This window comes from Mercenaria mercenaria, chromosome 6, assembly GCF_021730395.1.
Source record: "Mercenaria mercenaria strain notata chromosome 6, MADL_Memer_1, whole genome shotgun sequence".
Taxonomy (NCBI): domain Eukaryota; kingdom Metazoa; phylum Mollusca; class Bivalvia; order Venerida; family Veneridae; genus Mercenaria; species Mercenaria mercenaria.
The window spans coordinates 28,981,698-29,253,504 of NC_069366.1; the positions used below are offsets into that span (position 1 = coordinate 28,981,698).

General features: G+C 35.0%; 7 protein-coding genes and 1 long non-coding RNA gene across 11 annotated transcripts in view; 6 read left to right on the forward strand and 2 right to left on the reverse strand.

The window, feature by feature from the left end:
* LOC123549314 (transcription termination factor 3, mitochondrial-like) overlaps window positions 1–9,104 on the reverse strand; it is a 9,666-nt gene extending 562 nt beyond the window's left edge. Inside the window, exons 1-6 of the mRNA XM_053545493.1 lie at window positions 9,023–9,104; window positions 6,820–7,978; window positions 4,537–4,681; window positions 2,639–2,706; window positions 1,905–1,995; window positions 1–253 (exon numbers count right to left, since the gene is read on the reverse strand). The exon at window positions 1–253 is cut by the window's left edge and continues 562 nt beyond it. Coding sequence (XP_053401468.1) covers window positions 1–253; window positions 1,905–1,995; window positions 2,639–2,706; window positions 4,537–4,681; window positions 6,820–7,926 — 1,664 coding nt within the window. The 5' untranslated portion in view covers window positions 7,927–7,978; window positions 9,023–9,104. The remainder of the gene's footprint in view (window positions 254–1,904; window positions 1,996–2,638; window positions 2,707–4,536; window positions 4,682–6,819; window positions 7,979–9,022) is intronic.
* A 10,200-nt stretch (window positions 9,105–19,304) lies between these two features.
* On the forward strand, window positions 19,305–155,202 carry LOC123550592 (uncharacterized). 4 transcript variants are annotated; one of them, XM_053545495.1, is made up of 24 exons: window positions 19,305–19,476; window positions 25,140–25,336; window positions 28,035–28,214; window positions 80,153–81,221; window positions 95,041–95,202; window positions 100,694–100,817; window positions 101,826–101,925; window positions 105,442–105,459; window positions 114,910–115,014; window positions 118,903–119,019; window positions 122,238–122,488; window positions 123,763–123,901; window positions 129,010–129,132; window positions 139,107–139,301; window positions 141,608–142,653; window positions 143,431–143,604; window positions 144,589–144,838; window positions 145,815–145,904; window positions 146,412–146,633; window positions 146,976–147,149; window positions 147,571–147,748; window positions 148,442–148,561; window positions 150,995–151,186; window positions 152,243–155,202. In XM_053545495.1, exons 2-24 carry the CDS (start codon window positions 25,235–25,237, stop codon window positions 152,449–152,451), a joined length of 5,340 nt encoding a protein of 1,779 aa, XP_053401470.1. In that variant the 5' UTR covers window positions 19,305–19,476; window positions 25,140–25,234; the 3' UTR covers window positions 152,452–155,202. The 4 variants fall into 4 exon arrangements, with proteins under 4 accessions (XP_053401470.1, XP_053401469.1, XP_053401471.1 ...); XM_053545494.1 differs by lacking the exon at window positions 19,305–19,476 and adding an exon at window positions 21,626–21,793; XM_053545496.1 differs by lacking the exons at window positions 19,305–19,476; window positions 105,442–105,459 and adding an exon at window positions 21,626–21,793.
* A 50,469-nt stretch (window positions 155,203–205,671) lies between these two features.
* Window positions 205,672–215,431, forward strand: LOC123550236 (extracellular matrix organizing protein FRAS1-like). Its single transcript, XM_053546961.1, has 8 exons — window positions 205,672–205,780; window positions 206,690–206,731; window positions 208,332–208,446; window positions 209,420–209,508; window positions 209,827–209,944; window positions 213,194–213,306; window positions 214,645–214,768; window positions 214,986–215,431. Exons 1-8 carry the CDS (start codon window positions 205,693–205,695, stop codon window positions 215,119–215,121), a joined length of 825 nt encoding a protein of 274 aa, XP_053402936.1. The 5' UTR covers window positions 205,672–205,692; the 3' UTR covers window positions 215,122–215,431.
* A 2,187-nt stretch (window positions 215,432–217,618) lies between these two features.
* LOC123549310 (procathepsin L-like) lies at window positions 217,619–229,402 on the forward strand. Its single transcript, XM_045337286.2, has 9 exons — window positions 217,619–217,939; window positions 218,353–218,490; window positions 220,041–220,146; window positions 222,620–222,787; window positions 223,484–223,613; window positions 223,843–223,940; window positions 224,283–224,375; window positions 225,215–225,417; window positions 225,659–229,402. Exons 1-9 carry the CDS (start codon window positions 217,932–217,934, stop codon window positions 225,771–225,773), a joined length of 1,059 nt encoding a protein of 352 aa, XP_045193221.2. The 5' UTR covers window positions 217,619–217,931; the 3' UTR covers window positions 225,774–229,402.
* A 4,438-nt stretch (window positions 229,403–233,840) lies between these two features.
* LOC123549311 (cathepsin 8-like) lies at window positions 233,841–238,202 on the forward strand. Its single transcript, XM_045337287.2, has 4 exons — window positions 233,841–233,972; window positions 235,510–235,615; window positions 236,836–237,003; window positions 238,020–238,202. Exons 1-4 carry the CDS (start codon window positions 233,878–233,880, stop codon window positions 238,185–238,187), a joined length of 537 nt encoding a protein of 178 aa, XP_045193222.2. The 5' UTR covers window positions 233,841–233,877; the 3' UTR covers window positions 238,188–238,202.
* A 1,375-nt stretch (window positions 238,203–239,577) lies between these two features.
* Window positions 239,578–242,099, forward strand: LOC128557655 (uncharacterized). The gene is made up of 3 exons (XR_008371298.1): window positions 239,578–239,671; window positions 241,141–241,332; window positions 241,636–242,099. It is a non-coding gene; the product is annotated as an uncharacterized LOC128557655 (long non-coding RNA).
* Window positions 242,100–244,829: 2,730 nt separating this feature from the next.
* On the forward strand, window positions 244,830–265,775 carry LOC123549308 (zinc finger Y-chromosomal protein 1-like). Its single transcript, XM_045337284.2, has 2 exons — window positions 244,830–245,815; window positions 263,515–265,775. Exon 2 carries the CDS (start codon window positions 263,563–263,565, stop codon window positions 265,051–265,053), a length of 1,491 nt encoding a protein of 496 aa, XP_045193219.2. The 5' UTR covers window positions 244,830–245,815; window positions 263,515–263,562; the 3' UTR covers window positions 265,054–265,775.
* Window positions 256,729–261,630, reverse strand: LOC128557656 (myb-like protein X). Its single transcript, XM_053545499.1, has 2 exons — window positions 261,396–261,630; window positions 256,729–261,160 (listed from the first exon to the last, which is right to left on the reverse strand). The coding sequence occupies exon 2, from the start codon at window positions 259,342–259,344 to the stop codon at window positions 256,729–256,731; it is 2,616 nt and encodes an 871-aa protein (XP_053401474.1). The 5' UTR covers window positions 259,345–261,160; window positions 261,396–261,630.
* Window positions 265,776–271,807: the final 6,032 nt, after the last annotated feature.

The window sequence follows — 271,807 nt, forward strand, 5'->3', positions numbered from 1 at the left end:
TATTCTGCAACAGATGCCTTGGCGATTTCCACACACCAAATATCCTCTTTCGCTGTAAGTAAAGCATGTAACGACACGTAATTTGGCTTTGTTGGATCATACTGGGCTCGTCCACATTTCACAAGGAATCGGTGCCTATTCTCCAGAAAGTAGCGTGTAGTGTCCATTGCTATTGGAGTCTTGGCAATTAATTCATGCGGTAACTCCATAACATTATGAAGATAGTTGAAGGCGTTGGAAGTATGATCCACATCTGTAAGTTATTGTCAATATTTTTATGTTTTGTGGAAAATCTATTGATGTGAAAAAAACATACTTCATGTTTCTCAATTTTTTCAGCAGATGTTTTTGTATCAAATATTTCATATCAGGTATGTGTCATAGACAATTCTTACTAAGTTCCGCAGAAAAAGCTTTGTTAAAGACTGGTCTGAAGGAGAAATAACTCCCAGCAGAGAGAAAAATGTTTTAATAAATAACCTCAAAAGCACCAACTTTGTATGGCAATAAAATCTCATTCTGGGCAGTGTTGCAGAGGTTTCAATATAATGTTAAAAAAAATAACTCTTTCCTATAATGTTCAACTCAAAACCAATTACCAAGTTTTGGCAGATATACATTGTACATTCAATAGTACTGCTGAGCTAGTAAGACTCATAATGACTTTTTGTTTATAATGTGGCTGCCATGTTTTTGCTATGAATATAAAATATGTCTATTTCTTGCTATATCCTATTTTCAATAATTGTTTTTTCCTATATTTGCCAAAGGTTTAGATATTGATTAACATAATAGAAAATATTATCAAGCCCACTGTTTATGATTACCTCCCTTTACTGCTCAACTATATAATCCTTTCATGTGTAATATTGAAAGTAGTGGTTTTCTAACCAAATAATGATGATTAATATTAAACATCTAAATAGACAGCTATTTTATCCCTTTTAAAAACCATATGGAGCTTTAAATGTAATTCAGCTCATCCACTGCTTGCAATTTTAATTATGCTTGCAAATTAAAAAAGATTGCCAAAATTGGTTGTTTTGTAATCAAATTTCCCATCTTGTTAAATCTTTTACTCATGCATATAAAACAGCTTGAAAGCCAAGTGCCATATTAACTCATATTCATTTCAAGGTCACACTTCATGATGAATATGGCTTCACAATGAAAGAATACAATAAAATAAAAGCAACCAAATTACTTTATAGTCCTAAGGAAACAACCTATTTCATTTTAATTTTGATGCTACTCAACCTTTTCTCATCTCTTTTCTACTGTTTCTTCTCAAACTTTTGTCAAGAAATAGTCTTTACATCATCAACATGCATAGCAGGAGGCATTACTTCTCTTCTAACAAAGTATACAAAACTAGTTTCAGTACAGTTGTCTCCCTTTTGGATAAAAATGTAAAATTACTTTCTGAAGTTCTAATGTTTCTATTTTTTCAATGAAATAGCTATTTTTTCTACAGTTTTCCTTTTTGAAATTCTTTTGTACATTTTTCTGATATTTTGCTAATTTGTAGTCTTCAAACAATAAATCAAATTATTTATATTGAAATTATCCTCAATGTAAACAAAAATATCCTTGAACTATGCCAAAATACTCTTACAATATGGAAAAATATGCAATAAAGTCATTAAAATGTGTAAATATGTTCTGAAAACATGCAACAATGCCCATGCAAACAAGAATTTACACGGACTCACAGACAGTACGATTTTAATAAGCTCATCTTCTGTGACATAAAAACATCCTTATAATATGCAAAACTATAATTTTAAAGTCGACATTCAAGCTTTGTTGGTGGAGGAATACCCAAGGCTAATTCTTAAGAACAAAACTTGAAGAAAATCATAACAAGAAAAAGTTATTACATTTTGTGCATATGCAGTACTTACTTTTGAGAAAGATTTTAGGATATGCAAGGAATATGGTCTTCAGCTCCCTGTCTGTAAAACCAAGAAACTTCTTCATGTAAAACTTGCTCTCCTGTAAATCATTTGAAAATATATAGGAAAATTATGTCCACATGAAGTTTCATTAAAATACTTTTCAAGTTACTGCATACTCCAGATTTTCAGATGGATATCAAGCGACAATCAGGCAAACCTCTAATTTCACCCCCCCCCCTCTCCACCCGTTTTCAACTGGTATGGAAATGATAATGCATATAAACATTTAAATAAAAGCAGTGACCTCTCTGAGCATAAAAACCGTATTTTTCAGCCACAGATAGTATAGACTAAATGAACACACAAGGCCTGTTTTGTTTTAATAGGTCTAAAAGTCCCATTGAAAGCTATGGTCAAATGGCAACTTGTCCCAATTCAGTGGTGTAACAAAGACCCTAAGCACTAATGTGGACAATATTTCCTGGATTGAATCACTGAGTTGCAAGCTAGCTGTATTATTATAGGATAATATGATTGTGCTGGATGACGCCTGTTGAATTGGTTAACTATGAATTCCTAAAAGTATGGGTTTCTTCTTTTTGAAAATAAACATTGCATCTCCCTAAACTATCTGTTTCCAGGCAGACTATTCTCTATGTTCATCATAGCTAAAAACTACTTTTAATTGCATATAGATAGATGAAAAGATTAAAAAACCTTCAATCTCCAATGTATTTTACCTTGATTACTGCTGGTTTGGCTATAATCAGCTTCGACAGTCCACTCACTTTCTCCCTCACTTGTTTTCCTGGAATGATGTTGAAAAGATATTACCTTCACAGTTCTTTCATCACTTTAAACATCAAGAACCACAGCTAATGTTCAATCTATTATATATCTTTAAATGTCTGTTAACTTTATTATGGTCTTTTTAAAGTTCACTTCATCCTATAAAGGACATACATGTTAAAATTTCCTGTTTATTTCACACTTTTAAATATTCACTTTATTAAGTTGAAGTTCTTTTCTATTTTTAAATCTGGCGTCCCCTAAAGGAGTCAAGCGGAACGATTTAAACAAATCTGAGGGAGGACCTTACAAAGATACTACAAACCAAATTTGGTGAAGATCTATAATGGTTCATCAGAAGATGATGTTTATAATGTTTTTTCTTCTATTTTTCAGCTCTGGCAATCCTAAACAGGGGCAAAGCAAAATTATTGGAATACAACTGTCAGAGGACCTTACAGGAATGCTACAGACCAAGTTTGGTGAAGTGGTTCATCAGATGATGTTGTTTATTGGTTTTTCTATTTTTAGATCTATCAGCCCCTAAAAGTGGCCAAGCAGAACCATATGAACAATGTTTCAGCAAGGACCTTAATACAAGGACGCTACAAACAACTTCTGTTGAGGACTCATGAGATATTGTTTAACATTTTTTACTTTTAGTTCTGGCAGCCCCTGAAGAGGCCAAGCCAAATTCTTACAAGGATGCTACTGACAAAGTTTAGTGATGACCCATTTAGTGGTTCATCAGAAACAAAAGCTGTCACTAATGGTGACAAATGCCCCCGCAGCACCTTGACCTTTGACCTGGTGACCCCAAAGTCAGTAGGGGTGGTGTACTCAGTATGTACTATCAGCATGTGAAGTTTGAAGGTCCTGGGTGAAGTGGTCCGCGAGTAAAGTGCCTTCATGCAAGAAGTTAACGTTGGCCCCTGTGACCTTGACTTTTGACCTGGTGACCCCAAAGTCAGTAGGGGTGGTGTATTCAGTAAGTACTATCAGCATGTGAAGTTTGAAGGTTCTGGGTGCAGTGGTTTGCGAGTAAAGTGCCTTCATGCAAAAAGTTAACGTCGGCCCCTGTGACCTTGACCTTTGACCTGGTGACCCCAAAGTCAGTAGGGGTGGTGTACTCAATAAGTACTATCAGCATGTGAAGTGTGAAGGTCCTGGGTGCAGTGGTTCGTGAGTAAAGTGCCTTCATGCAAAATGTCAACGTTGTGACAAACGAACGAACTAACAAACAAACGGACGGACAGTTGAAAACTAATATGCCTCCCTAAGGGGGCATAAAAACTGTTAATAGGATTTTCTCTTTTAAGTTATGGTGGTCAACCCCTGAAATTGGTCAATCAGAGCCATTTGAACAAAGATTGAGGTCCATGCAGGAATGCTATCGACAAAAATTGGTGAAGATCCATCAACCACTGATCATCATGAAAATAAGTCATCTTGAGTAAAAAGCTAACTTAGGACCATTCACGACAGATGACGGATACAGCGCCATCTAAACAGCTCATCCTGCACCCGAGGTACAGATGAGCTTTAACCCTTACCATGCTAAATTTCTATAATGAACTTGTCCATCTTTAAATTTGGGCAGTACCATTAACTGTTAAAAGTAGTGCTTAGCAAAAAGATACTGACTGAATGGCGAACAGTGTAGATCATGATCAGAATGCATAGATGTGCAGGTTGATCATGATCTACACTGGTCGCAAAGGCAGACTCATTCGTGTCCAGCATAAGGGTATTATAAAGGACTATTACTATTTTTTCATCTCAAAAGCAAACATCATCTATATATCTTTTTTTATTTCAATGAAGTACTTCAGAAGCCTATCAAACAAACCTGTCAGTCTGAACTCCTGTTGTAGAAATCCTAGTTTAGCATCAACCTTTTCCACAGGTATTAACAAGAACTTTGGATCTTTGTCAATCATGTTTTCTATATCAGATTTCGTAAACTTCTTTGACCGGAGGTAATCAATACGCACCTGTATCATCAAAGAATAACATACAAGAGTAACCAATATAAAATTTACTATAACTGTATTTTGAATTCCATGCAGCTACAACAAGACACGATATACTGTAACCAAGTGGTTTAGACACCAGGAGAGAGGTTGAAGGTTCGACCCACAGTAGGAGCTGTACAGAGCTAGTACCAGCTAGTTAATGAAAGGTAATCAGTTGCCTTCCTACCTGGTGCCTGACATAATTTGGTGTACAAGGCAAAGGTGCCATCAAGTCAAAATTGCTGCCCTTTTGAAAGGAATGACACTATAATTATACACACTGTTTTTCAATATTTACGAACTAAAATGAACAGAACTGCTCAAAAACCCTATTTTGTTGTCTGTATTAATACCATGTACATGTATGTATTATATATAGCAGAGAATTGGTTTTCCGGAGTTATCCCTATTGACTTAATAGTGTTATTTCTAGAGCTCAAAAATGGCAGGGTGCTGTCTAAAAGGGGCAGGGTGCTGCCAAAAAGGGGCCATTTTAAACTAGAAAGTTACTGCAGCAGTAGTTCATTTCTAGATGTTTATAGTTATGTATTTATTACACTTATGATTTTTGTGCACATACTTTTAAATCACAGAATAAAGTGGTAAAAGATATGTTCCCAAAACCAGTAACAGAGTTTACAAAAGGTTTAACATTACTTTATATTTTTTGTCAAACCATTCATTGAAGCTTTTTTCTCAAAAAATGTTACCAAGGATGTCAACTTATTCATATGGATAATTATGATATATAGTGGAGGATTTTTATATGTTATGTGTGTCTAATAAGCTTGAAGCCAAGATCATGTTACAACATAATAAAAAAGTCAGTTTCAGGTCCCACTGTAAACTAATATGTATCAAAATTTATGTCATATTAATTCGGTCTTTCATCAATATTTCATCAACAGAAAAGTGCTATAAAAGTTTGTAAAAAATGTATCCAAAATGTACTATCCGGATACTGGTACACTTTTGGAATGACTTGTGAAAGTGGTTTTTGTTCAGTTTACTTGACTCACTAAGGTAAACCAGAGATAATTCCTCAAATTATGATGATACTTATCATAAAAAATAACAGTGATATTTAGCTTTTTTGAAGGAATAATTGAAAATTTGTTGTTGTTGTTGTTGATCTGTTTTTGACCGGAAGGTCATGGCGATGACTGACGCCAATGAACACATGTGCTGTTGTCGTCTTCTCGGTACTGTATTCTCCTGGTACTTTTACTCATGTTACTTAATTTACACCGACTCTACACAAAGCCAACACATTAGGACAAAACGAACAAACAAAGGAACACAGTGGGGCACCGCCTTGGAACGGTCAGTGGCAAAAACACCACAAGACTGACTTCACCAAAGCTAAAAAAGATATTGGGGACAACTGAACTCAAGAAAAAATACTTGAACTGTCATTGTCTCATCCATGCCTGAGCCCTCGCATAGGAAAAGGGAACATTGCTTATCAAGATACTGCATGAAATAAATTCATTCAATCATCTACTCTACCACCAAACACAGAATACAAACAAATAAAAAGAAAAACGTATTTTTGCATGTTGTTGTTGTTGTTTGCATACGACATCGAGTGTAATTAGAATCGTGAACGGATATCTTTAACTTATTTTTGCTTTTGAAATTCATTAAAATTTGTGGATTTTCTAGTAAAAATGAAGGTAGGATTAGACTGCAAAGATATATTCTTATTATACTTAACAATGGTTTAATTTACAGCTTGCATGAAGAAATTTTACAGGGCGCTTTTCACGTGCTCGGTAATCTGCTGGCCGCTTACGGATAATTTATTAATTGGCGCTTTTTTCACAGTACACATAATCAATACTTTATCAATTACTCATAACACCTCATTGATTCTCGTTACCTGTGTGCACTCGCCGTGACGTAATTTACTGATCAAAAAATCAGCGAGACATGTCTACAGGATAAAGGGCGGGATTTAGCAGAAGATCAAAGGCAGGAGGGAACATTACAAGGGCAGCGTGGGGGCAATTAAAAAGGGCAGGGCGGGGCGCTCCGCTGCGTCGCTCTAGAAATAACACTACTTAACTTGGAAGGTTGTTATCTAATTTCTGCACTCAAATTTGGAACATACTTACCCTCAATTTGTTTACATCTTGCTGGAAAATCCAGGGACATCTTGTGAACACCTCACCAAGTTTATCTGCTGGCACACCAATGTCTTTCAAAGTCCAGATATAGGGCCCTACATCCTTCTTAAAATTCATCTTCAAAACATCTTCAATCATTCCTTTCTTCTGAACAACTGAAAGATCTACTCCTAATTGTACTAGCTTCTGGAGAACTTCTGAATCGTTTACAATAGGTCCTACATCTGTAAGGGCTGGTATCTCAACTTTTTTCACTCCTGGAACCTTTAGCTGTCCTTTTTCTGCTAGATCGAGATTATATTCCTCTTCAAGTCTTGCCAGTTCAGAATTTGTTTCAGAAGTAACAATATCTGCTGCTTCTTCCTCTTCCTCCAACAAAGACTGTGTGATTGACTTTGGTTTATAATACATATTTGTCGTAACCAATGATTTTCCATGATTCTTTCTTACAGTTTCAAGTTCCTGCCCTTTTAATGGTACTAACTCTCTTCCTACTGTTTCATCATCATCAAAAAAGTCATCATGATTATCATTACTGGCATCACTGTCAAGTTTATCTATCAAGTTACTCAAATCTAATGATTTCCTGCGATTCTTTTTTACAGTTACAAGTTCCTGCCCTTTTAAAGGTACTAACTCTCTTCCTATTGCTTCATCATCATTATTAAAAGAATCATCATGATTATCATTACTGGCATCACTGTCAAGTTCATCTATAAAGTTACTCAAATCTAATTCATTTTTATGAACAGATATTTCACTTTTATCTTTGTAGTTTACTATTTTACCATAAAGTGCTACATCATCATTATGTTTATCTGTAATAATATCACCTGATTGATCACCATCTTGAGTCTTTTCCCCAACATTTCCACTCCTTTCATATTTCAAATTGTTTTTGTCATTGCAATAAACAGCTGTTGAATGGACATACCTTAAACAGACATTGTGACTGTACTTTCTTACCACATTTCCATTTCTTATTTGTGCCTCACTGATATTTAACATGTGTATTCTTCTTATAATTCCTTGTAAACAACTGTAAGTCAATCTGTTATGTTGCTCCAAGAATAATCTTACTGCCTGTCGTAACATACTTGTATCTTCCTGCTGCAATGCCTATGCAGTTATTTCATGTCATCTGTATCTGAAAAAACAGGACTGTCAGTGATATCAATGTATAAAATGACAATATGAGCCACGCCATGAGAAAACCAAAATAGCGGCTTTGCGACCAGCATAGATCCTGACCAGACTGCGCGGATGCTGTTCGCTTTCAAAGCCTATTGCAATTAGAGAAACTGTTAGCGAACAGCATGGATTCTTACCAGACTGCACAAATGCTGTTCGCTTTCAAAGCCTATTGCAATTAGAGAAACTGTTAGCAACCAGCGTGGATCCTGACCAGACTGCGCGGATGCCTCTGACCGCCATTACATGAAGACGATTGAAACGTTAGAGGTTTAAATTTTTTACAACAGAAATTCTTGATAAATATGTCCTGTTCTTATGTTTTTTATTTACTATTTATGATTTAAAACAACGAGTAAACAGTTAGGACTAAAGAAAAATCGTGACTACTGATAAATCGTAATTTCAATCGACCACAGTTTCCACCACAGTTTTGATTGTTTCTGGTTGAAACCTCTAGGTACACAACGTAAAATATCAAAATGTAAAATCGGTCTACCCGAGGTCTCATTATTTAGACTAAATTCCTGGTTAGGTTTCAGTATGGGATTCGTTTCAGCTCAGAGATCCATAACAGCATATAATCATCTCTGAGCTGAAAATTTTTAGCTATGTAGAACAAACTGCTAACTACTGCGCCACTGACTCCCTGTATAAATGGGGGGGGGGGGGGTCGGAATCTACATAATACTTCCAACAATCATTAACGATTATGACTGGAATGACAATAATGTAAGGCGGTCTTATTTAAAACAGACATTGCAACCAAACTTTTACAAGATGATCAGTATATATTTATACAGATGTGTCCTAGAAGGAACTTCTGCTATGCTTTAACTTGTAAATGACGAATTATTTAGCTGTCCGAATACTAGTCTACTATTTCTTTTGTGAAGGAATATTTGATGACTGTACTGAAAATTATTCCGACATGTAGTTATTTCAGTTTTAAAGACTACATTTTAGTGAAATATTAGACCTAATCACAGATTATACTTACTATCGAATAAATACAGACAAAACCGTGTTTTCCTCAGTCAGTGTGGAGGTTATGTCCACTCCGCCGACCACTTCTGAACTAAATCGCTGTCATCTCTAGTTGTTAAAAAAAAAAAAATTAAGTGATTCATTAATTTTATTTTTTGGTTTTAACGTCGCACCGACACACTTATAGGCCTAATATATGAATCATTAGTTGTAAGGGACTGTCTGACCTGTAATTTGAATGCATCAAACGAAAAATGCAGATCTTTCCATGTGGGTGATGGTTTTTTTTATCTACGAGGTCTTGCTGGAATTATTTTTACGACAAATGAAACGAGAACTTGCCTAAACTTAAATATTCACAGAAATGGAAATGAAAAACAAAACTGAAATCCGTATCCGAAATATTGTAAGTTTTGACTTTGTTCAGAAGTTAGTCTTACAGTTACGTAGAGAATGCCAAAAAAGTAAATCTATCCATCGTCATTATTATTATTATTATCATCATACCACATTCACAAAGCACTCTTTCCATGCACATGTGCACGGCTCAAAAATGCTTTACAGAGTGTACATTCCAAAAACGCAAACAATCCAAATCATTTAACAAGAGGACCAAGATGGCCCTAATTTAAGTCGCTCACCAGTGTAACACACCATGCATAACAGTGTAAACATGTATTACCTAGTGATTTCATAGAGACAAAATATTCTGACAAATTTTCATTAAGACTGGACCAAAAAACATTGCCTCTTGAGTGTAAACAAGCATTTTCTTTGATTTGACATAGTTACGTTAGTTTTTTTTTACCCCACATGACCCAGATTCGAACTTGTCCAAAACTTCATGAAAACAAACATTCTGACAAAGTTTCGGGAAGACTGGACCAAAAAAGTGACCTCTGCTAGAGTGTATACAAGCTTTATGATTTGACCTAGTGACCTAGTTTTTGACCCCACGTGACCCAGATTTGAAAGCATCCAAGACTTCATGATAACAAACATTATGACCAAATTTTACGAAGATAGAATAAAAAATGTGCCCCTAGGGTGTAAACAAGCTTATTCTTTGATTTGACCTGGTGACCTAGTGTTTTACTCCACATGACCCAGATAAAACCAGTTTCACGCACATCAAATGAACAAGTGTTAACAAGCTTTTCCTTTGATTTGACTGGATCACCTAATTTTTGACCCCATATGACCAAGTTTCAAACTTGGCCTAGGAATCATCAAGATAAACATTCTGACCAAGTTTCATGAAGATAGGATCATAAATGTGGCCTGAAGAATGTTAACAAGCTTTTCCTTTGATTTGATCTTATGACCGAGTGTCTGACCCCATCTGACCCAGTTTCAAACTTGGCTTAGATATCATCAAGATAAACATTCTGACCAAGTTTCATGAAGATAGGGTCATAAATGTGGCCTCTGGGTTGTTAACAAGATTTTCTTTTGATTTGACCTGATGACCTAGTTTTTGACCCGACATGACCCAGTTTCGATCCAGGCCTAGAGATCTTCATGATAATTATTCTGTACAAGTTTGTATCAGCTCAAAGCATAAATAAAACCTCTATATATGGCAGAAAGGACCAAAATAGAAAATTTTGCAGCTTTCAGGGGCAGTAACTCTAGAACCTATGACGGAATCTAACCAGTTTTTGAAAGGAATTGAGATCTTATTGTGACTTAAGTTGTGTGTGAGTCTGGTTAAAATTAAATATAAAATGTCACTTCTACCGCTATCATGTTCACAAGATAAAAATTACCAAATTTTGGCTTTTTCAAGGGTCAATAAGGGGCCGTAACTCCAGAACCTATGATTGGATCTGACAGATTCGTCATGGAATCCAAGATTTATTGTTGTTGAAGATATTTTGCAAATTTGTATCAAATCAAACCATAAATGAAGTCTCTATATGGCTGCAAAAGCCAAAATAGCACATTTCGGCCCTTTAAAGGGCCATAACTCTGGAACCCATGATGAGATCTGGCAAATTTTCGAAAGGAACCGAGATATTGTGCCAATACAAGTTGTATGCAACTTTTATTAAAGTTGATTGCAAATTGTGGTCTCTATCGTGTTCACAAGCCAAAAATAGCAAATTATGGTCATTTAAGGGGCCATAACTCTGGAAACCATGACGGGAGCTAGCCAGTTTTCAGAAGAAACCGAGATATTATGCCAATACAAATTGTGTGCAAGTTTTGTTAAAGATGATTGCGAAATGTGGTCTCTATCATGTTCACAAGCCAAACATGGCAAATTTTGACCATTTAAAGGGCCATAACTCTAGAACCCATGATAGGATTTGGCCAGTTTTCGAAAGTAACCGAGATATTAAGCTCGTACAAGTTTTGTGCAAGTTTGATAAAAATCAAATACAAAATGTGGTCTCTATCATGTTCACAAGGAAATTGTGGACGGGTGGACGACGGACAAAGGGTGGTCATAAAAGCTCACCCTGTCACTATGTGACAGGAGAGCTAAAAAAGAAAGAGAAACAAAACATGAATATAAAAATATAGATGCAACCAAAAGAAGAACACCATATGCACATATTGCCGGAAATATGATAAGTGACTTTAAATTTGAGATACTGTTCTACGCTTTAACATAACAACAAAAATGTATGACAGTCTGCAAAATGTTTACAAAGAAGTTGATTCTTAGCAGGTTGATCTTGCCGGGAAAGGAGTTCCAAATCTCGGGAGTTAGTTGACGTAAAGATTCGATGATCATACATCACAGTTTAAGTCTTTGGCACAACCAATCACAGCGTATCATTGAGATATTAGGGTTCTATATAATTTTCTATCAGATCCCTTATATAATCAGGGGACTACCGTGTAGAGCCTTAAAATAGTGTTGGGCATCACTTAAGATTTCCACAATGAAAATATGTACAAAGATATGCATTAATTGACAAAAATGCGATTAATTATTTGTGCCAAAAATAAATAAAAAGCTGACCTTTTGATTTTACACAATAGGGAAGTATTTTAAATAAGCACTACTACCAGCATTTTGACTATCAATATTAATAGAATAATGAAATTTTATGATTAATTTCTTTAATTATGATCTTGAATGAAAAACAATAGTAAATGTCCCAAAATCGCAGGCTTCCCAAACGTTAACGCAGCACACAAAAACTGGTGGCATCAAAAGTGGAAGGGTGTGGGTCCAAAGCACTCTTCCATATGCGTGTCTCAGTATGTATGCTCCTTTGACATTCTCATAGAAAGAGTCTGATGTAGGTGAGAATAATTGTAGTCTGCGCATCTTATGAACGGTTTTCTTTCCCATATTTGATGCACAAACGTCAAATCTGATATACTAAGCTCCTTTCTTATCCTAACAGGCTGCAATGAAACAGCTTCTTCAAAAACCTTGTTCATATCTGCATCGACATATTCACTTTTGCCCAGATTGAACTTTATTGACAGCTGCTTGGCAACGGCTGTCTTTCCAGTGCCACTTAGCTGGGTGACATTATCCCATCCAGAGAGACAGGGCATGAGCAGGTGATAACTAGGACATAATAGCTTAATGTTTTGTGAACCTTACATCCACTTTCGTCCACTGAGCACCAGTTCCTTTCATTAGTATATCCTGCTCCGTGCAGCCTGTGTGTGTCAGGACCATATGTTATGCCTGTGTTTGTGTCAGGGTATTCAGTTTATGATTAATAAGGTTCAACTGATAGATAAGGCCATGAGGCTACCTGTTATCTTCAGTCACAAGTTAACAAACACAGGCTCCTTAAAGATATAAATGAGAGTTGTCATTGATAGAGTAGATTTAAAGATTAGCCAGGAGGAGGCTGATGTCATAATTCCACAGCAGTTTGTGTGTGAGCAGAATTTGCGACAGCGACATGTGATGACAGGGTTTCCCAAACCCGAGCGGCAGCATGAATGGAAATTCGTATTAAGGCAGTTTTACGGTATCAAAAAGCAACGTTGGTTGGCCATCTTGATGGTACTTTCTGCCCTTTCCTAAAATTTAGTTCTTATTATACATTCCCTGTTAAGTTTGCATGAAGCGCAACAATAAAACGTACGGTCTTTGATTATATAAACCCAAACAATTTTAATGCGAAACATTAATGAGACCTGCAAACACAATGGTCCAGTTGGAGCGTTCCCAAAACGCACGCCACATTGATGTATGTATGCATGCATGTATGGATGGATGGATGTGTAAACGATAGACATATTACACATGAAAAACTATACAAAGTTAAGTAAATATACGAAACAAAACACATTAAGGATTACGCGTAGTGCTGCACTGTCTTAGATCGGAGGGTGGTAAAAATACTGGGGAGATTAACCTTTAGCCTGCTGGCGGCATGTGATTTTGGCAGGCCAAGCTGATCATGGTCTGCACTGTTTACTATTCAGTCAGTAAATTTTCAGCGAACATCCCTTTAGATAAAACGTTGTATTGCCCAAAATGAGTGGACCAGTCCATTTTGGAAATTTAGCAGGCTGAAGAAGATAACTGCGTGCAAAGCCACACTCTTTATCCATACCATTTTCCAAAGTAAGCTAGAGGACAGTGTAAAACGTTATCTCGACAAGGTGAATCCCTGAAATACGTACTGATAACTAGCGGCACAATATGTAAAACTGTAAAATATATTCAAAAAAGTTACAGAAAGCAGAGCTACAAGATTGACTGAATGAAGGACCCAACCAAACAGCTGTAAATGACATGATAAAAAATGAGGTGTGTCTCAAAATAGATGAAGTAGCAAAAATGATAGCTCCAAAAGTCGCCAAACACGACAAAAAACAATGAAAATTCTGCAGTAATAAAAACTGTTCACTATATATTAACTAACTTTCTAAATATAACTTTCAATCAGGTAATCCGGCAGTTTTGCTATTTTCCTGTTTAGACAATACTCACAGTGAGGACACTAGTCAGTGAGCAGTACTCACAGTACCATGCATACTACTCACGGTAATGTGAACACTACTCAGTGAGTAATACTCACAGTGCTGTGAACACTACTCAGTGAGCAGTACTTACAGTTCCGTGAATACTACTTAGTGAGCAGTACTCATGGTGCCATGAACACTACTCAGTGAGCAGTTTTCATGGTGCCATGAACAATACTCAGTGAGTAGTACTCAAGGTAATGTGAACACTACTCAGTGAGCAGTACTCATGGTACCGTTAACACTACTCAGTGAACAGTACTCACGGTACCGTGAACACTAGCAGTGAAAAGTACCCACGGTACCGTGAACACTACTCAGGGAATAGTACTCACGGGACCGAGAACACTACTCTGTAAGCAGTACTCACCGTACCGCACCGTACTCAGTGAGTAGTACTCACGGTAATGTGAACACTACTCAATGAGCAGTACTCATGGTACCGTGAACACTACTCAGTGTGCAGTACTCACGGTACCGTGCACACTACTCAGTGAGAAGTACTCATTGGGCCGTGCACACTTCTCAGCGAGTAATACTCACAGTGCCGTGAACACTATTCAGTGAGCAGTACTCACCATACCGTGAATACTACTCAGGGAGCAGTACTCACGGGGCCGTGAACACTTCTCAGCGAGTAATACTCACAGTGCCGTGAACACTACTCAGTGAGCAGTTCTCACTGCGCCGTGAACACTACTCAGTGAGCATTACTCACATACCGTGAATACTACTCAAGGTAATGTGAACACTACTCAGTGAGCAGTACTCATGGTACCGTGAACACTACTCAGTGTGCAGTACACACGGTACCGTGCACACTACTCAGTGAGCAGTACTCACTGGGCCGTGAACACTTTTCAGCGAGTAATACTCACAGTGCCGTGAACACTATTCAGTGAGAAGTACTCACCATACCGTGAATACTACTCAGGGAGCAGTACTCACGGGGCCGTGCACACTTCTCAGCGAGTAATACTCACAGTACCGTGAACACTACTCAGTGAGCAGTTCTCACTGCGCCGCTCACTGCACAGTGAACACTAGTCAGTGAGCAGTACTCACAGTACCGTGAATACTACTCAGTGAACAAAACTACAGTACAGTGAACACTACCTAGTAAGTAGTACTCACAGTGCCGTGAACATTACTAGATGATCAATGTTCTGTGAAAAGTACTCAGAGCTGTGATCACTAAACATTGATCATTAGCAATGATCACTGAGAAATTGTAACCCCAGCACACTTAGAGTCTTTCTCACTGAACATTTCTCGCCACACCAAAAAGGGACATCGTTGTTAAAAAAAAAAAACATGTGACCGTGCGACCACATACACGCATCACAGGATCGATGCCCCTTTCTCTAACGAAAAAGGGGCGACATTTTTGTCAACTTACCATATCCCCCTTTGGGTCAGGTTATCAGTCAACTGTTAAACAAAGGGTTTGAAGAAATAGTTTATATATGGCATCTTTTATACTATTAAGCAGGGTAATAGTGTCAATTTGTTTTCAGTTTTGACGTTTAAGACCGAATATGATTATATATTTTTTGGGGGAAATTATGACGATGTTTATTTTTTCAGCTCCTGTAAAACTGATTTATCAGACTTTTAATTATTTCAGTAACATCGTCGAAACGTTTTTAAAACGTTTTATAATTTTCTATCAAGGTGCATATATTTCAAGTTATGCAAAAATATCATCTATTTTTGTATGCAAATCTTTGCTTGAGGCAATATGCGCTCAATAACTGAATAGCATTGAAAACCTGTCTATGGATAATACGACATTATTCCTGTCCATGATGACAAATATAAATAAATGTACTAATATACAGAGTTTAGAACAATTACCGTAAATGAACCAAATAAGTAGCTATCCAGATGTTCTAACTTTATAATGGATTAAAAAAAACCTATCCTTGGGGGCGGGGAATACAAAACATAAAACAGAAGTAGAAACTAACCACAATATTTGTTTTTCATACCTGATAACTTCAGGAAGAAAATTAGACACATGTATCAGTATGTATCAACTTCCTCAAGTACTTTTCTGTTTACCTGCTTGTAATGCGCGTACAAAGTCACATTAGTATATGAGTACCTTTCACAAAAGTTTTACTGTAAAAGATCAATCATTGTCATTCTTTGTATCAGATAATCCTTTTGTGCCATTCTTTGAATTCTTTCAAAAGGATTTATAAGTTCTAATTTTCAAACTACAAATTACTGATAATGAATGGATAAAATTTGTATTTTAACAGGAATTTGATCTTTTGACATATTTTTTTACCTTTGAATGTAACAATTTAAATGTTTTACAATTAACGAAAGGTGTGTTGCAATAATTCTACAAAACAATGCATCCAGCAATTTATTTCATCAAACGTGAATGAAGAAAACATTATTTTTTTTTTACAAAAAGCACCGTTTTCATTTCATGGCGGCCATCTTGGATGCCAACTTGGATATCTCAACTCGCCACCATTTATGCAGTTTATGCCGGCACTTTCAGAATCTTCAAACTTTTACGAACATTTCGGTATATAACATGCCTTGTTAAAAATTGGGTTTGGGTTACCCCTAGAAATAGTGGACATTTTTGGCCAAAGTCACCTTACCATTATTAAAAAAGAAACACAATGCAATGGCAACTCTCGTCAAAGCCACCTTTTGCGAATGCTCCTTTATTGGAAGGTATTCTTAACCTGACCCTCATCTAAGAGTCATTACCGTAAATGGGCGTTACCGCTCGGACAGGGTGATTGATATTATGCGCCATTCTAAAGAACTCAGAGGATGCTACTTTTTATTTTTCAAGATAAGTTGGGCCATGCCAAACTGACCTCATTGAAAATTTCATCTTCAAGTAAAACGTTATTCGCCCGCTCGCATTTGTAGTAATTGTGCCACTGAATAGGAATTGCGAAATGATCCGTAAAAGGATTTTAAAACACTATTTTAACATAACATGGTTCGACATGTTAAAACTATGGTTCCCTATACTGTAACAAGATCAGAATCTGAAGCAATTCACTAACACTTCAAAAATCAGGATATTAGGATTTACATTCACTTAGCATTCTTTCAGAGCAACCAGTAGATATATGTTATTGTAATATTGTCGCCTAAGAAGTATAAAATGCATAGAGTCTGGAAAAATGACTACACTATTGCATGTCAAGGGTTTTTGTCTATGGCTAAGTGGTTTGAGTAATTGCCATTGAGTCACTTGCCCTACACTCGTTAGATCTCGTCAGTCTACCGATGTCACTGGAACTCTGTTTAGACGTTTCTTGACAAATTTATTCTAAAGTAACGAAACTAAAACTTAATGAAAATATTTGTGAAGAAAGAAAAAGTGCACCTGATTATTCACCCAAAGATCTCATCAGTAACAGCAAAGTTATAGGCATTGACTTTGATGAAATGGACTGTTGGAACTATGTTTTATACATCAGTGACTTGAAGATTGTCTAGATTAAAGTTGTTCACCTGTAGATTTAACATTGGATTCAATCAGTAAGCAGTATCTCTGCTCTTGTTTTTGACAAAATGGCATCTTTGGGAACAAAAAATTTTTGTAATAGATTAGTCTATATATTTTAACAATAAGAAGATTATACCCCATGGAATCTGTGAGTTTCAGTCATTTCTATTGAGTTTTATTTACCTGTAAATGTAAAAAGTCAACAAAAAAGCTAAAACTCACAAATGGCCTTAATTTAAGGAAAAGATTCATTCGCAAAATCAATACGCTGGAAAAAGTTGTAACTTTATTGATTTTTACAGACTATCTGTAAATATTTAAATTTCTTAGACATTTGTACGCTATACAGTGGTATTATTTATCAACGTGTTAATTTGAATAATTTTTAAAAAGTATAAAAACGAGGGAAATACCTCGATCGATTCATGAAAAAAGTACTGTAAACCTAGAAATGTTTTCGCGCTTTTTAAATTAGCGACTTTCGCGGGCAGTATATTTCCGTTAATTAGCCGCGAAAACTCTGATCTAAGAAAAACGCGAAAGATTCTAGCTTCCGCTTAAATAGATCGCTATAAAATGATCTGTACTTACACATACCTGGATATTAATATCTCAAATTCTAGTAGCGTCCGCTTCGAGTGCGGGAGGTCGTGGGTTCGATCCCCGGCCGCGTCATACCAAAGACGTAAAAAATGGTACTAGTTGCTTCCTCGCTTGGCGCTCAGCATTAAGAGGATAGTGCTAGGACTTGTCAGCCCGGTGTCAGTATAATTTGACTGGGTGGGGTATCATGCCACGTGTCTGCGGCATGATATTCCAGTGAGGCAGCACTGTAAAGTTGGGCATTGTGCTCACTACTTCAAGTAGACACCGTCGTTTATATAACTGAAAAATTGTTGAAAAAAGACGTTAAACCCGAACACACACACACACACACACACACACACAAATTCTAGTACCACAATTGTATAAAATGAGTGTACAAATCCACATTTAACTCAATTGATTGACAAGTTATTTCTGTATGATGTAACAGCCTTTTCAATGTCGATCCGTCAGGCAAACAGGGGATAAAAACAGAAACAATATGCATCTATCGAACGACATATACATGTAATTCGTAGTCGGCAGCCAATGCAATATATTATTTGTAAGTAAAATATTGTGTCTATTTCTGCTAAGTGTGGTTTAATCGCCTAACAAAAGATCGCCCCCAAATCGTTTAGTAAAAATTTTACTAAGGGCTATCAATCTTTTTGAATTGGCCTTGTTAAGTACAGTTAAGTACAAAATTTATTGTCAATTTGTGATACTTTTCGGATATCTTAGTTTTCATAAAAGCAGCACATCCACAATTCCACTATGATATAAAATTTCAACATAAAGAATAAATCATTATTATGTCCGTTTTATTTCATTTTATTTATTTATTTATTTTTTTATTTTTTTTTGCATTAAAAGATATATCATGATACATTAAAAATTCAAAACGATCCTACTACCTAAAAATGATGTAAAATTTATGTTTTGATCTTGCAAAGTAAAACTGCGGCACACGAAAAACCCAGTTTCAAACAGTAGCTCTTGAATGGCTTCGCGGAAGTTACGCTATTCTTGGATAAAGTGTTGGCGTTTTTAACCAGACTGACAACTATCTAAGTTTTTCTTTCTTGAAAACACAACACTTGCCATGTGTCTTTCTTCGCAATGAATGTAATGGTCCGTCAAAATTTAAATTACATGTTGAACAATTTAATAGATTGCGCTCAGCAACCATGAAATATTGCACAATCAGTCGCTGGATCTATGAAATTTAAGTCTACCATTTCTATCATACACATACATATTTTAAACGAAATTGGATATATTTTTTCTTCATAAAATTGGGTCAAAAGTAAACTAGTAAACTCGATACATAGATATAATTATAGTTTGTGTATACAACGCACATAACTTCATATAATTTGTGGATTGTTTTGTTGCTTAGAGGATTATTATTACATCGAAAACGAAACTTTCTGGTAAGAAAATGTAGAAGCTATTTTAAGATATGAATTGTAAAGTTGTTTTTATCATTTTTGCATCAGCAATCTGCAGCTATTCGTCTGGTATAGTCCTTTCGTTTCTTATCTTAGTTCGTACAAGCACTCGGAATCAAGTTCAAAACCCCGGCTTCTGATACAGTTGTTTCTTAGCACAGTTAGAAATTGACCAATAATAGCGTTGCATTCTGGACTGGTGTTGGCTTCGTTAGGTTGACGATGTCATGTACGACCCATTACTACCTCTGCATTGAGAGACCGATGCCTTTCGCCCACCTGTTGAAAAGAAGAAAAAAAACACTTCTGATTGTTTAGTCAGTGTACAGTCAACGCTGTAGATAAAGCCCACGCCTGGAACACTTAAAATGTGCGAAAGCCATGGCTCGTTAAGGCTCCGCGACCAGCAAGGGTCTAGATCTGTGCAAATCCAATGACCCATATTGTTCTTTAATTCCTGCTTCTATGTTCGTTATTTCAGTACTTGTTTGCAACTGATAAGCGGACAGTTTGGGCTCAGATCAGACTGCACGGACACAAGGACACTACAAATAAAACAGGAATTGAAATTAGGGTTCTTTATGTGTGTAGGTAGTCTGTACATAGGCGGTTGTCTTTAGTCTTTGAATAACAATATGTCGATACTAAGTTAAATAAACATTTAATGTACTTCGCTTACAGCGAATTCCAAAGTTTCATTTCGCACTACTGCGAGAAGCTGCTCAAAGTTATATTTGAATTATCGTTACCTTGGCACTTATTGCACCTCTTATTATTATAGTTTATCAACAGATGGGATATGAATGAGACCTCGTTTACATGAAGCATATTCAATGCAATACTTTGTATATCAGTTATGATAAATTTATCCATCACACTATTTTGAAATGCTTGATGGTGAAAACAATAATCATCTGGGTATCGGTCGTATTTTCTTCGGCAGCGGAAGATCGATCCATATCTGATTGTTAATTATTTGTTTGATGTAAACGGGGTTGTTTTTGACGTAGATATGAGTTACATGGCCTATCTGACACAAGTTATTTGTCATAACACTGTTTCCGACGTAGGTAATGATATACCTGGATGAATCACACGGCTGAGCATCCCTTATCGTTTAATAATTGAATCAAATAATTCTCATATTTCCTATATCCCCATTGTATAAACAATTTGTGGACAATAACAAGGTGGACCTTTGTTGAAAACTAAGGACAAAAAAAAAAAACGAACCAAGCAATCATGCAATTTTACTACGTTCGCGTGAAGACATGTTTGGAAAATATTAAGTTAATACGATTTTGTTGAATAAAGACACATTGCTATTACCGAAAAAACAATCTTCAGTGTGGGAATTTAAACATTTTAAGTTTAAAGTTTCTTGAAATTTGAACAAATGTTTAACTGCACCTAAACTATCATTTATACCTCATAATATGTATACGGATTTTGTGGGTTTGTGATTTATTTGCGATAAGTGAAGGTTCAATCATACATTTTAAAGGTAGTGTTTTATTTAGCATGTAATAAAAGGTAAGTAAATCTAAGTTAAATGCTATAAACTCGTTTAATTAATGGTATAGAGTATTCACTATAAAATGATTGCAAAAAAGCAAGCTATTCTGGCTTTTTACAAGACAATCTGTCCAGTTTTATTTCTATTCAACGGCTTTTACAATCTAAGCATGTAAAATTCGTTCAGAAAAGGGACATAATCACATTAAAATAGCTCCAGCAAAACATTGGGTGTATATCAAGGTCTGAATACAGACAACCAATACCTTTTCATCAAATATATAAACCCCTATATACAAACGTTATTCATTTTCCTTGCAACAATGACTTCTTTTTCTGTCATACATAATTATTTCGACATTTCAGATTTTTTTGTATTACTGTACTATTTACATGCAAAACAACGTCAGCATTTGGGGACATTTTACATTTACATGAATGTCGATGCATTAATTAGATATTGCTTTGTTTTTTGATATTGCACGAGATTGTACGTTCTAGATTACAATCCAAGCAAATGTACACCGCCTTTTGCTGTGTTACAACATTTGAAATATAGATAAATATCGGTTGTATTGCTTTAAGCTATTGCGCGTATTCATGATATTGTGCATTTTTCAATGAAATCTGCACATCATCTCACATCAGGGTGTAGATCTAATCTTTAACATACGTACAAGCTAATTAAGTGAATGTCAGTTTAGAAATTGCTGCATTGTTTGTTTTTGTTATGGATTTTATACTCACTGATTTCGATGTGGGATATACATGTATGTTATTCAAGGTAAAACTTTAAACTATTACTCAGCGTTATCAAACATATTAATAGTACATTTTAGAGGTGTGCAATGATCATGAACCGTTTGTCCGCTCATCCGGATACCGTATGTTCGAATACTGGAGTGGGAACTGTGGTCGTAATCTACAATGCCACGGATGTTGTAGGACATTTCTATTCAATTTAATTAAATCGAAAAGAATTCAGGAAACATTTCTGGCATTTTTTGAACCAACAATCATTTAATATAATTATGAAATTCAGATTGTATATGAAATATCTAGGTTATCTCTGATTATGTAATACTATGTTATTGAACTGCCTGAAATCCTGGTACTGACTTGTATTTAGGTTAGATTGTAATAGCTTAACAGAAGGAACTTGTGTATAGAGATAAGATGGAGCTGATAAGTAAAGTGCTTCCTCTTCAACCTTACAACCTTATCTTGTCTTTCTAAATTCAGACTGTGTGTTTGTTTTTAATGACAAGTGTTATACTAAAAACACACACACACACACACACGGTTAAATATATGTTACGTCAGCTGCTAATTAGAAATATCATTCTGGTTAAGTAGAGAGACACGAGAATGAAACATTATACATTAATTAATCAAAACTAAGATGCAAACGAAAAAACTATATTACTGGAGTAATAAAAGGTTGGTGGTATCTGACATGTGGGAGCGGTTGTGTTGGATTTTAAAACTTTTGGTATGTACTGGGTAATGGCTGGCTGGTATATGGATTTCAATAAATATTCGTATGAAATATAGCTATAAATGAAATCGTTTGTATTGATTTCCTACGTTGATTATTCTATATACGAGACGCGCCATGAGAAAACCAACATAGTGGCTTTGCGACCAGCATGGATCCAGACCAGCCTGCGCATCCGCGCAGTCTGGTCAGGATCCATGCTGTTCGCTAACAGTTTCTCCAATTCCAATAGGCTTTAAAAGCGAACAGCATGGAGCCTGACCAGACTGCGCGGATGCGCAGACTGGTCTGGATCCATGCTGGTCGCACACCCACTATGTTGGTTTTCCCATGGCATGGCTCATACATTGTTTGTCATACAAGTAAAGTTTGGTTGGATTAACTATGGATATCGTACAAGGATATCGTTTCTCTTAATTATCTATAAATGCCATACAATTGTACAGCTTGTTTTGATTCTGAGCGATACCGTTTCTCTTAATTTAATAGATGGCAAACAAGTGTACAGATATCGTTTGTTATACTATCTATAGATGCCATACAAGTACACAGATTTTTCCGATGCTGAAAGATATCGTTTGTCTTAGTTCTCTATAGATGCCATACAAGTACACAGATTGTTCCGATGCTGAAGGATATCGTTTGTCTTAACTATCTATAGATGCCATACAAGTACACAGATCGTTGCGATTACGAAGGATATCGTTTGTCTTAATTCTCTATAGATGCCATACAAGTATACAGATTGTTCTGATTCTCAAGGTTATTGCATGCTTTTGTCTTAATTATCTATAGAACTTACTAGAAACGGACTTCATACAAGTATAAAGTAAATGGCATGTAGATTGCTATATGGTTTCTCTTGACTCTTTATGTACACGAACTTGTAGCATCGTAGTTCGCAAACAATCTGTAAATGGATTGAATCACTAGGCGGTCCCGACTTATCATACATGCTTTATTTGAAATGCACTTTTTCACTGTGAAGTGAAATGATAAATTTACGATAGGCCTATATCTGAACAGGAACTTAAACCATCTTTTTTTTTTCAAAAGACATATACAAAAGATTACTTTTTCTTGGCTGTGGTAAATAACACATGCAATTTTATTATTTAAACAATACATGTAATTATGTTTCCGTTAAAGAATGTGTTATATAGTGGCTGATTTCTGCCATTTAGATATGGCAATTTAGTGCGTTTTAATTAAGAGCTCAAACACGCCAACATGCCAAAAAGGTTGTCGTATCAGTGCGCTAATGTGTCGTGCTGGCCTGATGGAGCCCATCTAACGCGCCAGAGCGAAATGGCAGAAGTCAGCCACCATAGTGTTATCGGTTGGTACACTTGTAATGCAGACACATACGGGAGATAAAAATTAAGTCTAGAATTAAACTGACTGCATCATGATGAAATGATGATTTTTTTTTATTATTAGAAGAGGTTCGTAGCCCTCTTACAACTTCATTGATAATGTTCCATAAGAGAACATTATTATATCTTTATATCGATAGGGAAATATATTTATAGGTATTGTAATCATAGTAAGTGACAGATTATTATGAATTACGACAAAACCTGTCAATTCCACGACCTTATAATCAGCATGGCTGATGGAGCTTCCTGGCAACATATACCACTGCAGCGATAATTTCATACCAGGAAATTATTTTATTAGTTATGAGATATTTGTTTCAGCGTAAAATCGAAATATCTTTTACTGAATAAACAACAGATGCAATATCTTAAATGTAAGACGCGGTGTTCACGTGCAGAAAACATTTCAATCATGCATGTGAAACACGCATTTAATTATAATAGTATGCAATAAAAATGATTATGAAGTTTTAGAAAAAAAATGCATGCTGCGGTTTTCTTTTCAGTCTGAAGGAAAGAATGACCATTTACTTATACCCATGCCAATAGGCAACTTACTAGACTGGCATCAGTCGTTATAAATATTTCTGCCACAAAATCCACTTTATATCACTGTCTGATAGTAATATTATAATATCTCTGTTGTGATAAGCCTAGAGTGAATAAAGGGGTTCAGTGTCAGAATGAATAATTAAATAAATACTAATACAGATTACTTGATCTCAACAGACTTTGCAAGTCTAGCAACTCATTTGCAAGGTGTTTAACGAAAAATTATTTTAGCTGTTTGGCTATTTCTAGAACTTCTCAGCAGAAAAAATATATGATAGAAATGTGATAGTCATGTGATAACATCGAAAAAAAGACACCTTTCTAAAGTTAGTAATATTAATTTTGGTGAAGTGTATTTTAAAAGTTCATACATAGGAGAGAACATAGACTAAAAAACGTATGAACTTTCGTGAATAATGCCCCAGTATATGATCAGTTTTACCTGCAGCGTGTATTCTTGGTCAAAAACCTTATATGCAAATCGTTGTCATGAATACATTGAACCTGTCAATAATAATCACTGGACATCTTATCATGTTACTAATAACGAACCATCTTTCAAAGCAGTGACACTTTGTGAACAAAAGAACCGTGCGATCCGTAGCCAATGCAGGAATTATGGCATTTTCAAATATCTTGTGTATGGAATGGATGAAAATTATCGAACTCGTATTGAATGCAGAAAAAAATATTTTCTTCAGGGAATGCTAAACACAGTTTCACGATGAAGGCAACAATAAATGCCGTGTCTGCTTCCGAAGCTGTTTGGAACGAGGGACTTTGATTCAGTGTCAAAATGTCGGGTCCCGGACTGTTCGGCTTGGCTGGTGTGCTGCGAAATTTGTCGTCAAGTGTCACAGATAAGTTATGGAGTTACTTGACATGGCAGACCGAAGAGGTAAAACTTTCTTTTTCTTTATTTCAGCTTTTTAGATTGTAATGATAATGCCACATGTCTTTTGCAAATACTTCAATGTTCAGTATAAAAATGAGCTAGACTCAGGATGGGGCATGTTGTCGATTTGTCACTTAGGCTGCTGCACGACTGGCTCGGGTTCAGTCTTTCCAAACATGTTTTTCTTTTCTTAACGTAAAAATAAAATAAGCCTTGAGAATTTGCAAATTACGGATATCCTTTTTAACTTACAAATAATCTTGACACCCGAAAAATGAGGATATTAATCTTTATGAATTTCAAAGTAAATCCGGAGGCTTCAACTTCTTTCTAAATCTCTTTATGTCGAGCTCATCTATTATTCAAAACCCTATCATATAAGTCACCACATACCAGATTATTTTTGTGTATGATATTAAAAATCGTCTGTACCATCAGTTAAAGGTACATTGAATTTCAGGATGGGGTTGGCAATAGGTCAAAACGGACGCGAGCATATGCTTTAGGTCCTATAGATTCGTTTAACTGACTTACTATGAATATTTTCGACACGTCCTGTAAAAATAACAGAAAACTGAAAATCATCAGTCAGCCGATATGTAACGGTACGGTCGTTCCGGTATAAAACGGAAAACCGGAATTTAGTGCACCTGAAGCTATTGCACGAGCTTCTTAATTTCCTAATGTCGACCCATTGAAGATAAAATCATGGCCTTTCTGTTGAAAAAGTTGTCAAAAGTTAGAAAACACCAAAGAAGTAACGTATGTACCACTATAATGATGCGTTTTTACCCTTTTATAAACACAACATTTGGTAGGGTTTTGCTTTGGAGAAGGATCGATAGTTCGAGTGGGGTGGGGTTACACAGAACATTTAGTTTCTGGCCACGAAATGGGCTTTTGTGACAACTTATTGAATATTGACTCCCGAGCAGATAATCAGGTGTGACACACACACGCAGGGTCTGACCCTTCTTAAAGGGACTAACCACACCATTTCTCTCAAAAAATCAAAGAGCTATAAAAATAAATAGATTGGCAACTTGAAAGGCATATAGACAGGTCTAGGAAAGTGGTATATTTACAGATTATCTGTAAATTAATAATCTATAAATTTACAGATTTTTCGATATATAAATATATATATATAAGACATCACCTGACCTCAGTTTGACCTTGACCTCGTTTAGGACTAAGGTTGCTTTGTATCGACAAGGATGCCACCGCGGGGCATCAAGCGTTTATTGAACGCAGCTCCTTGTTATTTTTGTGAACCACCGACTTAGACGTAAGACAAATTGCCGATGGCTGGGTTTTGCCAGGCTAAGTATTTTTGAAACTGCATACAACAGTGACTGATCTGTTAAAGTGAGTATATCGTACCTGTATGACGAAAATACGAGACATTTTAACACTAATTTATCCATTTACAGCGAGAAAATAAAGGGGTGGTAAGCTAATACATTTTTATTAGTGAATATTTCCTGGATGCTAGAAAAAAATACAAATGATAAGAAAATTTCGATACATCCCCATAAAAGTGTGTTCATTGTAGGTCATCCTCGGCCTATTCCCAATAACAAAGCTTTAATAATGAACAAACTGCGAAGGAAAACATTGCCTTGACTGGTGAAAACTACTGCAAAAAGCGCCCTGCTCGCACGTTTATGCCACCAGTCAACGCTTACGTTGAGACTCGTTGTTTGTAGCTAGAGCCTTGATATTTGGCATGTGATATCGGCGTTGGACTGTCTACCATAATTGCTCCTAGTTTTTACCCAAAGTTCAAAAATGTTGCATTTTAAGAATGGTCAGATGGCGTAAGCTTGCAAGGTTCTGGTCAAAACTGAATCGATCGATATTGGCACTGTAAGACTTGTGAAGTTATTTGTTAATCATACGAAGACAGAAGGTTGATAATATGCACATGTACGTGTGACAAAGCTGGTGTGCATCTGTGTTACTGTTTAAATTACAATTCTTTGATATACATATCTACCAAGTTTTCAGAGTTTTCAGATTGTGTATCCTCGAGCAATTGAGCAATCATAATGTATGCACAAAATGCAGCACATGCAGTGTTTTATGCACTTCGGAAGAATTTGTTTGCATCAATCTGACTAAAGTACTTGATCTTCTAAACGAAGATCTGAGAACGACCCATTCACATTCGTCTTCTGTATATTTTGGATTTCCAGTATTGCTATTTTTATTTTATCCAATCAGACGACTTGTTCAAATGTCAAAGAGTAAGAAAATGTGCAGTCATTCCAGGCTCGAACCCGGGACCCTCGCTTACAAAGCAAGTGGCCTACCGACTGAGCTAACGGCTATCTGATACATATGACATAAGAATTATAAATATCAAAAGTCAAGGCTACAGGTAGATTGCAAGATGTTGTAAGTTAGGCTCTGATTGGCTAGTGAAAGGGTCGTCAGAACGAGGCAATGAATAGGTCGTTCTCAGATCCTATGCGTAGCGTAATAGGATATGTACTTTAGTCAGATTGTGTTTGCATAGAATGCCTTAACAAGATCAGGGTTAACTCCTTGTCTATCAGTGGCAGGGGACTTAACCCATGCATTATGCCATACTTTCTAAATTGCTTCCTTACAGGAATAAGGTAAACCAATACAGCCTGATTAAACAGTTTATGATATATACTGAAGCTACTTTGAAATACATATCATACAATTTTAGGATAAAGAAAAAGATTTAGAGACACTACAGCAATACCTGAGGGAACTTTATGGTGATCTCTCAAGTATAGTAACACAACAGGCTGTGTGTATATTGCGTGATCAGTATAATGGAAACATGGACAAGTTCAAGACAGAATTCTTCCATCCAGCCATCGATTTGCTGACAAAATTGAAAAAGGTAAGGATGGTAACCAGTTTTAATTTTCAATATAATGTCTCCCTAAATATTCTAGGAAGAAGCCATCCATACAAATATCTATGTTTCCCCTTCCACAACCCAAGATGAAATTGCTTTAATTTTTGTGAAGGGACAATTTTTATGGGTAGATAGCAAGATGGGAAACTAATTATATTTTATTAGGCTGTTTGGTCTGGTCATCCAACTGTCTGTCTGCACAAGATTGTATATCATTATCTCACCTGAGCCTAAGGCTCATGTTGAGCTTTTGTGACCGCTCAATGTCCGGCGTGCGTTGTCAGTGGTCCGTCCGTCAACATTTTCTAAAAAAATCTTCTTCATGAAAACCACTGGGCAGAACTACACCAAACTTCACAGGAATGATCCTTGGGTGGTCCTCTTTCAAAATTGTTCGAAGAACTGAATTCCTTGCAGAACTCTGGTTGCCATGGCAACCGAAAGAAAAAACTTAAAAAATCTTCTTGCTCAAAACAGCAAGGCGTAGAGCCTTGATATTTGGCTTGTGACATTATCTAATGGTCCTCTGTGAATGTTGTTCAAAATGTGCCCCTGGGGTGAAAAGAGGCCCCGCCATGGGGGTCACAAGTTTTACATAGACTTATATAGGAAAAAACTTTAGAAATCTTCTCGTCTCAAACCACAAGACCTAGACCTTTGATATTTGGTATGTAGCATTGCCTTTTGGTCCTCTACCAAAATTGTTCAAATTATAACCCTGGGGTGAAAGAGGCCCTGACCCGGGGCTCTCAAGTTTTACATAGACTTATATAGGAAAAAACTTTAAAAATCTTCTTGTCTGAAACTGCAAGGCCTAGGCTTTTGATATTTGGTATGTTGCATTGCCTTGTGGTCCTCTACCAGAATTGTTCAAATTATGCCCCTGGGGTGAAGAGAGGCCCAGCCCTATTATATGAGTTATATAGGAAAAAATACTTAAAAAATTATCGGATCATATTTCATAGACTGTTTAATTATAATTACCTGATAACCCCAAGTGATTAGGGGTCACTTGACTACGACCTTTACCTACTGACCTACTTTCTTGTTTTTTAAGTTACAGCCTTGAAATTTGGATGACATGTACAGTTTTGCACACCCGATCTTAAAACTGACTTTCAGTGACCATGAATATGATCTACTGACCTGCTTTCTAATATTTTAGCATCAGTTTGCCATTTGAAACATGTGGCTCATATTACTCAGGTGAGCGATTCAGGGTCATCATGACCCTCTTGTTTTATGCTCTGTTTCGTTTTTTTAAATCCTTGAAGGATTTTCAAATAACTTGCTAGTAATAAATGCCGTAATGTGGAGATGCACATTTACTGCAGGATCAAAAAAGAGGCCTGTAACATTTTACCATGTAATCAATTTTCAAATATTTTTCATAAAATGAGAGAAGAATAGAAATTTGTCCCCATTCCTAATAGCAAATAGTATGACTTTTTCTCAGTTCAAAGCTAAAATTCCCAAAGTTGTAAAAAAATGTTGATTTTTTACTTTCAAAAATTCAGACAAGAATGTACCTAAGAAACCTTTAAAAACATTTGAAACACAAAAATGCTAATTAAAATACATTAATGACCATTTCTTTCTTTTAATAAAATCTTTTTTAAAAATTTTTTTATCCCCTTTCATTCCCTTTTTGGCACATATTGTGAGGCAAAGAGTACAATGCAACTTTCAGTTTTGTCAGTTTAAAGTCAAGATCATACAGAGATTAGATAGTGAAAATTCCTGGTTTTCTGTATTTGTAACCCCTTGAAGGATTTTCAAATTTTGTCATGGCAGTTTTTTCCCCAATAATTTGAAAACATGCAGAACATAGCCTTCAGCCATGTTCAATGATGTTGGTTCAAAATGGAGAACAACTTTTAGTTTCTTTTAGGTTAGTTGTTAGGAAAGCTTGGACTTTGTTACTCTGACTTTCATTGAAGGGAAAAAAAACAAATGATGAAACTAAGGCTCAGGCATGCCATTCTTCTTTCCATACTGTACGTTCCAAGATGACATATTCCATGCTCTAGAGTTCATGTGCCTTCTGAATGTAGACACATTTTCTGGACTTTAATTAAGACTGTGTTGTACTCTGTTCACACTTTAATATGGGTGTAAATTAATAAATAAATGAAAAGATGACCACTTAATCAGGTAATATGTGACAGATACTGTCCTTTCGGAATTACAGAATTTTATGAGAAGCTATTCATTATTAATGTTTTCATGTTTCATGTCTGTTATATCCTCCATGAAGAAGAATATCCTGCTCAGCGTTTGTTCCTGGGTGTTGCTGGATCAGTTAGTAGGTAGACATTTGGTTTTTAATGAATAAATAGAAAACTCTTTCGTCTGCAGAGTTAAAGTTAATAAGGATTGCCTCTGGTCGGTAGTAGACCCCCATAGTTTTTGGAGTCAGGAGGTAAAAGTTCGAGGTTACAGGGAAAAGTGTTCCCTTTCAACAAATAAAGAACTTATGGTCCTGTGGCTGCCAAAATTTCAAGTGAATATTGTCTGTGGTAAGTAGATACTTGATTGAACATTTAGCTTGCTGGAGGCAAGTGATTCTGCCTTTGCGACCAGTGCTGACCAAAATCAGCATGCACATCCATGCAGGCTGATCATGGTCTGCACTGGTTGCTGTTCAGTCAGTAAATTTTCAGTGAACTCCCCTTTGAATAAAAAAAAAAGGTATTGCCCAAACTGAATGATGGACTCGGTGTTCTTGACACAGAAAACTGTTTCTGAACAATATCTGTAGCACAACAGAGTCTTTAGCTGCCAAACATCATGTGATGGTCAGTAGATTTTTAGGGTGTATGTGTCAAGGTCACATATATTTTCACTTAAACTTTACAGCCAGTATCTGAATCCTACAACCATCGAACTCCCAAGTGATATTGCCTTCAGTCATTCTATGACCCACCCCTATTGCCAGAAGGGTCTTTAGGTTGAAGGTTAATGTCATATCAAGATTAAAATTCATTACCCAGGTATCTCTAAAATGCCATCTTGTGTGGCTTATATATACTGTAAACCTAGAACTGTTCGCAGATACTATATTTCACGTTTTTCAAAACGTGGACATTTTCGCGGATACAAATATTCGCAGAATTATATCCATCGCGAATCGCGCGAAAATTAAATCGCAAGTGAACATATTAGTATATTAAGGTAAGTATCACTGCATAGCTGCATTTATAGTATTCTCGAAAACGTTCAGTTTTATTGTAGCCTTCAATTAATATTACAAATAATATATCGTACTGGCTGCCGACTGAAAATTGCATGTGATGTCGTTCAATAGATGCATATTGTATTTGTTTTTATCCGCTGGTTGCCTGATGGATCGATATTGAACAGGCTGTTGCTTCATACCTAAGTAACTTGTCAATCAATCGAAATACTGTGGAATTGCATGTAATGTCGTTCGATAGATGCATATTGTATTTGTTTTTATCTGCTGGTTACCTGATGGATCGATATTGAACAGGCTGTTGCTTCATACCTAAGTAACTTGTCAATCAATTGAAATAATGTGGATTTGTGCACTCATGTTATACAATTATGGTACTATAATACGAGTTATTAATATCCAGGTATGTGTAAACACAGAACCATTTTATAGCGATCAATTTAAGCTGAAGCTAGAATCTTTCGGGTTTTTGTTAGATCTGAGTTTTTCGCGGCTATTTAATTTCAAGGAAATATACTACCCGCGAAAGGTGCTAATTTAAAAAGCGCGAAAACAATTCTAGGTTTACAGTATTCTGTAAAGAGGCCAGGTTTTTTGCTGATTCTTTTATTCAGTATTGCACTATGCTCCCAAAGGAAGAACAGTTGGTGTTGAAAATTCTCTATACAGACTCGTGAAAATAAGTGAAATAAGAACAGACTCATAAAAAACTGAAATGAGTTTTTTTCTAGCACCATATGTAGAGATAATTTCTTTTTATAGTACATTTTATAGACATTTCGCTGGTTACTAACGCCCTTGCTATTGACAAAACTACAATATTTTTAGCTCATCTGATTTTTTGAAAAAAAATGATGAGTTATTGTCATCACTTGAGCGGTTGTCGGCGTCGGCGTCGGCGTTGCCTGGTTAAGTTTTATGTTTAGGTCAACTTTTCTCCTAAACTATCAAAGCTATTGCTTTGAAACTTGGAATACTTGTTCACCATCATAAGCTGACCCTGTATAGCAAGAAACATAACTCCATCTTGCTTTTTGCAAGATTTATGGCCCCTTTTGTACTTAGAAAATATCAGATTTCTTGGTTAAGTTTTATGTTTAGGTCAACTTTTCTCCCAAACTGTCAAAGCTATTGCTTTGAAACTTGGAATACTTGTTCACCATCATAAGCTGACCCTGTACAGCAAGAAACATAACTCCATCTTGCTTTTTGCAAGATTTATTGCCCCTTTTGGACTTAGAAAATCAGTTTTCTTGGTTAAGTTTTATGTTTAGGTCAGCTTTTATCCTAAACTATCAAAGCTATTGCTTTAAAACTTGCAACACTTGTTCACCATCATAAGTTGACCCTGTACAGCAAGAAACATAACTCCATCCTGCTTTTTGCAAGGTTTATGGCCCCTTTTGGACTTAGAAAATATCAGATATTTTGGTTAAGTTTTATGTTTAGGTCAACCTTTTCTCTTAAACTATCAAAGCTATTGCTTTGAAACTTGCAACACTTGTTCACCATCATAAGCTGACCCTGTACAGCAAGCAGCGTAACTCCATCCTGATTTTTGCAATAATTATTGCCCCTTTTGGACTTAGAAAATCATTTTCTTGGTTGAGTATTATGTTTAAGTCAACTTTTCTCATAAACTATCAAAGCTATTGCTTTAAAACTTGCAACAGTTTTTCACCATCATAAGTGGACACTGTACGTCAAGAAACATAACTCTATCCTGCTTTTTGCAAGAATGATGGCCCTTTTTAGACTTAGAAAATCATGGGTAGGACAATATTTCTATTACACAAAAAAAATCAGATGAGCGTCAGCACCCGCAAGGCGGTGCTCTTGTTATAGTTGGCCATCACAAGAGCATGGAAAGTAATTTATCTGATGACCAGGGTTATTGTGTTGAGGTTAAGAAAACACATAATGATCACTTTGATAAAGTATGGTCATTATTTATACACCAATTATTACCTTATACAAGCCTAATAAAACACCTGGGACAGATTTAATAAGCTGCCTCTGTATGAAATTGATATTCCCATTTTTTTCAGCTCAGTGGAGCACAAAGTGCTTGGGGATGAGCTGTGCAGATCACTCACTTTCCATCTGTTCATCTGTCTGTCCACACTTTTCTTCAAATGACACCACCTCTGAAAGCATTTGGTAGATGTTGATGAAAGTTTGCCAGGACCGTCTTCTACCATAGTTATTCAAGGAATTCTATTCCATGCAGAATGCTGATGCCCATGACAACCAAAGGAAAAAATCTCCAAAAATTACAAGGCCAAGATCTTAGATTTGTTCAAATTAGTCCCCAGGGGTCAAAATTGGCCACATCCCAGAGTTTACATGTTGCACATTGACTTAAGTAGGAAAAACTTTTAAAAAAACCATCTTGTCTATATTTGACATGTAGTATTGTGATGTGATCATCTAACAAGTTGTTCAAAGCATGCCCCTTGGGTCAAAAACTGCCCTGGAATTCTTTTGTTTCACATAGACTTAAGTTGGAAAAACTTTAAAACTCTTCTTGTCTAAAACTGTAATACCCTGGGCTTAGATATTTTGCCTGTAGCATTGTGCACTTTTCTGCTACCAAGTCTGTTTAAATCATGCACGTGGGGTCAAAATTGACCAAGGCAATTGGGATCACATTGTATTTAAACAATAGTTACATAAACTTAATTAAGAAAAATTTCAATGCCTTCTTGTAAAATCTTCAGGACAAGAGCTTAGATATTTGGCATATAGCATTGTGTACAGGTCCTCTATTTGTGTATGTGGAGATACAAAAGACCACATGACCCTGACTTGTTTTTGAGGATGTGTGCTTTTGACCTTATTTTTCTCTATGTCATTATTTATTAAGATTGTTGTTCATAAACATAAAGAAAATGCTAATGGTAAAGATTTCCATTTAATAAACTTTCAAGTTGAAAATTTGTGGTGAGAAGTCTTACGTTTGGAGGCCTATCTGTTGATTTGATGCTCTATATGTATTTCTGTATTCTCACTGCATTATGCTGTTCACTAAATTGGCTACAAAACATATGTTTCTTTATATTTGCATGCATATATGATTGTCATTATTGCAAAGTTGAAAAGTAAATTTTGCAGAGAAATGTTATAATTAAAACAACTAAATATATTGGAAGTCTGCATACAGCTGTCTTCTACATACCAAACTCTATTTTTCCTGTTGTTTGTGCTTGTTTAGAATGAAGTTTTTCATTATACCCCCACCAAACATGTTTGAGGGGGGTATACAGGAGTCAGTTTTGTCGCATCCCGTCGCGTCGCGTCCCGTCCCATCGCGTCCCGAAATCTATTATCTCAGTTATTACCAAATGGATTTGATTCAAACTTAAAATACATGTTCCACCTTATCACCCACATCATGTGACACAAGGTGCATAACTCTTGACACAAAGTTTTCATGAATTATGTCCCCTTTTACTTAGAATTTAAGGTTAATTTTGTTGTATTTTCACTATATCTCAGTTATTACTAAATGAATTTGATTCAAACTTAAAATAGATGTTCCCCCTCATCACCCACATCATGTGACACAAGGTGCATAACTCTGACACCATTTCTTTTATGAATTATGCCCCTTTTTACTTAGAATTTAAGGTTGATTTTGATGTATTTTCACTATATCTCAGTTACTACTGAATGGATTTGATTCAAACTTAAAATAGATGTTCCACCTTATCACCCACATCATGTGCCCACATCATGTGACACAAGGTGCATAACTCTGACATAAATTTTTTATGAATTATGTCCCCTTTTACTTCAAATTTAAGGTTGATTTTGATGTATTTTCACTATATCTCAATTATTACAAAATGGATTTGATTCAAACTTAAAATGGATGTTCCACCTCATCACCCACATCATGTGACACAAGGTGCATAACTCTGACACCAATTTTTCATGAATTATGCCCCTTTTTACTTAGAATTTAAGGTTAATTTCGACGTATTTTCACTATATCTCAGTTACTACTGAATGGATTTGATTCAGACTTAAAATAGATGTTCCACCTCATCACCCACATCATGTGACACAAGGTGCATAACTCTGACACTAATTTTTCTTGAATTGTGTCCCCTTTTACCTAGAATTTAAGGTTGATTTTGATGTATTTTCACTATATCTCATTCTGATTGGCTTAGAGCCAAAGGGAAGTAACCTTTTTTTAACTTTTGTACTGAGTTTCTTCCCCTTAAATTCCAGGAATTAGTCTATTTTAAGAAATCCTATTTTTAGATTTTCAATATTTTAGGTATTTTTCTAACTTTTTTATTATAAGTCCTATGAAAAAAGTAAAAACATTTTTCTGTGGTAACATGGGCCGGTAAGACACTTTTTTGTATTCACTTTTAGTGTATCTCTTATATTAGAGATTTAATATATTTACTAGTATTACTATACTAGTATTATACTAGTATTACTTATATGTGGAAGCCCAGGATGAAGTACTCCAAAGTATTTTTAAGATTTCTTATGGTTGCCATTCTTCTGTGACAAGACCGTATGGTGGGGGTATGAGTCACTCCTGTGACAGTTCTAGTTATATGATGCAAATGAAGTCTGGGAAGACTCACTGATGGCAAAGTTTTGTTCCATCCTGGTAGTGCATTGAGTGTTGTTTGTGTTAGTACATTGAATAGCCTTCCTTTTGTCAGTTTTATAACTTTAAGCTCACTTTACTACAAAGTGTCCATCTTTTGTTGCTTTACTGAACAGCCTTCTTTTATCTCTTTGCTGAACAGCCTTGTTTTGTTTCTTTGCTGAACAGCCTTGTTTTGTTTCTTTGCTGAACAGCCTTGTTTCTTTGCTGCACAGCCATGTTTTGTTTCTTTGCTGAACAACCTTGTTTCTTTGCTGAACAGCCTTGTTTTGTTTCTTTGCTGTACAGCCTCATTTTGTCTCTTTGCTGAACAGCCTGGTTTTGTTTCTTTGCTGAACAGCCTCATTTTGTCTCTTTGCTGAACAGCCTCTTTTTGTTTCTTTGCTGAACAGTCTTCTTTCATCTCTTTGCTGAACAGCCTTGTTTTGTTTCTTTGCTGAACAGCCTCGTTTTGTTTCTTTGCTGAACAGCCTTGTTTTGTCTCTTTGCTGAACAGCCTCGTTTTGTTTCTTTGCTGAACAGCCTTCTTTCATCGCTTTGCTGAACAGCCTTGTTTTGTTTCTTTGCTGAACAGCCTCATTTTGTTTCTTTGCTGAACAGCCTCGTTTTGTTTCTTTGCTGAACAGCCTCATTTTGTCTCTTTGCTGAACAGCCTCATTTTGTCTCTTTGCTGAACAGCCTCGTTTTGTTTCTTTGCTGAACAGCCTTGTTTTTTTTCTTTGCTGAACAGCCTTCTTTCATCTCTTTGCTGAACAGCCTTGTTTTGTTTCCTTGCTGAACAGCCTCATTTTGTTTCTTTGCTGAACAGCCTGGTTTTGTTTCTTTGCTGAACAGCCTCATTTTGTCTCTTTGCTGAACAGCCTCATTTTGTCTCTTTGCTGAACAGCCTCATTTTGTTTCTTTGCTGAACAGCCTTGTTTTGTTTCTTTGCTGAACAGCCTTGTTTCTTTGCTGAACAGCCTTGTTTTGTTTCTTTGCTGAACAGCCTCATTTTGTCTCTTTGCTGAACAGCCTGGTTTTGTTTCTTTGCTGAACAGCCTCATTTTGTCTCTTTGCTGAACAGCCTCGTTTTGTTTCTTTGCTGAACAGCCTTCTTTCATCTCTTTGCTGAACAGCCTTGTTTTGTTTCTTTGCTGAACAGCCTGGTTTTGTTTGTTTGCTGAACAGCCTCATTTTGTCTCTTTGCTGAACAGCCTCGTTTTGTTTCTTTGCTGAACAGCCTTCTTTCATCTCTTTGCTGAACAGCCTTGTTTTGTTTCTTTGCTGAACAGCCTCATTTTGTTTCTTTGCTGAACAGCCTCGTTTTGTTTCTTTGCTGAACAGCCTCATTTTGTCTCTTTGCTGAACAGCCTCACTTTGTCTCTTTGCTGAACAGCCTTGTTTTGTTTCTTTGCTGAACAGTCTCGTTTTGTTTCTTTGATGAACAGGCTCGTTTAGTTTCCTTGCTAACAGCCTCATTTTGTCTCTTTGCTGAACAGCCTCGTTTTGTTTCTTTGCTGGACAGCCTGGTTTTGTTTCTTTCCAAAACTGCTTTGTCTTATTATGAAAGAGCCTTGTCCTTGTATTGAACAGTGTTTTTTGTGAACTGAAGATTTATTTTTTGTCATTGTGCTGAACAGTGTTTATAGTCTAATTTTGTGTAGTCTTATTTTCTCTGAACAGTCTTGATAGTGAGAAGTCTTATTTTACAGGAACAGCCTTGTTTTAACATTGTGCAGTCTTATTTTCCCTGAATGGTTTTGTTTTGACAGCAGTATTATTTTCCCTGAATGGTATGTTTGTTTTGACAGTGAATAATTTTATTTTCCCTGAACAGTCTTCATTTTGATTGTAGGCAGTCTTACTTGCCCTGAAAAGTCATGTTTTGAGGGTGAGGAGACTAATTTTCCTTGAACAGCCTTGTTTGTTTTGACAATGAGCAGTCATACTTCCCCTGACAAGTCATGTCTTGAGGGTGAGGAGACTAATTTTTCTTGAACAGCCTTGTTTGTTTTGACAATGAGCAGTCATACTTTCCCTGACAAGTCATGTTTTGAGGGTGAGGAGACTAATTTTCCTTGAACAGCCTTGTTTGTTTTGACAATGAGCAGTCATATTTTCCCTGACAAGCCATGTTTTGAGGGTGAGGAGACTAATTTTCCTTGAACAGCCTTGTTTGTTTTGACAATGAGCAGTCATTTTTTCCCTGACAAGCCATGTTTTGACAATCCTTTTTTTATGACAGTGAGTAGTCTTATTTTCCCTGAACAGTCTTGTTCAGAAAATGATTTTTTTTTTTTTGCTTGATTATACAGAGCAGATGGAAAGCTGTCTTACTTGGCCTGGCATTAGCTGCGACTGTATCCACACCTTGGTTAAAGTTTTGATGCACTTTCACTTTATTTCTCTTATTTCTTGATGAATTTGATTTAAACTTAAACTAGATATTCCACATCATTACTCACATCATATGGCAGAAGGGCCATAACTTTCACAAAAGTATTTCATGAATTATTCCCCCTTTTTACTTAGAATTTCAGGTTAAAGTTTTTGTGAACTGAGTTTGTCCCCATTGTTACAAAATGAATTTGATTCAGCCATAAAACAGTTGCTCCACATCATAACCAACATTGTATGACACAAGGTCCATAACTGTGGCACCAATTTAATATTTTTTCATGAATTATGCCCCCTTTTTACTGAGAATTTTATATCAATTTTGATGCATGTTATTACAGAAAAGATTTCATTCAAACGTAAAAGAGTAACTGTTGTTCTACGTCATTGTTCTTATCATATTGCATCCTCACACACCAGTATTTTATGAATTATACTCCCTTTTTACTAAAAATTCCAGGTTAATTTTGATTTACTTTCACTATATTTTATTTATTACTAAATTGATTTGATTCAAACCTAAAATAGTTCTTCTACGTCAACATCCTCATCATACGACACAAGGTTTTTTAACTCTGACACAAACATTTCATGAAATGTGCCCCCTTTTCCCTTAGAATTTCAGTTTAATTTTGATACTTTTTTTACCATATCTCTGTTGCTACTGAATGAAGTTGATTCAAACTTACAATGGTTGTTCCACATCCTCACCCACATTATATGATACAAGATCCATAACTCTGGCATCAATATTTATGAATTATGATCCCATTTTAATTAGAATTTGAGGTTAAATTTGTGATGCACTTTTGTTCTATCTCAATTGATACCAAATGGATTTGATTGACACTGGAAGCAGTTCCACATTATTGAGTCGGCTAAAGGCTGAAAGCCTTTTGACGAGTCCTTGCTATCCAACGATTCTCTAAATGGACCGAATAACATGTGAAGGGATGTAGTTCCATTAGATTTCTCAAATTTCAAACAGTTCACTGCATGAATGAAGTTAAGTTGTGTCAATTCCCTTTGCTATGACCAATATACGATGTAATCTGTCATATTTATGACTTGTAATTGTGCAGTTCTCGAATGTAACTCATTAAGCATAAATGTGCATTTTAAGAATTGCGCAGGCTTACAAAGCTTGGGTAACATCCAGCGAAAGACAAAAAATAGTTCCAGCAGGGCTCCAGATAAGATGCGTATTAGCGTAAATTACGTATAGAAATAATGCAAATACGCATGTCTAATAATTTCTAAGCGTATAAAAACGTATATAAAATTACAGAAACGCACACAATGCTTTTTTTAAAAACAAAATCTGAATCGTCTGGATGCGTTAGGTAACATAGCCTATCAGCCTTAATTCCCCACATTGAACGTAAACACGCATCGTATGATTTCTATAAACTTTGCGTGGGTTGAATTTTGCAGTCAGTAAACGGATAAATTATCGGAAGAGGAAGCTCTTACTGGTTTGTTTAGTTACTATTGATATTAAAAACGATTTTAATTCTTATTTTTCGAGAAATAAACAAATCGGCGAAACATTAAATTGTATTTTCTTGTAGTTTTTGAAATCGAAAGTAGATCGTCTATGTTTGGCGAAACGAAACAACTTTTTTATGAAAAGATTTAAATAAGAGGTAATTTAGCCGTAAACTTCAATGTCAGATACTGCCAATTGCTGCTAAATGTCTTCGTATCATCACAATTTGTAAAATATATTGTTCAAACTGGAGAAAAGTGTAATCGTATCCGGATATAATATTTTGGGTAAATATCGAGCTGTGTTATGAAATTTTAAGAAAAAAACTAAAAACAAACTGAAACTGGTAGACTATACTGTCAGTACATCAATCATTAGCCGACTCAGGCCATTCAGGCCTTTGATTAGCTTCATCATATCACAGATGGTGCATTACTCTTGCAGAAATATTCCATGAATTATGTCCCATTTCTTCTTAGTTTATGTTTTGATTCACTTACACTCTGTCTCTGTTATAACTAAATTTATTTGACTAAGACTCAAACTGTTGTCCAGTCATAGCTCAGATGTGCACTATTTCACTATCCAGCACCAATATGGTCAAGCACACGGTCTCCTATGACAGCTCTTATTATTTTCCCCTGAACATCCTTGTTACACTGTGAGCAGTCTTATTGTTCCATGAACAACCTTGTTTAGACTATGAGTAAGTTTATTTTTCCTATAACAGCCTTATTTTGACTGTGAGCAGCCTTATTGTTTCATGAACAGCCTTGTTTTGACTGTGAGTAAGTTTATTTTTCACAGAACAGCCTTGTTTTGACTGAGTGCACTCTTTCCTCCTAGAAAGTTTTGTTTTCTTTGCGACTCTGAACAGTTGTTTTGTCTGTGTTCAAATCAAATACTAGTTTTATCCTTGTATAACCTTGTTTCTTTTATGAGAAAATAACTTTGTATTTTTTCAGGTACAGTGATGTTTTGTCTTTGTTCATTTTGTCTATATCCTACATGAACCTACTTGAAAACATTCATGAATCTAGTTGTAAACTGTAAATGGTTAAGGAAAGAGTTGAAAAACTGCTTAACTATTGAATAAACTTTATACAGATAATCTCCCTTCTTTTGCGGGTAATTTAGTAACAATAAGTTAAATAAGCATGTTTTTAGTATTAGGATCTTGATTCAGACATGATCTGAAAAAGGAAAAACAACTATGTCAATTAAAGATGATGTATCTGTCAATCAGAACTGGGTTGTTGTTGTTTTTTGTTTGATGTGTTTTCCCAAAATAAGTGTGAGGTTGCTTAACGTGTGACAGACGCACTTGCCAAAATAGCCACTTTGTTTACATTTAATATGTAAATGCATGGTAGTCATTACACTTGTCCGTTGATGGTGACTTTTTTAATTTACGATATAGTTCAGCAGAAAGAACAGTTTCATTAGTGATAGTGGTGTCCATTAATATATGTTCACTATTATAAACGAGGAAAATATTTCAATGCTTAATATTGGATATGAGTATTTTCGTGTGGTCTATCATTTCTCTGCGATTTATTTGTTTTAAAGAAGTATATGTTTATTGGTGAGTAAATGTTTGTTTTGAGAAATAGTTTTGTTACTTGCAAAAAAATGTAGAAAAGTAACCCAAAGGGGAAGATATTTGTCATTGATTCTGAGTTTTTTCCCTTGCCACAAAATATTCTATAATAGTATAAATAGTTCAATATCGTATCAAATAAAAGAATGTGTCAATCTTTTCCTCTGTAATGTTTGTAAAGTAGATAAATCTGTAACATAAAAATAGCTCCATATCTAGGGAACGGATAGGCGTTACGCGATATACAGTCGTAATCAGGACAAACTTAGCGGGAAGTTTGTATGTAACAACCAATGAAGTTGTCCTGTTATAAATTACTCATGGCTTTTAAATTGAAATAAAATGTGACCGAATTCTTCTGTACTTAAATGTGTGTACATAAATTACAGAGATGTATTAATTTTAATTACTTAAGTTCTTTGAGAAAGATATTGAAGCGGTTGCCCGATTTTGACCACTCCTGGCACCAGTGCACAGCTGACTAAGAAAAAAGAGAATTAAAAATAATGATCTTATTGTCAGGGAGAATTTTATCCACTTGTTTCATCACAGATTAGCTTTATTAATATTTCATGTTGTGTTACTAATTGGCTGACATTGTTACCAATTGGTTGACATAGCTAGCAATCAGTTGACATTGTTACCAATTGGTTGACATAGCTATCAATCAGTTGACATTGTTACCAATTGGTTGACATAGCTATCGGTCAGTTGAAATTGTTACCAATTGGTTGACATAGCTATCAGTCAGTTGACATTGTTGCTAATTGGTTGACATTGCATTATGAATAACTGGAGATATATGTTGTAAAAATTTAGCAGAGGTATTAAAATCACCAGTGTGTTCGTGTCTGTTGTCTGCACTGGCCCCAAGTCTGTCCCAGTTTGGTTAAGTTTTTGTATGTAAGCTGGTATCTCAGTAACCTCTGGTGGGAATGGTTTGAAAATGCATACACTTTTTCTTTGTGATAAGCTTACTTGCATTGCACAGGGTCCATAACTCTGTTTTGCTTTTTGCAAAATTATGCCCCCTTTTTTCAACTTCTTTCAATTTTTGGTTAAGTTTGTTTGTAATATAAGCTGGTATCGCAGTACCTACAAATGGAAATGGATTGTCCACTATGATATTTGCTGACAAGCATTGTACAGGTTCCATAACTTTGTTTTGCATTTTTACAAAATTGTGCCCCTTTTTCGACTTCTATATTCATTCAGTTGACGAGGTTGTTGAATGTCCTCCGACAGCTTTTGTTATATATATATATATATAGGCAGTAGTTACTGTTTTGTGTCATTATAAACCAAAATGTTTGTGGGGAAGTTATGTGTTTTTCTGTGTAAAAACAACTGCAATTTAGATGCAGTTGATTCTTCAGTTTTACTCCAATTTAAAAGACTACTTGTTTAGTAATATACTACCTCCTCAAAAGAAATTTTTAAGCCATAATGGTCTCATTGCCAGAGATTAGTGCACGATCAGTTGTGCATTTCTATTGTTTAAGATTTCATAATGTTTTTATTTATTTATTTATTTTCTTTTTTGGCAGAGAATCCTTTGGTGAACAAAGTATTATTACAATGTTTGTATAGCGAGTCAAAATTATAAAGGACAGAGATAGGGCTTTATTTATCTACCTGTCACCAACTTGTAAATAGGCGTAATAAAGACATATCATGAAAATCTTTACTTGATATAATTCTACCTTGCCATTTAAAGTGGTTACATTTTGTTCGTCAATATCAGTTTAATATACAGTGGATTATAGCATTTTTAGCGGTCAGTAAAAAAAAAAGATTTATTGTGGATGCTTTTGGTCTGCTAAGAAAAATATTTAGTGTTTGGTAAGTCTAAATGAATTTGTGCATTTCGAAATATGATAATCGAATAATACTTAGTCAATAGAAAAAAAGATAAAATGTAAGAAATATTGGAAGATTTTTTATTATTATTTTTTTCATATATCTGGTATAAAGAAAGCCTATGTACTTTTAATATTAATTTTAAGGATGTATTTTATGCTTATATTGAACATGTGTAACAGTTAAATAAAATATAATTGTATCAAATATATGAGCTGCACCATGAGAAAACCAACATAGTGTGTTTTTGACAAGCATGGATCCAGACCAGCATGCACATCCGCACAGTCTGGTCAGGATCCATGCTCTTCGCTAACAGTTTCTCTAATTGCAAAAGGCTTTGACCAGCATGGATCCTGAGCAGACTAGGAGGATGGGCAGGCTGGTCTGGATCCATGCAAGTCGCAAACACAGTATGTTGGTTTTCTCATGGCGCAGCTCATATATTTGATAAGAAGAGAAAGGTAATTTTCATCCTAGACTAACATTGCACAGTCTGTCTGGTGTAGTGACACTTATAGGGTTTTCTTTATTTATGAAAGACTGAAATGACAACTTTGTTTGCTGAGAAAATTACAGGTTTTCGTTATATATTGTAAGAATATATATGTGCCGTGCCATGGGAAAACCAACATAGTGGGTTTGCGACCAGCATGGATCCAGACCAGCCTGCGCATCCGCGCAGTCTGGCCAGGATCCATGCTGTTCACTAACAGTTTATCCAATTCCAATAGGCTTTAAAAGCGAACAGCATGGATCCTGACCAGACTGCGCAGATGCGCAGGCTGGTCTGGATCCATGCTGGTCGCAAACCCACTATGTTGGTTTTCTCATGGCACGGCTCATATAGTAATTGGAAGGCTAGAATGGTAATTCCCACACATTGTACAGTTTTTAGCTTTTCTTCTGAAGAAGGTGCTGTTTAAAGTAGTTATAAGATTTGAAGGGCAGATAATTGGACAGTGTTGCAGGAGGTTGAGGTAGGGGTCCAGTGCCTAGGTTTTTTGTCATTTTGATTAAATAGAGTCATCAATTTAAAAAGCATGAGGTGCACAACTTTCTTCACTGGATATGAGTGTTGGAGAACAAGCTATTTGTAATGGGTGGTGATATTTCATGTAAAACTGAAGTAGCAGGTCATGTAAAAGTTTGAGAAACCACAGTTGGTAATTCATGGTTTACCATGATAGTTAATGGTCAACGAACAGCACCACAGTCATAAAACAAGGTATCAGACCGTGGTCAAAAACCAAGGTCGACCATAGTCAACTGTGGTGATTATTGACAATAAAAAAACTGTATAAATATGAATTTGAAAGGATCGTGAAAATACATAACAATATTTTTGCAAGCCAGTCATTTATTTGTCATAAAATCGCTAAGATGACAACAGATTATAGTCAGACTATGAAGTTAACCTTTGAATCTGTCTGTAAATGCAGGAAAACTGTTCTATAACTAGGAAAACATTTGGAGCCACAATGCAGTCAGGCGTCTTTGGTGCATTGTAAAACTTGATACTGGGTAAGTGAGAAAATTACTAACATGACCATGGTAGTCCATGGTCAACCATGGTTGACTGTTGATCATCTTTTTTCTGACCATGGTTGACCATGGCCAGTCTTATCTCACCATGGTTGACCTTGCTCCTGACCATGTTTTCACAATGGTATTTGATGGTTGAAACATGGTCAACCATCAAAAACCATGGTGACCATGGTCAACCATAGTAATCATTTTGCCTTAGTCTGGTCATAAGAAAACTGGAGTAGCTGGTCATGTAAAAGCTGAAGAAGCTGATCATGTAAAAGCTGAAGAAGCTGGTCATGTGAAACTTGAGTAGCAGCTCATGTTAGCCGGTGATGTAAAAATTGAAGTAGCTGGTCATGTAAAACCGGAGTAGCTGGTCATGTAACAACTGAAGTAGCTGGTAATGTAACAACTGGTGAAGCTGGTCATGTAACAACTGGAGAAGCTGATAATGTAACAACTGAAGAAGCTGGTCATGTAACAACTGGAGAAGCTGATAATGTAACAACTGAAGAAGCTGGTCATGTAACAACTGGAGAAGCTGGTAATGTAACAACTGAAGAAGCTGGTCATGTAACAGCTGGAGAAGCTGGACATGTAACAACTGGAGAAGCTGGTCATGTAACAGCTGGAGAAGCTGATAATGTTACAACTGAAGAAGCTGGTCATGTAACAACTGGAGAAGCTGGTCATGTAACAACTGGAGAAGCTGGTCATGTAACAACTGAAGAAGCTGGTCATGTAACAACTGGAGAAGCAAGTCATGTAAAACCGGAGTAGCTGGTCATGTAACAGCTGGAGAATCTATTCATGTTACAACTGAAGAAGCTGGTCATGTAACAACTGAAGAAGCTGGTCATGTAAAGCCGGAGTAGCTGGTCGTGTAACAACTGGAGAAGCTATTCATGTAACAACTGAAGAAGCTGGTCATGTAACAACTGGAGAAGCTGGTCATGTAAAACCGGAGTAGCTGGTCATGTAACAACTGGAGAAGCTGGTCATGTAACAGCTGGAGAAGCTCATAATGTAACAACTGAAGAAGCTGGTCATGTAACAACTGGAGAAGCTGGTAATGTAATAACTGGAGAAGTTGGTCATGTAACAACTGAAGAAGCTGGTCATGTAACAACTGGAGAAGCTGGTCATGTAAAACCGGAGTAGCTGGTCATGTAAAACCGGAGTAGCTGGTCATGTAACAACTGGAGAAGCTGGTCATGTAACAGCTGGAGAAGCTGATCATGTAACAACTGAAGAAGCTGGTCATGTAACAACTGGGGAAGCTTGTAATGTAACAACTGGAGAAGCTGGTCATGTAACAACTGGAGAAGCTGGTCATGTAACAACTGGAGAAGCTATTCATGTAACAACTGGAGAAGCTGGTCATGTAACAACTGGAGAAGCTGGTAATGTAACAACTGAAGAAGCTGGTCATGTAACAACTGGAGAAGCTGGTCATGTAACAACTGGAAAAGCTATTCATGTAACAACTGGAGAAGCTGGTCATGTAACAGCTGATGAAGCTGGTCATGTAACAACTGATGAAACTGGTCATGTAACAACTGATGAAGCTGGTCATGTAACAACTGGAGAAACTGGTCATGTAACAACTGGAGAAGCTGGTCATGTAACAACTGGAGAAGCTGGTCATGTAACAACTGGAGAAGCTGGTCATGTAACAACTGGAGAAGCTGGTAATGTAACAACTGGAGAAGCTGGTCATGTAAAACTGGAGTAGCTGGTCATGTAACAACTGAAGTAACTGGTCATGTGAAAGCTGCAGTAACTGGTCATGTAAAACTGAAGTAGCTGGTCATGTAAAACCGGAGTAACTGGTCATGTAACAACTGGAGTAGCTGGTCATATAACAACTGGAGTGGCTGGTCATGTAAAAGCTGATATAGCTGGTCATGTAAAACTTAAGTAGCAGGTCATAAACAGCTGGAATAGCTGGTCATGTAAAACTGGAGTAGAAGGTCATGTAAAAGCTGGAATAGTTGATCACGTAAAACTGGAGAAGCATTTAATTAATGTAAAAGCTGGAATAGTTTGTCATGTAAAACTGGAGAAGCATTTAATTAATGTAAAAGCTGGAATAGTTTGTCATGTAAAACTGGAGTAGCAGTTAATGTAAAAGCTGGAATAGTTTGTCATGTAAAACTGGAGAAGCATTTAATGTAAAAGCTGGAATAGTTTGTCATGTAAAACTGGAGTAGCAGTTAATGTAAAAGCTGGAATAGTTTGTCATGTAAAACTGGAGAAGCATTTAATGTAAAAGCTGGAATAGTTTGTCATGTAAAACTGGAGTAGCGTTAATGTAAAAGCTGCAATAGCTTTGTCATGTAAAACTGGAGAATGCATTTAATAATAAAAGCTGGAATAGTTTGTCATGTAAACTGGGTGATAGCATTAATGTCAAAACTGGAATACTGTTGTCATGTAAAACTGGAGAAGCATTGATGTATAAGCTGGAATAGTTTGTCATGTAAAACTGGAGTAGCAGTTAATGTAAAAAGCATGTAAAACTGGAGGAGCTGAAATAACTGTTCATGTAAGCCTTGAATAGCTGGCCATGAATAGCTGGTCATGTAAAACTGGAGTAGCTGAATTAGCTGTTCATTTAAAAACTGGATTTAATAGCTGGTCATCAAGATGAAATAAGCAGAAGTAAGCAGTTTTTGTCATAGATTTATAACACAAGCATCACTTGTCCTGACCTTTTCACTGACTGCTTAAACTGTTAAAACAATACACTTCATGTTTTGTCATTGAAAACAAACAAGATATTTTATTGTGTTGGAGAGGAAACAGCTTGTTATGAATGACTTTTTGTCTGTCTTCTTCAGTTTGGCAGGTATACATCTTGTAAATACATTCTTAGTACATTGTAAGAAATATTTTTAGTACTTCAGCCAAAAAAAGGAAAACACACAAGTCCACATATATAAGTATATAATAATGATTCTGGCTTTATAAATTTTAACAATTTTCACATGGATGCTGTTACTGCTTTTCTTCAATACAGGAAACATTTTTCTGTCTTGCTGGTTTAATTTGCTAAAGAAACATTATAATTTGCAGACCTTGATTTGTCTGTTTTATTTTCACTGGAAGTTCATTTTACAAGTTAGCCATATACAGCTATTTTTATATCATCTCTGGATACACTTGCCAACCTTGCTGTTGCAAAAAAACGGAAGTTTGTAGTTGCAGTAACAGTTTCTTTTTGTATTGCTTCTAGAATTGTGTGTCTTGCTGTTTCTCTTCTGTTAACATTTGTGAGCCTTGCTGTTTCTACTTTATATTTAAGAAATGATTTATAGCAAAAGAGTGTTTTTACACTATGCATGATGGGCAGTTATACGTCGGGCGTAATAATTTTACGGGGGTGCAGCCCGAGTGAAATTATTTGTAAGACGTTATTACCACCTGAGTGTTAAAACACGATTTTGCTTTAAATTATTTCAATTCTAATATGCCCTCAATCTAAAACAGTAGATGAAATATAGTAGAGCTCTTTCGTGGTCGCAACAAAAACACGACATCAGCGTTCCTTAATGTGACGTCATTCTAGCGTAAGTGTGTTTTAACAGAGACAAGAATATTAGAATTCATCTTACTTGTATCATTTGGCAGCCGCATACTCTTTCTGTTTTGTTTCTGAAAACATTTGAAAACTCTATTGTTTCTTTTATGTGTCTGAAAACATTTGACAGCCATACTGTTTTTATTATACGCCCGTTTGAAAAACGGGACCTATTATGGGAACGCCCCTGGCGGGCGGGCGGGCGGCATCCACAGACCTTGTCCGGAGCATATCTTCTACATGCATGGAGGGATTTTGATGAAACTTGGCACAGTTGTTCACCATCATGAGACGGAGTGTCGTGCGCAAGAACCAGGTCCCTAGGTCTAAAGTCAAGGTCACACTTAGAGGTTAAAGGTCAAATTCAAGAATGACTTTGTCCGGAGCATATCTTCTTCATGCATGGAGGGATTTTGATGAAAGTTGACACAATTGTTCATCATCATGAGATGGAGTGTCATGCGCAAAAACCATGTCCCTAGGTCTAAGGTCAAGGTCACTCTTAGAGGTCAAAGGATACAAGAATGAAAAATTCAAGAATGACTTTGTCCGGAGCATATCGTCTTCATGCATGGAAGGATTTTGATGTAGCTTGGCACAGTTGTTCACCATAATGAGAGGGAGTGTCATGCCCAAGAACCAGTCCCTAGGTCTAAGGTCAAGGTCACACTTAGAGGTCAAAGGTTACAAGAATGAAAACTTTGTCCGGAGCATAATTATCTTCTTCATGCATAAAAGGACTTTGATGTAGCTTGGCACAATTGTTCACCATCATGAGACGGAGTGTTGTGCGCAAAAACCAGGTCCCTAGGGGTTAGGTCAAGGTCACACTTAGAGGTCAAGGATATAAGAATGAAAACTTTGTCCGGAGCATTTCTTCTTCATGCATTGAGGGATTTTGATACAACTTGGCACAAATGTTCACAAGCACGAGACGGAGTGTCATGCGCAAGAACCAGGTCCCCAGGTCTAAGGTCAAGGTCACACTTAGAGGCCAAAGGTCAGATACAAGAATGACATTGTCCGGAGCATTTCTTCTTCATGCATGGAGGGATTTTGATTTAACTTGGCACAATTGTACACCATCATAAGACGGAGTGTCATGCACTGGTCCCTTTTTTTGAATTACTTCCCTTTGCTGTTACTATAAATAGCTTATATTGTAACTTTTTCATTACTAGTCGTAGGGAAAAATCGAGACCACTTTTCTGTAGTACAACATGCATGTTACATCCAGTTCTGAGGTGTATTTTGAGCTATCTCTACCTGGTAAGGATTTTTATATGGACTTGTAATTTTTTTTTTTTTTAATTTTTTTTTTTTTTTTTTTTTTTCTCTCTCTTTAAAGATTAACTTCCCTTAGTTGTTACTATAAATAACTTACATTGTAACTTTTTTATAATTGACTGTAGGGAAAAACCAAGACCACTTTTCTGTGGTACAACATTGATGTTACTTTCAAATTTTGGGTGTATTTTAAGGTATCTCTACCTGGTAAGGATTTTTTCTTTTGGACTTAGAAAAATAAAAGAATTACAATAATTTCTAAAAAAAAACATTGTAAACAACTAGAAAATTAAAATTCCATTTGCAAATACAGGTGCTAGTGTAAAGAAATTTGCTGTGATGGGCGTATATTGTGACATTTTGGCACTCTTGTTTGGTTATGAAAACATTTGACAGATTTGATACACTATAGCAAATCCATAATTCATTTGAGAGCCAGATCTGTTTATTAAGTGTGAAAGAATTAATTGTTTAAGGCTGGAAAAGTCTGCTGGTGAGTTTTTACAGTGAGTCTTGTTCTTTTAAATTAATGGTGTCGGAGTTTGTGCCTTGGTCAGGTCTGGCAATCATTTTAGATGTTCTTTAGGTCAGTTCAGATTCTTGCAACATTATTTACAACTTTATAGATCACAATGTAAGAGATTTGCCAAGTATTAGTTAGAAAATAAATGTTTCATTTTGAACATGTTTCTATTTATGCAATAATATTTGTATAGTTCCTATTCTGTACTATTCTGGCCCACTTTCTTAGATACTTGATATAATTCATGAAGTCTTAAATCAAAGATTAATCTAAAACGAGCCCCACTTTATGTAATTGTAAAACCTGACTAAAGTATATAATGTATAGGAACAGTAAGATTACTACGTAATGGAAAAGAAACTTTAGATTTTTATCTTCTAATGACGACTTAGGTTTGTTTGACCACTGTCCGAGGATTAGTCATTTGTCGGCTTCCCAGGGTATAACAAGGTTATTAATTGACCACACACTTTATGGTCAAATGCGGACACAAACAGGTGATTTCATTTAGTTAGTAGACGTCATTGTATTAATTGGTATATAAATGATTTACGTGTTTGGTGACAAAGTGACCTTTAGTTTAACGAGGAAAAAATACTGAAAGTAGAGAAATTGAGAGATTATTTGTTTTGCATTTTTTCTGTTTTTATCAAATGTTTTAATAGTATTTTATTTTTAATCAAATCTGCCTGCTTGAATTTTAACTTAAGGATAACATGGTGTAATAGGCCTCAATTTCACCAAAAGCGTACACACAACTTGATAATGTAACCTTTAAGAATGTCAAACAATAGAAATAAGGTGCATATTGACAAGTTATATCGTGCGAAAGTTCTCAAAAATTTCCTTTAGATTACCTTCCCTGATAATTTTAGTTTTTCATGAGTTATCTCCCCTGAAAACTAGAGAGAAATGATTTTCTCCTTTTCGCTATGGGGAAATTTAGATTTCTTTTTGATGTTTGTATCAGAATCATATAATGCAGCTTTCTACCGCAAAATTTTCTCAAAACTCGAGTTCAGATTCTCATAACCAAAGAAATTATATATTTCATATAAGCATCAATGTTAACTTCGATACCAATTATCTCCCCAAAAAATGATAAAATTTGAAAAATCTCTCAGTGAAAAGTTTTTAATTTTGAATGTCTTTAAAGTGACCAGCTTTCATTTAAATATTACCATCCAGTTACAAGATATGAAATATGGCTATTACACCATGTTATCCTTAAGGTTATGTTTTAACTTCTTTCAACTTGTTATTTGATGTTTAGTACAGGGGTCCTCATAATTATGGTCTGAAGCTGGGTAGTTTTTTTTTTTTTTAAAACACAACAGCACTGACACCACCATACTTTTTCATGTGGGGAAGTTGTCCTTGATACAAGGAGAGCTTATCTTCTATTTGTTTACTGAAAAACACCAATGAAACCCAAGAAAAAGAAACAAGTTTGAAAGTCTTTTGAAATTTGAAATGTAAAAATTCATTCATCATTTGTACCATTGTTAAAAAAAATGAGGTTACTTTATAGGTCTTAAAACCTCAGCCATGACTGATTGATTTAATGGACTATTTTTTATGGTCAAATAAAATTGATAATGCTTGATAGAAGTTGATGAGTCATACACATGGTACATCATGGACATAGATTTTCAGTAATAATTTATAGACTATCTTGTTTTCATTTACGTTTGATGATCAACCTGGTTGTCGGCTTTATCCCAGTGTCCTATGAAGTTTGTTTTTAAAAAATGCAATGTCACGGATTCAGCATAATGTATAAGTAAAAATACCTGCCCTTACTTGTGGGGTCATATTTTCCATAATTGGTCATATGTTACAAGATTTTATATCATGACTTTGTAATAATGAGGCAGGTGTTTGTCAGTGTATGGTATATCAAACAACTGTGAAATGTTAATGAAAGGTTGGAATATAAGCATAAAAGGGTTGCTGATGTTGTACTTTAAAAAAGAATTTGAGTGCTAATTTTCTATGTCTATTATGCATATCTGAGTCTTTTTTTAAGAAGAAAAAAGGCACAGAAGAAAATTTTTTGAATTTCTGACTCAAACTTGCCTTTTCAACAAAAGTGTATAATACATATTGACATTGATATTGAAAGAGGACCAAATTTTTTTGGTCCTGTTTTGTTGCCAAGATTAACCTAAATTTAGAAAAAGAAAAGTTCAAAAGCATGATTTTTTGGTCAAACAGTGGCTTTTCTATTGACCACATGTTGAGGGCAGATTAAAGATATTGTACTTCAGTTAATCTCCATGTTGATTTTCGTAAAAATGTCAAACAAAATAGCAAAATCTTTCACAGAGCAAAACTGCAGAATCGTTCACACAGGTTTAAGGTTGGATTGCATACCAGATTTTTTTTCATACCAGCTTTCCTTGCATACCAGATTTCCTTTATGAAGTAGGCATTTTCATTTTGGTCTTAAGTCGGAATGACATGTTAATTCCTGTGTATAAGGGATAGGATGTAAACAAATTAATTTCCGTGTAGCTGGGAAGTATTGTCTAACAGTGGCAATGGAGAAAATGTTTCCTTCTCAACATCAAAAGTAGATAAAACAATACATCATATAGAAGATGGCCTATTTATTTGTACACTGTATTTTGAAATGTTGATTTTATTAATTTATTGTCCATTGGAAGGGTTAACTTCTAACTTTACTTATAGAAACAGGAAATTAATTTTATAGATAGGCAGAGGTGTCAATGTCAGTGGCAGTACTGAGGCAGAGGTGTCAATATCAGTGGCAGTACTGCAAGAAATGGCAAAGTAACCCACTGTGACAATCAGCGTCCCAGACTGCATTTGAAAGGACAGTATTTCAGAGAACAAAATGGTACATGTAGTATTGTTTTTCAGCTGTACAGACACATTATAGTATCTTAATAAAGCAGTTGGGGCAGCATAAAACATAAATATTGCAAACTTTTTTGACAGAAATATTCCATTGTGTGACAGCATTGACAAAGCAAGTACCTCACAACATCTCCTGACAGGGTTGACATCCGGAGAAACATCTAGAAATAATCTTAATGTCAGTGAGCATTGACAACAGGAAAACTACCAAGACTTTTGTGACATGTAGTATGTGCAGTTGAAGTGCGATCAAGAATTGCCTGACAGCATATTGGTAGTGTATTAAGTGCCATCAAGAATTGCTTGACAACATTGACTATTGGAGTACCATTAAGAATTGCCTGACAGCATTGACTGTTTGAGCACCATTAAGAATTGCCTGACAGCCTTCACTGTCAGAGCACCATCAAGAATTGCCTGAAATCAGCATTGACTATTGGAGCACCATAAAGAACTACCTGACAGCATTAACTGTCAGAGAACCATCAAGAATTGCTTTACAGCATTGATTATTGAAGCACCATAAAGAATTTCCTGACAGAAATGACTATTGGTGTATCATCAAGAATGGCCTGACAGCATTGACCATTGGAGTACCATCAAGAATTGCCTGACAGCATTGACCATTGGAGTACCATCAAGAATTGCCTGACAGCATTGACTATTGAAGCACCATTGAGAAGTTCCTGACAGCATTGACCATTGGAGTACCATCAAGAATTGCCTGACAGCATTGACCATTGGAGTACCATCAAGAATTGCCTGACAGCATTGACTATTGAAGCACCATTGAGAAGTCCACGTTACCATGGTACATAGATTCTGAAGCATTACTTGGAGTACCATCAAGAATTGCCTGACAGCATTGACTATTGAAGCACCATTGAGAAGTTCCTGACAGCATTGACCATTGGAGTACCATCAAATGCTACGCATGACTGAAGACATTGAGAAGCCTGACAGCATTGACCATTGGAGTACCATCAAGAATTGCCTGACAGCATGACCATTGAGTACCTAATTGCTGACAGCATGACTATTGAGCACCATTGAGAAGTTCCTGACAGCATTGACCATTGGAGTACCATCAAGAATTGCCTGACAGCATTGACCATTGGAGTACCATCAAGAATTGCCTGACAGCATTGACTATTGAAGCACCATTGAGAAGTTCCTGACAGCATTGACCATTGGAGTACCATCAAGAATTGCCTGACAGCATTGACTATTGAAGCACCATTGAGAAGTTCCTGACAGCATTGACCATTGGAGTACCATCAAGAATTGCCTGACAGCATTGACTATTGAAGCACCATTGAGAAGTTCCTGACAGCATTGACTATTGAAGCACCATTGAGAAGTTCCTGACAGCATTGACCATTGGAGTACCATCAAGAATTGCCTGACAGCATTGACTATTGAAGCACCATTGAGAAGTTCCTGACAGCATTGACCATTGGAGTACCATCAAGAATTGCCTGACAGCATTGACTATTGAAGCACCATTGAGAAGTTCCTGACAGCATTGACCATTGGAGTACCATCAAGAATTGCCTGACAGCATTGACCATTGGAGTACCATCAAGAATTTCCTGACAGCATGACTATTGAAGCACCATTGAGACGTTCTGACGCATTGACATTGAGTACCATCAAGAATTGCCTGACAGCATTGACCATTGGAGTACCATCAAGAATTGCCTGACAGCATTGACCATTGGAGTACCATCAAGAATTGCCTGACAGCATTGACTATTGAAGCACCATTGAGAAGTTCCTGACAGCATTGACCATTGGAGTACCATCAAGAATTGCCTGACAGCATTGACTATTGAAAGACCATTGAGAAGTTCCTGACAGCATTGACCATTGGAGTACCATCAAGAATTGCCTGACAGCATTGACTATTGAAGCACCATTGAGAAGTTCCTGACAGCATTGACGATTGGAGTACCATCAAGAATTGCCTGACAGCATTGACCATTGGAGTACCATCAAGAATTGCCTGACAGCATTGACTATTGAAACACCATTGAGAAGTTCCTGACAGCATTAACCATAGGAGTACCATCAAGAATTGCCTGACAGCATTGACCATTGGAGTACCATCAAGAATTGCCTGACAGCATTGACTATTGAAGCACCATTGAGAAGTTCCTGACAGCATTGACCATTGGAGTACCATCAAGAATTGCCTGACAGCATTGACTATTGAAAGACCATTGAGAAGTTCCTGACAGTATTGACCATTGGAGTACCATCAAGAATTGCCTGACAGCATTGACTATTGAAGCACCATTGAGAAGTTCCTGACAGCATTGACGATTGGAGTACCATCAAGAATTGCCTGACAGCATTGACCATTGGAGTACCATCAAGAATTGCCTGACAGCATTGACTATTGAAGCACCATTGAGAAGTTCCTGACAGCATTGACCATTGGAGTACCATCAAGAATTGCCTGACAGCATTGACTATTGAAGCACCATTGAGAAGTTCCTGACAGCATTGACCATTGGAGTACCATCAAGAATTGCCTGACAGCCTTGACCATTGGAGTACCATCAAGAATTGCCTGACAGCATTGATCATTGGAGTACCATCAAGAATTGCCTGACAGCATTGACTATTGAAGCACCATTGAGAAGTTCCTGACAGCATTGACCATTGGAGTACCGTCAAGAATTGCCTGACAGCATTGATCATTGGAGTACCATCAAGAATTGCCTGACAGCATTGATCATTGGAGTACCATCAAGAATTGCCTGACAGCATTTATCATTGGAGTACCATCAAGAATTGCCTGACAGCATTGATCATTGGAGTACCATCAAGAATTGCCTGACAGCATTTACCATTGGAGTACCATCAAGAATTGCCTGACAGCATTGACCATTGGAGTACCATCAAGAATTGCCTGACAGCATTGACTATTGAAGCACCATTGAGAAGTTCCTGACAGAAATGACTATTGGTGTACCACAAAATTTTGCCTGACAGCATTGACTATTGGAGCACCATCAAACATTTTACTAGATATTTGTCATGTAGCAATATAGAGAGAGCGTGTATCAGAAGAGATCGTCCAAAATGAAAAAATTTCAGTCACAGTAATTTAGCGAAATTTAAGTAATTCTTTTATGTGTAAATAACATAAATTATCCTTAAACTAATACTGATGTACCCTGTCACTTAACACTTTGTGAAATTTGACAAAGAGTATTTCGTAAGAAACTTCAATGGTGTAATTTCAAGTGGGGGACAATTTGACATCATTTTCTTATAATTTGTGTAAGTAAACTGTAATTGATACTGTGTACAATGTTTCTCAGTCTGGGGTTTATTTTTTTGAAGGCAACAAATTTTGACACTTTTGGCTTATAAGTTTAAATACAAAAGAAATGTTAAAGAAATAAAAAGTAGTAAATAGGTTTTTTTTTAGGTCGAAGATGTTTTCAACATGTAGGTCTGGTTTACAGAAAAATAAGACATACATTTTATGTAATCTTTGATTTTCAAAGGTAGCTTTATATGGGACAGTTGAATGGCAGAGACGCCACAACAAAAGATTATACAGAAAAATCTCATATCCTGTGAAAATATTCACTTTTACTGTTTGTTTTCAAGATTATAGCACATTTTAACAGATTCACAAACATTTCCATTTGTGTACTTTACAAACGAATTAACAAGTTTTTCATAAAATATTTTCATAAAATATTTGGAGAGTTATTAAAATGATTTTTATTGTATGTAATGGTGTGGGAATTGCGAATGTTATTTCAGACCTATTAACCCTTACCCTGCTAAATTTCTAAAATGGACTGGTCCATCATTCAATCTGGGCAATACCATTTATTATTCGAAGGGGAGTTTACTGAAAATTTACTGACTGAATAGCGAACAGTGCAGACCATGATCAGACTGCATGGATGTGCAGGCTGATCTTGGTCTGCACTGGTCGCAAAGGCAGAATCACTTGCCGCCAGCAGGCTAAGGGTTAATTTTGTATTCTTGATATATATGTGAATGAAATCCATTTTTTTAAATCTTTTTGTGAAAGTACTTTTGATGCATGCTAGGCAGACAGAATTTAAAAATGTACTTTATTATTTCAAGTCTGTCAGAATAGTATGCAAGATGTAGAAAATTTTAAGTTAATGTATCAGTTTGTTCATTTATTTATTCCCAGATAAGCAGATTCATTAATTGTTCATAGTAATGTCTATGATTACATTAATTGGTGCTTGTATATTGACACTAATTTGATATCTTTTAAAATTGTTTCCAATGTTAGTTATGAATCAAATGTTACTTTCAAATAAGTTCTTGTCATAAATGCACTGCTGAAAACCAGCTCAAGTTTTGTAAAAATATTTCATGAAATTAAAGTCCAGTTGTCAAAATGAAAATGTTGTGCCATATTTCATTGTGTCAGCAGTGACCAGTTTTGCTGCGGGGCGGAGGCAGATGATAATAATCACCATTTTGTTAGAAACATGACAGCTGTCAACATGGTCAGTCATGGTGGTCGCAGCTTGCTGTCGATGGTATCATAACCTAGAAAAACTGAAGAGATGGTGCTGTAAGTATAGAAAGTTGCCCCAGAACAGTTGCCAGAAAGTTTTCTAATTCTTCATGCAAAACCCTTGCTGGATAAATTCTGACTTTCCAAGCAAAGGTTGTAAATGAAATCCTTGGAAAAGTCCATTTTCTTGGTGAAAATTTTACCAAAAACATTTATGTGCAGAGTAAGTAAGAGTAAAATTCCTCAAATCACGTCAGAATACACAGAAGTCAACTAGCTGTCATGCATCAAAAATAGACCTGCCACAAATAGACACTGTTAGTACTGGTAAACTGTAGCAGGTCTGCCACAAATAGGCACTGTAGTGGAAAGTAGGCATGCCACAAGTATAAACTGTAGTGGGTCTGCTATAAATAGACACAGTAGCTGGTCTGCTACAAATAGACACTGTAGCTGGTCTGCTAAAAATAGACACTGTAACTGGCCTGCTACGAATAGACACTGTAGCTGGCCTGCTACAAATAGACACTGCAGCAGAGAGTTAAAGCAGCCAGAATAATACAGCTGTTAGCCATTAATTCATCCACCAACACACCACATGTAGACTTGGAAAAGGACTGCCAGTCTGTTTCATGGGGAGAATAAGTAGGTAACAGTAGGTAGTCCCGGTGTATGGATATGTTACGTTGTCACCATCATTTTACCGAAAATCTTTTTGAAAACTGGCATTCATCTAAAGAAGAAAAAAATAGCTGTACTTGATTATGTACATATCTTATGCCAGCTATTCACCTTTAGTTGACACAGTCTGCATTATCATCCTATCCAAATGGATATTACCCCACCTTATTTTGACAGAACATATTGTTTAGCAAGTATAAACACCCCACCCACTGATGTAGTACTAGATGCAGGGGTATCTGGCCGTCTAACCACCAATTAATGACATTTCACCTTAAACTTAGGTGGCAATTATCGAAGGGTCATTCTCCATCCATTGTTGCAGTTGACAGGTAGGGTTACCTGGGGTGTAAAATTGGACAATATTTTTGTGACTTGAATTAAACGGGATATTGGGTTTGGGATATTGGGTTAAGCATATCGGGTAGAAAATAGAAATGTGACCATAGATGAGATATTACGCATAGGTGTAAATAGAGTATATTACATGCTTTTTAACTGAAAAATTTAGTGAATTTGTAAGAAATTTAGTTTTAATATTCTGTTAACAGGATATACTTTATGTGGGGTATGTTTTGTTGTGTATTGTGAAATATTTCTATTTTGGATACAATAAGATGTGTGCTAGATGTTAGAAAATCATTGAAGTAGTACAAACTTTAAGAAATATCAGAAAAATATTTAATGTTAGGTTGCTGTTAAGTTTTCAACATCATTGTCATAAGCTATTTCAAATTAAATAGAAATCACAAACAGTCAAAAATGGTCTTTGTAACATAATTTTGACTCGATCAGAACAGTTTTCGTCCTATGTAAACATGACGGTTACAATATACTGTTACTTCACATGGTACTGGTAGAACATCATATAAACATTTATCGTTACCCTGGTGTATAGCATTTGGTGTTTAACTTTTAGCATTTAGCATTAACTATTTTGCATTTGACAGCTATCATGGTACTCTGGCCTGTATGTAAGGCTGGTGCATCATGCTAATTGCCAATTGCAAAATGACAAATATTTAATGCTAAATGCCAATTATCTAATGTTAAATGCCAATTACTTAATGCTACACACCAAATATTTCATGCTAAATGCCAAATGCTAAATATCAAATAGCTAATCATCAGCTTCTTTAAATTTTTTTATAAGCACTTAGCAATAAGCATTTGGTATTTTTTGTTTTGCATAAATTTTCTCAATTAACAATTAGCATTTATCGTTTGACAGTCGGCATTTGGCAAATGGCATTTTGCATTATCTGTTTGTCATTTAGCATTTGGCAAGTAGCATGGGCCTGTTTTATAGATTGCGTATTTTCTTCTTCTGAAAAATAGTTACCTGAAAGACAAAATTACAAATTTAAGAATACATGTACATGTTTATGGTGCTGCTTAACCCTTAGCCTGCTAAATTTCTAAAATGGACTGGTCCATCATTCAATTTGGGCAATACCATTTATTATTCAAAGGGGTGTTTACTGAAAATTTACTGACAGAATAGCGAACAGTGTAGACCATGATCAGACTGCACGGATGTGCAGGCTGATCTTGGTCTGCACTGGTCGCAAAGGCAGAATCACTTGCCTCCAGCAGGCTAAAGGTTAAGGACATTGCAAGGGCTCAACGAGATCTCTTTTAAACCCATGGTAGTCAAGAAGAAAAGAAACGCTCTTTGTTTTCTTTTGTTTGCTCAAATCTGCTGTTTAAAACAGATTCTTTAATCAGATTTCTTTACAGTTTGAAAAATCCACATTTTCATGTAATTAAGAAAACTGAATGAGTCTAAATGAATGCTGGTTACATTTGGCCTCAGATGGGGGTGTATTAGAACTTGGAAGATTAGAAATTAATCCCCAACAAGTCTTAAGGATTGACTTCAATGCAATTTGTGTTTGAAGTTCAACGAATTGAAAATGTCAGGTTAAAAAGTCACTATTTTAGGGCAGTTTCATTGATGGTAGAGATATCAACTTCCTCCCTTGAAAACTTATTTTTTGCTAAATATTGTAAAGATTTGTTGTTAATGTTTTTAAGCATGACATTTGAAAGGGAAAATGTGGATTGAATAATTGAAAATACTGAACATAGAAAGAATCAAATTAACTGAAAGTACAGGTATGTGGTTGATTTCCTTCATCTACTAATCCCCAATGATAACGTGATTCCCGCCGAAACGCGAGGACGAGTCTAATTCATGATAACTGATGAAATAGCAATTCATAATGCTTGCAAATTACTTGACAAGCAAATATTAGTATTTCTTCCATTTTAAATATCCACTACGTATGTGGCAACATAGCCCAGTTGGGTAAAATGCAGACAAGAATTGGATATAAGCGAATCGTTGTGTGGGTTCGAATCCTCAAAGGTTTTTTTTTCAGATGTTTTTGTTTGTTTTTCCTATTAGTTTTCATTTTTGCTTTTTCCTATTCGTTTTCATTTTTGCTTACGTATTTTTGTTTCTTTCTTTGTATATATAACTTTATATAACACATTTAGTATCTTCAGAGTTTGCATGGCTAAAGTACATGCATTTAATCAACATCATATTTTATATATACTAAACTTTTCTGATCTGCAATGTCGCCTTTAGATACCTCTCTGTCGTGTTGTCACAGAGCTCATGAAGGAATTAAATAAAAATTGACTGTCGATGTTGAGTTTCGAACCCACACGGCAAAAGATCTGTTGAACATGGACAGTATGCTTTACCCCTGAGCTAATTTGTCATTGGTACAAAATATAGAAATATTTAGATTGTAACATGTTAGAAAAATGTTGAATTCCCTATGTTCCATTTTAATTTATTTATAGTCATGTTTGTAAATATCAAGTTATCGTTGGGGCATAGTATTTGTTTTTCAGTGTGTTTAAAAATCGTGCATCGTGTTGATAGTGGAGATTAATCAGATTTTTGTCAAGTAATGAATTTGTTCAAAACATTAAAATCCCCGATTTTTTGTCACTGAGTGCTTAATTCATGTTAGATTTTCACTGGAGGTATTTTTAGTTAAACAGTTTGAAGAATAAAGTAGAGTTATTGGACTCTTATGTACGTAGGTGTCTGTGTCGATCTTCATCTGCGTGTGAGTCCCGATTTGGTTAAGTTTTTGTATGTAAGCTTGTATCCCAGTAACAAGTTGTGGGAAATGAATGTAACTTCACACACTTATTCACTGTGATCAACTTACTTACACTGCACAGGTTCCATAACTCTATTTTGCTTTTCTACAAAATTATGTCCCTTTTTCGACTTAGCAATTTTTGGTTAAATTTTTGTACTGCAATACCCACTTAAAAGAGTGAATTGAAACTTCACATACTTGTTCACTGTGGTGATCTGATATGCAATGCATAGGTTCCATAACTCGCCTTTGCATTTTTAGCTCACCTGTCACAAAGTGACAAGGTGAGCTTTTGTGATCGCGCAGTGTCCGTCGTCCGTCGTCCGTCCGTGCGTCCGTGCGTCCGTAAACTTTTTGCTTGTGACCACTCTAGAGGTCACATTTTTCATGGGATCTTTATGAAAATTGGTCAGAATGTTCATCTTGATGATATCTAGGTCAAGTTCGAAACTGGGTCACGTGCGGTCAAAAACTAGGTCAGTAGGTCTAAAAATAGAAAAACCTTGTGACCACTCTAGAGGTCACATTTTTCATGTGATCTTCATGAAAATTGGTCAGAATGTTCATCTTGATGATATCTAGGTCAAGTTTGAAACTGGGTCACGTGAAGTCAAAAACTAGGTCAGTAGGTCTAAAAATAGAAAAACCTTGTGACCACTCTAGAGGTCACATTTTTCATGGGATCTTCATGAAAGTTGGTCAGAATGTTCATCTTGATGATATCTAGGTCAAGTTCGAAACTGGGTCACGTGCAGTCAAAAACTAGGTCAGTAGGTCTAAAAATAGAAAAACCTTGTGACCACTCTAGAGGTCACATTTTTCATGGGATCTTCATGAAAGTTGGTCAGAATGTTCATCTTGATGATATCTAGCTCAAGTTCGAAACTGGGTCACGTGCGTTCAAAAACTAGGTCAGTAGGTCTAAAAATAGAAAAACCTTGTGACCACTCTATATTCACATTTTTCATGGGATCTTCATGAAAGTTGGTCAGATTGTTCATCTTGATGATATCTAGGTCAGGTTCGAAACTGGGTCACGTGTGGTCAAAAACTAGGTCAGTAGGTCTAAAAATAGAAAAACCTTGTGACCACTCTAGAGGTCACATTTTTCATGGGATCTTCATGAAAGTTGGTCAGAATGTTCATCTTGATGATATCTAGGTCAAGTTCGAAACTGGGTCACGTGGAGTCAAAAACTAGGTCAGTAGGTCTAAAAATAGAAAAACCTTGTGACCACTCTAGAGGTCACATTTTTCATGGGATCTTTATGAAAGTTGGTCAGAATGTTCATCTTGATGATATCTAGGTCAAATTCGAAACTGGGTCACGTGCCTTCAGAAACTAGGTCAGTAGGTCTAAAAATACAAAAACCTTGTGACCACTCTAGAGGTCACATTTTTCATGGGATCTTCATGAAAGTTGGTCAGAATGTTCATCTTGATGATATCTAGGTCAAGTTCGAAACTGGGTCACGTGCGGTCAAAAACTAGGTCAGTAGGTCTAAAAATAGAAAAACCTTGTGACCACTCTAGAGGTCACATTTTTCATGGGATCTTCATGAAAAATGGTCAGAATGTTCATCTTGATGATATCTAGGTCAAGTTCGAAACTGGGTGACGTGCAGTCAAAAACTAGGTCAGTAGGTCTAAAAATAGAAAAACCTTGTGACCACTCTAGAGGTCACATTTTTCATGGGATCTTCATGAAAAATGGTCAGAATGTTCATCTTGAATATATCTAGGTCAAGTGCGAAACTGGGTTACGTGCCTTCAAAAACTAGGTCAGTAGGTCTAAAAATAGAAAAACCTTGTGACCACTCTAGAGGTCACATTTTTCTTGGGATCTTCATGAAAGTTGGTCAGAATGTTCATCTTGATGATTTCTAGGTCAAGTTCGAAACTGGGTCACGTGCGGTCAAAAACTAGGTCAGTAGGTCTAAAAATAGAAAAACCTTGTGACCACTCTAGAGGTCACATTTTTCATGGGATCTTCATGAAAGTTGGTCAAAAACGATGTCATACTCAAAACTGGGTCATGTGGGAAGAGGTGAGCGATTCAGGACCATCATGGTCCTCTTGTTACAAAATTATGCCCCTTTTTCGACTTCACAATTTTTACTGCAGTTCAATTGTTGACAAGACACATTATTACCTTGTACCTGCATACTGCAGTTTACTTGTTGATGGGTGATATTATTACCTTCTTACCTGCATACTGCAGTTCACTTGTTGACAGGTTATATTATTACCTTCTTACCTGCATGCTGCAGTTCACTTGTTGACGGGTTAATTATTATTACCTTCTTACCTGCATACTGCAGTTCACTTGTTGACAGGTTATATTATTACCTTCTTACCTGCATGCTGCAGTTCACTTGTTGACGGGTTAATTATTATTACCTTCTTACCTGCATACTGCAGTTCACTTGTTGACAGATTATGTTATTACCTTCTTACCTGCATACTGCAGTTCTCTTGTTGATGGGGTATGTTATTACCTTCTTACCTGCATACTGCAGTTCACTTGTTGACAGATTATGTTATTACCTTCTTACCTGCATACTGCAGTTCTCTTGTTGATGGGGTATGTTATTACCTTCTTACCTGCATACTGCAGTTCACTTGTTGATGGGTTATATTATTACCTTCTTACCTGCATATTGCAGTTCAGTTGTTGATGGGGTGTGTAATTACTTTCTTACCTGCATACTGCAGTTCACTTGTTGATGGGTTATATTATTACCTTCTTACCTGCATATTGAAGTTCACTTGTTGATGGGTTATATTATTACCTTTTTACCTGCATATTGAAGTTCACTTGTTGATGGGGTATGTAATGACCTTTTTACCTGCATATTGAAGTTCACTTGTTGATGGGGTATGTAATGACCTTCTTACCTGCATACTGCAGTTCATTTGTTGATGGGTTATATTTTTAAATTCTTACCTGCATACTGCAGTTCATTTGTTGATGGGTTATATTATTACCTTCTTACCTACATATTGAAGTTCACGTGTTGATGGGGTATGTAATGACCTTACCTGCATACTGCAGTAAAGTTGTTGATGGGTTATATTTTTACCTCCTTACCTGCATACTGCAGTTCACTTGTTGATGGGTTATATTATTACCTTCTTACCTGCATATTGAAGTTCACTTGTTGATGGGTTATATTATTACCTTCCTACCTGCATATTGCAGTTCACTTGTTGATGGGGTATGTAATGACCTTCTTACCTGCATACTGCAGTTCACTTGTTGATGGGTTATATTATTACCTTCTTACCTGCATATTGAAGTTCATTGTTGATGGGGTATGTAATGACCTTCTTACCTGCATACTGCAGTTTACTTGTTGATGGGTTATATTATTACCTTCTTACCTGCATATTGCAGTTCACTTGTTGATGGGTTACATTACCTTCATACCTGCATATTGCAGTTCACTTGTTGATGGGTTATATTATTACCTTCTTACCTGCATATTGAAGTTCATTTGTTGATGGGGTATGTAATGACCTTCTTACCTGCATACTGCATTTCACTTGTTGATGGGTTATATTACCTTCTTACCGACATATTGCAGTTCACTTGTTGATTGGTTATATTATTACCTTCTTACCTGCATATTGCAGTTCACTTGTTGATGGGGTATGTAATTACCTGCATACTGCAGTTCACTTGTTGATGGGTTATATTATTACCTTCTTACCTGCATATTGAAGTTCACTTGCTGATGGGTTATATTATTACCTTCTTACCTGCATATTGCAGTTCACTTGTTGATGGGGTATGTAATGACCTTCTTACCTGCATACTGCAGTTCACTTGTTGATGGGTTATATTATTACCTTCTTACCTGCATATTGAAGTTCATTTGTTGATGGGGTATGTAATGACCTTCTTACCTGCATACTGCAGTTCACTTGTTGATGGGTTATATTATTACCTTCTTACCTGCATATTGCAGTTCACTTGTTGACGGGTTACATTACCTTCATACCTACATATTGAAGTTCACTTGTTGACGGGTTATATTATTACCTTCTTACCTGCATATTGAAGTTCATTTGTTTTCAGGTTACATTTGTATTGTCTTTTGAGGAATTTTGGAGAGATTGATAAAAATTATTTTACAAATTTTCTAGAGTTATCAGTTGTTGAAGACACTTGTCTTAACACTAGTGATTGGAAATATTTGAAATTTTTCTCTTTATCTTACAGATTTAAATATAGAAAGGTTTAATATTCAACTTTTCCTTCAGTGTTTTGCATAACATCCTTTTGACTATATAAAATCTTTGTTTACAGTGAAAATCTTGGATAGACAGGACAATATTTTTGGATAGCTATTTTAGAAAACTCCAGTATATAGGACTATTTATTTAACCTTTAGTTTTAAAAGAAAGTGTGGTAATTGTGTATGCCAGTATAAGCAGGCTTTTTGTTTACTTAGTAAGAAAAACTTGTCTTTGAAGTGAAAGATAAACAAATCAAAAAAAACTGATGGTATACTTAATACAGATTTAAATGTTAGTGGTGTGACAGTTTCTTCATTAATCAGTGGAAAATATTTCTTTGGAAAGCAACATCATGGAGTGAAATGAACAATTTGGGACTATCAGACAGAAATTACAAAGTTGCAAATACTTGACTGACATTTAACTTAAATTTGACTAACTAAAAGTATTTGGATAACCTTTCAAAACCAAACATTTTGGTAAAGCTTTGCATTTCAAGGAGTGAAATTTAAGAAGTCTGTTTCTTGAACTTGACTACAAGAGACTCCTTCAGGTAGTTGGGTGAGACAGTTGTTCATATTTTCTAAAAACATGTGTAAGACAGGAAGAAAAAGTATAAATATTTGAAACTTTTGACAGGTAAAATATGAAAGGATATGACAGTAAATCAGCTTTATCTTTCATCAGCTGTCAGAATAATGTGTTTAATTTCACAAATCTTTCAGAAAGTATCTTATTAGGGTCATGAAAGATCACAGTTTAAAAATTCATAATATGAGCCGCGCCATGTGAAAACTAACATAGTGGCTTTGCGACTAGCATGGATCCAGACCAGCCAGCGCATCCGCGCAGTCTGGTCAGGATCCATGCTGTTCGCTTTTAAAGCCTACTGCAATTAGAGAAACAGATAGCGAACAGCATGGATCTTGACCAGACTGCGCAGATCCATGCTGGTCGCAAAGCCACTATGTTGGTTTTTCTCATGGCGCGGCTCAATTATAACATTTTTTGAATAATTTTAATGAAATTTTTGATATCCTTGGATTATAGTGGGTGCTTATATATAATTAAGTTATATTTCAGTCGAGTTTCACCAAATTGTATCAGTTTTAAACAATTTATGATCTTCCTCTCAAGATTGTTGTGCAGAGATAAGGACCTTTTCATATCTGAACAGCTAATTGACATATAATGTGACCTGCCTGAGAATTATTTTAAAAAACAGTGTCATGAAAACTTGCAAAGTTTTTCTTAACAAACTAATAAGTGTGGCAAAAAATTAGAATTTAGCTCAAACTCAAAACGAGTGGTCAGTTTAAGACAATGAGTAAAATACCCACTCCTTAATGGACGCTTATTAAGGTGTTATCAGTGGTAGCTCATGTATTTACAATTCCTTCTTTTGAGTCAAAGTAGTGGTTTTCTTTAATCTTTACTACAAACCTTAAGATCGGGTCACTAGTTCCTTATGTGTTGTGACCACAACATATTGGTCATAAAGTCAACTTATTACTCATTTCTTTGCAAACATGTTATTTTCTGTATGGTATATGTAAAATTTACAAACAAACATTGACACAATAAAATCTCTTGTTACACTGATTAGATTTAGAAAAGGAAAATTTGACTCAATATTTTGATATTTGAGCTAAACCAGAGGAGGTCAATATTGCAATAAAAGTTGAGATGAAAAGAGGGTTGAATGACACTGAATCATAAGGCAACATTAAACATCAAGGATTGGTGTTAACTTTGCAGGATCCTGTGTAATGGTAAAATTATGGGTCTAAAAGTGGCTCATTTTTAGCTCTTTTCAAAAATAACATCTTCTGCTGTCACCCTTTGGTTATCTGCTGCGAGTTGCATTCCTAAATTTTTGCTTGTCATCATGTTTCTCAAAATGCTTTCAAATTCCAAACATGCCTTTGTTGTCATGAGATGACATCACAGGACAAGTAGCATAACTCTTCCATACATTTTGTCAAAATTATGCCACTTTTTTACTAGATTTGTGTTAGCAGGTTTCTCAGATACTTAACTTGACTAAATGCTTTTAAACTTCCAACATTATTAAGATGACATTACAGGAAAAGCAACATAATGCTAGCTGTCTTTTTTCTCAAAATTATGCCCCTTTTAAACTTAGAAATTTGGCTTAAATTTGCAAATAAGCAGGTTTTACCAAAACTGCTAGTCTAAGTGCTTTATCGACAATTCATGCCATCAAAGAGCATGTTACATAACTAGCTTTTATTTTGTCGAAATTTTGCCCTTTTTAACACAGAAATTTTTATTAAAGTTTTGCATGAAAGCAGGTTTCTCACAGGAGCTTTAGGAACTAATTTTTTCGAACACTTCATAAGTCTTATGCAACATGAAATGACTGCCCTGAGTCAGGTTCCGTAACTCCAGTTTGCAGATAACAAGAGTAAGGCCCCTTTTTTCAACTGGTTAAGCTTTTTTATGAAAGCTGATGTTATGAGAGGCAAGTGCTATGTCAGCAGACATTGAGATTTTGTATTATGAAATGGCCAGTTTTATATAAAAAAAACATCTTCAGCAGTTAAATGGTCTGCTTTAACTAAAATGCCATTTTATTTTTAGAACAAAATGTATGCATATGTTGAAAATGTCAAATAATAAATATTTGTAAACATGAGAGGAAATATCGTGCAACATTATAGTTACTTCAAGTGTGGGAAAATGATGACCTAAATTTAGCTTATTTCTTTTTTATGTTTTATGATTTCAATGTGTTACATGTTAGAAGACAGTCATTGACTTGTGATTTATGTGTGGAAGTTGTTAGTTGAGATTTCACACAACTGACATGATGACTGCTGTAACATAGTTTTGAAGAAAGAAATAGAGTGTATGGTTGAAGTTGAATAATGTGTACTTTTTAACATTTTAAGTTTTTCTTTTTAACAACCTTGCTAAAAAAAAGAACATATCAAGTACATCTTGGGTAAGGAAGTCAGAACCTTTGCCCTCACAGCTATTGTCATTGACAAAAAGCTTATTTTGTGGGTGGTCTATTTGATTGCAATAAGCAGTTAACCAGAATATTGTTCTGAACATAAACAATCAGTCACAGCCGATAATGATCACCATAAATCACTTAACATCAGAAAAAAATTAAAATCTTGAAAATCAGACCCCCTGATCAAACAATAATATGGCCTGATAATCATCAGGCAATTCTTAAACATTGTCAGTAGTTGATCATGATTGGATGATGATAATGATGATAAGGTGATGCTATGGTGATGATACATAGATTTTGGGAATGGTAATAGGTCTTGTGAAGAAAAATGAATACAGTTTACTCAGAAATTTGTGCATGTTATTATTTCTTCTTAAAATTGACAAGAGTTATTGCCCTTGTTACATTAAAAATATGAGGATAAAAAGAAGTTAAGTTTGAGTAAAAAATTAAAGGTACTAGTTGACTTGTTGTCTTTGCACATATGAATTTTATGTATTTCTTTGTCCATTTTCAAGGTAAAATATATGTTGTTGGGCCTATAAAATTGTGCTTACCTTCTTCATTTGCAGTTTTGTGTGACTTGGGTGGTGCCTGCTGTACAATTATTTATATTTCTGTCATTTCATTTATAGAATAAAATTTAATATAAATTTGACAATTAAAATACCATCTGTGATTTACTAGTTCTTGCTGAATGAAAAATATGAATGAATAAATAGCTTTAATGGTTGAACTTTGGGTCAAACATAGGTATAATAGTGTAATTTCAATATAAAGTAACCACATTTGAGCTGCGCCATGTGAAAACCAACATAGTGGCTTTGCGACCAGCATGGATCCAGACCAGCCTGCGCATCCGCGCAGTCTGGTCAGGCTCCATGCTGTTCGCTTTTAAAGCCTATTGGAATTGGAGAAACTGTTAGCGAACAGCATGGATCCTGACCAGACTGCGTGGATGCACAGGCTGGTATGGATCCATGCTGGTCGCATACCCACTATGTTGGTTTTCCCATGGCACGGCTCATTTAATGATTCCCAAGGGTTCAAGTTACATGAAAGATCTGGGTTTGGTCTACACTTGGTCATGCAAAACCACTTATTAAGTATTGTTGACTGTAATGTTTTAAACAAGTATAAACTGTTTCTCGCCAGGTCAGTTTTTCATGACCTGTATTGAAATGCATGAAAACATTTTTGAAGAGAAAGTATATGTATAATTGTTAAAGTTTTAAGCAGCCATCCACTGTAGGGGGTGAGTTTTAAAGTGGCTAATCTTCAAGAAGTAAGTTGAAAGACTGCTGAAACTTCAGGCAAGTGACTTCTAATAAAATGTGCTGCTAAGGCAGGTTTAATTGTGTTTCCTTTGCAATTATGTGAGGGAAAATGGGGGCTCTTAGAGTTGCCCTTGTCCATCCTTCTGACAGTCCGTCTGAATTTGTGTAGAGTCATCAAACTTAACAGGATTGTTATTCAGCATGTGAAGTTGTGCGTCTGTGTTTTAACTGGAATTTCAACTGGAATTTCACATAGACCAAAGTTGTGGCCCTTGACTTAGTTGAAAATATGCATACAGTGACAGGTATTGGGGGAACTAAGGTGTCCTATAGACACACATATAGTTTCTACGTATCTTACCAAAACTAAATGAACACTCTTAATTTCTTGGACAAGTTTACTGAAATTTGGTGGGAGGTTTGGTAAGTCAGATATTATAAGTGAATGAAGATGAGACTAAAGTCTATTAGTATGTATGTGAGCTTATTTGTATCTAAGTTTCTTAAATCTGAAAAGAATTTTTAGTTTTCTTTATCAAAATGTGATTATAACATTCCAATACAAACTTATAGCTGAAGGGTTTGAAATAATCCTGAAAATTGCCCAGCTATGGTGATATTAGTAAACACATGCCTTTGACTAGGGTTGAATTCCCAGCTTCTTAAAATGTAGCTTTGCAAATACAGTGAACTTATTGGGTCAACAAAAGTTTGAAAGTCACAGAAGTTTGTTGGTTTGTTTACTAAAATTGGCCATATTTGCATCTCCTAGGTGATTTTTATATTCCACAAATGGAATTTATTCTAACATCAAAGGTATTTGTAGATTTGTGTGGATTTGGATTGTTGGAATAACTGTTCCAGGGCGCATTTTGTGGCTTTGACTTTATGTAGGGATTATGGTCATAAAGTAACAAAAGCCTTGTACAGAGTTTGGACAATGCAGTTCATGTGTAGCAGATATGTTAACCAGTCTGTTTGCTGTGGGTTGAATTTTCACTTTTGACAATTCATACTGGAGATAGCCCTTCTCTGATACATCACTGTAAGAAAACACCTGGATTTTGGACAAAGGTAAATTACAAGTTTGTTCATGTAATTAAGATGCAGTCAGCCTTAGGCAAAAATCCTAGTCTTGATTCATTTTGTGCAACCTTGCAACTGCTTTATCTGTATGTTAACAGACAGACCAGAAAATTTCAAACTGAAACCTCAAAAGGAACATCCTCAGACAGACAAAAAAAAAATTAACCTAGAGACCTAAAGAGAAGCCAAGTCTTGTTTATTGGGGTTATTGCCTTGAGTAGGTATCTATACCAGTAATGACATGCTAAATTTGCTTCACTGGTCAATCTTTAATGGTTGCATGTTTTTTTTTTCCAAAATACTAAAAGCATGCAAAACAGCTCACGTTTCACCAAGTTATGTCCCTGCATGTTAGACAGAGGAGATAGTGCAAATAACCACAGTAGAAAGGCTTTTGTCAGACAGTGCCAACTAAATTAACAGTGATTTAAGTGGGTATCTGAAGTATTGTCAACTGAAGTAGCCGTGAGGGCATGCAGTCAACAAGTTGAATCCCTATGAAACATGTTAGGACAGTAGTGAGCATGAAAATTTATTCAGTAGTCAAAGAAGTTAATTTGTGAAGGATTTGGGGTGTAGGATTGATGTCTGCAGCTGTTGGTTTTGTTAATTGTTCACATGAAATGATGTATGAACATGCAACATGCATCCAATTAGCTTGTGCACTCGGCTGATTGACCGGCTTGGGTTACTGCCCAGACGGAAATTTTGAAAGGTGACTCGGTTTTCAAACGTTGTTAGACCCCATGCAGACAGGTAGATTACAAATTTACATGTTTTTTTTTCTTCAATGGAGAAACAAAGAAATGTGTTGTGGACATGAATGATTTGATCATGACTTTAATTCTAAATATAGCAGCAAAAGTCATGAGACTTTGATGGAGTGAGATGAATTTCCAGTTAATCAGTTTGTGTTATTTTCCTGAAGTAAACATTAAGTTGTAATTAATTACCCAAAACAAACTGAAAGTCAAAAGAAAGGAAATTTTAAGCATATTGGTAAATGTTTTATACAGAGCAACTTTAACTCTGTAGAGACAATAGCATTTTATGTCCATTGGGATAAATATTTGTCTTTACCTTTTTTATACACCCGTCTCTGAAACAGCGGGCCATATTATGTGAACACCCATGGCGGGGTCGGCGGTCGGCTTCCAAAAGCATGTCTGCTCTCTAAAGTCGAACAGTTTTCATCCGATCTTCACCAAACTTGCTGACAATGTTTGCGGGCATAATATCTTGGCCAAGTTCAATAACCACCCAAATCGCCCCAAGCACTCTTGATTATGGCCCTTGAATTACTCGAAAAACTGGGAATTTAGCCTTGTTCGCTCCCTAAGTCGAACAGTTTTTATCCGATCTTCACCAGACTTGCTTACAATGTTTGTGGGCATAATATCTTAGCCAGGTTTGATAACCAGCCAAATCGCCGCAGGCACTCTTGGAGTTTGGCCCTTGAATTACTCAAAATCTGTGAAATTAGCCTTGTCCATTCAAACAGTTTTGATCTGATTGTCAATTTCATCCCACATGGAACCTCACAAATAACTTGATTCTTTCTTACTCTTTTTCTTTATGTTAACAAGGCATACAACATCAACATTATTACCTTAATGATATGTAACTGAATATTTAGAAGGCATATTTTGGGACAGTCAGGCACTCTTGTTTTAATTTGTTGTTATTATAAATAACTTACATTGTAACTTTTTTATAATTGACCATAGGGAAAAATCAAGACCACTTTTCTGTGGTACAACATAAATATTACTTCCAAATTTTAGGTGTATTTTAAGGTATCTCTACCTGGTAAGGAGTTTTTTTTGTGGACTTAGAAAAACAAAACTTACTTCCCTTTGTTGCTACTATAAATAACTTATTCTTGAAACTTTTTAACCTGGTTGTTAGAATTGGATACATCATTGTTTTGGCTTACTGTCTACCAAACTTATACAGAATATGTTTTACCAGTCCCGTTTTAGAAACTTAGCAGGGTAAAGGTTAATAGTATATTCTCAGAGAATGTTTAAGTTGACATAGACCTTTGCATTATTTATTGGTCTGTATGAAAGATTTGCAAATATAATACTTACAGATTATATCAGAAGTCATCTTAACATTTGTTGGGTTCATATGGCAACTTTTTCCAGCTTTTGATGGTGGAGGAAGACTGTAGGTGCCCCTCCATGCATTATTTCATCATAGGTGAGCATCTGGGTAGAACCAGCGACTTTCTGTACTCTGCCAGCTGGATGGCTTCCTCACATGAAGAATTCAATGTCCTTTAAGCGAGGCTCGAATCCACGGCAGTGAGGGGCATGTGATTCAAAGTCGGCAATCTTAACTACTCAGCCATGGAGGCCCCTCTTAACATTGGTTGGACCCATCTCAGAAATTTGATTCATCAGAGCTTTCTTTGGCGTTAGAACTGTTGAGAAAAAAACTGAAGTTATAAGGAACTACTGTACATGTAATTTGCTTTACATGAAATGTTCACATAATTATGGCCTGTTTGCTTTCAGAAAACCAGATGAGCTGCGCCATGAGAAAACCAACATAGTGGGTTTGCGACCAGCATGGATCCAGACCAGCCTGCGCATCTGCGCAGTCTGGTCAGGATCCATGCTGTTCGCTAACGGTTTGCTTAATTATGAAAGGCTTTGAAAGCGAACAGCATGGATCCTGACCAGACTGCGCGGATGCGCAGGCTGGTCTGGATCCATGCTGGTCGCAAACCCACTATGTTGGTTTTCTCATGGCGCGGCTCAAATGATAAACCCTGCCATAAATGCACTTATCCCATTTCTCTAATCACCTTCTTCATTTATATCAAAAGAAATTGTCAGGTAAAAGTGTGTAAATTCTGATAGATTGTTGTAGAAAGTAAACACCAATATTTGTCCAGTGAATTGGTCAAGCTGTCCTTGTATTTACCTGCACCCAGGTAAACTAATTAAATTTCCGCTGACCATTGGATTTGAGTCACACTGTTTGTCAAACAGTCTGTCAAATAGAGGGATATGAGTCAATATTATGATCCTCTGTGATTCCATTGGTTACGTTTTTAACTGGGATATAAATGAAATCTTTGGCTGTTATAAAGTTTACAGATTTCTGTAGCAGTAAGTTAATTAAATTTTTTTAAAGTTATATCTTGAATTTCCATTGTTGAATCATTTGTTGTAATCATATCTTGAATTTCCGTTGTTGAATCATTTGTTGTAATCATATCTTGAATTCCATTGTTGAATTCCATTGTTGAAATCACCCATGTATAATATGTATATGGATTATACAGGGGATTTTCCTAAAATGGGTACTGGGTTTTGACCGAGTTACAGCCCTTTGTAAATTGTAAATCTTTTTCCGAGTTTTAGTTGTTCAAAATATTCAAGTTTGATAAATCTGTTTGAATGCTTCATTGAATTAGAAATAATATCAATGGTTATAATTATATGGTAGAGATCTATAAATTAAAATTTCTTTGAATGGTTAAAATTTGATATGATATATTAGTTTATTTCCACTGAATAGTTATAAAAATTAATTTCACACTTATTATATGTAATTGAGTTTATATTTCTTCAGTTAATTTCAAAATATGAACATAAAATTGATTATCCCCTAGATTATCAAAGTATGTAAGTTACCAAGCATGGAATATTAGCAATATAATTAAACATTTGAGCGGTTTGAAAAAAAATCAAAATTTAAAGCTTTTTGATGAAAAAATTTGGAAAATGTTATATTGAGCTAAGTTTTGTTGACAAAAAATTTTCCTGTTTAATAGTTTGGCAATTGTGTGTATTATACTGAAAAGAAATTAAAGTTAAAAGTCAATAATTATTTCTTTGAAAATAAGGAATGCTTTCAGACAGTAAGAATTAAACTTTAATTGTTATAGATTTGTGTAACACCATTACTCAGTAACTATAAAGCATTGAAAATTCAAAAAATCTTTCCTGAGCCATCTAACCAACAAGTATGATAACTCTTGGTTTGCTAATGTAAATAATAGTCTTCTTTTGATATAGAAAATTTTGATAAAATTTTGCCTGTAACTGTCCAGCTGTATTTAACAGGAACAAATACATAATATTGGATTAAAACTTTACACATAGCATTGTACTCATCATGTTACTCCCAAAATTATTAAATCAAGTTAGATATTCTCTTGGTTAAAATAAATGTTAATTCAAATAATAATTGTGGTCCTTTTTCGATGTATAAAATTTTATTTAAACTTTTGTGTCCACTTTGTTTGCATTGCCACTTACAATCATTTAGCTACATTACACTGACTTTAGTGAAAGTTATGGCCCTTGTTCTTTTTGTTGAATACCAGTAGTTGAGTTCATACGGACAGCTCTTGTTCAACTATCTTAACACAATGATGGTTTTGTATCGTTTACAACTTGTCCGCAGCCTATCCATGGTCTGCAAAGGTGTTTGGTTCAATAGTATAATTTGCTGAATGTAAAACTCATCTGTCAAACATTTTGGACGACATTTTGATCTTTTGTCAACATGCTATGCTCATAAAAAGTTTTGATAGGATTCAGTATGTGTCACCAATTTCTGCCTCGGTTTTATGTTGTATTTAGGATATTTTACGACTAAACAAAAATTTGCATACTCTAACACGTTATTCTCATTAGCATATGGGTGTTTAGACGTATTTAGAAACTTTTTATGATTATATTTTACGCGAAGAAAAGAACATGGATAAGAAGGAGTTTAAATGGGAATTAATGAAAAGAAATTGATGGGAAATTGAATAGTTAATCTGTTGCTTAAGATAAGATTTATGAATTTTTGATATAAAATCGGCAGATTTAAAAATGGAGTTTTTGTTTGAGTATGCTAGATCGAATATCAGAATACTTATAGTGTTGAATGGTACATGTTCTTATTGAAAATTATTAATGTGATATCTTACAGGTTTTAAGATGTAAGTAAGTATGTATTTCAATATTTATGCATTCTCTGGGGGAAAAATGGATGGAGCCCTTCTATATAGACTTTTTTTACTGAACACAAGAAAGCCTGTTGTAAATTTTGTCAACTTATTACTCTTGTTTTTTAAAGTAACAAAATATATCTTTTTTCTCTCAAATTAATGAAAGAGTTAGCTTCAGTGTTTGAAAAATTTAGATAATTTAAATTATTTTTTAATTGTTGGAGGAAGTTTTTTTTAAAGTAGGCCTTTTTAAAAAATCTTTCCGAACCTGACATGTTTATATTGAAATGTAAATATTTTGCAATGATTTTTATCAGAGATTCTTGTTTTCAAACAAAATGAGCCGTATAGTGGCTCTTTTCCAGAGGTGGTCTTTTAACACAGTTTTGACTGTGTACAATAATATATATATATGTTATAGATTGAAAATGTTCATATAGGTTTTATTTTTCACTATTTACTAAAAGTTAGAGCGACTTATGAATGAATATTCTACAGAGATATCTCCAGATGTGAAGCAAAAGCGAATAACAGTGATGTGAAAATATCTCTCTGCTTCAGTTGTATCACATGATATGAATTTTAATTTTTTTGTGAATGCATTTAATGGTTTAAAAATATGAAGTGAGTCAAGTTTTGATACTAAACTTGCTAGATTATATCAAGACTTGCCAAGGTAAGATTGTTCTGTGTCTGTACTAGTAGAGGATGAATTTCGCGTCCTGTGTGGCTGCATTTGCTATATGTAAAGTGTCTTTGAACGTGTTTATCATGAAAAGGGCGCTATATAAATCTCAGCTGGTATAATAATAATAACAATAATTTTTTATGTTAAAAAAAAGATGAAACAGATATCCAAATAGATGTTAGGCATAATTATATGGTTTGAAATTAGCACTACTTAATTACTATACACAAACTATTAAATACAGATAGTCATAAAGGGAGGTTATTAAAAACATTTTGATTCAATAAAAACCTTTTAATGTGTTGATAGAATGTCCAAACATTGGACAATAAGTAGAAAAAACAATTATCGAAATTAGGATTTGAGAAAGAAATTAATATATTTTTTGCTCCAAACAAAAAAAATGTGGCAGCCACATAATAAACAATTAAGGCATTTATAATGAGCCTTTAAAGGTTCATTTTGAAAAATAGGGGTCATTTGGGAGAAGACTTTATTTGATATACCAAAATTATAATATTATAAGATGTTATCATAAGGTTGTATTGTAAGTTTTGAAGATGACACCATTTTGATGGATACAGTAATGACATAGCAGATACATTGTCTGTCACGTCAGGTGAGAAAAAAACTCCTCCAGGCATGTCCATGTTATACAAAATATGTTACATGATAACAGCCTTGATTTTGACAAAACAATTGAATTGTCATAATGATCATTTTACTTATCAAACTGTTCGAAATCACATACCTGTCAAAATTGTGAATTGTGTAAATAAAACATTTTTGTCATTAATGTGGTAGGCCTTGAACTGAATGAAATGGATTTTGATCTTTTTCAACTGTGCTAGCTGTGAGTAATAATCATATGTATACAGTGTTTTCAGGATACAGTACTAGGAATTCTAAGATCGTAGTGTAAGCGAAATTCAATTTCTGTTATCGAAGCTTAATTCAGTTGATGTTTAGTTTTAGGCTTTCAAGCTGAATGTTTGTACCCTTGTTTGGCAAGAAGTAGGGGGCCAATTGTTTTCAGATTCCTCCCCAAGGGAGAAAAAATGTTTTCAAGTGCTGTTTAGGACTACGTTTCTAAATTTAGGAAGTTTTTGGATCTGACAAATACTGATTTTTGTGCAATGTTTGTGGTGTAAATGACTTGTACCTACAATTTATCTTTGTGCTGTTCAAAGGATGATTGGTACCTTTTGTGTTGACATGCAGTGATCTTTGTGCTTCACAAAGGATGATTGGTACATACTATTACTCTGGTCACTGAGTTGTCATCATTAAGTCTGACTGTCCTCTTGTTCGGGCCTGGCTTTTAACCTTTACCATGCTAGTTAAATTGTCGTCTGCTGGAAATGTCGTCTGCTAAAATTGTAAAGTTCATTCAATTTGCTCCAAAATTGGAAGAAATATTGTCAGAGTAGCAAATAGCTTGGAACCTGATCAGACGTCGATTTAATCAGCGTCTGATCTGGTTCCAAGCTGTTTGCAAAGGCTGTTAAATTCGCCTGCAGCAGGCTAAGGGTTAAAGCCCGGAAACTCACTCCATAGCTTAGAAGAAGAGTTAATGATCCGGATATTCTGGAATATTTCAGAAAGGTGGGGAGTCAATACAGAAAGCCCATCAGTTAAAACTTGCTTTAGCCATCTACCTAAAATATTATTGACCTGATTCTTGTAAATTATTCATATAATTTTGGATTTATGAACCAATTTGCTCTTATGTTGAATTGTAGGATCATGGAACTGTCAGTAACCATGCAACAAGAGAAATAACTACTTCAGGTTATTTTTTTTTTTAAGTTTTTATATTCTGTGAAATGAGTGACCCTGATCTATTGGATGGATGAGTCCAATTCTGAATGGCAGTGGTTAGATTTTCTTTGCACCAAATAACAGCAAAAATTACATTGGGAGTTGAATATAGTTAATGTTAATTAATGGCAGTTAAATAAAACACAGTAAAAAAAATCTTTGTATGATAAATGGCATTTAGACTGTTAATTTGTTGGTGTTTTGTAAAGTTTTTAGTCCTTTCCATTCAAGTCATCTTGGCTAGTGCCTGAAGTCATAAAATGTCTCATGCATTATAATTTTCTGAAATATATGGTAAATGTTGACTTTAAAGAGCTCTTTTATTGCAATATATTTGTGTTAAATTGTTGATTTTGTAAAAAGATACAGGAAAAAGGTATTGTCTAAATGAGTCTCAAGTTTAAGTAAAGATTTACTTATTTTATCTACATTGGTCATGTACAATATCTGTATTGGTGGACGTGTATATAATCTGCACTCGTTTAGCATATTTGTGGTGGATTCGATTTAAACAAGGTAAATTAATGTGCAGAAAGTAAACTTTAAAAGACTTTGTTTGAAATTTACAGATTTTGTGATGTGGAGAAATTTAAACCAATACTTACATTATTTTTATGAGTTTATTAGTTTTCATTTCTCCCTTGGTGACAATGTGTTTTTTTTTCCATTTCTGAAAATAGGAGATTGTTTATATTTTCTTATTGTTTATACTTTTGTCTAGACCATTATAAAGTTCAGTAGTTTGTGTTATTGAAAAAAAATGAAAATAGGATTTGAGTGAAAGTTTTCTACACTGGGTGAATTACTGGTATTTTTTTTTAAAATGTGCGTTTTAAGATTTATTTTGTCATACAGGGAACAAATAGTGTTAGATTTAATTCTATATTTGATCTTTTGAGGTCATTAGAGATTGGTATTGCTGGCATTTTTAATTCCTTTTGATGGGATTTCTTCTAAGATCAATCCTTAAAAATTCATTATTTGATAATAAAATCCAAAAATTTCATTAACTGATCATCAAATCCTTAAAAATTCAATCTGGAATCAATTTATAATGTGATAAGGCTAAATATAGCTCATGTAGAATAATCCAGATTGATTTAATATGAAGATAGTAATAGCAATAAAACTTTATAAAGATTGAAATTTTGAGAGCTTGCATAGTGTTTATGAGATAAAACCACTAGTTCGTAAAATCTGTAGATATCTAAGTATATCATGGAAAAAAAGTTGTTTTTAAAAGATTTCAGTATACGCAGATTTATATTCCTGTAAGATGACCTTATTTGCATACCAGAAGACTCACAAAAACAGTGCAAAAATATAGGTGATAAAAGTGCAAATTTTTAAGATGTTGGATAACAAAAATTGTGGCTATATAGATGTCTCAGGAGAGAGTTTTATTGTCTACTTGTAACATTCTGTTCAATATAAGGTGCTATTTCAGGCGTTCCAGACAGATATTGATGTCTGTTCTCTCATATTATAAATGGCTACTTTTTGGGCATTGTTTCAACTATTGTGACTTCAGCACAATAATTCTTTTATATTTTTCTTTCAGGCTGAACAAAATCATCTTCAGGAATTGAGAGAAAACTACTTATCTGCTGCTGCTGATGCTGATGATGATGATGATGATAATGTTGAAGCAGCAGAAGACAGTAGTGATGATCTTGACCTCGATCTTTTAGACAACAGCCAATCAGCTGGAGGCATCGAACAAAGCAGCCAGTCAAGTTGCAGCTTATGCAAAAAGGATCAAACTGAACCTGAAGCCAAAGAAAACAGAACTGACCAAGACAAGACAGCAGATAAAGGTACAAGTGAAAAGAGTGACCTGCAGGAAAACGAACCAAGTTCTGACAACATAACTGAAATACCGAGGCCTGTAGAGAGTGCAGAAAGAGAAGAAGCATCTTGTACATGTAGAACTCATCAAAGTGAAAGAAGTGATCATAAGTTAAAGAAATCTTGTAAATGTAATATAGCAAATTGTGATAATTGTGACAGTGAAAAGTGTGATTTCAGGAAATTATGTGATACTACCATAGTTGTTGATAATTATAGGGAGAAGTTGTTTAGTTTTTGTGCCCATTGGCCATTAATTTGTCATTCTCATGTGATAGTAAATCTAAGTGATATATCTTGGGATAAATTCAGGAGCGGAGATTTCTACTTTCTTGTTAAGCAGAAGGGTGCTAATACAGTAGGATTATGGATAAAATTCTGTATCGGAAGTGTCTGTCGTGAAATTCAAGTACCAGAATCTAAATTTGGTAAAATATTCACAATGGAATGGAAGGAAGAAATTTTATCCGATTCAACTGAAGTGTTAGGTGAAGCATTGAGAAATTGTCTTGCTCTCCTAGAAGAAAGTACAGAAAAGTTAAGATGGGAAGATGTTGTCCCCAACACTGGTCAGTTTAACCATCGACAGAATCAAGTTAACAATGTTCAGAATGCAGGATTAAATGGTTCATTGCCAGAAAACATGAAAGGTGGGAAAAATGGTCAGATCAGTTGTTTGAAATGTGACAAGTTATCTGAACAAGGGAACAATGTATGTGGGGGTCATGGCAATGGATACAGCCATAGCATTGGATATAACAGAAGCAATCCAAATAGTCCTGGTAGGTATTTTATGGTGAATTAATAAATGGCAGAGTATTTTATATTTTTCTGTATTTCCTCTGCAGTTACTTTTGTATTTAGTATTTATTCCCCTGGTACTTGTAATATTTTCACACAAATGCCTGAAGTCAATTTTTCGTTTGACTTCCGCAAAATTAACTTGTTTTAAAAAAGGTAAGATAATACATAGGTCATGTTTACATTTTTAATGCTTAGTTGTATTGTTAAATAAATACTTATAATTTTGTATCTTTATATCAATATGATCATAAGATAGAAGATGTTGATTGTGAAAGTATTTTTTAAAATTGTTTTTCCACAACATAAAATAAGGTATCAGTTATGTGAAAAATGCATAAAACACCTAAAACACCACGTCATATATCTGTCAGAAGTATAAAGTGTAAAGAGAAGATAAATATGAGCCGCACCACGAGAAAACCAACATAGGGCATTTGCGACCAGCATGGATCCAGACCAGCCTGCACATCCGCGCAGTCTAGTCAGGATCCATGCTGTTCGCTTTCAAAGCCTATTGCAATTAGATAAACCGTTAGTGAACAGCATGGATCCTGACCAGCCTGTGCGAATGCTGATCGCAAATGCACTATGTTGGTTTTCTCATGGCGCGGCTCATATTTGGTTTGAAAAAAAGAGTAAATGACACACAGAAAACTGTCTACATGAAATTGTTACATTTAATAATTTTGTTGATGTGGACCAAACATTGCCATTTTATATACATAGTTGTTTTTATCCCTTACTTTTAATGTTCATTTTTCACCTTGCCAGGTAGCAGATTGCTAATGATAACCAAGATTTTTTTTCACCCGCATAATAAATTATAGGAAGCGAAAAAAGTTTGTGGACAGTAGGTGACATGTAGATTTGTCAGGGATGATGTTAACATAATGACTTCTCCAACAAACTGACATTCTCATTTATCTTCATTTTAAGTTTTTTCTCCCCCTTTCAAGATTGACTCTACCAATAGTAACTCACAGAAACTGGTGAGGAATCTTTGTAAGCAAGAGCAAATAATAATCAGTAGAAACTGTAAGAGTATTATAGTTGTCTCCCTTGGACAGTTTTTTTTTTTTTCATACAATGTATGATACATAGTCTACTAAAGGGTATGCATTGTAGAACCACAAGGACTGCAGAAGTATGCTAATAAGATCTCAACTTTCTATTCTTCACTTTCCGTAATTGCAATTCACTTTTCTTTAGAGTCAATTTCACACGAAATGTGTTTAATTGTTGTCCGGCATGAGAAATTTGCAGCGGAATTCGACAGCTGTATAATTACCAGATTTATGCACGGACATTTTTGCTCATATTCGTGCCTACTGGATAAAATGGATAGTCATTATTTTTGCAATTATTTGCGTATTAGTGTAATTAGCGTAGAAAATTGATTCCAACTTTAGAATGGATTCCAATTATTATATTTGGCCTCCGGATGCAGAGTCAATTGATATATTTCTGAACTGACTGTTCCTTGCTGCCAATTGTTTTATGGCTTATTCTGTACATTCTAAATTAATAACATGGACAAACTTGTCGTTTCTGGAGAAACAAAGAGCCTCTGGCTCCCTCTGTCAATTTCATTTAGTCATTTCAGTTACTTGGGTTCATGGGTTGCATGTTGAATGCTGTGCAATTTTGCTTATAATGGATTTTTGCCAACATCATTATTTTCACCATTATCATCATCATAGTTACTGCATGTTTATCCTTAGTAGTATGTTGTATGATTTTACTGTCCATGTCACTGGCATCTTGGTCATATCATTACCAATATCATTGTCTGTATTGCCACAAATTCATCATCATCATCATCATCATCATCATCATCATCGTCGTCTTTTTGTCATCATCATTCTCATTATCAGTGTTATCACAATAGTTTTATGACAAATTAATCATCATCATTGTCACAAGTGTCATAATCAGTGTGATTACAAATTACACATTGTCGCCATCGTCATCATCATCAGCAGCAGAAGCAGAATTAATTTGAACATCATCGTCATCATTATGGTTTATCAGCTTTTTCATCAACAATCTTAAATAGCGACAGCAATATTAAAGATTATTGTAATTGTTATATTTTTTTGTAATTCGAATACATTGTAAATCAAGTTCAACAGATGATAATGACCTAATGTATTTTAATGGATGGCATTTAAAGCAATTGACACAATATTTTCGATCTTTAAGGTCAAGTTTTTAAAAGCCCAGATCGCATGTTACGACTCCATTTACTGATATTCTGAATGGAAAACATTTATTGTTCAGTGTCATAAAATAAATTGATGAGGTCTGAAAGTGAAATCGCAAATAATAGAAATATTTCTAGCATAAAATTCGAGCCATGACCTTTGAAGCTCCCGTATATCAAATCAAAGAATTAACAGCCGTATATCTTTAGTGTTTGCTAAGGTGTTAGAAACAATATATTGTATTTTTTGAACTTCATTAAGTATTAATTAACACAGTGAAATATTAATTACGATAGTTCATTTGATTGACATGTTATTGTTTTTGATACTTGTCCGTGTGGTATTAAATGTTAGTTTCTTTTAACTGTTATGGTTAGAAATACAAAGGCGTACACTTTATCCTTTCATTTTGTGTGTTTTACTTCTGGACTGGTATTTAAGCCCACTTTTTTTGTTACTTGAAAGCTTGTTTACATTAAAATTCTGTATAAATGTTTAATCAGCATGAGTTTTTGTAAGTGAGAAGTAAATATTAAGTCTGATTAAAGTTTTCATGATATACGGACATACTTTATGTAACTGGTAAGTCTTTTGCAAAATGCATTTTTTTTTGTATAATCGAAAGATAATATTCTTTTAAAAAATTTGCCGCTAATATTATTACAAGCAAGTGAGGATCCAGACGCTTTCATCAATCATCATCTACAAGAATGCAGTGAAATGAGAGTTAAAGTAATAACATGATCTTCCAGGCATTAAAGGGATTCTATAATGTTTGTCATACTTTTTGTTCTGTTACGTATTTTGATTGAAATTTTTTAAGGTTAAATTGTTTTTTTAGACTGAAAATGTAATAGAAGTTTCCAATTCAGGCAACCTTGTATATTGTTAAATTCAACCTTCATATCTGTTACCAAGGTGACAGCTTTGTAACAAAAGGAAAATTTATTTGTCTAACCTTTTTGATGCCCAAATTAGATTTTAATTGTTATTTTTGATCTTTTTATCTTACTTTGACCAGTTTGTGGTGACTTTTGATCAAACGATAAAAGTTCTGTTATTTAAAATGTTCAGTGTAGAAATGATTGCTTTATACCGTGTTCACACTAGCAGAACGGTTTTATTTTTATTAGGCACTAATTGGCTATAATTGGTATTTGACATTCAAAACCCATCAAAATATAATCTAGTTTGCGTCCACACTAGGCAAAGAAATGTGGTTTAAATATATACATGCAATGTTGGAAGTTAACAAATATCTTGCGATAAGCAAAAAAGGTTACAAAGAATTGAAGCTAACAGAAACAAGAAGGGGTCATCAATATTTAAACTTCTGTGTTCATCTCAGAATTTCTGTTCATTTCATCTATTGTCCATTTTGAGCGTCAGCATGACTCCATATCGCAATTTAATGTTTTTGTTTCAACAACAGTCCAATTACTTTTGCCAGCCACAGCATCAATTGTTTGATATAAAAGAGAAACTTATGGTATTCTTCCTCCAAAAGGTAAGACCTGTGGATTTGGGATTGTAAAACCAGTTATAACCCACATTTGCGTTCACATTTGTAAAATAATGTAGCATTACTTTTTAATGTAGTATTAAAACCACCTCCCGAGGTAGTTTTAATGCTACATTACAGAAACCACTTGACCTTTACAAAATTCACGTTTTACACCACATATAGTGTGGACGCAAACGAGTTTAAAAAATAAACCCAAGTTAATGTAGGATTAAAAACGTAGTCTGAACACGGTATTATAAGTTACATTTTAATCGCTTTTCAATTGCTTTTTTTTGGTTGAGTTTTTAATGACTCATCAAGTCCTTTTTTTCGCCAATTCGCTGGATGGTTTGCTTTTTACTTTCAAGTTTTTGTAAAATGTATACTCATTTGAGCACTTTAATGATATTTTGGCTGATTCCTTGGCTTAGCCCAGTTCGGAGGATCACACTGGGTCATCAGTACGATCCGCGGACGAGGCATATAATGTTCTCTGTGACGATTTGATATAAGACATGATGTCATTCGTCCTCCACCTCTGATTCATGTGGGTAAGTTGACAGTTACTTGGGGGGAACAAATGTACTGGTGCAGAATCCAGGAACACTGTTTAGGTTTACCAGTTTCATATTAAACTGAAATATTTTTGAAAAACAGCATTAAGCACAAAACAAAACAAACAAAAAATCCTTTAATGATAAACAAATCAGAACAAACACAAGCCCATAAAACGTTTTATGCTTGAAGGGGAATACAGAACAGTCCATCATTTTGGCTTTAATTCCACACTAAGACAGCAAAATGTACAAAAGATATTTGATTCTGTACCAGTATCCCAAAGGAGAAATGACATGCGTATAATGTCTTTTATGTGATACTCAAAAGTATTGTTTTAGAACATGAAATTCTGGGAAGAGTCTTTATTATAGAATAACTTAATGGTATTTTGTCAAAGTAGCAGTTTATGGGATGACCATTTGTGTTAAGGGGACTATTTATTGGATCATTTGCTTTTGATGTCATTTAATTTCTTAACAATTTATGGAAAATATTCACAGGGGAAACACTGTTCTTTTCTAAGATTATTTGCCGTAACTCCCTTGTTAGAGCACTAGGGAGGAAAGGGCCTAAAAAAATCAATGCAGGAGGTGTGAGTTGATCCTGAGCAAATCATATTAGTCTAGTGCAAAAAGTTCAAGTTGTCAAGATTTCGAGAAATCCGAGCATTTGAATCTTTAAATGCATCCGAAACAGAGGCAGTAAGAAACAGACAGTAGATTGAAAAAGTTGAGGGACCACAGCCCTGAATTGTACAAGTGAGCACGGGTGCTTGAGTGAGGGCTGTTTCAATCACTGTACATCTTAAAACAAGGGAAATTCATCCTTGATCATGTTGTCTGCAGTTTGAGAAACAATCTAGAACACTGGTGGATTCAATGACAGCATGTTTTTGGAACATGCACAAAAAATCACTATAATTATTATATTGATCTGATGGAAATGTGTGAATTTCGCATGAAACCAGGGAAGCAAAGCAAGAAAGGCAAGAAAGATTATTTCTCATGAAAGAAAATTATATATACTGCAGTTTATTAGTTTGAAATACTTATCATATGCTGTTGAGTAGTTGTAACAGATGCAGTTACCTGCAATTTGCAAGGTTTTATTATCTTCGGTAATAACAAGCTTCATTTGTGCCGGGATATAGCTACCTGGGTAAAATAGTTACACTGTTTAAGTTATATATATAGAATTAAAGTTACACATTGATAGGGGATTACCTGGAGGTTACCAGTTTTAAGATTTTAGGACACAGAACATTGTATTTTAATACATTATTGTTAATAAATAACTCAGAATTGTTATACTTACCTTTTAGAAAAAATAAACCTTCTGCACTAACATTAAGATCCCTTTCCAAGGGTTTCATTAAGGGCCAGGACCTGCTGTAGTGGTCTGAAGCCTTGGCTACTTTTCCTGTTCCAAATGAGCTTTTAAATAGAGGGACTGCCATCTGCTTCCAATTTCCGCCTTTTACTACAATGATTCATGAAATCACTGCTTTTCTTCTTTTTATCCATACATTGTTTGTATTATATATTTTTCTCTTTGAATATGGATTAGACCTTGAACAGTTGCCACCTACTCAGCTTACTGCTGTAACAGATTGTTGAGAGTATAGCACTATGTAACATGAAATGACAGCTAGAGTTATTGTTCTTTGGTATGAGCGGGAAGAATATTGACATTTTCTTGTTGCATAATGACACTGATAGTTCTTGGAATATAGATGCCTATCATTGATATATATCAGCCATCTTTTCTACTGTGATTGTGTTGTGTGTGTGTGTCAAAAATATGGAATTCATTTTGAAGTGTGTTTTTTGACATTCCTTTGGTTAAAATGGGATATATTGCTGTATATTGGATGTGTGTTTAAGTATAATATTCATGGATTTTGCCATTAAGCCATATAGTTGGTGGCTTTTAAGTGCTCATAGACTATAACATATCATGGTAGTAAAAGTCTTTTCATCATCAGAACGTGAAAAATCATATTGTCATTATCATCATCATCATTGTTGTTGTTGTTGTTAATGTGATTATGAGATTATGTAATCAGTATCATCTAGTTAAGTTTTCTTCACCATCATCACTATCATCTTCTTCATCATTGTAATCATTACTACAATCATCACCCTCATCACCATCATCATCGTGAACACCACAGCCATCATCATCATCACCATGATCACAATCATACCTTCTATAATCATTATCATCATTATCATCAGCACCAACAACAACAACAACTATATCATCATCATTACCACCATCATCATCATTCCTATAATATTTTGTAAATTCATTTGATTTAAGTCTAAGGTAGCACTCATTTATCCAGCAGAAGTGTTCAACAATTGCTAGAAAGATTTATTTCAAAATGTTGAAACAGTCTTATGTTGATTCAGAAAACACCATTTTCTGTTTTTGTTGTAGCTTTATTTCTATTTTCTCTTGTTATTGTCTCAATTTTGATGGTTAATCGAGCAGAATGCCTTCAATATATTCCGAAGTATTTCCGGTTAGTGGCCAGAGGAAATGTTCCCGGTTGTTAAGGAAATAATCAGGTTGTTATCATGGCTCAGTATTCAGGGTGATTTCGGAAATTGACCATAAAAAAGCCTGTTGGTTGCCTAGAGATACAAATGTGGATGCTGACACCCATATTCGATATTGCATTGTCATTTTATAAATCAGGGCAGTCAGGCAAAAATTATACTGCCACTTTTATATCTCATAACTTTAATACTAAGGCAACTAGAATTATCACTATGAATTCATTGAAACAAACAGAAAATCATTGTAATGTCAAACTTTTTCTTTGTGTTTTTATTTTCATCGCTTGTTCTTCGTTCAGTTTAACTAAATTAACAAAGTAAATATAAAAATATTTTGTCATATAGAAATCTTTTGTTGGCATAAATGTTTACCATAATGAGACAATATGTCTTGCATAAAAGACCCAGACCCCTAGCTCTAAAGTCAAGGTCACACTTAGAGGTTAAAGGTTAACATGGTCTGTTTCTTGTTCGGTCCATAACTCTGCCATTCATCAAGGGATTTTGAAATAACCTGGCATAAATGTTCCCCATAATGAGACGATGTGTCATGCCCAGGACCCAGATCCCTAGCTCCAAGGTCAAGGTCACACTTAGAAGTCAAAAGTTAACATAGTCTGTTTCTTTTCTGGTCCATAACTCTGCCATTTATCAAGGGATTTGAAAATAATTTGACACAAATGTTAACCATATTGAGAAGATGTGTCGCACTTACGACCTGGATCTCTCAGGTAAAGGTCAAGGTCACAAAATGATTCATACCTAAACTATTCTGGTATATTTTGCGCAGACAACTGTAGCATTCTTGGGCATGCTTTGGGAGCATTTGCCACCAATAGTGACAGCTCTTGTTTCAAAATAAGATTCCTTCTGTTTAAAAACTTGCATATAAACAAACTTTGTGGAAATAATGTGATACTGTAAAATCATTTATTTTCTTGAGTTTAAAATTTTTTTGGCCAAAAACAGTTGTTGCATAGGGATATTTACTTGTGGATTTCAACTGCAGGGCTTGGAAAATCCTCTAAAAGCAACACGTCCTGCAGGACGAGCGGCCTAGAATTTTCACTTGTCCCGCTTCAATTTGTACTAAGAGAGTGATATTTTTACAGACAGCGTCTATTTTAAAGTCCATTAAAATCGGTATATATCAGAATCTTGTTATTGAGCTATTGAGTGTCTAGCTAATGCAGTAATAATGCAGAACCGTAACAGAGTTGGGCCGATTGTACAGTTGCAAACAACAAATTACTTTTTAGCTGTCTGGTTTTTTCACGGCTCCATTTCAGTTAGATTTATTGTATTTGTGGTCAAAAATCGCACTCATCCTACAGGACAAGTACTAAAACATTGGTTCCACTCACTCGAGGACATAGTCATATTTTTGAGGGAACAAGTGGATTTGTCGAGCCCTGAATTATAAAAGATAAGATGAATTGGAAATTTTATATGTTTGTTGGCAGTAAATTTAGTGTATTGATGCAGTCAATAAAATCCACGAAAATTAGTCCCACGCAAAGAGTAATGATTTCGCTGCATAAGCAGTCCAATTTTGTAGAATTAGCACAACCCAGTTTCTCAGGTTATATTAATCCTTTCCTACAGGAATTCTAGATGGAAAATTGAATTATTATTGTATGTTTTATTCAGTTACTAATCAATTTTGTTGTTTGGTTCATTCCCATTGTAAATAATGGCTTTGTAGGAAAAAGGTCTCTGACCTGACTTGTTGACAATCTGCAATTTATTAATCTCTTCTTCCTACTTGAATGTCTGCAACATAGTTTGTCAGAAATTACCTTATTACAAGTTTAGACACACCCTTTGTTCTTCAGAATTGTATTCAAAGATGAAATAAAAAAAACAGATTAGGTGTAAATAGGGTCTTTTAATACCATAAAATTTTCTAAATGGATTAAGTTGTGTTTAATGACAAGGAATTCTTGGAACAATCTTTTTATATTGATAAGATGGGTTATTGATTAATGTTTTGTTAAATCCCCCATTTTCCATTTTGGCACTAAAAAAGAGACAATCATCTATCAGATACTGAGCATTTGATGGGCTTACAATCAAGTTTTCATTGTTGTAAATGATGTTTTTATGAGACCCTGTTCTTCATTCCATGACCAAATAATGATAATTACATTAACAAGGTCCTGGAAAATTAAGAACAAAAGACTGTTATCTAATTTTCTTGTGACACCAAACACTCTTTGTTGATTGGTTTGGATCAGCTCTTCTCACATGAGGTTAGAGGTCATTAATATGCCATCTGTTCCTGTATTTTGTTGGATGTTTGAGCACGGCCCTTTAAGTTCATGGTATGGTAGGCTGAGTACTTTGATAAAATTAACTGATTACTGTCATTCATTTTGTTCTTCAAGTAAGTAATTTGTCAAAATGCAAGAGTAATTAAAATTACTGTATGTTAAGTTGATGTTGTCTGTCTAACTAAATGTAAAATATATGAGCCGTGCCATGAGAAAACCAACATAGTGGGTGTGCGACCAGCATGGATCCAGACCAGCCTGCGCATCCACGCAGTCTGGTCAGGCTCCATGCTGTTCGCTTTTAAAGCCTATTGGAATTGGAGAAACTGTTAGCGAACAGCATGGATCCTGACCAGACTGCGCGGATGCGCAGGCTGGTCTGGATCCATGCTGGTCGCAAAACCACTATGTTGGTTTTCTCATTGCACGGCTCTTATAGACTACAGTGTCAGCACTAAAGGGCCCACCTAGATAACCAAGCAAAAGAAATAGCTAGGTCTGGGCACCGAAAGGCTCTTTTGTGTCTTCATAACAACTGAGGGGCCAGTACTCGGGTTTTTCTTGGAACTGCGGTATCACACCCACATCATGTTAAACTTTCTCCAGTCAGATAGTGTGCTAGTAATACCTGAAAGGGGAAATAGACTTACCAATTTAGGGCTGTGGTTTTCAATACCAGGCAGGTGGATGGTGGTGATGAAGTCTTCCATCTACAAATAATTGTGAGGAAGTTGTCAGTTACTTGCAGAGAAATAATTTAGCATTAAAGAACTGATGGTACAAATCTGAAATATTACAAAAACATATATATATTGTACAAATAAAAAGACAACAACAACAACAACATTGGTTCTTCATAGAAGAACTGCTCAATTTTCTTCAAATTTTTTTTTAACTTGAAAGCATGTACAAACAAAATATTTTATGCACTTTCTGACCTTGAATATTGCAACTTCTATATACAAAAAAATCTGGATTAAGCTTATCTCAGACTGTTTATATTATTTATTTTTAGATCTTGATCACAAATATAGAATTTGATACCAAGTGAGTGGACTTGCACTAATTCACCAAACTGATAACTTATCACCCAAGTCTGGTGTATACAGACATGTTTAGCACTGTATAGACAAATCACTGCTGTTTATATGATCAATATCTCTCTGATCTGAATTCCAAATGGAATAAAGATTTGTGTGCACTTCATTTTGTCTGATACTCTGTGAGTAGAAATTGTCACACAGGCCTGTCAGGTAATCAATAGTACTCTTGAATAAAGTGCCATGTAAGTGTTCAATTGCCTTAGAATATTTTGGAAAATCTTCTACTTACAATATTTGAGCCGCGCCATGAGAAAACTAACATAGTGTGTTTGGGACCAGCATGGATCCAGACCAGCCTGCGCTGTTTGCTAACGGTCTCTCTTATTGCAGTAGGCTTTGAAAGCGAACATCATGGATCCTGACCAGCCTGCGTGGTCTAGATCCATGCTGGTCGCAAACGCACTATGTTGGTTTTCTCATGGCACGGCTCATTTGTTTCAGTTACTATGATATTCAAAGAAACTGTAAAAGTTTTAGTATTTGCAACTGTGCCAAAATGTTTCAGTAAATAGCATGTAGGCTGAGGAATTTCTTACTGCTATACTCAATAATATAATGCAAATTGAATATTTAACAGTCTGAGTGCCTCGTCTTTGAATAACATTTGCATTATAGGTACACCTAGTGGATGGGGGAGCTCAAACAAGTGACCCCTGTGCCAAATGCTATACCATCAAAGTTTATCAGCTTAGTGGTGTATAAAAACTTGTATTATGAATGCAAGTGATTTGATTAATCAGTGAAAATCCTTGCATGGACTACTGTTGATAGAGTCCAAAATACCATTTATGACCTTTAAAACACACGTGACCATTAACTTTTAACATTAACAATTTAGTGACCAGATGTGAAGAATGTAAAGATTGTATCTGTTTAAATATTTCAATTACTAAATAAAAGTCTGCATTTAATATGTTATTAAAGAGGTCAGTTTTACAAGTTTAAGAGGTCAGGTCTACATTGTGTAAAGGTCACTTCAACAAACATTTTAAATATGATGATATTAGAAAGTCAAAGAAATTATCAGGTTATCTGTTGCAAACACCTGTAAGTTTACTGGGTCAAAAGTTGCAGTTAATCAAATCTCTAGTGTTTGTATTTATTAAGGGAGGTAATAGATAAAATAAAAGAAGATAATATAGATTGATAGATAATTGTGTTGACATTTATTGAGCTGATTAACAGCTGTTTAGTTGACAAGAAAATAAGCTGACTATATACATGTATTGATGATTTATTTCCCATGTATAATGGAAGCTTTTTGATGATATGGATATAGTTGCCAGTATATGTCTGGATCTTTAATATAAAAAAAAAGTACTGAAAAACATCCATCAGAAGTGTTTTTGTTAAAAAATAATTAAAAATTCTCATTTCTCTGATTTGTTTCCCATGGAGAGACGTTTTTGTTTTGTAGTGTGATTTTATTTGGTTCTGTATTTGGAATACTTCTGGGATTACCACAGAAAGACAACACTCTTTAGTTAGATTTTTGAGTATTTTGACCTAGCTGTCAGTGTGGAATTGTGAGATTTTGTGTGGGAACTTTATGACAATAGAACATAATGCAAAAAAACAAAAAACAAAAAAAACTCAGTTTTACATTAAAGTTTTATTCAACAGTCGGCTGAAAAGGGAAGTTCTATAGAATTTGAATCCTGATTGATATGGTGAAAAAGTGAGACTTTTTTGAAGGTGCTTCAAGATAAGAATAAAGTAATTAGGCATCTTACTAAAGTTTATTAGAGACATATATATCAAATTCAAGCCTAGAGTCTTTGCTTCAAGGTAACAAGCTAATTAGTTGGATTTTTTTCTGGACATATGTCCGTCTGGTCAGTTGTCATTGGTCAATTTCAAAATTTGTGCCCAGAAACAGCCAATCAGATGCTGCAGTTTTGAGTATTGGAATGACATAGTTTGGATTGCTGTTGTGTCACACTTCCAGCTGTTGTAAAATAGTAGCATTCTTTTGGCAACATGTGTGTTCCTAGCGTGGAATTGTTTCTTTTGAAACCTTCCGATTTTATTTTCATTTTATGGTATATGCTTAACAGCTTGCCCTTGATATATTTTTACATCTGAACTCTCCTAAGTTAATGTCTGATGAATATTTATGATTCATTTCTTGAGCTGAATGAAAAATATTTTAGTATGAGAAAGCTGGGATCTTGATTGTTATGCAGATTTTGATGGAACTTTTACGAGTACTTTACTTTTTACAGTGAACTGTATATACTCTATTATAGCAAATAGTAAATAACTGAAAAGAATGCTGTGCAGAGTAATTAAAATTTCGGTTAATAATGCATTTCTAGGCCTATTAATATTGCAAGTTTACAGTGTGGTGAATTTATTTCTTACATTGGATGCTTCACTGGCTGGTTTTGCATCTAAGATCAATTCTTATTAACAACTTGTCTCACTTGATAGAAATCAATAGCTTTAATATGGTTTTATAAGAAACATGTAATCTTTCAGTAAAAGGAGCAAACTAGTGCAAGGTTTTACTTTAGTACACCAAGTTGCCATTATCGGCTTCTGTAGAATTAAGTACATACTTAGGGGTTGTTGAAAGGTTTCTTTACACTCTGAGCTACATTTTTTCCTTAAATTCTTTGAAGAGTAAATTAAAAATCCTTTGAACTTCTATGTAATCTTCATTGTTAAATTACACAAATTTATTGCAGAAATGTTTCTGTAATGCAGTTGTTCTAAGCCATATTAAATTTTGTTTTTGCTTGAAAGACCTGCTACATGTTTCACATTGTCCTGAGCGCTTAATCAGATGTCAGAAAATATCATATGGAATCCTTGATTTCTTTGTAGAACTTCTGTGAAAACTCAATCAATCTTAATCATATTTGATCTGGACAAAGAGCAGCAGTAGACTGTGGTGTCCATTAGTTCATTATCATTGTTCTTTGTCCAGGAACTAGTGTTGTTAACAGTAATGGTCATACTTGGAATCATGTGCTGAAAGAAGTACTTTTGGTAATGTTCATATTCAGAAAAATGTATTGAACTATTCAGAAGTATATGCTGAAATATTCAGAAATATGTACTGAAATATTCAGAAACATGTACTGGAAGGAGTACTTTTAGTTACACTGGATTATGAGATATTATAAATTGGATAAGTAATAAAAGACGTATGAGAACTGCCGTTAGGTGTTATAAACTTATGAGCCGATCAATTTGTTGAAAAGGATTATTGGATTATTAATGAATGAAAATTTATACTGCAGAGTATGCGTTTCATTTTAAGTTAAACTTTAGTACATCCTCCGACTTTTGAATTTAAATAAGAAGTCTTGAAAGGCGAGGCTTGCGTTATATCGTATTGGAATGAATCAAATGAAGTTGTTATAAACACAAATTTACGATACAATATTGTCTAACATTCTTTTTGCTCAAGTATGGTTGTTATGAGAAGTCATTCAGACAGTTTTCTGTGTGTTCATAATGGTGCGCGAAATAGTCGAAGACGGAAAATTATATCTCGGATTATATCAATACTGCATTTGGATAGGTGTGTGAATTATCACCACTCTGATTCCCTGTTGACATGTACTCGTTGTATTTCACCAGACTTACGTGCAAGGACTATGGATAGTACAGACGGACGAGAGATAGACAAACCTCGAAGTCCGAGAAGTGCGGGATTACATCAGCATCGGCACCTGGAGCCACCGAAAACAATCCTCGATGTGGATTATAAGCTTCTGCAGTCAGGGGTGGCAATTCTTCCAGGTATGTTTAATATTTCAAGTGTGTGCATCATGAATAATTTTTGCCGTTTCTTTCAGGGAACCAAATTAGGCTGCAGAGAGATCATATTACACTGATTATAATGGTTATTTTTTGTGACCAAAATAATGTGGCTGAAATCATATACAGTTGCCAGTTTTAGTCAACTGTCTGGTATGGTATGTGTTTTTGACAGTTTTAAATGTAACATGCAATATGTTACAATAAAATGAGTTCATGCAAAGGTCAAGGTATGATTACCACTGATACAGCTCATAATCTGACAATGTAAGATAAAATCAATTGTTAATTATGTCAAGGGTTGTTAGTTAATGAGATGGTTATCAATTAGGAAATATTTATAAGCTGATTTATTAATGGTGGATAAAACAATAACATGGAGTTTAATTGTTTGAAATATTGCATTCATTTTTAAGTATGAGTCCTGAGGTTAAACCTGAGAACATCATCCAGTAATTAAAGAGAGAATTTGCTGGTTCCCCGCACACATTGCATGAAGGCTAGGTTGGTCCCATAGATGTCACAAGAGTGTCTTCTGTAGTAATTTTCCCCTGGAAATCCTCAACTAATTTCAAGTTTTTGATAGCTAATTGATCAATATAATCATATAGTCTAGACTAGAAAATCCATTTTTCACTTTTTAGCTCACCTGAGCGAAATGTTCTCCAAGTGAGATATTCTGACCACTCTTGTGTACCTCATCGCAGGTGGTGTGTCCTTAAATAACTTTTTAGCTTTCAATGCACCACAGGTCATTATTTTGACCCAGTCTCAATGTAACAGAATAAACCTCAGATGAGGTTGAAACTTGGTCATCCTGGGTAAAAAACTAAGTCATTAGGTCAAGTCATAGAAAACCATGTTTACATTCTAGAGGCCAGTTTATATGTTGTACTAAATCAGTATTAAACCTGGTCAGTATGTTTGTCTTTATCAAATCTAGACCAGTGTCGAAACTGGTTCTGTAGGAACAAAAAGTAGGTCACTAGGTCAGATTAGAGGAAAATCTTGCTAAACTTCTGAGGCTTAGATTTTCCTCTTAGTCTGTGTAAGGCATGGTCAAGTTTGAAAGTGGGTTTAATGAGGTCAGTAACTATGTCAGTATGGCAGATCAGGAGAAAAAAAACAAAGAACTGTTTAACTGAAAATTAGATCAAATTTGAAACAGGTTCATGTTGTGGTATTCTGTTTGTGTAGTTCTATACCTACAATAGCTAGTAACACTCCAAGATACAGTTTGTCATGACATAATATTATATTAAAGGTATGTCAATATTAGGTGAGTGACTCAAGCCATCATTGCCCTTTTGTTGCTGTGTTTTTAGCTCACCTGAACAATGCTCAGGTGAGTTTTTGTGATCGCTCGATGTCGGGCGTCTGTCTGTCTGTCGTCTGTCAACATTTAGCTTGTGTATGCGATAGAGGCTGTATTTTTCAACTGATCTTCATGAACTTTGGTCAGACTGATTACCTTGATGAAGTCTAGACCAAGTTCGAAAATGGGTCATCTGGGATCAAAAACTATGTCACTAGGTCAAATCAAAGAAAAACCTTGTGTATGCGATAGAGGCTGTTTTTTTTGCAACTGATCTTCATGAAATTTTGTCAGAATGATTACTGAGATGAAATCTAGGCCAAGTTCGAAATTGGGTCATCTGGGGTTAAAAATTCGAAATTGGGTCATCTGGGGTCAAAAACTAGGTCGCTAGGACAAATCAAAGAAAAATGTTTTGTATGTGATAGAGGCTGTATTTTTCAATTGAGGTTCATGAAATTTGGTCAGAACGATTGCCTTGATCAAATCTAGGTCAAGTTCGAATGTAGGTCATCTTGGCTCAAGAACTAGGTCACTAGGTCAAATGGAAGAAAATACTTGTTTACACTTAAGAGACCACATTTTTGGTCCAGTCTTAATGAAAATTGGTCAGAATATTTGTTTCTATGAAATCACTAGGTTAAATATGTTTACACTGTTATGGTATGTTTCTCAGGTGAGCGACCTAAGGGCCATCTTGGCCCTCTTGTTTTCTGCCCTAGCCACTAAAAAAAAGAGACATAATTTAAAGATAATTAAGAGCTCATGGTGTAGTCTCTTACGATAGTGCGATAGTGCGTTATAAGGCTTGCAGAATGATGTAGTTATTACTTTGTGTTGGAACTACTTATTTTTTCATCACTTGATGAACTAATCAACTCTGAAATGATTGACTATCTTTTTATCTGTATATTTAGGCTAGTACTAATTGGCTATGTTACTTTCTGATTAAGGTTCTCGAATGCATAAAGTTGTTTAAACTTACTGGAGGAATTCCTTAATTAAATGAAAATAAACAAATTAATTGTTACATTTAACTCAGTCGTTTCTATAATTATCCCAGTCTAGATATTTAGTAAGAATTCCAAAACCTTCTCTACATATACTCTAGAAAGTTGGGTAAGAAAGCGCATAGTTTTGCTCATGTCCGTTTGTTGGTACCTCTTTTCAGGGTGCTAACCCTCGGGTTCCATAGTGCAATAGATACTGTAAATTATATATTAATTTGCTTTGTAAGTGGGGAAGGGTCCTACAAACATCTCTTGTTCCTTCAAGATCTTGGAGTCACTAGGGTCAGCTGTAAATATATATGAATTTTCATCCCCTTGCCATTGTACTTAAGATAGCAGATTTCCTTCTTTATCTCCTTACAAAAAAGGGTATATATTTTGAGTGAACAGATGTGTACCTTTGTTTTTAATTTGCTAAATCATCTTAAATATACATATTAACCCTTACCATGCTAAATTTCTATAATGGACTGGTCCATCTTCCAATTTGGGCAGTACCATTTATCATTTTAAGGGGTGTTTACTAAAAATTTACTGACTGAATAGCGAACAGTGCAGATCATGATCAGACTGCACGGACGTGCAGGCTGATCTTGGTCTGCACTGGTCGCAAAGGCAGAATCACTTGCCGCCAGCAGGTTAAGGGTTAATAGGTTTATAGGCTTAAAGGATGTTCAAAGTGACATCATCAACATAAAAGCATGAATTGTTTGTATATTAAGCAGATAAAACAGGACATGATGTCTCAATCTGGTTTCTTTGTGTTTGATCATGTTTTATAGCCCTAGGATAAAAGACAAAAGTTACCTAAATTGTATTTATATGTATTCCCTTCAGCTTTAAGAAGCATTTTAATAGGTTTTGTTTTACCCTTTTATCTTTTTGTATAACTAATGTGACCTTATGAATATTCAATTTGTTGCTTAAATAATACCAGTGACTCATGCTGATAGTTTCTAACGAAGGAAGTTGCTTTGGTGTAGCCGGTGGAGAAGTTGTATATGAGCAGGTTAGGCAGCTGTCTCCATCTTCCAGTAGTTGAAGTTGTTGCAAGTTCTGGTTGCAGCAAGCTCAGTTAGCTCAGTAGGTAGAGTGCAAGGTTATGATGCTAAAGGTCACAAGTTTGATCCTAGGCTGATGTTTTGTTCACCATGATGATTTGACTGAAGAGCCTAGTGGTAGAGCGTCTGCTTCGAGTGCGGGAGGTCGTGGGTTTGATCCCCGGCCGCGTCATACCAAAGACGTAGAAAATGGTACTAGTAGCTTCCGCGCTTGGCACTCAGAATTAAGAGTGTAGTGCTAGGACTGGTCAGCCCGGTGTCAGTAAAATGTGACTGGGTGGGGTATCATGTCACGTGTCTATGGCGTGATATTCCAGTGAGGCAGCACTATAAAGCTGGGCATTGTGCTCACTGCTACAAGTAGAACGGTCATTTATATGACTGAAAAATTGTTGAAAAAGACGTTCAACCCGAACACACGCACGCACGCGCACGCACGCACGCACGCACGCACGCACGCACGCACGCACGCACGCACGCACGCACGCACGCACGCACGCACACACACACACACACACACACACACACATTTTTTCTCCACTAATTCATGTGAGGAAGTTGTCAGTTACTTGCTCATATAGTAAGTTCTTACAGAATCCAGCAAGATTCACACTACACAGTCACACTGTTGTTATGCTTTGAAATGGTCATTTTTGGAATCTAAGGTATGATTTCACTACAGCAGACTGACAAAGTAGGTTTTTTAAAGATACATGAAACAGGGAAGTCTGTGCCTTGACATTAAGGAAAAATATTATACAGTGAAGTTTCAAATATAATTTCAGTTATAGTAAAATTCATATTGTTTTATTTTGGATTATGTACTTTAACCTTTAGCCTGCTGGCTGCGAGTTATTCTGCCTTTGCGACCAGTGCAGACCAAGATTAGCCTGCACATCGGTGCAGGCTAATCACGGTCTGCACTGTTCGCTATTCAGTCAGTAAATTTTAAGTGAACACCCCTTCAAATAATAAATGGTATTGCCCAGATGGAATGATGAACCAGTCCATTTTAGAAATTTAGCAGGCTAAGGGTTGAGATATTTATGTTTATCATTTAAAAAAGCTAACGGATTAAGAATAATGATCTGTTATTTCTATGTCTAGTAGAGGGATTAGGAAAATCCCCACCCAGACTGACACCTACATATTTGTCTGCCCTTTATCTTGTTAATTAAATCCCTGATATGCTGTACAGTAGACTATCTTCTACTGTCAGTGATTAAACATTAGATAATACAATTGCTGATCCTAGCTGATTAAAAGGACTGTATAAAATATATTACCATTTAGGCTGTAATAATGGTATTATTAATAAAATAAGGATATGTTTTGAATGGTATTTAGTGTGGTATACTTTCTGACATTTTAAAATATAAGATAATGACTTAAATGAGGGCTTTTCAAAGGTTTTAATGCTTGTATCATTTCTGTCATAATTTCAGATATAATAATGTTTATGAATGATTACATACCTGCTGTCCTTAATTGACTGTTATATACTGTTTAAGGGTTCAGTGTTATTTCAGGGCTGTTTTTATTGCAGAGTGCAGCCCAGTGCCCTTCTTTTAAATGTAGGTTTTCCCTTTAATATTAAAAAAAAACCTGTTAAGTACAAACCATACCGTTAAAACACAAGTAAGTCATGTAACATATTTATGACAATTTCCCCTTCTTTAGTTGTTTTAACACAGTTTCCCCATCTTAATCTTCAGCTTGCTGGCGGCAAGTGGTTTTGCCTTTGTGACCAGTCCAGACCAAGATCAGCCTGCACGTCTGTGCAGGCTGATCATGGTCTGTACTGTTCGCTATTCAGTCAGTAAATTTTCAGTGAACACCCCTTTGAATAAGAAGTGGTACTGCCCAAATTGAATGATGGACCTGTCCATTTAAAAAATTTAGCAGGGTAAAGGTTAATGGCCCCTTACCCCAAGTAATGACTTCTTTAGTGTATTATGACTACTTTTTATTGCCTAAATTGCTGTTAAAAATATTAACTTGGTTGCCTTATGTTTCATTTTATACTCTATATTTTGAAGTTTAAATTAAGTTACTGTATGAGGTTATTATGGACTACTTTTTTTCAGGTTGTCGAGACTTGGACGGTAATGCGGTATTGTTGATATTTACAAGTAGTTCCCTATGGAAGAATCAGTTGATCAACAGCACTGACCTGGCTCGGCTCATCATGTACTACTTTTCTGTTCCAAGGTTTGATTTATATTGAATACTTTGTTTTATATGAGAGATAAATATACACTGAAAATTGAAATACTGTCCTCAGCAGAGAAATACACCAAAGGAACATTTAATTACATGAAAAAATAACTTCTCAAATAAAACAAGAATGTTGTGCTTTATGACAATGGATATTAAAGGTTGTGCAATTCTTAACCCATATCTCTGACATTAAATCTCCTGCCCTATGTCTCTGTGGGCTTGAGCCCTATTTAGGACGTCATGCTAGGAAGCCAGGTCTTCCTCCATCAATAAAGCTTGAAAGTCACCATATCCACTAATATTGTGTTTGTGTTACTTAAAAAACTTAATAACAAAATTTACAGGCCAACATTTCTACTTATAGACCTTAATTTACAGTTACCTGTCTGGACTATTTGATTTGGTTCCTCAAGGGTCCTTGTTGAGGAATTTATATTGTAGTAGACACGGAATTACTAGCTCATTCAAGACTATGGGTTTGAAATCCCTCAAGTGATGTAGATTTCTCTAATGTAAGTGGGCCATGGAGCTGATCTATGAAAGGTTGATTGGTCTACCCAAGTACCTGCATGAAATAATGCCAGGAGGGGCACCTTTCATCATCATATTATATGGGAAAATTACCATATGATCAAATTTTTGTTGTACGTAACCCAGTGACAGAAACAGGAAATGTCTGGAGGAACAGACATATTGATTTCTGTCACTCATGTTTTATTTAATCAGACATTTATGAGGTATACTCAGGAATAGTGATTCTATAAACTTGATGGATCCATCGATCTGCGCATATAATCAACAATGCAAATTCTTTTGCTGTGTTTCAAAAATATGAATTCCAAATACATTGTCTTATGTTAAGAAATAACAGTGGTTACTGTAAGATTTGCTAGACTGCAAATTCATCAAAAAATCATAGGTTACAGTCAGTGGGTTTCCTGATGAAAATTCATCCTGATTTTCAGTATATTTTTAGTTGTCTTTCTCGTGTATTTGCAGAGAAACAGTTCGGTGTCGAGGTTTAACCATTGTTGCAGACATAAGAGGCTGTACAACTTCTACTATCAACACACTGCTTGAGTCACTGTATCTTTTTGAGGTAATGCTCGATTATCAAAAATGACAGTAGAAAATTGTATGAAGCACTTATCCCTCTTGATATTTTTGAAATAAAGAAAAGACAACTTGGGGAAAAAGAGTCCCTAGAAATTACAGGACGATATATTCGAGAAAAGTCTGGTTCTGTCGATACATGCATAGTTCTAACTTCTATCAGTAATGACAATACTGAAAATGGTGAATATTGAATTTTAGATAGGCATTTTTATTCATAAATAATGTTTATAAAGTTAAACCTTTTTGCCTGTAACATAAGGTTCACAGTTTAGAGAATATAGTTTGATTATGGGAATATTTACTAAGCAACAGTAACACCTAACAGTAAAGTGCACTTAACTTCATGAATTCCACATCATTTCACATGAATATACTGGTAATTGCAAAAAGCTCAGTGGTGTGTGCGATATTACACGTGACTACGAATGAATCACAGTCATTGAAAGCTGAATGTCCTCTGACTGAAGGTAGTTTGTCACAGTCATCATAGATTCATGTGGGGAAGTTGTAAGTTGCATTTGAAGAACAAGTCAGCACAAGTATAGAATATAGGATCATTATCAAATGTTTAAACAATGTAATTACGGATGACACTGGTGACAGTCCTTACATTAAAATTTTGCAAGTCATAATCTGTTCTCATACTTGTGTTAAATTACTTCCCTTCATAGTTATAACATGGTTATCTTCTATTACTGTCCAATGTAAGGAGGAATATTCAGCAGGATATCTTCTATTTCAGTCCAATGTAAGGACGGATATTCAACAGGTTATCTTCCATTATTGTCCGAAGTAAGGACGGATATTCAACAGGTTATCTTCTGTTACAGTCCAATGTAAGGACTGATATTCAACAGGTTATCTTCTATTACTGTCCTATGTAAGGACGGATATTCAACAGGTTATCTTCTATTACTGTCTAATGTAAGGACGGATATTCAACAGGTTATCTTCTATTACAGTCCAATGTAAGGACTGATATTCAACAGGTTATCTTCTATTACAGTCCAATTTAAGGACTGATATTCAACAGGTTATCTTCTATTTCTGTCCAATGTAAGGACGGATATTCAACAGGTTATCTTCTATTACACAATTTAAGGACGGATATTCAACATGTTATCTTCTATTACACAATTTAAGGACGGATATTCAACAGGTTATCTTCTATCACTGTCTAATGTAAGGACGGATTTTCAACAGGTTATCTTCTATTACAGTCCAATTTAAGGACAGATATTCAACAGGTTATCTTCTATTATTGTCTAATGTAAGGACTGATATTCAACAGGTTATCTTCTATTACTGTCCAATGTAAGCACTGATATTTAACAGGTTATCTTCTGTTACTGTCCAGTGTAAGGAGGACTGGATATTCAACAGGTTATCTACTATTACTGTCTAATGTAAGGACTGATATTCAACAGGTTATCTTCTATTACTGTCCAATGTAAGGACGGATATTCAACAGGTTATCTTCTATTACTGTCCAATGTAAGGACTGATATTCAACAGGTTATCTTCTATTACTGTCCAATGTAAGGATGGATATTCAACAGGTTATCTTCTATTACACAATTTAAGGATGGATATTCAACAGGTTATCTTCTATTACACAATTTAAGGACGGATATTCAACAGGTTATCTTCTATTACAGTCCAATGTAAGGATGGATATTCAACAGGTTATCTTCTATTACAGTCCAATGTAAGGATAGATATTCAACAGGTTATCTTCTATTACTGTCCAGTGTAAGGACGGATATTCAACAGGTTATCTTCTATTACTGTCCAATGTAAGGACTGATATTCAACAGGTTATCTTCTATTACTATCCAGTGTAAGGACGGATATTCAACAGGTTATTCAACAGGTTATCTTCTATTACTGTCCAATGTAAGGACTGATATTAAACAGGTTATCTTCTATTACACAATTTAAGGATGGATATTCAACAGGTTATCTTCTATTACACAATTTAAGGATGGATATTCAACAGGTTATCTTCTATTACACAATTTAAGGATGGATATTCAACAGGTTATCTTCTATTACACAATTTAAGGACGGATATTTAACAGGTTATCTTCTATTACTGTCTAATGTAAGGATGGATATTCAACAGGTTATCTTCTATTACTGTCTAATGTAAGGATGGATATTCAACAGGTTATCTTCTATTACACAATTTAAGGATGGATATTCAACAGGTTATCTTCTATTACACAATTTAAGGATGGATATTCAACAGGTTATCTTCTATTACACAATTTAAGGACGGATATTCAACAGGTTATCTTCTATTACTGTCTAATGTAAGGACTGATATTCAACAGGTTATCTTCTATTACTGTCCACTGTAAGGATGGATATTCAACAGTTTATCTTCTATTACTGTCCAATGTAAGGACGGATTCAACAGGTTATCTTCTATTACCCTCCAATGTAAGGACTGACGGAGGGATATTCAACAGGTTATCTTCTATAACTGTCTAATGTAAGGATGGATATTCAACCTGTAGGTTATCTTCTATTACCCTCCAATGTAAGGACTGAAGGATGGATATTCAACAGGTTATCTTCTATAACTGTCCAATGTAAGGACTGATATTCAACAGAATGAAAGTTGATTGACTGCACTCTAAATACTAGTAGCTGGCCTGTTACTGTTGATACATTTAGTGTCTTGAAATCGGACTCATGTTTGCTATTTTTTTGCAAAAGTCAAGAGTGAGTCTAGCAACAAATTTATGATGACATAATCAAAATGATTTCTGTTTATTTTTAGCATCAGATGCTGCTGATATTGCCTGTACTTAATTACAGACAATTAACCTTTTTAACTTTGGATTTTACCCAAATAGTTTGGAGTTATCTTATACCTAATTACTAAGCACTTAGGGATTAATTTGTAACAAATGCCTAATTCTTTATAATCTCCCATTTTGGATAAAAGTCAAATTCATGGGCTAGAGTTTATAAATTAAGACTGGTTGATTAAAATCGGTATAAACAAGATTTTATCAGAATGAATAAGAGATATTATCAAATGCTAAGGTAAATTTATTTTTTATATTTGACTTTTCATGCTTTACTCATGACTGAAAGTGATTGACTTTATGGTGCCCTAAAACTAATGTTTTCAGACTTTGGGGAAATTTATTTGTAGTAATACTGGAAATTAAAATTTTTGAGGTAAAGTTATTTAAATATTATTGAAAATGAGACATATAATATCTTCTGTTGTAATAAATAGAATAAATTTCTTGCATTGATTTGCAAGGGCTTTTGCAACTCGGCTAATATTTGGACATGAATATCTGAATTATTTAGCAGGTTATGGGACATGCATATTTTTTAGCAGGATATTAGGCATTATTTGATTTATTTAGGAGGATATTGGATTTGAATATTTAAATTATTTAGCAGGATATTGGACATGAATATTCACATCATTTATCAAAACATGAGTGATGATCTTTTTGCACTTTTAATGCAGGCATCTGAACAAGAAAAGGTAATATTTTTGCATTCACCTGCATTTTGAGTTTGCTTTTCTGGTATTTAGGTTAAGAGGAAAATTTGAGCTGCACCATGAGAAAACACATAGTGCATTTGCGACCAGCATGGATCAAGACCAGCCTGCACATCCGTGCAGTCTGGTCAGGATCCATGCTGTTCGCTAACGGTTTCTCTAATTGCAATAGGCTTTAAAAGCGAACAAGATGGACCCTGACAAGACTGCGTGGATGCGCAAGCTGGTCTGGATCCATGCTGGTCGCAAACGCACTATGTTGGTTTTCTCATGGTATGGCTCAAATGTCTCCTTAAAGAGTTTTTGATGGTGTGCTTACAGACATTCTTGGTGTGTTTGGTGTTCAGGAAAAATACTTTAAAATTTGTTTTGTAAATAATCATTTCTGTTCCCAACCATTCTTGCATTCTGTACAACAAAGTGAAATATTTCTATATGTGCATTTTAGATGTTAAATATTTCTGATATATTGGCGTATTGTTTTTTGTTGAACATCAGTTTGATTTCAGCAAATAAATAAAATTGGCTTACTTATATTATTTTGTTATCTACCTACAGGAGCTTCTAAACAAAATGCTATTTTTAGCTCGACTATTCGAAGAATAAGTAGAGCTATCCTACTCACCACGGCGTCGGCGTCGGCGTCGGCGTCACACCCTGGTTAAGTTTTTCGTACCAGTCCACATTTTGACAAAGTCTTTTGAGATAAAGCTTTGAAACTTTCAACACTTGTTTACCATCACCATGTCCAGTTATAGGCAAGAGTACATAACTCTGTCAAGCATTTTGACTGAATTATGGCCCCTTTTGACTTAGAAATCTTGGTTAAGTTTTTCGTACCAGTTCATATTTTGACAAAACCTTTTGAGAAAAAGCTTTGAAACTTTCAACACTTGTTTACCATCACCATGTCCAGTTGTAGGCAAGAGTACATAACTCCATCAAGCATTTTGGTTGAATTATGGCCCCTTTTTGACTTAGAAATCTTGGTTAAGTTTTTCGTACCAGTCCACATTTTGACAAAGTCTTTTGAGATAAAGCTTTGAAACTTTCAACACTTGTTTACCATCACAATGTCCAGTTGTAGGCAAGAGTACATAACTCCATCAAGCATTTTGACTGAATTATGGCCCCTTTTGACTTAGAAATCTTGGTTAAGTTTTTCGTACCAGTTTATATTTTGTGTAAAGTGTTTGACATATGGCTTTGAAACTTCTATATCTTGTTCAGTATAATAGTCTCTATCAATAGGCAAGAGTACGTAACTCTCTCGTCTTTTTTGGCTGAATTATGGCCCTTTTTGAACTTGGAAATTGGTTTTGTTTTATATATGTCCATGTTTTGTCAAGACTATTTGACATTTTGGCTTTTAAACTTTAAACACTTGTTTATCATTATGATTTCCATCTGTAGGCAAGAGTACATAACTCTGACAACTATTTTGACTGAATTATGGCCTTTTTTGGACTTTGAAATTTGTTCATTTTTTTTTTAACAAGTCAGCATTTTGTCAAAACTATTTGAACTGTGGCTTTGAAACTTTTAACACTAGTTTATCAACATGATTTCCATCTGTAGGCAAGAGTACATAACTCTGTCAACTATTTTGACTGAATTATGGCCCTTTTTGGACTTGGAAATTAGTTAAATTTTTCATATAAGTCCATGTTTTGCCAGACATATAACTTTACATATTTGCCATCATGGTCACACATTGCCAGTTAGTGCAAGACTAATCGAAATCCACAAATACAGGAACATTTTTTGTTTAATCCATTTTTTTGTTTAGTCTGAAAAACTATGGAAATATTTTGACCCCATTCTTCAATCAATTCTTCGAATAGTCGAGCGCGCTGTCATCCGACAGCTCTTGTTGCCTTTTTAATTAGTCTTTGATTTTCTTGTCTCATGCTTATATGCCCATACATATTGTCTTGTAAACTCTCTTCCACTGTTTAAACAATATACGAGCTGTGCCATGAGAAACCCAACATAGTGGGTTTGCGACTAGCATGGATCCAGACCAGCCTGCGCATCCGCGCAGTCTGGTCAGGCGCCATGCTGTTCGCTTTTAAAGCCTATTGGAATTGGAGAAAATGTTAGCGAACAGCATGGATCCTGACCAGACTGCGTGGATGCGCAGGCTGGTTTGGATCCATGCTGGTCGCAAAGCCACTATGTTGGTTTTCTCATGGCATGGCTCATACTATTTCCTCTGATTGGTCAGGTAAATAATTGAAGCTGTCATGTTTAATTGACTGGTACTTAATGTTATTAAGATAATCTGGATTAGTTTATTTATGAAGGAAAATATTTACATCAGAGTGCAGTTACTTGCTTTGTAGCCAAAATTGCTTTATATATAATCACTAAAAGAGTTAACTTTACAGTTTATCAAGAAATTATAAACAAATGTATAAAAAAAAGTAAAATTATTGAATGCATTGTGACTGAGAAGAGATTGTATCATACATAAAAGGTAATCTCCCCTGCCTGATAATGTGTTTTCAAAATACTTACATAAGTAGGTTTGTTTACATTAAATAAATAGAAAATATGTTAATTATGGTAGGAAGTCCAGGAATCTTGGATAATATTTGACAATTCCATGAACATAGCTGAAAAAAATGTAGAAAAGAAATTCATGAAATTGAATTGGTGTACTTTCAGTATGCTTCAAACTTTTGCAGTCTTTGATTTATGTTTTATAAATCTCAAATCCTGAAAAATGTGGGAAAAACAACATTAAATTAAACAAACAAACTCTTTTGCCCATTCAAATTGGATTATACGAGAGTAAATTAGACAGTTAAATCCTGAGATCACAAGTCTTGGCCACGGCAAGTGTTCACAGTGCCAAATGACAAGAGACATGCGTATGGTCTCAAAAGTTGGTGTAAACTCTCCACCACTGTTTCGTGTGGAGGAGTTGTCAGTCACTTGTGGAATACAAGGCAGAACTGGTGTGTAATCTAGGCATTGTGATAAGTCAGTTGACTTGTCTTCATGTTTGAAAAAAAAATGCTTTTACCCAACATTCACAATTTTCTCAAGAAATCTAGTCCCATAATGTTAAGGATGTACGATCGAATTTTTTCTAACGTTAAGAAGTTTTTCATACTCTGTGAGCTTGAAGAACATTAGTTTTCAAGACAAACAAGAGAAGAAAAAACATAGATCACCGAACCCGTTTTAATTTTATAGGGCATTTTCTACACCCACTGTTCAAGCATTTCTGAAATTTTGTAAAATTGAAAAAAAGGTTGTACTTTATAAAACATATAATATCCCATTTAATGTTATAGGGATTTCATGTCTTATAGGTTAATATGAATACAAGGTGATGTCAGTATTATATAAGCATAAATGTCACAAACAAATCTCTTTCATTTTTATATGTTGACATAATTACCCCACCCACTTTATTTTCAATGGAAAAAATGTATTTAGATCTACCAAAAAAATTCTGACGGCAAGATTTTAAAAATATTTTGCAGCTTTAATGATGCACAAAAATGCTTTAAAATGGAAAGAAAAAAAGTAGGGGTCACCGTGCATCTAAGAGATTTATTAAGAAAAAACTGTCAAAAACTTGTGAATTTTGATATTTTGTGTTCTTTTTTATTTAATTTATATTTTCCAGATAAAATAAAGAGATATCTTGAATTTTTTTATTTTAATTATAGCTTATCATTATATGTATCAGTCAGGAAAATATCAAAACGAAACCTGATCTACTTTCATAGATATTTGAAATTACCTACCCCTACCCCATTGTAAAACTTACATCAATTTTAGACAAATGCAAGCCAAAAATAAGGGTGAAAAAAAAATTTCCGCAAAAAGCAGAATCTTTTTGCTTAATGGAACTTTATTAGCCATATTTTAATGTTTTAGCATTAATTTTCAGCAAAATTTTTGTTGGAAGGCAATATTTGAAGAAACATTTTTCAAAATGGCGGATATCCTGAAAAAAACGCTCGTACATCCTTAAAGCAATTCACAATTTAGTGTTCAAGATATTCTTTTAAAACCTATATGTTATGCTGCGTTTACACTTAGCCACGATGTCCACGATTTAAAAAAAGCGTGGAGCTCCACGATTTATTGTATCAGTTTTGTATTACTATGCTTTCCTATGCTTTCTTACACTCTCAGTACGTTTTGTTACTACCTGTAGCATTTTGTTACGAAACTAACACGATCTGGTCAAGATCTGCCACGACTTTCATCACGTTCTCTCAAGTTCACTTACGGTTACCACGATATGCTATCACGTTTTGTCATGTTCTGTTTAGATCCCTCACATTATCAAGTTCTGTTAATCTCTCCTACTATTTATGGTCATGATTTGATCAAGATTGCCACGTTTTGAGCACAACTGGAGTATAAATAGGAGGCATGGGTCATCCTTTCATTCTCTCCAGAGATTCCAAAGAGGAACAAGCTATGCATATAAGAGATGAAGAAGATGCTGAATTGGCAATTTTTATGTATGCCTATATAGCTACTCGTCGGCAGCAGCAGCAAGGGATGGAACAGGACAGGATGGAAGAGAGAGGAAGGTGACGAAGAAATAGAAGGCCTAGGACCTGCAGGGTGAGACCATGATTAAGTATAAACCGTAGGCACCAATTAGGATAATACTGTCAATTTCTCAACAGAGAACTCAGTCGTGAAGATGTTGGTTCCTACTTCAACTATGTAAGGATGCCACCAGATCTATTTGAACTTAAGGAATCGTGTTTCCAAGTTCATCAAGATCCCCTACGATGGAGCGTCAAGGTTTGATGCGCTATATTAAGGTCTGTTAAGCTGTACTACGCTCTACTACGATTTCCACGTTCTATCACGCTCTCTCAAGATTTAACGAAAATTGGGATAATCATGGAAAAATTTTTGACTGTCAAAAATTTTGTCACGATCGTTACGATCATCACGATTCCACCAAGTTCCCTCAAGATCACCACGATTCGATACCATGACCCCTTTCACTCAAATCGTGGACATTGTGGCTAAGTGTAAATGCAGCATTATAAAGAAAACAGTTTTATTTCAGGAAGTTCTATTATTGATTATATTTGATAAGTTACCTAGTGTTTAAGTGTCTTCTCGGAATGAATTTAGTCTTTGAGCAAAAGATGAAAGGAAATATTGAAAATACTAACTTATATGGGTTTACTGAGTACCATAAATTATGTGTTATAAAAATGGGCTGTTTAAATTGAGGTAACATTAAAGAAACAATGTACTTTATTCATTTAGTTAATATTTATTATAAAAAAATTATAGATTTTTGATGTATGGGAAGGGTGTAATTGATATTGTATATTTTCAGTCTTTTGGCTTCGAGTACTGTCAATATACTCCAAACTTTGGCAATATAAAAAAATTCACATTGTATATTTCTGTCTCTTCATAAATATCCATAAATCTTGCATTGCTGTCTTGATGTAATTTGAAACAGTTAAAATCTTTTCTGCAATTTCTGTCATCAGTAAGACTTGTCAGTGATACAGATACATTTTTGTCTTGACATCTTGCCAGGCAAATCATGAAATATTTTGTTATCATGCAACCCTGTAAACATGAAGTCATTGGGCCAACGACGGAAAACCGTCAAAGGATAATCGTTGTTGGGCCACTGTTGGCCCAACAATGATTAATAAGTATTGTAAATACAGCTGTTGGGCCAACGTTGAACCAACTTTGAATTTCAGTCACAGATATCTCTGCATTGGCCCAATATTGATTTTCAGAGAAAGACTTATACAGAGAAAACATCGTTGGCCCAACGTATGCCCATTAAAAGTAATAATATAATAATTATATATTTTACAGGTGACTGTTTTATCACAAGCCCCTACAGATATACACGTTGTGTATGTGTAACATGCAATATTTAATTAATAATTAAATACTTTTCTGCACCAATTCGTAATCAGTTGAATTTGGGCTAATTAAACCTAAAACTTATCTGCAGCCGTAATGACATTTTGAACTATTTCAAATCTACTACCTTGAAAAAAAAATGTGAAAAAAAACAAAAACAAAAAACCACTACTAACTCTATAACAAATATCTAATTTTATACAGTCATAAAATGTTTACAATAAACCTGTTGAGTATTCCAGAACATGAACTCTCGTTAACCCGGGTTATGTAAGAAATCCCAGAAAAGTGGTTAATTTTACTCTCTAGGCCAGATTTCTAGCTGCATATATGTGAAGTAAAGGAAACTATTATACATGTGATAGATCTAGAGTTAACAAAAACCCCGTCTACCAGCTATAAACTGTAAGTAGAAGTTTTTGAATATTTTTTTGATAAAGTTGTGGAATCTTGTAAACAGAGAATTTCTTAATTTTATCCTGTATGCAAGTAATATCCATGTGACTTGAACATATGTTAAATACTTTTATCTAAAGCTGGCGGATGGCATTGTGTTGAGTATTAAATTCTTTAAATAAAATAACTCATATTCTCGTTAATTCTAATATATTTTTCTCGGTTAAATACAGACAAAAAAATAAATTTCACACATTTTACGCATGTTTATGTCCAGAGGTTTATGTGCATTTCTTTAGTTATGTTGTTATCAATTTGACGTAGATGGTGTAATCAACATTATGATTTTTGTTTTTTACAGGGTGCTGTTCAAAAAAGTAATAATGGAGTGCCTAGCACTGTGGTCACAAGAAAAAACAAGAAGAAAAAAGGAAAGCAGCAATTTCAGTGAGAAAAGAAAACAATCAAACAGAACTTGGATATATAATGAGTTAACATACAGACAGTAATTCACTTTAGTAGGATTTAATCAGTGACTGAAAAAAGAAAATATTTAGATTTATCAAAGGCTGGAATCAATATTTGACATGTTGTAGTGATGAAATATTCTGTTATATTTCTTCAGGAAAATTGCAAACAAACTTTAAATAAATGTTAGATTTCTTTTTGTTAAACTTTAACAAAATCACAACTATTTGAAAATAAAACACGTACTAAATAATGCTAGTTTTAGTCTTTTTTCAGTTTCGTAATCGTTGGGATAGCGTTGGCCCAACGCTGGACCAACCATGATAGGCGAAAAAATGCTGTTGGCCCAATGGAGGGCCAACGATAAGTGCAGGATACCTGTTGTTGGTCCAATGGAGGGCCAACGATAAGTGTAGGATTCCAGTCGTTGGGCCAACGGTGTACCAACCGTTGGGCCAACGTTGCGCCAATTAGCAAAATGGCGTTGGGCCAACGTTGGAAATCTTCGTTGGGCCAACGAAGAGTCTACCGTTGGCCCAACGTTGGGCCAACGCATGTCTGCTATCTGGGAATTATTTCAAATGGTCATTGTGACTAAAATAGCCTTAAATACTCCAGGAATGTTAAAAATTAAAGGGAAGTGGAGTTGATTAAATCATTACTCTATTTAGGTAGATTACAATGTACTTAATGAGTCTCTATTTGGTAGATTTCTTGTCATTTTGAATAGTCTCAGGTCTTGGCACTTATTGAATTACCTCCCCTGATGCTTATGGTTCTAATCAAATATACTTCCCTTGATGTTAAGGATATAATGACATAATTATTTACTGATTTAAAGGAATTGAGATAATTTCACTAACTTAATAAGTCTGTCTATAGAAGCAGTAACTTAAAAATTAATAAGTGTATCTATAGAAGTTGTAACATAAAAGTTAATAAGTTTATCTATAAAAGTTGTAACTTAAAAGTTAATAAGTGTATTTATAAAAGTTGTAACTTGAAGTTGATATAAGTGTATCTATAAAAGTTGTAACTTGAAAGTTAATATTAGTGTATCTATTAAAGCGGCAGTTTTCTGTTTTTCATTGTACCAAGTGAGCAGTGGGTAATCTGTTGAAAATGATAGGTAAGCATAAGGTTGGACATAGTCTGAAAGCACAAATAATCAGAAGACAAACATCAGGATGTTTGAGAATCTAAAGATAGCACCTAGCAAGTAATTGCCAGTGGGTGATTGACCTAAGTACATAAGAAACACAAGTAAATTCATGAAATATACAGGTAGTTTAGATTAAAAGATTAACCATAGACATGCTATAATAGATAAGTAGATATATAAGTTTGCAATTATATCAGGGATTATATCTGAAAGATTATTTATTGTCGACACATTAACATGTAGTTGGTGTGAAACTTTTGGGAAGTGTCTGTATATCAGATATACATTTGGGAAACACCTGTACATTGAGATGTCAGTTTTACTGTATGTCAGTTTGTTTGCTAAAGAGATGGGGGGAAAAGGTGATTGTTGTTAATTAACAAGGTTGAGAGGTAACTTCTCGGGTTACTGTGTAACACAGTTAAAGTGGACTGGTACAGATGGTGTAGTGGGTCAGTTTTTACATAGAGAAACTGTCTTTTTGAATGTTGGTGAATGGACTAAATTTGTTTAAAATGCAAATATCTAAGTGTGCACACCATACTTAATATGTGTAAAAAAATGAGTAAGCATTAATTAACATAGAAAGAAAAAATTGTGTTCAGTGAATAAAGGGAAAAGTACTAATTTGTGAAAAATAGTACTAATTTATGAAGTGAAAAAAGTACAAGAATAGGTTGGAAGTTCTTTTGACAGAAAAAATTGCAGGATTTTTTTAACTGAAGAAAATGTGGAAGTAAGTGAAAGTTATTTGTATAAAATAATTTGAATTCTGCTAGATTAAAAGTATTAAAGTACAATAATTGCTAGTGGTTGGAGCTTGACTTTCTAGTATCCAGTAAATAATTTAAGTAAATAACAATGTAATTCAAGATTAGATTGTATTTCCTATGATAATGCAGAATTAACAGACAGAATTTAAATACTGATTTTCAAACTTAATCAGATTTTTTTATACATGTATACCGTTTTCACAGTTTGGTCAAAGTAAAGTGCAGGTTGACATTCATATGTTTCTAACCTTTGTGGAATGTTATTTGATGTTGATAATGTACAGGTCAGAAGCTTATAGGTTATGACATGTTTCTGGTAATTAATTTCGAAACACAATGTAATAAAGGTGATTTAGTAGTTACATTAATGTACAGTGTTTCTATCCCTGTCTACTAAACAACATAGCAATTGATTATAATGTATTGGTGAGAGATGCAGTCCAGTTAAAGTGGGCCTGGTAATATAATGTATTTTATTTAGAGAAATTTTCTCCTTTAAAGAGATTTGTGAAATGTCAGCTGCCCCAGATATTTCAGAATTTCATCAGAAGAATTATGTTACTAATACGGACCTCAACAAAATAATATATTTTTGTGCCCTCCCCGCCCCCCTCCCCAATTTTTGGTGTGTGTGTGGGGGGGGGGGGGGGTGGGGGAGGTGGGGAGGGGGCACTTAGAGATACCTTTGTTTGCATCTGTCTTGATTGACAATTCATAGTTGATATTTTACTTCTATTTCAGGGGAATATACCACAAGCGATCTCGGTAGTCCATCTGTTGGCAGACAAACATACACAATCCCTGGTGCTCAAATCTCCCATATATGACATACATGCTTCATTCCAGGTGAGAGTCTAAATCTGATCACTAATAGGGTTAGCTCAGTAGGTAGAGTGTTGGTCTACGGATCGCGGGGTCGTGAGTTCTATCCTCAGGCGAGGCATATGTTCTCCGTGATGATTCGATAAAAGACATTGTGTCTGAAATCATTCGTCCTCAACCTCTGATTCATGTGGGGAAGTTGGCAGTTACTTGTGGAAATTAGGTTTGTACTGGTACAGAATCCAGGAACACAGGTTAGGTTAATTGCCCGCCGTTACATGACTGAAATACTGTTGAAAAATGGCGTTAAACCCAACATAAACAAACACTAATAGGGGTAAGGGACAAAGATCCCCCTCCCCGGACAAAAACCCTGCTGCTAATATGTCACAAAGTTAAGAAACTTTTAACTGAATTATTTAATTTACTTTTTTAGTTACTTTTACATAATGGTCTGTTCTGCAACTACTAGTGCAGTGAATGATACAAGTGTGTTCAGTAATTGTTTTAAGTTGTATGACCAAGCTAACTATCTCTTTGTCAAGTCACGGGTACGAGCCCAGTAAAATTGTCGCACCAACTCTTGTGGTACCAGTACATATGTGTCTGAATGAAGCTATTGTAGAGTCAATATCTGAATGAAGCTATTGTAGAGTCAATATCTGAATGAAGCTATTGTAGAGTCAATTTCTGATACAGGAGGTTGTACTGGTCATGCCTTTTTTCGCCATTTGCAAGTAATGTTCTTGGGGCTGACCTCTTGGGTAGGTCACATACTTGAAACCCACTCATTGGATATTGGTTTAATGCTGGAGCCTTCGTTTTTGGCTGCTTTTGTTCTGGTATCTTCATTTTGAGCAGATCATGCCCTTGAGCCTTTCTTTTGGGCAGGCCGCATGCTTTAGCCTTTCTTTTGGGCAGGCCGCATGCTTTAGCCTTTCTTTTGGGCAGGCCGTATGCTTTAGCCTTTCTTTTGGGCAGGCCATATGCTTTAGCTCTGCTCTTTGACAGGTCATTTGCTTGAAATAGCATCTTATGCAGGTCTATAGCACAATATAGTAATTAGACTGGCTCCCGTCCCTGTTTCATTCATTATAACAGAGGAAGTTTCTAAATTGACATTTTTATTGCCCCTTACTCCGAATATATGTTTGGTTTAGACATGACATAAAATGCTACTTTAGAGTCGTGCAGTATTTGAAAAAATACCCATGCAGCTAGGGAGCCAGGCTATATAAGTGGAGTAGCAGGTTTCTGAAAAGAAAAAATGCTAAAGCATTTATATTCTTAGAAATGGCCTAGTCAGATATAGTTTAAAATTCGAGTCAGTTCTGTCTGTAGAAGTAATTACCACTGCTATGAATTTGTTTTGTTTGTATTTCTTTCATCCAAATATTAAATTATTATGATAGGTTGTCAGATGAAAGCAAGGTCAGACCACAAATGATCTATTTTCCATACCTGCTGTCACAATATCAATAAAACAGCACCACAACATGAGGATATGTGCTTGTGATTTCTTTTTTCAAGAGACTTATTCTTTTCCTGTAAAGTTTTTAAATACTTGATAAATACAATTTATATTAATTTGGAAAACTAATTTTGAAAGAAAGTAGGAATTTAATTGCTATTTAATTAAAGAAAGTTAAAAGTGAAGTTTTTATACGCCCGTTTGAAAAACGGGACGTATTATGGGAACGCCCCTGGCGGGCGGGCGGGCGGGCGGCGTCCACAGACCTTGTCCGGAGCATATCTTCTACATGCATGAAGGGATTTTGATGAAACTTGGCACAGTTGTTCACCATCATGAGACGGAGTGTCATGCGCAAGAACCAGGTCCCTAGGTCTAAGGTCAAGGTCACACTTAGAGGTCAAAGGTCAAATTCAAGAATGACTTTGTCCGGACCATATCTTCTTCATGCATAGAGGGATTTTGATGAAAGTTGGCACAATTGTTCATCATCATGAGAAGGAGTGTCATGCGCAAGAACCAGATCCCTAGGTCTAAGGTCAAGGTCACACTTAGAGGTCAAAGGATACAAGAATGAAAACTTTGTCCGGAGCATTTCTTCTTCATGCATAGAGGGATTTTGATATAACTTGGCACAAATGTTCACCACCATGAGGCGGAGTGTCATGCGCAAGAACCAGGTCTCTAGGTCTAAGGTCAAGGTCACACTTAGAGGTCAAAGGATACAAGAATGAAAACCTTGTCCGGAGCATTTCTTCTTCATGCATAGAGGGATTTTGATATAACTTGGCACAAATGTTCACCACCACGAGACGTAGTGTCATGCGCAAGAACCAGGTCCCTAGGTCTAAGGTCAAGGTCACACTTAGAGGCCAAAGGTCAGATACAAGAATGACTTTGTCCGAAGCATTTCTTCTTCATGCATGGAGGGATTTTGATGTAACTTGACACAATTATACACCATCATGAGACGAAGTGTCATGCGCAGTTCCCTTCTTTCGAATTACTTCCCTTTGTTGTTACTATAAATAGCTTATATTGTAACTTTTTCATTACTAGTCGTAGGGAAAAATCGAGACCACTTTTCTGTAGTACAACATGCATGCTACATCCAATTTTGAGGTGTATTTTGACCAGTCTCTACCTGGTAAAGATTTTTGTGAGGACTTACAATTTTTTTTTTTGATTTTTTTTTTTTTTTTTTTTTTTTATAAGATTAACTTCCCTTAGTTGTTACTATAAATAACTTATATTGTAACTTTTTTATAATTGACCGTAGGGAAAAACCAAGACCACTTTTCTGTGGTACAACATAGATGTTACTTTCCAATTTTAGGTGTATTTTAAGGTATCTCTACCTGGTAAGGAGTTTTTTTGTGGACTTATAAAAAACAAAAGACTTACAATGATTACTAAACAACCACAAAATTAAAATTCCATTTGCAAATACAGGTGCTAGAGTAAAGAAATTTGCTGTGACGGGCGTATATTGTGACATTCTTGCACTCTTGTTTCTGGTATTCAATATGAACTCTATATAGCTTGTTTTTCACTTATGGTGCAGTAGAAATATTATCTATATACCGGTAGCTGGTATTCGACTCTCGGTGCAATATGAAAATTACCTGTGTAGCTGATATTCCACACATGGTGCAAAATGAAAATTATAAAGCTGAGATTCCACTCGTGGTGCAGTATAAAAATGATCTGTATAGCTGTTATTCCACTCATGGTGCAATATGAAAATTATCTATATAGCTAGGATTCCATTCATGGTGCAATATGAAAATTATCTACATAGCTGGTGCAATATGAAAATTATCCATATAGCTAGGATTCCACTCGTGGTGCAATATGAAAAATGATCTATATAGCTGGTATCCCACTCATGGTGCAATATGAAAATTATCTATATAGCTGGTGCAATATGAAAATTATATATATAGCTGGGATTCCACTCGTGGTGCAATATGAAAATTATCTATAGCTAGGATTCCATTCATGGTGCAATATGAAAATTATTTATACAGCTGGTATTCTTCTTCTGGGGCAATGTGAAAATTATCGATATAGTTGGTACTGTGAGGATTTCAGAAAGATTAAAATAGTGACCCATATTTAAATCAATGTTTTTTTTGTATGTGAATTAGGCTTGGATTGTTTAAGAAAGTAAAATGTGCTTTTAGATACAGTGATATATTTTATACTGACATAAAATGTGGAACAGTTTCATATATGTCAAAAACTCACTACATTATTGTATATTATAATGTTTGAGTTACACCCAGACAGTTATTACATTGACAAACAAGTATCATACACAGCTGCTGTCCTATTTATGCTTTATGTCACATAAAACTCTGCAGCCAATGTCAGCTGCAGTTGTCAGCAGCATAACAAATGTTTGCACATTTTAAATGTAATGTATTGTATGTTTACAGATAGATCTGTTGCTCTCCACTAGTCTTCTAAGTTCATACATATCTGCCGACCAGCTACCGACGGTACTTGAAGGAACGTTCCAGTACAATCACGATGATTGGATACGATTTCATATGGTAAGTTTTGGTACATTAGATGATTAGATGTCTCTTCTTCTTGTCTGTGTTGACCTCTGTACAGCCCTTTTTATCTGGACTTATTACATTACAGTCAGATATTTAAAATGTAATGAAATAATTGAAACTCGACCACTGCCCCCTCCCCGCTCCCCTCTTAACTCAGTGTATATAAAAAGTAAGTTTTTAACTATATATTAATAAAGGTACAGAATCAAATACTGTCATAGTTTACAGGATTTGATGTTGAAAGCCGCAGGCTTGTGCAGACTTACTGAGCTGAAACTGGATTGTGCATGTATGACAGTGCTTGAGAAAATTATTTTCCTCATACAAAAAATGAAACAAATTTAAAAAATGAGTCATGAAAGATTAATTCATTTTTAGCTCACCTGAGCAATGCTCAGGTGAGTTTTTCTGATCGCTCGATGTCCGGCGTCCGTCGTCTGTCGTCTGTCAACATTTAGCTTGTGTATGCGATAGAGGCTGTATTTTTCAATTTATCTTCATGAATATTGGTCAGAATGATAACCTTGATGAAATCTAGGCCGAGTTCGAAAATGGGTCATCTCGGGTCAAAAACTAGGTCACTAGGTCAAATCAAAGAAAAACCTTGTGTATGCGATAGAGGCTGTATTTTTCATTTAATCTTCATGAATATTGGTCAGAATGATAATGTTGTTGAAATCTAGGCCGAGTTCGAAAATGGGTCATCTCGGGTCAAAAACTAGGTCACTAGGTCAAATCAAAGAAAAACCTTGTGTATGCGATAGAGGTGGTATTTTTCAATTGATCTTCATGAATTTTGGTCAGAATGATTGCCTTGATGAAATCTAGGCCGAGTTCGAAAATGGGTCATCTGGGGTCAAAAACTAGGTCACTAGGTCAAATCAAAGAAAAACCTTGTGTATGCGATGGAGGCGGTATTTTTCAATTGATCTTCATGAATTTTGGTCAGAATGATTACCTTGATGAAATCTAGGCCGAGTTCGAAAATGGGTCATCTGGGGTCAAAAACTAGGTCACTAGGTCATATCACGTAAAAACCTTGTGTATGCGATAGAGGCTGTATTTTTCAATTGATCTTCATGAATTTTGGTCAGAATGATTGCCTTGATGAAATTTAGACCAAGTTCGAAAATGGGTCATCTGGGGTCAAAAACTAGGTCACTAGGTCAAATCAAGTGTGATTGCCTTGATGAAAACTAGGTCGGTTTTGAATATGGGTCATCTGAGGTCAAAAACTAGGTCACTAGGTCAAATTAAAGAAAAATCTTGTGTATGTGATAGAGACTGTTTTTTTCAGTTGATATTTATGAAATTTGGTCAGGTTGATTGCCTTAATGAAATCTAGGTCGAATTTGAATATGGGTCATCTGAGGTCAAAAACTAGGTCACTCGGTCAAATCAAAGAAAAAACTTCTGTATGTGATAGAGGCTGTATTTTTCAGTTGATCTTCATGAATTTTGGTCAGAATGATGCCTTGATAAAATCTAGGTCGAGTTTGAACATGGGTCATCTAGGGTCAAAAACTAGGTCATATCTAAGAAAATGCTTGTTTTATCGCAAGAGACCAATTTTTTGGTCCAATCTTAATGAAAATTGGTCAGAATATTTGTTTCCATGAAATCACTAGGTCAAACATGTTTTTCACTGTTATGGAGTGTTTCTTAGGTGAGCGACCTAGGGCCATCTTGGCCCTCTTGTTAGCTTGACTTTTCGAAGAAAAAGTAGAGCTACTGCAAACGCCCCATTGGTTCAAGTTTTTGATAATTTCAAATATCTCTGTTACTATCAAAGCTTTTGACTTGAATCTTAAAACAGATATTTACTATCTAAATCTACACCAGGATAAATAATCCCAATAACTCTGATTTGAATTTTGACAGAGTTATGCCCCTTTTTAACTTAGAATGTTTTAGTTAAAGTTTTTGATAAAGTAAAATATTTCTGTTATTATCAAAGTTTTTGACTTGAACTTAAAACAGTTATTTACTATCAAAGTCTACACCAGGAGAAATAATCCTCATAACTCTGATTGAATTTTGACAGAGTAATGCCCCTTTTTAACTTAGAACGTTTTGGTTAAAGTTTTTGATAAAGTAAAATATCTCTGTTACTTTCAAAGCTTTTGACTTGAAACTGAAAATAGTTATTTACTATCAAAGTCTACATCAGGAGAAACAATCCCCATAACTTTTATTTGAATTTTGGCAGAGTTATGCCCTTTTTAACTTAGAATTTTTTGGTTAAAATTTTATAAAGTTTTTACTGACAAAGCTCTAATTCAGAGTCAAGCACTGAGAAAAGTTGCATGTGCTGTCTTATGGACAGGTCTAGTTGTTTTTTTTTTGTGTTACTAAAATAGAAATGCACTTGCTCAGGAAAAATGTGGAAAATATACATGATATTTAAATGCATATATAAGGTTTACACCACAGATGGAATGCACATATTTGCATAATGTACTTGTTTCTGAATGTCATTCACATGTAAAATACCATTTATAATTTTATATCAGAGATATGCATTCAGTTTAAAGACATTGTTACAGAAACTACATAGTTTTAGAAAAAACGAAAAGGTATAATGCTGTAAAATTGGATTTCATTTAATTACCTTGAATGTCGGGAATGGATAAATGGGTGTGTCTGCAACTGGATTATATTTCCGCATTTTGTTTTACAAAATTTATTACGCTTTCGTAAGTGTATTATAAGGCGCATTAATTTCGTAAGTGAATTTTTCATTTTTTAAGTGTATGTAGAGTTTGGAGCAGATATTTGTTCATCAGCTTTGTTTTGCTAGTATTGAGTATTTTTTTTCTTAAGTTATTTATTATAATCTTTCTGTAAACACTTTTTAAAAAGGGTTGTTTTCGCTAACGGTCATAATGGTTTAGTCTAACTTGAACAGCTATAAGTTAATGACATCCATGTCTTATAGTAACATCAATATGGCCAGTATTAGTGCAGAAATCTTTGTCAGATTTATTAGATTTGAAGGGCATTATAGATGACAAAGCTGAGAAATTGATATAAATTAGTGTGGAAAACATGAAAAAGAAGCAGGATAAAATGTTAATAAATTTCTGGGATGTATACCTACTGGCCTTAACTGTTGGTTTCATATATTATCCTCTTATTCTCACCCCATTATATTGATGGGTCACAACTAATTTCATGTAAATATTTCCAATTAAAATTTTTGTTTACAGAGATTAGATCCTTTCCTTGCCAGTTGTCGGTCAGTTGCCAGGTATCTTGTCAACGTGATCCAGGAGTTATCTGTGGTAGATCAAGTGCCTGTGTCTGCCAAGGAGGCCTCCCATCTTGTTGACCATCACGAGAATCTAATCAAGGCGACGTTTGAAGATCCTCGTGTAAAACGTTTGCAGAATGAAGGTGATGCCATGTTGCAATCACTGAAACGTGAAGAAGTTAATATCGGACATACAGATGATTATAGGTATGTATTTAGTGTATTCATCACTCCCATTTTGATGGGGCCTTGGGTTTGACCCTCACGTGGGGCTTTAAATTCTTCATACAAGGAAGCCATCCAGCAGGCTTACATAAGGTCAGTGGTTCTAGTTACCATATGACTTATAATCATGTCAGTGCGACGTTTAAACCAACAAAACACAAAAAAAAGCCCAAAAAGACCTCCCATTTTCGTAATCTTCGAAATACGGTTTTATTGTTTTGCCTACGTCAGTTGATCAGCCTTGATCGTCTGTCCTTAGGTAGCGCTTTTGTTTTTTGGTGAATAACATAATTAAATTTCCTGTTTATGAGGGAAAGTTGGTCAGTGGTCAAGGTCACGGTAGCTTAGGGGCTTTAAACTATTTCCTATTAATAGCTTGAAAATGCTGGAACCCACAGAAGTGAAACTTTGTAAAATGATATCCTGTGGGCTGCAGAAGTGTTCTACTGTTTTTGGATAAGAAGGTCAAAGGCCAAGGACACCACATAAATTAATGAGACTAAATTTCTTGCCCAGTTATCTTTGATAGGCAATCTTGGGGGTTCATATGTGTTTTATAATAACTCTTGTTCTTAATATATATTTCTGATATCTGTCTATGATCAAAGTCACTGTGACCTTGACTTTTGACCAAGGGAATTCTGTTCTTAAGGGAGTAAACTCTTGCCACAGCATAATTCATGCAGTAATAACAAGAATAAAACAGTCGTATCTGTGAACGTTTTGAAGGATATTCGGACCATGACAACTTCCATTTGAGGTGTTTAATTAACAGTTCCTAGAAGTGCTAATTTTTTGGTCTCATGTATTGAAATGATCCTGCAGGGAATGCCTGAACATGTTAACGAAATGTGGAAATGTTGTATGTAGATACAAACATGTATGCTGTAACTGGACTAAATATGTTAGAAACATTTTGAGTTATGACCTGGACATTGTGGTAACAGATTTTACAAACTGTTGATATTAACTTTATAGAAATGTATTGTTTCTACCATATGATCATTTATTAGCGGAGGGAACAAAGTGATAATACGATCTTTGACTTAAATTCCGGGGGAACAAAGTGATAATATGATACATGACGTAAAATGCTTTGATGTTATATTTTTATTTTGTGGAAAACTTTCAGCAAAAGAAAAAAATTGATTGGTCATTCTGCAATCACAATGTGACTGGTTGCTATGGCTGCAGTATTTCGTAAATCAGACATCATAAAATTCTGTTGTTTTATTGTGCATTGTGGTATTTTCTAGATACGGGATGGAGGACATCACACGCTTATATCATCATGTGCAGGACACTATTTCTCGTTTGATGCGAATCTCAGACACACGGATTACACGTCTAGAAAAGTGCTATCAGTTAAAAGACTTTGATGAGGAATGCAATAAGGTATGTTTTCTTTATTTTCACTGTTACAAACAAGGACGTAGTAAGAATTCATACTTTGTTGCCTTAACCTGTTCATCTTCCTTTAGAATGGAGGTAAATTCTTGTAAAATTTCCATTTAGTGTTACAGAGTTCATTCCCTTGTGATGGAATTTTCTAGTTTGAGATATTGTGCAGATGCAATATTTCAATGAAGCTGTTGATCTTGAGGGGATATAACATAATTTTCCTTTCTTTTTCTTTATCTGTAGTGATGTTTGGCATTTCTTATCCATGGAAAATCAAATGGTTTCTGAGAATGTTGACCCCACTGTGTAATATATTGGAAATTAGTGATTCTTGTCTAACAAATGGCATCTTTCAGTTTTGTGATTAGCAAAATGGGTTGTTTTCTGATAAAATCTTTATTATATTCCAAGAGCTTCTTTGTTCAACATAGTTCTGTGTTTAGGAATGACTTGAGGTACTAAATTGTATTCTAATACGTCCTGATTTGTTTTCCTGCTAAACAAAGAGGACTGAAAATATGATGTTATCATGCAACAAAATCATTGTTTTTACATCATAATTATTACGTCCTGGCATCAGAATGTTGTAACAGTGTCCTGAAAATGAGTATGACATAAAGGAGATAGATATTTGTTGAATATCCTCAAGAATGTAGATAGTAAGCCTTGATATTTTGTTAGTATCAAAATGATATATATCTTAAACTGTAGTTTTCTCTTAAATAAAATCATTGTCATTCAGGTGCATGTTTTTATCACGTAAAAGGAGTGGATGTGCAGATTGAATGTTTAGTGCTGCCTGTTCTTCATGAAAAATCAAAGTTTTAATTTCATTTGGTCACTGTTATTCGCAGGAGTTTCAATCTTTAGGTCTGAAACTCTCATGTTATGTTTTATGAGTGTCATTGATTGTGAACTTATGACCATGTCATTAATTGTTAGAATTTAATACTGCTATATGATTTGTCTTCAAAACAAAGCCCTGGTGATTCTAATATTTTTGGTTCTACCAGCACGCCGATAGTACCATACATTACATTGATTCAGTTTTCTTTGACTGTTAATCTCTGGAATAGCTTATGACCTTGGGAGGTTAATCATCTATGTAAAAAAAATTCATTTATATTAATAAAGCAAATTTAGCTACATTTACACCTGCTGTGATTTGTTATGATCAAAAGGACACGTAGTTTGAACTAGGAAAGAATGGCAACTTTTATCAGAGACATAGATCTACAAAGCAAGCTTCTATGTATCATATTTTTTGTTTCATTTCAAACAGGTTTCCAATATGATCAGATTTTGTTCTGTGGTGTCTTGCTGGCAATTTTATTCCTTGAACTAGGTCAATGTAATAAAAGAAATCTTCAGAAGGATACTGCTAGGAAATATGAGCCACGCCATGAGAAAACCAACAGTGGCTTTGTGACCAGCATGGATCCAGACCAGCCTGCGCATCTGCGCAGCCTGGTAAGGATCCATGCCCAGCCTGCGCATCTGTGCAGCCTGGTCAGGATCCATGCTGTTCGCTAACGGTTTCTTTAATTGCAATAGGCTTTGAGAGCGAACAGCATGAATCCTGACCAGACTGCGCAGATGCGCAGGCTGATCTGGATCCATGCTGGTCGCAAAGCCACTATGTTGGTTTTCTCATGGCGCGGCTCAATTATCTTATGGTTGCATTTTTCTATGGAAGTATTTTTTTCCACAAGACTGAGTACTGTTTTTATGGCTACAAAACTGTTTACTTTTGGTTGAAGCCTGCTCCCTTAGCTCAATAGGGAGTTGCAGATCTATGGATCACGGGGTTGTGAGTTCTATCCTCAGGTGTCAGAAATCTTTTGTACTCCACCTCTGACTCATTGTGAGGAAGTTGGCAGTTACTTGTGGAGAGCAGGTTTGTACTGGTACAGAATCCAGAAACACTGGTAAGGTTAACTGCCAGCCATTACATAACTGAAATACTGTTGAAAAACTGCATTAAACCCAAAACAGACAAAGAAAACTTCTGATTGGATGCAAACCTCACACAGTCTTGGTTGTCAGGCTGTCTTTGTTATTTGTTTAACAGTAGTTCTTAAAATTTCTACAATGAACTTGTCCATGTTTCAATTTGGATAGTACCATTAACTGTTAAAAGGGGTGCTTACCAAAAACATACTGACTGAATAGCAAACAGTGCAGGTCATGATCGGACCGCCTGGATGTGCAGGCTGATCGTGATCTACACTGGTCGCAAAGGCAAAATCAGTCATGTCCGGCATGAAAAGGGTTAACAAAACCAATTCCTCAATAAAGATAGAGCCTTGCTTTAATCTGTAATCAAGTTTGACTTTGGACAGCTGGCTTCTGCAAATGTGATGGTCCTCCATAACCTAAGTGCAAGCCTTTGCTTGAAATTAATTATTGTTTTGCAGGGATATTTTGCATCTGCTTTCTCTAGTCCATGTGGCTAAACGTGCTTGTCTGGAAGTTTAAAATTTATTTTATAGTATGTACCAGATTTTTGTGACTCATTTTCTCTGTAGAAAACAGAATGTGCAGCTTGGGTTAAAAACTGCACTGATTGAATCATTTCCAGGTAACATTTCAGGATGAGTCAATGAGTAAAAAACATGAGTATATCTTTCAGGGAGAGAGAAAAAAAGACAAGATAAGCATAAAATCTTATTTCATCTGTATATCACTAATCTAATCATGGACATCATTACCTAGCTAAATATTAGTAAGTGAAACACAAGGTTCTTTGTAGCTGGCTTAATTTCTGGCTTAATTATTGATAGAAGATCTTGGCAAGTGATAAAGATGTGCTGTAAAGCCAGGAATATTTAAGGGTGATAGTGTAAAAAAAAAAAAAAAATTCTTCAAATTATAGCTGAATTGGATAAATTTGTTATAGGTTTTGTTAAAAAGTATTTTTGGATTTTTGGTTTTGGTTTAAAGAGAGAAGTGGAATTTTATAAAGACATAATAACTGGATATAGTTTACTAAATAATTTATGTTACCAGTATGCAATTACTGAATGAATGTCATGCCAGTATAATTTATATGTGCCAGTTTCAGTATTTTTTTTCTTACGTTATTGATTACACAGTTGTCTATAGTTTATCTCTTACAATTTGTAAACCTGTGTTTTTTTTTCAAAACTTCAAAAAAAGAAGCAAAAATGCAAAAACATATTCTTTTTCTTTATCTCAATATCTAGCTTGTGGTAACAAGGTTTTTGCAAAATGACACTGGTTTACAGTAATGAAAAAAAGGTAAAAGAGATATATAATAAAAAAGTTCTTTTGCTCTGGTCATTAGTTAATGATATTGGGTGGTCATGCTGTTACTAGTATTGTTTGGCGAAAAAACTCTTCCCGACACAAGCGATCATTGCCTGTATTTCTCTATTTGATATTGGCAGCATTTTTAATGTTTTAAAAATATAGTGTGTATAAAATTATTTCATTTGGGGGAAAAAAAGATTAAATTTAGTAAGGTAAATTTTTTTTGATGATCATAGAATTTAGAAGAAATTTTTTTTTATCACTCTGAGTTGGAGAATTTTCAAAATTCATCATAGTTTTATTTATAGTCATTACAATTTGGGAGGCCAAAGTTGATGTGAAGGAAAATCTAGTTGAAGAAGATAAGCTTTGAGGGAATCTTGTGGAATTCTATGGCATTTCTGATACATATGTTGAAATAAATGTTGGATGGATTTTACGTAACTTGGCCATACAAAATAAACAAAAATTAATGGAATGGATGTGTTTTGTTTTTAGTCATAACAGGATTTGTCTTTATGCAGGTGGAGTTAGTTGGATGAAATATTTCTTCATTAGTTTCAAATCAAATTGTTATAAACTGTTTATTTTGTTTTGGCAGTCAGTTTGTATTTGATAGACTGATCGTATTGTGTTGAAATTGTGATTTCAAAACTAAAGAGAATTAGTAAAGAAGGTGAAAGTGAAGGACTTAAAATTTTTAATTAATAACTAAGTTTCAGTTTTGTTTTTGAGATGTGGAAATGTTAATTTTGCAATAGTGACATTTTGAATTGAGCCATCGGACAAAATATTATATATAGTAATGACAATGTCTAGACTAAACAGGAGAGTGTCATTTCCTGGAAGATTGAGAATACAGGAGAACAGTAGGTCCCAGTCTGGATTTATATCAAATAGGTCCAGTCTAACATCTGAGATCCTGATCTGGCATGCCTTGTCAGATACAACCATGTATGGTTCTAATGTAAGTCATATGTCTCTGTTGTGGTTGTTATATTTAATTTTTCTCTTGTAACATTGACCTCGTGAAAACAGTTTATCAAAGGTTTTGATTTGCAAATTGTTTATGAAGATAATTAAAAGTTGTCAATATGGTACAATTCTTATGATGCCCTCTGGCAATTATGACAGACAAGACCAAATTGAAAAAAGCCTGAAACATTTAAGAACATTTCCAGCAATTATTTTGCTTCTAATACAATATCTAGTGGTATTGAAATTGTTATCCCCCTCTTTCAAAGAAGACGGGTAATATTGTTTTACTCAGTGTTATTCTCTGTCTGTCCATCCAACCATCTGTCCATTAGTCTGTTTGTGTGTCTGTCTTTAGACCATTTTTAGGATCAGAAGGTCAAAGGTCAATGTAACAGTAATCTACAGACTGAAGAAACTTTCTGCTCACCAACAGAGAAATACTTAGGGCTACAGTCATCTAACTTCATAGGATGGTTGCTTGTGGTCAGTAGATGACCGCTGTCATTTTCTGGGTCAGTAGGTCAAAGTTCAGTGTCACATTGATCTTTCAACTCAAAAGGGTTTCATCTCAATAACTGCAGAATGCTTTGGCCTACTACTGTCAAAAGACAGTTTTTTTAGTGATTGTCTTTAGTCAGTAGAAGACCCTTGTTGTTTTAGGGGTCGAAGGTCAAGGTGACTTTCTTTTAATATCAGAAACTATAAAAACTTTTTGCCTGTAATTGTCTGACCTTTTTGTTTTAGGTATCAGTAGGTCAAAGGTCAAAGTCACAGCATGCAAAATTACATACCCAGTTTCCTCAGTAAGGCAGGCATATTTCTTTTACAAACAACTCTTCTTTATATTTCAGGTGATATCATGGTTGCATACACAGGGGAACGAGTGTTTACAGCGCCACCTAGTCATGGCCGATAACTTGAAAGCAGTACGGGTCCAACAGAAAGATTTCGAGAAATTCTACTATGTTGCAATGGTAAGTTTGAACATTGTTGTGTAACATAAATGGCAAGGCTAGAAGAAAAATACCTGTGTGTTTATGGTTACCCAGACTACCCAAAAACTTTGCCCAGAACCTGACGTTTTTGTTTTTAGCTCACCTGTCACAAAGTGACAAGGTGAGCTTTTGTGATCGCGCGGTGTCCGTCGTCCGTCCGAGCGTCCGTCCGTGCGTGCGTCCGTCCGTAAACTTTTGCTTGTGACCACTCTAGAGGTCACATTTTTCATGGGATCTTTATGAAAGTTGGTCAGAATGTTCATCTTGATGATATCTAGGTCAAGTTCGAAACTGGGTCACGTGCCTTCAAAAACTAGGTCAGTAGGTCTAAAAATAGAAAAACCTTGTGACCTCTCTAGAGGCCATATATTTCACAAGATCTTCATGAAAATTGGTCAGAATGTTCACCTTGATGATATCTAGGTCAAGTTCGAAACTAGGTCACGTGAGGTCAAAAACTAGGTCAGAAGGTCTAAAAATAGAAAAACCTTGTGACCTCTCTAGGGGCCATACATTTCACAAGATCTTCATGAAAATTAGTGAGAATGTTCACCTTGATGATATCTAGGTCAAGTTTGAAACTGGGTCACGTGCCTTCAAAAACTAGGTCAGTAGGTCTAAAAATAGAAAAACCTTGTGACCTCTCTAGAGGCCATATATTTCATGAGATCTTCATGAAAATTGGTCAGAACTTTCACCTTGATGAGATCTAGGTCAGTTTTGAAACTGGGTCACGTGCCATCAAAAACTAGGTCAGTAGGTCAAATAATAGAAAAACCTTGTGACCTCTCTAAAGGCCATATTTTTCATGGGATCTGTATGAAAGTTGGTCTGAATGTTCATCTTTATGATATCTAGGTCAAGTTCGAAACTGGGTCACGTGCGGTCAAAAACTAGGTCAGTAGGTCTAAAAATAGAAAAACCTTGTGACTACTCTAGAGGCCATATATTTCATGAGATCTTCATGAAAATTGGTCAGAATGTTCACCTTGATGATATCTAGGTCAAGTTCGAAAGTGGGTCACGTGCCATCAAAAACTAGGTCAGTAGGTCAAATAATAGAAAAACCCTTGTGACCTCTTTAGAGGCCATATTTTTCATGGGATCTGTATGAAAGTTGGTCTGAATGCTATCTTGATGATATCTAGGTCAAGTTCGAAACTGGTCACGTGCCATCAAAAACTAGGTCAGTAGTCAAATAATAGAAAAACCTTGTGACCTCTAAAGGCCATATTTTTCATGGGATCTGTATGAAAATTATTCTGAATGTTCATCTTGATGATATCTAGGTCAAGTTCGAAACAGGGTCATGTGCGGTCAAAAACTAGGTCAGTAGGTCTAAAAATAGAAAAACCTTGTGACCTCTCTAGAGGCCATACTTTGAATGGATCTCCATAAAAATTGGTCAGAATGTTCACCTTGATGATATCTAGGTCAGGTTTGAAACTGGGTCACGTGCCTTCAAAAACTAGGTCAGTGGGTCAAATAATAAAAAAACTTTGTGACATCTCTAGAGGCCATACTTTTCATGGGATCTGTATGAAAGTTGGTCTGAATGTTCATCTTGATGATATCTAGGTCAAGTTTGAAACTGGGTCAACTGCGGTCAAAAACTAGGTCAGTAGGTCTAAAATTATTAAAATCTTTTGACATCTCTAGAGGCCATATTTTTCAATGGATCTTCATGAAAATTGATCTGAATGTTCACCTTGATGATATCTAGATCATTTTCGCAACTGGGTCACGTGCGGTCAAAAACTAGGCCAGTAGGTATAAAAATAGAAAAACCTTGTGACCTCTCTAGAGGCCATATTTTTCATGAGATCTTCATGAAAATTAGTGAGAATGTTCACCTTGATGATATCTAGGTAAAGTTCAAAACAGGGTCACATACCTTTTCGAAAACTAGGTCAATAGGTCAGATAATAGAAAAACCTTGTGACCTCTCTAGAGACCATATTTTTCAATGGATCTTCATGAAAATTGGTCAGAATTTTATCTTGATAATATCTTGGTCAAGTTCAAAACTGGGTCACATGAGCTCAAAAACAAGGTCACTATGTCAAATAATAGAAAAAACTGGGTCATGTGGGAAGAGGTGAGCGATTCAGGACCATCATGGTCCTCTTGTTTAATCAAAACGAAATAGTCAAAAACTGATACAGGAACAAGAATATTAAAAAGAGAAGCTGTTTGATGAACAATGAAATGATAATCAATAAGGAAATCATTGATTCTTGAGTTAGTGCAATCTTATACCACAGGTGATGTAAAATAAATAATGTTGAGTGAAGGACATTGAAAGAGATTGGGTAAAATGAAGTCAAAGAAATAGAGTCAATTGAAGGGGAAAAAATAAATAAATGAAAAAAAAAAAAGTTTGAGTTAAAACTTATGTTATTGAAGGCAAATCACTGTAGAATATCTCCAGTAGTTAGTTATTCTATGATTGTATGCATCTGTGTCAGTTGTAAGAGGACATATTATTTTATTAGCTCATCTGATTTTTGGAGAAAAAAAGAGATCAGTTATTATCATCAGTTGATTGGCGTCGGTGTCAAGTTTTATGTTTAGGTCAGCTTTTCTCCTAAACTATCAAAGCTATTGCTTTAAAACTTGCAACACTTGTTCACCATCAATAGCTGACTCTGTATAGCAAGTAACATAACTTGGTTAAGTTTTGCGTTGAGGTAAATTTTTCTCCTAAACAGTCAAAGCTATTGCTTTAAAACCTTTAGCAGTTATTTGCCATTAAAAGCTGACTCTGCACAACAGGTATCGTAACTCTACAATTCTTTTTGCAAGAATTATGGCCCCTTTTAGACTTAAAAAATCAGATTTCTTGGTTAAGTTTTGTGTTTTGGTCAGCTTTTCTCCTAAACTATCAAAGCTATTGCTTTAAAACTTGCAACACTTGTTCACAATCAAAAGCTGACTCTGTACAGCAAGAAACATAACTCTCTTCCTGCTTTTTGCAAGAATTATTGCCCATTTTGGACTTAGAAAATATCAGATTTCTTGGTTGTTTTGCATTTAGGTCAATTTTTCTCCTAAACGGTCAAAGCTGTTGATTTAAAACTTGTATTCGCCATTAAAAGCTGACTATGCACAGCATTAAGTTTTGTGTTTTGGTCAGCTTTAGACTTAGATTTGGGCTTAGAAAATATCATAAAAACACATGGGTAGGACAATATTTTTATTATACAGAGACAAAAAAATCACATTAGCATCTGCACCCGCAAGGCGGTGCTCTTGTTTAAAATTTTTGTAGCTTATGTCCAGCATGTTCTTATTCTACTGTTAACTTACAAAGCTTTTTTTTTTTAAGGAAATACAACTGAAGTGACTTGTTTGTCAATAAAGTTAATTGCTTTCATATGTAGGTACAGTTTTGAAAACATGTTTTGTTTATTGTAAGGCATAATTTTTGGTGAGATGTTTGGAGAAAAGACATACGTTGAAGACATGCTTACCTGGTTTTATATAAATACACCTGGTGAAGAATATTTTTCCATCAAGTAAATAGCTTTTTCATAGGTTCTGCAATTCAAAACACCTGTACTATAAAATTTGATTTTCGAAAAAAAAGTCTATAACAAAACTATTGGATGTTCTGAGTGGCCAGCACTGCAGTGAGGTTGCCCAGATTTGATGGTTGCTTTATGTATGTATCATAGCAGCTTGCATTGAGATTTACGAAAAAGTATTTCATATTGGTAGTCAGTAATACGTATTCTTGTATGGCCTTTCAGTATTCTTCGGCAGTTGGTAAATTCAATGTATTGCAATTCTGCTTCCTGCTGCAATCGGTTGGTTCCATGCAATTACCAACTCCTGTGCGGTTTTTTGGCATTCTTTTGAAGGAGCGACAGTGTAGCTCATATGAGCGCCTTGCTTTCTGTTCATTACGGAGAATGCCGAAATCATACATGAAAAATACATAATGAAATGAAAATTTCTGATTGTTATTACGGGTTCATTACCTTAAGTAAATTTTTGACTGTACATTTGTATATATGTAATAAAAGCAAACACATTTACAGTCCAAATAAATGTTGAGAAAATGAGATCAGGTGGGTCATGTTAAGTTCAGTGTTGTTTACCTGAGATTTCACCTTTTCCTTGCTTTGTTGTTTTAATATTAGTGTAAAACAGGTGGCCAAATGAGTTTTTTTGGATGTTTTGTAATAAAAGACAACATGTCAGTGGGTAAAGCAGAACAGTTTTTATCATCATTCGATAGTTTATGCCCCCTCTATCATTTACATCAGTAAAATATTACAAAAACATGTAAAATGTATAAAGGTACGATATTTATGAGTATTTTAATGCAATAATTTAAAAAAAAAGGAATTATAACCTCTTAATATATATACAGTCAAACTTTGTTCACTTGAAATTGGGTAGTTCGAACATTGCCTTTTGTTCGAAATCATCATTAGGTCCCGGGAAAATTCCTATATATATGTATATTGTTCCATGGCTTGACCTACTGATAACCTGAAGGGGCCTCCGGGGCTGATTGGTTAAGGTCACTGACTTCAAATCATTTGCCACTCACCGATTTGGGTTCGAGCCTCACTCGGAGAGCTGAATTCTATGGAAGGTCGATGGTTTTACCCAGGTGCCTGCTCGTGATGAAATAATGCACGGAGGGGTATCTGGGTACTTCCTCCACCATCAAAGCTAGAAAGTCACCTATTACCTATATTTGTGTCGGTTTGACGTTAAACCCAACAAAACAAGCAAACTGATAACCCAAACAATTTTGCCAGTGCCGTCGAGTTCTAGCAAAATGTAGTTTGACTATAGTATGTCTTCTGTATGTCATTATGCAAGGATCAGTTTTCCTTAATATCTCTGCATAAAGTATTGGACCTAGAATCTCACCGCAAATGTCACGCCCACAAAGAAAATCTGCTCTGGTGCTGTTTTGGATGTCCTACTATAGATTTATTCACTTTTGTTTTTGTCTTGATTGAAAGGAATGTTCTTCAGAATACTTGTTTTTATGATTTTAGTCTTTAAATTTAGTTACCAGGAAATTGAGAACTCATGTATTTGGACTGGTTCCTAATTGTTCTTGCTCATTAGAAGCCCAGTCTATCTGTTTGTACAACCAGAAAACCATTCTGTTGGCTTGGATAAAATACAAGTTGAAACAAACCTGCCAATTTAGAATATTTTACAATTAGTGATAGTATTTAATGATGCAAGGTTTGTGTTGGCAGAAAAAACACGTGTACTTAATTAACAGGTCCATTTTCACCCTTTTTAAATGCTGCCTGTTGATACTGTTTCAGAATGAATTATTTCTGTGGTATTAAATTGATTCAAAGCTAAATATCGTAATGGGTCAGCATTCTCCACGGCAGGATGGAGGTGTGAGTCAGAAGTTCAAGTCATGCTAGGATTTACAACATTTATGTTACTGGCATTAGGCTATTAAAGTATCTGGGCTAGCTTGAAAGAAGTGTACCTTTCTTTAGCTCATTTTGATGGTCTCCAACCACTTTGAAGTTGCTACATTTCTTATCATTAGCTCATTGTTGTTGCTAATAAGTCTTTTTGGCAGTTGCAGAGGAGTTACTCGAGTCTGAAAATATTTAAAATATAATAAGAAGATATATAAGAAGAACTGAAAAATTCACAAATCAACAAAAACTGAGGTTTGACTTTAATGACAATTGTCTTGATGAACATGGAAATTTAAGCTGGCTGATAATTTCTCAAATTTCACGAATACCTATAATTTGAAATTTGCGGAAACATTCCATGTATCAAACTTTTTCACTTATGTAGGAGATTGCATATTGCAAGTTCAAACTGATTGATTGATGGTATTCACCTGAATTTATATTGAGTTTTTGCATGGACAAGTGATTATTTTTGTACTAGCTGCAATTGCTGATATCCAGTTTCTCATGGACTTCTCCCTTATGACTTAGTTAATTGAGTTTGAATGAAAAAAAAACAAATGTATGATTGACAGCGGCTATCTCCGATAATCTCCAGTGAAAACATTGATTGATTTGGCCTATATTTCTTTTGGCAGCAGTTGAGAAGTTAAATGATTCTTTGAGAAAATTGAGACAGAAGTTGATTTTTTGATGGATGTTACCATTCAGGAACTGAAAAAGAGCCATTTCTGACCAAGTTTTGCTGTGGTCTCTTAAATATTACAGTACTGACACTAAGCTAGATTCTGAAAATTGCATTTGAGGTCCACTTTCAATAAAGTCTTACGTTGTAACAAAAAGAATATGTAAAAATACAAGGTCTTGTAACTACACCAGTTCCTAACCCTACAATTTTAACTCTGATTTGCAGAGGTAATCTGGCATATTTCTGTCTTTACATCATCTAATCCATTACTGTTGTTTTTTGTGATCAAAAGTTTTTTTTTAGAACATGATCAAAGGTTAAGAAGATACCTGGTAAGAAACTTATCTGATCTGTTATCAACTAATAGGATCTTTTTTATGTAATCTCGGTATTTTTTTCATTAATTCAAAGCACTTTTTTTTACCCCATTTTACTACTTGTAAGACAGATGTTAAAGGTATTTTAACCTTATTGCATACTATAGAACTGTTCATAATATTTTCTTGAAAATTCAGGAATAATTTGCTGATTGAGCAAACATTATTTTTTTCGTCATTGTCTGAAATCTATGAACAAGAAACATTGGCAAAGGCAAGCATGATATGGGAGTGGGAGGGGGAAGTATATATCCTAAAGGAGTTGATGGGAACTCCCCAGATGCACCCATTGTTTTAGGGACTTGCAAAAAACTGCACATTGGGTCTGAGTTATAAATGTAATATAGCAAAAATCTTAATTGGTCATTGAACAGGCAATTGTTGAAGTAGAATAAAAATTTCAGAACATTGCCTTAAAAATGTCCTTTTAGTCAAATTGAAGACCAAAATGTTTCACTGACAGATGCATCTCTAACTTTGAAAGATATAATATTGTCTATATTCCATGATATGTTATGACATATTTCTTGTGTTCAAAGGCATTTGATTTGATTCTGCAGCTGAACTTACATGTATAACCTCTATGCCAAAATGGTTTGTTTAAATACTCTCTAAGCTATTTATTTATGTTTATAAATATTCAGTCCACTTACTAGATGTATTATCTTGTCAGGAATGTGTGTGTTTTGATACTCCAGTCTTGTCAGACATCAGAATTAATTTGATAGGATTGTCTGTTTGATTTGTTGAATTTCTTTAATCTAAAGTCTCCAAAATTGCTAGTCTGTTGCAATGTGTAAAGGTGTATGTTAGAAATTAGTTTGGACGGATTGTTACAGGATTGAGTTTGGTAAGTTTTCTGTTTACATTATGGTAGGAAATAAATACATGAATCCACATCTCTGATTAAAGGCATTTGTTACTGTTTCTGTATATGAGATGGGCGAAACAGAATTTCTTCAAACTTTGGATATTAAGGTAAAATCTTCTAAGAAACAGAGATATGCAGTCAGTCATAGGTCATAAATGCAATTTAAAAGTGTATTCTTGCAGTTTGTTCTGACTGACAAGGTTATCAGCTACATCTAGATTGCTGAATTATTATAAATGTCCCCTATTTTGCCGATACGACTATGCATTGGGGGAGACACATGCTTTTCTACAAAGGTGTTTTTTTTTTAATTTTCTCGAAATATTTCAAGTTTCGCTTTTGCTTCTTCAGTAGATTCACTCTTAGCCTAACTGATATTTAATGTATAATTAAATGTTCAGTGCAACCTTTTGACTACAGTTTCTGTTTGTGGTGGGCCTTCTATGCGATGTGCAGCGCTGTAAGCTGTACTTGAAGCAAATCTATCTTTTTAAGAAGAAAAGGGGCATAATTGACAAAAATTTGAATAGCTGCAGGAGTTATCTCCTTTGAACAAAACATGTGACTACAGACTAAGAAATCTACTCTAAAGTCTAGTTCCTTTTGTAAATGTAGATCATTGCTGAAAAGTTTTCACACCCTAATCAATATTTTGCAGTCAGAATTTCAATTTTAGTGAGAATGCAAGAGCTTTAATTGTCACAAAACTGTGATAGCCTGTTGAATTACCTGTGTTAAATGTGTGTATATCACATGGAGTGATTGGTCATAATAAATCAATGTGCAGAGAATGACAGCATTGATTTTGTCTCTGGAAACAGCTTCTGTCAACATTATGTCTGGATACCTGAGCAGGTGAAGCATTGTGGAAAATTGTAATATTGCTTTGTTCTAAGTATGGACATATTTTGAAATTGTGATTAACATTGAAATATCAAATGAGCTGTTTTAAGTTACAGAACCTTCAAAAATAGGGTTAATTTTGAATTTAAATGAAATGGAAACTTGAGTTATTGATAATTATTTATCTAAGTGCAGGTATGTTACAAAACTGAGAAATGTAATTAATAAAATATCAAATTGTTGTAATCTATAAGACTTTTAGCTTCTGAGTTATGCAAGTAATTAATTAATAATACTGTACATTAAAAGTTATGTAATGTTTATATATATATATATAAATGTACAGATTTGAAATTGCAGCTTTTATTGCTTAGTTGTATTTGAAAAACAATAAAAACAGAATAATAAAACATTCAAAACTTTTCATGTGTAGAAATGCAATTATGCGACTGATAAACTTTAAATATGATATACTGATATCTAAACAGTCACCAAGTTTGACCTGAGATGTGCAGTATTGTGATAACTTATCTAGGAAGAATTCAAGTGCAGGCATATTTGTCTCTTAGCACAACATTTTGCACTTGTTGAAATTTAAGTGTGTGTTTCTGGATTTAGAAAATTTATATCTGGTATGCTGTTCATATCAAAATAATTTGGGTGTTGTCTTCAAGTTAGATGGTGATGTTTGTATGTTTTTGTGCATTGTTTTCAAATGGAAGTGGAACTAACTTATTGATGGTTTTGTCTTGGCATTGTTAAGTAATATTTTGTTTTTTGAGTTCATGAGAAGTAAGCCCTAGAATATGCTCTGCAAATCCATGAACTGTGTTAGCAATTCATGGTTAATTTACCGTTCATACACTGTTGTTCATTTCACAAGAAGTCAGAAAAAATTAGTTTTATTTCTTATAATTTCATTATTTCCTTTCAATTTATTATTAGGTTTTTGGTATTTTTATTTGACATATTTTGTTTTATTTTATAATCATTAGAACCTTTTTTCCTGGTCATTCTTGTCACCCGACAGAACAGCTGTGACGTAATCTAAGGAACTTTCTCTGTGACTACATTTATGCCAGGTGTTATCAAACAATGACAGATGAGCCGCGCCATGAGAAAACCAACATAGTGGGTTTGCGACCAGCATGGATTGAGACCTGCCTGCGCATCCGCGCAGTCTGGTCAGGATCTATGCTGTTCGCTAACAGGTTCTCTAATTGCAATAGGCTTTTCAAGCGAATAACATGGATCCTGACCAGACTGCGCAGATGCGCAGGCTGGTCTGGATCCATGCTGGTCGCAAAGCCACTATGTTGATTTTCTCATGGCATGGCTCAGATTATCATTAAGTGTCTTATCATTATTTTGCCAACTTTTCTTTTGCAGTTCATACAAAATTAACCTCAAAATTTTCAGTGGTATGAATGGGATGGATTATAGATGTCATCCTTTGTTTTATGTTTAGCAAGGACCAGTCAGAGGACAATTTTGACTTGTCCTCCAAATCTAATTCATTTTGTGATGTTGTCAGAGCTATTTTAGAATTTTACTAAAGTATGAACTTTGTACTGTGAAATGAAAAAAAGAAACTACCTGTACAATTATATAGGCAGTGAGAAAGTTAGGTAGTATCCTCTGTCAATATTCTCAGCAATGTATGGTTGAAAAACAGTGTCTCGAACATAAAGGAGAAATTGAACATAATGGTAAATTTGCCGAAAGTTAAAGATTACAATTTGTTTTTATTATTTCAGACCCATATAGAGAAAGGGAATGATCTGTTAGAGGAGGCCAGTACATTAGCTCAGTCTGGGGACTTTGATGAGGTCACTGGGTACAAGGAACTTGCCAGGATGTTGAAGCGCCACCTACAGCAGTTTTCTGAACGTCTGGAAGAAACAAGGGAGAGAATTGAGGGTACATCAAAATGTTACCAGTACTTAGATAAGGTAAGTACATGAAAGTTAGTAACGGCTACTAATGATAAAGGTTTAGATGTTTAGATGTAATTTATGCAGTTGAAAACAAATTTTGTCCACCCTATCATGCATGCTTGAAAATTCTGACCATTTGTTGTTACGCCTCATTACTGCCAAACGTCTCAGATCTCAAGATTGATGCTGAAATAACTTTAAGAACTTCTACCCATTTTCGTTAGCTTTATTCCACAAAAGAACAATAATTGTTCTGTGTTATTTTGACCATAGACATTGAATCAAAGGTCTCTCTTTGTTTAAGTTCTCTTTATTTGATGGAAGAGGAGTTGAAATAACACACACTTGTATTTTAGATTGAATAACATTCAATATATTGTTGAAAAATGGTATAAAACAGAACACAGTTAAGCAGGGATCATCCTACAAGGCGATTTGAGCGATATCATCGCTTTAAAGTCGGCCACTTTGCCTAATTATCGCCTCTGGGCGAAATCCGAATCGCCGAGTTTTTCAGCGAGTTATTATCTGTTTACTTAAAGTAGTAAAACTTTATGCATATTCTAGATTAAATTATCGATAAATCCATAGTCAACCCCGCCTACTCACCTGTCAAACTTCAGCCAATCATAGCGTTAATATCCCACATTGTCAATCAATAATATTGTAAGCCGCCGCCATTTTGAAAATTTTCAGTCGGCCTGCAAAAAGCCGATAAACAACGAGAGTTATGCAACAATTGTATATTATTCTTTCATTTTATTAAAGATTACTTCAAAATTGATTTCAATTACCATGATTACAGTCAATTTCTGTAAATGAATTGCTCGGGTACTGCAGATAAAAAATGATTTCGCGGACGTCAGAACTGCCGTACAAAATATTGTAAAAAGATCGCCATTCCCTACGAGTGTGGTATTATTTTCGAAAAAAAAAAAAAAATAAATGAATTAAATGTATAAATCTGAACAAGATGCAAAAATCAGGCATTATAAAAGCACGAGAATCGAAATATGAATGAAAAATTTCACGGCGTTTTGATCGTGCACCTGTTAAATTACGAGTTTCAGACATGTAAATTTCGGATAAAAATTTAAAGGCGACTTTTTCATAGCTAAGTTATACTTTATTTAGAAATTCATCCATATGATGATGCAAAAATCAATTTCCTTAAATAAATACTGTTTATAAGTTACAGCTAGACCCATAGAAAGTGGAGATATATAGGCAGGAAACTCAATGCTATGCCGATTCTTCTCCTTAAATTCCTTAACTTCTCTCTAAATTCTGCGGAGGGAGAAGTCACTTCTCCCTAAAATTTTGACCTAGGATGATCCCTGTTAAGTCTGCTGTTCTAGGTTATATGCCAGTAAATGAAATTGTTCTTTGTTTCATATAAAATCCAGTCACTTAAGATCCATTTTTGGAATAGTTTCTAGGCTTTCACTCAGTCGTAGACTATTTTCAACAATACATCCATAGTTGCTTAAATCAAAGAATGATAAAATACATAGAATGGCAACTGGCTGTAATCTCATGTGATCTCGTGTCAGAGTGTGAATCGACGTTATCTTAGTAAAAACAAACATCGGCGAGCATGGAGTTGCAATTTGTACCTTTAAAACTATATTTAAAATACATGTTAGCTTCTAAAATAACATTAGTTTAATGTGAAATAGTCCTAAGACACAAAGTACACGTTTCTTACCATCAAAAGAAGCGTGGTTATACGGTGATAATCAATTTTCCCGACGAATAATTGCATTTGCATACAAAATGGCGCGTGGAGAACGCGTCACTTCCGGTAAACGAGCTCTCATTCAGTTGTCACGTTCTTTTGGCGAGATTTGCTCTATATGCCTTTCAAGTTGCCGATCTATTTATTTTTATAGCTCTTTGCTTAAATATACAAAAAGAAAAGGGATGTTGAATTGTATGCAGTGAAATGCAAGTCAGCATAGTCAGGTATCCTCTTATTGCTGCATTTCAGAAACTGGTCTACAAAATAAACACCCTACTTTTAACTAACATGCAAATATAAGCATGAAAACTGTCGTATTTTATGTAAAATACATTTCAGGAATGAAATAATGTCCTCTTTGCCCCAGGATTTATGTGAATACTTGCAGAAAATGGAAAAAATAGGATCTATTTATTAGGAACTTTTTTTTCCAATCATATTATTGGTTGAATTGCTGCTATTACACCTCTGCCTCTCGCTATAAACAGCTTACTGCACAATGTAATTTATATAATCTACTGATTACAAAACTATAATTTCACTCTGATTCTTTAAAAATCCTCTTTTTTTTGATTTCCAGACATATGAGTGGGCATTAGAAGCAATGAAGTATGTAGCCAGTATGAAAATGGAACATTGTGCAACCCCAGAGGGACTTGAAAAGTTATTACATAGTCTGGAGTTATATCTGCAGGAACACCCTCCAATAGCAGAAGACACATTCACAAACATGTCTGAAATCTCCAAGAAGCTTGGAAATGAAAAGCTTCTAGAACAGTGTATTACTGCACAAAATCGATGCATAGAAACTCAAAAAATGTTGACTTTGAGAGGAAATACATTACAGCAATTCAGGGAACAATTAGAGCAGGATGCGTCTGCTTCACGGACAAAATCGTCGTCTGCTCTTAGTTCAAATCAAAGAAATAGTGCGGATTTGTGTAACTATTCCTCATATAGTGCTGTTTCTCAACCAAATGATATTAAATCTGTTGCTAGTTCAAGTCAGGGAGCCAGTGCTAAATCACACTGGGACCCGAAAGAGACAAGTACGCCAGTAGTGCCTAAAACATATTCCAGGTTGCTTATGGAAAAACTGAAAAAATCCACCTCATTATCTTCATCATCCTCATCAGCAAGCTCATCGCCAACTCATTCGATTATATCTCCATGCTCGCCGAGTCACAGTTTAATTTCACCTTGCCATTCTGCAGAGAGCTCACCTGCACATTCTTTTGCAGATCCTCGTAACTTTCAAGGACCAAATTCAGGGTATTTGGATCAGACTAGTGATAAAATTCATGGTGCTAATGTTATTAATTTGATGACGGATTCATCGAAAGAAAATTTACGCGAATCGGACCAAAGACACTTTCTGGTACCAAATGCCATTGACATTTCAAATACTTCATCCCAATATCATAGAGGAGGTAGTCTGAATTCTTCTCAAAATAAAAATTTGAAAAAACATTTACGACGTGCAATATCTACGCCTCAGACAGGATTGTCACCTCCTATTATTGAAGAAAATCAAGGGGCAGTAAGCGAGTCACAGAGTGCCAGAGTGTTAAGACAGAATGGACGTACTGACAGTATGATAACAGGCAGTTCTGACAGCTTACCTAGGTAATTACTTAGATATCTGAAAGGATTTTTGTGCCCCCAAAATATTTGGTGGGCACTTAGATCTGCCCCTGTCTGTACCGCTGTACGTCTGTCCGAAAAGTATTTGACCTAGAGTCACCAAACCTCACATGATTGTTATTCAGCATGTGAAGCTGTGCACCTGGTGTTTTAGTTTGGATTTCACACAGCCTGATCAGAGTTTTGGCCCTTGACTTACTCAAAAATAGGAACACAGTGACAGGAGTGGGGCACCAGTGTCCTATAGACACACATCTTTTTTTCTTCTTGAATATTTTAGTGCTTCTAGCAAATAGATTGTTTTTGAAAATATACTCTATTTCTTATGAAATATTTTAAATAACAGTGCTTTCATGCTACTTTTGCAAGATTGTAAGAGCTGACAGGCATTAGATGAGTAGAAAATTAGGGCCCACAGCTTCTATGAAAAGAAGCATAAAATATACTTTGATTCTGGCTTCATCTTACTAGTAGAAAATGCTTCAAGTACTGTAATTATTTAAGAAAAAATATCATTGATGTTTATAAAGAAATGTTAAAAATTTCTCTTGTTGGATATGAAAGTGAAAGGCTTGTGCGTATTCAAGAAGACTGTAGGTTCTAGCTGCAAAGGAAGTACTTGTAACTCTTTCAACTGTAAACTGACTGAGGTTGTACGAATAGTCTCCCTTGATGAAGTCATATGCCTAGTCATATTGTAAATGAAAATATAATTAGTAATAAATGGAAGGTATAATTTTGATATGCATTGTATTTTAGTCTACCAGAAGAGGATGAGGGTGTTGTTTCCATGGGAATAGAAGAGCAAGGTTACTTACGTAAGGAGTACACTCCTGTTCCTGTAAACACTCATCTAACGGAACAAGCAGTGAACACTCCAGTTCGACCCCTCGCAGATCTCAAACTTACAGAGGAAGAAATAAAGAGCAGAAGGTATAGTTTATAAATACTGTCACTTTCAGGGTAATATTTTCTGTCCATACTTATGATAATATTTTCAGTGCCCGGTTAGTTTTAGATTTCATGAAACTGCTCTGAGGGGATTGGAGGTAAACCATGTCAGAAATGAAGCATTATCCAGTTTTGTGTATGTGGAGAAGTTGTCAGTTTCATGTTGAGAACTGAACTTGTAGTGGATGGAAATCTAGCAGTCAGATCAAGATTGCGCCATCTTAAAACGTGAATTGTGTCATTTCCTACTATGGTGCATTGTTCTGTTTAATGTTTTCCTTTACTTTAACCCTTAGCCTGCTAAATTTCTATAATGGACTGGCCCATCATTCAATTTGGGCAATACCATTTATTATTCAAAGGGGTGTCCACTGAAAATTTATTGACTGAATAGCGAACAGTGCAGACCATGATTAGCCTGCACGGATGTGCAGGCTAATCTTGGTCTGCACTGGTCGCAAAGGCAGAACAACTCGCCGCCAGCAGGCTAAAGGTTAAGAACAAAATTAATGAAATCATTTTGTCTTTGTATGTAATTTAACCACTGATTGCTCCAAGTCATAAAGGGATGAATAGAAGGTTTGAGTAATCCACGATTTGGATGGTTTTGAACATAGAAAATATAAGGGAAACAACCAGAGAGCATGTGAATTACTGGAGTTCGCTCTGGTACATGAGCCATTGATGCTAAAAATAGTGGTGGTTCAATGTATTTTTTTCTTACGACTTTTAGCTGTAACAAATCAAAGAGCATAGCGTTTTATGACGAAAAATCCCAACTGCCTGTGACGGGATTCGGACCCAGGTTGCTTGGGTGCTAGTCCAATGTTCTAACCACTGAGCCAAAGAGTTGACTTCCTGACACAGTTGTTGGAGATTGGCTATAAATGTGGAGGCTATGCATAAGTGACAGTAACAATTTGAATAAGAGAAAGGGAGCTAATATATTATCTCTGTTATTTTCAGAACTCTTTCCTTGATCATGAGTGAGATGATTCAGACCGAACGAGATTACGCCTGCTCACTGCGTTTCATCGTGGAGAATTACATCCCGGAGATGGAGCGTGAAGACGTTCCACAGGCCCTGAGGGGGAAAAGAAATGTTATATTTGGAAACATAGAAAAGATCTTCCAGTTTCATCAACAGTATTTCCTGCAAGAGATGGAAGCTTCGAAGAGAAACCCGTTTCTTATCGCTCGATATTTTCTGATGCATGTAAGTTTTGTTGTAATAGTAATAATAATTATGTAAATATTCCATGGAAACAAAAAAGACACAGCTTGCTTCTGTATTTGTAACAATACCAGCGATTTTTGTAGTTTGGAGAAGAGAAGAAAAAAATGACACTAATTACTTTGAAAATAAGGAAAAAAATCATTTTCATATCTGTTATAAAATTAAATGCATTCGTTTAAGATGTGAATTTTAAGAACTGTAAGCATCATAGTGTGTATTGAGGTTACAGTATCCGGCAAGCATGACTGTCAGTTCACAGTCTTTTTGTAACTTAGAGTTGCTTTTGTTTATAATATGAGCCATGCCATGAGAAAACCAACATAGTGGGTTTGCGACCAGCATGGATCCAGACCAGCCTGCGCATCCGTGCAGTCTGGTCAGGATCCATGCTGTTCGCTAACAGTTTCTTTAATTGCAATAGGCTTTGAAAGCTAACAGCAAGGATCCTGACCAGACTGCGCGGATGCACAGGCTGGTCTGGATCCATGCTGGTCGCAAACCCACTATGTTGGTTTTCTCATGGCACGGCTCATATATTTAATCACTATGATTCTGAAATGTAATTTGCTGTGAATACAAGTAGATTTCTTGATGCATTGACCACCTATTTAATCTGCCATGAAATCATTTAATTTCATGGGCACAAATTTTTGTGGTTTTGGCTAAAACAGCCGTTTCCTTCAGATTTGTATTTGTGAACTTGAATTTCAGATTTAAAGGTTTTGGCAAAACGGCTATTACATTGGTATATAACTTTGGATTTCAAAGGAATGGAAATATTCATTTTTGGTTTAATTTCATGGATTCACACAACCACAAAATCCATGAAAAGTAGTTCCTAATGAATATTAATGATTTCACTGTGTTAGTTAATTTGGAATATCGCAACAGTTACTTCTTTCTTATACAAACATTCATAGTTGAGAGTAAAATTATTAATGTTTATTTCTTGCAGGAGAACCAGTTTCATTTGTATGCCTTGTACAACAAGAACAAGCCCAAGTCAGACAACCTGATGGCAGAGTATGGCAAAATGTTCTTTAGGGTAACATACCTTACTTATTAAAATGATGAAAATGAAAACATTTTTTTAAAGTGAACTTGAATTTAAGTCACAGATATAATATTCTTTCCTAGTGGTTTCTGTTTTCTGAACAGTTATCAATCTTATCCTTTAATTCTTGAGAATAATTTGTTGAACACTCAAAAAAAAAAAAAAACTGTGTAAATCTTTTTCCTGTTTATAATGGGGTACCTGTAGACATTCCTGGCTTGCTAAGCTCTGATTGTAGGTAGAATGTAGGATTATGAGGATGTCCACAAATTTGACCACAAGCAAGGCAATTTTTTTCTGTGAAAATTGCATGGAAAATACTGGTAAAGAATACAGGAAAAGCAGTTCAATAACTGAAGAACTGTCAAAAAACATTGTTTTACCTAAACAAAGAAAAACCAGCAAACGTTAACTTTCTATTTGAGAAAGAAAATCACTGAGACATTCATGTGTTTCAGAAGCAAACAGTTTCATTATTGTATAATTATCTGTTGCTAGGAGAAGCAGTTGGAACTTGGAGACAAGATGGATCTGTCGAGCTACCTGCTAAAGCCTGTCCAGAGAATGGGAAAGTATGCCTTGTTGATCAAACAGGTGTTGAAAGAGTGCCCACGAACTGCTGCCGAGTACCAAGATCTGAAGGCTGCAGAAGACATGGTGAGATTCCAGCTTCGCCATGGAAATGACCTCCTTGCCATGGATGCACTGAAAGAGTGTGATGTAAGTTATTAAGAAAAAAAAATACACAGCCCTTTTCTTCAGGTCTATCCTAAATAAAGGTTTTCACTGTACCTTTTTCAGTTATACAACTTAGTGAAATTTGTACTTAACTTTTGACTTTAGTGAAAGAGTACGTTTGTTTTCTTAGCTTCTAGTTTAACAGATGCTCCAAAAACAGTATAAACCGTGATCTGTGAAAAAGAAAAACATATAGAGAAACATTACTACTTTGCCAGTTCATTGAAAAAATCAATGGCACTTGTTTATGTTGGTTTTAGTTGCCTTTTTGATCATAATGACAAGAACATGAGTTAATTCATATGTTGTCATAAAATATTTCAGGTAAATCTTCAAGAACAAGGGAGATTACTCCGCCAGGATGAATTTCTTGTGTACCATGGCAGACGTAAATGTATGCGCCATGTTTTCCTGTTTGAAGACCTCATTTTGTTTAGTAAAACAAAGAGAAGCAGAAGTGGATTCCAGGATAATTATGTTTATAAATTCAGCTTTAAAGTAAGTGTTCAATATTACCAAAGTACAGTTTTTCAAATTTTTGAACTTGGACAATTTTTAACCTATGAATGTTTTGCAATATTGAGGTTTTTGTATTGGATTGCTGGTAGCAACTTACTTTTAACAGCTGAGTATTTCATTATTGAAAACATTTCAACCAAACAGGTATTTTGAGAAGTTGAGATAAAATTGAAAATTAATTTAAAAGTTAAATGTTTTTCTTTTGTTTTCTAGCATCTTAAACAAATTCATTGCGGTTAAAGGAGTGTTTTTTTTTGCAAGGAAACTTGTCAAGTGGAATTGCCAAGTAGTGTATGTTCCAAAGAGAGAAATGAAGGCCATTTAAGGCAGTTTAAATAACTGCATTATTGGATTTCTTTTGATAATTTGTGCCACGATCACAGCCTACTGTGTTTTTCAGATGTCAGATATAGGTTTGACTCAGGACTATGAGGGTTCAGGTTACAAGTTCGAGATTTGGTGGCGGCGACGCAACTCGGGAGAGAACTACATTCTCCAGGCACCGAGCTCTGAACACAAAAAATGCTGGGTGAAAGATATGACCAAGGTGTTGTGGAATCAAGCAATCAGGAATAGAGGTGAGTTACTGAAAATGCTTTTAATATTACGTTTCATGCCACGGCATTGAAAAGAAGACAGAGAGGGTTATCTGGTATTCTAAAGATTGCTTTAAAGATCAGTTTAGGAATGATTCAGTTCATTCTTGAGGACATTAAACTTGGGACATTTGTGAGTGGTAAACACTTAATTCACTAAACCTCCTCTCTCCTTCTATAAATATGACAGAAATTATATAGATTTTATATGAACTAGACAGAACTGTAGTTGCAGAATACATACACATATGAGTCGCGCCATGAGAAAATCAACCGTGCAGTCTGGTCAGGATCCATGCTGTTCGCTTTCAAAGCCTGTTGCAATTAGATAAACTATTACCGAACAGCATGGATCCTGACCAGACTGTGCGGATGCGCAGGCTAGTCTGGATCCATGCTGGTCGCAAAGCCACTATGTTGGTTTTCTCATGGCGTGGCTCATATGAGTTATTAAATCAAGCATGAAAAGGGTGTTTGAAAGATAAATTTGAGGACGAGGTATCACAGACAAAATCTGTTAACATTGTTTCAGAGGTTTCAAGTAATACTTTCTAAAAGTAGACATTTTCAGAGGAGGAAACCCACTGCAATTGTATTCAAGATTTGCTGCTTTAAGATCTTGAAAAATGAGTTTTAGCTCAGTAGTCATTGCTTTGATGTATATGATAATTACAGAAAATCGTCTTTCGGAGCTTGCTACAATGGGTATTGGGAACAAGCCATGTTTGGACATCAAGCCTAGCTCAGACAACATTAACGATAGGTTCATCAACATATCTGTCGGCAATAGAGAAGGTATTTTATATCTTTTGGTCATTTATAAACTCGTTGAAAATTGTTCTTGGAGAAAATAGTTATTAGTTGAAAAAAAAAAACCATCACAAAACTGATTAAAAAGTTCTAAGTGTATATACACATGAAAATATTTTTTTTTTACCCCAACACCAACCCCCATCACAAATGTAAGAAAAGCAATTTTTTAGCTCGACTATTCATAGAATAGTGAGCTATTGCACTCGCCCATGCGTCGGCGTCCGCGTCGGCGTCCGCGTCCCGATTTTGGTTAAGGTTTTGTATGTAAGCTGGTATCTCAGTAACCACTTGTGGGAATGGATTGAAACTTCACACACTTATTCACTGTGACAAACTGACTTACATTGCACAGTTCCATAACTCTATTTTGCTTTTTTACAAAATTATGCCCTTTTTCGACTTAGAAATTTTTTGGTTAAGGTTTTGTATGTAAGGGTAACTCAGTAACCACTAGTGGAATGGATTGAAACTTCACACACTTATCACTGTGACAAACTGACTTACATTGCACAGGTCCATAACTCTATTTGCTTTTTTACAAAATTATGCCCCTTTTTCGACTTAGAAATTTTTGGTTAAGGTTTTGTATGTAAGCTGGTAACTCAGTAACCACTAGGGGAATGGATTGAAACTTCACACACTTATTCACTGTGATGAACTGATCTACATTGCACAGGTTCCATAACTCATTTTGCTTTTTTACAAAATTATGCCCCTTTTTCGACTTAGAAATTTTTGGTTAAGGTTTTGTATGTAAGCTGGTATCTCAGTACTTACTAATGGAATGGATTGAAACTTCACATACTTGTTCACTATCATGATCTGACATGCACTAAGCAAGTCCATAACTCTACTCTCTTTTTTTTCAAATTATGCCCCTTTTTCGACTTAGCAGTTTTTGGTTAAATTTTTGTATGTAATCTGATATCTCAGTATCCACTAATTGGAATGGATTGAAACTTCACACACTTGTTCACTGTCATGATCTAACATGCACTGTGAAGGTCCCATAACTCTACTTGGCATTTTTACAAAAGTATGCCCCTTTGACTTAGCAGTTTTTTGTCAAGTTTTTGTATGTAAGCTGGTATCTCAGTATCCACAAATTGGAAAGGATTGAAACTTCACACACTTGTTCACTGTCATGATATGACATGCAGTACAGAGGTTCAATACCTCTACTTTGCATTTTACAAAATTATGCCCCTTTTTCAACTTTTGTATTCATTCAATTGACAAGGCTGTTGAATAGTCGAGCGTTGCTGTCCTCCGACAGCTCTTGTTTTGTAATATGTGCAGAAATACTTTTATTGTTTATCTACTATGAGGAATGTATATGATAGAGGCGAGTCTTTTTAGCTCATCTGATTTTTTGAAAAAAAAAAAATGAGTTATTGTCATCAGTTGATCGGCGTCGGCGTTGCCTAGTTAAGTTTTATGTTTAGGTCAGCTTTTCTCCTAAACTATCAAAGCTATTGCTTTGAAACTTGCAACACTTGTTCACCATCATAAGCTGACCCTGTACAGCAAGAAACATAACTCCATCCTGCTTTTTGCAAGATTTATGGCCCCTTTTGTACTTAGAAAATATCAGATTTCTTGGTTAAGTTTTATGTTTAGGTCACATTTTCTCCTGAACTATCAAAGCTATTGCTTTGAAACTTGCAACACTTGTTCACCATCATAAGCTGACCCTGTACATCAAGAAACATAACTCCATCCAGCTTTTTGCAAGAATTATTGCCCCTTTTGGACTTAGAAAATCAGTTTTCTTGGTTAAGTTTTTTGTTTACAAAAATGTAGGTCAGCTTTTCTCCTAAACTACCAAAGCTATTGCTTTAAAACTTGCAACACTTGTTCACCATCATAAGCTGACCCTGTACAGCAAGAAACATAACCCCATCCTGCTTTTTGCAAGATTTATGGCCTCTTTTGGACTTAGAAAATATCAGATTTCTTGGTTAAGTGTTTAGGTCAACTTTTTCTCTTAAACTATCAAAGCTATTGCTTTGAAACTTGCAACACTTGTTCACCATCATAAGTTGACCCTGTACATCAAGAATCATAACTCCATTCTGCTTTTTTCAAGAATTATGGCCCATTTTGGACTTAGACAATCAGTTTTCTTGGTTGAGCAATATGTTTGTCAGCTTTTCTCATAAACTATCAAAGCTATTGCTTTAAAACTTGCAACACTTGTTCACCATCATAAGCTGACTATGTACATCAAGAAACATAACTCCATCCTGCTTTTTGCAAGAATTATGGCCCTTTTTGGACTTGGGTAGGACAATTTTTCTATTATACAAAAAAAAATCAGATGAGCGTCAGCACCCGCAAGGCAGTGCTCTTGTTTGAAATATCTTTCTACACAAATAACTAATAAGTAACAAAAAAATGACAATTTTATTTCAGCTCGGACCAGGAATTCTATTGCCGTGTGTTCAAATGATCTTCTCCGCCAAGGAAACAAAAGACCTCATTCGATCATCTCTGTCAGCAGTACCTCATCGTCAAACAGTAGTCAGTCGGGGGCCTTGAATTTGGCCTTGAACCCTGCAGATAGCCCCAGAACATACAGACGATCTTTGACCTTCATGTCAACAGGTATGTTGATTATCTTAAGTTAGGGTTATGACAGTTGGCATTTTCCACTCTATTTTGCATCTTCACTTTGGTATTTCTGCGTTCTTCCATTGTTCTGAAAAAGCAATTATTATGCCTCCCACCACACAGTGGTGTGGGAGACATATTGATTTACTCCAGTCTGCGTGTCTGTGTGTGTGTGTGTGCGTCTGTCTGTCTGTCACAAAGCTTTTGTCTGCACTCTAAGTCGAACATTTCTCATCCAATCTTCACCAAACTTAAAATGTGTTTGACCATAAGACCTCGGCCAAGTTCGATAACTAGCCAAATCCGCCCAGGCACTTTTGAATTATGGCCCTTGAATTATTGAGTCCACTTGTCCAAGCCATCTAAATTGGGTCCACTCATCTAATCCATCTAGAGAAACTAGACATTTTTCATATTGGCAGTTGTGGGAGACATGCGCATTTCTCAAAAGCATCTCTAGTTATCTTTATGACCAAAGGATGGTGAAGTAGCATACAGAAACATTGACATTGCACAATGTCATTATTGGTCCAATTTCTTAAAATATGCTTTGTAAAATACCCTTTGTACTATATTTGATGATCAAGCAGGTAGAGTGGAGATTATTTTCAGTGAATTCTTTTGTTAATATACTGCCAGGCCTAAATTGCATTCTGTAACATGTTGAAAATGAATGTAGCAACTTTTTCTTCAAAAAGGATTTTAAGTAAAATACTTTATATGACAGTCGAAGTTATAAACAGGGTAGTATTTCAGGTAGGCTGTAAGTTTAAGTAACTAAGTAAGGGACTACAGTATAAAAATATGATTAATATTTTGATGTTGGTTTCATTTGATAGGGGGCCTCTTTTGCCAAGTGGTTAAGGTCACTGACTTCAAATCACTTGGCCTTCATCAATGTGGATTCGAGCCCCCTTCTTCATGTGAGGAAGTCATCCGGCTGGCTTTGGAAGGTCGGTGGTTCTACCCAGGTGCCCGCTCGTGATGAAATAGTTGCACAGTTTTTTAAAACTCTAAAATGAATGATTTATACCTTCTCTTACATTACAGAGAGTGGTATTGGTACGAGTATTGCTAGTGGAGCAGACATGGACTCGACGCTAAAATTCGAAGGCTCAGATCTGATGAGGGCCCAATCTCCACCACCATACGCAGACTTCCAGCGATCTCATGCAGGGAATGCTGGGATTGATCGAGAATTTGGAAGGTCAAGGGTCATAAATTTACCTTCACATGCAGAGGAAATGACTGATGTTTGATAAACTGACTATCTAGAAATAGTTGAAAAAAAGATGAAACTGAAGAACTGTCCAACTGGATGATTGAAATATTGATAAAAGACTGATAGAAATTTTCAGTGTAAAATGATAAAGAAAAGCCAGTAAAGAAAGATGTTCAGTTCCTTAAGATATCAGGACCCAATGCAGTTGGATATGAAAACAAAAGAAAAATCCTATGTATAAATTCTGTGTTTGGGTTCATCAGCTGGATCTCCGTGGCTGAGAGGTTAAGGTTGCTGACTTCAAATCATTTGCCCCCCCACCCCCCATCAATGTGGGTTCAAGCTCCACTCGGGGTGTTGAAGTCTTCATGTGAGGAAGCCATCCAGCTGGCTTAGGGAAGGTCGGTGGTTCTATCCAGGTGCCCGCTTGTGATGAAATTATGCACGGAGGGCCACCTGGGGTCTTCCTCCACCATCAAAGCTGGGAAGTCGCATTTGGACTATAATTGTGTCGGTGCGATGTTAAACCCAACAAAATGAAATATAAATAAATTATCAGGAATGGTCATATAATTATTATCAACTTTGTTTGTATTCAGAACATGACATATACATAAAGATTTGGTAAAAGTTGATTTAAAGCTGTGTAGACCTGTTAGATTTAAGTGGTCAGCTTAATTGGTTACTCTCTAACAAAGAATAGTTTTTACCATTTTTTAATGGACTGACAAATGAAGTTTAGGAGGATCCAGTTAACCATTTGAAATAGATGGACTGTGTGAAAGCTGATGTATTTCTTTATTTTCGAGAAATTTCTTTGAAAAGGAATACTTGTTTGGCTTTACATATCAGTTTTATGAATTTTAAAGATATTGGAGTGTACTATGGCCAGTATATATTTTTACAGACAAACTCTTTCCCTGTTTAAAGTTTTGAATCTGAAGTATTTAAAGAGAAATTTATATCAGAGCTTATATATCTGATATTTGAATTAATAAAATGGAAAGAGATCCATCATTCAATATATACATATTCTATGTTTAAAGTGGTATCAGGTGTGGAATGTCAGTTCATATTTTAATACTAGAGGACCCATTGATAGTTGTTTAGAGACAGCCAAATTAACATAAAAGGGGGAAAATATAACTCGAAAATAGATCTGATCTTGAGCTAAGCTTTAATTTGTATTCAGCTTAGATTTACTGGAGTTGATATATTGCATTTTATATTCAAACTATGATATTATTTATTAAAGCATTTTTATGTATTTTTGTAAATATTGTTTCAAATATTTTCATGTTTATTTATAAAAGCATTTCATTTCATGTTTGTAGAACAGAGTGCAGTTGTGAGCATTAATTTTGCTGGTCAGATTGTATAAGCTTTTATATACACTGAAAAAAATATGAAAAATAAACAGGTTTATTTTCTATTCTGTTTTGAATGGAAAGCTTAATTTTTTTTGTAATAGATAAAAAAGAAAAAAGAGATATAACTATCCTCTGAAATGTAAATTCATTGGCGTGCAGTTCATGACTTGAAGCAACGGATACAAGTTAGATCTTCATAAAGACTTATTTTTCTAAATATTGCCCATCTTGGTTGAATATCTGGAATTTGCCAGGATATTTTAGAGATGAATAAATATCTATATGAAAATGTTTAAGATTAACATAGTTGCCACAATTTCCGGAAAGAAACAACAATGTCATCAAGAAAAATTGAATAATATGTCCTGAAAATCTGTACATTAGGTTAAATGGGGGAGGGGGGCAGGTTCAATGATTGGGTTGTTGAGTTCACTGACTTCCCTCCGTGCGGTTTGTATGAAACCCTACTCTTGCATGTGAGAAACTATCCACCTGACACTCATAGGTAGTAGTCCTGGTCAGGATTCCTGCCTGAATACCTAAAGTTGCTAGATATGAAAAATTTTGACCACAATCAAGTTTTCTTAACAGGACACGGTTCTAATGACCATTTTCTCTTATGGAAGAACAATTCCATTGTGTAAATTTTGATGAAACCAGTACAGTTGTAAATTTAAATAGATTCTCTCAAAATATGCGGGTTTATAAGCTTACATTTGTCAATGAAATATTTGCATTTCAAGCTGATTTTATGACATTGTTTAGAATTCTTTCAAGTGTCAATACATTTATTGTACTTAAAAAAATCTTTATGTTGCAAGCTTCATCTGTTAGCACACAATGTAGCTGTTCACTCATAGCAAGATTGATGTTTCCTTAATGCCATATCTGGGCATTATTATATACTATCTGTTACATTTATTAGAATGTTTAATCTTTAAAAAATCTTGAATTTTGCCAAGATCTAGGATCATTCTTCCATATTCATTACTCTGTGACTTCCAAGAGTATCAAATATGCAGAACTATCTTAACAGTAAATTGAATAACTTGTAAAATCTTAAAATGTGATTGTGATTATGAAAATCATGAGAAAAGATGTAATACTATAGTCATTTTGATATCTTTTCCACCATTTGTGAATTGTCAAGGTAAAGGGGGCCATCTGATGTATTTGTTTTCAAATTTTTGTTGAATTTGATTATTTCTGATGACATACAATTAGTTCTCTAACAGTTATGCAGATCAGAAAACTTGAAGTCTTAGAAATATTATATACAGTTATCATTAACAAATTTAATTGACTTTTCAGACATTTTTTTTCTAGGATGGTCCTTTTTAATGTGACAACACGCCACTATATAATATTGTCATCTTGTGACTTATATGTAAACAAAAATAAAGTCTTCCATACTCCAAGTTGTTCTTGTTTGTTACGTTGTTGAATTATGAGGACTCAGCAAAATAAAGATAAGGATATCAGTAAAAAAATGGTAACTTGTATATTGTGTCACCATTCTATTATCTTGAAGTAAGAAATGATTATTATGAAATGAAAACTTCAAGCAAATGGGTATACTATCATTTTTAGCTCGACTATTCGAAGAATAAGTAGAGCTATCCTACTCACCACGGCGTCGGCGTCACACCCTGGTTAAGTTTTTCGTACCGGTCCACATTTTGACAAAGTCTTTTGAGATAAAGCTTTGAAACTTTCAACACTTGTTTACCATCACCATGTCCAGTTATAGGCAAGAGTATATAACTCTGTCAAGCATTTTGACTGAATTATGGCCCCTTTTGACTTAGAAATCTTGGTTAAGTTTTTCGTACCAGTTCATATTTTGGCAAAGTCTTTTGAGATAAAGCTTTGAAACTTTCAACACTTGTTTACCATCACCATGTCCAGTTGTAGGCAAGAGTACATAACTCCATCAAGCATTTTGGTTGAATTATTGCCCCTTTTTTACTTAGAAATCTTGGTTAAGTTTTTCGTACCAGTCTACATTTTGACAAAGTCTTTTGAGATAAAGCTTTGAAACTTTCAACACTTGTTTACCATCACCATATCCAGTTGTAGGCAAGAGTACATAACTCCATCAATCATTTTGGCTGAATTATGGCCCCTTCTGACTTAGAAGTCTTGGTTAAGTTTTTCGTACCAGTTTATATTTTGTGTAAAGTGTTTGACATATGGCTTTGAAACTTTTATATCTTGTTCAGTATTATAGTCTCTATCAATAGGCAAGAGTACATAACTCTGTCATCTTTTTTGGCTGAATTATGGCCCTTTTTGAACTTGGAAATTGGTTCTGTTTTCGTATATGTCCATGTTTTGTTAAGATTATTTGACATATGGCTTTTAAACTTTAAACACTTGTTTATCATTATGATTTCCATCTGCAGGCAAGACTACATAACTCTTGACAACTATTTTGGCTGAATTATGGCCCTTTTTGGACTTTGACATTTTTGTCAAAATATTTGAACTGTGGCTTTGAAACTGTTAACACTAGTATATCAACATGATTTCCATCTGTAGGCAAGTGTACATAACTCTGTCAACTATTTTGACTGAATTATGACCCTTTTTGGACTTGGAAATTAGTTAAACTTTTCATACAAGTCTGTGTTTGCCTAACATATAACTTAATAACATATTTGCCATCATGGTCACACATTGCCACTTAGTGCAAGACTAATCGAAATCCACAAATACAGGAAAAATTTTGTTTAATCCATTGTTTTCTTTTGTCTGAAAATCTATGGAAATATTTTGACCCCATTCTTAAATCAATTCTTCGAATAGTCGAGCGCGCTGTCATCCGACAGCTCTTGTTAGCCTTTAGGTTTGTATAATGCCTCTCAAAAGCCAGATGTTATGCATGCATATTGATCGAGCTAATGATGGGATTGTGATTTGTACATAAGTATATTTTGTGTTAATATGACTTCCTTGTACTTGGCCCTTTGGCAGGCGACATGTAAAGTCAAAATGATAACATTAACTTTAGATAAAGTTCATTCAGAATAGCTCATAATTATCTTACTGGTATATGTTTGTGGCCCCCTCATGAGTGGTGGGGGCATATAGATTTGCTCTTGTCCGTGCGAACCGTGACGTGCCTAGCTCAAAAAGTATTTGATATAAATTGATGAAACCTTGCACGAGTCTTTATCATGATATGAACTTGCGCACCTTCTATTTTTTGTCTGGCTCCGCCCCCTAATTTTAGAGTTATGGCCCCTGAAATAGTCAAAAATGCACATTTTCACCTTGTGACACGCCTAACTCAAAAAGTATTTGATATAGATTCTTGAAACCTTGCATGAGTCTTAATCATGATATGAACTTGCGCACCTTCTATTTTTCATCTGGGTCCACCCCCTATTTCTAGAGTTATGGCCCCTGAAATAGTCAAAAATGCACATTTTCACCTTGTGACACGCCTAGCTCAAAAAGTATTTGATATAAGTTGATGGAACCTTGCACGAGTCTTAATCATGATATGAACGTACGCACCTCCTATTATTCGTCTGGCTTCGCCCCCTATTTTTAGAGTTATGGCCCCTGAAATAGTCAAAAATGCACATTTTCACCTTGTGACACGCCTAGCTCAAAAAGTATTTGATATAGATTCATGAAACCTTGCATGAGTCTTAATCATGATATGAACTTGCGCATCTCCTATATTCAATCTGGGTCCGCGCCCTATTTCTAGAGTTATGGCCCCCTGAAATAGTCAAAAATGCACATTTTCACCTTGTGACACGCCTAGCTCAAAAAGTATTTGATATAAATTGATGAAACTTTGCATGAGTCTTTATCATTATACAACTTGCGCACCTACTATTTTTCATCTGGGTCTGCCCCATATTTCCAGAGTTATGGCCCCTGAAAGAGTAAAAAAATGCACATTTTCATCTAATTATGTGCCTCACTCAGAAAGTATTCAATGTAAATTCATGAAACCTTGCTTGAGTCTTTATCATAATGTGACCTTGCACACTTGGCATTCGTCTTGAGAATTTTAGCGTTTATTACAGAGTTATGGCTCTTGAAATAGCCAAAAAAAGTGGATTTTTTTTTGTGTCATGCTCATAGCTCAAAATGTATATGGTATAGAATAATGAATCCTTTTCATATTTTTTTTTGAGGCTATAAGACTGCAAACATTTGAATTATTTCCCCTTATTTGTGACAAATGTACCAGTGGGGGCACACCCTGTGTCTAGTTCTTATTCTGTTGAACCTTCTCTAACTTTGAAGAATCATGTTTATGCACTGTTACACTTAAGTCTAATAAGAAACTGTTATTGGCAGCAATAGATCATAGTCCATCCAGCTCAAACAACAACTCTAACAGACTAACCGACCTTATCAACTGCTATGCAGCATAATCATGACTCTTTTGTTATTCTCAGTGGTGACTTTTTCTTGGGAAGACTGCAGTACTACACAAGCAGTATCCTCCAGAGTTTTAGTCATAGCGTCTATTCCTTTAAACAGCTGATCACATGTATTGCAATGCTGCCGTTTGACTGAGGCCCGATAGGGATAGCCGAATTCGGAGCTCTATAATCTTCCAGAGGATTGTTTACTGAATGCTTTAGAGACAATTTCTTATCGCTGTTGGTAGATAAACTTACTAGACACAACATGGCCAGGTCTCTATCATTTTAGACCTTCACATTGTTGACAAACAGGAAAATGTATGTGTGCTAGTGATCGTGTTGGAATGTTAGTAAAACTGATCGCAATTAGATACTGGACACGAAACTAACAAAAGAAACCACTACAAAGATGATTATATGCAAATAAATAGGGAGCTCGCAAATATAGACTGGAATGTCGTAGATAACATGTCAGTAAACGAGAGTTGCACTTATCTCATGGAAACATTTTAGAAACTACAGGTGTTCGGAATAAGAGGAATGGCTTGATAGAAAGTACATTGATAATGCTAAGAAAATGATTAAACTTGGAAAAAGTACATTCATTCGAAAACCCTTAGTAAATACAATAAATACATTCAGACTTGGATGAGTTCACTAATGCTTATGGTGAAAGTTGTCTAACTGATACAATTTATCTTGATATACAAAAAGCATTTAATACCATACCACATGAAAGACTTCTGTTAAAACTTAAAGCTTACGGAATTGACCGCCATGTCTAAGGTTGGACCAGAAATTTCTTGAAAGAGGAAAAACAGAGTCGGTATAGGAGTTTCAAAATCAGAATGGAAAAATATTACATCAGGTGTACCTCTGGGATCTGTGATTGGACCAATCTTGTTCATCATTTACATAAATGACTTACCTGATGCAATAAATGTAAATAGTATTTTTTTTTGAAGATGACACCAAAGTTTATAAAAAAGTTTCATTACAGGAGGATCTTTCCAAACTCTGGGACTGGTCAGAAAATTGGCTTTTGAAATTCTGAATACCCGAAGTTTGGTCACATTAACGTGACATGAATTTAAGTATGAAATGAGAGACAGTTGCATTTTGAATCGAAATTTTATTTTTATAGAATGATGTCAAGATGAGTGATGGATCGTGGTAAATACATGGATAGCTTATCAAAATTTGAATACATATCATATCTGTAATATCTAATTGACTGAAAAATGGTTGATGATACAGACATGATTTGATAGACTAAAATGAAGAATTTCTTGTCTTGCGATTTGTCACAGAGCTGTGAATAATCTAGGGATAATAGACGTTTTTTTGTGTGTATTTTTTAAAACGTCTGCAGAAGTCCTTGGGATATGTTTGTGACCTCGACCTTCGGTCTAGGTAATGAAAGATTATTCAAGATGGTCTAGGCCAAAGCAGTTATCAATTTTAAACCAAGAGTCAATTGAGTCTCTCCTTGAAATATACAACACTACATGAAAAAAAGAAGATTTTTTTTTCAGAATCCTGGAGAGAAACTATTTCCCATACCAAAAAGACTGGGAACAAGGATGAGAACCTCAGTAATTATAGAGTGACTGTCCGTGCTACTTGTACATGAAAATCACGTATGATTAGGTCTAGATTTACATAGAATGTAAAGGCCAAACTGCAAATTTTCAATATGCAATTTTGGCGAAGAACGTATTAAAATGGCCGGAACATTTTTTCTGTGCATTTGTCAAAACAAAGAACATCTAGTATCTTTTCTTTAAGATTTAGAAAATTATAACGCAACAAGAAAATATGGTACGGTGAATGACTTTGAAGACTTAAGTTGAAAGCTCGTCTTCCAAAATTTATATCTTATCCTTCATCTGATTAAAGTTTGATATTTGACCTTGTTTTTTTTAAGTTACGTGTCTGTTCTACACTTTTTGACTCCTTTGCGCAAAAACAGAATTTTGCTTCTCTGGAACGCTCGAACACTTGGATTTCAAGATACCGAGATTCAACTGTAATTGAAAACCAAAATGCTTGAAAATAAAACCTATATGATCATTTGGAAGCATAGAATGCAACCAAGCAGAAAAATTGCAGACTTGGTTTCTTTCATGTGAGGTAATGGAAAGTACAACACCTCTCTGGCACCATGCACCTGTTTTTAGGAAACTCTATTACACAGGTGTTTAATGGACTTCATAATCCCAAAGGACAAGAAAATACAACAACACTTAATCCAAGTACGGGGAGACTCAGGGCGCTGTGATACTAGTAGTTAATAAAATCTGTAAGGAGATCCGTAGAATGCAACCATACAAAATTATAGTCATTTAAATTTTGAAGTGAGTAGATTGAAGTAAGGTATTATAAGATTCTAGAGAGCTTTGACTTAACCCAATTACACTTATGTTGTACTGTTTATGATAATCTTATTACTAATCCTAATTGAGGGTTCGTATTATTCTTGATGCATTTAGAGCATCGCCAGTTGAAAGTTTGAATGTTGAAGCAAACAAACCCTCTCTTTACATTCACCGAGAAACACACTCATTGAAATATGTTTTGTGGTTAGCTGCAAATACATCCACCTCAGTTCTGAAAATCATTTTAACCCAAAATACTTCCATTACTACGAGAACAAAAACATAAACGATTTGTTATCAAATAAAATTTTCTATGCACGAAACGGAATCTTTGAATTGAACAGTATAAAAGAAAATAAACAAGAGGACCATGATGGTCCTGAATCGCTCACCTCTTCCCACATGACCCAGTTTTGAGTATGACGTTGTTTTTTTCTATTATTTGACATAGTGACCTTGTTTTTGAGCTCATTTGACCCAGTTTTGAACCTGACCTAGATATTATCAAGATAAAAATTCTGACAAATTTTCATGAAGATCCATTGAAAAATATGGTCTCTAGAGAGGTCACAAGGTTTTTCTATTATTTGACCTATTGACCTAGTTTTCAAAGGTACGTGACCCTGTTTTGAACTTTACCTAGACATCATCAAGGTGAACATTCTCATTATTTTTCAAGAAGATCTCATGAAAAATATGGCCTCTAGAGAGGTCACAAGGTTTTTCTATTTTTATGCCTACTGGCCTATATTTTGACCGCACGTGACCCAGTTTCGAAACTGAAATAGATATCATCAAAGTGAATATTCAGATCAATTTTCATGAAGATCCATTGAAAAATATGGCCTCTAGAGAGGTCAAAAGATTTTAATAATTTTAGACCTACTGACCTAGTTTTGGACAGCAGTTGACCCAGTTTCAAACATGACCTAGATATCATCAAGATGAACATTCAGACCAACTTTCATACAGATCCCATGAAAAGTATGGCCTCTAGAGAGGTCACAAGGTTTTTTTATTATTTGACCTACTGACCTAGTTTTTTAAGGCACGTGACCCAGTTTCAAACTTGACCTAGATATCATCAAGGTTAACATTCTGACCAATTTTCATGAAAATCCATTCAAGGGTATGGCCTCTAGAGAGGTCACAAGGTTTTTCTATTTCAAGACCTACTGACCTAGTTTTTGATCGCAGTTGACCCAGTTCAAACTTGATCTATATATCACCAAGATAAACATTTAGACCAACTTTCATACAGATCCCATGAAAAATATGGCCTCTAGAGAGGTCACAATGTTTTTTCGTTATTTGACCTACTGACCTACTTTTTGATGGCACGTGACCCACTTTCGAACTTGACCTAGATATCATCAAGGTAAACCTTCTGACCAATTTTTATGAAGATCCATTAAAAAGTATGGCCTCTAGAGAAGTCACAAGGTTTTTCTATTTTTAGATCTACTGACCTAGTTTTTGACTGCACATGACCCTGTTTCGAACTTGACCTAGATATCATCAAGATGAACATTCAGACCAACTTTCATACAGATCCCATGAAAAATATGGCCTTTAGAGAGGTCACAAGGTTTTTCTATTATTTGACCTATTGACCTAGTTTTTGACAGCACGTGACCCACTTTCAAACCAGAACTAGATATAATCAAGATGAACATTCAAACCAACTTTCATACAGATCCCATGAAAAATATGGCCTCTAGAGAGGTCACAAGGTTTTTCTATTATTTGACCTACTGACCTAGATTTTGATGGCACGTGACCCACTTGCGAACTTGACCTAGATATCATCAAGGTGAACATTCTGACCAATTTTCATGAAGATCTCATGAAATATATGGCCTCTAAAGAGGTCACAAGGTTTTTCTATTATTAGACCTACTGTCCTAGTTTTTGATTGCACGTGACCCAGTTTCAAACTTGACCTAGATATCATCAAAGTGAACATTCAGACCGACTTTCATACAGATCCCATGAAAAATATGACCTCTAGAGAGGTCACAAGGTTTTTCTATTATTTGACCTACTGACCTAGTTTTTGAAGGCACGTGACCCAGATTCGAACTTGACCTAGATATCATCAAGGTAAACCTTCTGACCAATTTTCATGAAGCTCTTGTGAAATATATGGCCTCTAGAGAGGTCACAAGGTTTTTCTATTTTTAGACCTACTGACCTAGTTTTTGACGGCACGTGACCCAGTTTCGAACTTGACCTAGATATCATCAAGGTGAACATTCTGACCAACTTTTATAAAGATCCCACAAAAAATGTGACCTCTAGAGTGGTCACAAGCAAATGTTTACGGACGGACGGACGAACGCACGCACGGACGACGGACGACGGACGCTGCGTGATCACAAAAGCTCACCTTGTCACTATGTGACAGGTGAGCTAAAAACAGCATACACAGCCTTGAACCCGACAGCTCTTTGAAATAGGAAAATGGTTAACCGCTTTTATCTCAACATAAGGAAATCAGATCGACTGACAAAGATTATTTCCTATTTTTTACCGACGGAACAAAAGACTATTAAATGGTACTCTGTGCTGCCGTAAGCCACCTTCATCCATACATCCAATCAAAGTAACGTCGTTTGCAAAATGACGCAACAATGTTGTCAGCCGAGACAAAAGAAAGTTATTGACGTAGCACTAAACTTTGAATAAAATACAGTGAATAAAATCTGTGAAAATATGCTGTTGAAGCATAGACGACAACCATCCATTATACTGGCAGACTCAGTTTGACTGAATCTGTTCATGAAAGGTAATGAATTGTGCAACACTTCTCAAGTCCCCTAGCAAAGGCTGAAGTGGTGTGATATATTATAAAAAAATGAATGTTCCCTGTGATCAAGAAGGACCAGAAAGTAGAACAATACTGAGTCCAAATACAGGGAGAACTTTTACGACCGCCACGCGGCATTTAGATACTGTTTATAGATATATAGATTCTTGATCCATATGTTATATGTACAGTTTCTTTAAAAAATGCTTGTTAAAAGTACAAAGAAATTCGACTTATCGTTTCTAAATAGCTCCATGTACTCTATATTTTAAAGGACCAGACAATTAAACAATACTAAGTCTAAAATAACAGTGAGACACGTTGATCGTCGCTAAATGACAAACAGCATCTTCGTTTCTATGATAAAACAAGAGGGCCATGATGGCCCTATATCGCTCACCTGAGTTTAATTGCTTTCTTGAAAAAAATTCTTTGCTAAAGCTAAACAAATAACCCCATGGGGTGGGGTCAATTTGACCCCGGAGGTAATGATTTGAACAACTTTTGTAGAAGTCTACTAGGCAATGCTACATGTCAAATATCTAAGATCTAAGCCTTCTGGTTTATTTTTAGAAATTTTTTGAAGATTTTCCTATGTAAAATCAAGTGACCCCTGGGGTGGGGTCAATTTTAACACCGGGGGTCATGATTTGAACAAATTTTGTAGAGGTCCACTAGGCAATGCTACATATGAAATATCTAAGCTCTAGGCCTTCTGGTTTATTTTGAAGATTTTTCTATGTACAATCAAGTAATCCCATGGGGCGGGGTCAATTTGACCCCGGGGGTCATGATTTGAATAAATTTTGTAGAAGTCTACTAGGCAATGCTCCATGTCAAATATCTAAGACCTAGGCCTTTTGGTTTATTTTTAGAAAATTTTTGAAGATTTTCCTATGTAAAATCAAGTGACCCCTGGGGTGGGGTCAACTTTGACCCGGGGGTCATGATTTGAACAAATTTTGTAGAGGTCCACTAGGCAATGCTACATGTCAAATATCTAAGCTCTAAGCCTTCTGGTTTATTTTTAGAAATTTTTTGAAGATTTTCCTATGTAAAATCAAGTGACCCTGGGGCGAGGTCAATTTTGACCCCGGGGTCATGATTTGAACAATTTTAGTAGAGGTCCACTAGGCAATGCTACAAGTCAAATATCTAAGCTCTAGGGCTTCTGGTTTTTGAGAAGAAGATTTTTTAAGATTTTCCTATGTAAAATCAAGTGACCCCCGGGGCGGGGTCAATTTTGACCCTGGGGTCATGATTTGAACAAACTTGGTAGAGGTCCACTAGGCAATGCTTCACACCAAATATCTAAGCTCTAGGGCTTCTGGTTTTTGAGAAGAAGATTTTTAAAGTTTTTACTTTTGGTTGCCATGGCAACCAGAATTCTGTATGGAATTCAATTCTTTGAACAATTTTTAAAGAAGACCATCCAAGGAACAACCCTGTGAAGTTTCATCAAAATTGGCTTGTTGGTTTAGGAGGAGATGTTGTTTAAAGGAAAGTGTGGACGGACGGACGGACGACGGACGGACGGACGGACGGACGGACGACGGACGGACGGACGCCGGACGGTGAGTGATCACAATACCTCACCCTGAGCACTTTGTGCTCAGGTGAGCTAAAAAAACAATGAACCAAACAAAATGTGATGAGCGTGTTGGAAGATAATTCTTTGAAGTCGAGAAAAAATATTTTGAATGAATGGATTTTCCATACTTCGGTTATATTTCGACTGTAAAACTAAATGTAAGTCGGAAAAGACTGTTATGTATAGATTTTTTTTTTTCATTTTTCCCTAAGGCAAAACATTGTTTACTGACCTTATTCTGTATTTACTATAACATTCTCCTTTAATCTAGAAAATTCTGTCAGTAATGTATCAATTATTGATAAACAGTGTATGTCAGTTATTTTAAGAAAAAGATTGTTCTTTAATTTTCCAGAAGGTTATTTTTATTTCTAGTGTTACATGAAAATTCTGGAACCATCCATGATACAATATATAGACATATGTTTTAGACTTAAGACAGAACCTAAGAAGCTAAACTGTAGACATTGATGAAACTTTCCTGTATTTCTTAAAAACATATTATTACCAGTTTGGATATTAATATTTAGAATAATTATTTGAAGGATTTATATTAAACATTTCTGGATTTAAAAAAGTTATCTTTGAAGAGAGGAATTATAAATTTTGGATATTACTTTTGAACTGTGTGAAACATTGTGGAATGAAGCCTATTTGATGTACTTTTGCTGACAGTCTGCGAAAAAAGTTTGCAGAAATAAGGGTGTTGCACATTAGATTTAAGGTTATTTCGGTAAGTAGTACACATACATGGACATTAAAAACAACATGTATAGTAAATACAATATAATGCGTAAATGAACTTATAAATAGCCACGACAGGCACACCATCAACAAGGATTACATGATAAGAGAAAACTAACTTTATTTCCATTGTGGTCCTTTGTGTTGGTGACATGACCCTGACAGGCATAACATAGTTTTAAGAAACATGTGACTAGATGGAAATTGCACAACTATATCAAAATGTAAAATGCAAGCTAAAGTTAAAATAGTTCCTAAACCAACAGTCATTTGAATAATTATCGAAACATCACTTTCAATTGTTCTTGCAAACTCACCCTATTATTATCTTTATGGTTGTTTTTGGTTTTTCAAGGGAAGAATATCTGTCTGTTTACAAACAAAAAGGGTCAAACCACTTTACAAGATATTTTTAACTAAAATATATACATTTGTTCCCCTTACCGCTAGAACGCAGCAGTTTTGAAAGGGGAGACAATAAAAGAATATTTAGAGAGCATTTGGTAGCAGATGCCGGTTTTTAGCTCACCAGAGCACAAAGTGCTCAGGGTGAGCTATTGTGATCGCTCACCGTCCGGCGTCCGTCCGTCCGTCCGTCCGTCCGTCCGTCGTCCGTCCGTCCGTCCACACTTTCCTTTAAACAACATCTCCTCCTAAACCAACAGGCCAATTTTGATGAAACTTCACAGGGATGTTCCTTGGATGGTCTTCTCTAAAAATTGTTCAAAGAATTGAATTCCATGCAGAACTCTGGTTGCCATGGCAACCGAAAGGAAAAACTTTAAAAATCTTCTTCTCAAAAACCAGAAGCCCTAGAGCTTAGATATTTGGTGTGAAGCATTGCCTAGTGGACCTCTACCAAGTTTGTTCAAATCATGACCCCGGGGTCAAATTGACCCCGCCCCAGGGGTCACTTGATTTTACATAGAAAAATCTTAAAAAATCTTCTTCTCGAAAACCAGAAGCCCTAGACCTTAGATATTTGACATGTAGCATTGCCTAATGGACCTCTACTAAAGTTGTTCAAATCATGACCCCGGGGTCAAAATTGACCCCGCCCCAGGGGTCACTTGATTTTACATAGGAAAATCTTCAAAAAATTTCTAAAAATAAAGCAGAAGGCCTAGGTCTTAGATATTTCACATGTAGCATTGCCTAGTGGACCTCTACAAAATTTGTTCAGATCAGACCCCCGGGGTCAAAATTGACCCCGCCCAGGGGTCACTTGATTTTACATAGGAAAACCTTAAAAAATCTTCTTCTCAAAAAGCAGAAGCCCAAGAGCTTAGATATTTGACATGTAGCATTGCCTAGTGGACCTCTACTAAAGTTGTTCAAATCATGACCCCCGGGGTCAAAATTGACCCCGCCCTAGGGGTCGCTTGATTTTACATATGAAAATCTTCAAAATTTTCTTAAAATAAACCAGAAGGCCTAGAGCTTAGATATTTCACATGTAGCATTGCCTAGTGGACCTCTACAACATTTATTCAAATCATGACCCAGGGTCAAAATTGACCCCGCCCAGGGGTCACTTGATTTTACATAGGAAAATCTTCAAAAAATTTCTAAAAATAAACCAAAAGGCCTAGGTCTTAGATATTTGACATGTAGCATTGCCTAGTGGACCTCTACAAAATTTCTTCAAATCATGACCCCAGGGTCAAATTGGCCCCGCCCCATGGGGTTACTTGATTGTACATAACAAAATCTTCAATATTTTCTAAAAATAAACCAGAAGGCCTAGAGCTTAGATATTCGACATGTAGCATTGCCTAGTGGACCTCTACAAAATTTGTTCAAATCTTGACCCCCAGGGTCAAATTGACCCAGCCCCAGGGTTTACTTTATTGTACATTGGGAAATCTTCATAAATTTGCTTAAAATAAACCAGAAGGCCTAGATCTTAGATATTCGATGTGTAATATTGCCTAGTCGACTTCTACAAACTTTATTCAAATCATGACCCCCGGGGTAAAATTGGCCCCGCCCCAGGGGTTACTTGATTGTACATTGGAAAATTTTCCAAAAAATTTCTGAAAATCATCAGTTTGACATTTGAAAATATTACTCTGGTGAGCGATCCAGGGTCATCATGACCCTCTTGTTTTAGTACTTCGGACTTCCGAGCGATGTAGCCAAGTCAGACGGCGGCTTCCGATATCTTACGAGATGCAGACCTGAAAATAAAAAAATACCTGTTTACATCTTACTTGAAGAAGAAATAAAATACATAGTAAACGTCATACAAAGCATAGATTTTTAAATCCCCAAGCCACCTGAAAGATAATTTCAGCCTGCGAAAATACATGACATTTCAGCCCTAATTAGCCATTTTTCCAAGTGGTCTGAAAATGTTAGGGGAAATGATAGAGCCAAATGGCCACATGCATTCAGTACTCAGTTTCAAGTATTACTTGCAGAGCTGGACAAAAATACCTGACAACCGATTACTTTTTTCACTATTTTCAACTGTGTGAGGCCTATATGTTATTTGACAGTGAAGCTGAATGCTGATAGTGGTATATACGCATTTCAAGCAGTTATAGGAAAATTTTTCATACTCAAAATGTGTTTCAAGGTTTTATGGCTTTTTCAGTAACGTATGCTAGCGCGCCAAATTTCCTGGAAAAAAGCTGTCGCGACATCATTTTTGACCACTTTTCCATGCTTGAGCTTATTTTTGCCATATTTTATCAATTAAGTTTTACCATAAACTGCACTCAAATCACACACTGTTACTGTAAAATATACCCAAACTCACCCCTGACACCTAAAACTTACCAATATTTAGTCAATAAATATGCATTTTTTGAAAAAAATACACCCCGTAAACAGTGATTTTGAAATATTTTTAGTTTTTCTTCTTTTTCTCTGCTAAACTGCACTGAAATTGTCATTTTCTATCATAATCTGGCCAAACTAGCCTATTTACAGCCACATCTAAACAAGTTTCAATTTTTACCCCTGCACAACTTATAGGTTACATTCTACCAACTCAATTCCTTATTTATTTCATATTAATAACAAAACATTCAGACCTTATTTTCAGCACTTTAGAGCATTTCAATGAAATGAAAACCATATATGGTCATTTAGTATAACATGTCTTCTTATCAAAAATAGAAAAATATTGACATGTTATGTTGTATATAAGAAAAATAATCTGATCTGAGAAATATCAACCTCTAAAAATGCCCCAAGAAATGGGGGGGGGGGGGGGGGGTCCCAGTTAGGTTTCTGCGCAAAATGTTTTTTGATTTTATTTATACTTTGTGGTAATATATCTACATGTATTAAGTTTCATTAACAAGTGTTACTGTTACCAGTTTTGACTTACTTTTATAGATATTCACATTAGATATTGTAAACTAAATAAACATTAAAATGACAGTATATCAGTACACTCTGATTAATATTGGAAGAGTGGTACACTCTCAAACTGGGAAAAAGTGGGTGGGGTAAATAAATATTCGAAGCAACACTACTAAAATTGTGCAGTTGTTAAGAAGTGGCCTCAGATTGTCTATTACTATCTTAATTTTATTAAATACAGCTTTGATTGATAAATTTTAACAAAACATTTCCTACTTTATACATGTGTGTCATGGAAAAAGCATGGACCTTGAACATGACATGTAGACAAAACCAAATTAACCCTGAAAGCTCAAAGTATTTAACAAAAGGTTTTGCCTGAGGCAGTATATTTTGAGGAAAGCTATTGTTCAAATTAACATTAAATTTTCTGCATTGATTTTTCCATGGCACACATGTATAAAGTCTTATTAAAGAGATTTTTTTTTTTAAATTATCAACCAAGTCTGTATTTAATCAAACTAGAATGTGTCTGTAGGACACATGGTGTGGCCTCCCCACCCCCGACTGGTACATTTGTCACAAATAAGAGGAAATAATTCAATGGTTTGCAGTCTTAATGGGGTATAGCCTCAAAAAATATGAAAAGGATTCATTATTCTATACCATATACTTTTTGAGCTATGAGCATCACAAACAAAAAATCCACTATTTTGGCTATTTCAAGGGCCATAACTCTGTAATGAATGCTAAAATTCTCAAGAAGAATGCCATGTGTGCAAAGGTCACATTATGATAAAGACTCAAGCAAGGTCTCATGAATTTATATTAAATACTTCTGAGTAAAGCACCGAGAATACTTCTGAGTAAGGCACATAAGTAGGTAAAAATGTGCATTTTTTTACTATTTCAGGGGCCATAACTCTGGAAATAGGGGACAGACCTAGATAAAAAATAGTAGGTTTGCAAGTTCATATCATGATAAACACTCATCAATTTATATCAAATACTTTTTGAGTTAGGCGTGTGACAAGGTGAAAATGTGCATTTTTGACTATTTCAGGGGCCATAACTCTAGAAATAGGGCGTGGACCCAGATTAAAAATAGGAGATGCGCAAGTTCATATCATGATTAAGACTATAAAAGGTTTCCTGAATCTTTATCAAGTACTTTTTGAGCTAGGCGTGTCACAAAGTGTAAATGTGCATTTTTTACTATTTCAGGGGCCATAACTCTAGAAACTAGGGGCGGAGCCAGACGAAAAATAGGAGATTTGCAAGTTCATATCATTATAAAGACTCATGCAAGATTTCGTCAATTTATATCAAATACTTTTTGAGCTAGGCGTGTCACAAGGTGAAAATGTGCATTTTTTACTATTTCAGGGGCAGTAACTCTAAAATTGAGGGGGGGGGGGGGGGGGGGGGGGGGGGGGGGGGGAGCCAGACGAAAAATAGAAGGTGCGCAAGTCCATATCATGATAAAGATTCTTGCAAGGTTTCATCAATTTATATCAAATACTTTTTGAGCTAGGCGCGTCGCGAACTTCGGACTGACGCACGAACGGATGGACGGACGGACGCACGGACAAGAGCAAATCTATATGCCCCCACCACTCATGGGGGGCACAATTAAGATAGTAATAGACAACTTGAGGCCATTTCGTAACAACTGCACAATTTTAGTAGTGTTGCTTCGAATATTTATTTACCCCACCCACTTTTTCCCAATTTGAGAGTGTACCACTCTTCCAGTATTAATCAGAGTACACTGATATACTGTCATTTTTATGTTTATTTAGTTTACAATATCTGCTGAAAATAACACCTTAATATCTCAACTAATAAAAAATGTTTAAGCATTTGGGTGAAGTTCGTCCATTGAAAATCAGTAAATTTGACTAGACCACTTTGTGGCTCTGTGATGAAAAAAGTATTCAGTACAATTTAAAATGCAACATGTTGTGTGAATGGCCATTGCTTAGTTATTTTATCATGAAAGTTTCAGGTAAAAAGTTCGAACAATTTAAAAAAAATAACAGAAATTGTGTTTCTGGCTGGTCACATGTCAGATTACCCCACCCACTTTAAATGTGAATATCTATAAAAGTAAGTCAAAACTGGTAACAGTAACACTTGTTAATGAAACTTAATACATGTAGGTATATTACCACAAAGTATAAATAAAATCAAAAAACATTTTGCGCAGACACCTAACTGGGACCCCTCCTTTACAATGAAAATGGTCTAGATCTATTCTCAATACTATAAGCAATAAAAATAAGCCAAAAATTTAACTGTCACCTCCTCATGTCACTCATTATACCAAATTTCATCCATAGCATGGAACTACATTTTGGACTACTTCACATGTAACACTGAGTAGTCACTTCCGGTTTGGTGTAATCCGTCCTTAAACAAAAATAATGCCATCAAGCTTACATTCGCATCTGCCAGAATTTCTGCAACATACCATTCTTAAACTTGTTAATCAAAAACTCACATCAACAAATATTTCAAAACAGCCTTCACTTCATGGTTTTATCTCTAATAACAGATTTTGACCAATTCGAATCTGTGGCTGGAAACTACCAACTGCTACCTTTTAACATAAAGTCTTACAATTATGTTCTTCTTAAAAGATCAAAAATACAAAGATTTATACCAGTTTCTCGGATATTTATATTTTTGTTGAATGTAGGTATGTTTATTTCAACCATATGATTAACCTTTAAGTTGTTAATATTTCTAAAACGTTGAAACAAAAAGGAATAAAAGTAAAACATAATTTTACATTTTCGTTATATTATGGCAAATATACATAAAGCTATCTATCAATGGCGCCTCAGTAACATGTTTTTCCGCTAAAATATAGGAATTACATAATGTATTCTCAGGCGTTGACGACACATGTGATTTGATAGTTCTTAAGACTCGCATAAATGAGTCTCGCCAATAATAATTGCACCCAATCAACGTATGATAGATATAAAAATGATATGAGAATTGCCATAAAACATCTAGTGCAATTATCGTGACCTCAAAAGAATGCAGAAATATGAAATTATATCAAAACTACTATGGCGTTACGAATACTATTGGTAGATCTGGGGTTTTTCCACATGTTCTATTTCATCATCACAGCAGTTTTGTTTGTGTTGAGTAGCAGCCGTAAATGGTCTTTCCGTAGATGCAATGAGAGCTGTTATATTTCGATCACTTCCGGTCGTTCAGTACGACATTTATGCTGTTTTACATTAACTGCACCGCATATTTTTTCAGCTTGAACATTATGGCATGGGTAGTAACAATACTCTCACTTTTATGGTTTTGGATACTGTTGGACATGGTGTCTGTTTTCTTTTAATTTTATCTTAGGGCTCCATCACCTCAGATCTCCTATATTAATTCCAGTTTGTATAGAACTGCAGATTGTGTTTTTGTTCAGGGAAAATTAATCAGTTATTCTCGGGACCATCCGGCGCTTTTCATGGAATTGCATTTTTTTTTTCATAATTGAAAGTGCAATGTGCATCGCCATATGAATACTTCTGCGGGTGTATTTCACTTGTTACATGTGTTTATGTGAATAACTGCTCAACCTGGGGCTAGATGGTGTGAAAGATAGCTTGCATTTTCACTGTGTTCCATGAACAGACTGGATCAAAACGAGCAGCCAACATTTTCTTTTATGTCATGTTGGGCGACCTGTGGTTTTACATTGTTTTTGTTATGCTACTTTGTCACGTAATAAACTCCGGTGACAAGGAATAGTAAACAACACTTTGAAAGTCAACAGTTTTTATTTAAAGTTCAACCCAAGTTCTTAAGGAAAAGTGAGACGCACTGACAATGATAGCTAACCCAAGGTGTTTTAGCCCAAATAACTAAAAGAGTCTATTCAATTCGGTTCCCCGTGCCGTTCTAAGCTTTTCCTGGTTAATCAGGGTTATATAGGAAAAATACCCAAGAGCATTGTTGGTAATTAGCTATCATGTCCGAGCGTTATTACAAATATGGTGATACGACATTCTGCGGACTGCTGAATCTGCATGAATCTGCAATGTATAATGGAAATATGCCAGCGTCCAGTTGGCTACCTGTATGCCTGGTACAGAGAAGAACTGTACTATGTTAACCTTAAGATAAGCAATATACAATTATACATGTGTATGAAACTTCGGAGAAGCAATATTTTAGAATACTGGACTGTTTCTATATTACTTTATAACTATGTCCTGAACGGCCATTATATTACAGTTTCCTTTCTTTCTTCTCTTTAAAATAAAATAATAATTTAAGTATGAACATGTCATAATAATAAAGTAACAGGCCCACAATAATAAAATAACAGGCCATTACATTACAACTTCTTATCTAAATAGTGCGCGATATATTAACCCGATATGAAAGATATATCCATTCATGACACTTTGAATGTATTGGCATGTAGATTATGTCAACAAATCGTTTAAAATAAATCACCGGTAAAGGATTCAAAAGATACTACCATGTATCGTTGGATTTTTACAGTCTGAGATGCCTCACATTAAATATGTCAGTACACTGGTAAGACGTTTTTCTCTTCAGATCATATTCAATAGTTATGCATTAATTAGATATTTTGTTTTAAACATATTACAAATAAAAGTATTTTCTTTCCTTCGATTTTTAAATTCAAGTGTTTCTACCATAGTAGCCAGAAGTGTTAGGGTTATGGTTAGGGTTAGTTAGCTATTCTGGCTGCTCTGGCTAAGTTCATGCACATCATTTCAACTATATATTTTTAGCTCACCTGAGCAATGCTCAGGTGAGTTTTTGTGATCGCTCGATGTCCGGCGTCTGTCTGTCGTCTGTCAACATTTAGCTTGTGTATGCGATAGAGGCTGTATTTTTCAACTGATCTTCATGAAATTTGGTCACAATGATTACCTTGATAAAATCTAGACCGAGTTCGAAAATGGGTCATCTCAGATCAAAAACTAGGTCACTAGGTCAAATCAAAGAAAAACATTGTGTATGCGATAGAGGCTGTATTTTTCAATTAATCTTCATGAATTTTGGTCAGAATGATTACCTTGATGAAATCTAGGTCGAGTTTGAAAATAGGTCAACTGGGGTCAAAAACTAGGTCACTAGGTCAAATCAAAGAAAAACCTTGTGTATGCGATAGAGGCTGTATTTTTTAATTAATCTTCATGAATTTTGGTCAGAATGATTGCCTTGATGAAATCTAGGTCAAGTTTGAATATGGGTTATCTGGGATTAAAAACTAGGTCACTAGGTCAAATCCAAGGAAAAGCTTGTATATGCGATAGAGGCTGTATTTTTCAATTGATCTTCCTGTAATTAAGTCAAAATGACAATCTTAATGAAATACAGGCCGAATTTGAAAATGGGTTATCTTGGGTCAAAAAGTAGGTCACTAGGTCAAATCAAAGAAAAACCTTTTGTATGCGATAGGGGCTGTATTTTTCAATTGATCTTCATGAAATTTGGTCAGAATGATTGCATTGATGAAATCTAAGTCAGATTTGAATATTGGTCATCTGGGGTCAAAAATTAGGTCACTAGGTCAAATCAAAGAAAAACCTTGTGTATGCGATAGAGGCTATATTTTTCAATTGATCTTCCTGAAATTAAGTCAGAATGATTGCCTTGATAAAATCTACATTAATTTTGATTATGGGTTATCTTGGGTCAAAAACTAGGTCACTAGATCAAATCAAAGAAAACTCTTCTTTATGCAATAGAGGCTGTATTTTTCAATTGATCTTCATGAAAGTTTGTCAGAATGATAGCCTTGATAAAATCTAGGTCAAGTTTGAATATGGGTCATCTGGGTTTAAAAACTAGGTCACTAGGTCAAATCAAGGAAAAACCTTATGTATGCAATAGGGGCTGCATTTTACACTGGATTTTTATAAAATCTGGTCAGAATGGTTGCCTTGATGAAATCTAGGTCAAGTTTGAATTGGGTAGTCTGGGATCAAAAACTAGGTCACTAGGTCAAATAAAAGAAAAACCTTGTGTATGCGATAGAGGCTGTATTTTTCAATTGATCTTCATGAAATTTGATCAGAATGATAGCCTTGATGAAATCTAGGTCAAGTTCTGATATGGGTCATCTGGGGTCAAACACTAGGTCACTAGGTCAAATCAAAGAAAATACTTACTTATACTCAAGATGTTTGCTCCAATTTTAATGAAACATGTTTACTCTGTTTAATATGTTGTGTTATGGTGTGTTTCTCAGGTGAGCGACCTAGGGCCATCTTGGCCCTCTTGTTTATAGTATGAGTCATAGCTGCATAACGGGATGTCGGTACTATTTACATTGATTTCGCTTAAGGCTGTTTTCGTATTAGTGTTGTCGGGCTATCAGAGATTTATTAAAGTGTGTGATTTATTACAGTATTTGTATAATAGGTTGCATTTACATGAATGTTTATCACATGTGTTATTTACATGATATCTATTATTATCTTATGCTCAATCAACTAATGCACTAATGCATGATGTGCCAGGCTTGCAATCGTAAGGTTGCCCTATCGATTGATTATAAATTTATACGTTAATACAAAATCGACACAACATTTATCAGTTGTTTAGGCGAAGCCGGATGTGTTACTGTTTTTCTTTTGTAATCTGTAAGTTTATCCCCATGTTTTTCGGCCGCGATCATTTTGAATAGGACAAGTATATGTGTGCTGGGGAAAATATTTCATGATGGACCTGTGAATTCTTTACTTGTGGGTGAAACAGGTCTCTTAAGCGTAAATACGACTAGCTTCTATTGATTATAAAACATACCGTACGATTTGTTGTGAATTAACTGTTGTTGTACTTTTAGTAGTTCAACCGCCACCCTTTTTTAAGAGCAACATTTAAAAAACACGTTTTTTTCGTCCTCAAGTAATAAGTAAGTAGACTCGCCCAGTTTAATTAATCCAGACCCAGACGAAAAGGAGTTTTGCGCATGCGCATACGCCACTAGCTAAAATCTATATTCTCGACTAAAATCTTTTTTTTTCAGCTTTTTTTACAAGGTTATTTAGTGGTGAGATTATTTTAAAGGTGAAAACAAACATCCAAATTGCATTTGCAATAGTTTTGGTATCATTTTTGGTAGTCCAATCTGAAAGAAACATCTTTTCTTCCAAACAGCTTGCTTGAGGTCGTAGGTCATTCTTTAGGTTCTTTTGTTTATCAACTTCCGGTTTGAAATTTTTACAAATTTTTCAGGTATTTCACATGTTTTACATGTTTTAACAAGCTGTTTGTCATCCCAAAGTTATTGTACTGCTTTGTCTGTCCCACATCCTTGTTGCAGTAGGCTTTATGAGAGTTTCAGCCCAGGTCAATGATCTTGGTAGGTGTGACAGAGACATAAAATCCCTCTGTCTCAAATCAAAACTGCTGCTCGTATGTAGTTCCATCAAACTCTGGCAATTTCTCAGACTGAAATCTACACAAAAATGCTCATACAAGATAGTACTATTCCTGAGTTTACTATTACTGGTCCTTGCAATCGATATTGAGTCAAACCCTGGTCCGACCCAGATCCCTGAGGTTGTTGGTAATACATCCTCTATCTTCCCTTGCGGTTCTTGTGAGCAGCCTGTGACATGGTCTTGCAAAGGTGTAGAATGTGATTTCTGTTTCACCTGGTACCATGCCAATTGTCAAAATATCTCTGACAGTATGTACGACCGCCTTGGAACTGATTCACTAGTTGGGGCATGGAAGTGTTTATTTTGTAATAACATGAACATCACATTATCCAGTCTAGCAAACATTGAATCATTTACAACTCCTAACAAATTTAGCAATCTCAGTGTCACAGACCTTTCCAGCCCATCACACATTCCCGCATCATCAGTCCAAGATACTAATCACCCAGTCACTTCAACACCAAAGAACAACAAGCACAATCCATCTCACAGTCAGCCACAACAACAACGCAAGCAATCATTCAAAAACACAGTTCGGCGTACACTTACTGTCCTTGTTGTTAATTGCCGCTCCATTGTTGAGAAAAGGTTACACTATGAAAATATGGTAAGATCTACTAATCCAGATAGTATCATTGGCACCGAAAGCTGGCTTCACCCCAAACATTACAACAATGAAATATTCAATCCCGCCCTGGACTACACCCCCTTTAGGAGAGATAGGAAAAATCAGGCAGGCGGAGGCGTATTCATCGCGGTTAAAAATAGCCTGATTGCCCAAGAAATGACCCATCTCAATACAGACTGTGAAAATCTGTGGGTCAAAATTAAATTGAAAGGATTAAAGTCCCTTCTTATCTGTGCCTATTATAAACCCAAAGAATATGACCCTCACAGCCTAGAGGAGTTCAATAAATCTCTCTCTATGGCATCAAAGACCAAAGCAACCATCTGGGTGGGTGGGGATCTAAATATGCCAAAAATGGATTGGTCAAACATTGTCCCAACTTCAGACTGTAGATATCAGTCCTTCTACAGGGAATTCATAAATATCTTATTTGACAGTAATCTGACCCAAGTAGTCCAGGAGCCAACTCGTGAAAGTCCCATCCTAGATCTATTCATGACGAGTAACCCGTCAACTGTCAAACGAACCAGTGTAATTCCAGGTATCAGTGATCATGATGCTGTCCTGGTACAGTCAAACGCATCTGCCCAAAGAAAGCCCCAAAAACCGAGACAAATTCACCTCTATAAAAAGGCTGACTGGGATGGTCTTAGGTCACATGTATCAGAACTCCACAACACCCTTACAATGTCAAACTCCTATGAAAATTTATCAGTATAGTCTCTTTGGAAGACCATCGCCAACTCCATTGAAGAAGGAATTAAGAAATTTATCCTGTCTAAAATGTCATCAACCAAAGATAAATTCCCTTGGATTAAGGTTAACCTAAAACAACTCTACAGGAGACGGGATAAAGCCTTTAGGAAATATAAGACAAACAAAATTCCCAAGGAAACTTACCTTAGTCTCAAACATCAATGTAGGAAAGAAACCAAATTAGCATATGAAGAGTACCTTGAAGACATCCTTAATGTGAACGCCGAAACTGATCAAATGCAAGCACAACATAACAGACCAAACACCAAGAAATTATACAGCCTTCTCAAGCACTCAAAACAAGATTCCACTGGCATCGACACACTTAAACATGACAACAAACTTCACACACAGGACCCTGACAAAGCCACAGTACTCAATAAGCAATTTCAGTCAGTTTTTACTTCAAAATCTCCTCTCTGTGTGAAATCTTTGACTGATATGAAGGTCCAGGATATCGCAGATACAGGTAAAGAGATCCCAGGAAAAGAAACGTACAGCCCACACAAACCTATGCCTGATATTGAAATTTCAACACAAGGTATCGAAAAACTTCTTAGCAACCTTAATCCCCATAAAGCTGCAGGGCCCAACAAAATAAGACCGGTCGAACTTAAGAATATTAGCCAAGTGATCTCCCCTATCCTTACACAACTCTTCCAAAAATCCCTGCAGTCCAGTTCTCTGCCAGATATATGGAAAATGGCGAATGTCGCTTCCATCTTTAAGAAAGGCTCAAGGTCAGACCCAGCCAACTATCGCCCAATATCTCTTACCTGTATCTTGTGTAAAACCTTGGAACACATTGTATCCTCTAGCATAACAAAACACTTCACAAAGAACAATATGTTCTATGAATTGCAGCATGGTTTCCGAGAAAAGAGGTCTTGTCAAACACAGTTACTAATGTTAGTAGAAGATATCCTTCAATTCTTGAACCTGAAAAGTCAAGTTGACCTCATACTCCTTGACTTTTCAAAGGCGTTCGATATGGTCAACCATGAAAAACTATTCTACAAGCTGCATTTCTATGGTGTAAGGGGTCATACTCTTAAATGGATTAAAGCTTTCCTTGATAACAGGTCACAGTCAGTGGTAGTTAACGGGTCCACATCAGGCACCATACCAGTCTCCTCAGGTGTTCCCCAGGGTTCGGTCCTCGGGCCTCTCTTATTTCTTATCTATATCAACGATCTGCCTGACCTTGTTAAACACTCTTAAGTTCGACGCTTTGCCGATGACACGGCCATCTACCTTTCTCTGACTGTCTCTTCCCATTCAAGTCTACTACAGCAAGACTTACAGCAACTGGAATTCTGGGAAACAAAATGGGACATGAAATTCAATCCGTCTAAATGCCAAGTAATACAGATCACTAAGCGTAAAACACCTATAACAACACAGTACCTTTTACACAAAACCATCTTACAAACAGTACCATCTGCAAAATACCTTGGCATAACTATATCACACAACCTTACATGGAATGACCACAATGACAACATCACCAAAAAAGCAAATCAAACATTGGGTTTCCTAAGACGTAACATCAAAGTGCACTCAGAAGGGTTAAAATCACAAGCATACAAAACACTTGTACGGCCCCAGCTGGAGTACAGTTCCACTGTGTGGTCCCCCCCCCACTCTGAAACTCTTATTGATCAGCTTGAGTCTGTGCAGCGCAGGGCTGCACGCTGGGCCAAGCGCGATTACGGCCGTACATCAAGTGTAGACAACATGCTGACTTCCCTAAATTGGCGACGCCTTGCACTCCGTCGCATTGACCAGCGCCTGGTTATGTTTTATAACATCTTGCATAACCAGATCGCCATCCCACTACCGGACTACCTAACACCCAACACTAGATCTTCCAGAACCAGAACCACTCATTCCCAGGCATTCGTTCAAGTTTCACCCTCATCCAACTATCATAAATTTTCATTCTTCCCTAGAACAGTATATCATTGGAATGCCTTGCCCTCAGATGCTGTCAACTCGTCTGGGCCAGTGTTCAGTCAGGCTGTAAGCCAGATTGAGCACATCTCACCTTAAATACACCTACCCTATTTTTAACCTGTTTTTAACCATTCTCCTTCTTTCTTTCTTTTTACTACTACTTTTTTACTCATTTTAACATTCTTGCTAGTTGACGCGCAAAGTCTAGGTCCCCAGCAGGAGTTTGACTATATGGAAGATAGATAGATACATAGAGCCCTTACTTCACCCGATTTACATTCGGAACATTTTCACGCGTTTCGGGCTTTATCGTATGTTTAACATGGGATTTTTGAATCGTCCAAAGATGTTGGAAATGTCAGTCATTGTTTATTTTTTTTTTAATAAAAATGTTACTGCTTTCATTTTCTACCACTTTTTTCCACCCTTGCCTGAAAGAACAGTAATGAGTTTGTACACTGTTCAGACAATTGTGCTCTGTTGAAATTTCACCAAACACAAGTTTACCTGCATAAACAGAAAGCATGATATGTCACCATGCGCGGATCCAGAGAGGGGGGGGGGGGGGGACCGGGGGTCCGGACCCCCTCTGGAAAATCTTTAGAAAAGGAAAGAAGACAAGAAGGAAAGAAAATGTTTTTCGAAAAAGGCAACATTAGGAACGCATGTAAAGTATATGCGGCTGCTGCTACATACGACCCCGACATAATTCATATTATTTATCTAAAAGAAACTAAGAATTTTACCTTCAAGAAAACTTGGTTTTATCATTTTTCCCAAATTTAACAGGTTAGTCCATAAAACTGTCACAGAATGCAAAAAAATGAAGTGCTAAATTTCAAAATTTCCGGGGTGGGGGGGGGGGGGGGGGGGGGGGATCGGACCCCTCTGAGAAAATTGGCTGTGTCCGTGCATGGTCACTATACCTGTCCAGTACTGGACATTATGGTAAACGCTTCTTTCCTGCACAAATGACAATTTCGCAACTTCTGTCCGGTTTGTACAAATTTCTGGCCGCGATAAACCATTTGACTTGTACACTATTTACACTTGGTGAAAAATATCTGCCTGTCTGTCATTTAAATGCAGATAAAATTATTTACTCAAACAGTTATTCTTATAATTAAAAATAAAGAAAGGAATTACTAATAATGCAAATAGTACATTGTAGCCAAGCTACGCCTTAATAAATTGACAAATAACCCAAATTAAATCATTTTGATATAGCGTCAAAGATTAAGACAAAATCATGTGAAATTATTTTACTATACTGTTTTCTTGTTTACATTACAAAGAGGCCAAAGAATACGCAGAAAGACACAGAAATGACGTAAAACTGGTTAAAGTGCATTGTCTTCAATTCCAACGGGTACGTATATTTTAAAAAGCATAGAACATAACAAAATTAAACATGTACTATTGATTATTAAATTAGTTCCAAACATGTATTTGTATGGTATATCACTGCTGTTCGAGCATACATCTAAAACTATTGACTAGATTTTACTTGATTTATTTTTAGCTCTTCTGAGCCCGTAGTATTCATGGTGAGCTTGTAGAATCGCTGGATGGTCTTCCTCAGATCTTTCCGCTCCTCGTTAATAATTTGCTTTAAAACAATTATACTCACTGAACAGCTTGTTGAAATTTCACCAACCTTTGTCAGAAGCAAAGTATTTACAAATTTGAAAATATTTTTGTCTAGTTCCACAGTTGCTTTCCTTGAACGTGAAGGCATAGAGCTAAGATATTAAATTGTAACATTCTGTAGTGCTTTCTTAGCGAGTTCGTTAAAATCATGATCCTGAGGTCGTCACAATTGGGGTTCATTGTTTTATATAGACTTATATAAGAAAATCTTTAAAGATATTCTTGTCTAAAACCTCAGGGTCTCTGACCTAACATTAATTTTGCCTGTGTTCTGCGTGTAGTGGTTCATTACTGGATTAAATAATGGCTATGGTTCTCCGTCCATTGATAACTTGCTTATGTAAAAACATTCTTATCTAAAACATTGTATTACACAGAATTATTCACTCAGAACCTTAAATCATTGAGACAAGATGTTTGGCCATAATTCCGCATTTTGTAGTGTGCTCCTTTATCAAGTTTGTCAAAATTATACATCTGGGGTAAAATGATTTCGCCAATTTGTCACTTGTGAATATATTGAGAAGCACTTTAAAACTCTTATTGTCTGAAGGAGAAAGTCACATAGCTTAGATATTTGTTATGTTGCACTGTCCAGCCGTCCTGTACTAAGACTTGCAAATCAATGCACCCAGGGTCAAAACTGGACTCAAAGTTACATGTTTTACATGTTCTAGGTTTTAAACATCTTCTTGTTCAGAAGCCCGCCCGCTTAGATCAATAGGTAAAGCTTTAGTCTACGGATCGCGGGGTCGTTAGTTCGATCCTCGGACAAAGCGTGTATTCTCCTCGACTATTTGGTAAACGACATTGTGTCTGAAATCATTAGTCCTCCACCTCTGATTCATATGGAGAAGTTGCCATTTACTTGTGGAGAACAGGTTTGTACTGGTACAGACTTCAGGAAAATTGGTTAGGTCAACTGCCCGCCATGACGTGGCTGAAATACTGTTGAAAAACGGAGTTAAACCCATAACAAACAAACAAATCTCCTTGTTCAAAACCCCAAGACTTACAGCTAAGAAATTTGGCATAAAGCAAGTTTGATGACATCATTCCTCTTGGTTTTCAATTAGCTATGCCCTGTACGCGGGGGTACACAAAATGTAAGAAAATTCTCGTCAAAAAGTGTTATGCCCTTAGTATAGATACATGTATAGTTGCTTTAGTCAAAATTGGCCTTGGCCACGTCTAAAGGTAATTTGTTTTATTTACAAATGTGAAACGACATCACTTGCCTAATTTGAAAATAATTTGATATATTTTGAGGAGGGGATCGAAGTCAATTATAAAGGAATCCTTCCTACAAAAATTAAAGAATCATTTTCTGGCCGATATGTTCAGTTTGAAATGAAGTATATTCTGAACAAACTTGATTTTTAGCAAGTTTGTTTTGTTCATTTATTCTGTTAGGTTTAACGTCATTTGGCGACGTTCCAGCTGACCTTCCGTAATCAAGCAGAATGACGGCTTCCTCGCAAGGTGTATTTCTTGGATAAGTTTACTATGCGTTTAATCATAAAGTCGTTTTTCACAGATTATAATTCAGACCACTAGTTTCACTGTTAGAAATATGTGCCCATTTGAGTCCAGAGAGAAAAAAGAGCTAAAAGAGAGTTAAAACTTATTATAAAATAGCACTGTATTTCGTCAAGACTGTATTTATAGAAAAAAGATAACGTGAATGTCTTCCTTTTTATTGTAGAAAATATCATACGAGGACATCCGACACGAATTCGACATGTACTTCGTGACAGTAAATGGGGTATGTCTATAACACACTGAATTAGCATTTTAAATGTATTTGATACATGCTTAAGCACATTATGAACGTCTGAGTGTATATAAAATCTTTATGAAAAGAGGAATTTTGAAATAGATATAAAAGCTCTGTTCTTGCTATTGTAAACTATTTTTAAAAATATATTAAAATTTATATTTATAAAGTAATGTACACATCATTGATAACTGTTACTTAATAAGACATATTTAGACTATGAAACACCATCCGGAGGAATTATTAAAAATGAGTTGCCATTTCATGTTACTCATCATTTAGATGTTTAATTTGTTTCGCATAAGAACGAAAAACTCGGGTTATTCTACGATAAATCACACTTGGGAACTTATTATTTCGATTCTAACACGACATACTAGTATCAACAGTATTAAAAAAAATGGTAACTACTTCTTACGACCGCGTTACGCACCTACATCGGATGACGTCATTGCACGCGAGTGGCATATTGTAGAATAACATGTATGTAGGTTATTTGCTGGTAGTGTTAGAATTGTGGATTTATTTTTCAGATGCTAAAGGAAGCAACACAGAGCGGAACGAGGGCGAAGGAAATATATCGGAAGTACCGTGATAAGCATAATTAGAGGGAATTCCTATAGTTTTTTATGCGCATCTTTCTGCGCAGCCGACACTTTCTATGGAAAACTGAAGTGAAGTCAACATTTGTTAAAACATGTGATAGACAATCTTAGATATGAGGAATCTTGAATGAAATAACATTTTTGATAAGTTTTATCAGTAATAAAATGTTAATACTGGTTTATGTTGTATTGACAAGTATCATACTTGACAGGTATCTTGCCATTTTTGTGGTTGTGTTTTCGCATCGTATTTTGGTACCAAGACAGTGTTGTTCATATAATGTAAAAAAATTGACTTAGTACTGATAAGACAATATCACCTTTCAAATTATTTAGTATTCAGTTATAGAAAGAATTAAGAATTTTTAAAACTTTTTTTAACTTCTAGCAGATATACATGTAATCAATTTGGTCAGGTTCGCGCCATTTTGCATCCGAACAGGTGTTGTGTATTCAAGCGGTCTTAACATAAAATTTAGCCTGGTGACCCATACATTTTAGCCATTTTTATGCTCACAATAAAATTACTTACACACAAGAAAAACAGGAAAAAATTCTATGAAACAGTTTTTTTCAAAATTAAAAAAAAAATCTTCACTATGGGTATTTTTCTTTGAAAAAAAGTTCACGAAAGTGAATATGAAACAATATTTTTTTTCCATTTGTACCCATTATTGTAAGGATATAGCATTACAAATATGACTTTGATATCAATTAAGTATATATACAGGATATTACATGAGTGTCTTTTCATACTGAATTTATTAAACGAGTTGAATAAAATAATAAAATGCGAGGCTCTGCCGAGCATTTTATCAATTTTATTCAACTCGTTTAATGCATTCAATGTGGAAAGTCACAAATGTAATATTTTTTTTATCACATGTTAGTTTTTTCTTGTGAAATATCAAACATTCTACATTCCTTTACTATATAAACAAGTCAATTTCACCAACGTCTCCTATACTAAAAACGACGTCAACGTCAAAGCTTTATTTACACTCCCGCGACGTCCAGCATGTGATAAATAGAGAATAATAGGTTAGTGCCGTAGATGAGAAAGTTTATCTGGCGAGGTGGAGGAGGCTATCGGGTGAGCCGAAGGCGAACCTGATAACGTCCGGAGCCGAGCCAGATAAACTTTCTCATCTACGGCACTAACCTATTATTCTATTTATCTTGTCATTACTTCATTTTCCGATATTTGGCAATTTATTTTACCAAGATTAGTGTGCGAAAACCGTTTTAATGACGTCATATTCGTAATGACGTCACTTATATAATGACGTAATCACCGAAACAGTAATGTGGTTACAATTAAAAAATCGCAATAACTTCTTCGTTTTTGAATAAAAACTCATTATTTGACCACTCATTTTCTTAGTTCGGACATTTCCAACACAATGATGATGGTTTCGTTGCAAAATTTCTTATGACAAAAATATCGATCATAAGGTCACATGATCAACTGACCGTATATCACTGGTCACATGATCAACTGACGGTATATCAAGAAAAATATACGGCATCCTGATATCGGGTCGAAAATACTGCAAGTGACAGGATAAAATAAAATCTGTAAAAAGAAATAGAGAATAATAGGTTAGTGCCGTAGATGAGAAAGTTTATCTGGCGAGGTGGAGGAGGTTATCGGGTGAGCCGAAGGCGAACCTGATAACGTCCGGAGCCGAGCCAGATAAACTTTCTCCATCTTAGGCACTAACCTATTGTTCTATTTATCTTGTCATACTTCATTTTCCGACATTTGGCAATTTATTTTACAAAAATAAGTGTGCGACAACCGCTTTAATGACGTCATATTCGTAATGACGTCACTTATATAATGACGTGATTTACCGGCAAAATCGGAATAACTTCTTCGTTTTCGAATAAAAACTCATTATTTGACCACTCATTTTCTTAGTTCGGACATTTCCAACACAATGATGATGGTTTCGTTGCAAAATTTCTTATGACAACAATATCGATCATAAGGTCACATGATCAACTGACCGTATATCACTGGTCACATGATCAACTGACGGTATATCAAGAAAGATATACGGCACCCTGATATCGGGTCGAAAATACTGCAAGTGACAGGATAATGAACCTTATTGTGCTGCCTTGATGTATATTTTGCTTGATATTGATAAAAAAGCAGAAAATTATGAAAATGTTGAAAAAAAACGCTGGCAGTTTCAGCAAAAGTGGGTGTGTTCAAAACAATTTTTCACAAAAACAAGCCTGGTGACTGTTATCCGTCTACCTGTTTATACATTGGCATACGTGAAGCTTAATTGGTGCTATTTATAGAACTGGTTTCTGATTGGTTCAAATTCAAACATTGTATTTTACAACGAGTACTTGCTCTAACAAATAAAACGTTTCCTTTTACAATTGTATATAGCATAATGTGTGTTGCCGGGATCTAGCTAACATTGTAATTAACCCAAAATCATCCATAAACGACCCAAATTCTATTATTAACAGCAATTCAACATTAATTACAACAATGATAGCACGAAAAAGGAGTCAAGCACTATCTGTACTAATGTGTTAAGTTTTCAATACATCAAAAAGTATACAAATTATTCGCGCACTCCGCCCCCTTTAATTTTTTCCCCAGGACGTCTCTGGTGCGCTCTGGAGAATTCTCAGACTCTGTTATACTACTGTAACAGTAAAAATCGTCCATATAGCCTTATTTATCACAGTTTCTCTCTCTCTCTCTCTCTCTCTCTCTCTCTCTCTCACTCACTTTTTGTAGTTGTCACGGTCTGCTTCGGTAGAGCTTAGAATGTTACTAGAGCCGACCTTTGTCTATTCATGGCAACATATTTATATTTGCATGGGCAGAGGGTTCTATCTTCCGGACTCTACTGGCAAAAGGACTGTAATGATAATAAATAATATATCATAGATAAATATTTATTCGACAGTAACAATGATGTACGTGTATATCACGTACTTATCGTAGCGATGGCGAGTGCAATTCATTAACGTATTACATCACATAATTATTAATGAATAGAGCATATCATATAAAACAGTACAATACACATTCATGATGAAATGCGAACGTTTCCTTTTACAACTGTTATATGATTTAAATTACAAAGCGGCTTTCGATACCTTTCCTACACCCTCTTACTATAAAACTTGTACTAGTAAATCGAAAACTAATAGACCATGGTTTGGGCCTCACTGTGAAAAAGCAAGACGTAAATATTACTCAGCCCGCAAGATATATATTTTTTATAACCTACATAAAAATGACCTATATAAACAAGTACTTGCGAGAGCTAGCAAATTTTACAAGCAAACAATGAACAATGATTAGACCACGATAATCCGTAAATAGCCAATCGCAAAGCAGACTTGTACCCGTCTATATTTCATATACAACAGTAGCGTTGTATATATATCGAGTAAAACTTGGGCGAAAAACGCATGAATTTCGTGTCAATTTACCATCTAACAATACAGGCTAACGCCGGAGTTAAATGACCTTGCAATATTCTCACCAGTTATCAATGGGATAAAAAATAAGATTGACTTGAAGGTTAATTCAGTTGACAACGTCTAAATATTAATATCGTAAAAATGACCCCATGTTATTGGAGATCAATAAAAGGGTTCACATGACTGAAATACAAGACTGGAATAACTATACATATAAAAATCAAATTGGATTACAAGAAACTCCGTATCTGTAGTGTAGAACCGACTGGGTAAATACGTAATTTACACATTCACTGAAACGTTTCCAACAATTGTAACTTTTTATGTTTACATGTTATAAAATAGACAGACATGTCAGCATGATCCTTACATTTGCAAACAACTGGATCCAGTTGTTTGAAACTTTAACAGGCGATTGAGCTAACGGTCTATTTACTTTATTACTATATTTCGACAGTTCAGAAAACCTAGAAAAACAAATGTACTTGTTAAGTATTAGTAACACTAAATAATCTTTACAGTAAAATTAAAACATCATACTAGTGTTTCCCACCCGCGCAGACTAGTATCTTGAATAGAAATTTAACAGGCGGTTAGTTTAACAGCTTTATGCAGGGGTCGTGGGTTTGAGCATCATTGGGGTCACGACCATGACTCATATTACCCCAGAACTGGTTTTCCCAGGAAACGGACTAGAGAGTGGTTACAATAAGCTTGAAGCTTTCATCACAATCGAGCTAAAACAAATCAGTATAAACTAAACTAAACTAAACTAAACTAAACTAACAGCCCGTTAAAGTTTCGAACAACTGGGCCCCGTTAGAAAGTAGAACAACTACATCATTCTTACAAGAAAGGCACGATATAGTTAAAAGTGTTCGTAGTCCTACGAACATCTACGTACTAACTATATCCTGATAAACAAAATAAATAAATAAATAAACACCGACTTTTTGTAAGAACAAAAATGAATATAACCATAATCATTTTGTCACTTTATACAGATTGTTGAAAAGTGATTTCTAGTAGAATCTGATAATTTGTATGTGATTATGTATATTACCAGTAAGCACTAGTCCATACTTAAAATACCAGATTACTTCAAACAACAATATTTTTTATCCAACATGTTTACCTCTGATTTGCTGTCAGCCATTTTTTGTAGTTTCGGAACCTGGCTATCTTCTTGAATCAACGTATCTGTCATCGTGTTTCGCCAACATGCAAATTCCTGACAAAAACTAATTGTTCAGCAGTTCAATTTTGAGTATTTTTGAGAAATCCATATTTAACCGTTTAGCATTTGCGATTGCAAATGAATCAAAGTGTTAATGAACGTCAAATTTTAGTAAATCCGGTATTTGAGTAAAACTGAATGTATATAAAGTAACCTGCATTCTTTCATATGCCCTACTGACAAATAAGCGCTAACGGTACAAAGATAATATAACTCTTATAAAAACACGTTAATCCTAATTTCTATAGAACGCGTGGGACAGTTTTCAATAATTACAGTTTTTATGTCACGTGGTCTAAGTCGGATAGACAACTCGTGCCGTTGTCTACGGGATATATACAACTCGCTTTGCTCGTTGTATATATTCCGTAGACAACGGCACTCGTTGTCTATCCTATACATATAAGGCAACATAAATTTAGTAACGAACGAAAATTACGTGAAATCAGTACAAATAAACCACGTGATTATTGGAAAATCTTGAATAGCGTAAAACAGCAGTCGTCTCATCCAATGCCCGAAAATAAAACTTTCTATGAACATTTTAGAAACATAAACATACAAACAGAAAATGAAGAACAAACTCCATCCGACTTTCATTTCGATTCAGATGATACAAATAAATTATTAAATGGACCAATATGTGAAAATGAAATACATAAGGCCATTCTTAAATTAAACAGCGGCAAAGCTGCTTCACCGCAAAATTATATATATAATGAATATATTAAAAGTACAAAAGGATACATGACCCAAGTATACTGTAATTTATTTAATATTATTCTTGATACTGGTCAAATTCCAGAGCCATGGCATGGCTTATCGGTACAATCAAACCTATTTTCAAGCAGAAAAGTTCTCCGTTAGACCCAGGAAATTATAGGCCTATAACAATTTTAAGTTGCCTTGGAAAACTTTTCACTTCAGTTCTAAACAATAGAATAACGAATTTTCTAAACGTTAATAACATTCTGTCTGAAAACCAGGCGGGGTTCAGGGCAAAGTATTCAACAGCTGATCACGTGTTTGCTCTTAACTTTTTGATAGAAAAACTTAGGTCCCAAAAGAAGAAACTTTTCGTATCCTATAACGATTTTTCTTCTGCTTTTGATAAAATCTGGCGCATTGGCCTTTGGAGTAAACTTATTAAAACAGGTATAAATGGAAAAATATTTCAAGTTTTGCGCAATATGTATGCCGATATAAAATCCTGTGTATCCTCAAATAATGACACTTCTGCTTTTTTCTCTAGTACATGTGGAGTTAGACAAGGGGAAAATCTTTCCCCGATTTTATTTTCTATCTATTTACCTAAGATCACAAGACACACTGTCACTGGTTATGCCAAAAACTAAAACCATGATGTATGGCAATCGCAGCTTTTCTTGCACTGCTCCGAAGCTTTGGAACTCCCTTCCCGTCATGATCAGGGAAGCTGACACGCTAGCTGCTTTCAAAAGCCTGCTAAAAACCCACTTCTTTGTACAATATTTTGTTAACTGACCGATACATTGATGCTTTATTTTAAATTTCTTCATAAAACTGCGTAGACCGGTATTTTATCCTAGGGTAACCTAAATACTTTTAAATATGTATGTATGTTTGTCTTGTTTAATCTACACGTTTTACATTTATGAATTTTGTTAATGTGGAATGCATTATTTTTGTATGTGTATTTGTTAGTATTTTTGCAATTTTTCTGTGAAGTACTTTTGAACGTGTACACGTGCATGAAAAGAGTGCTATATAAATGTGGTATAATAAATAATAATAATTTAAATGACCTTGAACGTTTCTTAGAGCAAAACAACCCTGGAATTACTGTAGAGTACCATAACGATAAACTGGATGTATATTTTAAACTGTTTGTACTATTATATGATGGTGACAAAATTATTGTTAGTGAGGACCAAATATCATTCCAGTCTACACTGAACGATTTTTTAAAATACTGCAAAAATGGAAACTTGAAATTAACATGAGTAAATCAAAGGTTATGATCTTTGGAACAAACAAACCTGAAAATTATATGTTTACTCTTGATGGTACACCTCTCGATATTGTAAAAGAATACAAATATCTAGGAGTGATATTTTCGTCCTAAGGTAGTTTTCTTAGTGCAAGGAAATCTCTTGCCTCTCAGGCAAACAAAGCCATGCACGTTTTGTATAGTAGAATATTCAATCTAGATTTGCCTATTGACCTTCAACTTAAGCTGTTTTATCAAACAATATTACCTATTTTAACATTTACTAGTAATTGTGAAGTGTGGGGCTACGAAAACCTTGATATTTTAGAAAAAGTGCATACTGACTTCCTCAGAAAAATCACACATTGCAGAAAAAGCACACCCTTATATATGCTGTATGGTGAACTAGGGCGTTACCCTTTAGAAATAACCGTTAAAACTAGAATAATTAATTTTTGGGCTAAACTCTGCACTTCACAAGAAAATAAGATATCTAGACTATGTTATGATTACATGTATATGTCTGGGTTTAGTTTTTAAGTGGCCCCGACACGTTAAGAGTATACTTGATAATACCGGCAACAGTGTTATATGGTTAAACCAACAACTTGTTGAAAACCGAAATCTTGATAAGTTACTTAAAAGAAATTTGTTGGATCAATTTTTTCAAACATGGTCAGGTCTACTCAACAATTCATCCAACGGAAGAAATTATATGATGTTTAAAAACAATCCAAATTTTGAATCTTATCTTAAGGTACTATCTTGCAGTCATCGCATTACGCTTTTCCATTTTCGAACTGGCAACCACAGATTGCCGGTTGAAACTGGAAGATGGCGTCAGTTCTTTGTAGAACATGACCAACGAAAATGCATCCTATGTAATCAGAATGATATTGCCGACGAATATCATTATATGTTTAAATGCCCTTTTTTCTGTCTGACCAGGAAAAGACTGATCCCAAGTAAATATCATAATAGACCAAATGCACTAAAATTTAATGAACTAATGAACTCAACATCCCCAACTTATCTGAAAAATGTTGCTATTTTTTCTAAACGTATAATGTCTTTTTTTAACAAGTGATCATATTTTAAAGGGTGCAGCTGAAGTACGGTATACCATCACGCTTCCGCCCTAGCAAATGTGACGCTTCTCCCCCGGCCCGTCATGTGGCAATATTACAATCTCTATTTATGTCACTTTATTTCTTTTTAATAATAATAATTTAAAAGTACTGATTTCACCAAATAAAGGTCCACAACTAAACCCGAACGAGTATTATATGAAAACCAGAGTTTGTAGCTGAGGTTTTCTGTTTACTGAAAATATGACCCACTGCATAGGATCTGACCAAATAGTCATGAATATGTTCAAGAATAACTAACAAATAAACAAAAAAAAAATGTTGCCTATGTCAAACCGAAAGTATGTTTTCCGACAGCTTACGAACCCGTCGCGCATCTTCGGATTTTTTCGGAAGAATCCTCCGAAACGAGGCTATGATTTATAAATAGATGCAAAATATATTATATGTCCAAACGATAGTGATTTTTCACAAACTTAGCACATGGAATTCAACATTTTTGTAACTCACAAAAACTTCATGAAAATCATTCTTATAATACAGGTAATATACAGCTATACTACAAGTTTTCCGGAGGCCAATTTAGGCCCTTTCCGAATAAAAGTGTTTTCCCAACTTCATCTGCAAACTTTTTCAATAAATGAATAAATATCTTACACTGCAGAAACAAAATGTGATTGAAATCAACCTAAATACACTGATTTATGAGCATATGGCTACATTAATTAAATAAGATTTTAGAAACTAAACACATTGTCTTGGCCTAATATATGTCACTGTCAATTTTAAACTTAAATTTTGTACATCTCATATTTTTCGTACCAGTCGTGTTTAATTACCATCATGGAAATACAGTTATTTGTTGCGCGTCTTCAAACGGATATTCGTTTGAAACAATTTTAAAATCACGTGATCCCGAAGAATTTCCGACCGATAACGGAAAAAGCGATAAACACGAAAGTAGGACAAAATGACACCCATGTCATAAGAAAATACAGAAACAATCATTTGTTTCTCTGTACATGTGTTGATTTCAAGGGAATATTGCACGGCTATCGTAATGTTTAGTTGTATATTTCAAAATGCGTAGTCATTTTTTAAAGATATGTGTTTATTCATTTGTCTTTATTTTGCACCTATTCTTAGAAAAAACAACACAGAAACATCTGCTACTGAGCACGTTAGGTTTCACTCAGTCTCGAAGTGCCATTCTAATAGGTGCATGTGCTGTCCTCATCTTAATTGTAACTCGACAATACATTCTGCTGTTCATAACAGAAATTTCAGTATAAATATTTGTTTAGACATTTCTTGAAATTCCTCTGATGTTATCTATGTTCTCACATGAAATGCCCATAATTGTGGTATACATTATATTGGGCAAACAAAACGACCTCTTAAAACCAGATATCGGGAACACTGTTACAAAATTCATATAACAATAAATTTTGAAACTTCTTATACAATAATTTTCGTAAAACTGGACATTCGGTTAAAGAAGTTTCTGTTCAACCTGTTGTACAATTAAAGTATGAAGAGAACATGACTTCTGCCTTCAAGGCAAAACTCAGACATGTCTCTGAACTTAAATGGATTAAATTTCTACAAAAACCCTATCCATTAGGTTTTAATGGTAACATATATCACAAGGGAAATAAGTCAAAAGATTCCGGAATTGATATATTCTCTATCTATTCCCCAAGAAGACGCAGTAATCGTTCTCATGTTGTCCGACGAAATGGGAATATCAAACGTAAACTTCGCAAAAGAATGACTGTTGCTGATCGCCATATGATACCAAAACGCTCTGGTAGACATGCTATGTTATCGTGTTTAACCTCTTTAACTGTTTCTTGACCAAGAAGCTGATAACATTTATATGCGTACACATCCATTTTACGACACCGCTTCATTGATACAAACTTATACACAACATTATCTTAGACCTCCTAAATATTTCAAGAATTCAGAAACACCTATTTTCTGTTACAAATATAATAAGCCAGTTAGAAAGGTTATATTTAATTACAATAAAATTGTCTCGGATTTAACATAGAACTAATGTTCCAGATAGTTGTTTGTTAAGAATATAATACTGTTACCAACCAGCTGGCCATATTTTAACAGGTAGTTTTAAGATTTTTGATGATAAAAGAATCAGAGATATTTTCTCCAAAGGTCCAAACTATAGGCTTTCCTCGTCTATTATTAACTTTGAAAAATGTCTGTCTGAAATAACTCAGTCTATTGATGACTATATTAAAAAAATGGTGTCGGAAAGAAAAAGCAGATCAGAACACTCACACTGAATGGAAAAAAGAATATATTTAAAATCATAAAAGCTCGAGTTAAATTTTTTTAATCAAACCCTCCCTTATTACCTCCTAAACCAAAGTTTTCACCTCAAAGTTTAAAGAAAGCTTTATACAAGGTACACACGTATTTTGTTTTCACTCCTGCAGACAAATTTTCTAATGTTGTTATCATTTAACTAATTTACTACACATAAGTAGAAACATACAAAAACTTACCAGTTATCACAACTAGATGAGAAAACTGTTGCTAAAGGTCATGTAAATCAATGTATAAATTTCAATGTCGTACTTGACGACAGTCAGATGAAGCTCCCTACTCTTTATTGGATCCCTAAACTTCACAAAACTCCATACTAACCTCAAGCCATTTCAAATTCAACCTTATGCACCGCACAAAACATTTAACTACTTCTGACTTCTTGTCTTACTGCAATCAAAGACCACGTACAGAAATATTGCTCCAAGATATATGAGAACTCGGGTGTTAATGTGCTTTAGTCCATCAAGAACTCAGGAGATGTTATCCAAAAGCTAAAAACAAACTCTTCAAATGTTCAAAAATAAGTACTTATGATTTTTCTACGCTTTATACTAATTTACCACATGATCTTATTAAAGATAAACTAGTAGCTTTAATAGAGAAAACATTTGCAAGAAAAAACGCTAATTATCTGGCTTGCAATGAAACTAGAGCATTCTTTTCTTGCAATGCATTTAAGAGATACAACCTATGGAGTTGTGATCAGATTTGTGAAGTTCTAAGGTTTCTGCTAGATAACATATTTATCAAATTTGGCAATAAAACTTACAGACAAGTAATTGGTATCCCGATGGGAACCAACTGCGCCCCACTTAGTCCTGATTTATTCTTATACTGTTATGAACGTAATTTCATGCTTAGTTTATCCACTGAGACGCAATTTGAAATTACTGAAGCTTTGAATGAAACCTCAAGGTACCTTGGAGGTACCTTGATGATATTTTAGATATGGACAACCAATATTTTTCAGAAAGTGAAATATATTTACCCAAAAGAGTTACAGCGTAACAAGGCTTATGCTTCAGATTTAGGAGCGTCATTTTTGGATTTAAATTTAACAATTGTGAATAACTAGAGCTATCACTAAAGGTGATAAATTTACCCCCCGCATGCACTGACACAGTACATTGCAATTTGACGCACACAAGATTGCATAAAGATGAGGACTGTATGTATATAGACTGTATGTATACAGTACAGTAATAAAAAACAAAGTCCCATAACTATGCAGAATATTTATCTTAAAGAGCGTAACATGCACCATGCACAACTAGGTTTGTTGTCGGGGGGGGGGGGGGGGGGGGGGGGGGGGGGTACAATAATCTCGAAACGAAAATATATGATAACAGGGACGATTTTAATTTTTAAATTGTCAACTTCCCACATCTTGATGCAGATGTCCCTCGAGCAACATCATACAGTGTCCATATTTTACAACTTATTTGTTTTGCAAGAGCTTTCTCAAATATAAACGATTTTAATGACAGAAATCTTCATATCACCAATAATATTGTTACAGCAGGGTTACCGTTATCATAAGCTACGGAAAGATTTTAGAAAATTTTGCTATAGATCGTCGGAACTGTTAGAAAAATATAATAAAAAACTAAAACGCTTTTAAAACTTGGAATTACACACCCGAATTACTACGGAGATGTACATGTAGTTTATAAAACTCGGAAAAATAAGTTTTGTCAGTGTTGTGATCATTGTCAATCTCTTTGTGAGTTATGACGAGTTTGGCTAATATGTCTGCATTCTAACATCCAGGCACACCACCCACAGCGTGCAGATATCTTTTGTATGGACACATCTATTGTTTTGCTAATGCTGAAAAGTGCCCTGGAGATTGATGGTTGTTTGGAATTTTCCAGTGCTTGGAGAACTGACAGAACATCCATGAAGATGACCACGTTGGGTCAGCTCTCTTGATGGCCTCAACCTATGTTCCATATTTAGTGCAGTTGGAAAATTATTTGTCTCCGATCTTCCCAAGGTGTGCAATATGAAAATACCAGCTCCTTAGTATTCTATTGCAGCTGATGCTGAGCCGCCTGTGTACATCTGTGTCCATGTCTGCAACAGGTATGTATCTAGGATCATAGCCTGTGTAAAGGATAGCTAGGTCGTTTCATCTTAAGTACATGGCGGAAGACTAGGAACGGTGGTACGTACACTCAGGTTGGACTGGTCATATTTCCATGGTTCTGGAAGATCTTGAAAAGTGAAAGGGATAGTTTGTTTGTCCAAGATCCAAGATTTTCTTCAAAGGTTTTGATGAGCTTTGTGGCTTTATGCGCAAAGCTTCTTCTCTATAGACGATTTTTATATCTTTGTTTTCATTTTTTTTTTTATTTCACTTCATTACAAATGAAGCAATTAAGACCAGTTCTCTGTAAGCACCAAAAAAAGTGGAAACTCATAGTCACAGATTTCCTTTAGATCGATTTTTCTTGGAGAAAATATTGTTTTTCATTTCTTCAATGTATATCATGTTACCATGTAAACGAGGATGCAAATCCCCAACTTGCTTAATTTTTTTAAAATATCAGGGGTGTATTCCTATTTTGTCATCTGAAATTACTAAAAAGTACCCTTTAGTTTCATACTTGCAAATTTCAAAGGCAAATGAACAATGATTGATTATTTATTTGAATCTTGTATGATCCAGACTTTCAGCTGCAAGAAAAAAAATATTTATGGAGCAAACCATACATTCACATTGTACTCTACATCCTGAAAAGTGCACACGTCTCAGTAGAAAAGTTCATTTGTTTGTATAAGGGAAGGTGATAATTCAAAAAGAAACATAACCTGCAGTGGATTAAGCAGACATATTCTTGTAGATTTGGGCCAACGTTTATGATTGTTTTTTTTTTTTTCTTGTTTTTATTACATCCCCTTGTTGTTCTTCATTTAGTAAACCACAAAGGGCTAAACTAAGTTTACTTTCTGGATTATGCTGAAATAAGATTTCTACTCGGATTTTGCAAATTTTCAGTATATCAATACATTGACGTTCAGATATTTTATGCTAACTGGGAATGTGATGCTTGGATGTGTCTCTAAGTCCACGTTAGAAACCTGCTGAATAGCGACATTGTGTGGGAAAAATTCTCTGGCAGAAATGAATCTAAACTGTGGTTAACAATTTCTCTGTGTATTTCTAAGTGAAATGTGTATCAACTGGTGGAAGGATCAATGTTAAAGGATAACGCTACAATGAAAACAAGTGAGTTTGCATTCTTTGTGTTTTAATCTGACGGGTAAATATGTCAAGCTATGCATGATATAGCAACATCCATCACGTTTTATTGATTTTAATTACAAGATGAAAATTATGTTTTTGAACTCCTATTGTATGAAAGACAAATAAATTGTGTTTTTGAACATTAGATTTACTGATAAAGTTTCATAGGATGTTAAATGTCATGTCCTAGATTTTGACACATAACAATGTATTTAGTTTTAGTAGCAAAATGACCCCAGCTAATTCATATTTTGTCCTTCTAGTAATTGATTTGTGATATGACTTATTTATCTTTTAAGAAGGAAGATTTCTGTAATTTCTTTACAGAATTTATGAAGTCATTCAGTAAAAAAAGTGAGAATGTAATTTTAGCCCCATTTAAAAACATGGTACTTTCATTTGGAAAACAGTGTATAATTTCCGATTTCCATACTTTCCCGTTTTAGAAATCATAAAATATTTAGGATACACTTCTATGCAACACAAGAAGCAGCACTGGACGTGATTTGATTTTTGTCTTTGTAAAAAAAATACATGTTTAGCAGTTCTCATTAGATGTGGTAACAAGTTTACGGGATAATTAAGCATATGCAGATCTATTTGTATATCATCTACCATAGATAATTTGAATTTACATGTACTTTTTAATTTTTTTAAAAAATGCTGAAAAAAAATATAGCCAAATAATGGATGTAATAGTACACTTGATTTTGTGAGAATGTTGAAATACTACATTTCTTTTTTACTCCTGAGACTGTATCATAAAATAATATTTTTCTGATGACTTTTATTCTATTAAAAAATCTGGAATGTAGATATTAATGAAAATTCATACATCTGTAAAGTTACCTATATTGTGTTAGGTATTCACTTAAACCCATATATACTGTAAGAAAACCCAGAATTTTATTTTGTACAGTCATGTATATGTTAAGTTCCCAGATGATTTAGCAACATTGAAAGGGGGCTTAAAGTTAATTGATCAAAACAACAAGTATATAACTATAAATCAGTTATCAGAATCTCTTTTCAGGAAGTTCATAAAGGCGTAACGTATATTAACTTTTTATTTGGAATATATATTTAGAACATACACGTTACTTCTCATAATACCATTTACATGTTCATCAATACAGATGACAAAATCCCCATACATAAAGACACTTTATTATCTGTAAGAATTTGACATTTTTACTTTGATCACTCGCACACATTTTTGTATTTTAAAGGTATTGATCTCATGTTTTTAATGCACTGATTTGTAATTTTTTCCCATTTAGTTTATGTACGAGAAATAGAGACTTACCCTAAGCCCTCTTTACACACGGGAAACAATCTGTTTATATAGTGAAATTGTTTAGTGAACACCGTTTGTTAATCCTAATACTGCCCATGTTATACCAGTGCAATGGAAAAGTAATCTATCTATGTTAAATGCGATGCATGATAAGACAGTCATGCATCGAACAGTCCTGAAATTGATTTCTTTGATTTTCTCATATTTCTAGATGTTTTTCCCATACTTTGACGCATATATATTGATAGAAGAGATTGTTCTCTTTCCAGCAGTAACCTTTTCAGTATATTTTACCTTGTGAAATTCTGTGGGTTTTGACTTTTTCAAAATAATCGTCTGTTTGTTGACAAATTTCACCAAAGAAAATGACACACTTTCCCCAGGGCATTAACTTATTTGATCTTTACATAATTTTCTATTCAGATTGTTAATCCATAGGGCAATTATGTATAATTAAGCATGCTTTTTTCCTGCGTAGAGGTAAAAAGTGCATGGTTTGCATGGGGTACTAGGTCAATAGCCACCTAAGCCTACAGTAAAGTCATAGCGGAGTTGTCTCCAGTTTTTCCAAATATTTTACCCGGGATAATTTTTTTTCAGCTCAAATAACTCTTTTTCCGAAAATGATAGATGAATTATTTTTTCAGTCTACATACTTTGATGCAGTTAGCTATACATATATCTAAAATAGATAGTTCCTACTTGAAGTTTGTATTTTTAGTTACAGTGCCTACGAGAAAGGGCTGTAAATATGGCTAAATAAAAGTTCATTCAACAATATTTGTTTTGTATTTGATCCATTTATATTCTTCCTTACACTTGTATTTGGCTGTTGGTTTTAATTGGTTCTACAATATAATTATGTTTTGTAATTTTTTCTTCCTGTAATACTATACGTTGTAATGTTTACGACAAAGTTATTATTTAATAGTAAACTATTTAGAGCGCTAGATAAAGTGTCAATTGCTTGCTAAAAGATGTCATGTGCTGAAGGTAAGACACCATACGCTGGATATATGTGCAAGCGCTCAAGATGTTAACCCTAGACCGATTGTACGCTTTCTATTTGAATGTAGGTATATAATTATATATATTGTGCTATGAAACGTATTTGTAGTACATGTATTTGTTTACATTAGAAACTGCATTAGTATCTTTAACACTTAAAATACATATAAACGGATAATTTCAGTAACGAATACAATCCGACCTACTTTGCTGTTATTTCAGCCTAAATCAATATCCAAAAGGTAACACTTTCAATCAAATATCGGAGACAGAAAATTTCAAAATACAAAAGCCATTGTCTTGATCTTTCCACTGTACAATAATCCGCTTGCTTTCATGTTATTGATTATTCAATGTAATTTTGGCAGCGTATATGTTTCATAACGTACCTTTTATTTCAAATTTACAATGCTCAGTAAAAAAGTACTCAGTAGGTGCTTTGTAATGCAAATGCGCCTGATATATACATTAGCCAAGAAAATTAATATACGATATATGTAACCAGAAAGATCTTGGTAACGTATGTTTTATTCTTAAATTTTGTTTTGCTGAAAGCTGAAATTATACAGGCATCACGCGTATTGTCCATGAGCTACAGTTTATCAAATACATATATCAATTGCTAATCTGTGCTTTATTCAAAGTGATGTAAAAGGAGGCATAATCGTTTTACATTTTGCGGAGATCCGATTATTCAGTACAGCAACATGGTTAAATCTGTTCATTCAAATTAAAAGCACGCAAATGCTATCATTGTGTGTTTTAATGTTCATGTGCTTTTAAGAGACGCTAGTCAAAAATGATAAAAACACAACGTTATTTAAACAAAGCCGCATGCCCTTTTGATGGATCTTCGTCAAACTAAGTATGAAGCACCATGGCAAGGTCCTCACCAAATTTTGTTCAAATTGGGACACTCTGCTGAACCATGAGCGACTCGACAGATCATCACCAAACCGTCAAGTTTGTTTTATGGTTTATTACATTTTGGACCATTACAGCAAAAACGCAAAACTTTAGATAACTTTTGATTAACTGTTTTAAAAGATGTTCACAAATTTCGACAGTAGCCGTTAAGGTCAGATGTTCAGATTAGCGATTTAGGCACCCCTCCCCCTGGGCCAACACGTTCCTTATGTTTGAAGGAATGTTTCTTCAATTTCATTTCTGCCAATTTTAGTACTGCATTGGCTGAATGTTGCTTTAAAGTAAGTATGTCTCCCTATGCGAGAAGATATATTGATTTTGCCCTGTCCGTCAAAGGGACGTATATTTTTGTATAGATTCTTTCATAAAATATTTGACCAGTTAACCAATTTATGTGTACTGTTTATCAATTCTATAAAGAAAAACTGTTCAATTGCAAAACCCGCCTTGTTTGGTGAAACATTGCTTGTATGCTAATATCACTTCCGTGATTGTTGTAAATTTTATATGGTTGTTAGCCAGGATTTGCAAAATATGTTACATTAAATGCCCTGGGACGAAACATTTGTTGCAGCAAAGTAATGAAATAATTTTTAACTATTTTTATCGTTTTGAAATAGATTAGGTAGTTATTTTGTGCATGGTTCTTCTATTCGATTAACAACCATAGTGGTATGATATTATATCGCATCAATAAAAGGAAATGACAAAATATTAAAACTACTATCGACTAACCTTATCTTGATAAGAAAGTTGCGAAACAAAATTTCAATATAAATGTAAAAATAAGAAAACAAGAAAATGTAGAAAAATCTGTGAAGTGAAGAAAACTTATATCTTCGTATAGATGATCTTGCATAGATCCTGAGATAAATTGTTGACTTGAATCTGCTTTTGCATATATGTTCGATGTTAATTGTATACGTCTCTTGTAAGGGGACATCATATGGGACATATCTGTCATATAAACACTGTTAACATTATAAATCACAAATATGGCTAAATCTTAATGAAACTTGGTCAGTATGTTTGTCCAAATAGAATACTATAAGTGTTCAAAACTTGGTAATTCTGGTGTCAAAAACTTGGACACAATATCAAATTAAAGGAAAATCGCGTTAAAACGTTTAAGGTCAAATTTTCTACTTGATCTAAATGAAACCTGATTTGGATGTTTGTCTGAATAAAATCTAGGTCATTTTTGAAATTAGGTCATAAGGAAAAAAGGCTGGTAACACTATAGAGGTCACATATCCTACTTCTTCTATATGAAGTTTAGTCAAAATGTCTGCATTCCTAAGTCAATCTGAAGTATAAATTTGCGTCAGTAGGTCACATTTCTCAGGCTATATTACTACCCGTTAAGAAGATCTTTCCCGTTTGACAATTTTCCCGCATATCACTTTGAACAACTTCAAACAAAAAACCGATAGTTTGATATCGCCGCAGTATATACGTCACAGTCGCCAGCTGTCGTTTACTCTTACAATGACAAGCGTGTAGGCCAATCAAAAATTAATTGTTTGTTTTATCTATCGGTTTCTAATTTAAGATAACTGTTCACATGCAGTATGAAAGTTCAACATTTCTATTTACAATTAAAATGTAACGTCAACATATGCACATCATGGAAGGCACGTTCAACTTTCCCCCCAAAACACGTATAAACTAGCTGTTGTTTTACGAGACATTCAGAAAGTGTGTCATTCTTAATAATAAAAAGCAGAATGGCTTTATTGTAGATAATGTATAAGACACAGTTTCAACAAAATACAATTTTGATAGAATTATTTTCCGTCAAGGGCATCTTGACTTTAAAAAGTACATGTATGTCATGACGCCGAAAAGACTGGCGATTCCTCGCACAATAGTCCCGATTCATTCTTAAATTTCAAGCAGTCCCATAACACTAAGGATAAGGATGTCGTGTGGTGCATGTCTCGGCAAAACAGGTTTTAAAAACACTTTTATTAAATATGGGTATAACGCGAAAATAACCACTTTGTGATACATGTTGGACATACGATTTTTAATATTGACGATTGTTATGAATAATAAGGCAGAAACTGTTCAGAAAAAAACATATGAAATATTAATTTTCCACGTTTAAAAAAGTCTTACTTGTGTTTTGATTAAAGTATAAATCGATTTTTTGACAAAAGTCGCACACTGATCTTGTCAAAGTATTTCGAATGCGGCAAAAGGGATATCTCTGCAATCATTTACCCAGCATTAGCTTTAAATAAGTTCACCATTATGAAATGTTTAGCCACCTAAAAAAGCTGTTTGAGATGCAAACTGGCTTTGGTGATGGGAAGATTCGACTGAAAAATAGGTACAATTCCTAGTGCACAACAGTTACATCAAATTTGTTCGTAACGTCTTTGCAGAGAAAACATGTGACGTGTAAAAATTGCAGTTAAGGGTTTTTTAACATTGAATCACATATTTGTGAACACAGTCCTCATTTCGCTATCATGAATCAGACAATGATACCTTTCTGTCAGTGTCGTAACAAATGACATATTACCGGTAACAAATATATGTTTAAAAGCATAATATGTTTCCCTCGTTTATTATAGAATCGTGCTATCTTTTTTTTTTACTGTGTCATGCACTAATGTAATAGTCATTTTTCAACGGCCTGTTCTAAAATTTTTACAGACTAAAATTGGCGATATTTCCGACAGTGTTTTTTCTCCATTTCGCTGCCATGACCACTAACGTTGTCTTTTCAACACAGCGCAAAATGACATACTTGATTTACATTAATTCGAATTTAAGTTTTTGTTTCTGTTGCTGGATATAATGAAATAGAATCACAATAATTATAAAAGTAGATGCTATTTCACGGTATCGTGCTCTCCTATACATGGCATACGCACGTTTATAGTACACGAGTGCGCATGTCCAAGTCAAATAAACGGACTTAGTCGACTATTACATTAGTACATGACACAGTAAAATAAAAAGATAGCACGATTCTATTACAACTTTATTCCAGAAATTGTATTGAGAAAACAGAAGCCACGTAAAACTTTTACCGAATAAGGGCTATGAATTTTAAAGCAATAGTAAGTCTACAAATTCGCGAGCCTGATACTGAAATATTTTAATGAACAGAAATAAAACAAATAAAGCGGAAAACAAACAAAATTTTGATTTGGGCCTAACCGAGTGTTTGCAACATGCCTATCGATAAACTCCGTCTATACTGAAATATACACGCGCAACTCCCGATGACATGTCGGGTAAGCTTCAAAGACATGTACCGAGGTCACGGAGGGCAAACAGGTGTTTGAGTGATTCACAAGTAAACTACTGCAAACGGGAAACGTCTTCTTAATGGGTTTCTACATGAAACATGGTCAGAATATTTATCTGTATGAAATGTAAGTCAACTTGGATACCGGATCAGCAAGGACACAAGGTCAAAATACATTCTAGAGGCCATATTTTCTACTTGATCAATATGAAACATGATCAGAAACTTGATGAAGTGTCAGTTGAAAACACGAGTCAGCGAGGTCACAAGAAAAGTTTAAAATAATAATAATAATAATAATAATGATGATAATAATAACATTATGAACAGTAGTTAGGTCATTTGTCTGATGTATATGAAATATTGTCAGAATGTTTATCTTTGAGAAAGCAAGGTCAAATTCGAAACTGGGTCATCTGGGGTCAAAAACTAGGTTACTAACTTTTATCGTAGAAAAGCCTTGTTAACACTAGAAGCTGTGTTATGTTTAAACTCTGCCCTTCAGAGTAGCTCAATAGGGTTCATAGACTAGGTCACTAGACTGAGTTATACGAAAGAAGACATACACATATTACATATTACATTTGAAACTGGAACATTTTGGAGTCTAAAACTAGGTAACCTGGTCAAATCCATTTAATCCTTGATGAAAATCTTTTTGACAGTCTATAGGGTATATTTTCTATTTGTATAAGAAACCTTGTCAGAATGTTTGATGTATGAAATGTTAGGAATTAAATCACAAGTTCAGATATTAGAACACATTTAAACGCTCTAGAAAATTGACTGTAACGCTAGAGGTAACATTTTTGTTTGTGGCTGTGGGCATTTAGATTTGCCCGTCCAAAGTTGTGTCCATATCTCAAAAAGGTACTTGACCTAATGTCAGCAAACCTCATAGAATTGTCTCTCGGCATGTGATGTTGTGCACCTGGTGTTTCAGTTTGAATTTCACAAGGTCAGACCAGAATTATGGCTCTTGACTTCGTCAAAATATGCATGAAAAGGCCTAAAAGGTTGTGTCGCATGTATCTCAAAAATGTTTTACATAGGATCATGAAACATTAGGCCCATAACCTAAGTTTAAAATGTTAATAAATTAGCATAATTATTTGTGTCTCATGTTTCTTAAAACAATTTTGACCTAGTGTTATGAAACATCATATAAACATTATTTACTATATGAAGTTTGGGTTTTGTTTATAATTTCTGTCTATCAGACAAGAGTTATGTTCCTTTATTTGGTAAAAATATACACAAACAGCATACAAGTTTGTATATGCATGCATCTCAAAGTGTATTTGTCTTTGAGTCATAAAACGTTAGAGGATTTTAAAAGAGCAAGTGAAGTTATGTATCTGGTTTCACTCAGCCAGACCAGAGTTATGGTCCTTAACTTAATGAATGCTTGAAACTTTGTTTTGCATTTTATCTTGAAGCATATTTCACATATAGTCATGAAATGAAACCGTATACAGTGATAAGAAGCGGAGCACCAGTGTCCTGTGCATGCGCGTCTAGTCTACCTGTGTATCACTTAAATCAATGGCAGTTGCCAAACTAGGCCACCTGTCATAGAATTAAGGTCATTGGATCTTTCATAGAAAAATATTGATACAAGAAATCACTTGTTTGAATGAATATTCCCTAAAACTCAACTTGTCATTTCAGTTTCGTACCGAGTGCAATTGCTGCCCAGATAATTGACATTAAACTTTCAGGGAATCTCCTTAAGTCAAACAAAATATCAAAAGTGAGCGGATAAAAAATATGTTGCTTTTGGCCGCTATATTTAAAATGGCCGCCTCATAAAAGGTTAATATTGTACATACTTACTAAATATTTTATCGACTAACTTAAAATTTTGCGACACTTTTTTTAAAGTTCAATTACAGTTTCAAAAAAGATGCTTTTGTCGAAATCAAATGCATGTTATACCGAGATTTCTGGTCCATCTTTCAAAGCACATTTACCAGAGGGCCATGAGTGGATGTACAAGCTGTGCCGAGTATACAAATGTCGCATGCGAAGATCCTTGTGTTCACTGGACAAAGAAGAGGTGTGCGGCTTATGCTGTGGTATATTCACACTTTTCTCGTTCTGAAAATATGTCTGAAGGTCGTAAGAATGTCATTATTTTTTATGTATGAAAACAAAACAATTTAAGCACTTTGATTGAGATATAACTCACTTTAAATTAGCAGTTATTATAAAATAAAGGAAATAAGACCTATAACACTCTCCTCTGAAAACACAGAATGCAACTAAGCACAATTGACTTGCTTTGATTGAGTGTATGCATGAGAAAACCAACATAGTGGGTTTGCGACCAGCATGGATCCAGACCAGCCTGCGCATCCGCACAGTCCGGTCAGGATCCATGCTGTTCGCTTTCAAAGCCTATAGAAATTAGAGAAACTGTTAGCGAACAGCATCCATGCTGGTCGCAAAACGCACTATGTTGGTTTTCTCATGGCGCGGCTGAAATGAAGAGAACAACACACCTCAAACATCCAGCACTAGCTTAAGCGTGACTCTGTTTACTGATAATTTGAATTTACCCCATTATTCGATAGTCAAATTCCAATTTACATTGAAAGTAGTTATTTTTTTTCCGTAACAAAGTCATTAGCTCCATAACCTTAAAAGGGGAACCTACAACTCCCTGATATCAGTCTCATGGCCTTTTTTTTTTTTACACAATTATCTTAAAGGGTGTCCCTATTCTTTGTATTTCCTCAAATTTAAGAGTATCAGATTCTAGCAGTTTATATCCTAGCCTTGTGTTTTTTTTTCTAGCTTTGTTGCTTATCACAAGACGTAATTAATTAGATGAACATTTATGGTAATTAATTATTGTAGCATTTATGCTTATAAAGTACTGTAGAGCATAATGATATTGATTTGAAGACTTGTCGTGGGTAGACTTGGAAAGATGAATTTCAAGCTCAGACATGTTATACTGTTGCTTGTTTGCCTGTTTACAGGTGTAAGGAGTGCGAGAATCGGGGGCGGAGATGTCGCGTTTGGTAAGTTTTAACGAATGTATCTTGTCAGTAATTGCAAATATTTCTTAAATCTGTCTTGAAACAAGAAAAAACTCTGACATATCTTTAACTGTTCTTAAATCACATTCAGGTGTCCGATCCACAAATATGTAAAATTTCAATGCCTGGCGACCCCAGGATTTTTGGTATCAATTGAAAGAGTTGTGTCTGTTGAACAAGAATTAGTAAATAAAATAAGATGAGCATAATTAATATGCACGAATCACTACAGTCATGTTTTTGACTGGGAAATGATAAGTTTTACACTGTAATAACTAGATTTCTGTTGAAGCAGAGATCTATCAGCGAGGACTATAAGGTAATAAAAAAATAATCTATAAATATTTTTGTAATGTAATTTATATTTCCTTTTTTAATAGACAATACAGTTTCAAATGATACCAAAATTACATAAGCTTATAAGGCAACAATATTTGATCTATTTTAATAGCCGACTGTATATATAGCAATTATAGAAACCGTTTCCGAACAACATGGATCCAGGCAGGTCTGGATCCATGCTGGTCGCAAAGCCATTATGTTGGTTTTCTCATGGCAAGGCTTATATATGATTTTATGACCAGTAACCTCATGTTTTGTCTGTTCTGTATTCTCTATTCACAAGGTTAGTTTAACGTTTGTTTTGATCTTCTGCTTATCTGCTCAAAGCTTGCAAACATAATAACATTGTAGAGAATAATATGATAACATGAAAACTAATGTTTGCATACTTGAAATATGTCTTGCAAAATCAGACATCAGGTATGACCGGTACCGGTACGGGAACTGGATACAGAAGTATTGCTGGTTTGACTGTACGGCAACTGGCTGGGGTTTTACGGGAGGTAGGCATTAATTCTCCCGCACTGAGCGTACCCACGCATTGAATGTGCACTATTAAACCTATGTTAATTAAACCTAACCCTAACCTTTAACCAGTATATTGTAGACTCAATACGTGCGTGCGTCCAATAGTGGCGATTGTTAACGATACTTGGAAGCATTTCTTAAACTAAACTCTGTGTTGCAAAGAAAAAAAAAGTTTACCCGTCTTAAAATGTAAACAAATTGCAAAAAAGTAATAATTCATTCTGTGATAAAATTAATTAAAATATTTTGCAGACTATTATATAGAGGATATTACATGAGTGCCTTTTCATATTGAATTTATTAAACGAGTTGAATAAAATAATAAAATGCGAGGCTCTGCTCTGGAAAGTCACAAATGTGATATTCTTTTTATCACATGTTAGTCTTTCTTCTCGAAACATCAATAAATCGACTTTCTTTTACTATATAAGCAAGGCAATTTGACCGACGTCGCCTATAGTATAAATGACGTCGACGTCAAAGCTGTATTATCGTTTTTATTTAATGGCTTTATTACACTCCCGCGACGTCAAACATGTGATAATATCTTTTTTTCTGTCACTGACGGCATTAACTTGATGATTTTGAGTGAGTTTTTAGGTTTTGTCAATACTGTTCGAAAAACAGCGGGTAAAACATTCATTGGACACGCTAGAAAATAACTAAACTATAACATTTTAGCTATTATTGTAATGTTAAAAGCAATTTGCAGGTAGATGCATGTATAAAGGCAAATTCTACCGTGTCAATGACGAATGGGTAGATGGGTGTGACTACAAGTGTAAATGTGTTAATGGACAGTTTGGGTCCTACAGATGCGTTACCAGGTGAGGTCAGATAAAAATTGGCGGCGAAGTGGTATGCACCGTGCTCAGTGAGCGTACGTCCCCTTGTTAGAATATATTGTTTATCTGTACATGCATTGTCCGAAATCCAGACAACAGTAATCGAACGTTAGTTTTAAAACTATAACAATAAACTGTCTCAAAATGAGAAGTTTAGTTTACATTGCGAAAATGGGGAATATACAACATTTGGCAACATTTCTTATTAGGAAGAACAAGGTGAAACATTAACGCCGACAAAAAAGTATCAAAATCGGACTACAAACAAAAACAGATATGGTCATTTGAATACCATCTACGTAACGAAATGGCGGGTCATTTTGGGCAAAGTAACATCATTATCTTTCCTTATATGGACATTACCTTATATGGTAAATCAGTAAATAACAACTAAGAGAATCATATTGTGTGGGCCACAATATAATAAGAGCCTTAGTTTGTGTGAAAAAGTGTATTCCTTAAAATTTAACTCCGTGTTTAATTGTATTTAACCTAAATTTGGCACAAGTACAATATTTGGTAATGCCTATAATAAGTAAAACACGATGACGTCACTGTGCCCAAAATGGCTGTCATTTCTTTAAATTGATAGCATTTAGATTGCCATATTTTTTTGTTTTTAGTTCAATTTTCATAATTTTTCGCCAGTTCATTATATTTTTCAGTAAACTATTTCTAGATACATGCATTGTCAAATGTTGAATATTCCCTTTTAGTTCAGAATGCATTCGGCACATCTGGAACAACTGATACGTATTAGACCTTCCTGGGCACATTAAAAAGGAATGTATAGAGATATTCTTGTAAAATACGTGTCATTATGTTTTCGAATGAAAACATGTTATAATTGCAAAATAAATGTAAACATGCGAGAAGTACATTAAGGTCTTGAAGTAGCCTGATTATTTACCTAGTCGATGAGACTCATTTATCGTCTGCCATACACTGTATCTAGGTGCCCAACATACAGACTACAAACCGGATGCGTGTTGAAGAAATTTGCAGGAGAATGTTGTGCTCTCCCTGACTGTACTGGACCTGGAGGTTGTTCATTTCATCAATTTCTATTTGCTTGTAGCATATTATTTTTTTATCTCAGTAACAAATACACACCGTTTAGTATTTCTATTATCACTTTCAGTGCAATAAAAGTGACGACCTGCTCAGTAAAATTAAAATTTGCTGTATACTTAAATAGCATTTTTATCTCTTTCGATTTCAGCTCCACATTTTCAGCTTAAATTGGTAGAAGCTTTGAAAACACACACGAATATAATGAAAAAAAAATACATGAAATATATATATAACGCGAGCGCAATGGTTGTGTAAATACAATTATTTTAATACTGACTTCATTGACAGGCGGTGGGTGCGTCTACAAGGGCAAATACTACGGTGCCAATGATGAATGGGTAGATGGGTGTGACTATAATGGTACATGTGTTAATGGACAGACTGGATTCTACAGATGTGTTGACAGGTGAGATCATATAACTATTTGTTGGTGAAGTTCTTGAAGTTGGTGAAGTGTTATCTCAGGCTTGAAATCTATACATGCCATTGTGGGTAGAAGGTATTAGTTAAATGCCAATAACAGCGTGCAACATATTATATATCAGCATTTTCAGCCCTTCACTTCTTGCATGACTACCCTTGTCTTTAGGCAACCAAAATGTACCAAAAGCAAGAGATTGACCCTAATGCAATGACACCATGGTAACGTGGCAGAGACAAATAATAAAAAAATAGAAAAAAGTGGAAACTTCACAGGTCGCCCAACACGACAAAAACGAATATGTTGCAGACCTTATATGCAGGAAATATCTACTTTCACTTTTCAATTTACTCAGAAACTTCGGCATATAACTTCTTTGCGCTTATATCTGACACGAAAAAGGCATTTATAAAGCTGGAAAATGACTCTATATACTGTTACCTACCGGCTTCTTTGTTCCGATGAGGTCTATAAACACCTTACAGACCGCTTACGAGGTCTATAATAATTTCCAGACCTGTCCTGTTTCTATTGTCTACACAAAAATCTCAAGTGCCAGTAGCGGGAATCGAACCCGAGTCGCTCCGATGCTAGCCCTATGCTCTAACCACTGAGCCAAATTGTCGACACACTTACGCATTTCTCAGAGATTAAATTTAAAGTTATGCGTAAGCGGCCGAAACAATGCAGTAGAATCATGAGAAGTCCGTGCATGTCATTTTAGGTGAACGCGTGATAGACTCCGTAAATATAGTATCAATTGTTTAAAAAAAAAGTACGTTATAAGTGAAAAAATTCCGACCAGTTTTACATATCTTGAAAATTGATCTAAACATGACTTTACTGTAAAGTTTCAATATTCAATTCTAAGCAGGTCTTGATATTTGTCTGAAAGTTAATACGGGCATATTCTTCCGTCAAAGTGGAGAATACTTCATGAAACAGGACATTTTATTTTACAAAGAAAAATATTGACAATGATATAATTGTAAAAAATACAAACTACACAAATTTCCTCCAAGTTAATTAATAGTCTACTAATGAAAATTGTGACGATTTTCTGTACAATTAACATAGAACATAAGTAACGAAGTTGTATTTTTGAAAATAACCAAGTAAAATTATCGTGATACATTCCGAGCGTGTCTGAAATAAGACCGACAGTCATATTTAAAGGCAGTTTTTAGGTAGTGGTAACTGGTGGGAAACTTGTTAAAGTACATTTGTTTTCTGAAAAATGTTCTAAATTTGCTGAATGTCGTTAATTCATATCGAACTAACAGTTGACATTTTTATGCTTTTAAATATCATTAGATATTTTGCACTGTATAAGGTTTCATTGATTCTATACTTGATATCCACAAGTATATGACAACTTCTTCACGTGAATCAGGTGTGGAGAACCAAAACGACATTAAACTATATAATGTTTATTCAAATCGTTGCCATGTCAATCAAAACAATGGCCTCTAACTACAACACTCTTAATAAGTTGTACTCATTACTTTCATTGTCAAGAAAACTGAAGATTTTTATATCTCCTCGATGGTGTCCGCGCAGTTTTTAGCACATTTCATTGTGCCAAATCAGGGTATATTATGAAACGCATTTCTTGTGAAAATGAAATGATAAATCTATATCAATAATTTTTTTTTATACGACAATGTAAATTTAAGTGTCAAATTAAAGAGCTAATAAAGTCTTTTTTTTTTAAAAAGAAAAAAAAAAAAAAAAAAATTAAACATAAACTACCATTCGCGTCAAATTCTGACTAATTGACTAGACACACATTGACATTGTTGATCTCAGAGAGAGACAAATATGCACGGATTTTTCGTGCAATGCAAAATGTCATGTCCCAATTGCTGACAAATAAATTTACAAGTTCGTAGCAAGTTGGACATTTTGTTTTATTATACCTCACTTTTGTTTACAATGGTAAAATCCCATTACCCGAAAAGAGATATTTTGACTATCAGAAACATTTTCAACTTTTCTGACACGTGACCAAGCGAAAGTGACTGTCAGGTCATGTGACCGCGCTGATATTTTGAATGTCATATAAGGGCAAATAACTGCTTCAGGTTTTTAGCCATATGATTGCCTCCCTTGTACACAATGTCATATTGTAATGACGTCACTTTTCAATGTGTACACAGCTGATTACCGCGCTAAAGATGAAACTGAATTAAATGAATTAAAAACATTTTAAAAACTTTTTATGTGCCTAGTTTTGTTCGGTATAATAAAATAAATACCATATGGCAGCGTGTGTGACATTGATAGTCAACCCTCGGAACAGAATGTCACCACTCGGCTTTCGCCTCGGGTGACATTCTGCCCTCGGTTTGACAATATCAATGTCGCACACGCTGCCATATGATATTTATGTAATATTAATAGTATCAAATAAATTGTGACATATATTGTCTTGTTCTTTCTTCTAACTATTTGTTTTTATCATACATACACGTTACAAACCTTCTTCAAATCCGAAACCAATTTGGACTATGTAAAACAAAGAAGCATGTAGGTAAGTCAGTTATCATTCATGGAATAGGTCTGCATTGTGTTTATAGACCTGAGAGGAGATTTGAAAACCTCGCTAGCTACGCTCGCTCGGTTCACAAATCTCTTACAGGTCTATAAACACAATGCAGACCTATTCCTCGAACAATAACTATTACATATGGACTACATTCGGGTGGACTACGGCGGTAAGCCCGGCGATTTACTACCTTCGTACCGCAAGGTTTGTTCGAAACTGTTAAAATGTGACAGTAAGCGATCACAGTATACATTCTGTTCATTACGAATGTATCATGCGTACTAAGAAACTAAGAACATAGTATTCTGGTCAATTTCATGCTATACTAGGTAGTTAATTTCTGTACGAAAACAGTTACTGAGTTGTATATATGTGGAGGAAATTGCTATACGATATCTACATGTAAGTTATAGGTAATTTCGTATCCTTCTGTGGAATATGAAAGTATGACTCCATATGCTGTTGCCCAGCAACCAGAGGGCAGACACCAAATTGTAGCAAATAGCGGTATCAAAATAAGAAGTTCAATTTATATTGTGTTATGGAAGATTATAGTATTATCTTTCTTTTTCTCAGAAACTGAGCCATTTTGTATGAAAACAAGTCCTTTCTTGACAGAACAAGTTCTTTTTTATCAAAAACAATCTGTTTCAAAGGAAGTTTGAAAAGACATTGCACTTCTTTAGATGTCCGACTTACAAATTACCTTCTGGATGTGTACTGAGGAAACCTAAAAGGCAATGTTGCGGTATACCTGACTGTGCTGGAACAGAAGTCGGAACTGGATCTGAAACTGGAGGTTGTATTGTTCAATGATATATATCATAACAAAGCCACGTTTTTGTTTTCCACTGTTATGCTGTCTATTTTAATGCCAGAGAAAGTGAACTAATATAACCTAGATGACAGCTATTAGGTGTCATTAACTATAGCCAATCAAGGAAAGGAATCAGCAGGTTTGTTCATCGAAGTAGATATAATTTGTGCTTCGTAGAACAGTCGTTTGATGATGCATCGTTGTGTTTTGTACCTTCTCAGATAGATCTTTATGCTGGGCAGATGTAGTAAAGTTCTGAATGCCGTGCCGGACAGATGTAATTTTTGCCTCGTCGAATAGTCTGTTGGGCACATATCACATTTATATAAGTAAGTGAATGGCTGCTATTTAAGCTAGTGATTTATGAATAAGGAAGGCTGCAAACTTAAAAAGGACAACACAAAGTGAGCCGCATCATGAAAAAAAAAAACAACAACATATTGGCTTTGTGCATCCGCGCAGTCGTGTCAGAATCCATGCTGTTCGCTAACGGTTTCTCTAACTGCAAAAGCGAACGAACAGCGTTTCGGAGTGAACACAGTTGTCCTTTTTATAAGAGTTGTTTAAAGACGCCATTTGATTGAAATAGCAGTAGCCTGTCATTAAGCGTCTGCACTGGACTAACGTAACATGGCTTGTTGTGTTTGACATTTGTAGTTTGTAATTTGTCTTGACAAATGTAAATTGTGTCTTAATATTCAAAATCTGTAATAAGTACTTTCCGACAATTGACAAAGGTGTTTTGCATCTCAATAGGCAGTCAGTTGTGTTGAATATTTGTTATGTGTAATGCATTAAAATGCATATTGTATCTCCATAGGCAGCCATCTGTGTCGAACATTTGTAATTTGAAATTCTGTGTCGAACATTTGTAATTTGTAATTCATTGACAAATGTGAATTTGGTTTTGATAGGCAATCAGTTATGTTGAACATTTGTTAGTTATTTGTAATAACTCGTCGGTATTTGCTTAGCATTCCGTCGTATTGAACACGAGTGAGTTTGTGAGTCAGTACAATGTTTTTTTGATCTTTCACAATTGAACATACATTGTCAGGACAGGTGTAACATATATTTAATAATCAACCAGTTTGACCGTTAAATTCATACCTGACCGCGTGGTGCGTTGAAGTAGTATATATTATATGAGTTTGCATCATTAGGAAATGGTGCTATGAGGGATATTAGTTGTGCTTCAAAGAGGAATAATGGTCAATGGACAAAATAAAAATTGCGGTCATTAAAGAAACGCTGTTGCAGCCATAAATCTGTCTCTAAGCTCTAAATTCTAATACGTAGATTCTATTTTCTTTCATACAGGAAATACACAGGGTTGTTTCTTTAACAACACTCGTTACCAGCAAGGACAAACATGGAAAGATGGTTGCAAGTTTAACTGCCAGTGTGTAAATGGTGCAACAGGAGAGTACCGCTGCAAGGCTTTGTAAGTTATCTTTCAGAAACTTACTTTTCATGTAACATGAACATTTACCTGATGACACTCACGAGGAGTAGACGTTGAGACTCGTAAACGCTTTTAAATGAAATAAAATCTGTCATGATTCATCTTTATTGTAAGATATGTTAGCAGATGACAAATAATATGTAACGCGTCAACAAGCAAATACAAAAAAGATTAATTCGTTAAATGTTTCTTTCAGGTGTTTCAACTGGCAGTTACCAAGCGCTTGTCATCTGGATCCTCCAGCTGCAGGAAAATGTTGCCAGACACCAAACTGTCCAGCAGGCTACACTCTCAACTACCCACCAGGCTATGACAAGACCAACCCGCCGTAAACATACAGCATTGACGCAATAACTGTGCTCAGTAGAGACTTTAGCATGACGAACTAATTTTATTACATTGTATATACTGTTTTGTTCTTTCCAAGACATACCTCCATCTTGCCTTGTCTTGAGCAATTGCAAGTTGTTACTTTAACAGCCAGTTGTTACTTTAACAACAACTTTTGTTATAATTCATATTTCAAACGAGTTTTGTATTTTGTGAGAATTCCGAAAAAAAAAAAACGTCTTGGATCTACTCAACTGACAATGATATTTCTTGTTTCATTTTTACTTCTATATGTTGTTGTAAATTGTTTTACAATGTCTTAAAATAAATTCGTGAAGCATAATTTGTTATCGTATTATATTCAATGTGATTGTGTATAAATATAATTATAACATTCACTTATGAAAGATAGGTAGGTATAGATTCTTGTTTTTGTCGTTCGGTTTACCGTCCGCACTGTACCTCCTAAAACATTTGAAGGATATCATTTTTAATAACTGAGACAAATGTCACCCCATTCCAAATTATTGAGCATTTGACTCCGTTTCCAGTCAGTTGAATGATTAACTACATAAAGAATTTTCATGAAACATGGGCAAAGGTCATCTTTAAGATTTGAGTCAAATTCATATATGCTCAACTACGCCTCGGTATTTTTTTGCAATATCTTTCATATTTCAAATGGCATATTTATGATTTTTTTCCACATGTTTACAAATATAAGTTTTAAATAATATGTTTAAATTATAACAAAATTGAGACATGTTATAATATATTTTAATTGATTTTGCAACCTCAGTCCAATTTTAAAAAGTTAAAAAGTAAAAAAGTAATTATCAATTTAAAAAACGAACCAAGTTAATCATAAGACAAAATTTATAAATGTGTAGAATGATTAGCATTAAAACCCTTTTAAAGGTAAAACATGAAACGTATTTCTATTACCTCTCGTGAACAGACTAAACAAAGTGTGGTATTCGTTTGCAGGCTATGCTTCCAGATTTTATTGATTATAAACGAGTGTATTGAATTCAATGTAATAGCATTTTCAGCTTGCACTGGTTCCTAACGTGTAGTAATAATAATGCGGAGCAGTTAAGGGGCATGCAACCCAAAGTAAGAAATCATCAGAAGGTCGTCAAGTTTTTGTACTGTCAGAACGCTCAAATTGATTTGATTTAAGTGGGGTTAAGGCAATTAGAATATGCATTTTTTCCTTCCTGGATAGTTCCACTTTTTGTCTAAATTTTATTTTTCAGTTTTTTTTTTAAAATTCATTATCTTCAGTTGATTTTTAAAATGCAGTTCACATTGATACATATCCGAGTTTCCCTGATACGGAAGCTAAGTATTTTGCTATTTAAACTGATAAAAGTTGAATGAAAATTTCATTACGCCATTAAAAAATGATCGATAGAAATTTAGTTAAATTGTATAAAATTTAACATGATAAATTTCATTTAGTGAATACATATGTATACCAATGCAGCTGACAATTTGAAGTAAGCTAGTCCAAACTGTAACAATTATTGTGTTATAGCGTCAAACTTCATAACTGCACGTTGAAGCATGCTAAGGTAGCAGGGTACACTTAGATTCGGATGATTTTAGGCACGGCCAGGATTACATGTAGCGAGTCGCAATATTGCACTTCCCTAATGAGCAGAATCAGGGTGGCCATTTTATAAATTGCGTGCATGTTTTGTGCTTTTAATTAATGGCAAGATCAGGACTCTCGTACAAGAATACAGAATGTTATCAAAACGAAAGTTTTACACCATCCTTTAAAATAGCTTGCCAAAATCATCAATTTTGCACTTTTTGAACAGCCTACTATGATCCCGCTGCAGGAACAATGTCCAAATTTATTGCATATCTCAATTTAATAGTCCCTACTGAGCTACAGGATATAAACGGCTGTTTAGATTTTCTAAAAAATATACAATCATTATCTCTCACCTTAATTTACAGCCATCCAAAATCACGAAGTTCTAATCATTACAAATATTGACGGGGGCCAAAATTCGAAGTGTACACTGCTACCTAAGGATGTAGATACTTGTACATGGTATCATAGAATCGAAATTTCAATTATGTTCCTCAGACAGTGATTATCTCTTGAATGAAATTATTGTTTGTCGTTCAGATTCGTATTATTATACAACTTGGACTGCGTTTATTCGCATCTAAACTCCAAGCAATGACGAAAATCACTGTTTGGGCTAAATTATTTCGTATGTATAAGCTTGTATTCTGTTATAAAATAAGTATTAACACTTGTACGACCCTTTCAAGTTTCCATGTAAACTTAATTGAGTACAATTTGACTGCACACGTTAATCACACTACTATTAATTAAGGATAGACATTATTATACACAAACAATTTAATATGTATATTTGAATTCAGGAAGACATATACTAACATTTTATCGATATTTTGAGTGGTCCTTCTCACTTGTTAGCAAAATTACGTAGAATAGACCACTTGTTAAATGTACAATTTCTCGGATATCTAACAGGAATCGGACAAAATTTGTAATATCACTACCAGGATGATTAACATCTACAAGTAGCATATCTAATAACCTATTAATATTTACATTACAACCAGCAAAACGGAAGTAACAATTAAAGTGCCATTAACTTAATTAGTAAACATTAAATAATAATATCAAATTTAAAGATTTCGATGAACAGCTTCTTCCGTATTACTACTGAACTCGAATTAAATTTGATTTGAGAGTTGGGTGTATCATTCATCAGTTGATAGGAAACTTGCCATTAGGGAACTACTCTTTGATGACGGGAAAATGGAAATGTAAGTAAAATTTTCAATTTTTCAGTACATATATTCAGTTCTTTCAAGAAGATAGAAGAGATTTGATTTGGTCTGCGTATATTGGTATTTGTCTATAAACCTTATTAAATTATAGACGCCGAAACGAAAATGTTTGTGTCTCCTTAAATTCAAATAACAAACCTTTACAATAATTTTGGAGACAGTGGCAGTTTATTTAATCTTTAACTCTCTTGTTTGAATCCCTATGAGCAAGCCATCGTTCCACAGGCAGCACGTGCGCTTGTTAGCAAAAGAAGAACAAAAGCGATCAAATATATTTAACGTGTTATGACAACATAATAAAATAATTCAGTTAAAATTCAGTTAAAAGAACACCATGATTCCTACAATGTCACGTACTTACAGTGTATCGCATTCTCATTATGTTTCAGATTTATGAAGTTTTTACTCCTTGTGGTCTCTGCAACTGGAGTGATGTCACTGACCTTGCATGAAATAGACAAAGAATGGTTCACTTTCAAAGTGAAATTTAACAGGACATATGATACAAGGACTGAGGAAAATTATAGGTTTGGTTTTCAGTAACTGATATAAGAATACATAAATATATACTTACGCCAAGTAAACGACGTATTACAGAATGGTGACGCCTGTCTTCTGCCTGGCTTGCCTCGCCGAGCCATTAAGAGTACTTCTGTTGGTGCCCTTTCTTCTGCTAAGTCTAATGATTGGAACAAGGATAGCTAAATCAAACATTGTCTCCATCCACACTATATCAGTTAAACATTCTAACATTCGATACTTCTAACTCATGTACCTAAGGAATTAAAAATGATACTCGTTTCAAAAAGTTCATAAAATTTTGCAGGAAATTGTTGATTGTGTTTTCTAAGATATTCTGAAATCTTCATATTCATAGCAACATATAAAGCTATATTTAAAATACTTTAGTGTACAAAATGGCTAAAATGTGAAATACCTCTTTATGTTTTGAAAAATAATCTTAAAAGTTTCGAAAGTCAAAAAAATTCTTGTACAGCTCTTTGACCTAGGGAAGGAGCTTGATTTTATTATGCTTACCGAAGCTGCAAGGCTTAGCATCAAGTCACTGCTTCGTCCGTCCGTCCGCGTGTCCGCAATTTTTGCCCGGAGTATATCTCAGCAACCATCAGCTAGAATTCAGTGAAACTTCACTGGAAGCTTCAACCCAAAAGGAGATGCGCTTTCATCTTTATGTTCCGGTCGGATGATTTTTCACTGAGTTATCGCATTTTGCTTATTCAACATATAATATATAGCACCATTCCGGCTAGTTGATTTGTCACTGAGTGTATTTAGCATTAGTATAATATAGCACCATTTCTTGTCCGGATTATTCCTCTGCAACCACTCAATGGAATTCTGCGAAAAAAGGAAGCTTGACCCCTATGAGGAGATGCGCGTATTGTCTTCAGGTTTTTGTCGGTTAATTTGCCGCTGAGTCACTGTCCTTTGTTTATTCAACATTACTGTACTATAGCACCATTTCTTGTCCGGGTATTTATCAGCAACCATTTGCTGGAATTCAACAAAACTTCAGAGGAAGTGTACTCCTAAAAGGCATTGCTCATATTACCTTCCTATTCCAGTCGTGTGATTTTTCACCCAGTTATTGGTCTGTGATTATTCATCTTTAATGAATTTTACAAGAAACTTTTCTTAGCAACCACTGGCTAAAATTCAGCGAAAATCTATAGAAAGCTTCACTCTCAACAGGAAATATGTATATTGTCCGGTGATTTGTCACTGACAACTTGCCATAACTATGATTATTCAGCATTAGTAAACTATAGCGCCATCGTTGCCCGGTATTCCTCAGTAATAGCGCCTGACTGATATTCAGCGAAACTTCATGGGAAGCTTCACTCCAAAGAGGAGATGCCCACATGTTGTATGTGTGTTGTTCTCCACACCTACTTGCTGCCCAGAGTTCTCGTAATTTCACAAACTTCATTGGAAGTTCCTTTATTAAGAGGAGGTATGTGCACAGTCATTCAATTCTGCTTTTGTGCTTTTCATATGCTATGATAATAATTCTTGCCTGATTGTGTAGTAATAGTGAATATGTTGTATGCAACAGGTACACCGTGTTTACTGAAAATCTAAAATCCATCTTGGTACATAATATGGAAGCGGACAAGGGACGCTATACATTCTGGTTGGGCATAAACCAGTTTTCTGACTTGGTAAGCGATTTCTTGTTAAAAGAATCTCTACGTATTCAATTATAATATATCTATTGTGATAAAATAAGACATATTTTCTGACTGAAATACAGCATGTGTTTCACTAATGAATACAAAGTACTGTTCATTGAAACAAATATGTAATTAAATTCGATAAATCGATTAGACAGTATGTCAAAACAAGAGGGCCATGATAGTTCCGGTTATTGCTTATCTCAATATTGATGCAAGTTTGTTATCTGTACTGTAAAGTGAATATATACTTCAGTTAGTCTAGCATAATTTTGATCATGTTACCATACACATTCAATGGTATTTCTTCAGATTGCTCATAGTTAGGTCTCTGGTGCGTTACCAATGTGAAATATCATAACTCTGATGCTTTTATAAAATTGAAAATATACATGAATATCTCTCCTACAGCGACATACCTTAACTCAACATTAATTTAGTATTATATTTCTATGTTGCACAAAATTATGACAAATTGAATAGTTAGTCCTTTCAGTCTAAGTATTTTCAAACTATGAAAATATGTTCCATCTTGCTTGCGGTTCAGATAAAAAAGCTTGATAATTAAAGGCCCTTTGTTGCTGGTTGTTAACACTTAAAAGCTTGATAACTACAAACCGTTTCTTGCTGGCGGTTCAGAAATAAAAGCTTCATGTATGCACATACCCTTTCTTGCTAGCGGTTCAGACTTAAAAACTTGCTAAATACAAGCTCTTTCTCGCTGGCGGTTCAGACTTATGACTAGCTAAATACAAGCTCTTTCTTGCTGGCGGGTCAGACTTAAAAGCTTGATAAATACTGGCTCTTTCTTGTTGGCGATTCAGACTTAAGAACTTGCTAAATACAAGCTCTTTCTTGCTGGCGGTTTAGACATAAAAACTTGCTAAATACAAGCTCTTTTTTGATAAGCTTGATAAATACAGACTCTTTCTTGCCGGCGGCTTCAAAAACCAACTATTTTTCCTGACAGTTCAGAGTTAAAAACCATGGGATTAGTTTTCACTTTTTAATCACCAGCATACAGATCACTTAAGTTTTTTCATTTAGTTAGGGACACCAATACACCCATACTGAAGAATTAGGCAAAAATCGATTCTATTATCTTTCCTTGTTTATTGAGATCAACGCTATACATTGTTGTCTCCCTTCGATCGTCTAGCTAAATATCGATCACTATCGGATATTTTTAGCGGGTGTTGCAGATCGTTATGGTTCGGCTATCTCCGCTTATCGTATCACGGGAGGTGCCGATCATAAAAAAAACAAGGATTATAGATTAGATATCTACTATAAAAACGTAGTGGGAAGGGTGATTTATTTTACACCCGTTTTAAGTACCGGTAAACAACAACAGCAAATATAGTCGTCTTTATATGTATCAGGTTACATACAGAGTAACAACTTGGTTTAATTCTGTTTTTCAATAATGTAAAATCTGGAACAACTGATTATAATTTTTAAAAGTGCTTACAAACTTGACAATTTCATTTTCAGTTAATATAAATAGATGATTGATACAATTGATTGCATTTAATCATATTTAACTTGTCAAAAATAATTTTGCTATGTAATGAACATTTGAAAAGCATATTGTCACACACTAATGAAAAATGAACAGAAAAACAAACTAACAAACATACTTGACAATGTAAAAGGTATCTTTTTATGACAACAGAGCCTTTTAATTGGAAGTGTGACCTATTTGCCCCCGAGCCAGTCATTGTGTAGTAAAGTATGTGCGAATTATGACTTCTCAAGGTTTCTCAAAGGGACTGACTGATTGATTTAATAAATGTCAGATTTTTAAAACAAAAAGTGGAAAAAAAAGAGGAAAACCTAAGAACAAAACAAGCTCATCATAGAAAAAAGTCTTTTAGAAAAGATTTAGGATAATATGACACTAATGTAGTGTTAATGTTATTCATAATAACTATCACGAATAGTTTTACTATATGAACAAGGGATTACAGATTTTTCATATCTTTTAGCGCATGCTATACCTATTTGAGATTAGCTGTGCGTACATTCAGTTCAATTCAATTTCGATTTATTGCATAAGCAAGTGAAAGCATTATATAATATGGAGCAGATAGAATACGATGTGGTGTCGATAAGTTTCAAGTCTTGTTTTCTTTTCTTCCTTTGTTTCAGACTGGACACTGTATTGAATCAAATCTTTAGGTGCTGATGCCGGTTTTGTATTTTTGTTTCTTTGGTGATATATGGCCATTAGTATTGTTATATAATGAACCTTATACACATATTATTCAATATTATATGCAATTTTCTGCGAACGTCTATCATTGAATGAAACGTATGTATTAGTTCTAAAGTCTTACTGAAAGGGGACTGGTTATGAAAAATACTCAACGTACATTCTTATGATTAAATAAGTTACAAACTCATAGAAAGTTGTAACACTAGGAATAGTATATTTTTCAATATCTTTTTCTTTGTTCAGACATCCAGAGAGTTCAACAAAATCTATGCAAATCTGAGAGTTGATGCCAATGTACAACAGAAACATACGTATGCAAAGAATAAAATAAAACATGACAACAATAACGTATCATTGCCAAGAGAAATTGACTGGAGGCATACAAACTGTGTGACACATGTTAAGAATCAGGTAGTACCTATTATTCGAATATATATTTTAGATATTTCACGCAATTATCTATGGTTTCGCTGATACATTTGACTCGAATTGTGCATTCCGTTCAATTTTTATGCTTTTTACGAAAATATTACGTTTCTTTTCTCTGCGAATTATGGCATCCTCGTTAACATACAGTGTTCTTTCCTGATATTTCTTTTTTTATATAATGTATATACAGTAATGTTTTGAATCCACGTACTTGTTTATTTTATCTGCCTTTATTTTTAGAGCACTTTTACGATGTCGTTATTTTTCTCTTCCGTTTGGGATAAACAACATCTTTTCAAAGCTATTACATGTTTGTAATTAAGCTCTGCTTTAGACAGGTAAAGAGGGCGTGACGGATAATATAATAAAAAAAGATGTAAGACACGATTTCAGCAGAATGACAGCATATTATTTACATTATATACATGTTACATGATAACCATGACGGAGTACCGTGTACATTATCACAGGTTACTCTGACAAGATCTATAATATATTTATATATGTAGAGCTAATTCATACGAAGCAATCACCACCATAATACACCACACCAATGGCGGAAAGAGTGTAATAGTACAAAGATGCATATTCTACAACAAAGCCAATAACCCAAATAAGATTAGTTTCGATGTTATTTTATATACACGCCTGAATTAACGTTTATTTACATCAATACAGGGTTCATGCGGAAGCTGTTATGCATTTGCAGCTACTGGAGCTCTTGAGGGTCAGGAATGTCTGAAAAACGGTGAACTAGTGTCTCTGTCAGAACAGAATATTATAGATTGCACGAACAATAAAGACTACAGTAGGTATTTACCTGAAATAATTTAATAATTTAACTGTCACTTCAACTCACCTATACATGTGATGTACTTTCATTGAATAATCAATGAGATAGGCAAGCAATATATTTTGAAAAAATGGATCTGTTTTATCATATATGCAATGTATAGTTCTGCTTGTATCATTCGTGTTTTAATACAAGTTATAGCAAGTTAGTGCCTTAATTTTTATTTCCTTTCATATCTTTAAAGAGAACCATGGCTGTGAAAATGGGAGAATAGACAGCACATATTTGTATGTATTACACAACGGGATAGACTCGGAGAAAAGCTATCCGTACAAAGGATCGGTAATTATACATTTTAATTTTATTTCTGGTATTATTGCTTACCCCTAGCACGTGTTGATGCCAATGAGTAAGCATAGATATAGCTATTAATGCCAATATATAAGAATGTATTCCAACAATTACACGTTACGTTTAGTTTAGATCGCTTAACAAAATTGCCATTGTTTTCCAAAAATCAATTTTCAACGATGTTTTAATATGTGCCGCCGCGTTAAAAGTTCATAATGGTCGATATTTACATTTTTTCCCCACCAAATTCTATATCCAGCTTATAACATTCGAGTGAATATCGAATCCGGATGCGATATTATAAATGTTCTGGACTTTAATATCTCGTTTCAGATTGGTACATGCGATCAGCAGAAAGGGTTTAAGGCGGTAAAGGAGATTTTTAATTACGAGGAATTACATTACGGTGATGTGGCTGAGCTTCAGGTAATTTCTTTCGACTCGACTGTGATGGTGTCATATGAGGTGTGGTCGTGACCCGAGTAGGACTTTAACCCACAAATACCAGGAATAACCAACAGTGACTGAAATACTGTTGAATAACGGCGTTAAACACAAAACAAACAAGCAAACAAGCACTTTATCAACTAGACCACAACTACAACAACTTGATATTCTTCTACTGGTTGAAACCATTTTCTTGGAATATAAGATAGCGCTTTTCTGTCCGTCCGTTCGTTCGTCGTTCCGTCTGCCCGTCAGTCCTTTTGCACTTTCGTGTCCGGTCCGTTATCCATGAAGGAACTTTCATTTCACCTGGAATAAATGTTCCTCATAATGAGACGACGTATACCCTAGTACCCATAGCTCGAATGTCAAGATCACACTTGCACGTCAAACGTCAACTGTGCAATTTTCCTATCCTGTATATAACTTAACCTCATTGGGTTCTGCTGCGGTTGAGAAAATTAGTCACTTTCCAGTTGGTTTCGCCCGATGAGTATTACTTTTATTTATGTCCTTTAATTTGACTTATGCACAATTAACCAGCTAATGAGTGTTTCAGGCAGTTCCAAAGCGATGCAACACTGTGTTCTTTACTTGCGCATCGTGGTCTATTTATAGATTTATAGCGTATAAATTTATCATGTTCATATCCGTATACACAGTTATGGGGTTACATGTGTTGGGGTGGAGGATGTTCTTGAAGAAACATGGCATCTCCTGTTGCATATTTAACTTTGTTAAACTTTCATTTATACCTTGAACACAATTTACCACTGCGACATAAAATGTGTAACAACTTTGAATATTGTTCTGTACAGAGAGCAGTAGCAGAAATTGGTCCTATCTCGGTTTATCTTGACATTGACACGGAGAGAGAAGTAAACAAGTTTCAGCATTACAAACACGGTGTGTTTGACAACAGCGAATGTGGAAATAAGCCGGAAGATCTCAATCACGCTGTACTGGTAGTTGGATACGGCGAAACACTTAAAGGTCAAGATTACTGGCTCATCAAGAACAGGTGACGTAATAAATATAGGACAATATCACGTGACCTTCAAGTTTTCCTGAATTCGTAAAACTTAAAAATGCTGGAAGTTTTATTTACGGCTGTCATTGCTGTTTCAGTCATTCCTTTTGCAATAATTTATTGATCTAGTCGAAAGTAAATTTCGTAAATCATATCTTTAAGGTCCTGTGAATAAAATTTTAAATTCTCAAATCATCTCTAACATGAACCTGTGTATATTTTTCTTTTTCAGTTATGGTACAGCCTGGGGCATTGAGGGCTATATGAAGATCGTGAGAAACGGACGTAACACATGTGGAATAGCAACTCGTGCAAGCTTCCCAATCGTTCCAAACGACAACAGTTGACTTACTTTCTAAAAATATATTTTAATGTATTGTTCGCTTGTATGATGCCGGTGTAATGAAGTATTTCGACCCCCATAGAATAATGACCCCCGGTCATTATTCTATAGAAAAAGTGACCTCCCGGTCATAGTATTATGACCTCCAGATCATAGTACTATGACTCCCCCACGTGAAGTAAACTGAACCTCACGAAGAATATTGACTCCCATAAAAACAAGAGCTGTCGGATGACAGCGCGCTCGACTATTCGAAGAATTGACTGAAGAATGGAGTCAAAATATTTCTACAGATATTCAGACAAAAGAAAAAAATACATTAGACAAACAATGTTCCTGTATTTGTGGATTTCGATAAGTCTTGCACTAAATGGCAATGTGTAAACCAATTAAGTCCAAAAAGGGCCAAAATATATGGCAGAGTTATGTACTCTTTCCTACAGATAGAGACTATTATACAGAACAAGTGATAAAAGTTTCAAAGCCATATGTCAGACACTTCACACAAAATATGAACTGGTACGAAAAACTTAACCAAGATTTCTAAGTCAAAAGGGGCCATAATTCAGCCAAAATCCTTGATGAAGTTATGTACTCTTGCCTGTAACTGGACATGGTGATGGTAAACAGGTGTTGAAAGTTTCAAAGCTTTATCTTCAAAGACTTTGTCAAAATATGAACTGGTACGAAAAACTTAACAAAGATTTCTAAGTCAAAAAGGGCCATAATTCAGCCAGATTCCTTGGTGGAGTTATGTGCTCTTGCCTATAACTGGACATGGTGATGGTAAACAAGTGTTGAAAGTTTCACAGCTTTATCTCAAGAGACTTTGTCAAAATATGAACTGGTACGAAAAATTTAACAAAGATTTCTAAGTCGAAAGGGGCCATAATTCAGTCAAAAACCTTGACGGAGTTATGTACTCTTGCCTATAACTGGACATGGTGATGTTAAACAATTGTTGAAAGTTTCAAAGCTTTATCTCAAAAGACTTTGTCAAAATATGAACTGGTACGAAAAACTTAACCATGATTTCTAAGTCAAAAGGGGCCATAATTCAGCCAAAATCCCTGATGAAGTTATGTGCTCTTGCCTATAACTGGCTATGGTGATGGTAAACAAGTGTTGAAAGTTTCAAAGCTTTATCTCAAAAGACTTTGTCAAAATGTGGACTGGTACGAACAACTTAACCAAGGTGTGACGCCGACGCCGTGGTGAGTATGATAGCCCTACTTATTCTTCGAATAGTCGAGCTAAAACGACCCCCGGTCATTTGGTCAAATTTAGTGATAACTCATATATCTAAGGCCTAATTGCTGCATTTTATGCCCCCACTCGGGGGAGGGGGGCATATAGATTTGCCCATGTCCGTCCGTCCGTCCGTCCTTCCGTTTGACCATTAGCCCCAGATACCATCACTTGACACAGAAATCAGAGCATTCCGCAACGGGAAAATGGATTCTATTTCTAGACGCTGTATCTTGGTGTATACATTTTTTTTCAGGAAAATAACAATTCACAATACGTTCACAAAAACACACCAGTGTCAATAATCCCTACAAACTTCGGTATGAAGTAATTCTTCAGAAGAAAACTGCACAAGAAACTGCTAGCATAGAACTTAGTATTAATAGAAGTTGCAATACTTAGCAGTGGCAGTAAAGTACGGTAGCAGCAACAATAGAAAGTAGTAGTAGTAGAAGTAGTAGTAGTAGTGGCAGTGGTAGTGGCAGTTGCAGTAGCAGCAGCAGCAGTAGCAGCAGCATTAGAGGAATAAGTGACAGCAACAACAGTAGCAGGAGAAGAAGAGGTAGATATACAAGACGTATTAGTGGAAGCAGGTGTAGTAGTATCAGTAGTAGCAGTTGTAGATGTAGTAGTAGAAGTAGTAGTAGTAGTAGTAGAAGAAGAAGAAGTACATGTAGTAATAGCAATAGAAGTAGCGGCACCAGTAGTAGTAGTACAATCAAAATGTTAGGAGTCAGTATTTTACTTGGAGGGGTCAGTTTTTCTATAGAATAATGACCGGGGGTCGTTATTCTATAGTGTTTTCAAAGGGAGTAGGTTTTTTTTATAAGGGGAGTCAATATTTTACAGGAAAGGAGTCATATTTTCTATAGAATAATGACCGGGGGTCGTTATTCTATTGGGGTCGAAACACTTCATTACACCGGCTTAATTTCATCTTGTTTGGTTCAAAACTACACAACTTGCTTGAAAAATACACAAAAAAATACACTGTATTCATTTAAAATTCGTATATATCAATAAAATCTGTAAAAAGATCCTTTGGAAGCATATAATGCAACCAAGAAGAATAACATCAGGTTTGACTGAGTTTGTTTATGAGATGTACTGAAATGTGCAACATCTCTCATGTTCCAAGTCAAATTGGTTAGGGACAGCAACGACATATTCTGATTAATCAACCAAAGGGTTAGCGGATTAGATTAGGAAGATTAAATGAAGTCTGATAGCTTTATCTTATACTATATCTACAAACATTCTCAATTAGACCCTTTTGTATTTCAGATAACTCCTAAATAATGCATTTAATCTTATATTCATAACTATTAACTTCTTAATTTTCAAACCATATTTTGTAGCATTGCAGTTATACCCCATAGGGTGCCTCAAAGCTTGTTCCGTTTCGTTCCGCAAATTACCAATAGCTAAACATGGGTAAAGGTCATGTTCACAAGATCTGAGTCAAATTCATGTATGATAAACTACGCCTCGGTATTTTTCGGCGAACGACGTCTAAATTCGTTTTCGTTTCCTATGCCACGTGACTTCAGTTTACAAATCAAACTATTTGATAACCCATTATAGATAATTTATCAAAATGGAAGATTTATGCAACACTCTGCCTGATTGGACGAGAGTGTCAACTTCTTTCACTCTGTTGATTGTGCTACGCTGAGTGAAATGTAGACAAAGCGTTTATCCTAAACGACGCTGTTCACAGTTTTAAAGCTAACTTTGGCTCAGTATATTTAGCAAGAATATTGATATATCTCAAAATGATAAGTAAGTTTAATAAATATGATAAAAACCTGTTCAAATACCAACATATATCAAATTAAAGAAAGAGCTGAATACGGTCTGCGTATCACATGAATAAGGGTGTGATAAGAGTCTTATGTAGAGAAGTGCTTTTTGAAAGATTTTCCTTGTTACATTTGTCGTCTGTATATGAAAAGGTTTCTTGCTTTTGTGACTTATTCAGATTGCATATTAAAATGAGTACTTGTTTGCTTTGATATATTTGTTATAAATTATTTAACTGATTTATTATATTATGAATATTTTTCTTTAGTATGGTATGCAAATATTGAACTCAGTTGAAATCTGTTTTATTATATATATGCTATATAATGACTGAATCTCATTACACTGAAATGAAGGTACGCTGCATACATTTATCTATGTGATATGACTACGGTCAATCTTTGCTTATGAAACAGAAATATTGAAATAATAACAATTGTATGTTTTGCTTGACCTTCACTTTTTTATAGGTGTGACGTCATTGTCCAAAGATTCATGAATAGCGAATATGCATTTGTTAAAGCGGGATCAGTTGGCCTATTTTAGAAATAAATAAAAATAATAAATAAAAAAATCCTTTAATTGATTTTTTCTCATGTATTCTAATCAAACTTGATTTGTAGCGTCTTTATTAGGCCCGCAGCCAACTTTGTTCAGCTGGGACATTTGACCCCTTTCAGGGGCTGCTAGAGCTAAAACTAGAAATGCCTTTATACAGCGTCTCATGAACAGCTTGGTGGATCTTTGTCATACTTGGTCTGGAATCATTATAAGGTCCTCTTCCAAATTTATTTATATAGGAACTTGGGCCCTATTAGGGACCACTATGACTAATAGTAGATATTATATGCCTTTCTTCGCATTAACCACTAAAATGTAATGGATTTTTATCAAACTCGATGTGTAACAATATCGTAAGGTCTCCTGCTATTTTGTTACAAATGGGGATAGGGACCAATTTAGCTAAAAATATAAACAAGTTTAATGACCTCTTCTCATGAACCGCTTCATGAATCTTCATCAAACTACTGCTGTAATTATTCGTCTAAGGATAAACGAAACAAAATTGCAACCCTACGAAACCTTTGCGAAAAATTAAAAGAGAACCATTTCAATTGTTAAAATGCGGTGAAATATGTTAGATGAAAGATGAATGTTAGATGAAAAATTCATAAACTTCTTTCCTTATTACAATTCGCCGACCATCATTTTTAAAGATATTTCTTGTTTGCAATACCTTCCATATTTCAAATTTTATATTTATGATTTATTTCACCTGTTAACAAGAAAATATTTACATTTGCCCTATTATTTCCGAATGACTGGGGCAAATTATTATAAGCCCTATTCCTAAGTCCAATATAATAGATCCAAGGGATCCAATGTCATACAGAGGTATCTCGTTATCATGTACTATGTATAAGATTTATTGTTCAATTTTAAACAACCGTTTGTCTAAATGGACAGAGAATAATGATATTTTATCTGATGAACAAAATAGTTTTAGAAAAAATGTACAATTGATCATTTATCGTCGCTAACCAATATTACTGATACGAAGAAAAAGGCTAAATAGGAAGGCCTATGATTTTATTGATAGAAATATTCTTTGGAAAAAGTTAGGTAATTTTGGTATAAATGGCAATATGTTTTTGGCATTACAGTCAATGTATAAGACTGAATGGCCTTAGCACTGACTGGTTTGATGTCCACTGTGGAGTACGCCAGGGCTGTTCTTTGTCTCCAATGATTTTTAACCTTTTCATAAATGATTAAGTTACACGTATAAAAGCGGTTGGAGTAAGAATCAATTTAGACAATGAACAAGTCTGTATTTTATTATATATATGCTGATAAGGTAGTACTTATTGCAGAAAACGAAACTGATTTGCAATGTATGTTAGATGTATTGGACAACAGGTGTATTAAGAATTCTATGATTATTAATCGAGATAAAAGCAATATTGAACACTTTCGTCCACTGTTGGCTAACAGAACTACATTTAATTTCTCGTGTGGTGGTCATGCTTTACAAACTGTACATATTTGGGTCGTTTACTTACTGAATATTTAGATTACAACAAAACAGCTAAATGTGTAGCTCAGAGTGCGAGCAGAGCTTTAGGCTTATTTATTGCTAAATCAAAATCTATGGGTACACTGCCATATAATGTGTTTTTTTGGTTAAATAATACGACACGGAGAGAGAAGTAAACAAGTTTCAGTATGGCCAGTTATTGCATATGGAGCTTCAATATGGGGCCAAAAATCGTACTCATGTATCAATGCCGTACAAAATAGAGCTATGCGATTTTATTTAGGGATCGGAAAGTATACACCAAATGCTGCAGTTTATGGGGAATAAGCCTGGCAAGCACCACATGTGAAACACTTGAGATATATTAGTCAACAATGGCTTAGATTTATGAAAATGGAAACTAATAGAGTAAATTATAAAGTTTTCAATACAGGTATGTTGAAATGTGGTCAGAAATGTAGAAATTGGCAATTTGAATATTTTAAGTGTTTAGAAAATTTAGATTTAGTTGAGGTTTCAGGACAGTGTGCCAATATGTCATCTAAAAACTACTGTAATAAAATTGTAGAAGCAGCTACGTTAGTTTATAAAGCTGAATGGAATACTCTTATTAGTCGAGACACTTGTACAAGTAGAAGATGGGGAAATAAACTAAGGACTTATAAATTACTAAAAGAGGACTTTTTAACTGAAGATTATGTGAGCTTGAATATGCCTTTAAAGCATAGAGCCTCTTTCACTAAATTTAGATGTGGTGTAGTGCCAATTAGATTAGAGACCGGAAGATATGAAAACCTCCCTATTGAAGACAGAATATGTCCCATTTGTAAATCGTCGGTAGAAAATGAAAAACACGTACTTCTCCAATGTTGTTCATATGATGATTTAAACAAAGCATCTAATATAAACATGAATTTTGTTAATTTAGTAAAAGATAAAAAACTAGATTTTGTACTTTCCAACAAAGGTATGACAATTTTGACCGCAAAAGCCTGTTACAGGATTCTTCAACTCAGATTTAGCATTTTATATAAATAGGCTTTATATTCTTAACACTGTATAAAACATTGATGTTTTATTATTATAAATAATGTCTTGATATAACATGTTGTTTCACTCTGTAGTATGAGTTTAGTATTTTTATCCAATCAGAGGAGCAGTTGCTGATTAGTTCATCCTTGATCTGATCAAGGGTGATAGCTGTTTTTTTTTTAAACCATTCCTTAATTGCACAGTAGTGCCCATGTTACTTGTCAGATTCTTAAAACCTTATTTTGGTTAACTTTCAATTAGCGACTGCTCCTCAGTTTTATATATAAATATGAGTCGATGTAAAAAGATATGTGTGTGTATAAATTATCAGTGATAATAAGTCTCCTGTAATTCAGTATTGATATAAATACTAGCATAGGAACTGCTTCAGTTATTGTCAGAGATAATACTTTATTGTAGACACATACAAAGGCTCGCACGCACACATACATGCATGCACAACACAACACAATCGCAACACATTACACACATACATACAACTTAAGTACACACACACGCGCGCACCGATACAGTTCACATTCACACCACTTGAAATGATTTGTTTGTTTGTTTGTTTGTTTGTTTTGGGTTTAACGCCGTTTTTCAACAGTATTTCAGTCATGTAACGGCAGGCATTTAACCTAACCAGTGTTCCTGGATTCTGTACCAGTACAAACCTGTTCTCCGCAAGTAACTGCCAACGTTCCCACATGAATCAGAGATGAACACAGCACAATATACTTGCAATAGTTTTACTGGGATTTTAATAGTGTAATATTTTATGATATGAGTATTATATTTATACAGTCTCTTGTAATCCTATATAGAATGGCCATTTACTTGTATGATATGTGTAATTTTTATGTTTGTATATGTGTATCAAATAAAAATGAATGAGACTTAAATAAATTAATAAATCTATTAGAACTCAGACAGTGATCATCTCTTGAATGAAATTATTGTTTGTCGTTCAGATGTGTATTATTATATTACTTTGACTGCGTTCTCGTGATGTAATTCATTCGCATCTAAACTCCAAACAATGACGAAAATCACTGTTTGGGATATATTATTTCGTATATACAAGCTAGTATCTTGTTATAAAATAAGTATTGATACCGGTACGACCCTTCCAAGTTTCCATGTAAATAAAATTTTATCGATATTTTGAGCTGTCCTTCCCACTTATTAGCAAAATTACATAGAAATAACCACTTGTTACAACAATGTACAATTTCTCGGATATCTAACAAGAATCGGTCAAAATTTGTAATATCACTATCAGGATAATTTATTTATCATCAATTACATCTATAAGTAGCATATCTAATAACAACTAGCTAAACGAAAGTTACAATTAAAGTGTAATTAACTTAATTAGTAAACATTAAATAATAAAATCAAATTTAAAGATTTCGATGAACAGCTTCTTCCGTTTTAATACTGAACTCGAATTAAATTTGATGTGAGAGTTGGATGTATAATTCATCAGTTGAGAGGAAACTTGCCATTAGGAAACTACTCTCTGATAACAGAAAATGGAAATGTAAGTAAAATTTTCAATTACTCAGTAAATATGTTCAGTTCTTTCAAGAAGAAGAGATTTGATTTGGTCTGCGTATATAGGTATTTGTTTTTAAGTTTTTCACTTAACCTTTTTAAATTATAGACGCCGAAACGAAAATGTTTGTGTCTCCTTAAATTCAAATAACAAACCTTTACAATAACTTTGGAGACAGTGGCAGTTTATTTAATCTCTAACTCTCTTGTTTGAATCCCTATGAGCAAGCCATCGTTCCACAGGCAGCACGTGCGCTTGTTTGCGAAAGAAGAACAAAAGCGATCAAATAAAATTATATTTAACGTGTTATGACAGTTAAAAGAACACCATGATTCCTATAATGTCACGTAATTACAGTGTATCGCATTTTCATTATGTTTCAGATTTATGAAGTTTTTACTCCTTCTGGTCTCGGCAACTGGAGTGATGTCACTGACCTTGCATGAAATAGACAAAGAATGGTTCACTTTCAAAGTGAAATTTAACAGGACATATGATACAAGGACTGAAGAAAATTATAGGTTTGTTATTCAGTAAGTGATATAAGAATACATAAATATATACTTACACCAAGTAAACGACGTATTACAGAATGGTGACGCCTGTCTTCTGCCTGACTCGCCTCGCCGAGCCATTAAGAGTGCTTCTGTTGATGCCCTTTCTTCTGCTAAGTCTAATGATTGGAACAAGGATAGCTAAATCAAACATTGTCTCCATCCACACTATATCAGTTAAGCATTGTAACATTCGATACTTCTAACTCGTGCACCTAAGAAATTCAAAATGATACTCGTTTCAAAAAGTTCATAAAATTTTACAGGAAATTGTTGATTGTGTTTTCTAAGATATTCTGAAAGCTTTATATTCATAGCAACATACAAAGCTATATTTAAAATCTTTAAGTGTACAAAATGGCTAAAATGTGAAATACTTCTTTATGTTTTGAAAAATAATCTTAAAAGTTTCGAAAGTCAATAAAATTCTTGTACAGCTCTTTGACCTAGGGAAGGAGCTTGATTTTATTATGCTTACCGAAGCTGCAAGCATAAAGTCACTGCTTCGTCCGTCCGTCCGCGTGTCCGCAATATTTGCCCGGAGTATATCTCAGCAACCATCAGCTAGAATTCAGTGAAACTTCACTGGAAGCTTTAACCCAAGAGGAGGTGCGGTTTCATCTTTATGTTCCGGTCGGACGATTTTTCACTGAGTTATCGCATTTTGCTTATTCAACATATAATATATAGCACCATTCCGGCTAGTTGATTTGTCACTGAGTGTATTAAGCATAAGTATAATATAGCACCAATTCTTGTCCGGATTATTCCTGTGCAACCACTCGATGGAATTCTGCGAGAAAAGGAAGCTTTACCCCTACGAGGAGATACGCGTATTGTCTTCAAGTTTTTGTCGGTTAATTTGTCGCCGAGTTACTGTCCTTTGTTTTTTCAACATTACTGTACTATAGCACCATTTCTTGTCCGGGTATTTATCAGCAACCATTTGCTGGAATTCAACAAAACTTCAGAGGAAGTGTACTCCTAAAAGGCATTGCTCATATTACCTTCCTATTCCAGTCGTGTGATTTTTCACCCAGTTATTGGTCTGTGATTATTCATCTTTAATGAATTTTACAAGGATCTTTCTTAGCAATCACTGGCTGGAATTCAGCGAAAATCTGTAGAACGCTTAACTCTCAACAGGAACTATGTATATTGTCCGGTGATTTGTCACTGACAACTTGCCATAACTATGATTATTCAGCATTAGTAAACTAAAGCACTATCGTTGTCCGGTATTCCTCAGTAATAGCGCCTGACTGATATTCAGCGAAACTTCATTGGAAGCTTCACTCCAAAGAGGAGATGCCCACATGTGTGTGTGTGTGTTGTTCTCTACATCTACTTGCTGGAGTTCTCGTAATTTCACAAACTTCATTGGAAGTTCCTTTATTAAGAGGAGGTATGTCCGCAGTCATTCAATTCTGCTTTTGTGCTTTTAATATGCTATGATAATAATTCTTGCCTTATTGTGTAATAGTGAATATGTTGTATGCAACAGGTACACCGTGTTTACTGAAAATCTAAAATCCATCTTGGTACATAATATGGAAGCGGACAAGGGACGCTATACATTCTGGTTGGGCGTAAACCAGTTTTCTGACTTGGTAAGCGATTTCTTGTTAAAAGAATCTCTACGTATTCAATAATAATCTATTGTGATAAAATAAGATATATTTTCTGACTGAAATACAGCATGTGTTTCACTAATGAATACAAAGTACAGTTTTTTGAAACAAATATATAATTAAATTCGATCAATCGATTAGACAGTATGTCAAACAAGAGGGCCATGATAGTCCCGGTTATTGCTTATCTCATTGTTATCTGTACTGTAAAGTGAATATATACTTCAGTTAGTCTAGCATAATTTTGATCATGTTACCATACACATTCAATGGTATTTCTTCAGATTGCTCATAGTTAGGTCTCTGGTGCGTTACCAATGAGAAATATCATAACTCTGATGCTTTTATAAAATTGAAAATATACATGAATATCTCTCCTACAGCGACATACCTTAACTCACATTAATTTAGTATTATATTTCTATGTTGCACAAAATTATGACAAATTGAATAGTTAGTCCTTTCAGTCTAAGTATTTTCAAACTATGAAAATATGTTCTTTCTTGCTTGCGGTTCATATTAAAAAGCTTGATAATTAAAGGCCTTTTGTTGCTGGCTGTTAAGACTTAAAAGCTTGATAACTACAACCGTTTCTAGCTGGCGGTTCAAAAATAAAAGCTTCATGTAAACACCTTTCTTCCTGGCGGTTCAGGCTTAAAACATGTTAAATACAAGCTCTTTCTTGCTGGCGGTTCAGACTTAAAAGCTTGATAAATACAGACTCTTATTCTTATTTTTCACTTTTTAGTCACCAGCATACAGATCACAAAAGTTTTTCATTTTGTTAGGGACACCAATACGATGTGGTGTCGATAAGTTTCAAGTACTGTTTTTTTTTTTTTTTTTGGTTTTGTTTTGTTTTTCTTTTGTCTCAGACTGGACACTGTATTGAATCAAATCTTTAGGTGCTGATGCCGGTTTTGTATTTTTGTTACTTATATATTACCAATGTGAAGTATGGCCATTAGTGTTGTTATTTAATTAACCTGACACATATTTTATTCTATATTATATGCAATTTTCTGCGAAGGTTTATCATTAAATAAAAGTATGTATTAGTTCTAAAGTCTCACTGAAAGGGTGACTGGTTATGAAAAATACTCAGTATACATTCTAATGATTAAATAAGTTAGAAATTCATAGATAGTTGTTCAAACGCTAGGAATAGTATATTTTTCATTATCTTTTTCCTCGTTCAGACATCCAGAGAGTTCAACAAAATCTATGCAAATCTGAGAGTTGATGCCAATGTACCACAGAGACATACATTTGCAAAGAATAAAATAAAACATGACAACAATAACGTATCATTGCCAAGAGAAATTGACTGGAGGAAGACAAACTGTGTGACACCTGTTAAGAATCAGGTAGTACCTGTGGTTCCATTATATGTTTTAGATATTTCATACAATCACCTATGGTTTCGCTCATATTTTGCTCGAATTGTGCATTCCATTCGATTTTTATGTTCTGTGTCATATGACGTCTTTTTTCCTCTGCGAATTTTGCATCTTCGTTGAACAGTGTTCTCTTCTGATATTTATAGGTTATTAGCTTTGTATAGGGAAATATGCACGAGTTCTTCAGTGGAAATATTGCGCAACTTTAGGAGCGCAATATTCTTCCGCTGAAGAACGAGTGCATATTTCCCGATGAAAAGCTAATAACCTTTTTATTACATATGCATCTACACGTATAAATATTATGTAAATATCATAAATATGTTCAATAGCCTGAATATGATTGACAATACTGAACTAAATAGAAAAAAAATAGTGCAACAACACACACTGAATTACGTCACACACCCGATATGAAATTCAGGCGTCAGTCACGGTATGGAAAAATATTGACGTTTCCGGTACCAGTGTAACTTAACGGGGAATAGAAACGAGTATGTGATAATTCTTTTTATGTAATGTAAATACAGTAATGTTTTGAATCCACTTATTTGCTTGTTGTATCTGGTTTTATTTATAGACCACTTGGTACGATGTACAACATCTTTTCAAAGCTATAACATGTTTGTAATTAAGCTCCACTTTAGATAGTTATAGAGGGTGTGACGGATAATATAATAAAAAAGATGTAAGACACGATTTCAACAAAGAATGACAGCATATTATTTAGAATATTATATGATAACTATGACAGAGTACCCTATACATTATCACTGGTTACGCTGACAAGATATATAATATATTTATATATGTAGAGCGAATTCATACGATGCAACCAACACCACCATAATACACCACCCCAAAGAAAGAGTGTAATAGTACAAAGATGCATGCTCAACATCAAAGCCACTAACCCAAATAAGATTAGTTTCGATGTTACTTTATATACACGCCTGAATTAACATTTATTTATATCAATACAGGGTTTATGCGGTAGCTGTTATGCATTTGCAGCTACTGGAGCTCTTGAGGGTCAGAAATGTCTGAAAAATGGCGCTCTAGTGTCTCTGTCAGAACAGAATATTATAGATTGCACGAGCAACGACGACTACGGTAGGTATTTAGCTGAAATAATTAAACAATTAAACTGACAGTTCAACTCATCTTTACAGGTGATTTACTTTTATTGAATAATCAATGAGATAGACACAATATTTTTGAAAAAAAAAATGTTCCAAGGGATAGACACAGAGCAAAAGTATCCGTACAAAGGATCGGTAAAACAAACTTTTTGGATCTTTTTAATTTCATTTCTGTCCTAACACTTGTAAATTGTTTAAATTGATGCAAATGAGTGACTGTAGACATACTTATTAATGTTCATTCTAACACAATCTGCAGCAATTGCTATACAACCTTATAGAGAAATCGCCTATACATGAATCTACGATAAAATATGGTCGGCTGTTACATTTCACCCCCTATGATTGTGGCATAAGAGATTCTACTTCAGTTCAATTACATACAAATTATTTCAGGGCCAAACGGTTGAAAACAGCATTTCAAAAACATAAATATGATAAAAAGTCATACTGACTTATGTGTAGGACCGTAAAAACAAAGACAAATATCAGACAGGGAATGCCACGTACCAAAATCGCAGCCTCCCCAAAACGAAACCTACAGCACGCAGACGTGCACACCACAAACACACACACATACACATACACGTGCACACATACACATACACGTGCACACACACAAAGTCAACACACGAGGACAAAACGAACAAAGGAACACACACACATACACGCGCATACACACAAAGCCTACACAAGAGGACAAAACGAACAAACAAAGGAACACAGTGGGGCACCGCCTTGGAATGGTCAGTAGCACAAACACCACTGGGTAAAACACGTTTCGATCTCTACGAGCGAATTTAATTAAAATTCAGCGGTGACGTCATAAATGTATGACATAAAGTATGACGTCATAATGATGTGACGTCATATAAATTTAAGCTCGTAACTTGTAACACAGTGTCAACTTGCCTAATTTGTTGATTCTCTTCATAATAAGTTTGCGAGCTGTTTAGATTCCTAAACTGTAAATACTTCTCAAATTCTGATTAAAAAGAAACAAATTCTTACGTTCCATTTGCTATGCAACTCTTTCTAAACGTAGGGGTAATTTTTAACAGCATATGACCCGAATGACGTATTTACGTGAAAATGTAGTACTGTAAATGCGAATTATTTGCGTTTTAGAATCGAATATAAATATGTTCCAATAATTTTATCAAATAATAAAACATGGGCAGTCGTTTGGATGCTAACGCACTCAGTGATTTAATTATTACGCATCAAACTCCTGCCCATTATTTTATTAACTGATAAAATATAGACGATTTTTTTTTATAGTAAACGCCGCGTAAAAAGTTCATAATGATCGATATTTTCATTTTTCCCCATTTCTGTTTCCAGTTTATGAACTTTCGATCGAATATTGAATCCTGATAAACGTTAACATCTCATTTCAGATTGGTACATGCAAACAGCGGAGAGGGGTTAAGGCGGTGCAGGAGATTTCTATGACGGAGACAATTCGTTACAATTATGTGGCTGAGCTTCAGGTAATTTGTTTTGGCTCCATTGTGATGAAAGTTTTAAGCGGATTTGAAGCGCTTTCGAGTCTGCTTCCAAGGAAACCCAGTGCTGGTGACATATGAGGTGTGGTCTTGACCCAAGTAGGACACACGAATACCAGGAACAGCCAACACCTTAACCACTAGACCACAACTACAATAGGTTAATAGTCTCCTAGTGCTTAAAGGCCTAGTTTCACTACTATATAAGTGCCCCCTCCCCAAATCCAATATACAACTCCATCTATCTGCTGCTTATCAGCGATTATGTAACAGTAATGATTAGAGGCAATTAGCACAGCAGGGACCCCAACTAGACCATGAAGATAGTGCAGTGGGGTGAAAGAAATTTATTTTTTCTTCAGTGAATGTGAATGATATAATAATAATTATTATTTAGATATTATATAGATGATAATAACTATTACTTTAATGTTATAATAGATATATAAAATAATCATAATCATTATTATTATTAATATATAATTACATTATAGGATGATAAAAGATACAGTAATAATATTGATAATAAAAACACAGTATAGTGAAAACTTCATGAGTTCTTTATGCTGACAAACAATATTTTTCGAATTGGAAATTGATTTTCTTGTATTCAGTAATCAACTATATTTTGAATATAAATTATTGTGTTCCATCTATACTCAATTTGCCTTTTCAGTGTGTTGCCAAAGTGACTTTTTTCATGCTTTGCTTTGTAAATTTGAAATGCACATTCTGTTTTCAATTCTAGACAAATGTTATTCCATATTCTGCAAGCTTTATGAGTGAAAAGTCATTTTTTTAAAATATCACAATTTCCAGACAGAATTGATGAAAAAAAATAAAACTTGCATATTTCTTAAGTAAGTTTCGCATTATTCATTATGTGAAACAAGTTTCTGATTATTTATTTTTGTTTGATCAACAAATATTTTTCTTTTTATAGAAACGCAAAAAAAACTAATATAACTTCAAAAATTTCATTTATTCATTATAAAATAAAATTACATTGTTTCCCCTCCTCACTAATTGATACACTTGTAAGGTAGACTGACTCTCCAATAAACAATGACCCTTGTTTATTGGAGCCATACTGTGATGGTCATTAGCCCCCAACTGTGCTGGTGAAGACAGAAATCCCTTGGCCCATTGCCAAAATCTTTGCCTTTAAAACCAAATATAGCGTTTTTCCGTTCGTCCGTCCGTTCGTCGTTCCTTCCGCTCGTCCGTCAGCACTTTCGTGTCTGGTCCGCAAACCTTCAAGGAATTTTTATTTTAACTGGAAGAAATGTTCCTAATAATGAGACGATGATTACAATTTGAGGGGTGGGGAGGCTGTTCTTTAAACATGTCATCTGCCGTTGTATATCTAACTTTGTTTATTTTTCCTTTATACCCTGAACAAAATTCACCGCTGCGACACATAAGGTATAACAACGTTTTTTTGTTCTGTGCAGAGAAAAGTAGCAAAATGTGGTCCCATCTCGGTTTATCTGGACATTAACTCGGGAAGAGAAAAAAAAAACAATTTTCAGCATTACAAACAACATTGAATGTGGAAATAAGCCGGAAGATCTCAATCACGCTGTACTGGTAGTTGGATACGGCGAAACACCTGAAGGTCAAGGTTACTGGATCATCAAGAATAGGTGACATAATACGTGTTAGACTATATCAGGCGACCGTCAAGTTGTTCGGGAGATACATTCAGCCAAAAATACCGTAATATCATAAAACTTTAAAATGGTAGCAGTTTAAACTACGGCTGCCGTTTTTATTTCAGTCGCTTATTTTACATAGGTTGCAATAATTCAGTGATTCGGTCACTTTTTGTTACTTTTAGGTAGATCCACTAAATTTCGTCAGTCATTTGTTTAAGATCTTGCTAATGTACCGTTTTCAAACGTTCAAATCGAATCTAACACGAGCTTGTGTATGTTTTTCTTTTTCAGTTATGGTACAGTTTGGGGCTTGGAAGGCTATATGAAGATGATGAGAAACGGACAAAACACATGTGGAATAGCAACTCGTGCAAGCTTTCCAATCATAGATGAACCAATCGACATCAGTTGTTATAGTTTCTAAACTTTCTTTGAATGTATGGTTTGCTTGTTGTATGATGTCGGAGTAATTTGATATTGTTTGTTTCAAAGTTACAGAATTTGCTAGAAAGAAGATACAAGAAATATACATTTTATTAATTTGAAATTCTGACTGTTTTAAGTACATATCAAGCCAAGTCAGTTACGCACAGCAAAGACATATTCTGGTTAATCAACCAAACGGTTAGCGGATGAAGGAGATTAAATGAAGTGTGATAGCTTTATCTTATACAATATTTATGACCATTCCCAATTAGACCCTTTTATATATCAATTATCTCCTAAACTATATGTCTAATCCTTTATACATTTTAAACTTTGTTGTTTACAATAAATGCTTTTCACTTTCATGCTATTTAAAAAATCTTACATATCCGAAATGAGTTACATGAGTTGTCGCAGTTAGTGACTTTATTACATATTTCAGTACAACAGTGCTGCTTGATAAGCAAAACATTTTGGGAATCACAGCTGAACTATTAGCAGAACCGTTTGTTTACCATGATATAAACATGTCGGAGTTCTTTTTCAAATAGTTAAAACCGTTCCGTTTGAATACCAGTCTCTGAGAGCGGATGCAGTGATTCAGTGAACACTGTTAGACTTGAAACTAGGGGTGACGAGTTCGAGCTCCCGCTCCTCCAAATATGAATTACTAAAATTGGAATAGCCCCGTGTATGGGTGATTTACACCTAGCACGCTAAAGAACAGAGAAGTTTTTGGAATTGGGGCGTCTTCTGTATCTTGCACTAGTACTTAAAGTCTTAAGGAGGACCCGTATGGGTTTCCGGTGGCGACTACAAATAAGCTTACATACACACACATACCAATCTCTGTTTTACCCGAACAGTTTGACTGGAACAACATTGATCGTAGGCCTCTAACATGTTAGAATATCTAAAGAGACATATGTGCGCATATACGAAAAAGAACCTGCGTTTAATTATGGTGGTTGTGATCGTGCATGTAATAGCAGCGGTGATTTGAAGACAAATATGAGAATACATACATGAGGGAAGCTTTGAATGTGATGTACAATACGACAGTCAGGTGCGAATCCAAATAAAACTGGGACAAAATTTCTTTATACAGCTAAAAGGTCCCGCTTAGTAAAACATTGAACCGCTTTAATAGCGCAACAGTTTTTGATGTTCTACCAAAAATGATACTGAATATTTGAAGCACTAAGTTTGATAAAATAATAAACATAAAACTGTTACATGTAATTACTGGTATTTCATTTTGAAATTATTCATGCGTAAGAATTTATGGTTTATTAACTGGGGACCATAAGTCGCTTTTTTCATAGGATTATACACTAGTGTATCACTGAAGGTTCCATGTGCACAGCCGTATGAACATATCTGAGGATGGCTCTAAATTGTTTTGGAACTTGTAACATGTTGAGTTCTGCTCAACCGGGGGTTTCGAGCCTTGACCCACAGTATAACTTATTCCTATGTAGAATACGGACCGCATACATGTCATCTTGCAAGCCCTAAAACATATTGGCCTCATAACACAGAACGGAAATCACGATATCAAATAGAGAAGTGGAAACACCACAGGACGGTAGCATGTATTTCCACTACCGTCCATGAACAAGCTCAATCAAATCAAGCTCGCAACGTTTTCATTTTTGTCGTCGCGGTTGAGCGGCCTGTGTTGTTTCCACTTTTCTATTTGATATCGTGATTTCCGTTCTGCGGTATACAACAATCAACAATTAGGTAAAATTTGCCGTCTTATTGGTAAAATTATCCCCCTTGAAATCACCTGGCTGTGCGATATCGATTTTTATCTGGTTGCAAGATGACATGTATGCGGTCCGTACTCTACATAGGAAAAAGTTATACTGTGGGTCAAGGCTCAAATGGACCGTCATTAAGGAGTAAATACAAACACAGAGATGACAAGGCAATTCATTGATGCAAGCATCAAAGACGCCGCCAAGTGTTGTGTCTGAAGTACATTTATTGCAATATGAGAAATCACCTAATCATTACTTTATTAGTCTGACTGGCTACAAGTTATCAACATTAGCACATAAAACAATATATGTTATAAACTGTTTAAAACATGAAGAATAAACATGATAGAAAAGTTTTACCATGCGATACAAATCCTCTACCTGCAATGACATAAACATTGCGAGTAGGTGGTCCCTTTACATACAAAATTAAAGTAATTGTTTCACTAACTAAGGTCATCTCCTGTGAAAAGTTCTTATATGCAGGAGCGTGTGTATGAAGTTTCACAGAAATGCAGTTTGTTGGGAAATGAGGAAATGTTGAAATTATTTCAAAGTTGTGGTTCACAGAAACCATTATTTTTATTATCATGTAATGTAATGAGTGTTTTCTATTTACTGATGAAGTTTTATGGGCCTTAGTCACCTACATTATAGATTTCAGAATGCAGATTATACACAGCAATTTACTGTTTCCCTTGACAAAAACAATCAAAAATTTTGTCCAAGAAAAGAATGATATAACATAAATAATCTCTATATTGCCCCTATTCACAAAGCATGAATCTTTCTTATATACTTTTGAATATCATAGAATTCATTTTTTTTTCGGACGAACGATAAACTTGAAGTCCTCGTTGAACTGTAAGGTTACTAGGAGTATGTCAGTGTCTAGTTCAAATCTAATATTACAAGAAATTTAGAAAGCATAATAACCCACTGCCAAAGTGTAGAAAATATTTCAAAGAAAATGTTTTATTTTTATTTATTTTATTTATTTTTTTTTTGTCAGGAATGGACAAATACAAAAACTATCTATTAAAAAAAAAAGAAGCAAGTAACAAGATATAATAAAACCAGCGCAACTGACTAGTCATATAAGATCAATGAACATATAAATTCAACAAGGAATTCTATTTTAAAGTCAATGATGCTTTGATAAGTTATGGTGCCATGGCTTTTGATATTTCAATCTAACCACATTTAAAGAAGTATTAACTTGTCACTGACAAATTCGGTCAAGTGCCCTTTAGCCTATTGCACACCTTAGTTGACAGTGTATATCTGTAAACAATGAGTAGATCTATATGACACATAAGCAAAAAAAAAAAACGAAAGAAAAAAGAAAAAAAAAAAAACAAAAAAAAAACAACAAATAGAAATAGGAATTTGCAAAAGTGTGCGCATTCTGAAATTACATCACTGTACCTATCAACAAAGAAAATAAGACAAAAAGGTTAAAAATAAGTTAACAGCGGCACTTCCTTCGTTCATTTCAACATATCTATGCTTATTGATTCCTTTATTTACATTGTAAATACGTTTTTTTCCAAGAAATTTTTATGCAGGCAATTGTAATTTTCCATAATTTTTTTTTTAATATTCTCTTCGAAGTTGTAAAATACACGAACGCTCCCTTGTCCAGGCGATTCACGCTTTACAGTATGGTATATCTGCAGTGTGTTCTATTTATAGAAAATGAGATAGGTAAGTAGGTCATGCTAAGAATAGAAATAGAAAACTTGACTTACAGAGTAACCTCCCTTATCAATAAATCGGATCAACATTTTTGACGAAATTGTAAATAAAAAAAATATGTTCTGCTCTACAAATAAGGAGAGGAAAGACAGATAGCATTGTTTTAAATCACATAATAAGTTGCATTACATACATTTTTTATGTTTTCTTTTTGCCATTTTTTGTTTATTCACTAAAATGTATTGTGCAATATCGTTGATCCTTTTACAAACTATTCACTGTGTTCAGTTTATCACTCCGAAACTATTCATTACCATCTTTACAGGGTCCGAAATAAAAGTGTATCCCATATACTCGACACCGCCTTCAGGGCGGCGTCGAATTAAGTGGACTGAAATGTATAACAATAAAAGCACCACCATAGATCGACTAAGATCGGGCGCAGTGGGCCAGTTATTACATTGCCTAACAACGAAACATGGGTTCGTTGGATCGATCCTCTGATATTCCAACTAAAATAATAATCGTTGGGATAAGAGTCCAGTGTATTAATGCTGTATACATGGAACACTAAAAAACAGGTTAGCTTATGAAACTTGACAGCCTTCTGTATATTGCACTATTTTCTCACTAAAAACTACTAACAGTCTTCTGGAGGGGTTGCCAATACGGATAAGCGGTATTGACTATAAACACACGCACACGCACGCACGTACGCACGCACACACGGACGCATACTCACGCACGCAAGGGCGATGTGTGATAAATTTTCCTTTGAAATTTTCATACACTATATCATAGTGAGACTGAAGCCCAGTGTAATTATGCAGGTGACATATCTGGGCTAATTTGCTTTCCCAGTGCCTCCAAGTTGGTGTCATGTTTAAGCTAAAGCTTCACGAGTTCTTTCAGTGCGGTGTTCGTGGCTATTCCTTTCTTTGACCCGGACATATTGCTAGCAATGCCGTAGCACTGACCTTACTACCTTAGCACTATTCAAGGCAATGTTAATTTTGATAACAGTATCGTCAATTACTGATCTTCAGGCAGTTGAATGACTCGTATTGCTAGAATTTCTTAGTGGCATATCTTTGCAGTTACTAAAGCCTGCACTGATGAATATGATGACATTTAAAAAATACTTTGTTGATTTAATACATGCGGTTTAAAAAGTTTAGCTGTAACACAGATAAAACAGAAATTATCTTTTAGCACTCACAGTTGGTTCGTTTTTCATTTGATAAATTAATAAACATCCAGTTAAACAATTTAAAATTTCATGCGTATATTGTTTTCTTACGAGAAAGCTTCTATGTGTTTTTCTTGCCTATTAAAGTCTGTGTGTCGTTACCAATCAAACCTATGCAAGTTTCAGATAAAATCCTCTGCATCTCCCATTGACAAGTTGTATGCTTTACTTCTTGGAAACGTTTCATGCTTTGATTGACGCATTGTAGATTTATTCCCTCGCACTTGTTCATTTTTAGCTCGACTATTTGAAGAATAGTCTAGCTATTCTACTCACTCTGGCGTCGGCGTCGGCGTCACACCTTGGTTAAGTTTTTGCATGCAAGTAAATACAGCTATCATTTAAAGACATAGAGCTTTGAAACTTATTTATTCTTTTTCTAGGTCAATTACCAACCTCACTGGGTCAAGTTCCATAACTCTGACATGTATTTTGAGCAAATTATGCCCCCTTTTGGACTTAGAAAATTCTGGTTAATGTTTTACATGCAAGTTACTATCTCCAAAACTAATGCAGATATTGAATTGAAACTTCACCTGTGTCTTCGGGGTTATAAAACTAGTTGATAGAATCAAGTCCCATAACTCTGACATGTATTTTAGCCAAATTATGCCCCCTTTTGGACTTAGAAAATTCTGGTTAAAGTTTTGCGTGCAAGTACATACAGCTATTACTAAAAGGCATATAGATTTGAAACTTATTTATTCTTTTTCTAGGCCAGTTACCAACCTCACTGGGTCAAGTTCCATAACTCTTAACATGTATTTTGAGCAAATTATGCCCCCTTTTGGACTTAGAAAATTCTGGTTAAAGTTTTACATGCAAGTTACTATCTCCAAAACTAATGCAGATATGGAATTGAAACTTAACATGTTTCTTTGGGGTTATAAAACTAGTTGATAGCATCAAGTCCCATAACTCTGATATGCATTTTGGTCAAATTATGTCCCGTTTCGGAACTTAAAACTCTTTTGATATTTAACATTTTGGGTAATAATTTCCTGCTTATGTGACAGTATTTCGAATAGTCGAGCTTGGCTGTCTTACGGACAGCTCTTGTTATATTTCCGAAGAATTGAAATGTCTTATTTAAATGTTGTGCAGATGTGGACAAGGCTTAGAGGGATGGTAACTATAAAATATCAGATCATAAAATAAATAAAATAAGTCATCGTGTAAGGCTGGGAAATATCGCTAAACGTAATAAAGTAAGCGGTATTTTATAGTTGCCATCCCTCTAAGCCTTGTCCACATGTGCATAAATACAGAAAAGTCGGATTTAGTGATGATCGCCCAAAAGAACATATTCCACTGCAGATTGATTTGGACTAGATACCGGTATGATTTCGTTTTACATTTGAATTTAGGCATAATTTCCTAGGGTCACTAACTTTGGGTACTTGAGGGTAAATGCAAAACAAATGCGACATTATAAACAGAACACAGATCGTTCTAATCTATGCGACGAGTGGATTTTTAACTCTATGCCTATATTACTATTAAGCTGCATATATGATTCAAAATTATTCAAAATTACAGAAAAAAACTGCTGGGGACAATTTTTCCCCTTGTCTGTCTCCGATTTATGAACTGAAGAACTATGAGAGTTACCCGTCATGCGAAACATAGGACATTATGCTTTGATACATATAATAGATAACTCGAAATAAAAGTCCCATTGATATATATGACTTTTGAGAAGTTTCTGCCAGAGTGCAATCTTTATCAAAGGCCTGGAGAAAATCAATGTAGGCACACTTCTTCTTTTTTAAGATGTCTAGTAACGAATGTAAGCTGAATATATGTTCCGTAAAAGAGAATCCTTTTAGAACACCTGCTTAATTTTCATTAAGTAAACGTGAAATTTCCAAATAATGTTTTACTTTTCAATCAGTGCAGAAGTGAATAATTTGCCTATGCAGCTCAAAATTGTTACTGAGGAATAATTTGCTGTGTTCTTTGAGTCACTTTTATTTTTAAATATTGGTAAAATCTTATCATCAAGCCAGTTATTTGGAATATAACTATTGTCGAGTACACTACTGAATAATTTAAAATATACTAGAATTAAGATAATATTTCTTTTACTCATTTAATATATAATCGGTCGGACTTGGCACTTTTGCATTTTTCAATTTTGAAGTAATCGGGGCGTTAAGATAAGTATTAGCATTTACCATGTATGCTTGGTCTTTTAAATTATTTTCATTTGATATGTCGTTACGCCCGTGTTGACATTTTTGAAATAATCAGACGACTCAACTATTGAATGCGATGCATCTTTTGGTTAAGGTCGTTTAAGAGTTTCCAATATTGCTTGGGACTTTATGTGCTAAATACTCTTAATGTTCTTAAATTTATGAATGTGAAAATTCAAAGTTTTCTTATATTGTTTGCTTGCATTCCTGGTTTTAATTTATCTGGGGAGGGTTGCATTTGGTATGATTTCTTTGCTTAACACAATGAGATCTGACACATAGTCTATTCAAAGAAGTATAAAATATTTTTATAGCTCTTTGGTCTATTGCCCTCACGTTTCTGGAATTTATATTTTAATGGAAGTGTCACATTTACTAAATTGTTAATTAATCTATAATATGCTCAATCGAACCCAGGAATGCGGGTGCGTGTTAATCTGTGTTTTGACAGAGTCTAAATGATTCAGATCAATATTTTTTTTAAAAAGGAAAAAATCTGCATAGTCATGTCTCCTTAAATCCTATAGACCAGCTTAAATTATTCATGTAAAGATCGAAAATTTATCATTTTCTTTCATAATTTATTTTGTTATCTTAATTGTTAAATGAACTATGAAAAAATAATCCCCAATATTAAACACATTGCAGTCCTTTCCGATCATATTTAGTCTTTTCCGCAGAAAGGAGTATGATACTAGTCAGTTTAACATGGTTAATTCCCCTTATGTAGTTTTCACCATTAAATTGGAAAAGTTATTAGCAACAGAAGTAAAAATAACTTACTTAAATACAGGTAAATACACTGATACATATACTGTAAACGGTCTACTGTTTAAAGAATTAGAAGGGTTACTGTACACGCCCTGGTTTCAAAGCTATATATCGAGTATTGCTCATCCATCTGGCACCCCTGGCAAAAGTCCCTCTCATACAAAGTCGAAAAAGTGCAAAGATCAGCTGCACGGTTTATCTTTAACGACTTTAATTATACAAGCAGTGTAACCCAGATGATTAACACCCTAAACTGGCAAACTTTAGAACAACGGCACATACAATCTTCTCTCGTCTATTTTTACAAAATCCGAAGGAATCATGTATGCGTCAACCATAACCATCTAACTCCGACCAGAAACCTGAACTACCTAATTCCACAGTTCCGTACTCAGTACCACATGAACTCCTTCTTCCCCGTACAATCAGACTATGGAATGGCCTTCCTCAATATGTACAGTCCAGCCCCAGCCTCAACATATTTGCTGAGCGCCTTCACTGTTTTTAACTTAGCACCTGTAGTAATTTTTATTCTTTGCACCTAATGAGTTTTCTCATTTTTAACACTGCCCAGACAAGAGCCTTCCAGTCATAATCCTTAATGATTGTTGGAAGAATCATGTAGATGTAGGTGTAGATATGTAAAATGTTCCTGGAGATCCTACATTGAACTTGCACAAGACGCTGACTCTAATATTTGCACATTCATCATGTCCTTGTCACCACTGTGTCAATGAGGCCTAAACAAATATTGAACCAATAGAAATGAATATCAAGCTTTGTAAAGGATACGCGTGTTTTTGATTCTAAATATTCTTTGAAAGAATGGTAGGAGCCGCCATGGACCACAGACACTTGGAGGTCAAGCCCCCTCCCCACCCCTGCCAGATATCAGCCAATATTTTTAGTCTTTTAAACACACTGAGCACATATCTCAAACATTGAATATGTTTTGTTACAAATTCAGCATGTTTTAAAAATTACCATTTACTATCAATGCAATAAAAACTAAAGATACATTGTAACTCACTCTGAGGGTTTCAATACAAATTGCTTGTCAAAGGAATACGAGAATCGATCCGAGCTTGGTAGGTGTTGCACAGTTAAATTTACCAACAGAGCCAGGACACAGATATCATCAGTGGTTTTAATGAAAACATTCACTTGCGACGTCATCTGTCGCGATAGGTGAGAGGTCTAAGGCGCTGGTTCATATCACTGTAGGTTTTTGTCAGGGCCGCGGGTTCGCTCCCCACTGTAGGCTATTTTTATTCAAATAATTTTTTTTTCATCTTGAGATTATATCATTAAAAAGAATATGAAAATATTACAAATATTACATTATAATAAAATTTTGAAACCTGACCCGTCTTGTCTGTGTGTTACACATACCTTATTCTTTTTATATTAAATATTACATTTGAAAAAAAAAATCCAGCAACAAAAAACAGATAGCCCATAGTGGGGAGCGAACTTGCGACCCTGACAAAAAAACACAGTTTTCTGGACCAGTGTCTTTGCCCTCTCGGCCACAGCGGCAGGTGACTTTCTAGGCGAGTATTTTTAGCTCGACTATTTGAAGATTAGTTTAGCTATTCTACTCACCCACGTCGGCGTCGGCGTCACACCTTGGTTAAGTTTTTGCATGCAAGTACATACAGCCATCAATTAAAGTCATATAGCTTTGAAACTTATTTTTTCTTTTTCTAAGTCAATTACCAACCTCTCTGGGTCAAGTCCCATAACTCTGGCATGTATTTTGAGCAAATTATGCCCCCTTTTGGACTTAGAAAATTTTGGTTAAAGTTTTACATGCAAGTTACTATCTCCAAAACTAATGCAGATATTGATTTGAAACTTCACTTGTGTCTTCGGGGTTATAAAACTAGTTGATAGCAGCAAGTCCCATAACTCTGACTTTCATTTTGGCCAAATTATGACCCCTTTTGGACTTAGAAAATTCTGGTTAAAGTTTTGCATGCAAGTACATACAGCTATTTCTAAAAGGCATATAGATTTGAAACTTACTTTTTCTTTTTCTAGATCAATTACCAACCTCACTGTATCACCGCCCCTCTTTATTACTATATTTTGTAATTGATTTGATTGGATTTTATTTCCTCTGGTGATGTATTTCCGACTAGCTTTTAGATGTTACATGGTATGGGTTCCTTTAAGGACGATGACAAATTTTTGTTTGCAGACTTTTAATATGTGTCATCATAATCATGTATCATAATAAGCATCATCAAATTGGCATCATAATGACATCATAGTTTCATCATCCTAAAAATAAAGTTATGACAATTTATAATAATGATTTAACAATTACATTGTATATCAAATATTCAACGCGAATGACAGATGACAGCTGTCAAAATTGTAAACAAGTAATTTACCGAAGGTAAAATCAATGATGCTTGACATCCAATAGATTACACAGGTAAATAAATAAATCGTTTACATAGCTTATCAAATTTCATACATACATAGAGAACAATATAAGATAAGGCATATTTACCTGGAAAATGTATAATTTCCAGTCCAAAAAATATATATATGCACAAGTATAAATGAGGTACCTATGTAAACAAAGCCATTTTGAAATTTTGACCAAGAAGTAACCAGTGCTGTGATTGGGTGTTATAGATCACGTGCAGATACTTATTAGATATAGAAAGTATAAAGTATGGAAGGCCGGGAATGTCAAATGTTACTATTATAGGAAAATCAAAAACAAACGAAGTATTTTCATGATTGTACTATATCATTTATTTGTGCTCTACGACATTCTCCCCCTGCTTGTAAAATGTCGTCCTCGACATTTATAAAGGTACATACTGTAATTAATTTTTCAAATTAATTTACAAAGCGAAAAAATCTTTTTCATTTTTCGCAACATTAAACATGATATAAAAACAAACGAAGTATTATAAAACAAGTATTAAACAATTGGCAGTCGAAGTGAATGTTGTGAATATTGACATGTGTTTATGTGTCAAATGGCTATGATTATGTAGTGATTGATTTCAGTAGTGATATATAATCACGCGGGATATCCTACATGTATTCCATATACATTTCACAAGAATTCGCAACAACTTTTCCATACATACATATTTCACACGAAAAGCATTCAGAACTATATTCCAATGATAAGTTCCAGGTAATCTTTGTATATACAATTCAGGTAAGTATTTCAAAAACACAGTTAACATAGGTAAGTATATTGTAGTCCAAGTATTTCGCACACTATATTACTCATTGGAAATAATACAGGTAAGTATTTCACTTGGCTATCTATATCTGATATATGTTGTTCTACACGAATAGTCTCAGCACAACTGGTAAGTAAACTTAGGTAAATATTAACTTAGAATAAGTTCAATGATTAGTTCATTTGGTTCCTCACGACTCCTCAGATGATTCTTCTGTTTCGCTCTGGTGAGTATCTAAACTCGGTTCATGTTCCATGCCGTCGTACTTTGATGATGTTCCACTCTCATACCCTTTATATTTCATTCCGAGTGGCAGAAGGTGATTCCTGTGTAAAACACGTGTTTTCTTAGCATTTCTGCAATCCTTTATGATTTCATATACAGGAAGGTCTTCGTTAGGCTGTGAGACCACAATATATGGAACGTCCTCCCATCTATCAGCTAATTTGTGTTTTCCTCGGAGTGTCACATTCCGAGCCAAAACAAGATCTCCAGGTATCAAATGACTAGCTTTTGCTTTTGTGTCATACAGTTGTTTGTTTTTGGCTGCTGTCGCTTTCGATGTTTCTTCTGCCTTTTTATAAGCTGCTGTTAGTTTCTCTTTTAATTTTCTTGTGTAATCATGCTTAATTTCTGTGTCTTGTGTTGGTAGTCCTAAGAGAGCATCAATTGCTAGTTTCGGGTGTCGTCCAAACATTAAGTAGTATGGCGAGTAACCAGTACTTGGGTGTATTGTAACATTGTATGCGTGAACTAATGGTGCTACGTGTGACTTCCAATCTGATTTCATGTTGTTCTCTAGAGTTCCGAGCATTTTCAAAAGTGTAGAATTAAAACGTTCGACTGGATTTCCCATAGGATGGTAAGGAGTTGTATGTGATTTATCGACACCAGCAAGTTGGCAAAGTTCTTTTATCAACGACGACTCAAAGTTTGCACCTTGGTCGCTATGGATCCTCATCGGAAAACCATAATGGACCACAAACTGTTCAAACAAGACACGAGCTGTTGTCTTCGCTGTCTGATTTTTGGTCGGGTATGCCTGTGCGTATCTGGTAAAGTGGTCAGTGGCAACAAGCATGTGTTCATGACCTCCTTTAGATTTCTCTAAACTTAGGAAATCGATGCAGAGAATTTCCATAGGAGCTGACGATTTGAAGTTGACTAATGGCGAAGTAGATGGTAATGTCTTCCGTTTAATGCAGCGATCGCACTGTCGGATTCGTGCTTCGATCCATGAATCCATCCAGGCCAGTAGAACCTCTGTTTGAATAGTGAAGTAGTTCTATCTCTCCCCTGGTGTCCTAGATCATCATGGAGAGCCAAGAAAATTTCCTCTCGAAGATGCGAGGGTAGAACTAACTGTATATAATCTTGTTCGTTCACATGCCCTTTATGGTAGAGAACTCCGTCCTTCAGTTCAAGACGATTCCATTCCCGTATATACTTTCTTACTGTTGGATCATCGGTGTTCACCTGCTGAGCTATTGGTTTTACACCATCCTTCAGGTAAGTAATTATACTTGAAATGGTGGCATCATCGGTTTGTGCCTTTCGCCACTGTTTTGTACTCAGTGACAGAGAGTCTACAATGGAATCTGGCAAAACATGTTCAGATGGTTCTACGGTTTTTAAGCTGTCTGGTGCCACTAGACTGTATGCAGCAGGAGATTGTGTGACATCAGTTGTCACAGACATTGCTAAAGCATTCATTACGTCGTGTGTAATTTTGGCATCTCCTTCACTATCATTTTGTTCATGTATTCTGGAAAGTCCATCGGCGTCTGCATTTTCTTTGCCGCTTCTGTATCTAATCTCGAAGTTGTAATTTGAAAGGGCTGCTATCCATCGTTGCCTTGTTGCATCTAACTTCGCAGATGTTTTTACGAATGTCAAAGGATTATTATCAGTTAGGACTTCAAATTTGTTGCCATATAAGTAATCATTGAATTTTTCAGTCACTGCCCATTTAAGTGCAAGGAATTCAAGTTTATGCGCTGGGTAGTTTCTTTCAGCTGCTTTAAGGCTACGACTAGCGTATGCAATGACTCTATCAATTCCACCTTGCCGCTGATAAAGTATGGCTCCCAGTCCGGTGGTTGATGCGTCAGTGTGGAGCATGAAAGGTAATTGATAATTGGCGTATGCAAGAACTGGTGGATGAGTTAGTTTGTCGATGATGTTATCAAATGCCTGTTGTTGATCTGGACCCCAAATGAATGGTGCTTTCTTCTTCGAGCTTTTCTGGCTTTTCTTGGTGGAATGACCAATTAGAAGATCATTCAAGGGTCTCACAATCGATGCATACCCCTTGATAAAGCGCCTGTAGTAACCTGTGAAGCCCAAGAATTGCCTTACTTGTTTAGTAGTCTTTGGTGTTGGCCACAATTTAACAGCGAGTATTTTCTCAGGGTCAGCTTGGATGCCTTCTTCGGAAACGACATGACCAAGGTAAGTGATTTTTGATTGTAGAAATTCACATTTAGATGGTTTCAATTTCAGACTGTGTTCACTTAGTTTTGAAAAGACGGCATCTAGTCGCTGGAGATGTTCTTCAAACGTTGCTGAGAATATGATGATGTCGTCGAGGTAGATAAGACAATCTCGAAGGTTCAGGTCTCCCATGCATCTTTCCATCAACCTTTGGAACGTGGCTGGTGCGTTCGTTAGACCAAAAGGCATCTTATTGCACTCATAAAAACCTAACGGTCCTGCTTGGAAAGCTGTGAACTTCTTGTGTTCTTCTTTTACAGGGACTTGCCAGTATCCTGATTTCAGATCTAATTTAGAAAAGTATTTGGATCCAGACAAAAGATGAAGTGTGTTCTCGATTCTAGGTATTCCATAGGCATCTCTAACCGTGCGATTATTTAATTTTCTAAAGTCTATACAGAATCTTATAGATCCGTCTTTCTTTCTTACTATAACAACATTTGAAGAGAAGGGACTGTTGGATTCCCTTATTGCACCACAGTCCATCATTTCTTTGAGATGCTCTTTAACTTCTTGAATAAGTCCAGGAGGAATATTTCTGTATGGTTCTTTGAATGGCGTATTGTCACTAAGGTATATTTCATGTTCAAGCAAATCTGTAGTTCCTAAATCAGTAGGTCCTTTAGAAAATATGTGCTCCCATTTAGTGAATACCTTGTTAACTTCATTCTTTTGATCTTCTGTTAGGTTTGTGTTGTTTATTTTGAATGTTGTTTCTGGCGTTTGTTCTGTTGGTTCATTGTCGTCTACATTCTGCTTGTTAATTGTCGCGTTTTTGTGTATCTGTCCTTCTTCCAATATTGGTGCTTGTCTTAACACTTTTACTTCTTGTAGTTGACATAAATTTGATTTTGGTGGTAAAGAAATCGCTTTTGCTGAAAGATTAAAAATTCTCACAGGAACTCTCGCCGAATTACCAGCCTTGTTAAGTGTAACAACCCTTGGACAGACATTAACTCGACTTGAACAATGCTGATCTTCACATGGTTCTGTAACTGCACTTTCAACTGAAGCAGATTTTCTAACAAAACCAGTTACTGTCCTTGTTTCAAAAGGTTTAAGGTTGATTCTCTGCGTTGACTTTACAATACCAACTGAATCGCTTGTAAGACTTTGGAAAGCTAGATTCCATTCCTCCGGTATGTTTTCATCTGACGATTCTGAATGACACAAACGAATAAAGTTGGTTCCAATGATTACCGGAATATTAGCATTGGTGTCCATGTTTGGCAATACCAAAATAGGTAAGTCGAAAAACTTTTGTTTTAGGAATGGCACTGAAATTCTAGCTTCGATGTAACCAAGGTATGGAACCTTTTGACCATTGGCAGCACTGATGTGTAAATCAAAATCATTCAAGGAATGTAAAGGTGGTTTCGGTTGTAAGTTATTGTAAAAATCTATGTTCACTGTTGTAACCATTGAACCAGTATCAATAATACATTTAGTTTTCTTGCCTTCTATTATAACGTCACCGGTATTGTTGCTTCCTACAATTCTGTTATAAAGGTTTTTAGGGCTTTCATTAAATACTTTGTCTCTCATCTGCCCCTTGACAGAGACATCTACCGGTTTAAATTCTTGGAGAAGTTTGCTTTGTTCGTCGTATCCGGTTTCTGTTGTTGTTGTTGTTTTAATGGTTGTTTGTTGTCTTGTTTTGGTGTACTGTTTCTGTCATTCTCCTCTTTTCTCATTTCTGTTCTATTCTCTGTCGTATCATTGTCTCTATCTTCTCTCTTCATATACCAATCTCTGTCTGTATCACGTTCTTCTCTGTCTTTAAATCTAGTATCTATTCGGTCACTGAATCTTCTTTCTCTGTCGAACCCATATCGTTCTTCTCTTCGATGATTTCCATCTGTGAAGTCTCTTCTTCCATACCGTTCACTTGTGTCTCTAAATCTATCACTTTTGTCGCTAACTTTCCTTTCTCTGTCATAAAACCTCCTTCCGTATCTATCAGTTCCTTCTCTGTTTCTATCATATCTGTCAAATCTATTTGGGTAGTCTTTTTCATGTCCTCGATTTCTATACTCATAATCCTTATATCTGTCTGTGTAATTTCTTCTATTCCGTCGATCATACCTATCATATCTATCTCTTTCTCGACCTCTATCATCATATCTACTCATCCTAGGTTGTCTATCTAAATATCTATCTTCTTCTCTTTTAGGTCTATCAGTGCCTTCTTTATCTTTTTCTTGAAGCCTAAGAAGTTGTTCTTCTAAACTTTTCATTCGTTCCAAAATCATCTTCATTACTGTAGATTGGTCATCTTCTTCTAAATGCTGATTTACTGTGACTTTATCTGTGGATTCTATTTCTGTTTCTCTTGCTGTTGACATTTCATTTTCCTCTATTCTGACTTTCCTTCTTAACTCTTCAAATGACTTTGCGGTTTCAAAGCACAATCTTGTCGCATTTTTCAAGTCATCGCTGTATAAATGCCTCCAGAATCTCACTTTCAACATTTCATCTTTCTGGTCTTCTTTAACATGACCCTTTACTATCGCTCTTTGTAAAATTCCTTCTAATCTTAATGCCCATTCTGAAATGGTTTCACTTCGTTTCTGTCGTGACATATAAAACTCTGACAAGACTGATTCTCCTGATCTGACGTTACCAAAAATACTATCTAGCTTATCTATGATTTCTCTTGTTGTAGCATCTGAACTCATTGTCAATAGTATTTTCCGTGTTTGTCCACAAAGTGAATTTCTAACTGCCTGTCTCAATATATGTTCTTCATATAACCCTGACTTAAGAATAATCTCTACTTCGATTTTCCATTCCTCGAAGGTTGTTTCTGTTAAGGATGGAATGTTAGGTTTGTGTAATTTTCCTTTCCAACTTTCTGATTTATAATTTTTAGCTGATTTTCTTTCTCTTACTTCGTCATCACTATTACTTTTTTCATCACTTTCTTCATCTGATAATAAAGCCGTTTCTTTCGCTTTAATTCTCCTCTTTAACTTTCTTTCTTCTTCCTTTAGTTTTCTTATTTGTTCTTCTTTCACTTGTTTTATTTCTCTTTGTCTTTTAATTTCTTTCTTACGTTGATTTCTTTTTTCTATTTCCTCAGCCTGTCTCTTTTTCAGTAATCTATTCTTTTCTATAACATCATTCACTTTCTTTTCTCTTATTTTTAACTGTTTAATTTTCTCTATTAGTTTACGTTCTTCGTCCCTACGTTCATTGTCATTTTCACATTTATCACTTTTGATATTTCTATTCTTCCTCTTTTCTTCAGATCCATTTCTATTTGGTCTATTTCTCGTAGTATCACTGCTAATCCTTTCCTCACTCTGTATTTGTTTTATGTCTGTTTCCAACTGAATGTTTTCATTTTCATACTTTCGCCATTTTTCATCTAACCATTTCATTTCTTCCTCTAATTGTTTATCGTCATCAGCATTGTCTTCTATTTCCGTACTGCTATCTTCAGTATTTCTAATATAATCTGCATCGCCTGTTTGATCAACAGTTTTATAGTCATCGTCTGACTCTTCAGTATCAACACTATCATCGTAATTATATACCTCTTTCATCCTCCCACTTTGTAAACTTTCTGTATTTCTATAAACACTATGTCTTTCTGGAATTATTTCTATGTCTTCAGTACTATCACTATCTGATTTTTCACTTTCGTTATATAAGTCTTCGTTATGCACATATTCTCTGTGACTTTCTATTTTATTTTCTGTGTATCTTTCACTATACTTCTCTTCATCTTTATATGCACCTGTTGTATCCGTTTTATTATCACTTTCATTACTTTTCCCCTTTATATCTTCATCACTAACGTTTTCTTTATGTACCATTGCATGTACAACGTGCTCATTATATTTTTCACCCGTATCACTGTAGTCATCATCATACACCATACTTTCATTTACTGATACATCTTTCATTTCTTTTTCTAACTTTTCTCTTTCCTTTCTATTCTTATCCATATCTAACATTAGCTGACGTTTCTCCTTATATTTACGCCTTTTCTCTAACAACTTTTCTCTCTGCTTTTGTAATTCTACCATTTTACTTTCTCTTTCATCCATTAAACGTTTATGTTCGTCTTCCTTTTTCTGACGTCTTTTATCTTTCTCCATTTGTACTCTATCTTCTTCCTTTCGCCTTTCTCTGTCGATCCTTCTTAATTCTCTTTCAGGCAAATTCGATGCCATTATTGACTATGTGTAATGTTTTCACTGTCTCTAACTTCACTTTCAATTTCAAAGTCTCTTCACATTTGCTCGATATTTCGTGGCCGTTCTTTCCTACTTTATTTCAATTAGATAATAATCAAATTCTCAATGTGTATATCCTATCAATTCCTCCACTCCGGTCAATATAAAACAATGATTATGTCTTTTAATTAATCCGTGTGCGGTGCGTGTCTCTTTTTGTACGCCGTACTTTTACAACTTTGCAGAATTTATATATATTTTCAGTATTTATGTATATTTGCAGTCTTTTATTTACACTGAAATTTTCACTACTTTCGTTTTATTTCAATATACTGATGTTTCTTCTTGTGTTCCGTAGTTTTTGTACAAGTATTTTCTTGTTTCATTCAATATACTAATTCAAATTTTCAATAATTTCAGTCTTTCCCTGTATTGTTTTCATATTTCAGTTCACATATACTACTTCTATGCATACGAACTATTTCTTACAATATGTATTCACTATTTACATGTACGTGTTTTCAATGTGTTCAAGATTTCATTTAATTCACTTTCATGATTTTTTTTTCTGTGTTGTGAAATATTGTATGTGTATGTGATGTCTGTAAAGTATTACGGAAAATGTATGTGTTTCGCGCGACCCGTTAAAACGACACGATATCAAGTAAATTTTGCAATAGTTATATTGCAACTATTTACTTTGATCACAAAAAACACGCGAAAAAAATCTTAATTTACCTTGCAAGGATTTATTTTTCACTGATAGAAAAACTTTTTCTTTCCGATTTGGAAAAAAAATTTTGCTCCGTCCGCGACTCGATCCGTGATCTTTGAGATCTGATTGCGCCAATCACTACCACTGGGCTACAGGGACGACTGACTAGGACAGTATATCTTATCGGGTCATTACTAATCCGAGAAGTATCGGAAATTAAAGCGGGGTATTTCAACAATATCAATCGTGTTAGCTCCAGAAACTAAGTCCTGTTTTCAATGAAAAAAATCAATATGGCCTGGCAATAATGTAAGGATTCACTTCAACGTAGATTTACAGAAAGAAAATAGTAGGGGGATTTGCATGCAATTAGTCTGTGTTAATATGTGATGGTCACTTCTTCAACACAATATGTATGCAAAATATTCAGCTTCTTTATGAAAAGTATGGCTTACTCAAAAATCAGAAATTAACTGATACAAAAATAATTTACCGCACAACAAAAATAATACATATAAAGAAAATTCAACTCACATATTCATCGTCACACAATCCAAAATTATTCCAAATAATAATAATTAAACACTGCGTTATCAAAACGCCACAAAAGTACAACACTTCCTTTCTCTGAAACACAGAATGTCACTGTTCCTAAATCCTCAGAATTCCTCCTAATACTCCAGTCTTTTCCATCGTGGTAGGCCTAAGATCCTGAATGTAGATTCCTGCCGGCATCCGTATAAAAGTTTCCATTTATTTGTTAGTCCAACAGTCTCAAAATGCTCTTGTACAATTTAATGGAATATGAAATTCCATATAGTCATCTCAGTTATGTGCACTATTATGTACAGTCTGCTGAAAATGTTGGGCGCCATTATCACCGCCCCTCTTTATTACTATATTTTGTAATTGATTTGATTGGATTTTATTTCCTCTGGTGATGTATTTCCGACTAGCTTTTAGATGTTACATGGTATGGGTTCCTTTAAGGACGATGACAAATTTTTGTTTGCAGACTTTTAATATGTGTCATCATAATCATGTATCATAATAAGCATCATCAAATTGGCATCATAATGACATCATAGTTTCATCATCCTAAAAATAAAGTTATGACAATTTATAATAATGATTTAACAATTACATTGTATATCAAATATTCAACGCGAATGACAGATGACAGCTGTCAAAATTGTAAACAAGTAATTTACCGAAGGTAAAATCAATGATGCTTGACATCCAATAGATTACACAGGTAAATAAATAAATCGTTTACATAGCTTATCAAATTTCATACATACATAGAGAACAATATAAGATAAGGCATATTTACCTGGAAAATGTATAATTTCCAGTCCAAAAAATATATATATGCACAAGTATAAATGAGGTACCTATGTAAACAAAGCCATTTTGAAATTTTGACCAAGAAGTAACCAGTGCTGTGATTGGGTGTTATAGATCACGTGCAGATACTTATTAGATATAGAAAGTATAAAGTATGGAAGGCCGGGAATGTCAAATGTTACTATTATAGGAAAATCAAAAACAAACGAAGTATTTTCATGATTGTACTATATCATTTATTTGTGCTCTACGACAACTGGGTCAAGACCCATAACTCTGACATGTTTTTTGAGCAAATTATGCCCCCTTTTAGACTTAGAAAATTTTGGTTAAAGTTTTACATGCAAGTTATTATCTCCAAAACTAATGCAGATATTGATTTGAAACTTCACATGTGTCTTCGGGGTTATAAAACTAGTTGATAGCAGCAAGTCCCATAACTCTGACCTTCATTTTGGCCAAATTATGCCCCCTTTTGGACTTAGCAAATTTTGGTTAAAGTTTTGCGTGCAAGTACATACAGCTATTTCTAAAAGGCATATAGATTTGAAACTTATTTTTTCTTTTTCTAGATCATCAATTACTAACCTCACTGGATCAAGTCCCATAACTCTGGCATGTATTTGGGCAAATTATGCCCCCTTTTGGACTTTGAAAATTCTGATTAAAGTTTTACATGCAAGTTTCTATCTCCAAAACTAATGCAGATATTGAATTGAAACTTCACATGTGCCTTCGGGGTTATAAAACTAGATGATAGCAGCAAGTCCCATAACTGATATATGCATTTTGGTCAAATTATTCCCCCTTTTGAACTTAAAACTCTTTTGATATTTAACCTTTTTTGGTAATATTTTCCTGCTTCTGGGACAGTATTTCGAATAGTCGAGCTTGGCTGTCTTACGGACAGCTCTTGTTATTATGACCACTGACGATATTGTTGTCCCGGCTCTGTTGGTAAATTTCAGTGCGCAACATCAAGCTCGGATCTATTCTCATATTCCTTGGACAAGCAATTTTTGGGAAACGCTCTGAGTAAGTTGTCTTATGTTTTTTCTGAGCATCGATAGTATATGGGAGTTTTTTAAACATATTGAAATTGTAACAGAAGTTATTGTATGATCGAGACATGTACTCAGTTTGTTTTAAAAGGTGAAAATATATTGGCTGAAGGTTGGCATGGGCAGATTGGGAGGGGGAGGGGTGATGACCCCCAAGTGTCTGTGCCGTGGACGAGTGGTTAAGGTCGCTGACCTCGAATCACTTGCCCCTCACTGACATTGGTTCAAACCTCACTCAGGGTGTTGAGTTTTTTATGTGAGGAAACTATCCAGCCCGTGATGAAATGATGCACAGACACCTGGGGTCTTCCTCCACCATCAAAGCTGAAAAGTCAACATATAGCTCTATATGACCTATAACTTTGTCAGTGTGAGGTTATTTACTATCAATGTCTACACCAGGAGAAACAATCCCCATAACTCTGATTTGAATTTTGACAGAATTATGCCCCTTTTTAATTTAGAATTGTTTGTTTAAAGTGTTTGATAAAGTCAAATATGTCTGTTACTATCAAATCTTTTGACTTGACACTTAAAATACTTATTTACTATCGAAGTCTACACCAGGAGAAACAATCCCCATAACTCTGATTTGAATTTTGACAGAGTTATTCCCCTTTTTATCTTAGATTTGTTTTGGTTAAAGTTTATGAAGTTTTTATTGGCAAAACTCTAACTTAATCCAGTGTCAAGCACTGAGAAAAGTCGAGTGTGCTGTCTTACAGACAGCTCTTGTTCTTGTAATGTTTGATGGGAATTAGGCAGAAATTTTTTACCGAAATCAAGCAGAAATTTTCTTTGGAAGTCAGGCAGAAATGTTTGATGGAAATCAAACAAATTTGGCTCTTGGCAATAATAAGGCAAAGAAGACACTAAAACAATTTTTGAAATAAAATAAAGGAAATGAATATTTGAATGATATGAGCCTTCTGTTTATTTTTCTCACAAATAAGTGCTCTTGTTTACATTTCCCTTATTTTTAATGATGTTTTTATTAATTGTTTTCAGACTTCAGTATATAAATTTAAACACTCTCTTTTACAGATATATCTGATATAAGAAGGCAAGGTCTGCAAGCAGAATTAACAAATAATGGACATAGTCATACCTGACATGCTTCCTGCAAAGACTGATACACAACCAAGAACACACTATGAATTTATTGCACAACCTTTGCAGTTTGGTACTCCTACTAACGTATTTAATAACAGTATAGAAAGAGAAAATGATGGCACTGTAGAGAAAGAGATTCCAAGTACATATATAAATGTTGACAGAGGTCTTGATGCACAAGCGGAACTCAGTTTCGACATTACTGAGGAGATAGTCGAGACTGAAGACATTCTCATCGATAAAATATCTTACACAGAAACAGAACAAAGTTCAGATCCCTTGTCGCTTTGTTCCATTCTAGATGAGATTCCAGATGGAAGTGATTATGTAGACAATGACAATGTACAGCTGTATTTGGAATGTTCTGATGACAATGAAAACAGCAGTCATGAATATTTCAGCAAGTTTAAGCCCAGTCGTTCAAACGCAGAGGCAACATCACAAATCAAAATGGACACACAATTTAAAATTTCGTTCCCATCTGTTCCTGAAAGAGCACTTAAATGCTCTTTATGCAATTTATTATTTCTGTCGAAGGATTTTCTAAGAGAGCATACAATTATAAATCATAGCAAACAGTTTTATTTCTGTAATCTGTGTCCATATTTTACAAAGAGCATGAAGTTCTATAACACGCATATACAGACTAGGCATAAACAGTGTTTCTCCCCAGTTCAAGGTCAGTCTGAGTGTCTGAAGTTAACTGTAGCTGCAGCACAAGTTACTGACAAAAATAGTGTGGCGGAAACACGATATATAGAAAGTGAACCCGAGAGTGTAAATACAGATGAATTGAATATATCTGATGAGAGAAGTAGTTATATAAGCATTGATGAAACTCGGAAAGATGATGAAATTGTTAAAGTTTATGAGACTCAGAAAGGTCCATCTTTGAGAAAAGTAGAACAGAACGTGAAGTGTGAATTGTGTGAGTTCAAAACAAAATCTAAACGATTGTTAAATTATCATATGCAAGCAATGCATAACAAAGATCGCGTTGTCTTCCATTGTTCTAATTGTGAGTATACTTGTTTACAGAGACGATCGTTTCAGTCTCATTTAAAGAGACATACAGGCGTTTTTGAGTTCCAGTGTAAGACTTGTGATAAGAAGTTTGTTTCTAAACATCTTCTCACTAAACATGTGAGAAATCACAGAAATGAATCCATTAAATGGAAAACAAACAGTAGCACATTCCGGGATAATGATGTCAATCAGCCAGTAGAAAGAACTGAGGCAAACCAGGTCTTTGTAAGGAATAATTCTACACAGACAAAATTAGCAAGGACTGGTTTTATTCAAGCGACAAACAGTGACTATAGCAAAAGCATCGAGCCAAAACTACATTTGAGCTCATTGAAATGTAATACAAAGAAATTTAAATGTACATTTAATGGCTGCAGTAAGATTTTTAGGGACAGTTTCAATCTGAGAAAACATTTAGCAGTTCATTCAAAATCCAGATCTTAGCTGTCTGTCAGTTGTGATTATTGCTCATTTACATACATGTACTCAGATGAGTACACTTAAAAATAATATGTATTAAAGTTTACCACATAATACTGGCAGCCCGTCCGCTTAGCTTGGTAGGGAGAGTGCAGATCTAAGGATCGCAGGGTCACGAGTTTGATCCTGGCGAGTGGCGTAGAGCATATGTTCTCCCTGACGATTTGATGAAAGACATTGTGTCTGAAATCATTCTTCCTCCACCTCTTAATCAAGTGGGGAAGTCGCAGTTACTTGTGAAGAACAGGTACAGAATCTAGGAACACAGTTTCGCCATATGACCTATAATTAGTTCGGTGTGACGTTAAACCCAACAAAATAAATAAATAGGTTAACTGATTACTGTTACATAACTGTTGGACTTTGACATGCAGGAATCATTGTTTTTTAACTCGCCTGAACATGTAGTGCTCCTGGTGAGTTAATTTTCACTGTCTGTCTGTCGTCCACAATTTCTTTAAAGACCAGTTCCTCCTACATCACCAAGCCAGTTTCAACCAAACTTAAAAGGAATGCTCTTTCAGATTCCTTTAAATCTAGGAACAAACGACCTCTATATAAGATTTATCCACGAATACAAAATTCCAGGCCACGAATGTCACATTTTTTCAAAACGCAGAACTAAAGAGTGTCATTACATATACAATATTGCAATGATTACATGATAAAAAATATGTCACTTGCAATCATATTTCATTGTTTTATCAACCGTTGCTACATATTGACTCACCCTTCCATGAAGAAAAGCTATAGGTGGAGATAAACGTGTTTTTCAAAAGAAGTCTCTAGTAAATGTTAATTTCGGCTCCACAGGAGTTTGATGGTTCTAAAATCTCACTGACAGACAATTTCACAAGATGGGGGTGGTAGTTACCAGAAATTAATCAATATCGATTAAACCGCTGGTCTAAGGCCTGTGTCAGTGGTTAAAAGTGCATACTGAAATTGCTTTATCTCTTCTTAACACATCGGATGCCACATTTTTTTCGGACCCGCACGGTTACCTCGGAAGAGGGAGCATAAGACTTTAAATCGAGGGGTCTCTTTCGTTCCCCGTGAGTGGCTTGTGTTCTCAACGATGATTTGGAAATAAGCGTGTCTGAAATTATTCATATTTTACCTAAATCACGCTGCACAGATGTCGGTAATTTGCGGATAACAAGCAAGTACATGTACTGGTGCAGAGTACTAGTACATTGATGGCGTTAAGGTTAAAGCAGCATACGTCCAGATTTGGCTAAAAATAATCTTTCTTTCAAATTGAAGTTTTGGTCATATTATGAACATTAGAATATGAATTTTTGTTTCTAAAATATTTTAAAAATTCGAAATCAAGAAAAAAACCCGCGGCAATAAACACATTTTTCCGCCGTCGTAACCAATAGCGCTATAGCTAAGTAGTGAATAATGGCTTCAAAATATAGATATTTATAATCGAGACAGTTTACCTGGAGTAAAAGCGTGACAAACGTTTTTCGATTTCCATCGTAAAAAGTAGTAAAAACAACAAATTCTCATGTGTTTCCGTAAAAGTTTGTCAGTAATTAAGTTTTAAAGCCTTCTTAAGAAATATAGCATTTACTTAAAGATATCTAAAAATATTTTTGTTGTTGTCGAACGATCTGGAGGCATGCCGCTTTAACTGGCATTACATAAATAAATCAAAGCCCTGAAAAGACTGATATCCAGTGCTTATTGAGTGATATTTCAACCGATATACCTGAAGAATTAATATTTCATCTTGCATAGACTGGTCATGATTTGAACGCTAGACAATGTTACATGCCTAATATCTAAGCTCTGTGCATTCTAGCAATGAAGTATAAAATACAGTTGCCGATATCATTTATTTTATAGCTCTGTGATTCTAGTGCGCAGTGATTCCAACTATTTCATTAATATAAAGTTCATAGTTATTCTAGAATCCGTTGATACTTGTTTTTGCTGTTTAAAACAGTAGTCTGCAATTACTCACACAATTCCAAGATTATAAAAAATAAATATGGGACTATTTTTAACACGTCCAGAATATTTGTGTGATGTGGTCACATAGAAATAGAACGACGCGGGGTTGAAACTTGGTAGTTGATTTAGAGCTATAGCCAGTTGTTAAGGCACTGGCTAAAAAGCACCATTAAGGCCACACCAAATTGATTAGTTGTTCATCGGATTTTTTTCTGAAAAAATTGAGGCGGCGAGCGAAAAAACAATTTAAATATTTGTTTAGGTTTTTGAGAAAATCAGGAGCGAGCGAAGAAATATATTTATCTTCATTTGGCTCTCCGCTGACTAATAAAAACCTTAAAATAGAATGCATAGCCCTTTTAAATTAAAAAGTAAGTCCCCAGGGATTGAGAAAATCTGACCTGCAGACGCACAACAAAGCGAACTCGTGAAAAAAATGTATTAACAGTGTCATACAGTACAATAATGCATGCTTTTGAAAATGCTGTTAGAAAATATGTAATAAACAACAATGCATAACCTTACACCATACTTTATATCACATACATATGTGACTTGAATATTTACTGCTATGAAAATGTAGCATTTTTAGCTGACTTTACAAAGTTTTTGATAATCAAATATTAAGTTTTATATAATGACCAATAGCTCTGTACTTTCAAAGCTTCTGACTATCATGCCCCTTTTACTGGCAAAACTCTAATTCAGAAAAGTCGAGCATGATGTCTTCTTGTAGCCTACAGCTCTTTTTCTAACTTTAAACTTTCATAACATATTAAATTTGTTGAAACAAAGTCTCAAATAAAGTCTGAAATGGAGATTACCGTGCATTAGCATTAACATTAGTCAACTAAATGATTGGAAAATTTGAAAATCGTAACGGTTCTGAAAACAACTCGTAATGTAAATTCTTTACCCCACCAACTTTCGTATGCAAATCATTTGCCAAATGCTGATCCACACCCTGGTACCGGCGCTCCCAAGTACAGGTGGCACTCACACATACAGCGCTCGATAAGCGATTTTGGAGGAGCGGTGGTGTAAGTATTTCTTATTGTATCTCCGGTAATTCAAAAATTTTTGTAAAATGAAAGATATCTGCGCCCTGGTGAATAATTGATGACTATGTTCTGTGAGTGTCACAACATTTCATCTTGAAATAAACAAACTACGGCGAGTTAAACGTGAACGTTTGACTCAAAAATGTCAAATGTCAAAAAAACACGTAAAATACTCAGTAAATACACCAAATGTATTCATTTTTGATACAGTATCGTATAGTCATATCTTCCTACAATAACCAGTTCCAATTCCAAGACTTAATTTGTTATATTTAAAGAATGACTCGTGTTTAAAGATGGTATGGGGTTTCAAAACGGCACTCGCATGGCACAGGTGTGTATTTTTTTGACGCTCACCAAGTACAGCTAGAGAAGGTCTTCAGAAATGTGGAGAAATCGTCAGCTCTAAGGCAACTACAACAGAAAAGAGATGAATCGGACTGGTTAGTTATGTGTGGTAGAGATAACACCACCAAGAAGAGTCTGATGTTGGATTAAACAGTAGTTAATGGAACTAGTCATCACGTCTCATGTCTGCTATTAAATCGGAATGACTCACATCAATTCATGAGAGAGCCAAACAAGAACTCATTAATTGATAAATTCCTTGAATTAATAAGATATTAAAATATGAGCGTCTTTTGAACCTAACAGACATTTTAAAAAAAATTCTTTAATGGCTGATATATGCCATTCCGTCTTTCCGCTAATTTTGGGCGCCCTCACTAATTATCATGTTTTCAATCCACGCTCCCGCCCTTTCTTATTCCCAGTATTTTCTCTATGGAGAATCGCAGACTAAAAGTTTAGATTTAATATGTAAATCGTTGGGGGGAGTCGAGCGAAAACTGGCTGATCAGCGGGCTCCGAGCAAGGAGTTGAGGTTTGAAAGGCATAACATTGGTGGGCACCCGGGCACCCAGCCGCTTTACATCTTGAATCTCACTCAACGCCAGCACCCCCCCCATCCCCCCATAATCGTGTTTTCCCTTGGCACACGTTATCGAATTTTTGCTCGCTAAACACTCCACGTTTAACTTTTCTTAATTCTCGTGTTTTCTCTCGACGGGGTCGCGTGGCGAACTGATGAAATGGTATAAATCAGCCACCGTAAAAATCTTCCATTTCTCTGTTATGAGTGTTTACTGAATCTTAAATCTAATAATACAAGTAAAATATTGTTCGTAAGAAGTTCAACATTTATTATACATTCAATGTAGGCGTATGGTAAGTTGTTAAAATAAAGAAAAGAATAGAAAACTTGTCAGTCCGTTATAAATGAGTTTTACTAACTCTGTAATCAAACATTTATTCCACACCCCAACAAAAAGTATCGATCTGGCTCTATATATATATGTGGGCCATTCCATGAGAAAACCTGTATTAGTGACATGATATAACTGTTGTATAATTAGTAGTGTAAAATACTGAAAAATCGCTGTTTTTCTTATGTTGCTCCAGAAAATAGAAACTAATAATATATTGTAATTGTGACATCTAAGACAAATCATAATCTACCATAGTTTTCATATAAATGTTGTTTCTGTTGTCATGGCAACGGAAATTCCAAAGCACCCATGCGTCATGAAAATATAGAGGTGTGTAGATAAAAGGCTTGTGATGAAACTAAAAATATACGGTTAAGTTATTTTTCAGTAAAATCGCTTTAAACTGTTCCTAAATATTCAAATTTATGATGTTAAGTAAGTGTTACGCATAATTTGTTCCGATAATGACTTGAAAAATACAGGGCATGCACAACGACGTCATACTGCTTCATGACGTTCTTAACGTCACGTCTCAAAATACCCATGTTGACTAACTTAAAAACATTGTAGCTCTTAAGGTAGTGAAGATAATCACTTCAAATTTTCGGATTTGAAAGAAAAAAGAATGTTCTTTATGAATATGTTATTATCTCAATTTTTGAGTTTTTGTCACTAATACGGGTTTTCTCATGGAACGCCCCATATATATATTTCATACGGATGCTCATAGCATTATACTGGTACTCAAAACGTTGAGATTGACCTGAAATATTGTTTAGTAACGGCGTTTAACCAAACGCATACGCACGCACAAACGCACGCAAGCACACACATATCTTCTTGCAAAACCTTACCGTCCACTGATCCCACTGAGAATGTTTGAAGCACGTTTTTCATTTTTCAACGAAATCTTAGGACATATCAAATTTCAGCATTTTTCAGTTTTCACCAAGCTTTTTTCATAAAAAATAATGTTAAAATATTGTCGCCGTAAGTTTTAACATAAAAAGGTCGACTTCTAGAGTCAGTTTTTTAACGGTATAAAGATTTATGATCATATATACAGACACAACACTGAGAGTAAACAACAACAAGGTCTACATTTCTGAAGACTTTTCTCTAGCTGTACTTGTTGAGTGCCAAAAAAATTAACACCTGTGCCATGTGAGTGCCGTTTTGAAACCCCATACCATCTTTAAACACGAGTCATTCTTTAAATATAACAAATTAAGTCTTGAAATTTGAACTGGTTATTGTAGGAAGACATGACTATACGATACTGTATAAAAAATGAATACATTTGGAGTATTTACTGAGTATTTTACGTGTTTTTTTGACATCTGACATTTTTGAGTCAAACGTTCACGTTTACCTCGCCGTATTTTGTTTATTTCAAGATGGAATGTTGTGACACTCACAAAACGTAGTCATCAATTATTCATCAGGGCGCAGATATCTTTCATTTTAAGAAAAGTTTTGAATTACCGGAGATACAATAAGAAATACTTAAACCACCGCTCCTCCAAAATCGCTTATCGAGCGCTGTATGCGTGAGTGCCACCTGTACTTGGGAGCGCCGGTACCAGGGTGTGTGATCATTTGGACAGGAAAAACAGAAAACAGATAAGTGACATGCATCAATAAGTATTTACCCTTACCAAAATAATGTAGATTGATGTTATCAAATAAATTAGTAAGCTTTTCTTCATCCAGTTTTCAATGAAATAAATCGATTTTTTAGCATGTAATTTGGTAAACATTTGAAGAAAATGGCGTAACGACATAAAGGGGAAACAACTTTAATGCAACTAAATATAAGTGAGACGAGGTGTGCATAGTCTGTATTTATTTGATTAAAATCCATTTGAGAACAATCTAGGACTGGAATTATAAGCATTTATACACTTTAACGTCCGTAAAAAGCAGCGCACCAAAAAATTTTGGATTGATTTTTTTCAATGGGGCGAGCGCAAGCCAAAAACAAAAACAAAAATATTTTTTTTTTGTGTTTCTGAAAATATACGCGCGGCAAATCCGATGAACAACTTTTTAATTTGGTGAGGCCTAAAATCAAACAAATAGTCTCTTGAGCTATTTTTGTAAAACACGGAATTACACTAATTAGATAATTGACATTATTACTCCAAAAATAAAGGACTGTGGCACTTGACTTTCTAAAAATTGTTATATTTCATGTCATTAATACACAAGAGGCCATAGTTCTGGAGAATGTATATAACCTGTCCTAAGTACCAAGCACTAACTCACTGATTAAAAAATAACCACATAAAACGTTAGGAAACGCACCCTATGTGTCCACTCACCTCTTATTGTTTTTGTTCTGTCCGTCCGTCCGTCACACTTCATTTCCGATCAATAACTGGAGAACCATTTGACCTAGAACCTTCAAAATCATGGGATGGT

What these genes read in the sequence shown, in the direction of transcription:
- LOC123550592 (XM_053545495.1), top strand. Translation starts at nt 25,235, where the DNA reads ATGTCGGGTCCCGGACTGTTCGGCTTGGCTGGTGTGCTGCGAAATTTG. An exon ending in TGACATGGCAGACCGAAGAG is followed by an intron (nt 25,337 to 28,034) that starts GTAAAACTTTCT and finishes ATACAATTTTAG; the next exon opens with GATAAAGAAAAAGATTTAGA. An exon ending in TTGATGAGGAATGCAATAAG is followed by an intron (nt 123,902 to 129,009) that starts GTATGTTTTCTT and finishes TTTATATTTCAG; the next exon opens with GTGATATCATGGTTGCATAC.
- LOC123550236 (XM_053546961.1), top strand. Translation starts at nt 205,693, where the DNA reads ATGTACAAGCTGTGCCGAGTATACAAATGTCGCATGCGAAGATCCTTG. An exon ending in TGACTGTACTGGACCTGGAG is followed by an intron (nt 209,509 to 209,826) that starts GTTGTTCATTTC and finishes CTTCATTGACAG; the next exon opens with GCGGTGGGTGCGTCTACAAG. An exon ending in GAGTACCGCTGCAAGGCTTT is followed by an intron (nt 214,769 to 214,985) that starts GTAAGTTATCTT and finishes TGTTTCTTTCAG; the next exon opens with GTGTTTCAACTGGCAGTTAC.
- LOC123549310 (XM_045337286.2), top strand. An exon ending in CACGAACAATAAAGACTACA is followed by an intron (nt 223,614 to 223,842) that starts GTAGGTATTTAC and finishes ATATCTTTAAAG; the next exon opens with AGAACCATGGCTGTGAAAAT. An exon ending in GCTATCCGTACAAAGGATCG is followed by an intron (nt 223,941 to 224,282) that starts GTAATTATACAT and finishes ATCTCGTTTCAG; the next exon opens with ATTGGTACATGCGATCAGCA.
- LOC123549311 (XM_045337287.2), top strand. Translation starts at nt 233,878, where the DNA reads ATGTCACTGACCTTGCATGAAATAGACAAAGAATGGTTCACTTTCAAA. An exon ending in AGGACTGAAGAAAATTATAG is followed by an intron (nt 233,973 to 235,509) that starts GTTTGTTATTCA and finishes TGTATGCAACAG; the next exon opens with GTACACCGTGTTTACTGAAA. An exon ending in TAAACCAGTTTTCTGACTTG is followed by an intron (nt 235,616 to 236,835) that starts GTAAGCGATTTC and finishes TTCCTCGTTCAG; the next exon opens with ACATCCAGAGAGTTCAACAA.
- LOC128557656 (XM_053545499.1), bottom strand. Translation starts at nt 259,344, where the DNA reads ATGGCATCGAATTTGCCTGAAAGAGAATTAAGAAGGATCGACAGAGAA.
- LOC123549308 (XM_045337284.2), top strand. Translation starts at nt 263,563, where the DNA reads ATGGACATAGTCATACCTGACATGCTTCCTGCAAAGACTGATACACAA.